Source organism: Poecilia reticulata, chromosome 15 (genome assembly GCF_904066995.2).
Source record: "Poecilia reticulata chromosome 15, P_reticulata-male-v2, whole genome shotgun sequence".
Classification (NCBI taxonomy): Eukaryota; Metazoa; Chordata; class Actinopteri; order Cyprinodontiformes; family Poeciliidae; genus Poecilia; species Poecilia reticulata.
In genome coordinates, this window is record NC_088844.1 from 24,918,348 (window position 1) to 25,178,498 (window position 260,151).

Below are 260,151 nucleotides of genomic sequence, written 5' to 3' on the forward strand. Positions count from 1 at the left end.
CTGACATTATTTTAATCTTTTGTAACTTAATCTTTGCAAATGACCAAATAAATGATGCTAAAATGAAGTCAAATAAGTTTTGACAAGTTATTATAACCAGGTTACTGAATCTTTCCTAAATTTCTAGTAGATTTGTTTTTCAGCTGTAATTGTTACTCTAAATCATGTGTGTCAAACTGAAGGTCCAGGGGCCAAATCTGGCCGCCTCAGCTCTTCATGTGGTCCCCTAGTGTCCAGATTAATGCATGAATAGAAACATCAAGACAACAGTTATGTGCTTGTGTATTATCTCATCAATTAAATCAAAGTAGTTTTATATCTAAACGCCCAAATTACATAAATCAGTTCCTTGCAGTTTTTTATGACTATGTGGAAATTCATACAAAATCAACAGATTGACGCTTTTTCTTTTTTTCACGTGAATGTATAAGTGTAGTGCAGATTTTTGGGAAAAATTTAGTTTGACTTAATTGAACGTAGTGTAATAAAGGAAGACACAGAAGTTTAAATAAATTTAAAACAAAAGCAAACGAAGAAATTTGTCAAAAACATTTGGGTTAAAGGATTATAACTCCCACCTGAAGCTGGCAGTATTTCTTACTTCTACTGCACTGCTGTCTCAGTCTTACTTCACATCAAGGTAGTTGATTGATTTAAAGTCACTATGAGCGTAAAATGTCACAAAATTCCTTGCAAATATTTCTAAATTAGCACAAAAAAAATCGGTAAATTCTAGAAGTACTGATCAATTTGAAAAGATTTTCAATACTATTTAATTTTAAGAAGTGCCATAACTTACTTTTACAGCAATTTATTAATATTTTAACATTTTATTAATGGGTTTTTAATCAGCATATTCTGGCACAAAACATTTATGATCTTGATATTGCGTCGCTGCTCTAAAGGGTCCATCTTTCAGGGATCTGTGCGCTTTCTGAGACTCACTGTGAAACTAAAGAAGTGTCTTTTCATAACTGCGCAGAAAATGAGCCCGGCTACTGAATCACTGTAAGCTGATCGGTGCAGCTGACCTCCCAACAGTCAGCAGAGTGAAGGACGAACTGATGACGGCTCCAAGGTGACATAATCTGCTCTGTATTCCTTCCTCTAGATCCGATCCTGATCTTTTGTTTATTTATTTTTTGTTTCTTGTGGCTTCTTCCTATTCCTATTTGCATAAGAATAGGAAGCATCAGGCCTGTGGGTTGAGTGGACGTGTCTGACCCGTAGCGGACTCTTTCACGGGGAAAAAAAGTCATTATTCTTTTCCTTTGACGTCACATTGGAGTAGCGTGCGTGTGCTTTGCGCGCGTGTGCGCTTTATCCTTTGGGTCCCCAAGGTGAGAATCCAAGGTGCGCCAAGCTTGAAGCATCACACTAAGCGGTCCCGGAAGTACAGCGCTCTCCTTCAAAATAAAACTAACCGTACCGTCAGTTAACGACAAAAACAAACTAAAAAAAAAAGTTAAAGATTTATAAACTCATGTGGTTTAGATGTATAAAATGTCAGCTCTGTTTCTAATCACTTCTAGATTTAACTTTGGATAAGTTGTGTCGTCATCTGCCAGGCGCGTTTAGGAAGCTGCTGTTACGTAAAAGTAACTTTACGGATTCAGAGAGGAAATAAAGAGGGGCTGGACTCTGTCCAGCGTTCTTCCTACAAAAACCTCGACAGCTGACAGAGAGCAGAACCGTTTAGGACAGGAGAGCCGCTTCTACGCTGAATACAAGGAAACTAAAAGAGGTAACAGCTTTCACATATACTTATTTTATTAGCAACTTTATTGTCTCTTTCTTAATCCCGCTGCTTCACAGAGATCTGCTGTGTGAGATTATCACCTGACCCTCAGCAGATCTCTTTACATTTATGTCACAGTTTGCTAAAAAAAAAAAAAAAAAAAGCAGAAGTAAAAGGTGTTAAAGGTTTAAATCCATCCAGAAACCCAAACATGTGCAGAACTGAACCACTGGGAGCTAAGTTATTTTATTCAGCTTTAATGCCGAACTCTGGGGAAAAGAAGGTTTATGCTTATTTGCATTCGTCATAGAATAAATGCGTTAAATTATCAATAAAACTTTTAGAGTTTTAGTTATACCCAATTGTAAAGACGACCTGTGCTGTATGTTGAGGTTGGCTGAAGATGTTATTAGCTTCCCTCGGTTCGGAGGGACAGAGAAAAACGAGAGTAGACTTAGAACTGAACGAGAACCCTGAGGAAATAAAGAGAGCACCAACTACCACACTGACAGATTGGTTTTGTTTGTTTTGTATCGTAAAAATTAAAAACTGAAAAAAAAAATCCTGCAAGTTTACAATTTTCTTTTGACGGGTTGCATATCAAAACAAATGGCTTCATTTAAAGATTCCCCTTTATGATGAGATTATCTGAAATCCTGTAGAAATCGATAAATCTCAATCTGTTAAAACGTTGTGGCACAAAATAGTTGCATGTTTGGCCAATAGATTAATTTCGCAAAGTTGGAATAATGACCTGAAAGTTTCCGTAAAGTCACATTTTCTAGTAAGAGATTTCTCACCAACAGTAGTAACACACGCACAAAAAAATTATTTGCTTATTTATTTATGCAACATGCACTTTCTGGAATTTAAAAGAAAAAAATTGTAAAATATGATTTCAAAATAAAATCAGGCTGAAGAAGCACACATAAGCACACGTACTTTTGTTTTAACATTGCAAAGTATATATACTGTTTATTATGTAATCATCTATCAGCAGAAACAAATCATCAGAATAATGAACCTCATATCCAAAGACTTTCACTTTAACACAAACTCTGAATGCATGTCTGGTGTATTTCTTTTTAAAATTAAAACATTTTTCTTTTTCTTCCAGTGAAGAAAGCAGAGGAGGTAGTGTAGTGATACTTCAAAACAATTTAATCAAATGAAGTTAATAAGGACGGTGCAATAAAACTACTCCTTAAAAGTACAGTTACTTCAAAAAGTTACTCAAGTAAATGTAACGAGTTGCTACCCAATTCTCCCAATATTGCTACAAGATTTAAAAGCTTCTCAATAACTGCAGGAAAAATTGTTTTATTAAGCTTTGATGATGAATTATAACATTAAATTGCTCACACATAGTAGTGAAGCGCCTTGTGGTACATGTTGCTGTAATAAACAACAGAAATATTACTAATGTGGCTTGAATTGCCCCTTAGGGGTCACTGGGTGCCTCAGTTGATATCAAAACATTTTCTGAAAGTAAACCCAGTTACCACAAAGTTGATAACGGTGACATTAGGATTATTTATATTTACTAGTAAATATGTAATTCCTTACTCTTTTTACACTTTTACACTTTTTATGCAAAACCAAACAGTATTGGTTTTGCGTTTGAGGCTTATTCTGGAGTTTAAGGCACTCACTTCGGGTTACTGGTTTTAAATTCATTGTATATATAAGTAAGAGACGTAGATGGATTCTAATAACTCATATTTGCATTTGATGGTTAGTGATGCCGAATAAATTAATAGAGTTTTCCTTCAATGTTCATTAAATGGATCAAAACTGAAAAACATTTTCAGTGTGTTCAATCTTCAGATGCAGCAACTAAAAACTAAAATTTGATGCAGAACCGAGAAATAATCTGTTGGATTCTGGAAATCTGGAGCTCCTCTTTTCTTCATGATCCATGTTTGTTACTTTTGATTATTCAATTAATTAGTTGACATTTAGCATTACACTACACTTTGTAGTTGGTTAGTTTTTAAAAAAGAAATCAAACAAAAGTCCATAGAAATCAATTTTAAACTTTTACTGGTTCAGGTTGTGGGCTACATTCAGGCTCGCCGGTTATTGTCCCTACTCGGACAAAAAGTATTGATGTGCTTAAGTTTTACTTTAAAGTTTAATGTTGGAGAAATCAACTGGAAGTCAAAACGTGAAAAGTCCCCCATCAACCCCCATCTCAAAAGCCAAGATGGCTGCCGTGCTGATAAAACAGAAAAACAGCCGTCAGACTGCTGAACTCGAGCTGCACCTAATTTAGCTTCATCTCAGAAGTTATTTACACACACACTTATCTATAAAGCACATAAATTACTTTGTTATTTATTTATTGTATTGGTGTATTAAGTTTCCTAATCTGGGACCCGAGTCCAAATTTAGAAAAGGTTGGAATGACAATAAAAAATCCTTAAATCCATGAATTTTTTAGTAATAGTTACAGACACAGTATGTTCCTTTGGTGCTTAAAATAAAGAAGAATACACTGTTGTTAGCTTGTTGCTTATTATAGAAAGCATAATATGTTATTTTAAGTTAATTACTGTTAGCATAAAAGGCTAATAGTAGCTTGTTTGGTCACTTTGCACAGGAATCCCACTTCTTTTGACTTGCAGCTGTGATACGTCTGTAGCACGGGTCGGCGCGGTTCGCTTCATTATTTTGTTTCCATTGTAAAAGTTGCGACACGTCACGTTTGTCACAATGTTGGGCGTTTAGGTTAAACCTGCTGGTCCAGTGAGAAAGCAACTGGTGGTGGAAACGGTCTCCTGAATAAAATACCGTGCCAAACCGTACCGCTCAGTAGGAACGAGGCTGTAGTGTGGCATATTTATCATATCCAACTTCCACAGTAATGGATACATAAATTTCATGCTCTCCTTCTTGCACAATGACAATAAAAGTCATTCTAATTCTGACTTGGTCTACATTATAAACGACATATTGTTCAAATTTAGTCCAAAGATTTTGAAAGTCATCTCAATGAATTTGGATTGCATTTTATCATTTGTAGCTCAAAATCTAAAATAGTTTGACTAATCGAACTTGAATACTCTGAGCAGATATTTAGTAAAAGACAATTTGAGATTTACTTTATTGTTTACCAAAACAGAAAAAAAAAATCATCTTTTTAGTCACTTTACACTTGAGAAAATTGTAGAAACTATATTATCCGTTTAAGAAATTGGAAGCGTAGTCACATCAGGACAACATATTACATGCATGTTTTTCATTTATCCTGGTTTTTGTCGTAAAAACATCTACCCAGAAGTAAAACTTCCAACTTTCCGGTTCTTCAGTAGATCACTTATTAATCTGTAGTGGGTGTGTAAAACATAAGCTCTCTGCCTGTTTGTGTCTTTCCTCCCCTGGGATGAAGGTCTCTCTGGTTCCCAGGCGGAGATGTGGGTGGCTGAGGAAAAGCTCCCGCTCCGGGGGGAAGATTCACTCTGACAGGGAAAGTTTAAAAGTTGGTGTGACAAGATCCAGCAGCCGATCGAAACTTCTGATAAATTACAAGCTAATTTAATTCAGAAACAGCCGTTTGGGTGAACTGGTCCCAGTTAGCAGAGCTTTGAGAAGCTGGTGGAGCTGCAGGCCGATTATCAGATCAGATCCCATACATTCCAACTGTGCATCTTCATGCAGCACTTTGAAAATATGTGGTTGCTATAGCGATTGTGCAGGAAATGCTTTAGTACGCGGAGTGGAGTGCAGCTCATGTCTTGTGACTGTGCTTGCTGTCGAGTGTGTGTGTGTGTGTGCGTGTGTGTGTGTGTGAGAGAGCGCATTAGCCTGGTTGTTTGTGTTGATCTAGGCCTCTGAGCTCTTTGTGTTTGAGGAGGGGTCTCCGGCCTCTCTGGGGTGACCTCAGGGTTGCCATGGAGACGGCAGGAGCCACTTCCTGAATTCTCGGCCCATCCTGCAAGCTGGGCAGGGGACACGGAGTCAAACTCATGACTGGAGTGGAAACAAGGCAGGAAAGGCGAGCCCCCCGCGCTATTTTAACCAACCCACTCTGAGAAATCTAGAGTTGCAGTTGGTTCGCGTCAAACTGAAGAAAAAGGAAAAATATTAGCTGTGTGGACACGACCAATATTTAATATTGTGTAAGGGTTGTAAAAGCTTCAATTTGCTCATTGCAAAATTTCTACAATCAAGACGTATTGAGGCTGAACGGGGAACCACAGCCGCAACGGGGCAGACTCCTCTGTCCCCCGATGTCCTGATCCGGTTGCCAGTACAGTTAATCTGTGTGCTGAGTTTACTTACCGAGAGAAAATGGTACAAAGTGTCCTTCCATTGTGGCTTAAAAAGTCATTAATGTCATTATAAGTGTGTCTCTGCCTTCCACTGTTTTAATCATTATTTTTATAGAAAATTTTAGTTATAGCAGTCCAGCTTTAACAGTTATTTCATCACTAAGGAGTGTTTCTGTAGTCATTTTTACAGATGATTTATATTTTATCTGCATTTGTTTTAGCATAATGCCAAACTTTGACAAAACCTTTTCCAGAACGATTGTGTGATATTTTTTCACCATGAAAGAGTCGGGAGCTCATCATCGACACACTTTGCCGTTATTTCTCTCCTGGCCTCCCAATAGAGAAAGTTTACTAGGTCCTTAAATCATTTTAATGAATCGGGTAAAAGTCCCAGCACACACAGAAACGCATGAGGCTCTAGCTGCTGTCCAATCACACTGCTGACCTCCATGAACACCAAAACTGTTGAATCTGAAACTGAGTTTAGTTTTTATTTACAATGTTCAACATTAAAACACTCAATCTACAGTCCAACCGTGACTAAAACATTAAGTCTATAGAAAATTTTATTTAATTACGAATTTAATTTCTACTAAACAAACATTCTAATCTAAAAGCTTTTCTAGAAAGAAAAAAACCCCACAAACTTCTGAGCTCCAAAGGTCAAAAGCCTGTGAGAAAATTTTTAGAACACTAGAACATTTTTGAGCTTCAAAAGTAAATTAAAATGTTTGAAAAAATGTAGCAAAGTACAGAATTTTCCACTTTTGAAACAGAAAATTTCAACCTCAATGGTTTTTTTTCTAAGAAGTTTAGAACTTTTAAAACTCAGAAATTTTCAAGCTTTCTCTAAAAGTATCAAATTAATCTAAAAATGCATGGATTTTTTTCTTGCAAATCTTCAACTGCTGATGTTCAGAAATAACCCCGTTTTTTTTTCTAGAAAATGTTGACGTTTTTGTAAAAATTTGCTACTTTTTGTCCATCTACAATGGCCCACTACTCCACTTATCCTTTAAATTTAATGGGGTTAAAAAAGATGTAAAGATGCTTGTATTTAGTGGTGGTTACTGATTAGGTTTAGCTTAGCTGATCACAGGTAGGATACAGAGGTTTGCTGCCAAACAGCACTTGGTGCACGGATCTTGTTCTCAACACCCCCAGGACTCAGGGAACATTAACCCACAGATTTCATCCTTAGTGAGTCAACAAGGTTAATAAAAGGAGTTCTGGTTTCACGGCCCACAGACCCTGTAAGTATTCAGGACTCTAGTTGGAATATCTGTTGGTTTGTTAAGATGTTAAGGAGACGGTAGGCCTGATCTCTGAGATACAGGAAAACTGCTGCTGCATACTGCTTATGAATATCAGAAGCTTGAAGAAAGCATGACCAATATGTCTCAAAATCTCAAAATGTTGCACATCTGAAATAATCTGACCTTAGGAGCAGCCAAAGAGCGCATGTCAATGTTAAACCCTCCAAGCTGAGCAGTAACCTCCCGAGTTCATCTCGACAGTTCAGGAATGTAGTTACTCAGTCACCAATCTGTGTGGGGTTGGAGGTCCTCAGTGTTCACTCTGGTTGCTGTGGAAGCTAGCAATGTGAGCTAGCAATGTGAGCTAGCATGTCTCTGTATGTGTTGAATTTTACAAAGAAGCTTTTGATATGCTGTAACGTTGCTCATCTTTATGATCCTTTTTGACACTTCCTTTGTGATTCATAGTTGTGGGAAAAGCACATTTCCGTTGCTATGTGGCATTGAAGTTCTGCTAATCAAATGTACTTGCACATGTTAGCATCTCAATAAAATCAGAGATCTTTCCGCTTTGCTGCTCTGAAGTACAATTGCAGAAGAAATTTTAGTCCATTCTTCTTTACTTCATTGCTTCGGTTAATTTTCACTTGTATTTCAGTCAAATTGATGTCTGAACTTTGACTATGCCACTTCAACATCTTGATTCTTTTTACTTCAGTCATTCTTTGTTAGTTTCCCTGAGGTGTTTGTTGTCTTATTGGTGACTCAGTTTGGACCTAGCTTAAGATTACCTCACATCTAACTATAAAAAAAACTTTGATTTACAATTGACTCAAAGACTGCAAAGATGTAAGTATCAAACAAATATTTACTTGGGATCGAGCTGATACTAAGTAAATCCAGCAACAGTATCAACAATACAGATTCTGATTCTGATACTTTTTATTCAAGGTTGGTACATCATTAAACTTTTGGCCTTTTTGTGGTTTTTCCTTTAATTTTCATTGAGAAAACCTGGGACAGAATTTGGACCAAATGCTTTAATAATGTCTTGACACAACAAATAGAAATAACTTAAACACACAGCATGTTCTTTAAGTCTTAGCTGTAAATCTGTGTTGGTGCCCACTGCACAGTCTGGCCCAAAACAAGTTGGGCCAGCCCAGCCCAGCATTTTCATGTGTTTGGACATACACAAAAATACAATATTTTCACATTTAGCAATGACATTCAGCCACCCTTGTTATAATGGATCAGTAAAAACAAACCAAAACAAAGCTCTGAACAATATTTGTCACATTTTATAAAAACCAATGCCTGTCGATATCAAAAGAAACAGCAGTGACTGCACAGTCTGGTCCAAAACACCTCCGTTTGCAATAAAATAACATCCAAAACTAAAAAACTTAGTCAAATCAAACAAACAACCAGCCACACCTGCGTGAAATCAAACTAACGTAACTCAGAAACATAACAAGAACACAGGGACTCCTGTTAACTTGCTGTACATTTAAATAAAATCTTATTTCGGCTCATATAGAACATATAACTATAATAACACAACAAAACGAATCACCAGTATAAATATATAACTTATGAAATGTGAATTAACTAAGAAAAATGTTTTACATCTGGACCAACAGCGCAGCTTGTCCTACCTCCTGCAAGCCCAGCGCCGCATTTTACGTCCTCCACACGCATCAGAATACGTGATTACGCTACGTGAGGTGCGTTCAAGTGCAACAGGAAAAGCTAACTCTTCACTTCAAATACGTACTAATAAAAATTAATAACAATTTTACATAACGAATAATGACTGATTTGGTTGGAATTCAAAGCTAAACTTAAACTTGTTTCATTTGTAAGGTCAGTTCTTAGGGAAACAATAACTTTATTTTTTTTATGGAACTAAAAGGAATGTTTGGTTGAATAAAGAGCAGCCACAAACAATGCTCTGGAGAAAACAAATGCATTTAGCTGTTTCCTAATCAAACTTCAATTGTTCACCCTTTTGACGCTTTGTAAATCTTGACTTGACTTTTTAATCATGTTGGTAAATTTGTGGTGTGAGACAAGTGCCTCTTGAGGTGGTAAAAAAACACACAAACACAGAGACGACCAATCATTTTCAAAGCTTGCTTTGTAGTAATTGTAGTCATCTGTATATCGGCTTTGACCTCCAAGTCACCTCTGTTGCCACACACAGCTGACAATAGCCTTTTTATGCACTGACAAGATTTCATGGAGAATTAACAAATTGCTCCAGATGTTTTTCATGATTTGTGGTGGAGAAGAATATTGAAGCTGGAGAGTGTAAGAGAGTCAGGACATTGTGCTACAATATACATACTTACAATATGTTTTGTACAAATACTCTATGAAGTTTATCATCCCAAGAGTGAAAAAGAAAAATATTCGCTTTTCTGAAAAAAGCTTAAAGCTACCAATATTTATTTGACATTTTACTTTATGTTGATGGACTCTTTAGATGATGTCTCAAGCTAATTTTTCACTCAGCGTCTTTAGTGATGCCATAACCACAAAGTTTCATCTCAAGCTTGTTGAGCTTTTAGGTACCATGTTAGTTTTATTCTTTAGTGTAAAACAACAACAACAAAACAAAACATACTTGGAATATTGCTTTAATTCCTTTATGCATGTTTGAGAAATGTTTTAATCTCCATGGCAACCAGCTGTGCAAAACGCCTGGTTGGACCTAGCTCCGACTTCGAAACGCAGCTCCTCCCCAGAGCTGCAGTTTCCAAGCTTCTGCATCACAGATCAGCTCTCCCCTGCAAATCTCCCACTAGGCTTCTTCAGACTAGCCAGAAGTAATTAGCAAACTCCTGGTGTTCATCATATGAGCTACTTTTCAGTGTAACGCTGTTGTTAAAGGGTTAGTAGAGAAGCCATGTTGTGATGACTTCCTGAAGGCAAAGTTTCAGAAAGAGCAGGAGTTTTTAAAGAGACAGAGGCCCAATTTCAAGGCGATAAATTACTAACATTTCTTTTAAGTCATATTTTATTTGTACACCATTTCTATAACAACTAAAGTTAGCATAGCGACTTGATTGTGCTATAAAATTGAACTATGTGCCTGGAAAATCAGAGAAACTGCTGCAAAATTTCTTGAAAACTTGATGTTGACACTTTCCCCATCCACTCTAACTGAGCATGAGCTATCCTGCAAACAGTGAGTTAAATTTCAGCTTCAACTTCACAATTATCCACTAATTTCCTGGAATCTATTGGTACCACTTCAATAAAAATACATCGAAGTTCCTGGTTGTAATGTGACAAAATATACACTCTCCTATAAAAACTTCTTCCTGTTCAAATCCTGGACAGAGTTCAAGTAGACGGAGCCTGTGAAGCTTGAGAAACTTATTGTGCCTCCTGTGTAAAGTTTCTGCTTCCTTTGTAGTCCTGGAAAAAACTAAACGGGTTCAGCTCTGGGGAATTTTTGCGTTTGACAGTTTAAAGATATTTTAACATAATCAAAGAATTTAAGAGCAGAAAGAAGCCACCGTCGTCTTATCACAAGTGCATCTCTGGGAGAAATTTAATAATGTAATTATCCTCACACTCTGTGCCTAATTTCTATTCACCGCCTCGTGAAAAACCCTTCAAATGTTCCCTTCAGTCAATTAAAGCTGTCAGTTTAAATTTTCCAGCTTCCTCATTGAGAGTTTATGCTGAAGTCTTGAATTTCTCCAGTTTGTCTGAAACAATTCAACCCTTAAAAATATCCTAATTCTCCGGCACTTTGCTTCTTGAAGAAATTTGTTCGCACCACTTTTCTAATTCTCTATTAATAAAAGGCGTTTTTGCCTCTTTGTGATTAACTTCATATTGCTCCAAATTAGTTGTTGGGTTTTAACCTCGAGATTTTTCTATTTGTTTGTTTGTTTCACAGAGAAAAAATTGCAAAGGAGCCAATACTTCATTGTTCAGATGTTCTGGGGCAGAACAACTGAATGTAAATACAGGAAAAGTGTGCTGAGCAGAATTTAATCACTTTCCTGGGAACGTTTTCAGGCTAAATTGTCTAAATAATAAAATAAATAAGATTATGAGAAGACACTTTGACAGTACAAAAAACAGCAAAGCTTTTAAATGACCAATCAGAAGAAAGGAGCAAATACTGAGCCTGTACAACAGCTTGCTGAGTTTCACTTTAAACCAAAGGGTAAGTTCACACTGCAGCCTGAAGTGACTCAATTTCGATTTTTTTTTGCCGGGACTGTTCACACTGCCAGTAAATGCGACCTGTATGCGTTCTGCAGTGTGAACGGGCAAACGACCCGGAAGTGTCCCGCATGCCCAGTAGAGGGCGTAATAGCGTCAGCGTTCTCAGTTCTGCCAACCGCCATAAAAAGAAGAAGAGCTCAGTGTTTGCGGAAGTAAACCTGGAGGCTAACGGTGGAGCTTAGCTTACATATTTGAAGTTGTTGTCTGGCCGGAGCAGCATATTAACAACTTAATCCTCATATAGTCCGTCATGGTTGTTGTTTTTCTTCCCGCTTGCGCTTATCAAGACGCAGAATAGTGAGATTTGTTGAGAATGAATACGACCTGAACGTTATGGTCGCATTTGAATCGGATACGTGTCACATTCGTAAAAGAATCCGATCTGTGCTGTTCACACTGCCATGAAAAGATCGGATACAGGTCGCATTACGTCAAAAAAAAATCGGAATTGGGTCACTTCAGGCTGCGAACGCACCCACAGACGGCTTCAGTACATTTATTGTTAACAATCTTTAAACAGCAAAAAATGAAGAGCCCACTGCACTGAACCCCACTGAAAACCTCTTGGTTATTCCACCAAATATTGATTTCTGAACTTTAAAACATTAGTTTTGTTGTTTCTAAATTAATATGAACTTGTTTTCTTCGCATTACTTGAGGTCTGAAAGCTCTGCAACCTTTTCTCATTTTCTGCAAATAAATTAAAACATTTTTTGCTGTAGATTGTCAGTAGTTTATAGAATAAAATAACAATGTTCATTTTACTCAAACAAACCTATAAAGAGTAAAACGAGAGAAACTGATCATATTAAGTGGTCTCCAGAGTATATGGAAAACTTCATCATTTGATAATTTAGCATTGAGTCATACAGTGAGTGCAAACAGCTGAATTCCTGAATATTTGAAACTCCCTTTAAAAACACCATTAACTCGCCATTTTACCAGTTCAACAAGACGCATCAGAGGACAAAATAGGATGTTTTTAGTATTTCCAGAATTTTTTCTTCTGTTGGATCTATGAAAAAAAAGAGGCATTAATTGCAACGTTGTCTCCTTTTATTGTTTTACAAAACCCAGAATGTTCAGCAAACACTGAAAAGCACAAAATCTTACCACATATTTTGGTTTAGTTTCTAGTGCAAATGTCTTAGTTTTGTCTTATTCAAAGTGTGCTAACTTAAAAGTAACTTTGTTTCCGCTTGTATTAAGTAAATAATTCCTTATATTGATGAAAAAGTTCAATTGTCAGATTATTTCACTTGTAACAAAACATTTTTCCCATGTTGTAGTTAAATTATCTGCCAACGGAACAAGTACGTTTTCATCAATATATTTTGCTACAAGGTTACTTGTAAGTTAGTTTTTTCTTATTACAAGTGTAATAAGTTATTTGCAATAGAAACTAGACCAAAAATACTTGGTCAGATTTTGTGTTTTTTGCAGACTGACTGAACTTTTGGACCAGAAAGAAATGCACACATTTTTACGAAAAACCGTGGCAAACTGTTATCTCAGAGGATGCTTTTGTTTCCTCTCACAAGCTGCCTGGCTTTTTAGGCAACGCTGCAGATTCCTTTCAGACTGTATGAGGAAAGAGTAAAAGCGAGTGTGTACACCTGCTTTTATTTGCCCTGCCTTTCTCCTCCCTCCGCTGTCTTCCGCTTGCCTTCCTCCTCCTCTTTCTCTGTCCGCTCTGTGTGTTAGCCGGTTGCCAAGTGCTAGGAATCTGAGGAATGCAGGATTGCAATGTCCTGATAAAGTTTGCTTTGTTCCCCGAGTGACCTGGAAGAGAGTAGTGCCCAGAAGTCTACATATGATACACAGCACATGAGTGTACGTTTCTTTTTTAATAAAAACTCACGATGTGGGTGGACGCCGAGAGGAGATTCACAGAAATGTATTAAGCGTTTGAATGAATTTCTTGTGAATCAACCATAGAAAGAGCGAGCGGGAAGTTGGTGTTTTTATTTGGAGTAAGACAAAACCCGATGAAGGTTTTAGATTTATTCATACAAGGGGGAATTTACCAAACACTAAGGAACCAGGGATTATTTGTTTGTTTATTTTTTGTAAGTGGGGTTCTGTGTGGAGTTTATTAGCCGTTAGTATCTTCTCTGCAGTAGGAAACTCTCAGCAGCTTCAGTTTGGATAAATATAAAGAAATTTTGACCAATCAGATTAGCTAACAGCCGGGTAGCCACACTAAATCAACACCACTCCACCACCAAGCTTGACAGTTTGAACTGGGCTTCTGTGAGGTTCTGCTGAGACCGTATGGACAGTTAATATCTTCTCTGCAGTAGGCAAATTCAGTTTGGATAAAAATAATTTTAAAAATCCAGATTGAGCGTACAAGCTAACATCCCACTTAAATCAACAGCAGTCCACCTCTGTGCTTTACAGTTGCTGTGATTTGTTTCTACTGATTTGCTGCATTTGGATTTCTCTACAAAATTGGAAAATGTTGAATAAACGGAATAAAGTCTGCATTTTTCTTCCCAGAGACATTTATTCAAAGGCCTATGAGTGTGTGTAAACGTAGCTTGGAGAGGGGGTTCTGTGGGGAGCATAAGGGCAGTTAGTATCTTCCTTACAGTATTTAACTCTCTGAATAACCTCAGCTTTTAATAATATGAAGATATTTGAACATTTGAATCAATGAGTTAACTCATCAGGATGACTGCAAGAGCAAGTACTGATTAACATTAACATGTTGCCATGATTGACAACTAATAATAACTAAAGAGAAGAAAGTATTTTTGACTGCCTAAAATTATGGATTATTTTAAAGTGGGGTTCTGTGGAAAACATACAAGCAGTTAGCATCTTTTCTTCAGCTTAGAGAAAGTCTGGCAAGAAAGAAATTAAGATTTTCTTATTCATTCATAAACATCTCTTGAAGGCTCAGGTACTGGCTATAATTTAATAAAGAATTACTTCAAACTATATAAATAGAATAATTTTTTATGAAGTTCACTGGCCTGTTAATGTATAAATAAGAATTTTCTTTTTACTCGTTGCTGCTTTCCACTCTTTGATTCACAAGTTATTATACAACTGGTACCCCTGTCCTAGACGAATCTTTCTTAATTGAAAAGCTTGTCATCTTGTTCTGCCCCTTGCTTCGTACACGGTGTCCTGCTGGCAACACTTTCAGACTGAAGTCATTTTTCTGGCTCTGCAGCTGCTTGATACTCTTTGTAAATGAAGGAGGAGAAGCGAAGCAGAAAAGGAATTCCTAACTTTATCTCATCGCAGAACGCACATGTGATTACATGCTCTCTACCAGTCACACACACATTTTATCTCTCACTTCTGCTATCTCACACGTTCTGAAAGCTCAACACAGTTGATTATAAATCTGAGCCTTTTAGCTTTAGACGAGAGAAGAAGAAGAAACAGGAAGCAAGCATTTAACTTTAGGGAGGAGGGTCAGGCAGGGCAAAATGGGAGACCTCCACACTCATTTGCGTGTGAAGAAGTGATTATGTGTGTGTGTGTACATATGCTGAGCTGTGGGAGTGTGTATGATGGCTAAACAGAAGGGCCAACTTGTGTTTACATGGTAAATGTGTGTGTGTGGGTGAGTGAGTGTTGAGGGAGTTAAGGTTGTGGAATGTCACATGCTGATACGATGCTTACGAGACAACAAAAACAGTTAAAGAAAACATGGTGGAAGTCATTAACGATGCTGGTGGCTGCTCAGCACTTAGCTGTATGTACGGTGAGGCTGCATGACAACAGCCACGTTTAGTCCCCTTTAATCGAACTCTAGTCCATTTCAAAAGTCTGGTTCATTTGGGGAGGTGTGAATGCGTATTCAAACCCGAACTCTGGTCCGCCTGAAACCTTCGGTCTCTGTTTGATTGAAGTGAACTCTGGTGCGCTTCGAATGCCTATGTGAACGCCTAGTGGACCAAAGACCGCTCCAAAAGCAGGAAGCAGACTATAGCATGGGGCATTTTGGGTAAATGGGACCTACACAAATACAAGTCTAATGCTAAATGGAGAAATGGCTTTCAGTATTTTTAATAAAGACATACGAGAAGTCCTACAATTGCTCAAATCTGACGCCAACTCCATTTCTGTTTGCATTTGGTGAAGGAGGAAGTTGCGCTCATGTCTTCTTCTGAGGTTTTTGTGTCGTTTCCTTCAGTAGTTCTTGGTGCAGTGCCACCACAGGTCAGGAGGGGAACAGGTTTTTCAAAGGGTTTGGATAGGTTAACACAATGCGGTGTGAAAGCGAAACACACCAGCTGAAAATGTATAAATAGGTTGAACTGAGTGAAAACAGGTGATGGCAGCATCATGTGCTGATATTATTGCTCAGATGGAGCAGAGATTTTTTTGTCAAGGTGGAAGAAATCACGAACGTTTCCAAAGTCAGTTCCAAAGATGTCTCCTGGAAAGGTTAAGAGTGACTTGAACTAAAGAGACTTAATGAGAATAAGACAAAAGCAGAAGATATGGGTCATATTTTTATCCTGATTTTTAAGTTTTATTTTAATACCAATAAAACTTATTGACAGTATTGTCTGCAAAAGGTGCTGGTTTTCATCTTTTCCTTGATCATTTATCAAATGTTTACCCCAAACACAAGAGGCGCCATCATTTCCTGTAATTAATCACAGGGGCAACATGAGCGGCGTCACTGAATAATTCACTCCTCCGACAGCAGGAGACGCCGTCAGTCAGTCACTCATTCATTCATCTCAAGGAAGAATGACAGTTCGATTACAGGCCAACCATGAAAACAAAACATTTTTAAAAGAATCGGATTGTAAAGAAAACCTCCTGTTTCTCTTATGCGCCACATGTTTTGAGACTTTGATAAATAAAAGCTAACAGAAGTGTGTGTTCACAGGTGCTGCGTCCCCTCGGGCCCGGTTGGCAGTCAGGGCTACTGTAAACATCCTTGACTGGAAGCTGGTGTTTGGTTTTTGGGCTTTCAGTCGGATGTTTGCAGCAGCCAACTGCCCTTACCATCTCAGGAAGGTTTCCACATTGTAGCATCATCCAACTTTACAAACAGAGATACAGCCCAGTTCACTCCTCCGACCTGAATAAGGTAACTGCTTTATTAACAATCTTCCCCCTAAAACTTGTTTTCCATGAATTGTTCTTGTTGTCGTTAATTTTCAGTCTACAAAACCAGCTTTGTGCACCGAACGAGGCCTGGCTCCTGTTTACAGTTATGCATGTAAACAGGAGTTGTGTTTGGACTGAACATAAAGTGAAATTATGAAAATAAATTCCCTTAATGGAAACGAAGAAAGTTTGAAAAAAAAAAATCATGTTTTTGATCGTTTTTGTGCTAGGATGAGGTGGTTTTTCAGCTGCATTGAAATAAACTTTTACTACTGGCGGAAAAGACAAAGAAGATGACAGGAAGTAGTAGGACTTTTTTTATGACTTATAGCGTGAACAAACTTATTCACGAGTAATTTTAATTGTGCTTCTTATTCAATTAAATTTCTACATTCCGTTTTTTGACATTAGCGAAGTATCACTAAAGTTTTGCACAGGTTTATAAGCAGCTACTGATGCTCCAGAGCATTAGATCTAGCATGCTGTGGGACTTGTGTGTTTTCCTGAAAAATGTCTCCCTACCTTTCCAGTTGTAGCTTCAGTCTAGGTTTGACCAGTCTACGCATTATGGTTTTCTTGCTTGTCTCAATCTAATGTGGCTCCCATTTTCAAGAGAATTGATACAAATGGCATTTAAAGACCAGTTTTCAGCATTTTTCACCTCTGTTTAATGCGATTCTGCTACTTCACCAAATGATGTCACTGCCTAAAACTTGCTAAAAATATGTTTTTTTCTAATACCTTTCCACAACCAAACCTTTTAAGACTGTAGATATACGCTCATAATATATGCTTTTACTCTTTTTACATTTGTTGTCATTAAAAAATGTGGGACACAACACCTTTTAAAAATCTGTGTTCAGTTTAAAGTTGTTAGCTAGCAGTGCTATATAGCTCAAAGCTGTTAAAGCGCTTGCACTGCTGCACACTAACAGAACCTGCAAAGAAGCAACAGAAACTCATTTAAAGTGCAACTGAGATCCTTTTTATTACTTTAAAGTTTGAGAAGGAGCCGTTTTGGGAAAACTGCTCCTCCTGAATACGTTTTCTCTCCTCCTCCCTTCAACAAAGGGAGCCGAGAGGAAGCGGGTGTAACACACACCAGAGGACCACAGACAAGGAAGGAAGGAAGCATTTCAAGATCACTCCCTCCTCCGCCCCAGCATTCATCATCCTATTAATAAAAAACAGGCTTGTTGCCCGAGTTGGGGGTTAAACATAAGCTGTGTTCAAATCATGAGTATAAAACATTCTAATGAAACAAACAGATTAAATATTACAAGAATAAATCTTTGACTAATCTGAGTTTATATGCTGATATTTAGAGAGAAGACTAAAATTAATGCTTCACATCGTAGTTCAGGTTTTCATCTATCGTCGATCTGAGATCCAGGGAATGTAAACACCCTACACTCTCGGCGTGCGCCTCCTGGTGGCCGGGAGTGGGACTGTTTGCACTGCTTGGCTCAGGAGCGCATCCCACAAAAACAAACTAAAGCATTTGTTTCTTCACAGGCTTATAACATAATTTGTCTGAACAAATGAATATAATGTACTTCATGTTCATTCTGGAAATAAAAACATATCGACAACAGTTGCTTTTTGGATCATTTTGTTTCGAGATCCATTAAACTCTTTGTATGGAAGCAGCTGTTATATTTAACTCCGACTAAATAAAGATCTATTTTCAAGCTGAGAAGTTGTGCTCTTCCTCTGACATCCTGAACGGGACTGCTGGGGACAGCTGGCCATCCGGGAAGGAAATGAGGAGTGGCTCTCTCCTCGGTCATGGTTGTCCCACTGGTGCTCGACCCCACACACACACACACACACACACACACACACACACACACACACACTAATCTACGCTCATTACAAAAACTACGCTTTCCTTTCTTTTTAAGGTTTCATCCATCGGAACATGTTAAAAATCTAGTCGGTGTTATGTTCTGGATTTAAAAATCCATAGTTTTGATGCTTCTACTCTTTTAGGATTGAGTAGGCAGAATGGTTTGAGAAGTTTATGCAAGTTGTTTTATGCAGTTTCCTATTTTCTGCATGATCAGATAACCTATTAATCTGAAATTAACTAAAAGTTAAGAAATAATTCAAGTATAAATAAAGTCAATTAGTTAAAGATGCGGTAAGACAACTAAACATGCATTTTTTTGTAGCATAAATAACCTAAAATAAAAAAATCCCCAGCCTCTGACTTACTTTAAACCCATTGTTCATGAATCGAAAGGAAAGCGCCACAAGATGGAGCCAAAGTGTTACTCCTTCATTTACCATTTACTAAGTTTATTGCTTTATAGCACAAGAACTGCAGCAGAAAGGGACCAAATGTAAAAAAAAAAAGATGTTTTATTGGTTTATGGACCAATAAAACATCTTACTAAAATTTTGAATGAAACCAAAAATATAGAAATATCTTAAAGAAACCAAACAATTTGTCATATATTCTAACAGTTAAACAAACAGCTATTGAGAAGACACAAAAATATCTTAAAATTGCAAATTTTCATTCATTTCAACGCTACAAAAAACAGAAAAACATTTTAAAATTTAAAGATTAAAACATCTGAAGCAGAACCAAAAAACACACAATTAAGCACACAAAGTCAACATGTTAATCATTGGAAAGCAGATGTGGTGAAATATTGTCTATAACCTGTTAATTTTACTATTCAAGTGTTTAGACTGCTTAGCATCATGTGATCTAATTTAAAATTTAGGAACTAAAAATTTTTAAATGTCCAATACTCTAAAAGAGATCGTCTCAAACTTTAGTAAAAACATTTAGCAAATTTCCATTGTAAAATTACATATCTTGTATAAATATATTTCTTTCTGACAATAACATAATATGTTTTACTTTCAGGTCAGATGCAGGACAGTTTGCATGTGAAAGAAAAATAATAACAGGTTCTTGTTCTGGAACCCACAAAAAGCAGAAGTTCACTTTTATCTCGGCGTGAGTTTTGGCCGCAAACGAGACTTGACTGGGAAAGCCCCCGAAACCGATACTAAGCCCAGCTGTTGCCTCCCGTTGAGACCGAAGCAAAACTCGGTGCAGAGACAGAAGTTGCCCAGCATGACACTGGGGAAGGAAACTGTAAGCAGTAGCACAACAACACATGCAGACGTGTATCAAAATACACTCCAGCGTCATTCTGACACTTGACTGCTGAAGCATTTCAAGAATCAGCAGCAGTTACTAATACATCAAGACAATGAACCTTTCAGAAAACCAAATTATGAGCAAACTTTAAAAGGGCACACTGTGGCTCTTACTACATTTAACCTTCCCCAGGTTCTTCGTCCAACCCGCGTTCAACCACACATCACTTCCAATATCTGAAGGAGTTCACCAGGGCACAACTTTAGCCCCATTCATATCCTCTGCTTCTGAAAACTAGCTGGACAGTTACAAGTTGCAGCTGAAATGTCTTTATAGGATGGTGATGGGGCATACAGTAAATTCTCTTGAATTACACACATTTAAATTAGTCTTGAATTTAAAAACATCTGAAATTATTGAACTCTCAGAAGACAGGGAGCAAAATAAAGAGCATTTAATTTGCAGTTCTTCGCTTACCGTCTTTTCTCAATCCTATGAAAGCAAACTCTCCTCATAGTCACATTATTTTAAAAATTATCTTGGATTTTCTATTTTAAATCTTAGACCCTAAATGGATTATTTCTTTTTGGATATGCTTTCTCTTTTCTCTTTAGATGAAACACAGTAAATATTGTTTACATGCCCGTTTCTTACAGATTATACATGGATTGGTTACTAGTATTAGGTTGTAGAAATGTTTTCAAAAACTACAGATTGAGAACCTTGTTAGGGGGTTTGTCAGCAACTGACCAATCGGCGGTCGCTATTTGACCGGAAGTACCCGCCCCTTATCTGAAGGCCCTGATTGCTAACACGCTAGCCAACGGTCATAGAGATTTAGAGGAAAACAACAGGAAATCAAGACCCATTATCAGTAGGAATGTGGAATTCCGACGGCCGTTTCTCAGAGCATTTAGAGGCCGCCATATGTATGACATTTTCAAAACGGAGTCTGGAAAAACGCAGCCTACCTCATGTCTAGTTGGATGAAACTGTGATCGACCGCAACTACCACATGTTCGTCTGTACAAAAGCACTAAAACTGGTTGTAAACATCCAGATTTTGTCAGAACGACAGTTATTGATAGTTAAATCAAAGATCAAAAAGTGAATGTAGTTAAGCTTGATTTTATGTGTAAATTTAGATGTTAGCTCTATGGCAGCATGAACACATGCTGCAGTAACTGTTGTATTTACATTTAAGCACCTTTTTATGCTAATCTTTAGCTTTTAAGCATTTTCCTGAAGGTAGATTTTCACAAGACGTTATTATTTAAGTCATTACTCACCCGCTTTTTTTGTACTGCAAAAACCTCCGACAAGGCAAGAGTTCACTCTCATGTCCATTGAAACTTTGTGGCCCTCATTGTTCCTCTGGCTGCTAAAACCTTCGGCTTTAACGTTGATTTCTCCCTTGTTTCCCGCAAATAACCTTACAGACCTGATGTAGGACTCCAGAGAACCGCCTGTTGTTTTCTTCTTCTTGTCTATTATAGTGGATCACAAGCAGGTACATACCGCCACCTACGGTACAGGAGTGTAGCATCACTACTTTACGTCCATTAAATGTTATTGGTCATCTTTGCCTCGGTGTTGGGTTATAAGACAAAAATTATTTAAAAAATGGGTTAGGGTTAGATCAGCTTTCTGACTTAATCTTTCAAGCCATTCATGAGCAAAAATGATTAGTTCTCTGTAAAATAACTAAAAATAAAACATTAACTGATAAAACAAACTGAAGCAGTGTGTTGAGCAACCTTTGTCTTTAGATTTGCTGTAATTGAATGAGAGCTGGTAGCCATTTCTGTGTCATCATTTCTATAGAAGAAATGAAAGAAAAACATTTTTTAAATGTCACTTTGAAAGCATAACAACACTCTCTGCACAACCCGGCATGAGGAACTGGAAGACAAGAGACAGGAACCACATGGAGACGCCATCTGTTGTTGGCCAACACTGCAGAAAAGGTGCCAATCTGCAGACAGACACATATAAACACCCACACTGCACAGAGAAAACGGTAAACAGGAGAAAATCACAACACCATGTTTGGCACAAAGCAAGAATTCAAAATGATGAAGAGTTGGTTGCTTGTATTTAAAGCCAGAAATGCAACAACTATTCCTAATTATTCTAAAGCAACATGAAATACTTCTGTGTACACATTTATTTATTCCTAGTTGTATCTCTCTCCTTAATTGATGCAAGAGGAGAGGTTGTTAGTTATATAGTTTACATTTTTAACTATTTATTGGCTTATTTATTGGTCTCTTTTTAGTCTTAGCAGCTCTATAAGTTTTAAATGGCAAGTTTTGTGTTTTTTACCATCCATTGGTGGAAGGAGTGAAATTTCAGGGTACTCCTTTCAGCTAAATATTAATTGTTGTTTTAATTGTAACTTAATATTAACATTAATTATCACTTGGTACATACATAAAGATCTGACTGAATTATTCAACTAGTAGAGCTGTAAAAAATATTCTCTATGGTGATTATTTATATTTATTTTATTGTCCACAATCAGCTATTTTAATGTTTATTATAATTTTAAGCTATGAGATTGAAAGTTAGTTCACGAGAGTGCTAGCGGGACTTTTTTTTTTAAAGAATATTGTGTTAATTAAAATAAATGCACACAGTGGAAGAGAAGCTAAGCAAAAACAAACATATTTAGTATTTGTTAACCTGATTTAAGTGAATATTTTTGCCAACTTTTCTTACATTTATTTATTTTTTTTTTGCAAGACTTGATCAATACTTTTATTGATAAAAGAATCAACATTCAGAACTTAGCCGCCGTTTTCAGAAGACGACAGGCGTCTTTCTGCTCAGGCGACATCTGCTTAAATTTGACCTCATGAAGTGTCTCCTGGTTTCTTTGCAAGGCACCGTTGCTCAGTTTGTTTTTCAGAAGGTGCATCTCTGTCTTCAGCTCTTTTCTCTGAAGGCTTTAATCCAATTATTCGGCTGGCAGATCAGCTGCAGCAGATGTGTTCTCTGTCCTGGAAAATCGCGCTGGATTTCTTTCCTGGCGTCTCCCAAGAAGCTCCAGAGGTTGTTGTTTAAGTCACCCACAATAAAAGATGTCAATTATTTCAAATTATTTTAATCATATGTATACATTTGTTAGGCTTATGTTTATGTTTTGTGCTTATTTGTCATTATTTGCCTGTCTGAGAAATATGCACTGAGGAATTCTAGGCTGAACGGCTTATGTGTTTATGTTAAAATGCACCGATTCACTTTTCACACTTCCAATACAAATATCTGAGGTTTGGTATCGGCCCATACTGATCCGATACAGAAAAACTGTTCTAGATTGAATTGAATTTTAAACGCAGACATAAATGTACAGAATTACATATTTATTTCATAACTCTGCACCAGTACAGCACTTAACCCTATCTAGTCTTGGGTCTAAATGGCCGTTTTGGTCTAATTTTGAATTTACCCTTATATTTTCACCTTAAAAACTATTTACCTTACCTTGTTTGGTATCATTATTTTCAGAACATCCTAAACTTTGTGATTTTACAGTGTTTGTTTCCTTTTGACAAAATTTATTATCACATTGGAGCAAAAAACACACACAGAAACAAAATCCGAGTAGAAAAAATATTGATATTTTTACTATAAAACTCACAAAAAATATTGAACAAACCATTTTTACAGTCTAACATGAACATTTTTTAGGTAAATTTGAAGAATTTTTGTACAAACTTAGTAAAAAACAAATTAGTAGTCATATTTTCACCATATTGTGGGTAATTTCCCAGGCGTTTTTTTACAACTATTTACAAAATATGTCAATATTTCCATCACAAATTTTCTCCAACATCACAATGTCTCAACCCTCCCCCCCTCCACTTTCAACTATTTACAATATTTACAAAATGGGTGCCACAAGACAAACAAATTACTTGTGCCATTGTGCAAAGCAGTTTCTGTCCATCAGAAGGCACAGTGGCACATCACAGCCCTCACATTTCCAGGGAGTGTCCTTCCTGACATTGTTCACCTGGGGGCAGTGTCTGCACTGCAGTCTGCCATTTCTGGCATTTTGCTGAGCACTAATGGGCACAGGAATGTGTTCAGCTGCCTTTCTCTTTGGAACACCTGCCATGTCCACACTACAAAGCTGACGGGCCATCTCCACATTGAAGTCTTTGTGCGTCATGGGCTTCACTCCTTTGGCTCACCAACCTAGAGATGGAAATTAGCCTGTAATCTGGTTCCGTGTGCATCTACTCTGATTATAATAATTTACTGTACATATCCCATGGCAAACAAAGAAATAAAACAACAAGAACAAAACAAAACAAACCTCATCGTCAAGCTCAAACTCCGAGTCCGAGCCATCTGGCAGCGCGCCTTCGTCCTCTTCACATTCATACATGTACTTCAGGGCTTGCTCCGCAGTCATGTAGCGACTCATTTTGACACACTAAACACACTAAAAAACGTCTACAAACACTGCACACACACACTAGCACACTAACTAACACACGTACGGTCGAAAAATCTACTACAAAACACCACTAGCTAAATCCGAAATGTCAACTACGCGCCGTTCTCTACCCCCACAAAACTCTCTCCCGCGCTGCTGTTCCGATCGCAAATCAAAATGCTTTCTGATTGGTTGCTTCAGAAATGTGGTGAGTTTGCAGGAACTCGGAAAAATGGCTTTCATGATGCATTCGTTCACTTTTTGGTCATAAAACATCCACTGATTGCACTCAACGTGCGTAAAATGCGCTTTACGCTATGGCGAAAATGATCGATCATATTCCTGGTTTTATTTGGAAGTAAATATAAAACAAAATCAATATAAAAACACTACTTTTATAAAGTTTGAAGTCTCTACTGTCCAACAGAACTGAAATGCACACTTCTCATGCCGTCTTTTTTTTATACGGAAGCCTTTTAAATGCATGACGTCATGCCCGCCACATGGCGGCCGTCGACCACTTCCTGTAAACCACAGATAGCAAAAGAAGCTACGCCTAGCATGCTATAGTTAGCCGCTGGTTCTGCTAAACTAAGCAGAACCAGCGGCTATTTTGGGCCTTTTTATGTTTTATGTGCAGCATTAGATCATAAGCTGTTAAAAATCTAAAAATATGTAAATTTATGAAGGCTTAATTTGATTTGTGAAAAAGAAAAAAAAAGTGATTTTAGTGTTTGTTTCGCCTTAGGATTTCCTAAACTAGCATATAAACTTTTAAATTAGGACATTTCCTACCCTTTCTGTAAAACAGTTTAATTTTTTTAAAGTATTTAAAAAAACTTTTAATAAAAATAAAAATAAGGTAATGTCAATTTTTTTAATAACAGAAAACTTGATCTTGACACCAAATGAACAAAATCACAAAGCTGAGGAAATATCCTGTAGAACAATCACGTTTTATTGCAGAAGCCAGATACAAATATTTGGAATAACTTGTCCTCTATAGTGATTCTTCCTAATAGGTTAATTCCTGCTGTACATTATTACCCATTGAATATATGATTACAAAGCAAACAATAACTTAAATATCAAAATGCTGTACAAAAATCACGATGTACAAGAAGTCGGTGTAGACACTACGCTCAGCATACAGGTATAAATAAAACATACAAAAGAGGCACTTAAGAATATTAGAGAAACCTGCACACACACAATACTGTATGTTTACATATTAATTTCACAAAAAGTCAACATACGTGAGTCCATGTTATCATACAATCTACCTGAAAAGGTACTTTTACAATTATATCAGATACACTTGGCTGAAGAGTGATGTTGAAACCTTATCAGCAGGAAGAAAATCTGATTAAGTCAGGAAGAACTGCTCAACCCTTTCATGGCTTTTAATTTCACAGATTTCTATCTATTGCAAGCAGAGAATTTTTAATTAATTAAACTAAACCTGCCTCCAAGATAAACAACCTCAACATTTCCCTCTATAACACTACACACTACGTCCTTAAATTATTACAATATTTGTGCAAAATTATTATTTTAAATTAAAATTCGTGTTTATTTGAGCGAATAGAGCATCAAACTTAGCCCTAAAGAGTTGTCTAAAGTCAAATTCACAGGCTTAAAAACATGGTCAAAAACCTACGCATGAGGTTGGAGTTCACGTTTTCACATTAAGGTAAATTATGGCGACACAAGTTGACCAGGTGTGTTTGTGATGTGCAGCAGTTCAGAGAAACCTACAGTGTATCGACTCAGGAAGACAGATTGTCAAAAACATCAAACATACACGTTTCAATCACAATAACTTCAGTCAAAATCCATTTTTACTGTATTTTTGTTTTTGATTCAAGAACGAAAGGCTTATAGACGACAATACATCCTGTGACAGCTGATAAAGAATCTGTTGTCAAATGAATAAATAAATCCTCCACACTAAATAAACCTCACCATTGATGGAGATGTGTAAAAAAACTTTTATGAATTATTTAATTTTTATTGCAGGAGCACAAAAATTCAACTTAGCACCTCGTCAAATCTTCTTAGTAACATGTTTTCTTACGTTTTTCATTTTCAAAAGTAATAAAATATTAATTCATTTGCAAAAATAAAAAAATTAAAATTATATAAAATTAAAAAATATGTCCACAAAAAAAAATCAAATTATGTGTAAAAACTTCACAATAAGTGAATTAAACTGAAGCTTTTTCTTTTATTTTGATTTATTATTCATTATTATTTTATTTTCATTTATTGTTTTACTCTTGCCAATGACCTTCTGTTTCCCTCCGGTATAAATGTAATGAACACAACGGCCCATTTCTCTCAGCCACTCTTCAAAATGGGAAAGATGAGAAAACATGCTATGAAGGTAAAGCAGAAAATATCAATTTATCCATTTCTGCAGTCAGAGGCAACAACCGAAACCGAGATAAAAGATGATCTGACGGCATCCTGGGTTTATCATTACAAATATTGCCATCATGTTGCCATGACAACCACTAGAGACCATTTTTCTCTCCTACCATCACAAATGTGAACTTTTGCCATTTGCTACTGCGGGACTTTAACTGGGATTGTTTGATTTTGGTCAGACGAGCTCAAGGTGGAGTTTTTCCTGCAACAAACACTCCATGAAGCAGGCGACAGACGTCCGGCTGGAAAATCCCCTCACACACATTGTCCAGTACGGCGGAGGACCCGTAATGCTGTGGGCCTGTTTTTATTTAAAAAGCCTTGGGAAGCTACAGCGTGAAATATAGGAACATTTTCAAGAAAATCCTGATGGGAGCTGCCAGAAGACTTGGAACATTTTCCAAAACATTTGGAAAAGGCAACAGAGAAAATAGTTCAGCAGACACATAATTAACCTTCATCTGTGGAAATCTCAAAAAATGTGTTAAAAAAAAAAAAATTCCTGAAGGCACTCGTATACGTTAGATTCTTCTACATATTTAAGTGGGATATTATGCTGCTGCAATAAAAAAAAAGTATTTATACAAGAGGTTTTTACACATCTGTACCAGGGAGGGCAATAAAGCACACAGGCAAATTATCTATAAACCGTTTTATGTCTGAAATATTTTCATTAAATGTGTTTATACACTTGAGAATAGATTTAATTTAGAACCTCACAAAGACAGAATCACATTTCAGACGTGTGATACTGTCTGTATGCCACCCAAAGCCTTTCAATTCTTTTATTCTTATTTTTTATCGCAACTCAAAGGTTCGTTTTTCTCTTTCCATCTCAGCTGAAACAGTAAAAATCACAGAGTAGATCCAGTTTTATCTGATATCAACAGAAATGAGGCTCTTAGGTCGATCTAAAAAACATTTTCAAAGTATTGCTCGTCTTTTCCCCAGATTTAGATGCACAAACAAAACTCTGTGTTCATTTGTCTATTTAACAATATTTGCCTTCCCATGTTAGCTTCAAAGTAAATCAGTATGTAAGGCAAACATCTCCCCCGTTTTTCTTTTATTAAAAGTACAGTCCTTTAGACAAAAGTCATATATTGTCTCTACTGGTTTGAATGATTTTGAAAAGTAATCAGAAGCTAAATAATTTAAAAAAAGACATTATAATCCTAAATGTGTGTAATCTGTTTTGCAATTAATTTCTAAGCCCTTAACCTGAATTGATTCTAATCTCATGTTTATTAGTTAAAATGTTTTATTGATGTCTTCCTGGATTTGAGTATCTTATACGCTGCAAAAACACAAAAAACTACCAAGTATTTCTGGTCTAGTTTCTAGTGCAAATATCTTAGTAGACTTGAAATAAGACAAACCAACTTAAAGTAGCTTTTCTGCAAAATGTAAGAGCTTGATTTAAGTCAATAATATGTTAATATTATTATTATTTTTTTTAACTGGGTGATTATTTAACTTATAACAAAATGTTTTTCTAATTTTATAAGTGAAAAATCTGCCAGTGGAACAAGTACTTTCCTTTAAATAAATAACATTTACTTAAAACAAACTCATACATCCAGCTGAAAAGTTGAGTTTTGTCTTATTTCACATTAGCAAGATACTTTCTAGGGGAGCACCAATTTATTGGTTTTGATTTCCTTAATTTTGGGAGATCATTGATCGGCTGATTTTCACATGTGAAGCCGATCTCATCCACCAAATCTCATCTAGCTTGGCAAAAGTCTAAACATCTTTGACTGACAGACCGGCCCACCAGGTCATGTCTGCATGTTCACAATAATCACCCCACTGTTACTAACGCTGTGACTTTCCCTCTTGCTATATTTAGCGACATTTCAGACAAAACAAATTATCGGTCAAAATAGAAATCGGCAGGGTAGGCCTTTTAAAAGATCTGTAATCGGCGATCGGCCAGAAAACTGCAATCGGTGCACCCCTGATATTTTCACTAGAAACCAGGTAATATTTTGAGTTTTTGCAGTTTCCTCTCAGAAGGAAGAAGCCTAGCTGAACTCACTCCTCTCTCTTCTCCCGCTAACGAGCATCAGCTGCCCTGGCAACCCGGCCTCATAAGAACCGAGGTCCGGGAAGCCCTTAATCCCTCCTCCTACCAGGTCCTGGCACATTATGGCATCATGGGAAGACACATTGATCCGGCTACTTGCTGTGTTCTCCTCCCCCCTCCTGTGGTGCTCCGGTGTGGGAGCAGGAGCTCTGATCCCGCTGCTCCCGCCGCCAACGCCACCACCGCCGCTGCTGCTGCAGGCTCCCTTCTTAGACGGCGGCCCCCAGAGGAAGGCGTGGGCGGGCCTGTAGTGCTTGCGAGCGAACCGAAGCAGGCGTCGCCGCGTGGCCGGCAGGCGGATGGTGTAGACGAAGTACTCCAGCACGCTGTGCTGCATGTTGGGAAGCGTGCTGCTGCACAGCGACTCCTCCAGGAAGAGGCGAACCAGCGGGGCCTTGAACGCCTCGTAGCCGAGCTCACCGAGGGACTTCAGGATGCGGGTGATCCTCAGGTAGTTGTGGTGGGATCTGGAAAAACAAAACGGGAGGAGAATGAGTTTGGTTGAGGCGAGGAAAACACGCAAATTAATTTATTTGCTTTCCTCCTGCTGGGCTGAGAAACAAAGTTGAAAGTACAACATTCTCTGATTTGCTGGGGAATTTTCTTACTATTCTACAATATCGCCTTAAAGATCAGTAGCTGCTTTTCCATTACAATTTGCACAAAACTCCACTAATGTCAAAAGAACACAATTTTGCAATTGCCTTATGCCTATTAAATAAGAAACGAAATTAAAATCACACATAACTAAGTTGGTTCACGCAAAAAACAGACTGCTCCATCATCCTCCTACCACTTCCTGTCGACTCTTTTGTCATTTCTGCCAGCAGTAGCATCCGGTTGTTGATCACATGACTCGTGATGCAAAAAGTATTTCCATTGAAGTTTTGCCAAACACACTAATTTCAATAAAGCTGAGAAACCGCCTCACCCTAACGTAAAAGCCTATCGAAAAAGAGAGTTTTTTAAAAAAATTGCTGTGTTTTCATTGGGAAATGTATTTTCATAATTCCAATTTGTGCAATTGTATGTAGTACTTTCTTATTCAAAGTACTTCACACTCAAAGTGGTTCAAAGTGGTCTCGTTCCGACTAACTGACTGGATTATAAATCAGTTAAATTAATAATAAAATAAAAAGCCTAAATGTTGACCTAATATGTTGGATGAACATTACATAACAGTTAACCTTCATATTAAACCAGCACCAAGAATCCAGATATTTATTCTGTTGAAAACACTTCATTTTTCTCTGGTGCTTTTAATGTTTATCTAAATAAAACCTGAAGGACTAGTCCACCACATGCAGAAACTTTTGCACATTTTGCCTCAGAAACAACAGATAACTGTGTGTTTTACATACAGGTGTTTGTTTCTGGAAGTAAACATGATGACATTTTACACTCCATGAAACAAACTGAATCCCAAAACATTCTCCTTAAAACTTTAAGCCGTCTGTCTCTTGAATTAAAAACATGCTGCTTCGCATTTGGCGCCTGACGGGGGAGCAATCAAGATGCTACCCGAGTTGGAACCATTACCTTCCTAAAACATGGAAAACGCAGCAAACGGCGAGCTAACGACGGGCTTCCCCGCACAAATTCAGCAATCCGTCACCCAGCGCCTGCTGCACAGGGTGCTCTGTGGGCGTGTGGGCTTACTCATTAAGGTGCTGGAAGCGTTCCTGCCAGTTGGGGGCCCGAGCGACGTTGCCGCTTTTATCTAGCAGTTTGACGCCATAAAAATCCAGCATCATGGAATAGGCCGCCAGGAACCTCCGCTTTGCTTCCCGAGTGCTTTGGAATTCCTGACGGGTTTAAAGACAGCGGGTCAGTCGAGCGCTGCGGTTTGTTTCACGGCGGCTAGACGAAACAACGAAACCGGGCGGAGCTACTTACTTTGATCTCCTCCTGAGTCAGTTCATGTGCGTAGAAGTTGAGCCCTTGTTCTCTTAATGGGAACAGCCTGCGACACGGGAGGAAGGATCCAGGTTACAGGAAGTGGATGGGAAGATGATTACTCAGGGAATAATACTGATAATTAGTTGGAGCGCCGCTTCTCAGCACTTTTTATTGCTGTTCACTGTGGAAGGAAGAGGATTTGCTCACTCATCCCTTATTAAGGAGGCAACTGCAAGCTCATCTTTTAAAATAACAAACTAAGATTCACTTCTCGCAGATTAAACCTCCAAAGTTTGAACCCTAATTTGAGATAGATTCTGCCGATTTAGTTAGCTTAATTACAAGGCAAGTTATTTTAATCACCTTGTTAGATGTTAGAGGGTACTAAGAAGTGGCTCACGAGTGGCAAAATCTTTTTTGAGAACTTTGCCGCGTTTTATTTTGTGGTAAAACTTAAAGGGATTTCCACTCAGGACTGAACAGCCGTTACAAACCGATACTTTTAAGACAACATTTACTCGCTCTAAACTTAACTGTCTAAGTTTAAAGCTTAAACTTTGCCCAAGCAAATCACTCACTCCGGTTGCTTCCCAGTTTGATAACAGATAAGCGCCCAGCGTTCTATACGCACAAGTAAACGGTTTTCAACATAAGCACAAATTTACCTTAATTTCATGCTTTTCAACGTAATCAGAAATGCATATTTTTAGCTCAACAGATCTCCACTCACCACTGAATGTAGGTGTGATTGTGCTCCAGTTTGTCGTAGTCGCCTCTCCACTTTGAAAGAATCTCCTCGATGTAAATACCTGAAGAGAGGAAGAGGATGAGCAGCCGTTGCATGCGTTTCTTCATCGCTCATGTTTCTGCTAACCCGCCGGGTTTCTTAACCTTTAAACCAAACAAAACTCAGTAAGTTTACAGCTTCTTACCATCGGGCACCAGGGGGATCTTGTTCATGTAGAAGCGCAGGTTCCGATATTCGTTGGGCTGCCGGGACTTTCTAAAGTTCTGCAACGAACACATAAAATCTGGATGTCTACATGCGTATGTGTGTAGGAAGAAGAAAGGAAAATATATCAGCCATGTTTTTTGGGAACATGCATGGGTCTAAGAACGTACCGGGTAGCTGTGACGGTATTTGTAGAGATCCCTGGCGGCGTAAAAACTCCTCTTCATCTTCGGAGCAGACTCTGGGGAGTCAGTCAGCTGAAAGAGGAAGACGGAAAGGAAGACGATGAATAAAATACAAGACCAAATGAAAAAAGACAGTTGAAAGAGAAAAGTAAAAAAAAAAATGCAGGTCCAGAATGAAATAAATAAATCATTCCTTGTTAGAGCAGATGGAGGGTAGCTCTTGTATGCCGTTCAAATGATTTAAAAAGCATTTGCTCTCTTTTGAGGTCAAGTGCTGTCATCATTCATCCGTTTCTCAACAGCAAAGGAGGCCAACTCACATCAGTGCCGCGCTGCAGGCCCCACAAAAAGATCCTGCATGTGGATTATGGGCGTATTTAACCATCTGAAGGGATTTGCTTCCCTGAAACCTGTTTATACTCTGAAAATCATCAAGAAGTGACTTTAAAAAATACTTTCTCTGACAGACAGGACATCTGCGGACTGGAGCAGAGAGTTTCTTAACAAGAATTGGTACGAGAAGAAGGCTGGACTGGGTGTTTTACACTTTTTTAGGTTTTAACTGGAATTTTGTTTGATTTTGAAACGTTTACAATTTTTCAGAGTCAATGTAAAATTATTATTTTCTTAATAAATGTAGAAACTGGATTTTTAGTAACACTAGTTGTGCTAATTGCCAATATAATTTAAAAAATCCTACTACTAGACACAAAAACTGTTTAAAATGTGAACCCAATTTAACAATAAAAAGCTGTTTTATGGCAACTGCTCTCTCATGACATTGACTCTGCAGAAAACAAAACTCCCTCAAAATACTCTTAATTATGGTACATACATAAAAACTAAAACCTTTCAAAAACATTTGAATTAAGTGACAAAATAGTAATTTGTGATTTTTTTAATTAAAATTCCAAACATCCTTAAGAAAGTAACTTATATTTACAATAGCACCTTAAAAATTTTAACAAAATTTACTGTTTTCATCATGTTTTTATGGGTGAAAAATGTTGACAGCTACAACCATCTGACTTTAAAAATGTAAAGTTCCCAATAAAACTGATGGTTATGGTGCTCATCATGTTGGTAAATATTATTAAACCTGAAAAATATACTCAAAATTAAAAAGATAAAAAAAAAGGCTATGTGTTTTTGTCTTGTACATCAGGAAAACGAAGTTTTAGAATAAACGTAGTACAGATATTAAGAGCAATCTGAGTTGCTCTGAATCTGAATGCATGTTATATAAAATGTAGTATCATATCAAACATAAACATGAAGATTACTATTCAACATAATTGTTGCCATTAACTTTGCTTTCCTTTCCCATACACAGGGTGGTTCTTTCTTCCTGTTAGCACTATATTGTTGCTCTCCACAGTCACCCCATGCTTGCATTGTTGTGTGATACAAATTTAATGAAAATCCAGACATTTAGTGTCATCGCATGGTTCACTAAATCCAACTGAAATTAATAGAAATGTAAGCGCTAAATTATCTGAATCATCAACAGACTCCGAACTGATCTAACCACGGTTACATTTAAACCATTATTCTATGAATAATGAAGTTTGCCCTCAGCTTGGCCTTGTCGGAACCCAGTGCGCCGCTGACGGGACACACGGTTCCGCACCGTAACCCTCCTACAACCCCTCCGCCTGCATCACACTCCCCTCCCCTTCCTCCGTGTACCTGCAGGGCAGCGTCCCCGCTGTGTCCCGCGGCCCGCTCGCTCTCCGCCGGGCTGACGGAGTCGGACATGCCGCTGTCGTCTTCAGCCGTCGGCTCATCGCTCTCCGAGTCCGATCCCCACGTCGAGTCGCATTCCTCAACGGTGCTCGGCTCCTTGAAACGCCAGCTGCCCACCAGGTTTCCCATTGACAACACATGCAACTCCTGCCCTCTCTTATTGTCCTTTCGCCTGCACAGGACGCTACATCGTTGAGATCAACGCTGCCTCGGTGCGGGGGCTTCAGTGCGGGGCTTTTAAACGGCATAAAAAAAGGGGGAAATTCCGCATCAGCAGCTATGATGCGCGTTTCGGTATGGGGGGTGATTAGTGCCGCCGAGAGGAAGGGGGAGGTCTTAAAGCCACAGACATCACAGCGGATGAGGAACACAGGGCCAATAAAAATAGTAGACTAGAAGAGCCGTAATCTATTAAATAGGACATTAATTTATTATGTGAAGACATTTTGAATTAAATTAAACTTTGTTTTAAATATTTTTAACGCATTAGATATGTAGGACTGTTAGAAATGTGAATTTATTGTAAAACTATGACCCATAAAAGAGAATATCAGGGTCATTCTGAGGATGAGTGGACAAAGATGTGTTTGTAATATTGAAGATGAGGCTTTCAAACCTTAAAGGGGCAGTGTTATTCCATTTTATAGCATGATCATGTGACTATGTTATCTTAAGTTGTTATTAAAATTATACAGTTCTGGAAAAACAGCCCACTGCACTGAGATTCATTGAAAACCTCCTGGTTATTCCACCAAATATTACTTTCTGAACTCTTCCTGAGTTAAAACAATATTAATGCTGTTTCTAAATGAACATGAACTTGTTTGCTTTACATTATTTGAGATCTAAAAGCACATTTTTGTTATATTGACCATTTCTCATTTGCTGCAAATAAATAAAAATTTTTAGCTTGGAATTTCAGAGACATGTTGTCAAATATAAACATCCATCCATTTTCTTACACCCTTGTCCCTTATTGGGGTCGAGAGGGTTGCTGGTGCCCATCTCCAGCCAACGTTCCAGGCGAGAGGCAGGGTACACCCTGGACAGGTCGCCAGTTTGTTGCAGGGCAACACAGAGACACACAGGACACACAGCCATCCACACACACACTCACACCTAGGGACAATTTGGAGAGGCCAATTAACCTGACAGTTATGTTTTTGGACTGTGGGAGGAAACCGGAGAACCTGGAGAAAACCCACGCATGCACAGGGAGAACATGCAAACTCCATGCAGAAAGACCGGGGCTGGGAATCAAACCAAGAACCTTCTTGCTGCAAGGCAACAGCTCTACCAACTGCGCCACTGTGCAGCCCCACAAATATAAACATGTAAAGAGAAAAATCAGATAAATTGATCATTTTAAGTGGTCTCTTAATTTTTTCCAGAGCTGCACATACATTTATGTCAAATAAGTCTTATCCCTCCTGCGGTCTTAAGAGACGGGGTCATTCAGACCCGATGGGATTGCACTGACATTGTGTGCTTTCACAAGTTTTTTTTGTGTGTTTGGTTTTGGAAACTGACGGTCTGACAGGACAATGCCACACCTTTCCCACTGTCCGACCGCGACATTTGCTGCAATCCTCCTGCAGGAGAGTTCAAAGAAATTTTACTCCATACTTCAACACTTTGAAATTATGCCTCTGTCTCTTTAAGAAACTTATTAATACATTGCTCCTCTACTAGCGCTTTAACAGTGCTTTTACCAGCGTTGCACTGAGAAGAAGCTTGTATGATGAGTTATTTGACAAAGGACACCCAGAGTCTATATCCATGTGACTTTCATGGCCACAATGATAAGAAGTGAACTTTGGACGGATATGGGTACTTAAAGTTGTAAAGATAACTTTAAGTGTTTCATATCAAACACTTACAGTTACACTACCTTGAAGGGAGACTTTATTTAAAGGGGCAGTGTAATGTAAAATAGACTTTTTTTTAGCTTTACATCATGTTATAGTGTTTTTCCCTCATCAAAAACGTATCTGGAGTGTTTTCTTAATTCCTTCATGCATGTTTGAGAAATCCTTTAATCTCCATGGCAACCATTCAGCTGTGCAAAACACCTGGGTGGGCCTAGCTCCGCCTTCGAGACACAGCTCCTCCTCCTCAGAGCTGCAGTTTCCAAGCTTTCAAGCTTCTGCCTGACAGAGCAGCCCTGTGACTCCTCCACTCAGCTCCTTCAGACTAGCCAGCAGCAATTAGCAAGCATCTGGTAGAGCTGCACATCTGCTGAGCTCATTATACGAGCTAGTTTTCAGGGCAGTGCTGGTAAAAACGTTGTTAAAAGGAATTAAAGGCCCACTTTCAATGTGTTAAATTACAAAGTAAAATTTCTTTTAAACCATATTTGATAAATAGCGTTTTTACAGCAACTGAATTTAACATAGTTACTTGATTGTGCTATAAGATGTCTTTATGTGCCTGGAAAACACATAGTAGTACCTCTTTAATATGTAAGGTTCTGTTTAAAGGTTATAAATAGTTCATATTTTACCTGCAATCATGTGAAAATTCAAATCAGTGATCTTTGGAGGCTGAAGCTAAAAACTAAACGGGGACAAATTAAAAATGGGTAATTTTAATTAACGGTAAATCTGAAAAATGTCATTGTTGTTAGTTGAAAATGATATTTTAGTGTTGCAATACCTTTCTGTCAGATACTTTGACCAGAAAAACGTAACATGTTTCCTTCCCAGTCAATGTTTCATAGAGGTTGACGCAATGGTGTTGCGTCAACTTCTACGTTAATTTCTCATCTAAATAATTATGGGACTTTATTGTATATAAATAAACATCTAATCTTTAATCTAACACTTTAAAGTTGTAAGAATTTCTCATGAAACTCTTGAGAAAAAGCTGGACAGTTTTACTGAAGATAGGGAGATTGGCTGGGTTCTCCAACGATTTCTTAGTAGAAATCTGACATACTATCAAAGGCAAGCTTGATACAAAGCAGACTTTTTTGAATCAACCTTGAAAAGTACACCAGAGCTCAGCCTAGCAAACATTTTTTCTGTAGTTTAGCCAACCTGGAGGCTGGAACGAGGCCTCACCTGTAGGGTTGGACTGTGGCATTTGGCAGACTCAGCCTCTAACATTGACGTGACTTTGACCATAAGGTCTGTCTGGCCACCCTGCTGCGGCTTCGGACGCTGCTGTGATGAGAGAAACTAAGTGCTTCCCTGAACGTCACAGTAAAAACTTAGCTTGTGTTAAGAAGAAAAAGAAGAGTCAGAGAATTGTGGGAAACCAAGTGAAACTGGGGAACGAGACAGCCGAGACTTGAAGGACCCTGGAGTATCATCAGAGTGGTTTCTGTTGTGTGAGCAAATACAGGAACTGGAGATTCAGGAGTTTTTCTTTTGTGACACAACAGGAAGTTTCATCTGACGACAATAAAGTATGAAGCAGTTTAGTAAAGAACTGCCACTCTTAATGAGATAACTCACATTTATCTGGTTTTCTCAATAAAAACATGCATCAAGTGTCATTTCAATAACCTGCAGCACTGCAGAAGTTTTTCCGCTTTAAATGAGCCATAAATTATAACCTGATGTTTGAGATATGAGATATTTGAAGTTGAAAGTTTATTGTTTGTCGGTTTCTGTTCTTGTCACTGTTAACCCAGTTAAAATAATGTAATGTGTTGTTAAATAAAGAACATAACAAAATTAAGTTAAACCTACTTAATTAATTTGTGTGGAACATGTCGACAAACTTGAATTTAGTTAACTTAATAACAAAAAAATGAGTTATATTAAAAAACATATCGGTTGATGGAAAGCAAATTTCAGTTGTTAAAGTAACATAATTTGTTTTTGTTTAGTGAACAAATGAAACATAAGTTCACTGAAAAGGTGTTTGCTTTGTCAGACTAACACACAAAGGTTAAGTTAGTTCAACTAACTTCTATTTTGTCATTCCGAGGTGATTTGAATTAGTTGGGTTAATTCATTAATTTTATCTTAGTTAAACATAAAGTCATTATGTCAGATTACTATATCTGTTTGGGTTTCAATTAGCATAAATCAATTATGTGGAACCTGTTGACATAAAAAATGATGTTAAGTCAATGATTCATTTTTTGAGTGTACAGTAATTTAATGTATGTATTAACCCTTTCATGCATAGTGGCCACTACAGTGGACAGCTGTCTGAAAGCCATTTTCTTGTGCTTTTTATGGATTTTTATGTTATAAATGCACACAGACCACTGAAGTGGACACTAATGCATCATAAAATGACAATATATACAATATATTTGCTATAATAACAGCAAACAATTAGGCAAGAAAGTAAACACATTCAGAAATTACATAAAATAGCTACTTAATTCTAAGACTTTATGGATCAGAAGATTATTAAAATAATACAGTCTTTACCAGGTTAGGAATAATTATTATCACACAAAGACGATGTCAAATTGGAAAAAGGTTTTCCAATTTGACTTAGCCATTAATATTATCTCTTTAACAAACACTTTCTGTTTATTAGCTTTTCTGAACCAAAGTGCAACCCCTCAGCATCTCCATCTCCATCTCTTAGGCCACAGTTTGCTTTTTAAATGTACATTTAATCTGAGAATAACTAAAAGACTGAATATGTTTTGAATGAGAAGAACATTAATTGCCATTTTCTCCTAAGAAGCTAATTTCATCATGGAACAAGAAGACTCTTCAACTTTGAATCAAATAAATAAAATTTGGTCACAGCTGATAATTACAACAGCAGAAGTTGTTTTGGAATAGATAAAACAGTTCAGTTTTTAGTTTTTATTAATTTACTACGTCTGAACCATGAGTTTGTGCTTATTCTTTATTGCTTTAATATATTTCCTATCTTTGCGTTTGTGTCACTTTGCTGCCTTTGCGCAGAAATTTCCCCTTTATTGGGACAAATAAAGGATATTTATATTCTATTGTTGTTATGTTGCACTTCACCATAAGAGGGCACTGTTCCCATATGCTACTGTCAGCCACGTTGTGTTTATTCTTTTAGGTTTTTGCAGGATTAAACTCACCGCACAGTGCAGCCAAAAAGTAGTAGCAGTTAAAAATAAAGCAACATTCATGTTTACACAGCACCAATTATGAAGACTGTTTACTAAAAAAAATAAAATAAAAAGCAGACAGATAGTTTATATCTTACTGAGTTCTGTTTAATTCTCAATCTGGTCAGAAACCTTCATCCAGGAAGGAAATTTACGCAGAAGCAGCAGTCCAGGGGTACAGAACAACATTTCAGAACTGTCACTGCAGCTATTTATTTCCACTGAAGGTTTATGATAAATTTCTTGGACATCCTAATAACAAAAACAGACTTGAAGTAAAACATTTCTGGAATGTGCTTTGCTGCATCATTCTAGAGCTGGTTGGTTTTATCTTTAGTAACTTCACTGCAGTGGATAAATACGAGGTGTTTCAAGGGGTTGCCTGCTTGGCTCTGTGTGTGTGTGGGGGGGGGGATGTGTGTGTGTGTGCGTGTGTGTGTGTGTGGGGGGGGGGGGGGGGGGTGCGTGTGTGTGTGTGTGGGGGGGGGGGGTTGAAAAGCTCTTATACTGCTGCAGCTGAGCTGGCAGTAATAAAGCAACTTAGAACATAATTACCTGGCACAGTATCTGGTGAGAGAAGCAAAAAAAAAAGAGCTTTCCTGAACCTCAAGGGTCACAAATCACAACTTAGCCTTTTCCCATCATGCTTCTTTCTTTTTATGTTTTGATGAGGTTGAAATATTTGACAAGGCCGTTGTTTCCTTTTAATCATTTCCTTTTTCTTTGCATAATGAAATGCTTTACTTGGTGTTTATTATTCCAGATTGAATCAATCTCAACTGGGATATTTAAATCTCACTTTAAATATCCCATTATTTTTGTTAGTTATTGTATGTCTGGCGGAGAATATAAGAGAATATAATAACATTTATCATGTTGTATTTGACTTTATTTCCATAGCGGCCATGTGGATTTCAGATACAGTGTTTACGCTGCGAAAACACAAAATATTACCAAGTATTTTTTTCTAATTTCTAGTCCAAATATATTATTGAACTTGAAATAAGACAAAACTAACTCACAAGTAACTTTTCCACACTTTTTACACTTTTTACACTTTATTTACAGCTAGTATTTTTTCATGAATATTAAGGAATTATTGACATAAAACGAACTCTGATATCTTGCTGAAAATGTACTTGTACATTAGTTTTCTCTTATTCTAAGTGTGCTAAGATATTTACATAGAAACTAGACCAAAAAGACTTGGTAATATTTTGTGTGTTTGCAGTGCATAGAAGGACTTGAACGGTGTTTGCAACTAGCAACACTGTAAAAATGGTAAACTGTAGACTCTCATAAAGCTTCATAAATCAGCTTCCTCCTGGGGGTGGAAAGCAGCTCCTTTTGAAAACAAACCAAAGCAACTCTACTTCATATTTTAATTAACTTCTGTGAGTTTACACCAACTCCTGTGAAAAATATTTGTGTTTCTCTTCATCCTGTGAAGCAAAGATCACGCTACACATCAGCTGTTGCATAGCTGCATTTAGTTATCAGGTACAGCGTGTCAAACTGCATGTTCTACTGTAATTAAAAAACATGTAGAGAAAATAAGCTATTATATTTTTTGCAATTATAGCACTTGCAAAAAAGTGCTATAATTCTGAGACCAGCAGCAGAAATGAGAGCGTCATTTAATTAAACTTTTAACATACCCTACAATAAGGACATTTATTGGATATTTTTAATTTACAATTTAAAAAAAAAAGTTTAATTATTTTACAGATGCAGCAGATCCAGAAAGTGTTGCCTCCTTCTAGTGTCAAATTATTGCCCTGATGGCTCTTGGGCTCCCTCTGCTGGCCAAGAGGTTCAAAGTAAAACTCTGCAAAAACAAAAGTGTTTCTGTAGTTTCTAGAGCAAATATCTTTGTACACTTGAATTAAGACAAAACTAACTTACAAATAACTTTTCAGCAACATATAGGAGCTTGTTTTAAGTCAGTAATTCCTTAATTACTGGCAGATTATTTTACTTGCAACAAGAGGAAAATGTTTTATTATTCGTAAAAGTGAAACTAGTACTTTCTTTTAAAAAAATACTAAGGAATTATTTACTTAAAACAAGCTCTTATATCTTCCTGGAAAGTTACTTGAAAGTTAATTTTGTATTATTTCAGGCGTACAAAAAAATATAAACCAAACATACGTGGCAAGGTTTTCAGCGTAGTTTTCTGGCTCTGCTTGTCTCGGTTTCTAGTAATTGGGTGAATACGCCTGTCACAATAAACAATAAATCAACTAATCATATAATAAATTACAAGAAACTCGCTAATTTTCATTTGCTTGATTCCTCATTTCTCTGTTTTCTCTCTTTTGACCAAAACTGATCTTCAGTCTCAACTGTCCCTTTTCTTGAGAAATGATTTTGTTTAAAGAGACTCTACAGTTAATTTTATTTGTAGTTTCTATCGTTTTCTTTATTTATTTTGGATATTTCAAATGTCCTCCAGTTCCAGTGTTTAAATGTTCATCAGAATTTAAAGTTTATTGATCACTGAGGATATTTTCTTGCATTATCATATTACTTGAAAATGCTGTCAAGATAATATTATTGTTTATCACAATAAGGTCTGGGACAATTTATCGTCCAGCAAAATGTGTCTTCAGGCCTGTGGGTGAATAATCCCTGAATGTTCTCCAGCAGCTGCTTCTCTAAGGTCACTGCTGTTGCCTTTCCATCCTGGCGTTGTGCTAACACACATGCTTCATGTTTCTATAGAGATGGCCAAAGTCATCAACTGTGTGACTCGCAGTCATTTAGCTCATTTAAAAATTTGTGTTTGAAACCAAAACACATATTGACATTTTGTGAAGCCAGAGCGGGCAGGACGCACCCCGCCGCTGTGTTTCCAGAGGGTTTGTTTATTATGCTAATGACGCTTCATGTTGTCAGCAGTTCAAGGTTAGTTAAGCTGCAGTTTGTTTGTTTGGCTGCTGGGCGCGCTCAAGAAGCTCTCCTGTCCTGGCACAGTTACAGACATCAATGTCACTGCAGAGGCTGCTCGATGTGGAGTACGAGCGTCCAGGCCGAGTGTTGAGTTTTCTGCAAAGATAAAGTCAGGCTGAGAGCCAGCAGATTTCATGCCATACCTTTACATGCACACATATTCCCACTTTGGGGGTCCTGGCAGCCGTTCTGTCGCTTTCAGACCCAGTCTCCATGTCCCCACAGCTGCTCCTAGATTAAAATCACCCAACTGCTCTTTCTCCCTCTCTGTGTGTGTGTGTGTGTGTGTGTGTGTGTGTGTGTGTGTGTGTGTGTGTGTGTGTGTGTGTGTGTGTGTGTGTGTGTGTGTGTGTTTGTTTTTCACACCTCTGAACCGTATTGCCTCCATAACTTCTTTTTTTTTCCAGTTAAATAAATCAGCTTAGGTTGCGTCAGCTCTCCCTGAAAGAGAGCAAATAAACAAGATTAATATCAAAGGAAGGAGGAAGGGGAATGAGATGAAATGCGGAGGGGGAGAAGATGAGCCTAAAAATCAACAAAAGCAGAAAGAAGATAAAAAGCTGAGAGACGGGTAAACAGCAGACAGCCAAAAATATCTTTATAGTTTTATCTAGTCCAGTCGGAGGAAAAAGAAGGGAAACTTTTTAGGAATGTTTGGAGTAAATGTAGATTTTACCCCTTATTGTTTGCTTGTCCTTTCCTCTCTTTAATAAAGGTATAATCTACATAAATTTAACAACAAAATTTGATTTAAGATGTGTTTTCCAGTTGTAAATTGAGTTTTCACGACAGAATGACACTAAAAATATCAGTGATATTGTTTCATATCTATTTTTTTTGTCATTAACTTGCAGGGCAATAGCAGATCTACCAGAGCGGCTTTAGATGGAAATTGTAAGATCCCCTTTCGAGGAACAATTTTTGCTCAAAGTGCTCTGTCCGTGAGAGGATCTGCAGCTTGGAACTCACTTCCTGTTCATTTAAAGTCCGTAACCAGTTTTAGTACGTTCAAAAATCAAACAAAACTCTGGTTATGTCAAAAACAGAACTGTACCCATTTTTGATGTTTTACATTTTTCTGTTTGTATTATGTTGTGCTATTTTACATGTTATCACTTCAATTTTTAGAGTTACTTTTTAAAAGCCCATCTAGGGACAAGTGCTGCGAATTAGCTGTGTCTATTGCACCATGATGCAAGCATGGGATGATGTTTTATTCAGTTTGTCTGTCAATGTGTGTCTGTCCCTATCAAATAAACTTTATAAAAAAATGTAAGAAAATCATGTTCTATTTTCCATACATTTCAACATTCGACAAAAAGAAACATATTCATGTTGTTTTCTGCAAAAGAACAGAAAAGAAAAACTAAGAACAGACATAAAATGCAGGGTTTCCGTCAGTGTATTATAAGCCTGGCGGGCCACCAGGCTTAGCATTGCTTATTTATTTAAGTTTTTTTAATAAAACATAATTCAATTCAATAACACATCATCATCAAGTGGTCTTTTGAAATTTTTTGTCAACTTTAAGCATTTTTTTTAACTCAAAAACACGACGGGCTCATGGTTATCCCATCAAATATTGATTTCTGAACTCTTCTTGAGTTAAAACATTAGTATTGTTGTTTCTAAAAGAATACAAACTTCTTTTAAAGGCATTATCTTTTTCGTTATTTTGACCATTTCTCATTTTCTGCAAATAAATACATAATTTTTGCTTGGAATTTCACAGACATGTTGTCAGTAGTTCATAGAATAAAAGAACAATGTTTTCATTTCAGGCTAGAGCAACGCAATGGTGTAGATCAAACCATATTCATGTGTTAACATGTCCTAGTCAAAGTCTTGCTCTAAATCTATGCTAGAGACCTACCCCAAAAACGCAAAAGGAGACATTTCGTATTATTTCACTCTTAAAACCATGCATCATGTTCCTTCTACTTCACAAATAAATTACCCCGAAGCTTGCCGACATGTGGAGAGGTTTAAATGTTACGAATAAAAGCCTCCTCAGATCCCGTCCTGTCTGGACTCCAGACATCGGAACAGCTTATCTGCATCCCAGCAAAATGCACAAGCCCCACCAGAGGGGGGACCTATAATTAGAGTTTGCTTTCTGTGTCCTCGGTTTGAAACATCCGACTCCAGTGGAGCAAATCAAAGTGTTGAAATGAAAGTGGAACAAAGTGATGAAGCACCAACATGTCTCCTCAGAGTCCAACGGACACACTGTAAAACATCTGAGTCGCATTTAGTTGTATCTACTATCTTCTACTCTTTAAGTCAAATAAATGTAGCGAGTTTTAGATCTTGAACCCAAATGTGTGAGTTTGTGAAAAATAAACTTACAGCAGTTAATTATGTCAAACCTCCAAGAGCTGAATAAACTAGAGATTTTAGGTTAGCACTTAAAAAAGACAGGAATGGGAACTATTTCCCAGAATGCTTAGCGGCATTCTGGGAATACATGTTTGTATCCTGAGATACACAAACGTGTTACATTGATCTGACGCTTGTGTTTTATTAAGGCAAATGTTTATTTTAATGTTCTGTTCACACTAAATATTTCTGAGCAGAATTCATTGTGATGTTTAATAAAATTCATAATCAGATCAGAAAGTTTGTTCATGTGATTTGAAACAAGAATTTAAATGATTTTAGAGTAAAATAAGTACTGGTAGTTATTTTAACTTGATATTGTGAGTGAAAATAATAGAGAAACATGGCTCTTTAATGAGGTGAGGGCAGTTTTATAGCAAATTGTGAATTATTTGGCTTAAATTGCAGCATTAATTTAAAACTCACAGTTCAAGATTAATTAACCTAAAAAAAAAACATTTTTAGACTATTTTTTTCTTATTAAATACATTTCTGATTTAAAAACCCAAACAATTTTTTGTTGACTTGAATTGCATTTTCAAGTCAGCAGGTGGACTTTCATTTTCAAGTTAAACCAACTTCGAATGTTTTGCAGTGCATGAAAATCTGCCAAATTATTCAGCAGTCCAAACTTCTCACCAGGATTATGTCTGAAAGCTCTTAATTTGCTGTAAATTTGTTGTCTTCTTGCAAGTTACAAAAACTATTTTGCTGTCATTATTTATTTAGCACTTCTTATTTGGGTTTCACTTTTTCCAAACTGCATTTGTAAAATAATCGTTAAAATACGCCATGAAACATATTAAACATCCATAATCTGATGTAAAACAGGAGCAACACATTCTGACAAGTAGGAGTGGTACAGTTTGAACGTAATTTGGTCCCTAATCTTTGACTCTTGAAGGTTTTGTTTACGTTACGTCAGAAAAATTGCAGTCAGTTATGAGCTAAAGGGAGTTAATACAGATGGAAATATTGAGCTGGCTGTTTAACTGGTTTTACTTTTATTTTTTACTGAGTTTCCTTTTAACATGATGAGTTTAATCACAAAACCATCAACAGCTGTACTTTTGTGCGAACACGAATTGAGCTGAATTAAATTGCAGATTCTGAGGAAGCAGAAAAGAAAGCAAACAAGAACTCCCAGCTGCCTTCTTCAAAAGCCAATTTCTCCAGAGCCGACTTTCTGCTGGCTTTGGGTCTGAAACAATCTCACGCTTTGAGTGTCCTTCTGTGGATGACTGGGCTTTGTCGAAAAGCTTGAAAATTGAAAGAAAAAAAAATTATTAAAAGACTTGCGTATCAAGCAATCCAAAGAGACTGAGCTCCTCTATTAAAATGTGAGAGCAGGAATGAAAATGAACTCATGGAGAATAATTACTTTATCCGATGCAAATTCTGTATGTTTGCTAAGCTGGGGGAGAATTAAGCAGTTTGTATTTTTTATGGAAATGTTATTTCAGTAGAAAAAAAAATCAAAAACCATTAGAAACTGCTTTGCATGTAAATGAGTTAAAAAACATCCCCTTCCCCATAATTATGCAGATGAGACACAGCGCTACGTTACAATGTCACCATTTAAGCACCGAGTGATTCTCCAAAACTTTCTTTTACTGAATAGAAACAAAACTAAAGTTACTGTTAGATACAAACAATTTAAAATTAAAACACAGCTTCAGTTATTACAGAAAGAAACTAGAGATCAGCAGTGAAATCTGATTGTAGTGATGGACTCAGACCTGAACATTCAGAGACACATAAAGACGATTACAAAGTCGGCCTTTTATCACCTGCAGAACATTACAAGGATTAAAGGACAAATGTCGATCCAGGGAAACTCATATACAATGCAACAGCGTCTTTACAGATCTGTCTAAATCAATCCTCCAGCTGCAGCTGATCCAGAACGCTGCTGCTGGTGATCTGACTAAAACCAGGAAGATGGAGCTCATCACCCAGTTTGAAAGTACTTACATCGGCTCCCTGTAGCTCAGAGAATAGACTTTAAAATACTGCTGTTAGTTTATAAGTCACTGAACGGTCTGCTCTGCATCCCCAGAACCAAACATGGAGAAGCAGCATTCAGCTTCTATGCACCAAATATTTGCAAAAATGAGTTCCTTTAAATTAAGAATAAAAACTAATATGTTTAGAGTTTCCTTCAATTAATAACAACTAGAATCATTTATTTTTGGTCGGTATTCTAACTTTTCTTTACTTTCTTTCGTTATGCTACAGTAATTTACCATGAGTGGTTTTAGTCTTTGCTGGTTGGCTGGTCACTCCCGGAAAACTTAACTAACCCTAAAAACAACACGTTTCCTATGTGTTGTTTTTCCGTATATATATGAACACCATATAAGAGCCATGGTGTGTTGCTTCTAGAGATCTTTAAAGGTCTTTCTTGATTTTGCGATATAAATCTGTGAGGAGCAAATACTTTTTCATGTCAATGTATTCAGACCATCTGTGAAAAAAACTTTTTTTTTATATAAGCGTTTCAGTTGTATAAATTTCTGAGCCGCAGTTTGACAAAAACACTCAAATGAATCGGTTTAAAATGTCACGGCAGATGAGCTGTGAGTGCTGCATTGTGAACGCTGTTGCTGTGAAATCCTTTTCTGCTCTCCGTTCCTGGAACTGGCAGATTTTCCTAGTCTTCAGATTACTTTTACACTCTAATGTAATACAATTTGAAAACTTCAGCGCTCTGCCATTCAGCTCTTCCTGCTAAGTAATAAAAAAAAAAATCTGAATTTGTACATTTTGGTTTTGTTATGTAACAGATACAACACTGGGATTGTGCTTTTTGCAACGCCTCATTAAATACGAAGACATTAAATGTCAGGATGTTTGTGTGATTGACATCCAAATGTCAAAAGCATTTCTCTGTCGGCATTATGAGCCATAAATTCAGTCAAATGCAGTCTGAAGAAGATCCATCACTAAGATCCGTATTTAAGAGAATGTCAGGAGTCAGAGGACTGATCAGTCTAACATCTAACAGTATTAAACTCTTGACTTTTTTGAAAGCTGATGCCATCAAATGTCAAGCATCGCCCCTGGACTGCAGCTCATTCCTTCTCGGAGTGGATCGTAACTCGGCAGCCTGCAGAGGAGCTGGACTGAATCTTATTTCTATGCTAATGGTGTTGACAAATGTGTTGTGATGGCGTTGCCATTTCTGAGTGGATCTGAATAGCGCCTCTGAATTGAATTGTACTGTGAATTATCATATAATTGCATTTTCGGCTGTGATTTATGTGTGTGGGGAAGCCGGTGTGCACCAGTTTGTCGGTCGTGGCATTTCTGCAGCTGCTCCGACTTGGAGGTCTGCGGGATGATTCTCAGCTGCTAACATCCATCTTCACCAATCCCCCTCTGCTCCACTTCCTCCTCACACATCCTTCTTTTTCATTCATTTGTTCTTACTGCCGTGGTTGCTTTCATTCAGTCATTCCCTGTGTTTTACTCTCTCAGTTCTCCTGCTGGCTGTGCTTTCACTTCCTCCTTTGTAGTTTCCATCTTCAATCATCCGTCTCAGCGGTGTTTGAAGGAGGGCAGCAGTGAGGATGGTACGGCGCATCTGCATCCTTCGGGGCATCGTGAACATATTATTCTTCAGTCTCAGTTTTTCTCTCTTTGCTCCGACACATTCTGCTCCAGTCTGATCTACGTTGAGCTTAACAGGAGCTAGTCCAGTTATTAGCAAAAGCGCACCTAGATACTTTTTAATATTGCTGAAAAGACCTTTTCTGTCTGTAATTCAATTTAAAAATGACAGTTTCACTACACACTAACGTTATCGTTAACAAAAATTTATGAAATAATGAAAACTGAAATTGAGAAAACGTTTTTTTTAAGCAGAAATAAATAAAAACGGTTATTAAGGAGAACAAACTATAACAAACTGGAACGATTGACCCTTTGCAATTACTCACTTAGTAATTGCAAAAGTTATCTTAGAAAATATCTTAGAAAAGGTTAGAAAATCTTAGAAAAGGCCCGTTTAATCATAAGAGGCGCCTTGACGGAGATAGGAAGTGAGGGACAGTAGTATTGAACAGAGCAACTGGAAATGTTTTACAAAGTTGTTTGTTCCAGTTTATTCATGGCTTCTACTTGTTCGAGTCGAGCTAATTTGTCAGTGAATTTAACACACCTGGTTGGAGCTCATAGACGGCGGTATTTACAAAAGTTGGATAGCTAGCTTAGAAACCGACCCAGACCTCCTCCCTCCTGACGTTTTGATCAAATTACCGACTTTGACTGAATTCACACCACATTATTTATATCACTATGTCATAAGCAGCGTATCCCCCTTACACCGAAGCAGCCGTAAAAACGTACAAAACACGAAATGATAACCAGCTTTTACATGCTAGGCTACATGACGGCGCAGCACTGTCTCCATGGTTACCAACGGTTAGATTCACCTTCTACATAATGCGATATTTGATATCTTTAATCATACTTACTTGTAAAGTATTTGAACATTAGTCTTCTTACCTTGTAAAGAGTGTTCACTAGAAATCCGCGCCTCCTGGTGGCATATATGCTAATCTGCAAAATGGTTGTTCAACAATAATTGAATACATTTTTATCTTCAATGTATACATAAGGTGAATTCTGCACCTAAAATGAACCAAAGTATTAAAAAACTAAAACTGCTGCTTTTACTAATAAAAATAAACAAAGACTAAACAATACTTAACTAATAATAACTAGTAGAAACTAGCAAACAGACTAATTAAAACTTAACAAACTAAATAGAACTAAACTATAATGAAAATCCCAAAACTATAATTACCCTGCTACACATAGTGTGACATATTTTAAATATGTATTTCTTATCATTTAGATTTGCATAAATGCATCTAAAAATTTACTTTCTTAGAAAATGTAAATATTGCATAGGAATAAAAATATATATATTTTTAAATACAGATTGTTCTCCCTGCTGAGAAAATGTGCTTTACAGTGCATGCAGTGAATTTGGTTTAGGTTCCTTTTGCATGAATTGCTGCAACACTGCAGTATGATGCTGATTTCTGGTGCAGAAACGCAAAGTGAAAAGAAACCACTCAGAAATACTTATCTGGTTCTGAACAAGCAAAAAAACATAATTTTTCTTCCACAGTGCAATTATGTGGTCAGGAATAATAATGGAAGTAAATCTGGACCTGGGAGTCATTTTTCATTCAGCTTTGGTGGAGGTCATGCAGCCTCAGAGTGAATTTACCTGCTGCTCTTCATTAGCTCAGGTCTAATTTCACACTTTAATGTCTGACCACTGAACCTTAATGATGCCTCCGGAGCGCAGAGATATTAGCATAAAATAATTCCCCTATATGTCAGTTTTAATAGTCAGAATGCAAAAATATCTGCAAAGCTTCAAGGTTTGTTGAAATATTAATGCTGAAATTAAGTTTTTCAGCTTAATTCTGCACAGTTATAAGATGTTTTTTATTATTATTATTCACTGCTGCTTTATTAAGACGTTTGTCTATTTTTAAACATATAATTTCGTAATGAAGCTCATTTGACAGTCAAGATTACTAATTGCCTCTACATGGAACAGCGTTGCTATTGTAAACAAGGTGACTGTGGAGACAGTTTGACATCTGACTGACAAGAAAAACAGCGCGACTGGAGGCACAGATGGAAAAAGATTTCCACAAAACTTGACGCTGGAGACAGGAGATCAGCATGATTAGTGCAACTTCTGATACCTTCAAATAGTGCAGCTATAGTCACAACTTTTCCTGTTTTTCACATTTCCAAGAAAAAGTGAAAAACAAAGAAAATGTTTGAAGGGTTACAAAGGTTTTGATCAACTTCTGGAGCAAATCCTGACTCATTGTGAGTCATTCTGATGTACTAATTAAAGTTCTCTTCCATTTGAAAACAAACCCAAGATACCCAGGAGACGAGATTTGAAGATTTTTCAAGTCAAGAGTCAAAATGTTTCATTTCCAGACTTTAGCAGGGTAATTTATTACACTGGAAGATCCTCAGCTCATCATCAAAATGTTCCTGGATTGTTGTAAGACGCTTCTCTTTATTCATCATCACTAAGTTCATGAAGAGAAAAGCTAGAAGAAAAATCACAACCTTAGAATAAACAGGGGTTCTGCACATGGTTTGCATCAGGATGTTTAGATGTTTTATGGTTCCCTCAGCATTTCTTGCTGTAATGGCCACTTCAAAACATTGACTTTGTTTTTCATAAAGGTGCAGTATTAGATTAAATCAACTTTTCTGAGCTTTACGTCATGTTTTAATGTTATTCACCCATCAAAAACATACCTGGAGTGCTACTTTGATTCTTTCAAATCCTTATTATTAGAAATACACACGTTGGACATAAGTGAGGGCTTTGCAAGTAAATCAGATCACTGATCAATATCTGGTTTCAGCTAATATGTATGCTGCATCTGATCACTGCACAATAATCAATACAAAAGTTAAAGCTGCAAAGTTTGCAAATTTTTTTGTTTTTCTTCCAAAACTTGATGCCACTATTTGTTAGTTCATAGAGTAAGATAATAATCACTACCTGGTTAAACTTTGTCAATATTCTGCTAATGTTGTAAAAACACAATTTTGTTATTATGATGTTTTTCATTAAATAAGAAATGCAATTGAAATCAAATGAGAAAAAAGTTTTTCAAAATACGTAAACCAATTTCGAAATGGTTTTAGAAAATCTCTTTATCAGAAAACAATAGTGTTTTTTTTTAAAAATGGCATGTTTCCATTAAGAACATTTATTTTCAAAATGTCAAATTGCACAACTACATGGTCAATGGAAATGCAGCTAATTTTAAGTTTTTCTGTTCAATCTTTAAGGCGATCAATCATATCCATTCAAAGTGCTGTCCCTCTTCACTGCTGGCTGCTGATTCAATTTCAGCCAAAATGATCCTCATTTGAACCAACATCTCACCTGATTCATCATCTTAATCCCCAAATTGTCGCGTGTGAACAGATGGAAGAACGTGCAATCAAGTTTGATAAAGCATGACAATGTAATATTGGACTGGAGCCCATTAAGCCCCCTGCTATCGTCACGCCAGCCTACTAAAAGTGATTTATCACTGAATAAGCCCATTATTTGGTTTTCACCCAAATCACCTAGCATGAGATTGATTATGCTTCCAAAAGTTATTTTGCTTGAGGGCAATGTAAAACCCTATAAGTGTCATTAAGCCAAACATATTGCAAAATGTTGTTTTTAGCTGCTGGCCTCTTCTAAAAACCCACTTTGCACTGGAAAAAAGAAAATCCCTGCCTGCTATCTGGTCCTCCCAATCAATGGTGCTTTCATGCTGTGGAATTATGAGCTTGTTTTCCTGCAATTAGTTTGGTGTGAACCAACTCTATTAGCGTAGCTCAGTGATTTCTTCTCGCTTTTCCTCCCAACAGATCCCTTGATCCGTGTTGTGTGCATAATTACCCATCAATGATTAGTTTCTCGGCTGAAGTGCAGAACACCGTTAAGAGAGAAAGCGCCGCAACTTCATCTGTGTCAAACACCCAGAAAATGGATCTCTAACTCGCTTCTCATCCTTTTGTTTAAGATCAACCTCTGTAAATGTGTAAATTGTGAATCTTTTCTCAAACAACATCCTTAATTATTTATTTTAATTTGCGGGAACAAAGTTTAAGTTAGTGCTACAATTACAGACAGGTTTTTACTTTTATGACGTGAGTCAATGACACACGGCAAGCGGCTATCCGCCATCGCTACGTCTGTTTGGTTGTAACCTTTATTTAACCAGGTTTGCCTCATTGAGATTAAAAATCTCTTTTTAAAGAGAAGCCTGGCCAACAACAGCACCAACAATTAGAAATAAGGGTGCACTGATTTATCGACCTGCTGATTTCCTTAATTTTGGGAGATCAATGATTGGCCGATACTTATTTGTGAAGCCGATCTTACCTACCTTAACAAAGGTGTAAAAATCACCCTCTGTCCTCTTCTGCTCCCCTCTGAGAGAAGTTTGACTGAAAGACCGGCCCACCAGGTCATGTCTGCACGTTTGCAATTAACAATAGTAACTCCACTGCTGCCAACTCAACCACTTTTTTGCTATCTTTAGCGATATTTCAGAAAAAATCGTAATCAGCAGGTCAGGTTTTTTAAAGATCGGTAATCAGAGATTGGCCAAAAAACTGCAACCCTGAACTACAAACTATAAAACTACAGATATCAAAACCCAAATGAAATACAATATGGATAATAAAGAAAAAAATAGAAAGAGCAAACTAGAGATGCACCGATGCACTTTTCTCACATCTGGTACCGATATTTGAGGTTTAGCAGATAGCGCTGAATTGACTTAAAACATTTCTCTTTTTTAAATAAACACATAATAAATAATGTAGAAACTGAAACTGTAAAAGCTAAACTGCATTAAATCATCTGTCAGATGGTTCATAAAATGCAATTAGAGATATAATGTAAAATAAATGATAAATGATGTCATTCAGAGCTCAAAGCACAGACTTATACTGAACAGATCTGCCCTTATGGATCAGGCACATTATCACTGATACCTAATTTTTTTCCAACATTGGGACCAATAGAGATATTGATATTACATTGGTGCGTTTCTAGAACAAATACACCCATAGAAGTAAAATTATAATAAAAGTCAAAGCATTTACAAAAAAACTTGTGTTATTTACAAACTGGTTAATAGTGACCTTAAACACATTAAGAGACAATTTTTTTCAACTTTACATCTTTCTGTAGTTTATTCCAGAGAGCAACGAACTGAAAGGATATTTTGTCACGATCAGTGTGAATCTGAGTCACAGTTAATAAAATAAAATCAGCCAAGTGCAGAAAATAACCTGACAATTTTCAAAACAATAAAACAATGTTCTTTCAGGAGCGGACAACGCTGCATGTCAATGACTCAACGCAATCTGCTGGGTTTCCTTAGATAGAAAACTTCTTATGGAAAACTTTTTTAACCAATTTGAATAATAAATCAAACTTGTTTTGGAAAAAATAGATACGTGCTTTGCTAGAACTCCATTCTCATATTCCTGATTTCTCATTCAGCTAACATGCACCAAACAAACCAGAAAATGATTCATATTGATAATGGCATGCTTTAAATTTAGCTAAAAGTACAGAACAAAAACTACTTTTACCATGATAAAGAAGTGATTTACTTCCACATACAGTAGTTTGACAGGGTGCAGTGGAGGACGGTTGTTTACAGCAATTTTCGGTAAGCTTCATAGTGTCAGACTGGTACATTACATATATCAGCGGCAAATATTAGCCATTAGGTAAAGCTTAAAACCTCAGCGTCGTCTGGATCCTCTGTACAAAGCAAAGAGTGGTACAATGCACACAGAAAATGTAAAAATAAAAGTAAATACAATGAAAACTGAACACAAAGGAATGATCCTATGTGGCAAGACTCAGATGGCAACTGTAGAAGAAAAAATACAGAAATTAGCTGAATATGACAACAAAGAACGACAAATAAAGAAAAACACAAAACCAAAACATTCTAAAAAAAAATCATGCAACAGATTTCCATCCATCCATCCATCCATCCATCCATCCATTTTCTTTACACCCTTGTCCCTTAATGGGGTCGGGAGGATTGCTGGTGCCCATCTCCAGCGAGGGGCAGGGTCACCTGGACAGGTCGCCAGTCTGTCGCAGGGCAGCAACAGATTTATTAAAGAAATAAAATATGACCTTTAGAGTCCTTTGGATGTATCTATAACACGCAGGTATCATATTCCTGTGTTTTTGTTTAATAATTCATCCCTGACAAGTGCCGCCTGAGCAACACAAGCTCCTCTCTCTATCAGCTGCGTGAACTCTCAGTGGACACTGAAGCTCTCTCTCTCTCTCTCTCTCTCTCTCTCTCTCCTCCTCCTCCTTCTCCTCCTCCTCCCTCGCCTGCTTCCCTCCAGTATCCCGGCTCCCTCTCCTCTCCTCTGCACCTGCTCCTCCCCTCCTGCCTCGCTTATTATCCTCTGACTCGGATCTGCGCTCCATCCTCGCCAAGTGATGCTCCTCGGTGGCGCTTCATCGATGCACGGAGCTCCGCCGCGGTCTGGTTTCTTCCGCGGGGAAACGCTCACTGAGCGGCGGCCGAACATGGGAATTTGATGGGGGGTTTTCTGAGGGAGTGAGCCGGAGGAGGGAAGGACGACGAGGAGGCGCAGAGGTCCCATCAGAGAGCGGTGAAGGACTTGGAGCAAGAGGGGGAGGAGGAGGGAGGACTCCGGGGAAGCGGGACGCAGAGGATGGCTTACAAGCTTCACATAGTTTGATCCGGATTTCGGAGGAAAAGAATTGATTTCTTTTTTATCTTGGAGTTTCTGGATCCTTTCTGTTTGTGATGGAGTGATACAAAGAGCGCGCTGTAAGTTCAGATCCGCCATGAAATCAGTGTTTTTCAGTCGCTTCTTCATCCTCTTGCCCTGGGTCCTTATTGTCATCATAATGATCGACATCGACAGTAAAAGGGCGATCCGGGCTCCGGCGGCTGGGCGGACCGGCAGGGCGCAGCGGAACCCCCGGGGCGGCTCACCGGGAGCCGGCGGCGCCCAGAACCAGTCATCGCTGCCCATCATCTTCGCCATCACCCCGACGTACAGCCGCCCGGTGCAGAAAGCCGAGCTGACCCGGCTGGCCCACGTCTTCCGCCAGGTGCCCCGAATCCACTGGATCGTCGTGGAGGACTCGACCTCCCGCACCGACCTGGTGACGCGCTTCTTGGCCCGGAGCGGCGTGCCGTACACGCACCTGCACGTGTTCACTCCCCGCAGGTTCAAGCGCGCCGGGATGCCACGCGCCACCGAGCAGAGGAACGCGGCTCTCGCGTGGCTCCGGCAGCACCGCGGCAAGCGCGACTCCGGCGTGGTTTTCTTCGCGGATGACGACAACACGTACAGCCTGGAGCTGTTCGAGGAGGTAACCTCTCACCTGTTCATCAGCTCACATCTTCAGCATCCGTCACCAGAGAGGGGCTACTTTGATTTTAAAGATTCAAAAGTTAACTTGTATCTGCTTAAATAATAATAAAAACCCACCAAAGTGGTGTTTTTCACTTGTTTAAATCAAGCTAAACTTATAACTTCTGAATTTTTCTTAGAATAAAATATAAATTATTTCTAACCCAGGTGAAAAACAATCAACTTAAATATATTTTAAATATGATATATTTCTCTTAAATACATTTCGAATATGTTACCAATTGGATGTACTTTTTAAATGTATTCGAAATTTAAATACATTTTTAAAAACATGTCAAATTTTGGTGCACTTTAATTTAAAGATCTATTTTTCTAAAATATACTTTACATTTAATATGTTTTAAATGCATTACTAAAACTTCAGATATTCCTTTTTAAAACACATTTTGCATGTAGATGCAAAAATGAATATTTTAAATGCACATTTTAAATACATTACAAATATACTTTTCAGAAGGTAGTTGAGCTGTGAAGGGGTTAATTTGGAAGACTGTTGACTTAATAGTCGTCCAGAAGACAGTTATTGAAGAAGGGACGTTATTTCCATACATTTTTATGGAAAGTTGAGTGGAAGGAAAAAGTGTGATGGAAAATGTGCAGGTGCAAAGAAGAAAATGGGCTGGTTGGACTGTTGCCTGGTAGTCCAATGTGCTATTTTGTAAAAATAAAGATGAATTTTGCTTTTATTTTTAAAATCAAGGTCCAAAAGTCTCAATAGAAGTGGGAAAATACAGAATTAAAGTTCCTGAAGTTTTCATTTTGTGAAGATGTCATTTTGTAGTGTTGATCTACTGTTACGCTATCAACCTGTATGAGGATTTATTTTCCAACAAATAACAAAACATTGATTTTTCTGTTCTTAATTTGGCAGCAAATCCAGGCAGAGTTTTTTTAAAAAAGGAAAATGACACAGCATGAGACGAGAATTCACGAGATGAAGGCAGATATTAAAGTAACCTGAGTTGTCTTTAATATCTTAGCAGATCCAAGACAGCTGCAATGATGCACAGTTCCTCTGAGCAAAAATGCTATTAATTTCACACTTTTTTTAGTCATATTCAACCTGTTTTAATCTATATAGAGGCTGCAAAGTGAAGCTGTCAGATAAAAGTGAATGCCGAGTAAAAATGTAGAAATTTTGGAGCTGCTGGGTTTTCCCCCTGTGATCCTGATGGATTTTCACTGGAAGACCACAGAAACGTTTCACCGCCCCGTAAAGCGGCGCCTCTTAATAATGTAGTATGTTCAAAGTGAGAAACGGTGATGGATTTACAGAAAATGCATCAGAAGGTACTGCAGAACCACAGGAAATGCTCGTCTATGTGTTGTTTTCTACATAACAAGCAGATATTGTGTTTGCATCAAACGTAAAATTTATTTGGGTTTTAGTCAAATTTGATTATTATTAATGACATACACTGAAGCCTTCCCTGGATTTTCAATTAAAAAATTTCAGATTAAAAATGTTGGTATTTTTCAAAAGATTTTATTATATTTTACTGAGTACAAAACACTAACCTAATTGTGTTATTTTACTTTATTTGTTCTATATTTTTATCTTACCTGCAGTAACACTTTTTTTATAGTTATATTTATTTATAGTCACACTTATAGTTTTTCAGTATTTTTTCTGTGTAGCGAAGCAACAATATTTTGTTGTCAAATTCACTGGTGTCTTTTTGCAATGACACTAAAGTCAGTCTAAGTTTCCTAAGTTTATTATCTTCCTTAAATTATGAAGAAACAAACTGGTTTCCAGTTTAATAGTGCTTATTTGTATCTATTTCACCTCTTTTTGGCATCCAGATCAATTTATTTTGGTTCTATTTCAAAATCTGAACATTTTAGACTTCTAAGCTCGATTTATGTGAACTTTTTTGTTTCTAAAAATCAAACAGGAGTTTTTTTGTCTGTATTTGCTAACCCAGCCTCAGTCTGTCAGTCACTTAAAAATCAAAACAATCAATGACATGGAATTGATTTAAAAGTTTATTTGAGATGTTGGAAATCAAAGTTAAAGGATTCAATCTAAAATCTTTTCAAAAAGTCATTTATAAGATCTTTACATTTTTGAAAATCTCCTGCATCTGGAGCAAATATTAGAGTCTGGAATCTCAAATATTTCATTAACTCTCAGTTTAACTTTTTCTATGCTTCATAAAATCAAACTCTATATTTTTCTGACTTTTCCAGATTTCATAAAAAGCCAGAATCGCTGCATTTACACAATAACGTAAAACGAAAATTTACGATTCAACTACTTCAAACCAAAAAACCGTAAACATTGTTATTGCAGCTAAAACTTATGTTTGTTTTTTTTTTTTTACCATTATTGCTAAGTTTTCTCTAACATTTACTTCATTTTTTGACTCTCTTTGCAGAGAAACACTGATTTTAGTTGTTTTAAAACAATGTTAGCTTTTTAAAAAAAGAAACGGGATGCTCCTAAACTTTCCACACCATAACTACTTGTGTTTTTAGTTTCCTAATTGCTGAAATTGTCTGTTTTGATTCTACCAGCTGACCAACAGTGCGCAGCAACATGTGGGGGAAGGGCATGCTCCATACAGACTTTGAAAAACTCTCATATAGTCTAATTTAAAGGACGCTTCACCACTGGATGGCATAAAAATTTTGCTGTTTTGAAATCGCAACTTTAAAAAAATTCTGTTTAGCTTGATATCAGTAACCTCCCTCTGCATAATTAATGATAACTGGATATTAAACCCTAAAAAAACATCTTTACAAACAGTAAACCACGCTGACCAGCTGCAGGCTGCATGAAACAGCACGATGCATCAGTATTGATCCTGCGTATTGGCAAACAACACCATGTAATCAACTCTTCATCCGAGACGGTGAGACGGTGTTCATGCGTCGCATGTTTATGCGTCTGAAACGTTTTCACAGGCAAAGCTCCTTCCTTGTAGGTGGTGATGTGGGGTCATAGAGCTGCAGCAGATGCAACAAAACAATCTTCAGGCTCTCTTGGTTGTATAATCTGGAAGAATGGGGTTGATTGCTGATTGCTCCTCACTCTGATTGCTGCCTTTCAGCGAAAGCTGCCTCTGAACGTGGAAAAACTTTCATCATCCTCATCTACAGTCACAGAGATTTCTTTTCTTTCTTTCTTTTTTTTTTAGTTAAATAGGCTTTTAAAGTTAATTTGCTACATGTGCTGCTCTTTTTATTCCTTTCCATTGCCTGATGCAGAGGAGAAAAAGCAAAGATGCACTCACATAAAGTTGATTTGATTATCTGTTCCCTGAGTTGAGGATGTATAAATCATAAAAATGTAAAAGCTCTGTAAATCCTAAAGGATCCTTCTTTTTTTTCAATTGCAGTCCTCAATACTTTCAACAATGAATAAACCTCTTACAGTTTAGTAACCCCTTGTTCACATTGTGATTAACTATAATTAAGCTAATAAAACAGATGCTTCTTTCATTTCTACCAATTTGTTTCAAACCACTGATTTTTCTGTGGAAATTACTTGAGAAAAACTTGGATATGTACAACTTTTTTTCATCTATTTGAACAAAAATGCAGCTTGGGAAGCTTAAATACTTAGCTGCAATGCTACTTAACATGCTATTGACTGATCTTTGCTAAGCGGCATTTAGTTTTCTTCCCGCTGTTTAGCTGAACCTTCAAAAGATAAGGAAAACTGTAGCTGTTAGCTTCTGCAGTAGTGATAGCACTAAATAATATGCATATTATTCATGCATATTATGGTATATTTTGTGTAATTCTTTAGTAATCAATACATTTGCTGGTGCTGAGGTTACCACTACTTCTACAATTGTTCCAAAACTACAGTTATATTGATTCTTTGGTAGTAATTATCCTATATTTTAAAATAAAAAAATGAATAAATATTTAGGTAAATCAGTTTATATTGTGTTTTATGCATGACATACACATTATTAGGAGTGTGATTCTCTAGAGTTAAACAGGATTATGTTAATTGAACATGTGGCGAAGGAAACATCACTTCCACCAGTGATCAGGGGGGATAAACATGGATTAATTCAATCGTATTACAGGGGACTTTAAACCCAGTTTATATCCAGAGATTTACAATATGATCCAGGCAAATAACCCAGTCATATAGTCTGATTTAAATAACAATGCTAACATTTTGTGTCCCCATTTTATTTAAAGTCAACATAGACCTTTCCAGTAACCTAATAACAAGACAAAAACTGTTAACAGAACTTATAATTATGTATTGCTTATATTTTTTAACTCTCTTTTGTTGAGTTACAAAGAAAAAAATGCTAGAAAACTGGGGTAGTGTTGTGATTACTGTCATCTATGGAGCCCTTGCATGTTATTGTTTACATCCAAAAATTTCGCGTAACGCTGGAGGGATAAAAGACGATTCATTTAAATGCCATCCTCTGCTTTACTGCTATTATTAATTTAGTGTAGAGCACCACAGCAAAACGAAAAATGAGGCAGAAAAATCGGTAAACAACTCAAAACCACTTTTTTTCTCAATCTCTGTGTTGGCTACGCTACACAGACTCGTTGCCATAGCAACTGACAACAACGCCATTATATGTTTCAGGATTCAACACCAAAAAACACTCAAACATTTTCCACACAAAGTACAGAACATTCACTCTGTTAGTTTTATGATTTTAGGCTTCATGTTTATTTTGTGATTATAAGTAAGTGATCGCTGTGGTAGATTAGCTAGCGCTGCTATTGGCTAATCTACCACCGACGTGTTAGATTAGCTCCTACTGCTATTAGCTAATCTACCACCGCCGTGTTAGATTAGCTCCTACTGCTATTAGCTAATCTACCACCACCCTGTTAGATTAGCTCCTACTGCTATTAGCTAATCTACCACCGCCGTGTTATATTAGCTAATTTAAACACCTGCTCTACTGATGATCTGTCAGAGTTGGTGCTTTAGGTGTTTTTTTGTTTTTTTTTGTAACTGAACCAAAACATACCAAATTCCACTTCACATCTACATGTTATGGTTATTATAGTCAAGCTGGCATAACTGAACCTCTTCCTTCTCTCTTGCTATTTATTTTTCTTAATTAAAGCTTCTTCTTGACCTTGTCATCTAGTTGTCTCAGAAAAGGGACACAGTTCTGTGTCCCTTTTACTTTATAGATAAGGCATACATTTAAGATTTAGCTCGTTATTATTGACAAGCAAAACCAGAAGTGCCATACTGGGTTAAACTTTTTGATTACTGATTCGAACCATCATGAATGATCAATAAAACCAGTGAATGAAAGTCCATCCTAACCTACAAACCTGTTGCCTCCCAGAATGCAACTCTTCACCAGAAATCTTCACCATTTTACCCTCAAAGAGCTGCAGTCTAGTCTGCTTTGACTCAAAGTAGTGCTAAATTTGGTGTCTGTGGTTTAGCTTAAAGAGCATCTGTTTGATTTGTTGATAGGACGGTGTCTCCTCTGTGTCCTCCTTCCTATTTCATTACCCTGCTCCTGTGTGCAGGTAATGGCCTGTCATAGAGAGATAATAGGCTGTCACATGGCAGTAATAACCTGTAGAAACTGTTTGGCTGCCTTTAGAATGATGAGAGTAACTTTGTGGGAGGCAACATCACATTGCTGTCTCTCAGATCATTTTAGAAAGAAAAATGCTTGGGAAAGCATTTAAGCAGCCAAGCTACTAAATTAGCATGACTACTTGCAAGTCATTGAGTCTTTATTAGTGTTGGCAGCTGTTGTTTTACTCTTAAAAACGTGTGTCACATCTTGTAAACCCATGACTATGGTGAATGTTCGGGCTCCTTTGCACTGGATGAACATCCTGCTGAGATTAGCCAGGAAGTGGATAATCTCAACCATCTTGGGGGGCTTCAGGAGAACCAAGAACGGATCACTATGCATTAGATGTGATTCACCATGGAGGGATCTGAGCATGGAAAAACATCTATAGGAAGGTGGAGCATGATGACAGAGCTCCAATGATTTGGGGTAAACATGCACCAATCTGATATTAATATCTGTATTGGTCCTGATGTTGAAAAAAATTCTACATCGGGTGTTAGTGACAATGTTCCCAATCCACAAGGATTCAATCTATTCAGTCTAACTCTATGCTTGGTGCTCTGAGTGAAAAGCATTAAATCAAACTAAATCTTCAAAAAAAATTTATTAAATTGATTTATCAACAATATAGGTTGGTGTGTAATTAACACCAACCTATATGACACTTCTGTCCAAATGTTGCAGCAATAGCCTGACAATAATATTACTTAATCTCATGCTTCGATATGCTGACACTCTGTCTACGCTGAAGAAGATTAAACTCAGCTCTGGATGCTGGTGGTAGATTCAGTTCTGTCAAATTTATTTTATAGCTGACAAACTTTTTTTTTAAAAAGAAAATACTTTTATTAATTAAAGTCTGTCACCACCTGATGAACGTTTGATGAAAAACTTTATTTTTATTCATCTTATCTTATATAGCAAAATTAACATTATGTGTTAAAGTAACAGAATTATTGAACTGAAAACATTGGCAGAAGTTTAAATTCAGATATTGGATCAAAAACCCAGAATACTACAAAATGCCTAGCAACAAAAAAAAAAATCATCCAGTGTGACTGGGATGTTATTGTATGAGGAACTATTACACACTGCTTTGGTTAGCAGATGAGAAATAATTACAGATATTACAGAAATAAACGCTACCCTATGACAACTGAATAAAAGGTGCCTGAGTCTTAGTGAGGAAAGAGAAATTAAGCAAGTAATAACATATTTTAATCACAATAAATCCCAAATGTATTTATTACTGTAATCTGTTCAAATTTTAATCAACTCTACAACTAGGTTAGTGCGGATGTGGACACAATATCATTTCTTAAATTGAGTTACCTGCTGAATGGGCCTTCAGGGAACGGTGGGATGACTTTATTGCATGCAGTGCACAGCTCTGTTGTGTCTGTGCGGATGTTTCCAGATCCTTTCTGCAGCTATAAAGTTTGTGCCGCAGGGAGCAGCTAGGATACTCACCATCAGCCATAAAGTGTGCCGGATATAAGTTCGGTGTTACACCACGTTCACTGACTCTGAAGTGGAAATAAAGGTCCAGTTTGATGCAAACAGACAACGCTGACCCATCATCCCACTTAAACAACAGTTTATTGTCTCAGTTTTTAGAAACTCTGTTGCTGGAAAGGTCAGAGCTCCGAACACGTTCGCTTACATGGACATTAATTACAAGTCTGCTGCATGTTGCCTGGATTAAACCTGCTGGCATTTAGAAAGTGCTTGACTTGCATGTCCGGCTGTAGAAGGTTAACTTCTTTCTGATTTGCAAAACAATGTGGCTACATCGCCTTTCTCAGTATTCCACTTAGCTTTAGCTGCTCACCTTTTCTCACATCTGGATGCAAATGAGGGACTCAATCATCCTCATTCTGACTTGTTGATTACATCTGAGTTATTGTCCTGGTTGTTCAGATGCTCAGAAATCTCGACCACAAGGAAATGAACAAAATGTATTAAACCATTCCTACTTTTCCTGTGTGTGAAATAGCAAATGTTTAACAGGCCTCTGCCTTCCTGATGTCTTTCTGCTGCAGTAGTGTCAGTGATCAAACAGATGCTTTTGTAATTTCTGCACATTAGTCAGTACAGCTCTCAGTTTGGCATAGTCTATCAATTGCGCAGCACATTTTGTCTCAGCTGCCTTGCAGCACTTAATGGAGTTGCAGAAAATGCAGCAGTGCTCATTTAATGCAGTCACACTTTGATTGCCCCTTAGCACAGTTTGTGCTGCTGACTGCAGAGATTTAGCCACCTTAGCAAAGTGGTTATGCAGTTTCAATCACAATGCTTTGTTTTATTAAAAAATATATATATTTTAAAATATTTTGGCTACATTAAATTATACCTTAAAAGCTGCTAAATCATACTCACAACCCTGTGATTTTGCTTTGAAACACTTTGGTATCAGAATAGTTTAACTGTAATTGGACAGTTTGGGTTTTGCTCAATCAATCAAGTTTATTCATGTAGTTCAGCAGCAAGACAGTTCAAAGTGCTTTACATCATAAAAACACAAAAATCAACAACTGAAACATTACAAGTAAATAAACCCTGCCTCATTTCATTTAACTTTATATTAAACCACTTTTACTGAAAGTAGGAGGTAAATTATACGGATACCAGGTGATTAACGTCTTTCCTGAACTTTAACCAACTTTCTGTCATTTACAGTTTTAGCAAGAAAAGTAAAAAAAAAACTCATTTTAATTGTAATACCTGCAGATCAGGGTATCATAAAACTGATTTGCAGAAGAATTAGAATTTCTCTGACTTCAAACAATCATATGTAGTTTCCATCTTGTTAAAGTACATCTGAGCGCGCTCCTTTAAAGTTGTAGTATCTAACTTTTATTTTTTAAAAATGGTTTACACATATTTGTTAAAATTGTCATTATGAAGTGACAGAAACAAGCAGAGAGTTTTAGCGCTGTTAATCCAGCCTGCGTACGCGCTGCTCACATCCTTTCACAAACGTTAAGGCTAGTTAGCTTCACCACTGATGATGGCGGATAAATGGTTTTCCTGTAATGGTAAGTTGTTTCTCTGCAAATTAACACATTTAGCAGCATATAGTTGATTGACAGCACTAAGACCCTCCTCCTGGCTCTGATTTGTTGTCTTTGTCTGGTAGTGGAGCATTTTTGCAGAAGGTGGTGAAGCTTGATTTTTTTCACATATCTGTCTTATGTTATACTATCAACATGGTGACAATTTTAACAAATATGAAAAAAATATATTTTTATAAAAGTTACAACAACTTTAAAGTTTATTTCAAATCCCAATTAAGAGGAATTAGTCTTCTTCATTTGTCTGTCCAATCTGAAACATCCCACAAAACATTCGCACAAAATGAGTTTTGTTGTTTGCTAATCCTTCATTTCTCCATCTGTTAGCTTCTTGGCACAGGCGCTTACACTCAGCTTCGAAACAAGCAACCAGGAAAAATTAAACCCTTCCAGTTTAGTTTCCCTCCTATCTCTTGAAAACCTGAGTGTGGAAGTGGAGGGTTTTCCGGCTGAAGGCAGAGCTGTTCAGCTGCAGGATTCTGTGCACTGGGGAACGCTTTCGTCAGAGCTCCTCTGAATAAATGAATTCCCCCGGCTCTGAAAGCTTCATAAAAGTCACCGTGACTTTTTTAGAGAGCAGGCTACTGTGGCGAATGCTCTTTTGCTCAAGTTTTATTCTGGGACAACTTCCTTGGATAGAATCATGAAGGTGAAGGTGATTTCTTTGGTCACTGAAGTCAGATTAATCTTTTAAACCAAAACGTTTAGCACATTTAGTTCCTGATGAAGGTCTAGGGGTTCAGATCAGTGAACATTAGGATGATGGAGGGTTGATATGGAGAGAAGCAAGAGAAACAGAGAGGATGGCGAAATGAGAAAAATATTTTTTTCAGAGCAATTATTGTAAAGGTGTGGAGAGAGAAGCGATGGGCTGTAATGTCAGGGAAGTGAAGCAGAAAGGAGAAACTCCTGAGTGAGAGAAATGTTTCCCGTTCAGGGCAGGAGGGCAGATAACGGTGGGGGAATAGTGCTGGGGTTATAGAAAGGCCGGGGGCTTTTAGGGGCAAGTGTGAATGCAAAAGTGCTGTTGCACACCTCAGCTCCATGTTTCTTTTTAATGGCACTTTATAAAAGTATTCACATACCAGAAACTTCTTCATATTTTGTCACAAAGCCACAAACTTTTATGGAGTTTTCTTGGGATTGGATGGAAATGTAAGAAAAAACGTACGTAGTTTCACAATAATTTTTTTGCATAAGTGTTTCCACCCAGATGTGGAAAACTTGCAGCTGTTACAAAAATATTTTTGCAAGGCTCACTTTAAACAATAATGGAATTCCAGATATCCGAGAACCATTTTTATTATTCATTAAATAAAAATGATATAACACAATAAAACACAAATGTTTTATTTTATTCCTCATAATCTTTTACTCTCTCTGACATTCTGCAGCTGCTTTTTTATTCATTTATATTCTTTATTAATTGAAGAAACCAAACTGTTGAGGCTTGCTTCGCTGTTTTTTTTTTTTTCTGTTCTCAGCATGATTTTTGGTTAATTCTGCAAACTCATAAAAACTTACATGAAAAGAATGACATCAAAGCACTGGAAATATATTTATAAAAATAATATTTATAAAAAAAAGTGAGGAAATCCAGAGCATTTGAGTGGAATAATTAGATATGTTTGAGAGAAAAACGGATATTCACAGATTCAAAGGGTCTTTGGTTGACTGACTTGACATTTTAATTGTCATGTTGGATTTCAGTTTCTTGACCCATAAGCAAGTCCACACAAAACCAGAGATCACTGTTCAGCGAAAGTTTAATGTATTTTAAAATGGTACAATCTGATTGTGCTCCAGAGGATGTGTAGGCAGGTCAGCTCAGGTTCTGTTCGGAGAAAGGAGATGTTAGTAGGGACCGGAGTTGAGAGACCTTGATTGGTTCAGAGGGATAAGCTTACCGTCTTTTCGGATGGTGGTTGCGCGGAGGGAAAAGACTAGGATCCGGTAGCGTTCCGAGGACCAAATGATGGAGAGGGGAGGAGAGCGGCAGGCGGAGATGTTCGGTCTTGGCAGGAAGCTATCACATAATCCAGACTTGGTTCCTGGCTTGGTTCCAACAGCTCTTCGTTTTCTGAAGGAAGACACAATGTTACTTGAAGTCTCATACAATATCCATAACATGATTTCTGGTAGACTCTGACCAACAAGTGGGACCATCGAGCGATGAGTAACCGCTCCACTGCTTCTTAAAAGGTCCAGCAGTCAATCACACGGAATCAGCTGCATCAGCCTGTCAGAACTCTCCCCCGAAGATCCTCTACAGGAAAGAGCACTCACACCAACTCGAAACCTAACATGAATGCCTTTTTAAAGTTTTTGCACAGTTTAAAATTAATCATGTCGCACACATTCTAATTTTCTACTAACGCTGACCTATTATGCTTCCTTGATCAGGTTACACTAAGTCTCTGGGTTATGCAAAACATGTTCATCACATTTTTGTGCACAAAATCTTAAGGTTTTAGTCAGTCAGTTCTGCCTATTTTCATCTACTATCAGAATGAGATGTTTTAGGGCCTCTGTCACTTTAAATCCAAATAAGCTGCTGGCCACGCCCCCCAACTCAATGCTTACACTCCCACATGAAAATGGCTGCAAAAGGATATGCAATTATGCAATCGTAAATCTTTGAAAAGCATTAGTAGAGTCTCCTGCACATCCAACAAGAATTCAGCAAATGGTTTCTGAATAGTAAGTGAATAATAAAACACTTGTCTCTTCCAGCAGCCATTGTACAGCACATACAGCGGTAAAACCACCTGACCTAGCATGTTGGAGCTCAGCTTGGGTTGCTAGGTGACGGGTGGAACTCTGCTGGGGTTGCTATGTAACAGAAGACTGCCCATCAAATGTTTTCCAGACACCAAAAAACATGAACTTATTGCCAAAAGAATAGCTGGATGGTTTTTTAAGCACTTGGGCTGTTTTTAGAATAATTAGAAACATAAATTGAAGTATAAAAGCTTAATAAAAATTGAATTTTGCATAATAGGTTCTTAGTCCAGAGTGGAACAACTACATCGCCTAATCATCTCAGAAAGCAGAGTGCAGACATTCAAAAAAGATGAGAATCACCATAGCAACCGGTGACTTGTCAGTTTTTGTCACTGCTCTTAAATTACTTTAAAATATTTGAACTGCACTTTGTTTTAATAAACATACTTATTAATTTTGACCCAGGGAATAAAAGCTGCGGACAAAAGTCGGACACTTTTTAGCTTTCATCGTCTTTCTTACTCAAGTCCAAGTTAGTTCTGCAGTGAAAAGCTGCCTCAGAAAGTTAAGTGGAGTAAAACCTGATATCTATTTAACAGGCTTCTCCTCTTCACTCTCCAATTGGTTCAGGCTGAACAGCCAAGTCCAACGTGGCAAACAATCTTTGACGTGAATAAAAAAAATAAATAATTTCAGACTCAGCCGAGTGCATGACAGCCTCCAAGTCCTGACAAATTACGGCGCCGGTGGCTCAGTGAATAACGGCCCGCTACATATTTACAAGTAAACAAAAGAAAAGCTTGGGGTGAAAAATACGGAGCTGAGAGGTTTCGCATTTTTCATTTGACTCCCAGAGAGGACACTCTGTCTTGAAGCAACTCTCTTCTCCGGAAACAAATAGGTGAGAAGTGAACCGTGTACACACAAAGACACGCTTAATGATGAAGTTTATGAAATCCATTATGGATGTTCTCGTTTCCTCGGAGAAAGAGAGAAAGAGAGGAAGAGAGAGAGAGAGACATCACTGAGTTGTTTTCTCTGTGGGACGAGTGTTTGGGGGGCCGAGGCCGAGTGTGATTTTAATCAAGTGTATTTTTATCTCTGAGATTTTAATATGCATGGCACAGGCAATCAGAGTCAGAGAGGGACGAAATGAGCAGGGGGAAAATGAATGAATCAAATTAGTGAGGCTGCGGGAGGATGGTGAAACTGATGCAATGGTGCATGATATGTGTGCAGGCTGGAGCTGTTAGAAACGAAATAAAAAGATTCACGCCGGGGTTATGAAGAAGAATATACAAGCTATACATCCCCCATCTCAAAGCTCTGCAAAACGCCTGAGCTGCACTTATCTATGCCAGAGGCGACGGAGGATTGTTTCAAAGAGGATGAAGTAATAAAGAAGAAGAACTGCATCTGAATTCTACATCTCAAATCAAATATTTGATCAATTTTCCCCCCCAATTTGGTGCTCTAAGAAAGTAATAAAAGAAATACATTTTAGTTAAATTTTGCTAGCTTTCATAATGAATCAGTACATATTTGTTTTTTGCAGCTCTAGGCGGGTTTTATCTTGTATCAGCAGCGGAAATAAATAACGGACCCCTGAGCTAGTCATTGTCTGGAAACTGACTGATTTTAATCAAGTCTACCAAAACAAACAGTTTTCATCCAGAATTATGCCAGAAGCTTGTTGATGATTACAAAAATATTTAGTATGAATTTTTATATTTGACTCTTTATGAGTGGGGCATTAAATCCATTGCAATTTCAAACTTGTTCATATTATTCTCATTTTATGAAGCAAGTGATCTTGAATTGGAATGACTTGTAGAGTTTGCATACAAATATATACAGTTTTGGAAGAAATTAAGCTACCACTGCACTGAAACCCATTGTTAACCTCCTGGTTATTCCACTAAATATTGATTTCTGAACTCTTCTTGTGCTAAAACATCAGTATTGTTGTTTCTAAATGAATATGATCTTGTTTTCTTTGCTCTGCAACCATTTCTCATTTTCTGCAAATAAAATTTTTGTTTGGGACGTCGGAGACATGTTGTCAGTAGTTCATAGAATAAAGAACAATGTTCATTTTATTCAAACAGTAAAATCATAGGAACCGATCATTTTAAGTGGCCTCTTAACTTTTTCCAGAGCTGTAAATTGGTTGCAGCTTCTCGATTGAAAGAAAACAAATTGCAGTTCAAGTTTTTAAGTTGTGAAGGTTAAAACTGTCAAAAAAAAAGAAGTCTGATAATGTTTTCTGTAGGCTTGAAGGCACAAACAAGGTTGTGTTAAAATTGAGGCGTTTGGTTTCCATCTGCATTGATTGGTCTGCTGATTTTATCTTTCTCCATCATAAAAGCATCAATGCCTTTTATTCCATCATAAAAATAGACGTTTGTTTAAAATGTGTTTTTTCTAACCTTCCCCTGAAGATGAAGCAGCTCGTATTGATTTTCTGATTCCTCTCATTTTTTCAGGATTATTTTATCTGCACGCTCAAATGGTGTATTAAAAAACCCCTGAGTTTTTCAGTAATCACTGTGCAGCTTTTTATTTAGCGATTTAGACTAGCTGGCATTTAAACCAGCTGGAAGTGGCCGCGCAGCACCAGAAAGCATGAGATAATAGCAGCAGTGGTTCATAAGGGAGACACTCAGCCTCTGCTGCACAACTGGACTGGAAATAAAATGAATGTGGACAACAGCCAGGAAGCAGAGAAGCCAAATTACTTGTTAGGATTTAGGCGTGGAAAGACCAACTGCACATCTGCAGTCGGAGCTGCCAGGTGAGGATAAAGCGTGGAAGCCATTAAAAAGCAAACTCCTGGGGGAAAAGAAATAATCATTTTGAATATGTGCCATTGTCAACACCAATTTTGCTGCGATTCCTCATGGGTGGTGTGTTTACAGCAGCATAAGTCTTTTATTTAACCAGGAAAGGCCCAGAGAGGTACAGCATCTCATCTGCAAAGATATCCTGGGTAAAATGACAGCACACACATAAACAACATAAAACATCAACAGCAACAAAAAATGCAAATGAAAAGCAAAAATATGCTTCTGTTTTGTTTTTTGTCTTTTTTTTTATCTCACTCAATGAGTCGAGTTTGGTCAAATGTAGCTGATTGTAGAGCTGCTGTGCTCTGCAAAAACACTAAATCTTACCAAGTATTTTTGGTCTAGTTTCTAGTCCAAACTTAAAGCAAGACAAACTAACTTACAAGTAACTTTTTAGCAATATACAGAGGCTTGCTTTAAGTAAATAATTCCTTAATATTGATGAAAAAGTTCTAGTTCCATTGGTAAATTACTCCACTGCGCAGTTACCTAGCAACCAAAGCCAAGCCCAGTCCGTCGCCTAGCAACCCAGTTCTAGTTCCATTGGCAGATTGTTCCACTTATAACATGACATTTTTCCCATGTTTTAGTGGAATATGTACTTTTTAATTAATATTAAGAAATCATTTACTTAAAACAAGCTTCTATATATTTCTGAACATTTACTTGTAAGTTATTTTGTCTTATTTCAGGTTTACTATGATATTTGCATTAGAAACTAGGCCCAAAATACTTGGTAAAATTTTGTGTTTTTACGGTGTGAATGAGTCGAAGGTCATTTTCTTGACTCAAAAGAAAGATTAATGTAAATTGTGAAAATAAATTGAGGGGTTTTTTTTATCAGCTGTTTGACATTAGACTTGATGAAGAGAGAATCATCAATCATTGATAAAAGATAAAAGGAGTTCAGGGTTAAATTAGAGAACGACAGACATCTTGCTTTATATTTGCACAAAATCATAATTTCTCTTTTCCCATCATGTCTGGATACCCAAATGCAATGATTTGCCTTTGTGTAATAATTTGTGTTTGCAGTCAGCAGCAAAATGAAGAAATTTTTCGGTGTTTTTGTCATAATATTTCGGTTGTGCTGCTGGTGGTCAGTTTGAATTAAATATTTGTACAACAAAAACAGTTGCTGTGTTTCCATTACAAATGTGCAGAAGACTTTGTCAATAGCGTCATAAAAACACAACTTCACAATAGTGACTTTCTCATCAAATACGAAACACAATTAAAATCACACGTGAAAAAGTTTTTTGACACAATAAATCATTAAAAAAACATGGCGCGTCGTCATCCTCCAACTACTTCCTGTCGTCGTCCTCGTGTTTGTGGTTTGCTCCAGTGACAAGTCATGTGACTTTTATGATGAGGAAAAAAGTGTTTCCATTGCAGTATTGCGAAATAAACCAAGATGTCAAAAGAAAACATGGAAACTCAATTACAAGTACAGCATAATTCCTACTGCAATAAGGATTTATGTCGAAAGAAGCCACAGTTATGCTGAACCTGACCTGGTATTTTATTCATCTCTATCTGTCTTCCTGTTTTTATTTTTCATTCTCCAGAGCATTACATTTTGGCGGCATGCACTTTCTTTGTGTAGATAAAGCTCCCTGTAATGAGTTTGTGCTGCAAACTTTTCTGCTGCCACCCGTAATCTGCAGACTGCGGCGTGAGTTAATGCAGTCGCCACGAGCCGGATAATGCTCCATCTGTTGAAACCCTGTCACCCCACGGCTCTGCCTCGCTCCCAGCAAACATTGTGACATTGAATCGTTGTTGATAACAAAGCCAAGATGTGCTGGTTCACTGCTTCCTACACCAGGACGTTTACTCTCTCTGTATCAGCTATCAGAAAAAAACCTTCCTAATCTGCTGCTGAAGCCTTTGGTAATATTTTTGAGCCGAACAATGCTGCAGCTGATGGTTGGCTAACATCCAGTGCATACCTGTGAAGTCTGGATGTCTTCCAGTAGTAATGAATAATTGAGTAGCATAATGCAACAAGTGGTAAAAGGCCTCGCTGATGCTTTCTGACACCACCCACCTACTGTTTTTATTTATCTCATTTAATGCCACTGATGTTTGCCTGCAGGCGTTTATGTAAAACAGATGTATGGCCTATCTTAACACGCCTCAGGTTTCACAAGAAGGTCACGTTTTTGTCCACAAAAGACGGTTTCACTGCAAAAACACATCTTAACAAGTATTTTTTCTATCCAGTTTCTAGTGAACATATCTCAGTTCACTTGAAACTAGCTTACAGGTCAATTTTCAGCGTGATATTTGCTTTTTGTTTCCTGAAAATTGATCAAAAAGTACTCGATCCGCTGGCAGATTATTTCACTCATAACATGTGAAAAATGTTTTCTTATAAGTGGAAAAAAATCTGCCAGTGTCTCTACAACATAGAATATATTAAGGAATTATTTCCTTAAACAAGCTACTATATCTTGCTTAAACGTTACTTGTTAGTTAGTTATTATTTCAAGTATTTTAAGATACTTGCACTACAAACTAGACCTAAAATATTTGGTAGGATTTTGTGTTTTTGCAGCGTTTCACATCAGTAAAGGTTTTGACTAGGTCACTCCAAAACCTCAAGTTTGCAAATGTATGACTGGATGTTTATATTAGGAATTTCTGCTAAAGAGAAGAATTTATTAGTTGTAAGTTGTTTCTAAGCTACTAATGCAAATCAGCCTCAGACCATCACACTGTTATAAAGTTTATCTTTCATTTCTAAAAGGGCAGATGTGACTGAATAATTGCTAAACGTCCATCTTTAACTCGTCTTTAGGTTTGTCACAGCAACAAATTCTGCTGTGTAAATTAATTGTCCCAGTAATTATTGCGATAAATCATAATATTGTTGTTTTGAAACAATTTTCAAGTGGTATATTCATAATAATTGCATTAATAATGCAAGTTTGCCCTTCCAAAGACAATTAAACTTTAATTTAGTAAGGTTACAGTCTTTAGTCCGGTTTCTGAAACTGGAAGAGATTTCAAATATCCCAAAATTAAGCACCACAACCAAAAGCAATAAATAAAATGGAAATTTAAAAAATACATAATTATCAATAAAATTATGCCTGTAAACAAAAAATGAAATGTGTACTCAAATTGAAAAAGTTTATAAAAAACTAAGTATGTACAGCTTTCTGTGAAAGTTCCTGATCAAAAAGTGACATATTCTCATATTTAAGCCTTGCATGTGTTATTATGTTACCTCAAATTAGTTTTTCACTGTTTTAACACATATTCAGAGGAGAAAATGACAACATTATACAAATTAAGTGGATTAAATATGGAAAACTGCACCTTCAGTTACACATAACTAGGGCTGAATCAATTATTCAAATTAATCGTAATTGACCGATTATTCAAATAATCGTCAACTAATTTAATAATTGATTAATCCTTAACTTGAGTACAAAGGCTTAATAAAAACAACATCTTCAGAGCAGTAATTAAGCCAAAACTGAACAGATATATATATTATTTTTGCAGTTTGGTTTGAGCCAAAGCTCTGCTGGTTTTCAAAGTGAGAGTTTGTTCTCTGCGTAAATCCAGTCAGAGATTCGGAACATGTTTGCATGCCCTCCGGCTTCTTTCCAACACTTTCTAATATTGTGTCAAACTGTGCTGGGCTGAGAAAAGACGGCATTCAAACCGGGGGATCATTAGCAGTCAAACTAGGACTTAACTGCTAAGCCAAAATAACGATCGCACTCAAGGACTGAGCTTGGCACACATTCCTCTTTTCTTTCTCTCTGCCGCTTTCTCCTCTCTTCACTTTTGATTCCACAAGACAGAGGGGCTGACATCTTTGAAAAATGACCTAAAAGTGAAAGCGTGAGGCAGACAACAGGAAAAAGAGGAGCAAGGGGAAGGATTTTAGCACCACAAGGGGCTTCAGTATTAGCAGGGAGGAAAAGGCTTCAAAGCTGTCAGTGATGCCCAGGGGCCCAAACGGCAGAGAGCGGTCGGGAAGCGGAGCAGGAAACGCGATGGAAGCAGGTTGGGCTCCAACGAAATGTTCCGTTTATCCACTTCCTCTCAGCGTGTTGAATGTAAAGATAAAGTCACCTGTTGATGAATGTGTTACAGCTATCATCTCTGACAGTGTGATATAAATAACTGGTAATTTCCGGGTCTTTATCAGAGCCGTACAGCAGCAATGATTGGATCTTTTCTACCTGCTGGTTCCTGTCTGCAGCCAGTCAGAACCACCTGCGTGAAGCTGACACCCCACCCACGTCAAAAAATCCAGCAAATAGTCTGAATGGTTAGTGCTCCGTTTGTGCAGGTTTGTGCCGTTAAAATTTTCGTTTGTGCAGTTTTGGTTTCTGAGATATTAAACATTATTTTTTAGGTCATCTAGAGTTCACCATCCCCCCATATCGCTCCAAAACAAACAAAAGTGGGCTAGTTCGTTAGTGCTCCGTTTGTGCAGGTTTGTGCCGTTAAAATTTTCGTTTGTGCAGCTTTCGTCTTTGAGATATTAAAAGTTATAATTTTGGCCGATGACGTCATCATCCCCCCATATCGCTCCAAAACAAACCAAAGTGGGCTAGTTCGTTAGTGCTCTGTTTGTGCAGGTTTGTGCCGTTAAAATTTTCGTTTGTGCAGTTTTGGTTTCTGAGATATTAAAAGTTATAATTTTGGTCGATGACGTCACCATCCCCCCATATGCTCCAAAACAAACCAAAGTGGGCTACTTCGTTAGTGCTCCGTTTGTGCAGGTTTGTGCCGTTAAAATTTTCGTTTGTGCAGTTTTGGTTTCTGAGATATTAAAAGTTATAATTTTGGCCGATGACGTCACCGTCACCCTATCACGTTCCAAATCAAACCTAAGTGTGGGCTACTTCTTGTAATTCTTCAGATTCTCAGCTGTTGTACAATGTGTACATTTTGTTTTGAACTTCAATAAAGACTTAGAACAAGAAAAAATGTGTCTCATTTCAAGAAATGTTTTAAGATAGCAATGTTTTTTCACGAACGTAGCGCACAATAATTGAATCCTGCTAATAAAGGACATGCAGCCTGACAATAACGTAATGTGTATAACCTGTTCAACTGTGCTTTGATTTCGGAGGTGGTCTGAAGAATTATATTCACATTGTTGATGTACTGTCTGCTGATTATGCAGCAAACGTGTAAAAAAAATTACATGAGCCTATAAAGGCCAATTTGCTAGTTGAGCATTAATTTGATTTTACCTTGTTAAAAAATCAAAATCGGGGTTGAAAAAATTCCAAAAATGACTTATTCAAAACGATTTGAGACCGCTAGAATATTAACGAGAGGTTGAAATTACACTTGCTCTGCAAAACAAGATGGGAGGGGGGGGGGGGGGAGGGGGGGGGGCAGGAGGCTCACTACAGTGTGGGTGGAGCCAATCCCAGTTGTGTGAGAACTATGTCAAAGTTCGCAAAACATGTCTCCTTGAAGCCCATACACATTTAATTTAAGAAATTGGATGAAATGAAAGTCGTTGCATTGAAACTATATTTACTAAATATTAAGTACATTACTTGGATGAACTTTGAAATAATGACACATTTCCGTTTTACTCGGCAAAATCTTTGCTCAAGCAACTAGCAAATTGGCCTTTATAGGCTCATGTAATTTTTTTTTACACGTTTGCTGCATAATCAGCAGACAGTACATCAACAATGTGAATATAATTCTTCAGACCGCCTCCGAAATCAAAGCACAGTTGAACAGGTTATACACATTACGTTATTGTCAGGCTGCATGTCCTTTATTAGCAGGATTCAATTATTGTGCGCTACGTTCGTGAAAAAACATTGCTATCTTAAAACATTTCTTGAAATGAGACACATTTTTTCTTGTTCTAAGTCTTTATTGAAGTTCAAAACAAAATGTACACATTGTACAACAGCTGAGAATCTGAAGAATTACAAGAAGTAGCCCACACTTAGGTTTGATTTGGAACATGATAGGGTGACGGTGACGTCATCGGCCAAAATTATAACTTTTAATATCTCAGAAACCAAAACTGCACAAACGAAAATTTTAACGGCACAAACCTGCACAAACGGAGCACTAACGAAGTAGCCCACTTTGGTTTGTTTTGGAGCATATGGGGGGATGGTGACGTCATCGACCAAAATTATAACTTTTAATATCTCAGAAACCAAAACTGCACAAACGAAAATTTTAACGGCACAAACCTGCACAAACAGAGCACTAACGAACTAGCCCACTTTGGTTTGTTTTGGAGCATATGGGGGGATGGTGACGTCATCGGCCAAAATTATAACTTTTAATATCTCAAAGATGAAAGCTGCACAAACGAAAATTTTAACGGCACAAACCTGCACAAACGGAGCACTAACGAACTAGCCCACTTTTGTTTGTTTTGGAGCGATATGGGGGGATGGTGAACTCTAGATGACCTAAAAAATAATGTTTAATATCTCAGAAACCAAAACTGCACAAACGAAAATTTTAACGGCACAAACCTGCACAAACAGAGCACTAACGAACTAGCCCACTTTGGTTTGTTTTGGAGCATATGGGGGGATGATGACGTCATCGGCCAAAATTATAACTTTTAATATCTCAAAGACGAAAGCTGCACAAACGAAAATTTTAACGGCACAAACCTGCACAAACGGAGCACTAACGAACTAGCCCACTTTTGTTTGTTTTGGAGCGATATGGGGGGATGGTGAACTCTAGATGACCTAAAAAATAATGTTTAATATCTCAGAAACCAAAACTGCACAAACGAAAATTTTAACGGCACAAACCTGCACAAACAGAGCACTAACGAACTAGCCCACTTTGGTTTGTTTTGGAGCATATGGGGGGATGATGACGTCATCGGCCAAAATTATAACTTTTAATATCTCAAAGACGAAAGCTGCACAAACGAAAATTTTAACGGCACAAACCTGCACAAACAGAGCACTAACGAACTAGCCCACTTTGGTTTGTTTTGGAGCGATATGGGGGGATGATGACGTCATCGGCCAAAATTATAACTTTTAATATCTCAAAGACGAAAGCTGCACAAACGAAAATTTTAACGGCACAAACCTGCACAAACGGAGCACTAACGAACTAGCCCACTTTTGTTTGTTTTGGAGCGATATGGGGGGATGGTGAACTCTAGATGACCTAAAAAATAATGTTTAATATCTCAGAAACCAAAACTGCACAAACGAAAATTTTAACGGCACAAACCTGCACAAACAGAGCACTAACGAACTAGCCCACTTTGGTTTGTTTTGGAGCATATGGGGGGATGATGACGTCATCGGCCAAAATTATAACTTTTAATATCTCAAAGACGAAAGCTGCACAAACGAAAATTTTAACGGCACAAACCTGCACAAACGGAGCACTAACGAACTAGCCCACTTTTGTTTGTTTTGGAGCGATATGGGGGGATGGTGAACTCTAGATGACCTAAAAAATAATGTTTAATATCTCAGAAACCAAAACTGCACAAACGAAAATTTTAACGGCACAAACCTGCACAAACAGAGCACTAACGAACTAGCCCACTTTGGTTTGTTTTGGAGCATATGGGGGGATGATGACGTCATCGGCCAAAATTATAACTTTTAATATCTCAAAGACGAAAGCTGCACAAACGAAAATTTTAACGGCACAAACCTGCACAAACAGAGCACTAACGAACTAGCCCACTTTGGTTTGTTTTGGAGCGATATGGGGGGATGATGACGTCATCGGCCAAAATTATAACTTTTAATATCTCAAAGACGAAAGCTGCACAAACGAAAATTTTAACGGCACAAACCTGCACAAACGGAGCACTAACGAACTAGCCCACTTTTGTTTGTTTTGGAGCGATATGGGGGGATGGTGAACTCTAGATGACCTAAAAAATAATGTTTAATATCTCAGAAACCAAAACTGCACAAACGAAAATTTTAACGGCACAAACCTGCACAAACGGAGCACTAACCATTCAGACTATTTGCTGGATTTTTTGACGTGGGTGGGGTGTCAGCTTCACGCAGGTGTCAGAACCGCCGTTCTGACTGAGCTGAGAAAATAATAAATACAACGCAAATTATACTGTTGATTGTAAATTAACTGGATTAAATATGAGCAACTATGCAGTTTCAATCAAAATTTTGCTAATAAATGGGGCTGAAACAATTAATTGAGATTAATCGATTACTGAAATAATCATTAACTGGAGAATATAGACTCAAAAAAGGCCATTTACTGAAAAAAAAACAACATATTCAGAGCAACAAGTAAGCTAGCTCTGTACAACAAATATATTATTTCCCATTTAAGACTAAAAAAACTTATTTGCCTGTAAATCTCTTCTACCCAGAATTAATCAAATCTCAGAGTTTTAGCTTCACCTGACTCAGATTCCTGTATTTTACTCAAAAAAACTTTTATTTTCTTATTTCTTATTTAAAAAAGGAATTTAATTACTATTTACTTGCATTTTAATGTATTTCTAATGTTGTATTAAAAACATTAGAAATACATTAGTGGTTAAAAGCAAAATCTGTAGAATGTGGCATTTTTTTAGAATGATAGATTAATAGATAATAGATTAAAATAATCACCATGAAAATACTTTTGTAATTTTGACAAGTTCAGTTCAAGAGTGGATTGATTGTTAAGCCACTCTTGTTTATTAGATTTATATAAACATATATATAAACATATAAATCTAATCTTTATATTAAATTATTAGCTTTAGTAGTTTATCATCAGAATGACACAAATGGAGCAAGAAATGTGTTTTTGTTGGCTCTAAATTCTTTTTTTTTTAAAGAAAATTCAATAAGCTATCTTTTTTTCAATATGTTTTGCAGCTTTTGGCAGATTTATTTTTGCTCGACTGAGAGCAGAAATGTCTCTTACATCAGAAGTAATCAGGCTTCTGTAATTGAATTTAAATATATATTTTGGACAATATGTATATTATTGACCCCGTGTGAGAAAATCACCCAGGTCCTGTTAAAACACAAAAAATTAAAAGTAATATTTACACCTCTGATGATTTGACCTAAACATTTAAGACCCAGGTATGTTTAAACGATTTATTTTTAAATATTAGATTAAAAATGCTCCTATTATTTTTAACTAAATCACTACCACATTAAAGTGGAGCCTGAAAATAATAATACTAAGCTTGTTTGGATTTGTTAAGCCATAATTGATAAGCTTATAATAAAATATTAGGTTTCAGTGTGATGTTTTCGGAAGCTGAGTCTTTCCCAGCTTACCTGACTCACCTGAGTTCAGTTTTATTCCTGATGCTGTGGACTGAATAGCTACTCTGCTGGAGGCGTGCATCGTTTCATTATCCTGTAAATTACAGGCTGAGATCATTTCCCAGTAATACTTTAACCTTTCATTGACCTGAATGGAGACATAATACTTACAGAGCTGTCATAAATCTAAATGCTACAAAAATGAGCATAGAGACGATTTAATAAGACATTTAATTACATTAAGGTTGAGATCCAATCAACCAACTTTATTACATATAAAAAAGATTACAGATGCGTCAATAAGACATATTTACACTTGAACCAAGATGAATAAAGAATATTAATCCATAAAATGAGGAATTAAAAGTATAATTAAATCATTGAAAAGACTCACAAAAGGTAAAAATGTTTTTTTTTCTTCTCTATAAACTGTTTTTAAAAAGTTTTTAATATTGCAAATATCCTAACTGATTAAAACTCCAGCCAGTGGCACAACTACACATTATTCAGGTGGATGCGAAAACATAGATCGGCGCCCCCCCTCCCCCCGACCGAGTGAAGGAACGTACGGGAAAACATCATCGGCGCGCCGCCCCCTCTGGTGCTGCGCCCCTATGCGTTGCATACCCTGCATACCCACTTTTTGCGCAACTGACTCCAGCATTCATTCTGGAGTTTAATCAGATTTTTAAAAACACAAAGTAAAAGGTTTAAATAACTTTATCTGATTCAGGCTGGACTTCTGCTCCTGCAGTTACCAAATTATTATCTCAGCATAAAGAAGGTGGGTTGCCGGAAAATATGTTTTCAGGTGTCAATTTTGATAAAAATGTAAAATTTAAATGTTCAATTATTATTTTTTTTTTTTTTATCTCAAACTCAGATCTCAAATTGATGATCGATTCTGTCAGACTTGGCAGATTAAGACGTTTTGATAGGTTTTCTTATTTTTCTTACTGAATCCACCCAGCTTGGCTTTCAGAGAAGGAGGAATCAGGAGGGACTGATCAACCAATCAGAGGGAGAGTTGGGGTAACACAATATCTAGGTTGGGTGTTTCAACATTTTACCCGGAGAAAAGAGACTCTTGAGTTGTTTCTGTGCTTCACACACGTATTTTTTCAGTAAATACCTATATTTATTTTCAGTGTTTCAGGCATCAGACTGTTGTTTGGGAGGTCGACCAGGTCAGCGCCGTAAATCCACGTGTTGTGCTTCATTTCTACTGGGTGATGCAGTGCTGCTGTCTCTTTGTCATGAGCGACAGGCTGCAGGCGGTTTGAGTGAGGGATGAGATGCGGTGTCTAAACGACTGAACCTCGAGGCGGGCGGCGCGGACTGGAAAATGGAATAACACACACACACACAAACACACATGAAAGCATGGGTATTATTGTGGGGACTTTCCATTGACTTCCATTCATTTCTACAGCCTTATCCTTATCCTAACCCTAACCAAAACTCAATTCACACCTTAGTACTAAATCTAACCCCTGACCCAAAAACAGCGTTTCCCTTTGTGGGGACCAGGCTTCAGTCCCAGTGAGTAGTGAGTCCCCATAATGTATGTGTCAGGCAAATGGTCTCCATAAAGTATTAAAAACAAACGCACATACACACATGCACACACACACACACACACACATAACCTACTGATCCCACACAGTCCAGCCCATCACCCACCCACTAAATTTGTATCTCTTGCTCTCTGCTCGTCTCATTTTCCGTCGCGCTGCCGGTGGCTGTGTGCAAATTCACTCACTGTGCAAATGGAAAGCAGATCTGCGCCGTACAGTTTCATTTGGTCTCGTATTCCTGCTGCAGGAGAGTCTCTTCATGCTGCTCTCCAGCACGTTTCAGATTAGATTAGAGATTATTCATGCAAACTGATGTACAAACAATTCATTCCAGACTCACTCTCACTGCTGCATCTCACTATCAAGGCTTGTGTCGTCCGCTTTGGGTCAGATGCTGTGCAGAAACGTTCACTAGAAGCCGAGTTTGAATGTTCAGAACATCATATTTATAATTAAATCAGGTTTAGCAACAAAAATCTCAATCTATGCGCCTTCTTTCCAGAAGAAATTGACGGAATTGAGAGATGATTTTTTTTCTTGATTTTTTTTTAATGGTATTTCTGAATAAATCATAAATGAGAAATGTCTTTACATTTCAGAAAAACCAATTTTCAGGACTGATTGCTTCTTGTTTTTCTCTCCTTACAGATGCGAAGCACTCGAGGTGTTTCGGTTTGGCCTGTGGGATTTGTGGGTGGCCGAACATATGAGCGCCCCCTAGTGTCCGGGGGCAAAGTGGTTGGTTGGTACACTGGCTGGAGGCCGGACAGACCCTTTGCTACTGACATGGCAGGTAAGAAGCAAAATGGAGAGATAACGAGTCTGACGTTTTCTGCCTCATTGGAAGAAAAATGTCTTGTGTTTCAGGTAACAAGATGCTAAGAAGTGATTATATATTCAATATCCAACCTCAAATATTCAAAATAATTCAACACAGTTGTTGCTAAAGGCAAAATAACTCACAGGGTGCATTCACACCTGCCCTGTTTGGTTCGCTTTAAATCAAACGCTGGTTCGTTTGGCGACGTGTGAATTCGCCATCGAAGTCTGATGTGAAACAAAAAAGCAAACTCTTGCCGCCTAAGAACCTCGGTCTTGGTTCGGTTGAAGTGAAACTCTGGTGCGGTTTGACCAAACAATCCCGGTGGTTTTGTTGTGTTACCAACTGCAGTGAAGTTAGTTTCGAGTTGGATATTGGATTTTCCAATATCCGCCGAGTAAGCGGCATTTAGCTCAAGGTGGATCCGATTTATGAACGCCAATTTTGACCAGCCGTTCTCTAGCTCCCTCCTCAGCGCTCGGAGGTTCACTTCACTGCAGTCAGAAACACAACAAAACCACCGTAATAAAGTTTGTTTTGGTCTGTGGTCTGCAAAGATGGCACCGAGCGACTGCACCTAAACGCCCCACAACGTCTGACGCAGTGACGTTGGTTCCAAAGCTCTATTGGCCAATAATAGACATAGAAGGCAGCTCTCCTCATTAACATAACGATGTGTAACACTCGCTATGTGTTTACAGTTAATCAACTCATAATAAGACCAGAGCTAGGTTCGGCTACTGGAGTAGTGAGAAGTGTATTTTGAATTAATGACCACAGACCAAAGAAAATTAAGGTAAAACAGCCGGCTTATTATTTGTTGAAAGAACAATAAAATAAACAACAACAATGTTACACAATTAACACACAATGACACAAATTCCAAAAATTTCCAAAAAGTTTCTTTCAGAATATTTTATAAATCTAAATTAAGGATACTATTTATTTTACCTAGGTTATAGTTCTATTTAAGTTCTAGTTAATACTATTTATCTATTTTAATTTACAGTTTGTTTTAATCTGTTTAATCTATTTTAGTTCTTTGGGGGCTGCACAGTGGCGCAGTTGGTAGAGCTGTTGCCTTGCAGCAAGAAGGTTCTGGGTTCGATTCCCGGCCTGGGGTCTTTCTGCATGGAGTTTGCATGTTCTCCCTGTGCATGCGTGGGTTTTCCCCGGGTACTCCGGTTTCCTCCCACAGTCCAAAAACATGACTGTCAGGTTAATTGGCCTCTCCAAATTGCCCCTAGGTGTGAGTGTGAGTGTGTGTGTGCATGGTTGTGTGTCCTGTGTGTCTCTGTGTTGCCCTGCGACAGACTGGCGACCTGTCCAGGGTGTACCCCGCCCTCCCGACCCCACTGAGGGAAAAAGGGTGCAAGAAAATGGATGGATGGATGGTGTTTCCCTTAAGGAGTTAGGAAAGAAAAAAACAATAACAGCAAAACAACAAAACACAGGTCAAACTGTGCTTCAGATGGATGTCTTGTTTCCTCCGATGATCCAACAGTTGATTCTGTTTCAGTGACCCACTGCTAATGCGCACGACAACATAGGCAGGTCATACCAAGTTGCGGGGTTGGCAATGTCCAGCAGAGGGCGTAGCTCCTACTGGATGGTCATTAAGCTCCGGGTTGGCTCGCCATGTCGTTCTCCTTAGGAAGATCCATTTCAGTGATGATCCGAGGCTCCTTAGTCCAAATCCCAGCCGAACGTAAGAAAAAAAAAAAAAAAAAAGGCCTGTTGCCAACAAAGAGCGACAGTTAGCAACAGTTAGCTCCTCTGTTGATAAGCCGTTGAATTTCTGTTGACAAGAGCGGCTGTTAGCGGATCAGCTGTTACTCCTGCTGACTTTCAGTTGGCTTGCTGTTAGCACCAAGAGCAACAGCCAACGCCTCCGCTGGTCAGCCTTCCATTTAAATTAAATAAATGTTTAACAAATACAATATAAAAAAAAAAACTAAAAAAAAAGAAAAAAACAAAATACACTCTCAACTCACCAACTCCAGTTCCACAACACACAAAAGATGATCCCGAGCGCAGTCAAGGTGAGAAAAAAATAATAATGCGAAAAGCTCCTTCTTAAAAAAAAAAAACTCGTCTTAAACAGCAAGTCAGATACGAGTGGTCAATTTCTCTTATCTTTTTTCCTTTCAGCACAATCCCGTTTTCTTCTGCGCTCTCCGCTTGCTTTACGCTGCCTCTCCTCTCTCTCGCGTCAGAAAACGCAACGCAGCAACCCGATTGGCTGAAACTAGTCACATGGGTTATACATAAATGTGACCCTTCAGAATAAGAGAGTTCGCTGACAAAACTGGTTTCATCAATTAAAATATCACAAAATCAAATACAGCAATTATATTGTCTCATATATATAGTGGATGAACTCTGGATGAAAGTGGATGAATTTTTTAAGTTTTAAGATTGATTAATTCCCTATTTATTTTCCTATTTATTTACTTCCTATTTATCTCATTTACTATTATTTTTATGAAGAGGCTATTTCAACCTGGGTTACAGATGCAGCAGAAAAACAAGCAGAAAAAGACAAAGCAAAATATCTATTTTCTTGACAAAAACGCATGTTTAGGTTAAATAAGAAAGAAAATATATACATTACTTGACAAAAACTCATGTGTTAGGAAAAGGAAAAACTAAATATATATTTATGCTTTCATTTCTTATCAAAATATATATTTATTCTTTTATTCTTTTATTTCTTATATCAAATATATATATATAATTATATTTGTTCTTTTTTATATATGTTGGATATATATTTATTCTTTTGTTTACACATTTATATTTATTTCTTATTATGTCGGTTTTGGTCCTCCATATGTGTCTAGTTGTAGATATTATCTATCTATCTATCTGTGTCGACACACACACACCCACACCCACATATAACTATATATATATATACTCTGTCGCTAGTCTGTCGCAGGGCAACACAGAGACACACAACCATGCACACACACATACTCACACCTAGGGACAATTTAGAGAGGCCAATTATCCTGACAGTCATGTTTTTGGACTGTGGGAAGAAACCGGAGTACCCGGAGAAAACCCACGCATGCACAGGGAGAACATGCAAACTCCATGCAGAAAGACCGGGGCTGGGAATTGAACCCAGAACCTTCTTGCTGCAAGGCAACAGCTCTACCAACTGCGCCACTGTGCAGCCCTATATATCTATCTCTATCTATATCTATCTATCTATATATAGAGAGAGATAGATAGATATAGATATAGATAGAGATAGAGATAGATATAGATATAGATATATATAGACATCATCTGCCGCTGCTCCTCCGCTGCTCCACCACTGCCTCCCGCTGCCTCCCGCTGCTCCCCGCTGCTCCACCACTGCCTCCCGCTGCCTCCCGCTGCTCCCCGCTGCTCCACCACTGCCTCCCGCTGCTCTTCCGCTGCCTCCCGCTGCTCCTCCGCTGCCTCCCGCTGCTCTTCCGCTGCCTCCCGCTGATCCTCCGCCTTCGCTGTGCTCTGTCCGAGGATCCGCTTCCCAATGCTCCCCCCAGCAGGAGACTGGGCCCCCTGCATCGGCACCGTCCGCTGGACCCGCCTCCATGGGTCCACCTCTGCCTACTGGATCATTTCAGTGGAGATTTCAGACTGTGGCAGGAAGCCGGAGTGCCCGGAGAGAAACCTGCAAACAGGAAACCTGTTAAATCTTTTTACCTTTTGTCCTCTGGTGTCTGATCACTTCTTTTCATAAATGTAAATCAAACCGTTGTTGAACATGTCTTCACTGCAGTCGTTGTCTGCAGTGAAGACATGCTCGTTGTCTGCCTTTACAGTTTGTCCTCCCTTCATTAAGTAACAGTAGAAGTCTGTTAGCTTAGGATCCCCACAGATGACGGAGGACAGGTGGTACGTCTCCGTCCCACATTCTGCAGGCACATCGATGGTCTGAGTGACTCTTGTTTGGTGCTTCCTGGTCAACCTGTGCAGAAAAAATACCAGGACCTTGTTATCGGTCAGGCAATGTTTTTTCTGCCAGGGTGACCCGCAGCCTGAACAACGGCGTTTGCAAGCCAAATCCAACCAGTATTCAAGCAGTATAGAAATACTGGTTGAAAATAACACCGGTGGAAGGGCAATCATGGCGCCGTTGTTCAGGAGCCTGAGGGAAGTGGCTCCACAGTTAGAGCAGGAGTCGTTGTCGTACAACTCTCTATCTGTGTCGCCGCCAAACGAATCCAGCCAGACCAGCACAGACTCCAGCAAACCTTTGATGTCGTAGTCCTTTCCCAAGCCTGATGGCAGCTTCTTCTCCCTCAGCTCCATCAGAACTGGGGAAAGGTCTTTCTGACAAAAATGTTTGCCGGGCTGACGGACAGCTGAGAGGATGAGACTCCCACAGCAGGGGATGGACGATGCCTCCAGAAAAACCCTTTCCCGAGCGAGACACCGCTTGGTGAGGCTCAGGTTTAGGACGCTCTGGAAAGCAGCGTTCACCCAGCTGCTGTGGAGCTCATCAGAGAACTTGATGAAGTTCTCCTCCGCTTGTCCTTGTCCTGCAGATGATGTCCTCCCTACATCCAGTAGATCCGAGCCAACGCTTTCTTCTGAGTTAACTCCAGGAGAACAGGAAACCTCGACATCAACGGAAATTTTTGCTTTTAGAAGTGGATTGTTGGACAAATGAGCAACTCCGTTATCTGAAATACAAAGTTCCCCGTCCGGGGAACTTTGTATTTCAAAGGACCCTTTGAAAGTGCCCTTCAGAGGACTCTTCTGTATGGAAAGCGATGGGACCAGCGAAACCAAAGCTTTGGCTGTCACTTCAACCACAGCTTTGGCTGCGAGATCAGCCGCAGACAAATCTTCCCCAGCCGGGTTAGATTTTTCTGCGACTGAACTCTCACCCTCACGGTGTACCGTTGTCTCCGAACAAACCTCCCCAGCCGGGTCGGTTTGTCCAGAGACAGTACTGTCATCCTCTGTACCGTCTCGTACAGAGGACGAGATGGAGTCCGAGGTCCCAACGTCCATCGCCTTTGCAGAACAAACCTCCCCAGCCGGGTCGGTTTGTTTTTTGGAACGGGATGGAAATCCTTTCCAAAACAGATCGTCCTCTTCATCCTGATCGTTTTCTTCACTGGAATCCTTCCCTGGAAAAAAACGATCGCACACTTTCTTCATCCCAGTTGTCACGGCATGTCCGATGCCCCAACCAACCGGGAATATCAGGGGAACAAGCGCTGTCGCAAAACTAAACATTGTTACTCTACACAAATCTGAAACTCCTACAAGTGTCTGGATCCTGACTGATGCTTAGAGATTCCAACATTCATGCATTAGAACTTCTTTGATCTACTGTGATGTCATAATGTCATCTATGCCCTCATCAGTGAGCTCACTGGACTTCTGGCGCCTTGCTTCTTATCGTTGCTATGGAAATGATCAGATCAGATCTGCATGACTCAAGCTGACATAAATACTTAAATAAAACGTTATACTTTTTATTATTTAAGAGATAAATAGATATAGATAATAGATTTGTATATGATTACAATTTTTGCTTTTGTGGTTTTCCATACCTGCTGTGGTGCCTTTTATCCACTATTATTTTTAATTACTATTAATTCATTAATATTATTCATGTATTAATCATTGCAAAATGCTAGGAACAGTCTGTGACTTATTATATTTATTTTTATTAATTTTTGCAGACAATTTAATGCTATGACTATTTTACTAAATATAAGAAACAAAAGCAGAAGAGCGATCCAGGCATGCACTTCTACATCCTTTTATTCAGGTGCAGAACCCAGAAGTTGTTGGCTTGTGTCATTCAGGAGCCTTTTGGATAAAAGGGCTTCATGATTGTATGTCAAACGTTCATTCTTATTGGTTGGGCAGGAGGCTCTACTCATGCTTTTCAAAGATGCACGGCTATACAATTTTGCATTTGTTTGTAGCCATTTTCACACCTGAGTGTAAGCGTTGATTTGGGGGTTGTGGCCATCAGCAGGAGGCCTTCAAGCAGCTCATAGGAAGAACTGAGGAGACTAAAATCTCATTATCTAAGAATTATTTGGTGCTAGCAATGTAACAAACATGTTTGGTAGACCTATCCTAACCTCTTCAAGGAAGCATAATAGGTCACAGTTGCTCTAGAGCAGGAAACTCTTGTTTCTACAGAGCTGATCATACTGATCATAGACACCTGAACATGTTATAAAATGTGATAGATAATTTAGAAACAAGCCAGTTTCTGCATTTTAACTTTCTAGTCCTTTATTGAAAATAAAACCATTCTTTCTTTTTCAAGTTCTCAGGACTCGTCGATTGAACAGCTGAAATCAGATTGAATATTTTGGATTTGTTTGCTGCCAGCTGGGGAAAAACAGATACTGAGTTGTGCTCTCTCCTTCCTAGCATGTCCACACGAATCACGCTGCTTTCTATTGAGCTGCTGGGTTTTTTTTTTTTTTCATGGATTAATTTACCATAAAATGAGATCTGATCTTTCCAATTAAATGTTCCAACTGTTACTCCTCCACAGAGGAGCTGCTGCGCGTCTTTGCTTCATAGTTTATTCCTCTGATAAATCACTAGACGGGATTCAAGAGCCTCACTTAATAAAACGGTGCTGATAAGCGACAGAGTAAACAGTTTCAGGATAACTGATTGTGAAAAATCCATCACCTGATCATGTCCCCTGCTTCAGCGTTTAAAAATATCTCATCAAACACTGAAACGGTTGGAAAAATATGTGAGTTTTTGAATAATCTTAAAGAATCAAATCTGAATTTGTAGTTTAAAATATATTCAGGAAGGGCTGGTTCTAAAGTTTAGCAGATGCATTTGATCCTCCAGCAAATTTTGTCATCAGGTTTGCACACATTTCAGGAATTATTTTGGTCCTTTTTTTGTTTTCTGCACTGCTGCTTTCCAAATCAAAGCTTCAGCTCGCTGCACAGACCTACAGGATTGAAACTCAGACATTTCTGAGATTCAGAAGTACAACATTTGCAAGAAAAAACTCAAACTGGGAACTTTCTGAGTTTCAGAAGTCGAAAACATTCCACAATTGGAAATTTTCTGAGTTTTAAAATTCCAGCGTTTTCAACCTTTGAAACTGAGAAATTTCCAAGTTTCTTCTAGAATTTTTCTGGGATTTATCTCAACATTTCTGACATTTTGTCTTGAAAAATGTTGACTTTTGCAGCTCCGAAACTTCTGTGATTTTTTTTTCTGGAAAATTTCCTGAGATTATTCTGAAAATATTTGATTTTTTTGTGGAAAGTCACTCTTTTTTACAATGGCCCTAATATGCCATCACATGTACCTGCCGTCCTTTGATAGATCTTTGATTTTGTTCTTAGCGGTGGAGAGACTGGAATAAAGAAAAGTAAATCTGCTAAGATCAGAAGTATCTTTAATGGACTGATTGGTTGTGGTTTGTGTTTAAGACGGGCATCTGGCCAATCTCTCTGAGTTCTGGGAACAGACACTTTTTGTTGTTCCTTTTATACGTAGATGCCTTTAAAATTGTTATTAAAAGTGTTTTGGACAGATTTAAGGATGTAACCATTCTTTTTTTAAGTGGCATCAAACAAGTAAAAAGTACATTTATGACTAAAAAAACTGTACAATTTCGTTTATCTACTAATCAGTGAGATGAATTAAATAATACAGTAGTTAATTTTCTTGCTTTCGACATAAGAATCTAATCAAACTCCCGAATAATGAGTAGCTGGACCAGACGTTGCGCACAGTTTTTAAAAAAACTTAACTGACAGTGCCGACGACCAAACGAAAAGATGAATTCACAAAAAGATGAAGACGTGGATCCATCAACCTGTTTGCACCTCCTTTGTAAAAATCCAATCAGCATCTCTCCGGCCTGGGAGAATGTAATTCATCACACTGACCAAATAACAGCGCAGCGTCCGTCGCCTCTCGTTATTTCTCCTCACTATGGGCTTTTTTTGGGGGGGAGCAGTGTATGGTTAGAAAAACTAGAGCTGAAAAGAAAGGAACATGACAGAGCAGCAGTGGTGGATTCAAGCAGCTTTGGTGTGTTTTTCTGTGTTTTCTTACCCAACTGCATGCTACCACGCTAGCAGTTCTTATCCCTCCATTTTCTTTTAAATCGTCCCTAACCTCACAATGTGCACCGTAATTATGCCCCTTTATTTTGCACTGCTTTGTGTAATTACATAGTCAATTTGCTACGCAAGGATTTACTGCTGCGGATGCGTTAAGATGTTTGTCTTTCCCTTCTTTTTTTCTTTTATTTAAATTTTGCAAAGACGACGACGTCTGAGAAGAGCAAACAGCCCAAACTTTATTCACTCCTAAATTATTATTCATTGGATTTACAATGGGGTGTCTGCAGAGCCCTCAGCGAGTGCCAGTCCGTGTCTTAATAGCATTGTGTTATACAACGCTGCATTGTTAGCAGACCACTAAAGCCTCCCATCCACTGCTCTGTCTCATTTATCCAGACACAATGGAGCCTGCACAATTACGGTGTGGAGTACTATTCACCTCAGTCTGTGTGGGTTTCTCTGATTGTGCACACACACACGCACACGGCAGAAGAGACGCTAATACACACCTGCAGTCGCTTGAATTGAGACAAGAGGAGGATGCATACATGAATATGCAGAAAGCATGCAGTTAAATAAGAGCTTGTTTTACTGCTGGAGACAAACGTGTGTGTGAAGACGGAGTAAAAACAAAGCGCAGGTTTCGTGCAGGAACACGCACGGCAGCACAGAGAGGCTTGTACCTTCGTTGAAGTGCTACTTGTGCCTTGGGAGTGCTTTCAGGGATGGGGACATGAAAGTGTTTAACCCTGAGTAACCCCAGTGTTTATATCCTGATGCTGCGATGGCGAGACGGCAGGAGCAGAGAGCAAACTGTTATCAGAGTGGGAGGAGAACTTAGCAGAAAAACAACATGCATGGGTCAAAACCTCACATCCTAATGTGTATATTTATGTTTTGTTGTTCACAGTTTGAGGCCTTTCGATTTTAGGGTGAGATAAATCAAAACATGCATTAGTTTGGGATTTTGTTTATTTCCAGCTGCTTCCACTTTCAAGCTAACATCTTTTCTGCTGTTTCCTGAAGGTGTTTCATTTACACAAAAAAATATTGAACTTCTCAGAAAAGCAACAGTGTTGGGAGAAAATCCTTAACCTTGTTGTTCTGGTACTTGTTAAATCCTGCAGAACATTTCAGGTTGTATTTGTCTGTCCTGAGTCACGGCTGTATGGCACTACATATCAGACAGAAAGCTTCACAGAGATTCAGGACAGCAAACACGTTGTTGTCGTTCGGTGGGATAGGATCCGCTGCCAGCAAGGTCAGTCCTGCCTGAATCAGGTCATTTTTGTTTAAAAAAAGCTCTAGTGGGGCGATGAGACGTCTCCATCCCTGTCCTCTGTCAGTGCTGTTGCTAAAAGCCTTTAACTTCTCACCTGATTTTCTTACATCAGGAAACGTTTGGCCTAAATGAGCTTCATTCAGCTTCACCAGGTGAATTTAAGTCAGATTGTGCAGATGTGATTGATTCCTGCTGCTTAAAACAGCAGGTTGTCATTTATGTCCAAACAAATGATTAAATCCACCTTTTAGATGCACTTTGTTGTGTTAATGTTTGTTTTTCTAGAAATGGAAAGTATTTTACCAATTCCATACTCTGATGGTTTCTTTCTATTTTGCTCCATTTATCCTCAGTTGCTTTAGACAGTGCTACCTCTCAGTTTCATCATGATAATTTATCTTTCTATTTGCCTTGATAGCCAGTATTATAATGTCAGCACAAAATTGCTGTATTTTTAGGAAAATGGGTAGCCTATTGTCAGAGTCGGTCTCCAGCCATTGCCTGGTGTTGGGGTGAGATAGAAAATAAATAGATAAAAAGAAAAAGATGGATAAATATTGCAACCATTATATATATTAAGAGCAAGTTTACAGACTTTATTTTGAAAAGATGAGGAAATAAAAAGAAAAAGGAGGATTCTGTAAGCATTCTCTGATCCAAAAATAATTTTGCAATGCAAGTTTAAGCAAAAGCACAATTATTTTTACCCATATTTATATATAGCCAGCTATATATTGCTAAAATGACAAAACAGTTCACTATTACTACAATCACTGTTTTTCTTACAAATTATATTTCTATGTTTACTTTTAAGTAAAAACCAGTAAAACTAACAATTTTTCTAACTAAATTTCATAGCTACTTTTTAAGCTAACTAGCTTAACATATAGCTATATTGGTAAGAAACTAGGCATGCTTTAAAAAAAACAAATTTCAAGTAATAAAAGGGACATCAGAACTTTCGAATCATACTTAAAGCATGGCTAATGAAGCAACTATTCACACTTAAATTACTTTATTTTTTGGAGTATAGATGCTGAGAAACAGACAGTTTGGTTGATATAAATACTTCAGGTAAAGCAAACAGATAATAAGGTCTATTTTGCTGACAAGTATGTAAAAAGAACTAAATGTTTACCTAATGAGGAAATCTTCAAAATGCACTCCAAAAAAAGCAATAAAAAACTATTTTTTAAAAGAGGACATGTTACACATTGATCAATGAAATGATTGGAACATAATGGTACAGTAACAAAATTAGACTATTTTATTTTTGGTCTGTCTTATTATATTATTCCAGCTCACATTGTGTTTAGAATGTGCTCTTTACTTCTTCAATTACTTTCTTTCTTCATTTCTTAATGCTGATTGTATTGCAGTTTGTACATAATATGAATGTTGAATGCTGCCAGTCAAGCACCATGTTCAGTTTTTAACAGCTGGTCACAGGGGGATCAGTGTGGTGAGTTTTTCTGAACTCTGGTTTTGTTTTTCTGCTTGATTTTGTTTTAGCTGGTGATATTTGCATGGTTTCCATGGAGATTTGTTTTTGTGTGCTTTTCTTTTTTTGCATCTCTGTTGTTGCTTGTCAGTCACACTGATGGTTGGCACATGACATTTTTCTCCAGGGATTTCCTGCTGCTATTGTCGCTGTTTCAAAAACAAAAATACCAAAAATGGATCCAGTTACCGTCCGTTCCTCGGATTGTGTTGGAAGATTTTCCTGAACTGCAGGAATGGAATCGCTGTTGTGTTGAATGACACCATCACACAGGTTATGCTTGAAGAGCATCTTTAAAGGTGACCTATTATGCTTCATTGGACATGTTAGAATCGGTCTTCAGGCAAAACAAAACATGTTCATTACATTTTTAACACAAACTCATTCTTAGATAATGGGATTTCAGTCTGCTCAGTTCTGCCTGTAAGCTGTGTTAGGGCCTGTTGTCACTTTAAATTCAAATAAACTGCTGCTGTTCACGCCCTCTACTCGACATTTACATTCGCACGTAAAAATGGCTACAAACAGATGCGCAATTATACAACTGTACATCTTTGAAAAACATAAATAGAGCCTCCTGCACAACCAACAAGAATGCAGCAGGTGGTTTCTAGAAAACAAAACAAAACGTTTCCAGCTGCCATTGTACAGTGGCTAAACCAGCTAGCCAAATGTGCTGGAACTCAGCTTGGGTTGCTAGGTGATGGGCGGAATTTAGCTTTGGTTGCTAGGTAACGGGCTGCCTTCCCTGTGGTTACTAGGTAACGGGCAGTGCCTGCTAATTTGTGGCGTTACATTCTGAGAGTTTTTGAAATGGCTCATTTTCCAGACACCAAAAAATATCAACTTGTTGCCAAAAAATTCCTGGGTGGGTTTTTTTTAAGCGGTTGTTCTGTTTTTAGAAGCAATAGAGACACAAATGGAAGTACAAAAACCTGCAAAATACAAACTTCTCCTTTAAAATCAGCAGTTGAACATGTCACGCTGAGTAGATTAACTCTTGTTTTTTGTATCAGCTTCTGAACTAAAAACTTATCAAAGCTCAATAACATTAAGGAGGTAGAGAGGAGACAGAAATGAAGACTGGCTGCTGCTGTGCATGTAAATAAAGAGGATAACAGTGAGATTTGTGCTGCACTGAGGCCTTAGGCGTCGGGTTACACAGCAATCAAGTTGAGATCAACCAGCAAAGCCTGTGAGGATGTGCCAGGAAATATTATTACCTCGGCAATCACCTCGTGTGTTCATTCATCTTCAACATACATGTACTCTTTAAGATGAAGTGGTATTCATAATCATTCAATGTTTTTACACAATGTATATTTTTACTGGAATCTGACAAAGTAATACATTATAGAGCATAACTGCGATCATTTATAAATCTGGAAAGCGTGGTGAGTTCATCTTTTTGTGAATTCGCCACGTGAAATTTCTTCCTATTCTTTACTGTCATACAGCTAATAATCAGAATGGAGGGAGAATATTCTTTACTGTAATACAGCCTGATAACATCAGTTTCTGAGCCCTGCAACATTATTTAAAACATTAATGAGCTTTGATCCAAACCTGTCTTTTGCAGCTCCTATCAGTGTTGCATTTATCTCCATTCATGACAAGCTTCTCTGTTCCTGTTGGGAAATGTTGGAATGACATTTTCAGGATGATGGGTCGTATGATTTTTTCCAGATCATCGTCTACTCTTCTCCCTTATGTAGTTTGTTTTGTAGCATCAACTTGCTCCCACTAGTGTAAATTATTATAAGCAGTAAGATAAGTTTCACACACTGAGCAGATGAACAGAATAAATCAATTTGTGGACGCGCCAGAACTTCCTTCATCTGAACAGAAACAAACCAAAGTAAATATTTTTTATACCAAAAGAGGAACAATCTAGATTCAACACAGCTTCAGTTATTATAGCTAGAAACTAATGATCAACCCTGAGATCCGGGGCGTAGTGATGGACTCAGACATGAACCTTCAAAAACACATAAAGACAGTTACAAAGTCGGCCTTTTATCACCTGAAGAACATTTAGAGTCCCAACAAGATCTTAAAAAATCTTTAAAAAATGCGTTTTTCTTTAGTCACATTGATTACTGCAGCAGGCCTTCCTACAAAATCTAACAAATGCAGATGATCCAGAACTTTTCACTAAATCTAGAAAAATATCACCCCAGTTCTAAAGTCCTTATATTGTCCTTAAACTTTGTTTTGTGGCAAACTGCAAAGAAAATCTCCACATTTTCGCAGCACCCAACCACTTGTTACCACCCAATTTCTGCATCTGAAATTTGGATCCCAGAAGGTTTGATACTGAATTTCAATTACAGACAAATGGACTCTGTAAAAGCACCTGGTTTATTTAGGATCATGAAAGTGAAAGGGGTTGGATTTATATTTAATCCCCATCTAAAAATGCTTACTGTCTATTTTTAATAGTCAAACACTAAAAACAAGCACTGCTTTTCCGTTATCTTTACCATTTCTCATTTTCTGTAAATAAATACTAAATTTTTCTTGGCATTTCAGAGACATGTTGTCAGTAGTTCATAGAATAAAAGAACAATGTTTATTTTACTTAAACATAAACCTATAAAAAAGTAAAATCAGAGAAACTGATCATTTTAAGTGGCGTCTTAATTTTTTCCAGAGCTGCATGTGTATGTAAAACTATACTAACTACTACTACTTTGTTTGTAAAGCTCTTTAAAATAGCAGTCATGACAAAGTGCTGTACAAAATGTGTCAAAATATGGAAAGAACTAAAGAAAAAAGGCAACAATAAAATAAATAAAATGCTAAAACAGACTTAAGAGAGAAAAAGTCTCAAAGTGCGTTAAAGGCAAAGGAATAAAAAAATGTTTTACGTAGAGTTTTAAATACCGATCTGCGAAAAGGCTAATGTGTTTCTGGTTCTTCGGGTCGGAGTAATATGTGCTTCAGCATCTTATTTGCTCGCTGGTTTCAGATTAGCAGTGATCTGTTTCACCGCAGTTGCTTCCAGGTGAGAAGATGTTTATCTTGTAATTGCTCCCATATCTGTTTGCTCCACCTAAGCTGCATCGTATATCTCTGTGACAAACCTGCAGTATCACACCCAGAGCAGTAATAACCCTGACACCAGCATGGCCTAATAACTCTGTGAGTGTTACACAAGTTTAGATTTGTATACATGTAGCCCTTCTTTGTTTGTCTCAGGTCCAGTAGGTTGACTTCACATTCAGGTTCCCTGTATTTATTCTAACAAACAGGAAATCAAGTAGGTGGTTAATTTCAAACCAGAAACTTCAGCACATTAATAAAATAAAATAAATAATCCCAAACTACTAAGCAATATCTCCCTGTGAGCAGTTAGCAGCAGTTAGCAGCAGTTCAAATTTGTAAACGTAGCTAAAATAGTTTAAAATATATACAAAACGTAGCAAAATTACTCGTGAAACACTGTATATTATCAAATTTGTCTAAAACATATGTTAAAAATGTAATACTTGTCAAGAATATACAGAGCTGATTCTAATACACACCACAGTTACCGATGGCAACAACAAAAAAGGGGGCGGAGCCGTCAGTTGCTGGTTGCTATGGTAACCACCAACTGCCAAGAGCAGCGTAACAGAACTTCAAACACCAATAAATGTCTGGAGAAACAATTTGCTGACCAAACAAAATAAATCCAAACAACAAACGAACAAATTTTGACAAACTTTACATTTATAATATTGTAAAATTACAACAAGAAAAGACACCAAGTTTGGTCAGAAAAGGTAGAACTTAGTAACTAGTAATTTCACTCTTAGGGTTTATTACCGGCATATATTTTATAATTTGCTTGTTTTTACATCAAGGTGACCTTGGATGTCCAGAAAGGCGGCTACAAATAACATGTATTATTATTATTATTATTATTATTATTATTATTATTACAAATAGGCCGTAGCAGTAGTAATGCTCTGAACCAGAAGCTTTGACAGCCACGCTCTGCTGGAAATATGGAGCTGAATAAATTATTTACCTTAACCAGAACAATTCAGTATTTTCTGATTGCAGAAAATACACTTTTACCAATAATTTACTAGAACTTGACCAATAAAATCCTGTTATATCTTTTTTCTTTATTTTTATTGACTAGTTAGTAAAATAAACACTATCGACTAATAAAAAAAAAACATGAAAACATACTGAAACATGCAGAAGAAAAATGAAACTAATAAAAACAGCCATCACAATATTCAATAATTCTTTGAAGAATCTAAATTAATGAGTTAAAACAACATTTCCCTTTGGGATTGATAAAGTATTTTTGAATTAAATTAAATTTGAAAAGAGAGGTATTGATCTACAAAATAAATAACTGGATAAGAAAATGAACAAAAGCAACAAAAATAAAATAAACAAGAAATAAAAGCAAAGCAAGCAAAATGCATCAATTTTAATGCATATATTAAAATGTGTACATTTTATAAAAGGTGTACATTTTAATGAATATATTTTAATAAACACATGGTGTCACAACAAAAACAATTAAATTGTTTAACATGTGAGTTGGAATCTACTTTAGTCTTTTTATGATTTGCATTATTATTAAATACTCACATATTTTGGGTAGAAGTGGAAAACAGAGAGAGAAAGTAAGTAGATAAATAAATCAAAATATATGCCAGAACAAATAATACCTAATAATAAGATCTTATCCTCTATTTATTTATTCTTTGCTATGTTGCATCTCTTCATTGTATTAATCTTAATTAGTATTTCAATGCGGCTAACTTTCATCTGATCCGTCCTTTTTCTGTTCATCAGAAGTGAACATTAAAAGCCTTTCTTTAAAACTCAGCAGGTGGTCGGCGGCTTAGCTTTGTTTACAGACGGTCCTCTGGGGTTTCACTGTAAACAACCGATGCTTCTGTTTACATCTTATGATGCGTTTCGCACAAACTCCTTCTGATTCAATCGCTTTCCCTCCCTATAAAACACAACTAATTCTTCTCAGGCACTCAAAATGAAATCGTATTTTTTTTTCCCCCTGCTGTTCAGTTTAGGGTTAACAGTGGATCATCTGCCTTCATCTCACCTTATATTTCACCATCTCTCTTTTATTTCACCATCTCTGTGGTTTTCCTCTTCCTCGAGCATCTGGATATCAAACATCCTTTCACTTTATACAAGCTGGTGTGTTTATTTAGACAAAAAAAAAACAAAATCCAGTTGAGCTGATTTAGCAACGTTATAAACAATCAGCAGACAAGATGACCTGAAAGTCTAATAATTTGAAAATGTTATTAAACTGAAAGTCTGAGACGTCTTTGTATCACCGGCCGCTTTATTAGGTACACCATGCTGGTATCAGAGACTCTTTTTCCCTTCATTCTTTGGTTCATCAAGGTGTTGGAAATATTAATTTTGGGGGTTTTAGTTCACATAAAGGACAGTTTTGCACAGTCAGATTTATTGGCTCTATATCTATGATAGATGCTCCACATCATGCTGATCTGAAATCTGGTAACTGTAACGTCATTTGGAAAACAGTGAACTCTTTAACAGATTTACGAAATAAGTCAAAGGTTATTTAAAGGGGCAGTATCATGTATTTTCCAGGCACATAGTTGTACCTTATAGCACAATCTATGTTCATGGTCCAAAACAACAAAATATAACAGAGCATACAGCTTGTTACAGTTTGTTACAGGAGGAATTAAGTGAAAAAAATCTACTGAAACATCTCAGTGAACAGCGCAGCCTTAAAGTCTGTAAGCTAAATGTGAAAGAGAACCAGCACATGTGAAATTATAACTTCTGGCCTTGAGGTCAGCCGACACATCTGATGTGTGAAGGGCGAGTGAATTTGTGTCAAAACATGGTGTCAAAAGCTATTGCCACGCAGGAAAAATGGTCAAATGAGCTCCAAAAAAGGTTAGATACTGCAAAATAATTTTACATTTTCCATTTTTACGAAAAGTCAAACGACTTTTTTAAATAAATAAACACCAACACTTTCTGACGTTTCAAAAATGTTCAGTTACAAGAACTTTTTTTTAATGTGTTTATAATAACTTTGCCTCAAATAAAAACAAAATGTCACTTTTGAGATGTAGTTGGGGGCCACAGAAAATCCGTCCGCGGGCCACATGTGGCCCCCAGGCCACACGTTGGACACCCAGAAGAGGTGGAAAAAAATGTGTCTTTTTTCCTCAGTCTGTTTCCTTTAATTATGACTCTAATCTCACAATCTAATTTATTCCTCTGCCTTCAATTGTACCCCTGCTGGTGATTTCTCCCCAGTGGTTTCTGCTCCCTGCAGTCGCCGCTTCATCGTCCCCTTTGACCCCGTCTCATCTAAACCACAATTATCACAGGAGGACGGCCGACGCCTCGCTGTAACTGAATTTCCCGTAGGAACATTAATGAACATGGTTTTCTGCTGTGATCCTGACGGGCCGGTGAAGTTCCTTTAATCCAAGATGGCTGACCTCCTCGCTCTTCCTCAGGCTTCTCGGTGAACCTCCAGGTGATCCTGGCCAACCCGCGGGCGCTCTTCAAGAGGCGGGGCTCCCAGCCGGGGATGCAGGAGTCGGACTTCCTGAAGCAGATCACCAAGGTTTCCGAGCTGGAGCCCAAGGCGAACAACTGCACACGGGTCAGTAACCTCTGTTTCCACGGCAACGGACTTTAAAAGCGGTTTTGGATTTCGGGCGTTAATGCAGGTCAGGAATCCTCACGGATTTTAGTCAAGAAGCCTTTTTCCGTTTAATATTGGAAAAATGTTGAGGCAAACTTTCTTCCAGATAAGAAAAAATGAACGTTAGTAATTTATGGATCATCGTTAAGCTTTTTACATTGAATTTGGAGAATATTTATATGTAACACATGGGACTAAAACAATTAATTGGATTAATCGTGATTCATTTGGGTAATCAGCTAATTTAGTTATCAATTAATCGTTAAGTGCAGTATGAAAACTCAAAAAAATGTACTAAGTACATTTTGTAATCCAAAAAAATAATAATTAACAGATCAGCTCTACATTGTATTGAAGTCGAGTTGAGCATAAAGGTCTCACCTTTTCACATGTTAGAAAATTGCTACAAATATTCACTAAAGGAATGTTGTTATTGTATTTTAGACAATAAAATGTTTTTTTTCTTATTTAGAAAAAGATCTGGAATTGTTTATTTGTATTTTTGTGTATTTCTAATATATAAAATAACCTTTGGTGGTTACATAAAAAATCGGCAAGATGTGTCAATTTTTTTTTATCCGATTAATCAATTAATTGTCAGAATAATCAATGATTTATGAATGATTTATTACTGTAGTAATCACTGGTAACATGCGTTTGCAGAAGTCTCTCTTTTCACCTGCAGCATCGGTTATTATTACCGCTGCTGGATTCTTGAATAACTGTCCAGACGGATCGTTTGTGATTTCATCTGAGCTGATGTGACGCTAGCAGAGCATTCCGTGCAAAAGCGCAATCAGAACAGGTTTTTGCTTGAACTTTTCCAACTCTCTTTGCATTAAATGAGTCCGCAATCTGATCATCTTTTTTAAAAAAACAAAAAAAAAACGTGTGTCACTGCCAAACCTCCAGGTTTAACATGTTTCTGTGCGCTGTTGGCACTTACGAAGGCGCAGTCATAATAATGGCAGCGGTAACCAACCACTGGGCATCTCTCCTCACTATTGACAGCGTGAGTCATGCTATGAGCTACTGGCACAATCTAAACATAGACCCACAGCGGCTGAATTGGACAGAAATGGCACTGTGGCTCCATCAATTCTTGTTGTGCGCTCAGACAGCTCGGATCGATGCAGTTCATCTGAAGTCACCACAGGCCCTGTTGGCACTTGGCTTTATAAGGCCACTCATCCTCTTGACAGCCATCACAGAACTGACTTACAGGACTGTTTGTGAGAAATGGATCCCATTATGGCTTTTTTTTTTTTTCTTTCAAGCAACAAATGAGCCAAACGTGATGGCTGCCTGCTGCTGCTCCAAATGTGTGCTGATGCTGGGAGATTAAAGAAAATGCTGGATTTCTCAGGATATTTCATTGTTTACTCAAAGTCTTACTTCAAACTCCAAGAAAAAGCTAACATTTTCACACAACCTTACTCCTTTAAAGGGAAATTACAGCCAGATGCTGTACATCTACAATGCCGTGTCAAACTTGATTGACAGCGCTAAGGCCCGCCTCCTGTCTCTGATTGGTTGTTTTTAATCAGTAGCTCAAGTATAGTAGTAGCTCAAGAAGCAGAAGGTGGAGGACTTGATATTTCACAGGTTGTATGTAAAAACTTTGTCAAAGTTAAGTACAGTAGCTAATCACCCATTCAGGGAGACGAGTTCACTGCCAAAAGAGAACTAAATGTGCAGGGTTTGCTGTTTTAAGAGAGGAAAAGGGTTCATCACCTTGTTTCTGTCTCCATCCTCCTTTACCAGCACCTGTCCTTCCACAACCTACAGGAGGCAGCCCTTTTCACCACCAATCACAAAACGGAAAATCAAAATTTCCTGGTTCGCCGTACGCGAGCAGGACACTCTGCAATTTCCTGGGTGGTTACCAGTAAACGTTTCCTGCTGGGGATAGAATAAAGACCCCCGGAGCTGCTGGATCATCGTTTCCAGCTGGCTGCTGAAAGCATCAGCCATACTGCTGAGTCTAATACAGGCTAATAACACAACGAGTCATTAGCACACAGGAGGGATGCATTCATCAGATCACAGAGAAAACAGCACGACGTCATTTGTGTATACATGTAAGGTAACACCTGCTATTATTATTTATTCAGAGGTCCAGAGACACTGATAGTGAATCCTGATCTAGACTAAATAACAGATAAATTGAACTAATTCTGTTTTTAGTGTCTTTACACTTTAAAAACATCATCCTGCTGTTAAAATGAGCTATGTGATTCTATAATTAATCAGTAAAATACAATTAAATATTAATTAATATTCTAACAAGAATTCATTGGACGGGCGGAACCTTGCCAAAGTTTTATGTTTACTGATTTGGGCCTGAATCTCTTGAACTTACTGGCCTTTTTGATGCCTGAATAATTTCTGAATTGAATCTAAAAGTTTTCACATAAAAGCATTAAACGTCCAGCAAACGGAAATGAAAGCAAACGAGTTTCATTATTTAATAAACAGAAACGTCAAAGCAGTTCCAGGAAACTTCCTCGGCTACAAAAAGGTTTTGGTTCTTCAGCGTTTCTCAGTTGTTTCTCTGAAGTCGTTTTTAGCGTTTTAAACTGTGTGACTCCAGTAACACGGCGCTGCTACCTGCGTCTACAACGCGTTAGCTCTGAGCTACCTGGGTTCCGATCACAGAGGCTTGAGCCCGACCTTGACGCTGTCGGGCAGTGATGCTCATCTGACGGCCGGGTCTGTGTCCGGGAGACGGCTGACAAGAGCCGCGATGTAGTTAGAGCGGGACAGTAATGGCAACAGACAGCAGTGACAGGCCAAGAAAGGAGGGGGGCAGGCAGGAACAGATGGAGACAGATGATCCCACAGGACGGAGAGGAGATGGAGAGGTGCAGAAGTCTGAGCAGGGATGGAGAGGAAGGAGATAAAGAAAGGGTGAAAAGAAAAGAGGAAGAGAAGTTCTGCTGCCATGCGAGTCTGTCCTCCTGTCGGTGTCTCAGTTTGCTGCTAAGCCTCATTTTCATTCCACTGGTGGAGCTAAATGGATCTGTGGCCAGGAGCTGGTCGGGTCTGGACGTTCTGATCCGCAAAACAGCTTGAGTGCTCTTCCAAATTACGGATTAGATGTGGTCAATGTCAGGGGACATTTTACTCCACTGTAACTGAGACTGAAGATGTTGGAATCAGCAGGGATCACACAGCTTTAAAACAAGGGCTGAGACTAACGATTATAGGTGAAATGATCACTTATTCTGATGATTAATCGATTATTCTGACGATTGATCGATTATTCTGATGAGTCAAGTAATTAAGTGATCAACAACATTAAAGCAAGGGCTGAGACCAACAATTATAGGTTAAATTATCACTTATTTCTGTCAACCCATCAATTATTCTGACAATCTATTAAGTGATCGGCGACATTAAAACAAGGGTTGAAACCGATGATTATAGGTTAAATTATCACTTATTCTGACAATTAACTTCAGGCCTTTCCGCTTAAGATAACATCAATACAGTGTAGTGTTAATCTGCAATTTTTCTAGATTAGCTGATTAATAATTAGACAGCAAACAGTCTCAAAATTCTTTTTTTTTCTTATTTTTGAACAGAATTTGAACTAAGTGAAGCTAAAACTACGCCAAATGAGTTGAAAGTAGAACATAATGTTAGGGAGAATTTATTATTTTTAATATAGGTCCAAGTTAGATTAGATCACAAGGCCGGCCCAAGGCATAAGCAAACGAAGCCCCATGAAGGCTTGGGCCGGCCCTGTTAGGCCCTTTATCAAACCACTTTTAGTTTTACTCAGATTTTCTTTGGTGATAAACTGAAGCATTTAAATGTGGGGAGAAACCAGTAAAAACAGGAGGAATGTGGGAACTAATTTAAATAGTTTTTCACAGAAGTTGTTCAGAGTAAAATTGAAGCTGGAAGTTCAATTTACCAGAACGCATGTCATCTTGAACGGAAAATGTTTTTCCTACAAAATCCCCCTTTGATGGGAAGTAAAAATAGTGACCTCTCTCTGCAGAATAAAAAAACCACCAAGCTTTTTGTCTCCATGTTGCCTGAAGGTGGAAGAAAAAGATAGAAGAGGAAGAATGAGAGCAAAGCCAGGAGAGGAAAAGTGAATGTGATGAATGGAGAAGGAAGTGTGTGTGTGTGTGTGTGTGTGTGTGTGTGTGTGTGTGTGTGTGTGTGTGTGTGTGTGTGTGTGTGTGTGTGTGTGTTAAGATAGGCGAGCTCTGACTGCAGAATGTGCCGACCCAAACGCCGTTCCCCCCCCACAGCTCTGGATCAGCGCCTTGGTAGCTGCTACATTAGCCTCATTAGAAATGCAAAGCAGGCCAATTAGCAGCAGAGAGAGCAGGAAGTGACACGTTCCACCTGAAGAAGCCCACAGAACAGACAGCATCAGTGTCCACAGCCTGCAATAAATCACGCCTGTGTGAATCTCTGCACTTTTATAGGCTCATTAGTTATAGCTTAGGAAAGAAAAAACTGCAGATTTGAATCCAGGCTGAGTGAAACCCAGAAACTCTCCTGTGTTTCTCACCAATGAATTGCTGTGAAAATGGTTGCAAACAAGTGTGGTTAGTTTTTGATTTGATCCATTTCAGGAGGTGTCAGACTGTTTCCCTCTGATACAATGCAGTCTGCGCTGCGCGTCCTTTATTTGACAGATCCGGAGTTTCATCATCGCATCGGGAAAGAAAGAGTCTCTCTGGTTCAAAAACATTTGTTCTGAGTGGAAAATATAAAACTGCAAGAACATACTAACATTATGCTGTCTCCACAGAAACATGCCGTTTTCTGGGATTTGGACCTTTTTGTATTTTGATCTAATAAAACAGAGAAAAGGAGATTCTAGCGTTTCTTTGAACACAAAGAGACAGATCTGTGAAATTTATGTAAAACAAAAAACACTTTATTATCAGAGGTGTGTTGGGTTCTGGTCAAAAGTTTTCATTCACTCATCATGGGCCAACATGGCAGGATTATTCCACATCAAGGTCTGTCAGTGAGTCGGATATCTGAGGCAGGAAGTGACAATATCTTCTCAAAGATACGGAAGAGGATGAGGGCCATTGAAAAAACGCTGACTTTTTCCTCATAAAACTGATTTTAATCTAGTGGGATTAAAGTCAGAATTCTGAAAAAAAAAAAAATACAAAAAAAAACAACTCAGAAATCTGAGAAAAAAAATCTGAATTCTGAAAAGTGAAAAGCCAGAATTTTGAGAAAAAGAGTTCTGATTTTGAAAAGTCAGAATTCTAAGATTATAGTCAGAATTCTGGGAAAAGCAGTCAGAAAATAAATTCTGAGAAAAAAGTCAGAATTGTGAGAAAAAAGTCAGAATTGTGAGAAAAAAGTCAGAATTGTGAATAAATTGATCTTTGAGATAAAAGGGGTCATTTTTGGGAGTTGCAAAAATCACTTTTTTCCATAAAAAATACTCTTAGGAAGGTGACAACATTGTTCCCAGGTACTTAAAACACTCTCTCATCACCTTGTTTTCTTCCACCTGCAGGTTCTGGTTTGGCACACTCGCACAGAGAAACCGCACCTCGCCAACGAGCCCAAACTCAAAAAAGACACCGTGGACATCGAGGTGTGACGCCTTCACACCTTCAGCTTTGGAGAGAGTGACAGCAACCTGCTTTCTGCCCAGAACGGCCAGAGACGATCCGCACAGCGGACAAAAACTCTGAGGGTCTGCATGATTCATGACTCTGCCGTCCATCTGAATGCTGCTTTTGGGAGAACTGGACTCGTCTAAAAGGAGCTGCGACATCCTGGACTTTTTGTTTTCGTCCATCCACATCCTGCTGATGTAACAACAAAACGTATAAATGTGAAACATTGTGCTGCTGAACTGAGAAGTGCCATGTGTGTCACTTTGATTCATCGTGTTGTCAAACTAACTGTGGGACGGCGATATAAAGAGGTCAGATGGATAATATGTGACTCTGTTGTCTGTTTTCAAAGCACATATTAATAAAACACGCTCAGCTACACTGTTAGGAGAATGAGCAATCACTTCTCTGGGAAGGTGTTTGCTCAGTTTTTTTTAATTCAGCAAAAAATATCCACACATATAAATCCAATATTATGTTATTTAACAGATGAACAAAGTGGAAAATAACTTCATTATCACCAAACCTACTTTGGATTGGTAGATTCTGCATGTTTTAACAGAATTATCTAATTAGGTCTGGCAGTTAAATAGTTCCGTACATTTATCTTTAATTTCATTGGTTATGCATTTTCTATTTTCTGCAGTTTTTACAGCCGCTAAATTGTGTCTGAGTTACATCATGATGATTTTTCTGACATTTAATTTGCATCATCACAATATCCCAAAATATTTTGATTATAGGTACATAGAAGATCAAATGTAAGGAAAAAAAACAAACAAAAATCTATCATAGATTACCAAAACTTACACCCATGACAATCAAGATTCAGTTTTTAAGGTGTTTTATAAAACCAGTAGATTCAGTTTCTCCAGTTTCCTTTCTGCAAAGCAACATAACTGCTGCATTTAGTGATTCAATACAGCTGCAGATGTGTTTCTGTAGAAAGATGTCCTGTGTATTATTGTCCACCTGTTCACTATAAAGTGAAAAATAACATCGATTTGCAAGAATATAAGAGAAATAGGTCCCCAATTTTGAATTAGAAACATTTGTTTTCAAGTTTTAGGTAGTAAACATGTACCAAGGTCAGGCGCTACATAAATAAAAGCAAAATAATGAGCTGCCGCCCCAAGGATCCCCGAGTTTTATACGGTAAAAATGGGATTTTTATCCAATTTCCATCGTCTCAAAGTGAGTTCCTTTTATTCCAATCCATGTCTGTTCTTCTGGATTTCGTATCAAATGACTCAAATGATCATTTCGGGTCAAAAGTTTCTTTCAATCATGAAGCACAGTAAGATTAAAAACAGAAAACCTGAAGTTTTGGAATAGCTGAGAATGACTTCCTGCTTTAGGACTGAAAACCTTAAATGAGAAGACAAGGAAGAAAAATAAAAACAGTAAAAAGTTTAGGATTTCAGAGTCTTTATTCAAATTGAACCTCATTAAATTTGAAAGAACAAAAAAGGAGCAAACAATTCGGCAGTAGAGTTGAAGGTCAGACAGAGATAAACACAGGATCCTTCCACTATATCTTTGTTTTTAATCACAGAATTCACCGTTTCTCTGCACTTAGGCACCAGAAATATTAATCAGACCACAAATAAACCTGGAGGACTTTCATTTTATTGTAATGTTCACATAGAGTGCAGCAGTTATTGCATGGCGGAAATGGATAATGACAGGACCCATCCAAGAGTTTCATACAGGTCCTTCTTTTCAGCCTCTGGTTGGTCGTCCAGGTTTATTCGTAGCAAACTGTTTCTCTTGCACCGCACACGACAAAAAGCACCACAATAAAGATGGCAGAGAGATCGCTTACTGGGGACGAAACGCTGCAGAGTTGCACCGGTTCTGAATATCAGAAAAGTTTCAGCTGGATCTGAGTTACCAGGACCACAACACAGCTGGAGCCCCCTGGTCTGTGATTTCAGCAAGGATTGTGGAGGAGAAAAATGGCTCATTTTGACGACAAACTCATTTAATTTTTTTTAGAAAATCACAGACGAAGTAACCTGAAACACCTAGAGGAACCATGGATGGCTCAGCAGTTAAAATGCAACATCAACATTTGGAGGTTTTAAAGCACCAGCAGTTTTAGTCTGCGACAAGATACACACCTCTCTCACAGATTACGACCCTGCTAAAGACCCTGCTGTCTCCTGGGACGGACTAAAAGCTCATTTGTCTCCTTATCAAAACAAACAGTGATCGGTTTCAGAGGCTCTGAAACAAACGTTTGGACAGAACTCAACCAGATCTGCGAGAGGCTACTGTCTAAACTATGTCCCTCTCTTACTGCGCTGCCATGAACTTTAAAGGCGACATATTGCGCAAAATTCACATTTTGAATGTCTTTGTATTTCTATTTGGTTCTAAAAAGAATCCAAATGATAAAAAATTTTAAAAAACACCCAGCCGATTTTTGGAAATAAATTACTGTTTTTTACTTTGTGTGTGTGTGTTTGGAAAATGAGCCGTTTCAAAAACCTCCGGATTGTAACGTCACAAGTCAGCAGGCACTGCTCGTTACCTAGCAACCCCAGTGAAGGTCAGCCCGTTACCTAGCAACCCCGATCTGAGTTCCGCCACATTTGGTGCTGGAAAAGACAAATGTTTTATTGTTGATTTACCATCCAGAAACCACTTCCTGTAACGGGAATCTCTACTTCTGCTTTTCAATTCAATTCAGAAAAACATTATTGATCCCAAAGGGAAAATAAATGTTGTTGTAGCTCATTAATTCAGTTTCTTCAAAGAGTTATTAAATGCCGTTGGCAGGAAAGATCTCCCTGCAACTGTCTGTTACAACAAATCTGAAGAAGCCTCTGACTGAAGATACCCTGTTTTCTTAGAACAGTCTCATGAAGAGGATGGCCAGGGTTGAACATAACTTTATTTATTTTATGAAGAATTCCTCTTTGCATAATCAAAGATGTTCAAAGATACAAAACTGTATCTTTGCACAAAGATGTATAAAGCTGTACGGTTGTATAATTGCAAATCTGTTTGCAGCCATTTCAGTTCCAGGTTGTGGCCAGCAGCAGCAGATTATTTAAATTTAAAGTGACAAGACGCCTTAAAAAAGCTCATAGGCAAAACTGACTAAAATCTCATTGTCTAAGAATGATTTTGTGCAAAAAATGTAATTTGTGTCGCCCACAAACCTAGAGCATAACAGGTCACCTTTAAGCATGTTTTCATTAGCAGCACCAAGAAGTGCAAATGTTTTATTTTGTTCTTGAAGTGGAAATCAAAATCAATATCAAAGAACTGCTGAGTTGCTCTTATGTTCACTGATGTATTCGGGTCCAGGAGGATTCGCTCACTAAATAATCAAACAGAACCTGCAGTGATTGTAATGCTGCTTCACTTGAATGCTTTATTTTAATTATTTTACAGTGGAAATGGTTAAAATCTGTGACTATATGTGGAAAATGACATTTAAAGTATAAACCTGCAGCAGAACCTCACAGAAAAGCCCATCAAGCTGAGACTTTTTCCCCTCTTCTTTGAAAATGCAGGAGTTTCTTATCATTTTTCATAGAAATGCAGTACTGCTCAGACAAGTATCTGCTGTGTGCTTCTGTTGGCTCAACAGAGGGAGTCAGGAGAGAGAGGAGAGAGTTCAATGTACGTTACAGAGGAAAGGGCGAGGCGGGAAGCATAGACCAACAACAAGATATCCATATCTACTGTAGGTACTGAACCACGATTCACTAACTCTACGTTTCTGTAATGATAAAGGCTTACGTTAGCGTTAGCAGCTTCCTGCTTGTTGCTCTGTTGTGTCTTTTTTCAGACAATAACAACAAAAGGAGACGGATCAGAGGAGGAACATTTGGAAAGACGGGGAACACACAGCTGCCGATCTTTCTTAATTTTCTTTTTTAAGTTGTTAAATCATTATTAGTAGCAACGTTGTGCGTACAGGAGAGTAAATCAGTCTGTTGCCCCACCACTTCACCGCATCCTCTGGACTCGGTCCGGGTTACTTCCACAGCTGAGTGCTGAGGGTTTGACCCGAAGCTGGCGCTGGAGAAGCGGACCAACCGGTCGCAGGCGCGGCGGCCGCCGGTCCTCCGCCACCCAAACCCATGCTGGACATTTGCTGTGATAGTAGGGAAAAAAACAAACAAAACACCAGAGGAAACTCAGTTTTTGTTACTCCTTAAGATCAAACACAGGTTCTAAAAACACCAACACCGTAAAGGTTGACTCCTTTTCCCTGTGGATGTGGACGAGGCTGGTGTGGGTCAAGCAAGAAATATCTCAATATGATGATATTAAAAACACCTTTTAGTCAACCTGTTGCTAACGTTATACATCATTAAGAATATAATAACTTCAATGAAGTTTGTTGTTAGTTGTGTTTACATTGAGCATAAAATTGTGTAATTTGACATATCGATAGAAATATGTAAATTTAAAAAAAAAATCTTTTTTTTTGCTAAAACATTTCAGGATGAGGTGTTTTCTTTTGCTGTATTGAAATTTGTTTATTTCATAAAACTGCAACGGAAACACGAGCCACATGATCAACAACTGGATGTTACTACTGGCGAAAACCACAAAGAAGACAACAGGAAGTAGGTGGAGGTTTTTTTAATGACTTAGACTTATTCACATGTGGTTTTAATTTGGTTTCTTATTTAATGGAAGCTCTGAAATTGCCATTTTTTTCCAACATTAAAAGAAAACAAAGATTTTCACACATTTGTAATGAAAATGCAGCTACTGTGACATATTTACTGAGGGTCATCGTCGTGTGAGTCGCTCAAAATGGCCGATGCGTACTCCCCATTCAACATCCACCTTTCATTCTGTCTTATCTATTATAAATGTTTCTCGCTGCAGCCGCACTTATCTGCTCACCTGAGCGCTGTAGGTATGTGTGTGTGTGTGTGTGTGTGTGTGTGTGTGTGTGTGTGTGTGTGTGTGTGCGTGTGTGTTCTCTGACATCCCCTGCACAAGTAGCACACACACGTATATCCTCACCTGCACACCTGTACATGTAGTTCTGTGAGAACTAGTTTGACAGCTATATGTGTTTCTGTGCTGCCTCATCACAAAGGTGAGGTTGGGAGAGAAAGCAACAAGAAAAGCATCTTATGGCAGAGCTGGTGTCAAAACGAAGCTTTTTTTGTACTCCGGTTTTCATTGGAAGCGTTATTTACCAGCAGCAGACTCTAGACTTGCTGAACATCTGGTCCAAAGTGGACTGAAAAGCTGCCAGGTAAACAATCTCATAGGAATGCCAGAGCTTCCTTATTTCTCTGAAGCTCTGTCTTTTTTTTTTCTTAACCGCTTCCACAGCTCTAACTAAACGTACAGCTCATTACAGCGGGCAACAAAGAGCTGCTGAAACCCAGTTTTTGTCAGCCTGTGTTGGGTTATCTTGCTTCCCCAGCTGCCAGCTCCGACAGTTCGCTTCCAGCTAATGGACGGAAACCGGCTCTTCATCCGAGGATCTGGTTTAAACCTTCACTTAATGCTGACAGTTCAACATTTCACTTCTAAATTATCATTACAAACATTAAACTATGAAATTATCACTGTCGCACGCGGCTATTACTGCCTTGATTAATGATTTTACTCACGTTTACAGTCTCCTACCTTAAGTTTTGTGTTATTGATTATGGAATATAAACTAATTTGAGTCAACTTTAAAATTTAAAGCACAATATTTAATATTTGGTTAAATGAGTCCTAGCTAAAGCCATAAACGACATTAGCCTGCGTTATTCAGTCCAAAACTAGTTTGAATTTGTTTGGGATCTTTGTTCTGTTGAAACAAGTTTCATTTACGGGTTATTATTTTATAGTACATTTGAGTAACTGTTACTTTCATTTATTGTTGATTTTGTAATTTGACATCTTGAAATTGGGCTTCTGTCTCTTTAAGAAGCCCCTGCTTTTTCCAACACTCTGCCTTCATCACATAATCACAACGTTTCTCTTTTATGCTGTTTATGACCGTTTTTATCGCCGTTGCACTGAGAAGTAGCTCCAATGATGAGCTCAGCAGTTCCAACAGGTGTTGCTAATTTTAGCTACCACTAGTCTAGAGGAGCTGAGTGGTGAAGGGGGAATCTGCAAATACTTGATACGCGTCTAAAAAGTCTATTAACTAAACTTTATTAATAGTTCAAGCACAAATTATACCTTAATATGTGTTAATACACAGAGTGGAAACTGTCTTAGCATCCAATCAGCAACAAGAAAAAATTATGTTGCTTCTGGATTTGCTGCTTTGCAAAAGCTAGCCAATAGCATGTCAGGTAGCTTTGCTTTGAGATATTTCAGCTTCACAAGCTGCATTTTCTTTTGTCCAATCTAAAAGTAGAAACAACACTGGAAGAACCCAGAAAGATAAACGAACAGATCAAACTAGCTGGCAAAGCAAAAACAGACTTTTATGGCTAAAGGGAAGCTCAAACATTTTAAGGATAATTGGTTACCATTCGTACAGTGACATGTAAACAGAGGTATGTTTTTTCTACCTCTGCATATCACAACATTTCTAATAAAAATATTTGTGATCAAATCTACCATAGTGTTTTCAAGATAAGGAGGTAAAAAGATTTACAGACTCTAGCAAGCAAATCACATATAGAAAAATTATTTGTCAATTAACTAAAATTAGACCAACTTTTCAACTGTGTACGTAAAGGTTAAAAACAGCAGATTAGAGCTGATGCGGAGGAGGAGGAGGAGTTGGTGAGGAGAATAAGTCTTGAGCTTTAGAGAAAAGGGAGGACAACACGACACAGGGCCATACATCACCTGCTAGGACAGGCATGGCCAAACTGTGACACCAGATTTATGAGATTTAAACTACTAAAACAGCAAAGGTGTGCTCTCTAGTCCACCAAAACACAGAGGGAAGCTGGATTAATGTCTTATGGGTTACCTGGCTCATGTTCCACTGTCCCTGCTGCTGCTGCTGCATGTTGTAGAGGTTCTGTCCTTGGCTGGCCGGCATCCCTCCCATGTAGCCGCCGTTCGGCAGCGTCACGCCGGACATCGGCGAACCGCCGCCCATCACAGCCGTGGTTGGGACGCTTCCTCCCATCGCTGGAGGGAAACCCGGTGGGTTGAACTGCATCTGAGGCTGGCCCAGGTATGATCCTGCAGGGCCAAAACGACAAACACAAAAGGAGCCGGAAAAGATCCAAGATTATTTAAGGTCACGGTAAAATTCAAACATTTTAAAACATTTTTAAGGTTAACTTATGTATGTATGTATGGATGGATGGTCTCATTCCTCTCATTCAGAATGAAGCATCATTAAACTCCCTTCATCTCCATTTCCGATCCTAATCATCTCCTATTCTTGTAGCTCAATAATCACTAATCAACATGGCCTCCACTCTGGATCTGCTGACTCCTCTCCTCCACTTCGCTCAAATCGAGTCCCAAACCGCCGCCGCGCTCGCTGCTTGTGCTGTGTGTACAGTAGGAGCGCCGCCCACGCAGCACAAACACAAACGCTGCTGACGCTTCACATCTAATAAGTATGAGATGAATCTGGAGACGCTCCGCTCTGGTCCTGCCGATGCTGCGCCGCGCCGCCGCTGAATGCAGCAGGGACTGGAGTTGGCAGCATTTCTGCACGCTGACCTTTCATCTGCCACCGTCCTCTCTCATTTGCAACACACATCACTCCTGGAGTGCAACAGTGTGCAGACATGCAGCACCTTTTCTTCACTCGCTGAGAAAGCTGCAAATCAAACACCACCTTCTTCAAATCTAACGGGACTGGTGTCAAACATTTGTGCTACGTTTGTGCAGCAACATTTTTTGTTTGTTAATTTTAAAGATATTAATAAATGTTTCCTGTTCCATTTCCAACTGACCAGTTCTTAATATCTTTAAAATCATAGCAGCACAAACAAAAAAATGTTGCTGCACAAATGTAGCACAAACGTTTGACACCAATTTTATCTGATTTGAAGAAGGTCATGAAAGGTCAACCAGCCCCTCTTCTTCATAGTTAACTCAACTATGTGTGGGCTGGTTTGTGCAGCAAAGTTTTTTGTTTGTACTGCTTTGTCTTTGAAGATATTCTTTAAAGCTTATAGGTCAAAAGGTCAACCAGCCCCCCCGCCCCCACTTTACGAAATCAAAATGACCTTAAAACTTTCATTCAAGTTAAACTTCAAACCCAAAGCAGCACAAACAAAATTGTTTTGCTGCTCAAAAGTAATCAAGTTGATTGACACAAACCAAGTCTACCGAAGGGAAAGCATCATATTAAAAAGGCACCAATAAATGTGATAAAAACGTATTTTTCTTAATATGCAATTTCTTTTCTCAACATATAAATGTCCTCAAATTAAACATTTTCATTGTAGCACAATGCTGCTGCCATGAAGGATGACACACCCACTAAAAAGCATTGAGGTTTCTGTGAGTTCACTAAAACTAAATAAAATCACAGCTTTAGGAGCTGCTGCTATGTTCATTAATTAACAGGAGCTTCATCTGCTGATCCCAGTTAGATGCACAAGGAGCTTTGTATGAAAACACACCCATATTTGGTATAAAGTAAGGCCTTATAGGTAGCTGCTCACAGATAAAGTGGGATTTGCTCCCGTCTGCAACAATAAACCCCTGCAGAGGTTGTGCAGCTTAGAGGCAAACATAACACCAAAAGGGTTCGTATTCCAACAACTTCCAATTGCAGTAAGAACCCGTAGTTTAACAGATCATACACCGAGCCCCAATAAATGCAGCCAGAGTTCAGAGGAAATGGTTATAAATCCCGTAAAACTCGATGCAAGTGCATAAAGTGTCTCTGCTGGAGCTTTGGGCTGCAGAGAGAAACAATAAAAGTCAGCTGGCTGAACCTGGATAACAACTGGTTATTAAAAATGGATGGCGGCTGATACCTGGTCCTGCAGCAGCCGGCTGCGGCTGGCTCTGCGGCTGACTGCCCACTGAGCTGCTGCCATACAGAGACAGGATGGAGTCCTTAGATAAAAGCTTCTTCTCCTCCACCTTTGTGGCAGTGGAGGAAGAGGAGGTGGAGGAAGAGGAAGTGGAGGGTTCCACCTGAGGAGGAGCTGCACTGGAGCCTGACTGAAAGAAACAACAAGACCACAGATAAAATGTTTAAATTCAGCAAAACATTGCAGATAAATATTTCTATAAATCTACAGTACATGCTGCTTCAATTTTACACTCTTAAAGGGCCAGTATCATGTATTTTCCAGGCATTTATAGCACAATCAGGTAACTATGCTAACTTAAGATATTATACAAATGCTATCTACGGCTCTGGAAAAAAAAGACACCTCTTAAAATGATCCGTTTTACTCTTTCGGTTTATGTTTGAGTAAAATGAACATTGTTCTTTTATTCTATGAACTACTGACATGTCTCCAAAACTCCAACCTAAAATGTAGTATTTATCAGCATCTACCTAAAAAGTGACTTTTAGGAATATTTAGAGGATTGTTTTAAGCAAATAATTCCTTAATATTGATGAAAAAGTACTAATTATTTCACTTTTAACAGGATATTTTTCCCACGTTAGAAGTTAAATGATCTGCCAATGAAACACAAACTTTTTCATAAATATTAAGGAATTATTTACTTAAAACAATCCTCTATATATTTCTGAGAAGTTCCTTTTAAGTTAGTTTGCTTTATTTCAAGTGTACGATGATATTTGCACGAAAAGCTGGACCAAAAATACTTAGTAAGATTTTTTGTGTTTTTGCAGTGAATGCAAAACAAAAAAATTCCCCAAACTATAACGTGTAATTGATTGTAAATGGCCTCTTAACTCCCCTCCTAGATTGATGTGTAGCAGCAGTTGCTTCTCCAAGATTGTTGCCGTTATTTTCCCAACATGAACTGCCAAAACAAACGGTGTTAATCGATCGGGATCGGTTAATTTAGTGTCTTCTTAGTTTAATCTTCCAGAGTGTACTTTCTTCTTCAACTTTGTGTCGACTCTGCTTTCCATACTTTGAGAGATCGTAATTTTTTCCTTATCTCAGCACATTCAGGCAGAGTTTCATGAATATTTATTAGCTGAATTTAACTTTTTCTGCTTCAGCGCTGATCCCAGGTGAGCTCAGGTAATAACGGATACACGGCGCCGTTTTGCTGCATAAAACCTGGGATATAAGTAAGGAAGCAGAGAAAAGATTGAAAAACAACGAAGAAAGAAACGGATGAGCAAAAAAGAAAAGAGGAGAGGCCTTGTCACAGCTAAGTGAGATGGATTACATTAATTAGGTTGCTGCAAATAGAGGCAGACATGAACTCAAACATGCACTGATTTAAAAATAAATAAATAAAATGATGCAGCTGAAAGTAGCCAAGGTGAGTTTGAGGAAACCTGAGTTATGGGACGGGGAATGGAGGAGGATTCATGAGTAACACCAGCAGAGACAGGTTGATAAACAGCTGCTCCTGCAACACACTCCCCGCTGAATAAACGCTCTGAAATCAGCGTTGCAAACATCCAAGAGTGTGTTGGCCTCCGCTGGTTAGCAGGCAGCGCCGTGCCGCTTCGTCTGGCCGTCCAATGACAGGAGGGAGGAGATAAAATGTAGAGCAAAAGGACAGGGGGAGGAACAGCAGAGAGAAATGTGGAGACAAACGATAAGTAAGAGAGAGTGATGAAGAGGAGGAAGACAAAAGGAAAGAAGAGTGAGAAGGAAGGGATGGTCCACGCTGCATCACAGAGGTGAGTCAGGTGTTCAGAGGAAAGATGGAGCATCTATTAATAGCAGCAACACATTAGCATGAATCCTGCTTGGAGGAGCAGAGAGATCCTCACCTGAACCGCTTATATCAAGAGAAGAAGAACAGGAGTGTTCGCAGAGATAATGGATATATTTAACAGCGCTGAGTGTAATTTCTGTTTCCCTTTCACACCCAGGTGAGAGACGGAGCAGAGGCTCATCGCTGCATCGCAATCTGAGTGAGAGGAAACGGCGTCCAGGTGAATTCAAGGTATTTCTGACAGAGCAGGTGATTCAAATTCAAAAATACTTTATTGATCCCACAGGGAAATTAAATGTTGTTGTAGCTCAATAATTCAGATTCTTCAAAGAGTTAGTGTAGACAAAATGATCTCCTGTAGCAGTCTGCATTCCAACAAACCTGAAGAAGCCTCTGACTGAAGATGCTCTGATTGGTCAAGACAGTTTCATGAAGATGATGGTGTTGATTTTATGAAGAATCGTTCTTTGGATAATCATCTCATGAACATGAACGAGTGGTAGTTTCTTTTTCTTAAAATGTTTTTAAGTCAAAAATCAACCATATATGATGTAATTGAAATAATGTAAAAAGTTTATTTTGTTGAAATTCAAAGAAAAAGGCAGCAGATCCATCAAATCCACAAACAGTGACTGAGTAAATTAAAGAAAATAATTAAAAATGCCTGATTGAATTACATTCATGACTAAAAGCAAATTTTACCAATCATTGTTGGTTTGGTTTCTAGCGAAAATATTTTTATACACTTGAAATTAGACAAAAATAACTGAATAGTAACTTTTCAGCAGGACAAAGGAGCTTGTTTTCATAAATGTTAATGAAAAAGACATTAGTTTGACTTATAGATGATCTAAAAAGACATTATAAACATAAATGGAACCACCTTTTTGTTACTAAACACAAAATGTGCTTAAATATTTTATCAATCAAATAAATGCAGTTTTTATCAGTTTACTGCTAAATTATATCAATCAGTCCCTCCAGTTTCTTGAGAATTATTGTGGAAATTCACAGAAAATTAACAAATCCCTGCACTTTTTTGCGCTAATAATTGGAAAGTTTATCATTTATTTAAGATTATTCTCAAATGTCAAAAACTTTACTTGTACTAAACAGCTGCCTCAGCCTTAATTGATGTCTGATTATAGTCCAGGATCCATTCAGCGAGTAATAAAAAGTCACATTTAACGTCATTAATAAGCACAAATATTTCAAAATTAATGCCACAAACACTTTGATTTTTATTGCAAAAAAATCACAAAAAGAATCATGAAATCATGGAGGGACTTAAAAGATGTTCAATAATATATAATATTAAGAATTAATTGATATTTTAGCAGTTTCTGAACAGGTTTTATCAATACATTCTGGCACCACCAGCCCTTTAAGAGCTTTCATGACCTTGATTTGACCCATAACAAAAATGAGTTTGACACCCCTGAATCAGTGTGAGCACCAATTACATCCAGACCGGACGACTCCAAAGCTGCTCACAACTAAACATCTGATTGCCAGACACTCCAGGAACTTTAGATCTTTTTTCAGAGAAAGAGCAGCAGAGCAATCAGACGATTTCTCGCCAAAGCCAACCAGGTGGCCGACGATGTAAGATGCTCTCACTTCTCTAAGCGACACTCGCAGCGCCACTCATCATCTCCGACTCTTCCAGAGAAGCGAACAGCATCATGCACTCCATCCACATAGTGTGTGATGCCTTGCAGGGCTCCTAGCAGCACAATGTGTAATAGAAAGCCTCTCCAACAAGGCTCCATTCTTCTCACCCTGTGTTTGTGCTGATGGCTGCAGCCGGTGAACTGAATTACTGCTCTGACAGCCTTTTCCTCACTGTCGCTATTCATAGACCTCTACAGCCAAACACACACACACACACCTTTCTTTCTTTCTTTCTCTCCACGTTTTCCCATCATGGCTTGAAAATACCCATACACTCCCCTCTGACAGGCCATCTGTGGCTTTAAAGCCACGCCACGTTCTGTGTAGATGTGTGCGCGCCGCAGATTTTGTGCTAATTTACTAAAAACAAAAGCAAAGCTTGCCTTGGAGAAGCTGAATTATGGCGTGCCAAAGAGGAACAGCAGGAAACAGAGACCAAAATAAATCAAAACAAGGGGAAAAGGATCAGGGACTCCAAGAAAGAGGAGAAAAAAAAAATCAAGAAGCCGCTGATCACCACCAGTTCTCTGTTCTCTCTGCGGCTTTTACATCTATACATCATTCTTGTTGGGACTGAACATTAATGAGCAGGGCTTTAGACTGCAGCCAGAGCTGCCTGACAAGTTACCACTACTGACCCTTTGCACGTGACGTCACGCTCTCCAGGACTCCGCCCACTTCGCCATGACAGACGCCAAAACAACCAATAATAAAACCAATACGCTCCTTTAAAGCTAGCCTAAAAACAGACATCCGTTTGTCTTTCTGTATCTGTTGGATGTGTTAAATTGTGATTCAGTTGTAGTTTCAATAACCTAGAAATGTGCTGTACTTTAAAACCAATTACAAATACGCATAGAAATGACAAAAGTGCTAAACGTTGACATGTTCAAATGCAATTTATCATAAATAAATCCTCTACTATATCGTTCATTACTTGTTTTGTTCTCAGTTCATCATTTTATTACAAAATGTCTTCAACTTGTGTTCTTTATGGGTGAAATTTCTAGTGAAAGTAAAATAAAAAGTTTAAATCAATCATTAACATGAATGTTTGTTTAAATGAAAAGCTTTTTTATTTTTAAACTTGGTCGTAGCAAACAAACAAGTGGTAGCTTTTTTCTTAAGATGTTTTACTTTTTAAGTAAAACAAGTTAAAAAAAATCAACCATAAAGTGAATCTTTTTTTTTTTAAATATATATTTTAATGTAAAATGTTTTTGTGTGGAAATTTAAACAAAAAGGCAGGAGGTAGGAGAAGACAAACAGTGATGGAGTAAACAAAACATAAACAACTTATAATATAATCATTTCACAATAAAATAATACTAAATACGTCATTAAAATGCCTGAATGAACGACATTTATGACAACACACAAAATTTTCCTTCGTAATTTTGGTCAAGTTTCTTGTGAAAATATTTTAATAAATTTGAAATAAGACAAAACTTACTAGTAACTTTTCAGCAAGATATAGTAGCTTGTGTTCAGTAAATAATCCTTTAATATTAGTGAAAAAAATAAGACACTTTCCTCCTGTTATAAGTGAAACTAGTACTTTTTTATTAATATTAAGGAATGATTTACTTTAAAAAAGCTTCTATATCTTAATGAAAAGTCACTTGTAAGTTAGTTTTGTCTTATTTCAAGTGTACTAAGATATTTGCACTACAAACTAGCCCAACAATAACTGGTAAGATTTGTATTTTTGCAGTGATGAGGATAAACTTTACGTTAGAAGCCATTAAACACGTCAACAAGCAGCTGAAAATAAAAATTTCCTCTAAATGTTTTGGTTGCTTCTGTTCAACATGTTTGTGAGTTTGTTTGTTTGCAGAAGAGAGAGAGAGAGAGAGAGAGAGAGAGAGAGAGAGGAGGAGGAACGCTGGGGATAACACAAATCTGTCCACGTCTCCAAAGCTGTAATCACATTTTTTATAATTGACATGCACGCAGACGGAGAGGCGTTCCTCAGCGCCTGTTAATAGCTGCTGGAATCAGAGCGCTGCCAGCTACACGTTCCTTTAAATCCCCAGCTAATCAAACTGTATTGTTGTGATTAGCTGGGTGTGTGAAATGCTGCAGGGAATTATCCAGCTGCTGAATCCAACACTCAGCCCCCCTGCGTGCAGGTTTGTGTGTTCAAGGTGTAGAAACAGAACATGATTTCAAAGTCAACAAAGAATTAAGACGGCAATAAGTCACCGGTTCAATCACTTCTTCCGTCTGAGCAGAACCTATTAGTTTGTAAAAGTCATGGGTTGCTTACCAACAAACAGGGAACGCTAACCTTCACGCCAAGGCGGAAGCAATTACTGGCCCCCCACTCTGCCAGGCAACTTTGAGGTTTAAATGTTGCAGGAAATGTCAGTAAAGTGGAGAAGAAGAAGAAAGAGGAGGGAATTGATCTGTTTTAATAGAGAAGATGAATCGACAGTCTGATCTCTGTTTGTCTGGCAATGTTTGATGTTGTGAAAAAGGAACAAAATGTCATTTTGTGACTTTAGGTTATTATAGGTAAGTGTGTTCTTGTGTTAGAAATCTTTACCTGAAAGAAAAACCATTCATGTGTTGGGTTTCAGCAAAAATACAAAATGTTACCAAGGAATTTTGGTCTAGTTTGTTGTGAGAATACATTGAAAAAAAAAACAAAATTAACTTATAAGCAGCTTTTCAGCAAGACATGAGAGTTTGTTTTAAGTAATTAATTCCTAAATACTGATTTTAAAAATTAATAATCCCACTGGCAGATTATTTCTGGACAATAATTTGATCATGCCAGCTATTTTTTAGTTACACTTTACTTATTGTGCTTCCTTCAATTTTTATTTGCTATTGTGAGAACGTATTATTTGCATATTCAAAATACAGAAATAAAATTTAAAAATATATAAAAAGTAAGTTATAACAAGATATATACCCATGTCATAAGTGAAATAATCTAATCTAATTGTCTAAATGTAAACAAATTCAGAACAATTTACACCTTTTTTGTTCTCAAATGCCAGCAATCTTATAAAAAATTCCCAAAACAACCCAAATCATTTTGTAATACTTTTATTGTTGCATAATTCATCCATTCAAAAATTTTGGACAGATGAATTTGACAAAAAAAAAAAATGGACAAAAAATGTTAAATTAAAACAGAAGTAAGCACTGAATCCTGATTGTCGTTTACAGTTACTCCACAGTTTTCAGCCCCTTTGATTAATATTGTACTTTAAGGTTTTATGATTGTTTTGTTTCCTTCGGAGGTTACAGAGCCCCCTAGTGGTTCAATGCTTCAACATTCCTTAATCCAATAATATATTTACTTCTGTCTTTCTGCTACAATATAAGGTTTTGTAAGCTTTTTTATCTTTTTCTTTTGGAAAAACATATGTGCAAAGAATACATCCAGACTATTTGGAGTATTTATGAGTTATTTTCAAAAGGTAATATTGACATCTGATGGGTTTTTTTGTTGATAAAAGGCCATTTTCTCATTTTCACCAAAAGATATCACACAAACAAAATTGAAGAACTGGTTCAACCACCAAATAGCTAACACAGGAATTTTAAATTGACATTTTTTGTTGTCAAAGTGACTGTAAACAAAATAAACCCTGATGTATTAACGCAGAAACAAAAAGAAGAAGGAGGTTGACCTCATGACCTACTAGATAAATGATAAATAAAACGTGTTTCTTTTGGTTTATCTCTGCACGCTTCCTTGAAGGACGCTGGTCAAATTAATTCAAAGAAAAGGATTTTATGACAGTTCGCTTTGATGTCGATCCTCAGAGAGTATGTGTCGCCACGTAGCAGAAACATGGCCACTTTGTGAATTCACTCCTCTGTTGTGTGTGTGTGTGTGTGTGTGTGTGTGTGCGTGCGTGCGTGCGTGTGGACTCCCTCAGTGGCAGCCTGTCTGAGGTGATAAGCAGCTGATGAAAGTCACCTGTGTGTGTGTGTGTGTGCGTGCGCCTTTGTTTGTAATACCTTGTGGGGACCATTTGCCTGATACATACGACGTTATGGGGACTCACTGCTCACTGGGACCGAAGCCTGGTCCCCACAAGGGGAAACGCTGTTTTTGGGTCAGGGGTTAGATTTAGGACTAAGGTGTGAATTGAGTATTGGTTAGTGTTAGGTATGTAATGCTTAAGGTTCAGGCTGTAGAAATAAATGAAAGTCAATGGAAAGTCCCCACAAAGATAGCTACGCAAACATCTCTGTGTGTGTGTTTGACTACCTGATCATGCTTTGTGTTGTTGGGGGGAAGCGGGTTGGACACCATCGGTCCGAACAGATCCAGCTCATTCCCGTCAGGACCCGTTTGATCAGAACCTTTTCCTTCTCCCTCTGGAGCGTCTGGAAGACAGGAAAACAGAATTTAAATCTGAGTTTCAGCTTTAAAATAAACAAAAACCCCTCAGAAGGTGGGATCCAAACACCTGGGCAAGCTGGAGAGAGAACTGATAAAAACTAATCTTCACTGAATCCCGACTGATTTAGTTTTAGACTTTGTGGAGAAGTAACTTCCCTCTTATTTTTGGATTTGTCGTAACTCTAAAGAAAATGTAGCTTTGGAAGCTAAAATGCTACTTGGTACCCTGGTGTCTGCAAAGCAGCCAATCCAGCAGTGGCTTTTGTTTTCTTCTGTGCTGATTGGCTGAACCCCTAATAGCAGAAATAATGAAGACTGTGAACGTTAGCTTCTGCCGTAGTGCTAAAACGGCTTCCTCTGTACGCATTAATCAATCAGATGGTTACAAAGAGTCAGGCTTTTTTCACCTGAAGGACATTTCCAAGAATAGAGGACTAAAGTCTCAGCAACATCTAGAGCAGTGGTTCTTAACCTGGGTTTGATCGAACCCCAGGGGTTCGGTGAGTCGGTCTCAGGGGTTCGGCGGAGCCTCTACCGCGGAGGTAAAGACACACTTGTGTAAAGTTGTGATGATGCGCCCCGCTTTGCCATCACTTGCTGCAGAGGATCACGTTACATTGCTTAGCCAATCAGAGCTGCGGAGGAGCAACGATTGAAGGAGCTCCACTCTCAGCATGGATTTGAACTTGTGTCTTTAATTACTTCAGCAAAGCTCACAGTTTTTACCAAATTCTGTAGTTTTCGGTGTACTTCTAAATCTGCTCCTTAGTCGCATCTTTACGGGGTTGGTACTGCCTCTAGTGGCGTGGGGGTGGTAACACAACTAATACAATTACATTACTAAATCAGAATACCACAAAGTCTTTATTATTTATTATTAATTTTTCATTCTCTTAAGAATGTAGAGCTAATTATCTAAACAAGACCTTAAGGTGGTTCCAGTTTCTCTCGATGGCCAACCTGTTGAAACTGTGGCAAATGTTAAATACCTTGGGTTGTTCCTGGACAGTCAGTTCAACTTTGCTGAAAACACTGACTATATTTTGAAGAACTGTTCTGAGAGACTCTACCTTTTAGGAAGACTTTGTGATCATGGGGTGACCTAACTATGTCTTGAATTTGGGGGGGGAAAAAAATCATATTTTATTTATCACTACAGAAGGGTTCATTGAGTGTGCATGTGAAACTGGTGGGTTCGGTACCTCAAAAAAGGTTAAGAACCACTGATCTAGAGTAACTCATCCATGCGCTTATCTTTAGTCGCATTGATTACAGCAACAGTGTCTTTACAGGTCTGCGTAAAAAAATCTATCGTATCCAGAACGCTGCAGCTGGAGTTCTGACTAAAACCAGGAAGATACAACACATCTGACCAGTTTTAAAGTCTTACACTGAGAGAATAGACTTCAAAATATTGTTAGTTTATAAATCACTGAATGGCTCAGCACTACAACACATTAAAGACCTACTGTTGTCATAGCAACCTTCCAGACCTCTCAGGTCTTCTGGTTCTGCTCTGCATTCACATAATTAGAACCAAACATGGAGAAGCACCATTCAGCTTCTATGCACCACAAATCTGGAACAAACATCCAGAAAGCTGCAAAACAACTGAAACACTGAGTTCCCTTAAATCAAGTCTAAAATCTCCTGTTTAGAGGCTCATTGAGCTAGTATTGGTCCATAAAAAGAAAATGTTAATATTATATGATTAAGAGGTCATGACGAACCCTAATGTAAGCATAAAAAACAAAAATTGACTCTAAATCAATCACAAAGCATTAAAATAAATCAGAACACAACCTGCTGGATTTGTGTTCTCTATTTTTTAGCTATGACCCGATGCTGTGCTCAGTCTGCTATGACTCTGGTGGATGAGCTCACGTCACTCATGGAGGGAAGGGAGAAATGCCTCCACAGGTTTTCTTAAAATCTGTCCGGTTCTTTTCCTCAAGGTGTTAGCCTCTGCTCTAACTGGGTCTGGATCCTCTCTGCCTTGCAGCTCATTGGCTGCTTCAATCATGTGGTCACCTGGGGGACACCTTTCAGGTAAGAAAACAGAAAAGAGAGAGAGATGGCGGTGTTGTTTCAGGCAGACCTCTTTGTACGTGGGAGTTTTTGATGAAGCTGATTGCTTGCAGGAACTTCCTGAAGGGCAGGAGTTGTCTTTGCCCAGGGGGCTGCAGGAGCAAGCCTTTGCCTCAAGCAGAGAAGTGGGGGAAAGGTTGGTGGAGGTTTGAGAAACATCCTCTTTTTACCACGCATGGTGATTTTTACGCTTTGAATGCACAACATCTCCTTTCTACATGTTCATTTCTTTAAATAACAATGGTCAGAAACATAAAATAAACCAAAGCACGCCGTTTCCACAGACCTGTCGCTATAAATCAGTTAATCACATGATAAATCAAAACAACCTCCATAATTTTCCAGTTAAATGATTTAACATTTTTCTCTTTTTATCACAAACTAGATGATAAAACTCTTCAGTTTGGTGTTTTAGTTTTAACCAACCATTTTTGAAGCACAATTTAAGAGTTGGGGAGTTAACTAGTTACATTTACTTAGGGAAATATTTTGATAAAATTTACTTTTTCCCCCACATATTTATATTTTCTGTTATGCAGACATACAAAAAAACCATGACAAAATAGATAAAAATTAAGAAACATACATTGCAATTTTATTTATTTTGTATATTTTAAATGTCTCCCAGTTCTAGTTTTAAAGGTTCATCATAATTCAAAGTGTATTGATCTAAACTTTAAATTATGAAAATTTGTTATTGTGACAGTAGTGTTTCTTATGAAAATATATTAAAATGTCTTTTAGAGAAAATACAACTATTCTGAAAGCAAAAAGGGTTTAAAGTTCTCTATAATTAAGCTTTAGAAAATAACTTTTTGGCTTTAATGTGTTTTCCACCTTTAGCTTTTGTTCTGTGGGTGTTATGTACAATCACATTTGGTAGTAAATGAACACGGTGAGTTTTAAATCTTAACTTTTGACTTAAATAAAATATGCAAAAACATTCATGTTGGATTCCAAAATTTTTTGTTTTGTACCTTTGTTGATAATTTGGTAAAAAATAAAAAATAAAAAAAAGACAGCAAGAAGTTAAAAGCTTTGTTAATAAAGTCTACATTGAAGAGTTCAAATGAAAATGAGTGGATTTTTGAAAAGATAACAGCTCCGCCGCACATCTTCAACTTAAACAGACGTTTTAATATGCAGACTAAAAAAGGAGCGCTGCACTGATAATTTCACTTTTTTCATTAATTCATCCATTATCTGATGTTAGAGGGAGGGGGTTTAAGTTGTTAATGTCTCTCGCTGGAAATGGAAAGTCTTTTGGTTTATTTTATAAAACCCAAGTCATAAATGTCTGAAGAAAAGTCTTTATTATTTAATCTTGACCAACCAAAGTCACATATAGTGGATGCATATTCAAACACTTTCATAAAGCACTTCTTTAACTAAACAACCCATGTTTTGCATTGTATTTGGATTTTTATTTTTCAAATACAAAAAGATACATACAGAGTTGTTCAAAGTGCGGTTCGGGGGCCATTTGTGGCTCCTGAACTGATGTTGTGTGGCAATTCATCAAGGATAAAAAATAGTCCTGCCAGCTCAGGTGGTTGTTGCATCTAGAATTTATTATTTTTTTAATTAATAAAAATAGTTACTTACAATGAAAAATGTTTGCCACAACACAAAATATTAATAAAAAAAAAACACTTATTATGCATTCTTGTTAAATTTATAATTTGACATCCTGTGGGTTTTACTCAAAAGCAGACTCTGTTCTGTTTTAAATTAACTTATTAAATTTAGCTAAACACAGAAAGAAAGACTAGAATCTCTATTTCTAATTTTTTTTCCAACCAAGTCCAAAAGAATTTGCAACTAGATGCCTTTTGAAAAGCAAATATGCAAAGCTTTTTTTTTCATTTTTTTTCATAGATTTTTGCATGCTTTATATTTGCCTTTCCTCCAAAATAAACTAGACCATTGGTATTTGTGGTGCTAGTAAATATTTAAGATTTGAAAATACTTTAATCCTCTTCTAAAAACGCTTATAGCTACCTACTTTAATAGTTCAAATACCAAATATGCTTTGATATGCACAGTGGAAACCATATTTGCACTTCCACTACTAGCTCTTTGGGAAACAGCCAACCAGCAGCGAGAAAAATGAGAGACGCTTCTGGATTGGCTGGTTTGAAAACAGCAGCCAATGACATGTCAAGTACCAGATATGTCAGCTTTCCAAGATGCCTTTCCCATCAAATGTTTTAGATATTTCAGCAGATTTGTAATAATTTTTTTTTCTTTTTTAACTACATATTTTTGGGCCTCACATCCTTTTAACTTGGCGATTTGTTTGGACATCCATGCTGTACTGTGTTGTGGATGAGATGGATTGTTGATGAAATTTGCTAACAATCTGCCATATCGTACTGCCTCAGTTGTCCTCAGGAGTGCAGTAGTTTTCCCAACTCTATAAATGTTTAAGTCTGTTGATGCTTCTGGCATCTTCCAGCCTCCAAGACAAGCATCGGTTTCCTTGCACACAGGATCTATAAAGATTACTGAAGACATTTAGCTAGAGGAAACTGTCATATAAAGAAGTGGGTCAGGATGATAAGGGCTAAACTATCTGTGTTAATAAATATGTTTTTAAAAAGTTGATAAAGATCTTAAAGAGATATAGTTTTATGTGTGCTGAGACCAACATTTATGGAGCCCCATAGGGGATATGGGAAAATATTTTTCTTTTGCGTTCCCTCGCAATAAATTACCAAACACTCCCTGGTCTACTTTGTATCCAGTCACAAAAATGTCAATTTAAAATTTTAAATATATAAATATATACACATTTAAAGAGCCTCAATGAAAATGTGTTTATATATTCTTAATTTTATGTATTCAATGCATGTTTATATCAGTTTGTGTAAGGTTGAGATGGAACAGCACATGAAAAATCAGTTCATGCGGCATAATTGAATACTGAAAGTTTTCTGCTATCATATAAGGTTTTCTTAAGGTTTTTCCACGTATTAATATCTAGTTTATGAGATATCTGAAGTTCAAAATCATCTTCTTTAGGACAAAAATGCACCACAAACCTACATGTGCAAAATGCAAAAGCAACAAACCAGGCCAAACATGAGCTTCCCATCTCTTTTCACCCCTTTAAGATATAAACAGAAACTTTCCATAAGAAGGAAAGAAAGGAAAAAATACATCCAACCTATTTGGATTATTTCTGAGTTATTTTCACAAAAGTCATTTGACAGTTTTGATAGTCTCTTTTTTGTGTTGGCAGTCTGAATAGTTACTAAAAGGCCGTTTTCATGTGCAGCTTCATCTCAACGTTACACAAACTGACAAACTTGCAGTGAATAAATCAAATAAAAAAATATATAAACACCTTTTCACTGAGGCTCTTTAAATGTGTATATACTTACAATTTTAAATTGTATACAAAATAGACTAGGGAGTATTTGCTTATTGCGAGGGAACGCAAAAGAAAAAATTTCCCCATGTCCACTAGGGGGCTCTGTACTTTTACGAGGTAGCGCAAAAGAAGAAAAAAATCCTCCACGTCCCCTAGGGGGCACCGTAAAAATTAAACCAGCCATTTAAATTCACTCTTTTTCTACCAACACAAGCTACAACTAGAGCATGAAATGTAGTTATCAGATTCTGCCATGAAGGACGTCTGGAGTCAGGAAAGGAGGTAAATCTCCTCTGGTCACCAAAACTTCTGTGTGGTGGTAAAACTGGACAAATCATATTTTATGTTGGTTTATTAAAACTAAGAATCCTTTCTGCATTATTTTACTGCATGATGAGTTGGTTATGAAATGTGGTAAAAGTGAATGATTAGTGAAGTCTACTGCACTAAAAGAGCAGAAACATGAAAATAGAAAGCTGAAGCAAGCTCTGAAAAATATGCTTTGTTTAAAAGAAGGTTCTCTGGAGTCTATGGGGGGGATACCAGTGTGTTCTTCCTTTCCTGCCGACTGGTATTAAGAAGTCGAGACTGTGCCCAGGACACATTAATCACCCCGAGCTTCCAACAGAAGGCTGTGCTGCTGACAAAAAGCTGGCTGGGTGAGCAGATTTATGCTGAAGAAAGACAAATTATTATCCTTCTACTTGCATCCCCAGCAGCAGCAGAAATTCTCCAGGCTGGGTTTTGCTTTTGCAGCTTTCAACAGTTGAGTGAGGGTGAGCCTGAGCCGACTGTAGCATTAGATTCCTGTTGGGTAAAAGTGTTTCTCTCAATTATTGTTGCCTTCTTTTCTAAAGCTGCTGTCAAACTGTTGCTTATTATGCCATGATTGCTGGTGTGTTGGAGCGCTGGTATGGGTCTACCATAAATCTATCTTTACGTGAGGAAATTAGGTGCACTTAGTGGTGCATTAGGTCCCGTCACATCTTTACAGATAGAATATATTGCCAAAAGTATTCGCTCACCTGCCTTGACTCACATATGAGCTTACATGGCATCCCATCCCTGATCCATGGCCTGATTCATGGGGTTTGATAAGAAGTTGGTCCACTTTCTGCAGCTACAACAGCTTCAACTCTTCTGGGAATGCTGTCCACCAGAATTAGGAGTATTTATGGCAATTTTTGACCATTCTTCCAGAAGCGCTTTTTTGAAGTCATATACTGATGTTGGACGAGGAGGCCTGGCTCTCGGTCTTCACTCCAATTCATCCCAAAGGTGTTCCATCGGGTTTAGATCAGGACTCTGTGCAGTTCATCTACACTAGACTCTGCCATCCATGTCTTTCTGGACTTTAGCTTTGTGCTCTGGTGCACCGTCATGTTGGAAGAGGAAGGGGCCAGATCCAAACTGTTCCCACAAAGTTAGGAGCATGGAATTGTCCAAAATGTCTTGGTATGCTGAAGCATTCAGAGTTCCTTTAGCCCAGCTCCTGAAAAACAACCCCACACCATAATCTCTCCTCCACCAAACTTTACACTTGGCACATTGCAGTCAGACAATAACATTCTTCTGACAACCGCCAAACCCAGACTCGTCCATCCGATTTCCATCAGGGTTAAGTGATTCGTCACTTTGGCGTGTTGTACCCCACTGCATCCGGCGCTTTGCATTGCACTTGGTAATGTTTGGCTTGGATGCAGCTGCTCCATGAAGCTCTCTGCAGTCTGTTCTTGAGCTAATCTGAAGACCATATGAAGCTTGGAGGTCTGTAGTGATTGGCTCTGCAGAAAGTTGGCGACCTCATTGCTCTATGAACTTCAGCATCCGTTGACCCCGCTCCGTCAGTTTGCGTGGCCAAATTGTTGTCATCCTCAAACGCTTCCATTTTCTTATAATACAGCTGACAGTCGACTGAGCTCCAGAAATTGGCCCATTCTTTCACAAATGTTGGTGAAAACAGTCTGCATGCCTAGCTGCTTCATTCTACACACCGGTGGCCATGGAAGTGATTGGAAAACCTGATTCCAACAATTTGGAAGGGTGAGAAAATACTTTTGGTAATATAGAGCAAATATAAGGTGATGAAAGGTATATGGTGCGTTCATACCAAACGAGTTGGGAGCATCTCGTTTACATTCAAAGTCTATTAGGAGGCGCGTCAAGGGTCGTAGGCGTTTTGAGTTTCTAGCGTTTTGAGTTTCTAGCGTGGCACGATTTGAACCGTTTGGTTGAACCGTTTGGAGAATTTTGAGTGTTTGATGCATCGAGTGCGTCCAACACGTCAGACACTTCACACCAAAATGCACACGTGTCAAATTTGAAGCGTCAGACGGGTTTAGTGTGAACGCACCAAAAGAATTCACACTGCAAATACACCAAATTTTACCAAGTAAATTTGGTCCAGTTTCAAGAGAAAATATCTTAATATGCTTGAAATAAGACAAAATAACCTAAAAGTAACTGTAACAAGATACAAACTTATTTTGTATCTTGTTACAGTTGCTTGTTTTAAGCAAATAAACTACTAGCTTAGTTGGCAGATCAATTGACTTATAGCATGGGAAAGTGAAATAACACCTTGTTCAATCTATGCAACAAAAGATTTGTGGAAGTTTTAAAGTAGAAAAAGGGGTTTCAGTACGTTGGGATGCTTGTACTGCAGACTTATTGGCATGTTCGAAACATTTATGGCAGTCTAGCTTTGGCAACTTGTGTGGGAAGGTAAAGTGTTATTCGCTGAAAGCAGCATCTTCCTACACCACCGAGATGTAAGGCAGAAACACAATAGAGGAGCTGTTATAGACTCTGGAGACTGTTGTGTTTAAAAGGTCAGCAGTTTCCATCAGTTCTCACTGAAATATCCTGAAACATGTTAATTCTTCTTTACAGTAATCCCAGAACTCCTGACCTTTACAAAGAGAATATTAGGGGTCACACTGCTGCTGACTGTATTAATAGCAAAGAGTGATAATAAAGACTTTGATTGTATAAAAAGGAATAGTTTAACATAAATTCATCCATAGTAATTCAATCTAAACATTCAAGCGTGCTTATATTTAATGGCTTCATCAGGATGGTCATCGTCCAAAACAGAAACTGGAGGAGAACTGGAGTAAGAATGCTCCCTGGGGTAAATTTGGGCCCTGTTTTTACTCTCATGGCAGCACTGCTGCACCAACTGAAACACAAAGCAACCTGATCTGAGAGAGCGCAGGGTTTACTGAAAACAAAGGAGTAGCATTACCTGAGAGATGGAGCTACAGAGGGATTGATGAAGGAGATGCTGAAGGCACACTGCCGTGTATTTGACTTATTGATTATGTGTGAAATCTCATCCACCCAGTGTGGCTGGAAGAGGTGTAGTGTTGGTTATTTATAGCAATCTCTCTCCTCCATGCTGCGGTTGGGAATTTTTGATCAATGCCGTGTCCACGGGGCTCTGGCTCCTCTGCCAGCACCTCATCCGCTCAGCTCGCTCCGGCACAGTGCAGCTCCGTAAAGGAGAACAACTGCATATTAGAAATTCATGAAGAAGAAACCTTGAAGCAACCCGGCCTGTCTTGTCTGCGCCGCTGCCGTTTAGATTTAGGTCAACAAGCGCAGAGAACAATGCTACAGTAGTTAACCGGCGAACCCACATTCAGTGTCGTCAAAATGTCACAGGTTTGAATCTAGTTCGCGACATCCGTTTAATTTTGCGCCACAGCTATTCTGATGTCATGTTCATCAATAAAACTCAAATACCACAGAGACAATGACTTACAATGACTTTGTGACAGGTAGGCACAGTTAATGGGCATTTCATTTAATATAAATACGTATGACTTTCAAATAGAATACCCAGAACAACCGTAGAAATAACATGTAGAAAATGCTGAGTAATTATCTATAAATGTTAGCTCATATGTTGCAGAAATCTCAGGATCTAATGTTTAAAATCTCTATAGTTTATTTCTTTAAATGCAAAACCAAACCAAGAGTTCATACTATTACAGTTACTATTAGTAAAATGTATTAAAACTACTTCTACACCTTTTCCCCCCACAAAAAAGTTACTGAAGTAAATGTAACCACTACTACCAACCTCTGCAGACAGATAACAAAACTATCTTATTAGCTAGCTAACATTTTCTGAATCCAACAGCATTACTCCACTTACTCGGTTTGTTTAGAAAAAACTGCACAAAGATTTTTTCCTTTCATTGGTTTTGTGCCATGATTCTAATACCGACATGCAGCTCTGCACAACAACATGTCTGTCACTAACCCACTGGCGCTAGCATCTTAACGCATATGTTGCGTTGAAAAGTGGCTTGGAAAAATTGTTCTGGTTCGTCCGTAAAGCTACTCTTACATTAAGTATCACCTATAGAACAGCAACCTGCGCCGCAGTTCGCTCTGAACCAGCCACCAGGCAGCAGCTCCGGCAGAAGAAAGGCTGCCGCACGCCAGGCAATCGCGCCGGTTAATTTAAGCATGCTTACTGATCCCACAAAAACCGATAAAAACCCAGACACCATCATAACTCCATGAAATACCCCATATCACCCAGACCGAACTTGAAAATTGGACGTTATGCTGCCAACGCTTAGCTTTCGTCAACAACTAATAGGAGGAAGTGTGCAACGCAAATAATCACCCGGCCAGAACACGGTGCGCTAAATATTAAAACAAAACTTCCAGGCATACATTTTTCTTCAAGGAATTTTAATAATCGAGGTACTTGAATCATTCGAGGAATCGTTACAGCCCTACTTTTAACATTTAACACGAAAACAAGGTGGACAGCCCTACTACTGGGCTTTGCATGTTTTCTGTTGGAAACCCTGAATACCATTAAAATCGCAGCATGCAGGTGATAGAAAACCTTCTGTTCACACTTCAAACTGACAAGTGAAAATGGTCAAACAGTCCCGAAAAGTTGGTGCGTCACCATGAGGAAGTGTGTTTTAATTAACTCCTAGAGGACAAATCATTTTCATAACAGACAATAAGATTAATTTATCTCTTACTGCAGGAGCATAATCACGCTAATGCCTTTATACAGTGGGGGGGAGGAACTCTCACGTCGAGAGATAAAATTATTACACATCCACTGTTAATACTTTGCACTCATGTTTAGTCGTCTCCTTGAGCATCTCACAAGGTTGTAGAATAAAGAAAGGGGGATCTTTGACTGTTCTTTGGACACAAATGCAAGTCAAATATATATTGTCCTTGTAAATCAGATACAGTAGTCATGAATTGAGTTTTGTGACCTTGTAAAATAAAATGGCTGAGAATTTGTGCTTCTTAGACGTGTAGATAAGAATGTGTGTCTAAAAGAATCCAATATATATATATATATATATATATATATATATATATATATATTTTGTGAGTCTAAATCTGAATGCATAGTTGTAGTTAAATGTTGCCACTTTGAAAACAAAAATCTCTGAGAATGTCATTTCTGTATCTACAGATAGTTTAAGAGTCTATAAAAAGATTCATACTTGTTAAAAATAATATAGCATTATTTATTAAAAGTGCAGTATGTAACTTTTATAAAACATGTCATGACAGTTTGTTATGAGACAAATCTGTGAAAAGATCGATCTCCTACTCCCTGAGGAGAAACCACGCCCCCGTCCCTCTGCTGGAGAGCAAAAAGCTGCTGGCTAACGATGACTAGCATTGGCTTTAGCTGTTAAGCTGTCAATATAAAGTGCTAAATCATAAATGTACGCCTGACATATAAAAGAAAAAGGAAAGCAACGCTCTACTACGACTTATCAACACAACAACAAATAGATATTGTCGGTAAAACGTTTTAAGAACAAAAATAGTGAGGGAGAATTCAGTTATGCTGGCTTGACTTTGATAACCTTAACATGTAGATGTGCTGTGGAAATCATTCTTTCATTTCAGTTACAAAATAAAAAAAAAGGTGACCTACACGCCAACTCTGACATCATCAGTAGAGCAGGTGTTTAAATTAGCTAATCAAAAACTGCAGTGTTAGCTTAGCTAATAGCAGTGGTAGCTAATCAACTTCCAGTGTTAGCTTAACTAATAGCAGTGCAGTGATAGCTAATGTACCTTAGTGATCACTTATATTACTAATCTAAAAATAAACATGAAGAGTAAAAACATAAAACTGTAATAAGTTGAATGTTTATTGGTGTTGAATCCTGATATGTTAGCGACGTTGTTGTCAGTTGCTATGTCAACGAGTCTACGTGTAGTGTAGCTCACACAGAACTTGAAAAAGAGTGGTTTTGAGTTACTCTAACAATTTTTCCAAGTTATTTTCTCTTTCCTGTGGCGCATTAGACTAAATTAATAATTCCTACATCTCCAGGTTTCACTTAGCCAACAAAATAATCGTCTTTTTGTCCTCCATCATTGTGCGTATGTGCGAAATTTCCAGGTGTATACAATAACATGCAAGGGGTCCATAGCGATCAAGAAATGCACCGCTCCCAAAAAAAAACAACTAATCAGGGCCTAGAGGCGGGGCTTAGTGCTGTTATTCGCAGCTATGCTAACTAGCCTGAGCATTCAGAACAAGCTCTGCTATCACGAAGCAGCAGAGAGCAAAGGCGACAGGGAGAAGGTGATGAGTGGCACCACATGATACTGTGATTGACAAGTCTAAGACCCGCCTCCTGGATCTGAGTGGTTGTTCTAGGTCGCACTGGGACTATCTGTCTCATACCATAATGCCACGATATAGTGACACTTTAAACAAATTATGTAAAACATTTTTTTTTTATAAAAGTTACAATACTGCAGCTTTAAGGTGGATTTTTTCCATCTAGTGAGAAAATGAGATGAAGATAAGGTGAGGGGGTTGAAGTCAACCCGCCTCTGTTACCCTAAAGACAGAGGCGGAAGTCATGCATGGATCGGGTGACTTGGTACTGAAGACTGAAGGTGTGGTGCAGAATTTAATAGTCTAATTAAAACCCAGAAATCACATCCAATCAGAAGAATAAGAGAATATTTAAATTTGACAACAGGATCACTATCCACTGTTCGCTATTTTTGTTCTGAAGAGGAAAGACTTATGATTTTATCTGGATGCCAGCTTGTTTTCATCGAGTTCACTCTGAATTTATGAGAAAACTCACAGGTGGCTCGTCTTTTAGGGGTTCAGACAGAAATGTCTTTTGAAAGAGAATTTGAATTACAACCTAGAGGCTCTGATCAAGTTACAGTTAGAGCCAGAAATATTTGGACAGTGACACAATTTTCGCAAGTTGGGCTCTGCATGCCACCGCATTAGATTTGAAATGAAACCTCTACAACAGAATTCAAGTGCAGATTGTAACGTTTAATTTAAAGGGTTGAACAAAAATATCTGATAGAAAATGTAGGAATTGTATACATTTCTTTACAAACACTCCACATTTTAGGAGCTCAAAAGTAATTGGACAAATAAACATAACCCAAACAAAAAAAATTTTTTTTCAATATTTTGTTGCGAATCCTTTGGAGGCAATCACTGCCTTAAGTCTGGAACCCATGGACATCACCAAACGCTGGGTTTCCTCCTTTTTAATGCCTTGCCAGGCCTTTACAGCCGCAGCCTTCAGGTCTTGCTTGTTTGTGGGTCTTTCCGTCTGAAGTCTTGATTTGAGCAAGTGAAATGCATGCTCAATTGGGTTAAGATCTGGTGATTGACTTGGCCATTGCAGAATGTTCCACTTTTTTGCACTCATGAACTCCTGGGTAGCTTTGGCTGTATGCTTGGGGTCATTGTCCATCTGTACTGTGAAGCGCCGTCCGATCAACTTTGCAGCATTTGGCTGAATCTGGGCTGAAAGTATATCCCGGTACACTTCAGAATTCATCCGGCTACTCTTGTCTGCTGTTATGTCATCAATAAACACAAGTGACCCAGTGCCATTGAAAGCCATGCATGCCCATGCCATCACGTTGCCTCCACCATGTTTTACAGAGGATGTGGTGTGCCTTGGATCATGTGCCGTTCCCTTTCTTCTCCAAACTTTTTTCTTCCCATCATTCTGGTACAGGTTGATCTTTGTCTCATCTGTCCATAGAATACTTTTCCAGAACTGGTCTGGCTTCTTGAGGTGTTTTTCGGCAAATTTAACTCTGGCCTGTCTATTTTTGGAATTGATGAATGGTTTGCATCTAGATGTGAACCCTTTGTATTTACTTTCATGGAGTCTTCTCTTTACTGTTGACTTAGAGACAGATACACCTACTTCCCTGAGAGTGTTCTGGACTTCAGTTGATGTTGTGAACGGGTTCTTCTTCACCAAAGAAAGTATGCGGCGATCATCCACCACCGTTGTCTTCCGTGGACGCCCAGGTCTTTTTGAGTTCCCAAGCTCACCAGTGAATTCCTTTTTTCTCAGAATGTACCCGACTGTTGATTTTGCTACTCCAAGCATGTCTGCTATCTCTCTGATGGATTTTTTTCTTTTTTTCAGCCTCAGGATGTTCTGCTTCATCTCAATTGAGAGTTCCTTTGACCGCATGTTGTCTGGTCACAGCAACAGCTTCCAAATGCAAAACCACACACCTGGAATCAACCCCAGACCTTTAAACTACTTAATTGATTACAGGTTAACGAGGGAGACGCCTTCTGAGTTAATTGCAGCCCTTAGAGTCCATTGTTCAATTACTTTTGGTCCCTTGAAAAAGAGGAGGCTATGCATTACAGAGCTATAATTCCTAAACCCTTTCTCCGATTTGGATGTGGAAACTCTCATACTGCAGCTGGGAGCGTGCACTTTCAGCCCATATTATATATATAATTGTATTTCTGAACATGTTTTTGTAAACAGCTAAAATAACAAAACTTGTGTCACTGTCCAAATATTTCTGGCTCTAACTGTAAAAACATACAGTATGACTCAAGTAGCGCTTCAGTCATGTTTATTTAATGGGAAATGAAAGTAGTGTCCATTACTGTCGCACTGGTGATTTTATAAAAAATAGTTATATTTCTCAGTATGGATTTGTTTCCCTACCGAATAAATGGACTGAAATAGATTTTTTTTCCAGTGAAATTATGCTTAGATTTCTTTATTTTCAGGTTCTTTATATAACCTCACCAAGGGCATTGATAAATGTTGAGGGCACTTCTCTCTTGAGCTTCAGCAACCCTTTAAATTTTCTCCTGATCAACCACATCTTTTTGCATATTAACAGACCACAACATTCTTTCAAAGAACCATTTTACGAATGCAAAATGTGTTTTGGTCTGTGCAAACTACAGAAAATTTAAACATTTAACAAATCTGGACTCGGAGCTCTGCAGGAATTCATGTAAAAGGAAATAATTTGCAACCAGCGAGGAGGAGGATCAGCAAATTTCAGTCTTCCTGCGCCATGAGGAGAGGTCCAATTATGCGCAATATGTGAAAATACCAGAGTGTGAACAACATCACACCACGCCTGGCTGTGCAGGGATCACAGGAAATGCACTGAAATGCTTGTCAAGTCGGCTTGTAGCCGTTTGAAGATGCAACAGTAGAGTGTTTATTTGCTTTCCGTTGATGCAGCTGAGAGCTGCTCAATTAATGTTCTGACAGGAGTACTCACTCCTGGTCTTTCCTTATTCAGAGTTATTTATCATCCTCTTCTGTGTCTTTGCTTCCCATGAACCGTTTCACAGCTAAAACGTTTAATTGGCTCCATTTCTTGAAAACAAACGTGCAGCTTTTGACTTGCTAACAGACCTCCTCAAATAAACAACTAAAAGGTTTTATCAATTTGTTGGAATGTTTCAAAACTTTCTTTAATTTTGCCAGTTATTTAAATCTGCATAAAAGTTATTGTAGTACAGAAAAAAAACAAAAAACGGGTGGGCTTTTATTGATTTGTTCGCAATTTATTATGAAAAATGTCTTGATAAGAATTTTGATTTGTAATCACTATACATTTCAGTTAATGTTAAAAAATAAAAATTTCAGCACCCAAAAAATATCAGTAAATTAAAAAATGAATAATTAAATGAAGTTTAGTGATATAAATCACTTATTAATGTATATGGCGTCCCAAATAATCTTATATCAAACAGGAATATTTTTGACGCTATGAATAAAATTTCCCTTTGGGGTCAATAATTTGAATATGAAAGCTGTGCCATGCAGTTATCTAGAATGTTTTTTAGATAACTTACGATATCTTATCCTGGTCGCCTCTACTTTAAAGGTAAAATGTTGCGTCTTACCGAGGCCCAACAGGTCCACGGCCGGTTCTGTGCTTTTCTTGGGGCTGGATCTGCACTCCGACTGCAAACACACACAAAAAACAACAAAACACACAAATTAATACCATTTATTTTCACACATAAACTTTCATTGGATGATCATTAGGAACCTGATGATGTTTATGTCACACTACGGTGACCTTTCAAGTTAACTTTATTTTAAATACAGCACCAGATTATCACAAAAAATACATTTACAGCAATGGCAAACAAAATGTATTCATGTTCAAGAAATTAAAATATTCGTCTTCATGAGTCTAGTTTGTAAGAATTAAAGTATCTTTTGAAAATAAAAACTTTTAAGTAGATATTAAACATACTTTTCTTTAACTCCACATTTCCATTATAAAAAATTATAATTTTTTTTATTGGTCTGATGCAATATCGTAATTTTAAATGTCATGTTTTCATGTGCTGCTAAGCCTGGTGGTTGTTTGCTAAGGCAGTCATTCAGTGTTTTTGAGCTAAAAAATGTTTAATGCTGACAGGAAATTTGAAAATATCACTTGATAACTATGTGTTATTGGTAGATTGGAAGGTTAATATGTGAACACCAACTACAAAGTCTTAAAAATGCCAACACTAAAAAAATAAACTCAGTAAATAAGCAATGCTAAGCCTGGTGGGGGCATAAGTAAGGCCTGGTGGCCCGCCAGGCTTATGATACACTGGGGGAAACCCTGTGGAAATAAAGCTGAGATTTGTGACCAAAACTGTTTTGAATACCAAAAACAACGAGTTTTTTTACACACTTTACACTAAATGTTACTTTTAACTCCTGTTTACATTTATAAATGCCTCACATAAAAATAAACACCACACTGAACACTAGTGGGAGCCCAACTGGAAGACAAACTGCAAAAGAGAGTTAAGTTAGAACAACAAAAAAGACAGTGAAGAATGAAGAGAAACAGCAGAGTTTAGAGGGGTTAACACACGGTCCATGAGGGATCTACAATGTTGGTAACAAACCCAATTTCCCTCCGAACAAAAAGATCGATGGACTATATTAGCTTCAATGTCGTTTCCATCCAAGGCAATGAAAACAATTACCGTGTCCATGCCTAATCAAGGATGCTGGGGCTGCGGGTTGATGTGTGTTAGCGCTGCAGCAAAGCTTCGACAACAGCAGCACAAACTGCAGCAGGAAGGTCATTTGTGTTCAGCAGTAAATTTTTGTTTTGTGCTGCGGTCACAGAAACGGATAAAGCAATGCAGAAAATGTTACATTTGCAGAAAGAAAAGGAGGAAGAGCTTCAGCTGAGGAAGGGGATTTGTAAGAATAGACTTTAATTTAAAGTTCATGTAGACTGAAAAGTTTCAAGGTTACTTTGTATAATTATTCAGTGAACAGAAAAGCTTCAGCCGTCTTTGTTGAATTGCAAAATATGCGATTGTTGGAAGTGAATCCTTAGCCTTGACCAATGACTAATGTGAGAACCGCGCATAAACTGAATAGGATCTATATTCAGAAATATCTTGTAAGAAAAGCTGAATAAATCTGGTAATACTGCAGGCTGGGGAAAAAACCCCAGACTCCTTTACGGCTGTCGATTTAATTTACAGTTTACAAAAATTGACATTAGGCTGTCTTTCAGTGCTACAACCCACACAGACGCTATGAGAGGGAGAAAATTCATTAGAGAAAATCCTGAATGACATTGTGATGAAAAGCTCAAACCGTCCACAGTTTTTCAAAAAAGATGCTGACAGATGTAAGGCAATATTTAAAATCAGAGGAAAACTAACATCCTTCTGGTGTCTTTAATATTTAAGAGAGGACGCAGCGTTTAGGGTTCAATTATGATAACTTCCTACCTTTGGCAGGTTGGTGGAATGAAGCACAAACGTTTGTAAATAATTTAAAAATAAATGATTTAAAAAAATAAAAGATTTGTTGAATGAGTGCAGAATATGAAATTTTTAAAAAAATAAAATAGGAACATAATCAAAACAATACAATTGGAAATAAAATGGAAAGTTAAATGGTTGGAAAATGATTATTACTTTATATCATTCTGTATTTTTAAATACACTAGGAAAGTTCCTTTTTCTTTTGTAGATGTGATATTTGCCACAATACTCACTTTATGACGCCATTTATTTAGATATATTTTTATTGTTGATTTTGGCAGGATCAGTCCTCCATACATTTCCTCTTTGGATTGCATCTGCGTATTTTCAAGAGCTTTAAATATTAGATTTCTTTCTGAATCTGCCTCATGTTTCCTCTTCACCACAATTGAATGAGAAACATTAGCTACTACACATGGCTAATATTCTGTAGCATTAGCATTAGCATTGGTACAGTAACGCAAAATCTTACAGATTGAGCTCCAGCGCTGTTTATTCTTGTTTCGTTTTCTTTTGGAGTTTTTTGGCAGCAGGATTTATCCAACATAAAGTTTTAATGAGCAGCTCATGTTCTTATTACCGTACAGTAAAAAGCACTAAATCTGATTGGATTTGCTAGCAAGAGATAATGGCGCAGCTTTAAAGAGAAAAGGAGAGATCGCGTCAAGTCTTTAGCAGTTCTTCATTTTCACAGCTCAAATGTAAATGTTCACTTTATTACACAATTCCCACATTGTAAGAACTAGATTTGTGGAAATCGATTATCATAATATAATGGATTTAATGGATTTTAGGTGTTCTCTCTTTCCCAGCTTCAGTTTACTCAACCTGTTGCTTCGCTGTGCAGAATTCATAAAAGCTTAATGTCAAGCCTCTGCCAGCTTGTTCTCTGTGCTGTTTTGCTGATGAGATGTCAGCCAGTTTTGTTCACCTGATAAATTTTGCATGCAAAAGCTAAATGCCAAATTCACAACCTTCTTTTAAATCTCATCTAGCTCTTTTCATAAAATCATCAGTTCTTGCCTTTGTGTTCATCAGATGTGGTAGCTGCCAGGGGGATTTGGGCTTTTTGGATCCAGTTTATATCTTTGATTATTTTTGTAACATTGGTTTCTCATTATTAATGTTAAATGACAGCAAAACAACTACAAAAATAACCATTTAAAACTCTGTGAAAGGCTACTTTACCAAATTACATAAATGCTATAAGAATGACACTGTTGCAATTCAGGTTGAGGCAGCTGTTAAACCTTTTAACAATTTTTGAGAAAAATTTGCAATAAATTCTCAATTATATTATGTTATAATTATGTTAATTATATTAACATAATTGTAGTGAATTTCCACAATAATTCTCAAGAAACTGGAGGGACTGACTGATGTAATTTAGCACTAAAGAGATAAAAACTGCATTGATTTGACTGACAAAAAATTATTTAAGCACACTTAATGTTTAGTCTAGAATCTAGAGGGCCACATAAAAAGCTACGGCGGGCCAGATTTGGCCCACGGGCCTTCTATTTGACACACGTGCTCTAGAATATTATGTCATATAGATCAGTGGTCCCCAACTCCCGGTCCATGGACTGGTGCCGGTCCGTGGACCAATTGGTACCGGGCCGCGCAAGAAATAATTAAATATTTCCGTTTTATGTATTATTTGAGTCTGGAGGATCTTTTATTTTGTAAATCCTTTAACCGGATTCTCTCGGTTACTTGCCGCCAACACTGAGCCCACAACCAGCAAAATGAGTAAGAAACCGATCAGATGCCTTTGGAAAGTTTCTTTGCAAAAGGGAAAAGGCCCAGAGAAGAGACAGGAGCATGGATTTATCCCGGACCGGTAGGTGAGTCCCACATTACAAGCCGCTCTGCGTAACTTGCGGCGACCTGCTGCTAATGAGGCAATGAAGCTTCAAGCTGCTTCGCCACGTAGAGACCAAGCAGGCTGTGGATATAAGCAACACTTCGGGTGTTATTGTCTCTCATCACTTCAAGTTTGGACCGTCTCGTTGCAGAGAAACAACCTCAGGGTTCCCGTTAGTCATTATCGTGAGTTAAAATTTTCATGAAAGTAAAATGTTCGTTTTTGTGGCGCTTTTGTATCTTTGAAAGGATATGTAAATGTTACCATAGCGACCAGAGTCAGAGAGCGTTTGGGCAGTGGTTGAGAGGAGATGAGTAGAGCTTGTGAGTCTTAAGTCTGGTTTAGACGGCAAGATTTAAGAATTGTCGGCCGATTCTCCAAACCTCTGTGACCACAGAGCTGATAAAAGTCCAACAAGTTCGATCGGTTCGTGTGTCCAAGGCAGGAGCAACACGAACCGATTCCAGTCACGAACATCCCGATTCCAAAGGATAATCCAGTAAAACCCCCAACATAGCGGGAATTTAGAATAACCAAACACGGATGACTATTTAGAAACAATAGTGATAGTTTGTGGAGTCAGTTTAAGAGATAAAAGATGTAATAAAAAGAAAAGGTGGTGGGTAAAAGACGACGGTAGCAGCCGCTCTATTTGCTGCACTATGATTTGGAGGTGAATATTTTTTTTCATAGTTAACATTTTTAACTGAATAAACATAAACGTTTAATAATGACCTTTACATATAATAATAAACATTTCCACATATCATCTCCGATATCCACCGGACTCAGTTGCGCGATATGTCAGCTGTTTGAGATTCCCCTCTGTTCTGACGTCACAGCGCTTTCTGATTGGCTACCTGTCACATTCGGCAGGTCGTATTCTCATTCCCAGACAGGAAAAATCCCACAGGCTGCGATAAAAAGGCCAAGACGACCCCAATTGGGTATATTTAGAATTTAACGGGAACACCAACATGCAGAAGCCTTATCTGACTGTCTGTCCCCCCTTCCCCACACCGGGCCGCAGCAAAATTTCCAAGTCTTGACCGGTCCGCGGTAATAAAAAGGTTGGAGACCACTGATATAGATTATTTCATCGTCTGTCTCATGACGGAAAACAAGGTCACATGCTTAGCGACTGGTGTGAGATAATTATTTTTGCATTGGTTTTTCTAGCGACATGGTTCTGTGCATTATGAAACTTTGCTGCTCTTTCAGAACAAGCCAAACACTTTAAATGTTTTTACTGTCGTGTCATAAACTGAGGCTGAAATTGAGCCCAGGGGTATTTGCAGAGTCTGACACTGAGCTGAATTTGCTGGGACATTCACTCCTTCGAGGATTGGCAGCTGTCCTAAACGTTCCCCACTTGTCGTTAATGCAGAATGATGAACTTTAAATTGTTTGGAAATAGGCTTTTAACACTTCCCATATTGATCGCCAGGCACAGTTGCTTCTCCAGGGCCTTTGCTGGTGTCGTTCCATCTCAGTATTGTGTTTGCAGACACATCAATGCTCCTGGTTTACAGAGGCGGTCACGGTGACAATGATTAGTTAATCAAATGTATTCGAGTAGATTGATTAGAAGCACCTGGCTGATATTCTCCCTCCTATTGAAAGAGCAGCTTGTTTCTCCTCTCTGTGAGAGGAAAATCTGTGGGGAAGAAAGAGTGAGGAGTAAACACTATCAGCAGAAGATAAAAGTGCATAAATGTAGAGGGGCGGACGGTAAGATTGGAAAAGATGGCGGAGGAAAAAATGACAGGAGACGAGAACGGGCATCTGACCAAAAGCAGGAGATGGAAGTGAAGAGAAGTGAGCTGAAATGGCATTACCAATGCACACAGCTGTCTATATCCAGAGGTGTGTGTGTGTGTGTGTGTGTGTGTGTGTGTGTGTGTGTGTGTGTGTGTGTGTGTGTGCGCGCGCGTGTGTGTTACACCCCAGTTAGCTGCACTGCTGCTGTTCTCCATCACTCAACAAGATCCGTCACTCAGCTGGTGACACACACAGACACATCTGCACAATCTAAAAGCTTTTGTCACACAGGGTAGATTTTACATGTAAGCAATTCTTCGTCCCTTTTCCATCCACGTGACTCACGTCGTGCCGTCAGTGAACTGCAACCACGCCGGCATACGCAGGTAAAGAAGATACTCATGCATGTCAACGCTGCGTTTCACACAGCGGCTCATAATGTACTGGATAATACACTGAAAAAGATAAATAAATGGGAATGTCTGGTAGTTAATTGAATACTTTGTAGAGTTGTCCCAATGCTAATGGTTCAAACTAAGAAAATTACTCGATATCATAGTAACATTTCTTGAGGTTTCTTTCTAGTTAAAGAGCAGAACATATGACATTTTAATCTCCTTGATTATGGTAAAACCAATAAGTAGGGGATAATCTAGCTCCATTTATAAAATATACTGTAAAAATTCAATTGTCAGGACCAAACAGGAGGAGGGAAGGAAGATGCAATTCATTCAAAATGCTGCTGTTAGAACTAGCAAACATTTACAAACCTGACATGTGGAGAAATTATTGGCTTTCATAAACCAGCAAATGTTATTTCATCATATCTTAGCAATTTACCGTAGCCATGTCTCTTATCAGCTGAAATGTGTCACCCAAGACACATTTTTACAAGCTAGCTTTGCGGTACCGTAACGCTAGGATATTTTTTGCGCTATCTGAAAAATTCCAACAGTTTCTGAAAGAGGAGACGTTGCGCTTTCCAGTATTGGGTTATTACGGTAATTACACTCTCGCCGCTGCAGGGAGCATGTTTTACTTCAATTTAATCTGATGAAACACTCTTTTAATAGCCTGCATGTTGTGAATAACTGCTCCGGTTATGGAGAAATGGGCAAAAATATTTACTCACAGGCCATTTAAAGAACTTCATACAATTAAAATAAGTAAAAATATCCAGACGGAGATTTGAAACTTAGGGTTAAACACAAAATCATTCTTAGATAATGAGATTTTGGTCTGCTCAGTTCTGTGTATGAGCCGTTTTAGGGACTCCGGTCACTTCAAATCGATATAAGATATTGCTGATCAACTCAACGTTTACACTCGTACAGGAAAATGGCTGCAAAATGGTGCTTAGTTATACAACCGTACATCTTTGAAAAGCAGAAGTGGAGTCTCCTGCACAACCTAAAAGAATGCAGCAAGTGGTTTCTGGATGGTAAAATCAACAACAAAACAGTCGTCTTTTCCAGCAGCCATTGTACTGTGCGTACAGCGGGTAAAATCAGCTGACCAAACATGCTAGAGTTCCGCTTGGGCTGCTAGGCAACAGGGCTGGGCTCGGCTGGGGTTGCTAGGTAGTGGCGCAGCGGCCGTCGAATGTGATTTAACAACAGGGGGAAATTTGAAATGGCTCACAATCTACCAAAATATTAACAGGTTATGTTTCCTTCATTTTTCTGATAAAACACTTTAAATTCCCTCACAAATTAAATCTGCATTTCCTTCAAAGGCAGCAAACATAGTCCAGTAATTCTTGCCAACACAAACTGGTTCCTAAACACGCGCAGAGGCTCGAAAGGCAAGCATCCACAGGGACACAAACACCCCAAACACACACAGTTGGGTGTCGGTGGAAGGTCACGCTGCAGTCTGACGCCTGAAGCGTGAAGGCGGTGTTCAGGGGAAGAGTAGCTAATCAAATAAAACCCCGTCAACAAACACAAAAACTCACACACACTCCAATTTAAAGCAGGTGTTTTTAGAGGTGAATCTTATTTGTCACTAAGCAGCAGAGCATTCTGAGCGTTACGAATCTTGTTTAGGCTGCGGTTGTGAGAGTGACAGCCCGCCTCGGGTTCAGGATTAGCTGGTTAAATTTAATGCCCACCTGTGTTGGAGCAGAAAATCCAAGAATATTTTCAAATTCAAGGGACACACACAGCTGGATTTTTCTTCTCTTTCCTCCTCCTACTCTTTCAGTCGCACACTTTCCCCCTCGAGTTTTTAACAGAAGAAATCAAAGCTGTATGAGCATTTGTGCATCCGTGACGTGTTCTGGGCAACGCTGAGATCAAACTCGCAGTCTAAAGCTGATTTGAGCCGTGAAGGAGCCGGATTGATGCTCACATTGTTGCCACAAAGCTCAAAATAACAATATTTTTGGATAAAGTAATTGGATTTATGGTTCTTTATGAATGCTTTTCTGGTTTCACTGAGCGAGTGACTTTAACAGCCATCATAAATACAAATCTAGAGCGTCTATTCAGAAAGAAAGAAGTTGGCAGCACATCAAGAGACGATTCAGTCTGGAGGAGTTTAATGGGAGGAAAAATGTAAAATCAGCAGAAAACTTTATTTTATTTAGTTTTGTAAACAAAGGCTCAGAAGGACAAAAATGCTCACATACTGTTCTATTTGTTATGATCTGTGTTGTTCAGTATAGTTTGAGATTTTCTGTGTTTAGTCCTGTTTCCCTGTGAGTCTCTGTCCTGTCCTCCCCGTTGATTGATCCCAGCTTTGTCTCGTTCCTGTAATTACCCTCCCAGTGTATTTAGTCTCACCTGTTGTCTGTGTTCCTCGTCGGATCATACATCAGTCGTATAACGTCGTTGTCAGTGTCTTAGTCTGCCGGCACAGTTGAGCTGTGAAGTCCTGTGCCGGCCTTAGCTCATCGTGTCAGTTTTTTGTTTTGAGTCAGTTGCTGCCGGTGCTGAGCCTTTGTGTTTTCCGCTCTGCCGTGTCGCCTGCTTGTTTTGGACTGTCGAGCTATCATTAAATTCTCCATCTTCACCATACCTGGGTCTCAGCGTTTCTCCTCACCACTTCCACCCACCAAACCTCTGACACTATTCAATTAGCAATTACCAAGATTGGACCTTATTAGCTTGTTTGCTTTTTAGCTTGAAGTAACGTTTGCTCACTGTAGGCGGACCAACTACTGAGTAAACCACAGACTGCTTATGAGTAGAAAAGTAGAATAAAAACAGCCACATCATGACTCAGTCACATAAAACTGGCTGGTTATTTTTAGCTACATGCTTAAACACAATTGAAAAGGGAAAACTGTAGGAGTTAAAACAGTTGAGTTAGAATTATGTGTCTGGAATTATGCCAAAAATGCAGCACAAAAAAAGAGCGGTGCTCAATCTCAGCAGAAGTGATGCGCTCTGTGCAGGTGTTTGTGCATATCTGAATTAAATTTGGGTCAGTGCGTGCATTCATCCCCACCTCCATCTTTGGTGTATGTGTATTTCCTGGCTAAACTGCAAACTGGACTCTTTCCTCCACTAGAGCAAATCCGCCTTATGCACCAGCTTCTTCATTGCTGCACTATTGATCCCTTGACTGCACATCCGTGGTGCATGAAGAGTGTGTGTGTGTGTGTGTGTGTGTGTGTGTGTGTGTGTGTGTGTGTGTGTGTGTGTGTGTGTGTGTGTGTGAGAAGGTGTGGGACTGTCAGCTACACAGCGCTGCTTCTTTGGCTGTCCTTCACACCCTCCGCTCAAACTAACTCCAATCGACCGTGGATATTTTTCTAGCCTCAGTAATTCCTCGTCCTGCTGCTGCTTGATGTTTGTGTTCTTCAGTCGCACCCAATCTCATGAGTCTCAACGAACAGAGTAGGGTTGTAGGAGGTTTAGGTCAGTTTTATTTAATTTTTACTTTTTATTTGTCAATTTCGGTTAGTTTTAGGGTATATTTGGTAGTTTTAATTAATTATTAGTTAAATATTATAAAATTTTAGCTTAGTTTTTATTAAATACAGCTCAGGAATAAAATAAGCTGCCACTGCACTGAACCCCATTGAAAACCTCCTGGTTATTCCCCCAAATATTGATTTCTGAACTCTTCCCGAGTTAAAACATTAGTGTTGTTGTTTCTAAATGAATATGAACTTATCTGATATGAACTTGCATCTTCTTTGTTATTTTTCCTATTTCTTATTTTCTGCAAATAAATGCTGCATTTTTGCTTGGAATTTCTGAGAGATGTTGTCAGTAGTTCATAGAATAAAAGTTCATTTTACTCAAACATAAACCTACAAAGAGTAAGATCAGAAAAACTAATCATTTTAAGTGGGCTCTTACATTTTTCTAAAGCTGTGTAGTAGTAGTTTTAGGTTTATTTTTTAATGTTTTGGTTCGTTTTTAGGTGCAGAACTCAAAAAGACCAAAATATTGAACTGTGACTATGTATATGTAATTGATTGGGTAATGGATACTCAACAGAAGATACCATTTTTCAAAAAATGTATTCAACTATGGAGAACAACCAACTGACTCTGGTACTTTCTCTGGAATACCAAAATTTGCCAACAGCTGCCACAAACTGCTTGTGAGAGGAAACAGGGCGAGAGAGAGGTGAGAGAGTACCAAGGACTGAACGATATGGCTGAAAAATGTATGACGATAAGTTAGTTTCTCTTATATAAGTGTACGATGATATTTGCACTAGAAACTAGACCAAAAATGCCTGGTAAGATTTTGTGTTTTTGCAGTGTTCAGCTTCCATTAGGAACCACCACGAGTGACACCATCGACCATGCAGGAAAGCAGCCGCTTGTTGTTTTTGATTATTTATTCATGGGTTGGTAGACAAAGACAACATGCAGCAGCCGTCTTACTGGGTGACAGTAATTCAGTGTTTGCCACAGACGCACAGAGAGTTAGGAGAAGGGAAGCGGAGGGAGACAGCAGTGGGGACAAATGAAGGAGATATGGAGATGAATGAAGGTGAGGAGAGAATGAAAACAACTGGAGAGATGATAAGAGTCTCCCCCTGAAAATCAAGGAGTGTTTTTGTAAAAATACAAGGGGGGAATACTCAGCGTCTCAGTAGAGATTTCCCATCGTTGTCAAGGTTATTTCACTCGATTAAATAACTCTGAAATCAAGTCTAAATAAATCAGACTTAAATAAAGTGGCCTGACTTCCTGGTTCTCTAGGAAACCATAGGCTGACTTTTCTAAAGCATTCCAACTGCTTAGAAAAAGTTGTAACTGGGTGCTCTGGTGCAAGTTTTGGTCTAAAAGAGTTGTTATTTAGCAGTTTTTCTGCGTTATTTTTCCATTTGCTGTGAAGCTGACTAACTTATTCATACACAGTAAAAATGCCAGTGTTGAATTAACACCCAAAAGTGTCTATATGTGGTCCAAGTCAGCAGGTGTTAAAGTAACACCTTTGAAAGTGTTAAAAGATTGACACCCATGTTTTTGTTAAATTAACATTTGTCTATAATACTGAAATGGGTTTAAGAAAAGTTTAACTTTCCATTTCTGTGTGTTGTTGTGAATATTTTCCACTGGATTTGATTGATATTGGCACCTTGTGGGTCAATTAATTACATTTTTTAACACCACATTATGTTTTGTGATTAACACTACACTGGTGTTACTTTTAATATATTTTAACACTAACACCTTTGTAATGTTAATGTGACTCTGTATTGTTGAATTTAACACCCGCTGACTTGGACACATATAGACACTTTTGGGTGTTAATTCAACACTGGCATTTTTACTGTGTACCTAAATCTCCAGGTTTCATTTTGTGTCTTTTATAATGTGAATCAGGGGATGCAAAATAATACGATGCCATTAAAAGATTAATTTATTGTAGAGCTCTTGACATATTTTTAGATCTGAGGCCGTTTCTAAATCCTGGTTACCATCAAACTGTTTCTACAGGCTAACGTCTGGACCGGCAGATCCCTGAGCAGCTCCTAATCTTTTCATTTTTTTATGTTCTGTGCAGCGATGGGAGCCATAATAGCAATGAAGGGGCCACTTCAACATTAGGTGGGTGATCAGAAAGTGCTGACTGGTGTACAGATCCAACATTGGGCTTTTAGCTATAATTACAACAACTCCAAACAAGCAAAGAGGGTTAACAGCTTATTGATCGAGTGCACCCAATACTTTGCCATTAATGTACCTTTTTGTTCATTGCGGGCTAAATAAAAGCAGGTTTTAACATTAAAAAAGGACATAAGAGGAGAATATTGGTCATTTTATCACGATTTCCCACATATAACCTCATTCAGTGTGAAAAATATAGACCTCTAGAAGTCCAATCCCTCCTTGTAATTAAGAATAAGATCACCTGAAAGCCAAGCGCAGGTGAATAAATCGTGCATTTCCTTTGTACCCAATCTTTTTGAAGCCTTGAGTGCAAACACATCCTCCAAGATGCCAGCTTCCAATCAGTGCTGCAGTTTAATTATTGGCTGGAGGCACTGGATTGGAAGTAAGGAGAAAGACACAAAGGTGAGCTCTGGCAGTCCCAATCTAGCTGGATAAAAATAGTTCACAGAACAGCAGAGAGAGAAGAAAGACAACCACTTGATATTCTACTTTCAGAGCCTACTTGTATAAAATCCTACCATGTGGATTTTCTTACTGTAGGATTGAATGAAGAGTGTATTTCATATCTGCTGCACGTCTAATAAAAGAAGACAGAGTTGAAAAGTCAGTGGTACTGGTTAATTTCCACCTATATGCATAACCTATCTCTGTTTATACATCTACGTACATTTATACAAGTATCTATAGACATTTATCCATCTACATGCTATTCAATATGAAGGAGTTCAGTGAAAAGATGCTTGAGTGACTGGTGGAGGTCAACGATCAAGACGCTATGCTATCGAGTAAAGAAAAACGCCACATGAATTACTAAAAGGAGGAAAATGAACTCATTTCAGCTTCAGGAAAGGAAATCTGAACCAGAAGGTTTTTGCTTCTGACTGCGGGTCAATCGAGGTTAGTCTTACTGAATGGTAATACTTTACTGTGGGTGTGGGAACGAAACCTGTTTGAACTGGCACTTTAGTCACAATATTGCAATTAAACTACTTTGTTAAAGACAAAAATTTGTCTCTTTTTAACAAGTTGCAGCAGATGAAAAGTTGCAGTTGTATTTCGGTGTTTTCACACAGCAATCCAGTAGATTTGGTTTGATTTTGGGAAAAAATCTCAACATTTGTTACATTTTCAGATAAAACCCTTTGAAAAACCTGTTTCCTAACTCACCTGTGGTGGCGCTGCACCAAGAACCACTGAAGGAAACGACACAAAAACCTCTGAAGAAAACACTGAGCGCAACTTCCTTCTTTGTGAAATGTAAAACAAAGATGAAGTGGGGTCAGATTTTAGCGGTTGTGGGATTTCTTTTTTTCTTTGGCAAACGATCCTCAGATATTTGTGCCACTGGCGCTAGACTGTTGAGTTTGTATTGGTTGTATTTACCCAGAATGCCCTGCGCTATCATCTGCTTCCTGCTTTTGGAGCGGCCTCCAGTATGTTTGGCATTCACATATAAATTCAAACTGCTCCAGAGTTCACATCAACTGAACTGAGACAGATGTCAGAGTTTACCTTTTTTTTTTTTTTTTTTTAATTGATTTAGAAACCACAACACTAGTTGTAGAGTCAAATCTTAATGCTTGGTGTTGTCATAAAAGCTCAAAGACGTCTGCATGTGTTTGATTCAGGATGAATATTGATGCCCTGCCTAAACTCAGCCAAGAAATGAACAAACCAAATTATGTGCTGACTCATCTGAAGCTTGTAGAGATAATACAGGACAGAAAAACGCTGCACAAGCTGCTCGGTGTAGCAGATAGCATCACACACGCTCTTCAACAGGGCTGGGCAGTCCTGGTCCTCAGGGTCCAATATTGTGTCGATTTTAGTTGTCGATTTTAGTTGTCTCCCTGCTTGAGCACATCTGATTTCAATGAACGGCTCATTAGCATGCTGCTGCAGAACTCAGTGGAGTGCAGAGCAGCTAATTCAACCATCTGAATCAGGGGTCTGGAGCAGAAACGCATTAAAAACATGAAGGCGTCAAGATCTTGAAGAACACATTTTCCCAACTACGCAACACAAACTTCAATTAAGGTTTTCATCAGCTGCAGTAAAGACAAGGTGCAAACAAAGGCTTCCTGTTGCTCATAAGCAAAATTCACTATTTGCACATTTTCATACTTCCACTTGTGTTTCTACTGCTTTTAAAAACACCCAGCCATTTTTTGCCAATAAGTTAATCTTCTTTGGTGTCTGGAAAATGAGCCAATTCAAAAACCTCCCAATTATTGAGTCGACGGGCACTGTGCCGTTACCTAGCAACCACAGCGGAATTGCACCCGTCACCTAGCAACCCAATCTGAGCTCCAGCATGTTCAGTCAGCTGGTTTTACTGCTTCATGCGCCGTATAATGGCTGCTGGAAAAGAGAAAAGTGCTTTGCTGCTGACTTATCAACCAGAAACCACGTGCCGCATTCTTGTTGGTTGTGCTTCTGCTTTTCAAATATGTAAATTTGCATAATTATTGAATTTAAAGTGACTCTGAAAGGAGTACAAATTAGGCAGAACTGACCACACTAAAATCTCATTACGTAGAATAATTTGGGGCAAAAAATGTTCTGTACTGCCGACAGGCCTATCCTTAACTGTTTAAGGAAGCATAATAGGCCACGTTTCATTTTTATCTTTGGTTTTCGATTAACTAGAACAATCTAATTTCTCATATTTAGCATAGCAGCACTGAACCAGTAACAAATTGTTATATTCTGTAACACTGAACTCCATAAAACCCTCTGTTAAGAAAAATCCATTCGTTATAATGAAAATATGATATAAATACACAGCTCGCATTATCAATCATTACTACTATGTAACCAACTCTGTGTTACATAATGAATGTTTTACTTCATTTTCCTCGATCTGTTTGCTCACCTTCAGCTGTACAACCTTATCGAGTGATGACAGATGAGCTCCAATACAAGATTAAGGTAAATATGACACTGCTGCCATAACAGCAAAATAAGAAGAGTCATTAAAAGGGCCTGAACTGACTTAAGAAAAAAGCACTATCTTCTTAAACAGGACAGCTATATTCCTCAAAATGTCATGATTTATTTAACCCTCATCAAAACATCACAGATACTTACTTTAGTAAGGTAGTGCATGAGATGAGCTCAAAGTGTGACGCTATAGTTAGCTTACTACAGGATAATAATGGATAAATGGCCGGGTCACTAAAGTGAAGATCCCCGTGGAAAGTTTCTCCGGCTGAGTTGCTGAACTTTTGTTTTTGACACCATTACTACAGGCATGCAGATCTAGATCTGCGGCTGTGCTGAATGCGATATGACTGTGATGATGAGGCGGCGAGCAGCGCTGCGCCCCACGCTGACTAACTGCATTTTAATATCTAAAATAAAATTATTCATGTTGGACTATCTACTGGCTGAAAGAAAATATTTTTGCCAATGCAACTCAAGTCTATTTCTTTTATCATGCTTAGTGCACACAACACAGAGAAAGTTTTTGATATCCATGTGTTTTCTATCATACAAATAACTCTATTCGGCTTGTTCATAGTTTTATTGTGGCCAGTCGCATTTACAAAACGCCGCCACTCTTCACATTAGGAGGAACAAAAGCAATGAGCTCACAGACTAATCTTTTTGTTTCAGGTTGTTTATAGTAAGGTGTTGTGTTATTTGCAGAGGCAATTTGAAGTTAGGTGGTCTATGAGTGTTAGAAGTGGTAAGCAGTCCTGAAAAAGTTTGAGAAATACTGTTTTAATCAATAACATTACATTTCCAAAATGTGATGTTTGGAGGAAGTTATGGTTCGCCCCTCTTGAATATGAAAACCGTCTTTTTGTGTGTACTTCATCTCATGTACACGTTCTGATGCAAGATCGCGTCGTGTCTCAATAGTACAGAAGGTCTTTGCTTCAGGGGCAGGAAGAGCAGAAATCTCACACTCCAAGAAGAAAAAACGAGGGGGAAAGAGAAAAGCCTGGCTGTCAGCATGTTCCCCGCTGCACCAAAGATTAAACAGCTTTCAGCACGTCAGCATGCACTTGGACTAACAAGTCTCTCCTTCTCCGTCTCTCCTCTGCACTGACACACACAATCCAACACACACGGGGAATGTCCTCAAATGTCTCCTTGATACGGGGGCTCTTCAGCGGAGGGAGAACAGCTGATAAGGAGGAGAGGGATGAAGGGCAGGCGAACAACAACGCATATCGCTGCCAGCACACCAAGAACCGCTTGTCCTCTTACCGTCTTTGTGCTTGAGATTTTGTCACACTTGAACGTTTCAGATCGTGAAACTAACATTAATATCAAACAAAGGCAACCTGATAAATACACAAAGCAGAGATTAGCTGTGCTAGCTGACCTGGCCTTACATGGAATCAAGTCATGAAGTAACTGTAGTTAGCTAAAGGGGAAATATTATGCACATTTTGGTGTTTCTATTTGGTTCTCAGATGATTCTAAGAGCGTTAACAAAAGCCCTAGCGAGGTTTTTTATTTGTAGAAAATTCTGCAGGTTTCTGAAATAATTTTCAGAATGTAGCGTCACAAATCAGAAGGCACTCCCTCTCACCTAGCAACCCAAACGAAGCCCAGCCCCTCACCTAGCAACCCAAATGAATCCCAGCCAGTCACCTAGCAACCCCAGCGGAGCCCAGCCAGTCACCTAGCAACCCCAGTGAAGCCCAGCCAGTTACCTAGCAACCCAAGCAGAATTCCAGCACATTTGGTCAGTTGGTTGTACAATGGCTGCTGGAGAAAACAATTATTTTGTTGTTGACTTACCACCCAGAAACCTCTTGCTGCACTCTTGTTGGCTGTGCAGGAGGCTCTACTAATGTTTTTCAAAGATGTATGTTTGCATAAATGCGCATCAAAAAACTAGTTTTTTTTAAAATTGTCATTTTTCCATTGGGTGAATTTACTTTCTAAGTAGAATACTTGTATGGTAAATGGAAACACAGCTATAGATAAACAAGAAACAAAGATTGATCTGTGTGAAGAGTGGAAACAAATCACAGAAATATCAGGTTTTTATGACAGTTGGCACGGTTGCATATAGCCCATATTCTAGTTCCCTACAGAATAAAAAGAAACGCACACACACACACGGAAAGTCATACTGCTGGGAGCAAAACTAATCCCTCTTCGCTTCACAGGTCATGGAAATGCTCTGAATTTACCAGCCATGACCCAAAAATACCTACTTTCACTGCCCTGATCGCACTCTGATTATACACATACGTACAATCCCTCTACATAGCAGCTGTAGCCAGTACTAACGAGCAGTCAATTAAAAGAAAACAGAGAGGAGCTTAGATTTCATTTTGTTGTCACTTCTTTCCATCCAGTGACATTGATGGTTGACTTTCGCTTACCTTTACACCTGTTTTCTGTCAAAACATTGGGGCGTCTTTTGCCAGTGCTGGTCTGATGCAAGAAACAAGCTAAACGTAGCTAGAAATAAATACCAGCAGCAATGTCTGTACTTGTGAAGCTAACAGGACAAAAACAACATTTATCGCGTCAGAGGCCTGTTTGAAGCAAACCGAGGTCAATATGTTGGGATTTTTATGCCACTGTGCTTGACTGATGCAAAAAAGCATCTGTGAGCAACATGAATGTTGATGAGGACTTCCCCATGAGGAACCAGGTTGGCCTTCCTCTTGTCACACATCAATTCATAATGCATCACAGACAGCAGCTCTTTTTGCTTCATTCTAGTTTACTGCTGCAATATGTATGAAGCTAAATCTCTGCCAACTGAGAGCGTACTCCTCTTTGTGTCGCTCGGAGGCCAGATTTCATAATTAGCACTAAGTTCAGGAAGGTTATGGTAAAAAATCCTGACATGGATTTGTGTTAAAAATGTTGACAGAGCTAAATTAAGATAGCCATGCTAATATGTTAGGCGTAAAACCCCACACAACAACTCTCTTACAGATCATCAGTAGAGAAGGTGCATAAATTAGCTAATCACCAACCGCTAGTGTTCAGACGATCACTTATTAATAATTACAAATTATAAATAAAGCCTGAAAACCTGAAACTGTAACAGACTGATTGTTATGTGTTGTGGTTTTTATGTTCCGTTCTTTGGTTCTTTCTTTGTGGATGCTCCTGATAAGACTTGAATGTAATTTCTGCTCTGCCGCCTAGTGGAGCTGTTGTCAGTCGGTTGCCATGGCAACCTAGGTGTGTGTGGCGTTATTTTCTCCTTGTTGTGACACGCTGCATCTGCTGTAACTTCTGTAACTTCAATAAATGACAAAAACTGGACTAATTGCCTTGTTTCTTCGCAGAGCATCAAAAATATTCATAAGAGTTACACAAGATATTAAAAAAACACTAATGTCTCCTACAGTGACAAGTTTGTAAAATTAAATTAGCTGTCCAGTATAAAAGAGAAATTAATTCCTTTCTTGTATCTTGACAGAAACCAAACTGTATAGACTTATATCTAGAGAGAACACAGGTATCGATTTTCTCAGCTAAGTCACGTTGTATAGAAATCTGATAAGAAATTAACTTTTTTGTGACAGATTCCCGTTCATTCGACTTTGGAATTGTTTCGTTTGTGCATCACTAGCTATAGCGGCTAATAGGCGCTATCCTGTCCAGTAAAACAGATGGCCCAGAACTCTTGTGGTTAACTTATGCTGCCACTCTTTTTAGAAAAAAGTAGCTTTTCTCTTCAGCGCTTTCATACATCTCATAATCCTTACTACTTTTTGAATGGCCCAAAACGCTACTTTTACACCTCCAGGCCTGCAGGTGGCACTAAACAAGGAGTATGGGACAAAAAGCCTCCATGTGAGATTAGTGGTAATCGGTGCTTTTCTAACTACTGCCACTAAACTTTAATATATGCTAATATGCTTCTTATTTATTGCTGAAGTCTTTCTACTTTGTCATTGTGTTAAAACACACTTATATGACCCAGACTTGCTTTTCTATTGGCGGCCACACTTACTGATTATTAATTAATCAAGTGAGTCTGATTAACATCTAATGGATACTATGGATGCTACATTCCCTCTTAGCTAGGCTAACTAGACATAGTGGACATTGCCTGGAATGTTGATTTATCAGCAGGCGAGAGCGTCAGGAAATGTTTATTTCTACACAGTGGCTGTTCAGATTGGGGAATTTGTAAAATTGCGATGTTTATATTTGCCTCTTCACATAATAGCCATCGTGTTTGTGAGTCAGTGGTGTCACTGCAGGAAATAAACAAACAAATCATCTTTTCTCCTCTAATGTTGACAGAGGGAGTACAGCCACAACCTGTGTTATTTTTCTCGTACAGATTTATGAAGGTTTAATATCAGAGTTTAATATCTTTCATATTTGTTATTTGATGGAAAATGTTTCTAGAAATCACGTGACATCATTCAGCTGAGTTATATGCCCAAAAGCTGAAATGTAGCTGCTGCCATGCAGCATAATAACCACAAAAAAGTATGTTTTAAGCATTTAAATCAGAATTTTAACTAAAACTGACAATGTTTAGCTTGGTGTTTCCAACTTCATCTTTGTTTTTGGTAATGCCTGGTTAAACTGACACACTTTTGGATAATAGCGACTGAATTTTTGTCCCAGTTGTTCAGTTTTATTGCTGAAGTTTTATGCTATTTGTACCTTAGAGTTGCTGTGTCTTTCCACTTTGTCAGCATCCTTTTCTTTCTTCTTCTCCTCTTTCTTCTTGTCACGCTCCTTCTGCAGTCGAGAAAGAAAATATTACTCCCCAGAAAATCAGAAAAGAAGTCAAAAGTTAAGATGGGAAAACGTAACTTGAGATTTAAGATTCCAAATCTAAAAAAAAAAAAAAAGAAATGTATATTGGAAATATTAAAATTTTACGTTTTCTACCTTGAATTTTCAATTTTATTGCAGGTAGTACAACCCTTAGTACCTTGAATGGCTCAAAACGCTACTTTTACACCTCCAGGCCTGCAGGTGGCGCTAAACAAGGAGTATGGGACATAAAGCCTCCATGTGAGGTTAGTGGTAATTTATAAACACACAAGAACAAAATGTGAGCAGCTGCTGTGGAACGTTTAGTGCAGTTCTGCAAACAAGAATATTAAATCTGCCATTGTTGATATATATGACATATTTGGGGTCATAGGTCAGGCTAAAAGTCAAGCTAACGTTTCAGCATTTTTACAAAAAGGTAACATTTTCAGTCTGGAATCCATTTTGTTTCCCCTGAAAACAAAACGTGTGGAAATGGAACACAAAAGGTTGCAAACTTTCCTGTTTTAGAAAAAAAACATTCCTGTGTGTGCAGAGCCTGAGTGGTGGTGAATAAAAATGCATGCCGCACTTCTCAGATTATTAGTTAATGTTTTTTTATATAGTTATTCTTAGGCTGTAATATTAAATTCAGTCTGAAATTACACTCTATGTTTATATATCACACAAATTTCAATTAAAGTTTGTGGTTGTTTATCTGGATCCCCATTAGCCGTTGCCGTGGCAACAGCTACTTTTAACTTTGGTCTAAATCATAAAAGCACTTTTTACTCCAGTCACTGTTAAAACAATTACACACACTTAATATAACATTAGGAACGTAGCATATTAAATTATTTAAAAATGTCCAATTATAACACTTTAGATAATAAAATCAAAAGGATTAGCTACATTAAAAAATATATATATAAAAGGGAGTTTAATGTTTTCATTCCTCTAAAAATAACACTTTTGTCCAGCGTTGTTGTTACATTATGGAGAGTAAAACAACCTTTTAAAGCATGCATTGTATTTACATTTTAAAAGTGATTATACAAAAAGACATTGAATAGTATAACATGACAAAATGTAAAAAAAATAAAATAAAAAAAGTTCAAGAGACATTAGCACCGTACATAAAGGGTTTAAGAATTCAGATTATTTATTTAATTACACTTCAACAAGCCACATAAGATAATTAAAAAAAAACACATCTTATGATCAATATTTGGTGTAAAAATAACACCATCAATTCGACTCCGATCATAATTAACATGCAATTTAATTACCCAGGAAAGCAAAATGAAGGCAGTTTTCTTCTAATGTCCATTATAAGGCCACATAGGCTGAAGCTACAGCATCACAAACGTTTGCTGTACGTCACATCTAGAAGTAAACATGTATCCCTAATGTGATATTAGTTCACTCAGTGTGCAGATTTAACACGCAGACATCATCCAGCAGGACAAAGCTGACGCACTTTTCAGGTTAATGCTTCTGTGTGCTGCGTTATGTGCAAAGAGGCTGCAGGGTTTAGGTAATGGTTGCCAGAAAGGCTGCAGTTTAGCGAGCGTAGCCTATCATCTTGTCATTATGGCGACAATAACTCTCAGATGCCACTGCTCTCCACTTGCTGCTTAGTTGCTGGTATTTATTTATGTGGAGAGGCTGATATTTCTGCTGGGATCCTGATGAACAGAGGTATGTTTGGATCAATATTTAAGAGGATGGGAATCAAACCAGACAAGGGAATCTGCTTTCACTGCAGCAGCTGCTGCAATTTTTCATCTTGAAATAATAGAATTTAAACCAGAAAATGAGGAAAATGCTCACAATGTGAAAATGTCTGACGACTTTATTGCTTAAATTTTTAAACTCTTGACTATTTTTCTCAGATATAAACAAGAAGCAGGAAAAATTATAGCAATTAAGCAGCTAATGTGCTATAAAAAGTATTTGTTCCTCTGAGAGATTTATTCTGCTTTTAAATTGTTCATATTTAATATCATTTTAATTTTATCTTTGTTTCACTGAGATCAAAGATCTGGTTTACAAAAGAGAAATGTTAAGACAAAACAAAATATGACACAAAAATAAAAAAGATTATACTTGTGTTGTAAATAACCTTAAATTATGCTTTTTGTACCTAAACCTTTTTAATAAAAACAATTTATAAAATATGTGATGAAATTTAAAATGTATTTGTCTCTTTGCTAATTTTTTTCTACATCTGTTTTTTTTTGTCTCAATTTAATGCTTCAGAATAAACAAATATTGGATTTTATTTTTATTTTTATCTTTATTTATGCATGTTGTCTAATTGAAATGCAATATTTAATTTACAAGAGATCTGCTTTGATAAAAACAAACAAAAATAAATCAAATATCTTTAACTATTACAGATAATCCTAATTAATACAAAATTCAGTTTTTAAATTTTGCTTTTTGTATCCTTGTTTAAATAAAAGTCATTTGAATTGAATTGAGATGATTTCTACAAAACTGGAAGGAATTTTCCACCAAAAAAAGAAAATTATCATTTAAAAACGTAATTTTGTGTTGACTGATTAATGATCTGAACTGACTGGCGTCGTCACGGTTTTGTAAACATCTATTAGAGAGTTTGAACATATTATCTCCAAACCTCTCTGCCCCGCTGCAGGTCTCTGACTCCATTAGCTGGGAGCTAATGATGCTAGCATTACCCAATTTGTTTGTGCAGCATTAGAAGGCCATTATGCTCCTATCTGATCGCCTCTAATAAAACAGAAAACTGCAGCGGCGTTCACTCCTTCACAAATAATGTTGACTAACACCTGAACGCTGCCGTTTTCAATCAGTTTCTGTCTATTTAGCCAGCAGAACCCAGGAAAACGGACCATGTGAATATGACTAAATAAAAGCATCAGCAGACTTCAAAAAGTAAGAATGGAATCAGGAATTCGTGAAACTAACTATCAGCACAACTGATATATGAAACAACTTATGGACTAAACACAATTCACATAAAACTTATGAAACAATATTTTAGTAGTCGGGGTAAGAGGGACAAGAGTTGAACTCTAACCCTCCTCTTAGTCTAAAGCTGCAACACAGCAAGGAGAGATAAACGTTTTTGCAGGATAAAGAAGAAACCCAAACCTCTGATCTGGTCTTGTCAGCCTGGGAGGACGGTGAGGTGGAAGGAGCAGCCGCTTCAGCTTTCTGCGAAAGACAGAGAATCGGCTGTTAGACATGAAGACGAGAAAAAGAAAAAGAAAAAAGGACAGAAGATTTAGACGAGCATGGCAAAGGGCATGGTGAGAAGAGAAAAGTGGAGCAGAGAGTTAATTAGGAGTAAAGGAGGATTTGCTTCTTGTACACAGTAGTGAGTCTTGAGTCCTAAAAGTTACGGAGGCTTTATTAGCCGCCGCTGACCTCTGGGAAAGACTGAGCATGGCTGGACCTTTGTTCTGGTTGTTTCACCAAGCAGCGGATTTCTGAAGTCATAACAGAGTTTAAAAGCAGAAAAAAGCTTTTTTAGATCAGCGATTCTCAGGCCGAGGATCATTTACCCCATTTAACAAACACTTTCAGACCAGAAATATTCCCACGAAATGTTAATGTTAAAATGCAGTTAGTCAGCGTGGGGCGCAGCGCTGTTCACCTCTCAACCCTAACCCTTAACACCTAAAGTAAATTATTTTATTTTATGTTAAAATGCAGTTAGTCAGCGTGGGGCGCAGCTCTGTTCACCACCTCGCCAACATTATATCGCTTTCAGCACGGCCACAGAGATCTGCATGTCTGCAGCATCATTATAATGTTCAAAAACATGTTTTGCAACTCGCTCTGAGAAACTAGTATTTCCAGGTTTTCTTTTTAGTGACCCCGTCTTAGGCCATTTACCCGTTGTTATTTTTAAACACAATCGTTTGGTAAGCTAACTGTAGCGTTGCACTTTGAGCTCACATCACAGCAAATAAACGTACGTTTACATGCAGTACCACATGGGCCAGTAGGGGGTGCACACAGACCACAGCTTGCAAGGACACAGAGGCAAATCGTACCCACGTTTTGGTCCTGCACAAAAATCATGGATGATCTAGAAAAGTCGATTTTGGGTCTTAAACTCCAACAATCCGCCATGTTATTATTGCTCGGAGACGTTTTTGAGGCATTGAAGATGAGTGACAAATACTTATTAAATATCTTCAGTAATGCAGCCAAAAAAATTGGTCACTCGAAAGTGGCTTCAACCTGATCCACTGATGTTACAGGACTGGTTGGATCTGATGGAGGAAACCCACAAAATGGAAACATTCACACCGAGACTGGAATCTGAACTTTACTATAAAAAATAAAAAAAAGATGGTGGAAATGGGTTAGATTTCCTGAGAACAATCAGTGACGTAGGTCTCAGACTTTTAAATTATTTATGCTGCTTCAAAAATTGGAAATTAAATCTGAAAGTTGCTTCATACCTGTAACTATGTCTGTCTTTGTTAGAAATTAAGTATTGCCTCATGTTGACAATTGTTCTGTGTTTGATAAAAATGGAAAGCGACCAATAAAAACTCAGCTTCAGAAAGAGAAGAAAGAAGGAAAAGCAACCAGACGGCACGAGTTCTTCAAACAAACACAGGAAAACCTCCAGGGTTCGTCTATAAACAAAAACACAGAACATCTGGCGAGTTTAACAGTTTATCCACCTATACTTGGTTTACTAATTTATAAGGGAGAATATTAGTTAACAAGTAATTAGTGTTTCATCATCATTTAGACAGAAATAAATGCTATTCTCCTATAACCATATTGCAATTCAAAATGTTTTTACCTTACACATTTAGTTTTTTTCTTATTTATGGTGGTTTTAAAACGGTCTTTTTGTGTCTGTATTCATGTTTTAGTTCACTTTAGTTTAGCCCAGTGGTGCCCAAAGTGGGTCCTGGAGGCCCGGCATCCTGCATGTTTTAGTTCTCTCCCTGGTTTAACGCACTTGGATCAAATGATGGCTCGTTAGACGGCCTGAGGAACATTGACAAGCTGAAAAGGTTGTTGCTACCACCAGGGAGAGAACTACAACATGCAGGATGCCGGAGCTAGAGGACAGACTTTGGACACCCGTTTTAGCCCTTCATGGTCCTTTTGATATTATTTGAGGTATTTAGTGTAGTTAGAATTATATTATTGTTTTCCTTATTTTCAGTCCTTTATAGTGTTTCTAGTTAGGTTAATTCTTTAGTTAAGGTTCTGTCCTCGTTTGTCTGGCACCACATCATGACACAAACCAGATGAAAGAGCCCATCTTTAAATAATTAATGTGTAATTAAACAATAAAGATGACGTACATTTTATGAAATAGATCACACTTTAAGTAAATATTTGTTGTAGTTAACATATTTCAGGTAAGTAAACATGTAATGAAATAGATCCAGTCCTAGAATTTCATGTAATTGAACATTACAGGTTACAAATGTGCTTATCATCTGAGGTAATACATTTTATGAACTTTTTAAAAAATACATTTTTAAATATAAATTTGGTTAAAAAATAAAAAAAAAAGGGGTCACAATGAAATAAAAATATGCCTCATCTATATGGTCTAGTAGAATAATTTCACTCAGATTTTGAGTTAATGGAGCACACGATTTGGAAGCTATTGAAGAAAACATTTAATATTTAAAATATTGAATATGACAAACATTTTATAGAGGATAGTGTGCCTCGTTTAATAGCTTGAATTACCACTTTTTTGTATTAGTTGGTCACAAGACAAAGCATTTATTTACAGGAGTGTTTGGAAATTGACGGTCCCTATGTGAACCTCCGAGCGCTTCAGGAGGCATCGGTAGAGAACAGCTGGCCGAAATTAGCCTTCATAAATCGGATCAACCTTGAGCTGAACGTCCCTTCCTCCGCGGAGGGCGAATATCCAGTAACCAATTTGCAAAACAACTTCGCTGCGGCCGTTAATACCATAAAAACACCGGTGTTCTGACTAGTTTGTTTTGGTCTGTGCGCTGCAAACATGGCGCCGAGTGACGTAAATGTCATACGCTGTGACGTCAGCTCCAAAGCTCTATGGGAAATTTTAACCCAAAGGGGGCAGCACTGAGACTGTTTTAGGTCAAATATTGCAGATTTAAACTAGTTTTTGACAGAAATGTCAACATTTGCAAAGTAACAAGATAGTAACACCCCTAAGGTCCAATTTATACATTTTATCTTAAAAACGTTAATTTGGGGTTTAGCTACTCCTTAAAGTGAACTGAAAGCATGTTGTAAACGAACGTACAGAAATCAGAACAAGGAGAACCAAGATCAGAAGGAATAAAAAAGGCAAAAAAATAAAAGATATTTGAACCTTAATAATGCTGATCAGAGCAGCCCACACTCATTGACATTATAGTGCAAAACGTCGTCCTTCTGGTCCAATGTCAGGCAGCAAAGCTCACAATGTGGCTCTGCACATACAGAGGCAGATGAATAAAGGATAAGGAGGAATAACTAAAGACTTTAGGGAGAGACGGAAAGAACAAAGTAAGGAAAGGTTCATTTTCATTTCTCCATTTGCATGCACGGCACTTTCATGTTCAGGACACTCCGGAGACTTCAAACCAAGTAAGTGAAAAGCGCTGCTAATGCTTTCAGCCGCCTAGTGCCCACAAAATCCTTCATAAAAGCAGGTGAGCAACAAGAAATGAAAGCACTACCATCATTACTGCCATTCTCAATCTGTCGCCGCGACCCGCACTGATCCACTCCCATCAGCCGCTGCGGCGCAGAACTTCCTGCAGCTCTTCTGCTGACAGTTAACAGATTTAACTTCTGATGCAACCGTGCCCCTGTCTGCATCTCGCTCCTATTTATGTTTTACCGTCTGGGTGTTTGCTCCATTTCTCGATGCATCGCGGCTTCCCGGGAGATTTTCGCCTTGTCTAGCTTAAGCTCCTTCTCAACTGCGCGTTTCAAAAATGTGCCAAGAGTTTTAAGGTCAAAAGGACGGAAAAACAGAACAGAACCGTGTAAAAAGCATAGAATTTCATAGTGATTTCTAGAAGATAAGAAATGATTTTGATACAAATACAAGATAATTTTTTATCACACAAAACTGGAAGATATTTTTCTGCTCTTCAAATAATCAGTTTATTCAGTTTTATCAAAAAACCTGGGCAAAATTAATACACCATTTTGTTTGTATTGCGATCAATGATAATCTTACTAATACCGTTTGCCTTGACCTTTAACCCCAGATGAAAACAAGGCAAATACTGAATAAAATGAATTTGGAAAAACTAAAACTACAGTTAAAAGTAGATCGAATTCGAAATGGTTTGTGTCCAGAATGTGAAAGATAAATTGTTCAATATTAATTGGTTTTGACCTAATTATGGAAGTTAAAATTTTAGTAATATTGCAATAAATCATATTTTTTACTCTTAACTAGAAAGAAGTCTCCATTATAAAATTGCTGTGCATTTTTCTTAGTGTCAGAAGTAAGCAAATAAAAACTTATTTTCATGATAAATTGATAATTTCCATTCTGATTATAAATTTTTTTTCAAGGGAAGATTTCATAATTCATTTTATTTATGGTTTTAATTGCATGTAGATTTTTATTTCTCTTTTATTTGTTGTTATTTTGGATATTTAAAATATCTTCCAGTTTCTGTGTTTAATGTTCTTTAAAAAAAATGTAAGTTTATTAAGCGTTCACAGGACGAACTTCCATCATTATCCCATTACGTGAAAACGATCATCATTTCTCGCAATAATTGTTATCATTTCTATATAGTTAGAAATTTTTAGCAATGACTCTGATGTCTTATAAGCTCTAACAAATGACTGAATGTCTTGAATCAGAAGCCTCTTTACTTTCTCCTGCTGCAGATAAAAAAAACACCTTTTGTCCTCTAATGCCAAAACCAGAAACATTTCCCAAAATAGGTGATCCAGCAAACATCAGTGCTCCTCCTCTCTAAAGGCCCTCAGGCAGAAAACTAATGCTGACTACTGAGGGCAGGACACAGAAACGTTTTCATCTTTCTCCATTTACATCCGTCTCCCTCATCAACTGTAAAGGCATCAAACGCTCTCGCTGCCTGTGGTGCTGAATTCACAACATTTTCCACTCTCTTCTCTGGCTCTGTTGGGGTCTTTTCGGGCTTTACCCCGCTCCCCGTTTATGTTTCCTCCTCCTATTTTTTAGACTTCAGAGCTGCAGGAGATGTGAGGCCGGCTGCAGACATGCAAAGACGATAAAGACGAAGAAGCTGGAGGGTGAGGAGAGACGAAAAGAAGAGCAGAGAACAAGACGACGGTTGAGTTGAACCGAGACGGAATAGATTTTAGGAGTAAAGTAGGGAAAGAGTTTACAGGTATTGACCCTTTTCACGTGACGTCCGTCATGGACTCCGCCCATGACGGACATCAAAACAACCAATTCGTTCCAATACAGCCAGTCTAAAAACATCTGTAACCTAATAACGCTTTTATTTAGTCGATTTCACTTTAAAAATGGTCATAGTATGCTGCGCAGTCGGCTGCACAAACAGAGATGGATGCAAACCAAACGTGTAATTTTATTTTATAACTTTTAATGAGGAAAGATGCCATGGCGATGGATATCAGCCGTCAATCATAATGACTGTCAGCCCTAAGCTAGCCGTTTCCAACTTTTGTAAATCCCGCCGTCTATGAGCCCCAACCAGGTGTGTTAAATTCACAGACAAATTAGCTCGACTTGAGCAAGTAGAAACCACAAATAAACTGGTAAAAACAATTTCAGTCGCTCTTTTCAATACTCCCATCCCTCACTTCCAGCTAACGGTCGCTTAAATTCTGCAGCACATCTACATGTTAAGGTTGTAAAAGTCAAGCTAGCATAGCTTACCAACTTCCCTCTTACTCACTATTTTTTTTTATTAAAACTTTTCACTGACCTGTAGGATGTGATCCCCTTGGACCTTGTTATCTTTTCATAATGTTGACAATTACTAGCAAAGCACTTTTTCTTTAATATATCAGCCGTACATTTAAGATGTAGCGCATTATGGTGACAACTTGAAAGCTAAAACCAATGGTGGTCATCGTCGGTGAGCTGGAGGGCGTGACGCCATGTTGCAACGTGTCTATAAATCTAAAAAAGGCGCCTCCTCCAATAACCTCGGCGATAACAGAAATAGTATATAAGCACTCATGTAAAAGGCAGAAAAACTCAGAAGTGCTCTGAGAAAAAAACTCTCTCGCTGCAGGTCCTTTAATGTCCGCCGATGTCAGAGGATTGGCAGTTAACAAGGTTGCCAGGGCCGAGGCTGTGGACGCAGCAGGCGGGACAGTTCAATGACTAACGCAGACAAATAAGGTTGAAAATAAGCAAAGTCCCCCCCCCGAGGCAACTCCGCTGCTCTCTTGTGACATTTTTAGGCCAATCAGTGGAGTCATCACAGAGGGTTGGCAAGATGCACTCTGAAACAAGACGCACACACACACAGCTACTAATTCACCCTTGACACAACAATGAACCGACGCTGCAGGAGCAGGGAAATGGAGAGCATGCACTCATGTACTTCGGCATGAATAAAGTCCTCCGAGCTTCTATTATCTGCTTTACCGTGATTCATCTGGAAACGGAGCCGCCGAAGCATGAAGCAAACACGCACACAGCATAAAATATCTGGAGTCATTCATTTCAACGAAAAACAAACTTGTTCTGCACAAAAGTTTTGAAATTAAATGTACAGGAAAGTCTGACTCATTTTTCTGAGGATGACCATGTTTGGTAATAATCACATGACCCAGAGATCCAATCAGAACCTGGCATTTAAATCTCCACTTCAATGGTTCTCATATTTATAATCTATATTTAGACGATGTAAATATAAAGCTTTATTTTCTCAAACAGCTACATAAGATTTCTGCCTCCTCCGCACAGCATTTGTGTCCTCAGAGATGTAATCATAATTATTTGGGTCAATATTGGAATCTTTTTTATTTAAAATTAATTTTCAATAAATTTTGAAAATCTGTACACTTGAAAAACATAAAAAATTATTTGAACAAAGTTTTCCTTTACTTAGGAACTTGCAAAGTTACAACAAAACAATAATTATTTACTCCAGAATCAACATTAACAAGCTCAACAAACCAAAAAATACAACAGAAATATGGTAATTTTAGTGCAGCGATTAAATTAAATAAAGAAATTGTTTATTTACGTCCAGACCCGCCTATAAGAGGATTAGCCAAGGATCATGCACAAAGGTTGTTGGTAATCGCTTAAAAAAATAAATAAAATAAAATAATAGATGTGGTTTCAAAAGCCGTTAAAAATGCAGCCAAGTGGCTAAATTGTCAATTGTGGCCAGAAAATGGAGACTTTTCAAAATAAGAGCATACTTGGCAAGCTAATTTGCCAAAAAAAAAATTTCTGAAACTGCAAAAAGATACATTTCATACATGAATTTTGTTTTTAACGCTAAAATTGATTAATTTCAAAGCCTTAGCACCCATACAGTGAACTGTTGTCTGTGAGTTTCACTTTTACAACTAAATTACAGAAATTAATCGACTTTCATTATATTTTATAGCACAATTTTAGAAGTTAAAATGTACTATTTCATTGACTGTTCAGAAAAATATCAATCAGCAGCACTTTACGACAATTCACGGGAAACTTAATAGTGGTATTGTAGTTTCTGTTTTGACTGATAAAACAATACAATAAATCAGAACAAATTTAAAGTATAACTAACTTCAAATGATTATTTTTTCCAGATATAGTGTCTAAAGGGTCCTAGAGGTGCCAACTTTATGTTTCTGTGCAAATTTTGATTCGCCAAGGACAAAGCAGAGCTGCAGGCCGAAATGTCGCCATAAAAACAAAATCACAACAGCGACAAAAAACCGCACTAGATTAGTCGCTGGTCCTTTTTTGAAAACAAAAACCTGCTAGAGGGTCTGAAAAGTTGTTAAATACAAAGACAAAACTGATAAGTTGGCAACAGTACGTCTTTCTTCCTGCCCTCTGCTCTGTTTCAGCCCCTCACTCTTGGCCACGCCCTTCTGTCTCCAGGCTCCACCCCCTTGCCCCTCTGTCTCTAGGCTCCGCCCACTTCGGTGGAATTTTTCAAAACATTTCAGTTAAATCACAACTTTTACTGTTATAAAACCAGACAGCCTGAGTCATTATTCGACTCCCAACTCAAACTGCAGCCGTCGTCCGCCCTCTCCTCTCCCTTCACCATCTGTGTGAAACTACTTATAGTGGTAATGAGTTGTTTTTAATAATCAATTTGCATATAAAAGCAAAGACGCGCGTGTGGGCAACCCAAACACGTCCCGGATCACAGTCTGGCTGCTGGCGACGCCTCAGAGAAACACAGAAGAAGAGAGAGAGATTTCTCTGATGGTGTTCATCAGTTTCACAGCCTTTGCTGAGTTCGATTTAAAGTGTTTCCAGATTTTTTCCCCGTTTGTTTTCTGGCTCCCAGCAGATGCAAATTGAAAATCTGGGAGTAGGAAATATAATTATTAGTGTGACTCCATGCATTGTTGGGTAAAATAGAGACACAAAGGATTAAAAAATAATATTTTAGATATATTTTGAGCTGAACATCATAAATAAAACATTTATTTTTCTCTCATTATGCCATGTTTGGTGGATTTGACCTACCTTAAAGTAAAAAAGCAGACTCCTGATTATTATGTCTTAAAATCCTGTAGGTAATCCCACAGGATGATGCAGCCACCACCATGTTTCACTGTGGCTATGTTGTTTCAATGCTGTTTAGTGTTGATGATGGGCCAAAAATACAAATACAGCTAAAAAAAAACATGAAAAAGTTCAACATTTTCTGTCACTCACTTTAGAAACTAAAACTCATATTCTGCATAAATTAATTACACATAAAGTGAAATGTTTCAAATCTTTATTTCTTGTCATTTTAATTATGTTTTCAATGTTTTCCTGAGTAGTTTTGGTCTCATCTTTATATCAGTTTTTGAGAAATATTCCAAATATGGACGCCTGTCTATTTTCCAGTATTTCATACCCTTCTCCTGACTGATACCTTTGTGAAAGAAGACACTTTGTAAAATGTCTGCAAACTATGACTTGGCGAAATGATCAATGTTGCTGAACTCAACAACACTCAAGTTGCTTCAACAAGATATTAAAATAATGGTTTGCAAACTATTCCAAGTTGCTGATTGCCATTTTTTACAGTTTTCCTATTGAACAGAATGTGTTAAATTAAAGTTGGAACACTCTTCCTTCACGAGACTCTGAGTCTAAACACACAGAATTACTCTAAAAAGACTGAAAACAGTTTCAAGGGTCATCATTAACTGGGTTTGTAAAGTCTTGGCATCAGTTCAGTTTGTGCAGTAATCAGGCCGGAAAGAGCTTTCACTGCCTTTACAGGGATTTAAAACCAGAAAATGTCATTACTGTAATGGATCTAAAGAGGTCAGCAGCACCAAAAGCAAACAGTTTGTTGAGGGCAACATCAAGTCCGATGAAAGCAAAATTCAGCAAATGAAAACGGCAAATGACAGTTTCCAGTGCAAATATCTTACTACACTTGAAATAAGACAACACTAACTTAAAAGTAACTTTGTAGCAAGATTTAAAAGCTTGTTTTAAGTAAATAATTACTTAATATTGAGGAGGAAGCACTTGTTCTGTTGGAAGATTATTTCACTTATAACAAAGGAGTCAAACTCATTTTCATTTTGGGCCAAATCAAGATCATGAAGGCTCTTAAAGGGCCGGTTGCGCCAGAATGTATTGATAAAACCTTATCACAAACTGTTAAAATATCAATGAATTCTTAAAATTAAATATTATTGAACATCTTTTCAGTCCCTCCAGGATTTAGTGATACATTTTGTGACTTTTTTTTTTTTGTAATAAAAAATAAAGTATTTGTGATACTAATTTTTAAATATTTGCGCTTATTTATGACGGTTAATGTGACTTTTTATAACTTGCTGTATAGATGACAGACTATTATCTGACATCAGTTAAAGCAGAGGCAGATGTTTAGTACAAGTAAAGTTTTTGACAATTTTTGAGAAAAGTCTGTAATAAACTCCCAACTGTATATTAGCACTAAAAATGTGTAGATTTGTTGATTTTGTGTGAAATTCCATGATAATTCTCCAGAAACTGGAGGGACTGATTGATATAATTTAGTAGTAAACAGATAAAAACTGAATTCATTTGACTGATTACATAATATTTGAGCACATTTAGTGTTTAGTCTTGAATCTAGAGGGCCACATAAGAAGCTATGGCGGGCCGGATTTGGCCCACGGGCCTCGAGTTTGACACACATGACTTATAACTTCATTTTTAAAGTTAATTTGGAACAAGCAATTTTTCATTGTTTAAAAGGAATTATTTACTTAAAACACGTGCATGTAAATTGCTGAATAGTTACTTTTAAGTTAGTTTGTCTTATTCCAAGTGTACTAAGGTATTTGGAATAGAAACTAGACAAAAACACCAAAAGAAGCAAAATATCTCAGTCATTCACAATCTAATTTCAAAGTTTCAAGAAGTTCTGAATGATTAAGAATTACAAATATTTCATTATTTGGAGTTTGCTTTGAATAAAAAATACGTGGAAGTTGATTTCAGCTCAGCGAGGTGGGAGATTTTCAACAAAGGAGGAGCTAGAAAAGCTACAGGGAAGGAAAAAGTTGTCATTTTACATAAGGATGATTTCTGTCCTCTGCCTATTTGTGCCTCTACCAGCCCCACAGCTACCAGTACAGCCCAGATTACATAAAACAGCCTCCAACCACTGCAGCTGTAACAATAACATGTAGTGACTGAAAATGGAGAATACGACACGAGCTGGTGATACTCACTGAGGCTGCGGCCAAGGCCTCCTGGTCGTAGTACTTCTTCCTCTCGTATTTGTCCCGGATGAAAACTTCCACGGCTCTAAAGCTTGGAGTTAAGGACTGGAACGGAAAACAAGTCAACCGCAACGCAAAAAAACAAAATCTTACCAACCATTTCTGATGATAAAACTTCTCAGTTTGGTGCTTTGGTCTCAACTAGCACTTCTTTTGAAGGACAACTCCAGGGTTAAATTTTAATTAGAAATAAAATGCATTGATTTATGAGAATAAGTTCTTGCATTATTAAGCAATCACCACTATATTACTTGAAAATGGTCTCAAAACCACATTATGGTTTATTACCATACCATACCAACTTTATTTATAAAGCACTTTAAAACAACCACAGCTGATACAAAGTGCTGTACATTAAAACACAGCATAATAAAAAAAATAAAAACTCTTACAGTTTAAAAACAAAAACATACACTCTAAAACTAGATCCCGCAGGAGTTAAAAGCCAAGTAAAATAAATGGGTTTTAAGACGAACTTTAAAAGTGGACAGTGAAGGGGCCTCTCTGACCTGCAAAGGCAAGTCATTCCATAACTTAGGACCTATGACAGAGAAAGCCCTGTCCCCTCTGAGCTTCCTCCTGGATCTCGGTACCTCCAAGAGCAGCTGATCTGCTGACCTGAGTGACCGATAAGGTACGTAGGGGTGAAGAAGCTCAGAGAGGTAAGCCGGGGCAAGATTATGCAGCGATTTAAAAACAAACAAAAGAATTTTAAAATGAATCCTAAAATATACAGGCAGCCAGTGAAGTGAGGCCAGGACAGGGGTCACATGCTCCCTCTTCCGAGTTCCTGTCAAAAGTCTTGCAGCTGCATTCTGAACCAGCTGCAGACGTGAGAGCAGCGACTGACTGACTCCCAGATAAAGTGCGTTACAGTAATCCAGTCGAGTCGAGATAAAAGCGTGGATCACTGTTTCAAAATGTTGCCTGGAAAGAAAAGATTTCACTGATGCCAATCGCCTTAAATGATAAAAGCTGGACTTAACCACGGCTCTGATTTGGCTGTCCAATTTAAAATCACTGTCCACCTTAAAACCAAGGTCCGTAATAACATGTTTAAAATATACCTCCAAAGGTCCAAGGTCAACAGAGGAGGACTCAGAGGAGCCACTGGGTCCAAACACAATCACCTCTGTTTTGTTTTCATTACAATTTAAAAAGTTCAAGGCCAACCAAGATTTAATATCACCAAGACATGCCAGGAGATGTTTGATAGAGTGGACATCCTTCTGCTTCATGGGCAAATAAATCTGACAATCATCAGCATAACAATGAAAAGAAATCCCATGTTTCCTAAGGATAGAACCCAGAGGCAATAAATAAAGAGAGAAAAGCAGTGGGCCCAGAATTGAGCCCTGCGGGACACCATAAGTCATTGAAACAGCAGATGATTCAGAGTCACTAATTTTCACTGAAAATGTTCTCTCCTCTAGGTAAGACTGGAACCATTTAAGAACAGTGCCATCAATACCAACAATGTGGCAATAACTTCTAGGACAATTTATCGTCTTATTGACTTAAAACTCCTATAACCTGCTGAAAAGTTACTTGTACGTTAGTTTTGTCTTATTTCAAGTGCAGTAAGATATTTGCACTAAAAACTAAAAACAAGTAGCTTCAGAAAAGTGTTAACAATATGATCTCATCTCAAACTTGGTGCCAAACAGAGTTAATAAGAATTTATAACATTCTGATTAACTTCAGATGGTTACACACAGATCGAATGATTTGTTTGAGCCATTGATTTCAAGATTGAGAGATTTAAGCTCTTCTTGGAAATGGTAATTTATATTTGTTGGGTCCCCCCCATGCTCTCTGCTACACTGTACCTAGCATCACCAGTGCTATAGCTAGCATACTGTGCTATGCTAGCCACAGTGTAGCTAGTATGCTGTGGTATGCACTGCAGCTAGCATAGCATTGGTGCTAGTACATTACCAGCTAGCTAGCATAGAATTGGTAGTAGCTAGAATACTGTGCTAGCATGCAGCTAGCATAGCTAGTTAACCTGAAGAAATCAAGCTCCTCTGTCCTCTTTAGTGCTGTCAATAATGGTTGTGTATATGCTGCTCATACCCAAACCCCTTTCTATCTGCTACGCTGCAGCTGGTTCACCACAATATAGCCCGTTCTGAATGTTATTGCTAGTCAGTTAGCATAACCACCATTGACGACAACTAAAAGGCTTTCGTGAAACTGTAAGTCGTTTCTCCGCCATTACTACGTAGAACAGTCGTACACAAGCATGATTGACAGCGCTACAACCCTCCTCCTCACTGATTGGTTGGTTTTGATCAGGTGCGCCACAGTTCTTAGCCCAGGTAGGTGGTGGGGGACATTTTTTTAAATCAGATTATCTGTATCATAACATACCGTCACAACATGGTGACAGTTTTAAAAACATATGTAAAAAAACAAATTTTTCTTATAAAAGTTACATACCACAGCTTTTAAACGCATGTAGTGATCAATTTGATCGAGGTTTATAGAAATTTGGTTATAAAACGGTTCCTACAACTGCGACTGTAAACAAAATATATTTCACATACACAAATGTGGGTACAAACTCTGAGGCTCCCACTATATCCCAACCCACAGCATCACAACGCAAGCATTAATCCCAGACCTCTTATCTCCCCATTTCAGCAGCAATGATCTGTCAGATCAGTAATAGACCTCAAAAGATTGAGGAGCGATGACCACCCACACGGGTGGAGCTAAGCGATAGGATGGAGGAGGCCTGCATCTCAAACGCAGCCTTTATTTATCACAGTGGAGTGGAAACAGCAGCAATCCACCACCGTGCCTCTCAGGATAGAAAGAGAGAAATGACAGCATCATTGCACGAGATGCGTGACGGCAGGGAAGCGTCTGATTAGGTCGGACGCCGCAACAAAAACAGATTTAGGAACAAATATCTAAAAAGGAGCCACTGACAAAGTATTGCACATATAACCAAACTGAAAAACAACAAAAAAATATGATTTATTAATGTGTTATGTTAATTTTAAGCCAAAATACAAAAGTCATGGAGAGGAAGTCCAGCTTCTCTGCTTCTGCTTCTATAAAAGTTAATGGAGAAATATAACAGATTAATTGACAAGATTTCAGAATAAAGGTTCATATATTTTTCTACTTCATTTGGATAATTTGTGAGGTTTAAGTTGCAGTATGGATTTTTATTAAAAAAATGTTACTTTTTTTTTAAACGGTCACCATGTTGTGTTGTGATACAGATAATCTGATTAATAAAATCTCTTCCACCTCCTACTGAGCTATTATTGTCATCTAAGGAAATGTGGCGCTCCTGATCAAAAACAACCAATCAGAGCCAGGAGGAGGGTTTTAGCGCCGTCAATCAGCTCGTGTAGAGCTGGTGTATGTGCCAACTGTTGAGAAACAACTTACAGTTTCTGGTTAACCTTTTAACCGCCATCATTGGTGGTTATGCTAACTAGCTTTAGCATTCAGGACAGCCTATTTTGTTTATGTGTGGCATGTACACAACCATTATTGACAGCACTAAAGAAGACAGAGGAGCTCGATTTTTTCAGATTATCTCATATTATACCGTCATGACATATCAGTAGTTGCAGCAAATGTGAAAAACATATTAATTTTAAAATGTATGTATTGCAGCTTTAATTCATACCTTTAAAAATTAAACAAGAGGAATGTGAATGAAGATGAGACCTTAGAAGATAAAATATAAGTGCTAAAAAAATTTGTGTTTATATAAAAGCCGAATAAAAAAAAATTCAAGTGTTTTTCCTCTTCTTTTTTTTTTTTTTTTTAACTTTTTTTAAGTATCAAAACATTTTTTAAGTGTCAACTTCTTCAGTTTAATTTTTTAGTATCAAATTTTTTGGTTTATATTTTTTCAGTTTATTTTGTTTTTTCAGTTTCAAATCTTTTTTATTCCATATCAATTTTTCTGTTTAAATTTTTTTGTATCAATCTTTTTTAAGTCTCATCTCTTTTCTGTTTTATTTATTTCATATTGTACTGTCACAACATACCGGCAGTTGTAACAAATGTGTAAAAAAAATTGTACGCACTTTAATTCAAACTTTTACAAATTAAACTGGAAGATGAAACCTTAAAGATAATAGATGAAGTACTAAAAAAATTGCAGAAAAATGTTTTTGAGTGTATATAAAAGCCAAATTAAAAATATACAAGTGTTTTTTTATTTCTGTTTTATTTATTGTTTTTTGGGGGGGTTAGCTTGAATATATAAAATATCTTCAAGTTCCAGTGTTTCATGTTGTTTACAAAATTAAAATTTATTGATCTGTGAGGGAGAAAACTTGAATTATTATCATTTATTGCAATAATTACTAGGACAATTTATCATCCAGCAAAATGTGTTATTGTGAAAGGCTTACAGAACAGAACCATGCAAACACTTCTACTGAGGAACAATTTATTAACCGATTGCTCTGGGAGGAAACCAGAGTACCCAGAGAGGACTGACACACGCACTGGGAGAAAAACTCCCAGCAGAAAAACCTACGAATGAGATTTAAACACACACACACACACACACGCACACGCGCGCACACACACACACACACACACACACACACACACACACAGCGGTCGCTCTGCTAATCCCAGGTCCGTTATCTGCAGCTCTCAGCCAGCGCCGCAGCTGTCAGGACAACTAATGAACTTCAAAAGAATGAAGAACAATGCAAATGGGCCCTGCCAGATCCCAGATACTGCATTAGAGCCACGTTTCACACACAGATTATTTATTTCAGCCTACTGGACTAAAACATGAACATATCCAGTTACTGTCATGTCTGGCATCACAGAAAAGGGGGGAAACTGAAAGCTGCTGCAGACGCAGCTGGAGGAGTCCTGAGGAAAATACGTGGAATGACACCGAAGTGGCGAGGCTGATTTTTAGTAATAGAAATGCTTAACGAGAAAAATACGAAACGTCTGACTGTGTTATTTCAGAGTCACAGCAGCTCTCAGCAGGAGTGGCTTCACCTCCTTAGTAAAAACCTGAAGCATTTCAACCACCTCCAGCTGAGATTCAGGGTCTCCCAGGTCAAATGGAGATAAACTTTCCTTTCTTGTTTCTGAAAATTACAAAATGTGGGACAGAAAATAGTAATTAGGGTCCATAGAAAGGATAGATGTAGCGATCCGGTATTATCTGTGTCGGTACCAATACTGAAAAAATACATTGGATAATGAGTCCAATCAATAAGGTCGGATCTATTCAGTTTAATTCTATGTTTTACCCAGAAATTTTTTTTAAATGAAAATAAAAATGAAATTGAGAATAATTTCCAAATCTACTTTTCAGATTCAATTATTTTTTTGTTAGAATTTCAAATTCAAAATTTTGGCCCTACTTTATTTTTTGTTTTGATTCTTTTCTTGGGTTACATTTTTTTCAGTTTGAATTATTTTTAGATTAAATTTATTATAGCTAAAAAAAAATTTCAGTTTCAAATCTTTTTTATTTCATATATTTTTGTTTCAATTTTTTTAGTGTCAAAATTTTTTTTATTCTGTTTTTAAATTTCAACACTTTCGGTTTCATATTTTTGGTATCAAATTTTTTTAGTTTCATTTTTTTGTTTGTTTAAAATCTTTTATATTCCATATAAATTTTCTTTTAGTATCAAATTTTTTGTTGTTTTTTAAATTTTAAGATTTCTCAGTTTCATTTTTTTAGTAATTTTTTTGTTTATTTTCTTTTATTTAGTTCTAGTTTTGCTTAGTTTTTTCAGTTTCAAATCTTTTTCTTTTGACCAAACTTTTATGGTCTCAATTTAGCTCCATAAAGATTCACACAAATCATTCTTAAATTGTTAAAAGTAATATTTAAATATCTTTATTAAGAAGCTAGCTTGCTGTTAGCTGTTGAAACCCAGCCATGTGACTTCATGATGGGATCTGTGAATAACCAGTGTGACAAAGCAGAGGGAGGATACTGGTCTGTCTGTGGCCTCCTGAAGCTCTCTGGTAGGTGGGCTTCATACAGCTGGCGGGCTCTGGTGTTCCCCATGTCCACCATGCTCTGCAAAAAACAGTGAAAAAATAAACACTTAAACAGAAGAAGCGGCATCAGAAATGATGGCGACTGGTGAACGAATCATCCCAGTGCACAGCAGGTTCTTTCACGCATCACATTTGCATTCAGCTCATTTTTCCCGCCGACTCCTTTGCATGCGTGCGCGCACACCGTGAAAGGACACACTGGCTGTATGCAACAAGGCCAAATTAAGAGGAAGGTGATGGATGGGGTGATGATAGGAGAAACGGAGGAGACAGAGTCGGAATAATCAGGCATCCAGAATTAATTAGTCACTGAATACAGTGATTAACATTCTAAGTGAGACGCTCCTCCACTCACACACAGCTGATGGAGAGGCAAATCCAGCTACTTTATCACACACACACACACACACCAAACAGCTGAATCTATTAACGACAGTGATTTAAAAACGACTGGAAGGTTCGTATACGTCTGATAACACAGGATGGACTGAGGAAAGTAAACAAAACACTAAGCTAATCACAAGAGGCTAACAATATATCCATGTGTTTACATACGAGTTCCTCTGACAACCAGGAAGATGGATGGACGGATGGATGAGGGCGCACTAATATGTATACACATTATATATATATATATAACTGCAGCAGACGTTCTTCCTTGCAGTGGTAAATAATTCCTCTGGTTTTAGATCTGAATCATCTTTGCTGCTTCAATAAAAGATTTTCTTTTGGGCTTAAAGGCAAACGACTCAAGTCGTTTTCAAACGACACAAATCCTTTTTTCTCCCAACGTCTTTCATTAAATCCCCATCTTTCTTCTTTATTTTCAGAAATAAAAACTCCACACGTCTAACCCAGCAAATGAGTGAATGAGACAGAAAAGGTGTGTCTACTTCAAGCAAAGACATTGATCATTTATGGCTCACATTGTGGTTCAGATACCTGGATCTGCTCAGGTGTCCACTGGTCCAGGTTGACGGATTTGACCCTGGAGATGTGGACGCCCAGGTTGCGGTGGATGCCGGCGCAGCGGATGCACATGAACACCCCGAGGTTCCATGACGCCCATCGAGGCCCTTTAACAGGAAGAGGAAGAAGAACACTTTCACTTTAAAAGCTCAAATGTAACACATTACATTATAATTAGGCCCGTCGCAATAAATCAATTAATCGTAAGATAAATTAAAACAATCTCAATCATTTCCATTTGGATGATTTGTCATTTTTCTCTTTCTACTGGACAACAAAAAAGGACAATTTTGTTTGCAGAGAGTCCATAATTTTTTTTTGCTGTTTATATTGTTTGGTTTATTTATTTTTGACATTTAAAATGTCTTCTAGAGATTTTACATTAAAATATAAACTATTCTTATTGATTAAACTAGATTAGGGGTGTCCAAAGAGCGGCACAGGGGGCCTTGGAACGATTCTGGGTAGTCAATGATCATAGTTGTAAAATAGCCTAAAGGTTTTATTTGTTTTGTTTTTTTGCAGTTCATGCAGATCCACATTTAAAAAACTATATTGGGGGGAAAGTTTCATGGATACCAGGAAGGGGCAACACAAAATATTCATCCAGGTTTTTGCTTTTACTTTAATTTATTAGTAAAAGAGACCAAAAAAATCCAGTGACTTTTATTAATATGCAACTTCGCAAAATAAAGGAAGAGTGAGGGATATTCTGTTCTTGTTGCTAAAAAGACATACTAAAAAACAAAAAGAAAAATTTTGAAAATTATGCAAAACGTTGATTTTAAGACCCATTTTTGTTTTAAATCTACAATAATTAACACCCCATTTCCCTACAGTAATCAGACTGCTTGCTTGCTTATTTTATTTTATTTTTTAATGTGCATTTAGTTTATTGATTATTTAGCAGATAAAAAAAATACAATTGATTTGCTGTTATATTTAGAAAGAAAAACTAAAAATTGACATTTTTGGTGCCCATGCCAAAAAAAGACAGCACTAAAATAGATCACATTATATGTGGTTTACATGAAAACAAATCAAACTAAAGAGAAAACATGCTGTTTTCTCTTTAGAGAAAACAGCATGTTTTCCACTTAAGACTTTAAAAGGCTTCGTTTTTTAACTTTAGCCGGCATACTTTATCATTTTCACCTGATGAATAAAAGCTGTAATTGAACACCGCTGTGATTGAAGACCAAAGGCTTTACATCAAAGAAAAATGCTCTGAGTTGGTTCAAACCTGCCAAGTGCTATAAATCTCAATAAACTACAAAAAGCTGCCAGATCATTCATTAATATGCAACAAAGCAGACTTTAAACACATTCTTCCACAGGGAAAGATTTGAGTCAAACCAGGCGTCTGCCATATTGTCTTGTTTACGGTAAAAATCGAGGATTTTTGACACTGGTGTAAAAATGTATATATCAAATGACTGATAAATGGAAAAAAATTAAATTAACAAAGTTTCTAATCAATATGAAATTAAAGTTTTTGTGACATATTTTGGTGTCAAGCTTTTTGTGTTTTTTTTTTATATTTCCTTTTATAATAAAACAAGATTCTTGACATTGCACACAATGTTAAAGTTCTTTAAAAAAGGAATGTCAACATTTTTAACGTCTTTAAAATTAATTTTCTGTTGGACTACAGCAGTTTGTCTTGTTTGCCTATTTAAATATTTTTATTTGCACTTGCTAGATGATTTCAGATTGGTTATGGTTGGGCAAAATTAGTTAACATTTCGATTTATTTTTATATTTTCTCTGACACTACATATTTAGAGAGAGGGTGATAATCTATATATGAATATATTTTTATTCTATTTTCTTTAGGGAAATAAAATTAAATAAAATGGAGGTAAAAAGAAAAACAGTTTTGAAGTTACATATTTATGTTTGGCCAAATCAAACCCAACCCATCTTGGTAACAATATAAGCATTTTATTTCAGTCAGTACCAATAATAATTAACTTCCCGTTTAAAATATCTGAACTACTTCCAAACTGGTGACGTGACCTTTCCCGCTTTATCCACAGTTTTCCACAAAGTTGTTTTTTTTATTATTTTTAAGTAGTTATGAGGCACAGTGGCAAAACCTCAAACTGCAGCTTCAAAAATTACTCAACAGGTCGTTGCTAGGTAACCAAAGAATGACAGAGTTGCTAGGTAACCAAAGAGTGAGAGTTGATTCCACCAACATTGCTTAGCTAAGCTTGAGATATGGAGCAGCTACAGCCCTTTTCTCTGTCTACATCTCCCAGAATGCTGTGCGGTTCTGGATCTGAGCTCAGTGAATATCCTACATATTGAATATTATCTGTTGATATTGATCACGTGTTTATCACGTTATATATTATTGATTTATTTTCCAGCCCGTCTCAGGTTTAAGTGGTCTCCAGTGAAATCTTCCCAGGGATGCAACAACCAGCAAGTAGAAAGAGGCAGAAAATTACCCAGCCTCAAACCAAATCTCTATGGGGATGAATAGGAGACAGCATAGAAATGACAGTGAAATTATTTTAATGGGCTAGTGGCTGCAATCCCGCCGCAGCACTCATGCTCCATCCCCGTCCAGAACATGAAGCTTACTTGTGACTTTAAACACATAAAGTGCAACGGCTTAACTTTTATGGATCCAGGCTACATAATGGTGGTGCAGGAAGCCTAGTGGGCTTGCTGGGTTTGACTAAGAGCATCATCGTGCTAATGCAGTGGCACTAATGCGCTATCCAGCCTGAGGGGGCATTAAGGCAGCTGAATGAGTGTTAAGCCTAAAATCAAGCAGCTCAGCCATTGTAAGCTGGACTCTATCTGTTGGAAATCTATCAATATCTATCAGACTTCAGCTTGGTCTGCTTTCAAATCATCTCCGTTTTACTGGTAATGTGATCATATTTACAAACTTTACATGTCCAACTTATTGGAACCACTTTCACAAAGCATGGTGCTCATCTAAAAACGGTTATAGAGGTGAGAAATAGGTTTGATAATCTATCCAAATAAAAAAAAACAATAAGGAAAATAAGGACATTTTCACTAGGAGTGTCCTAATACAACTTTTTCACTTCCAATACAATAACAATATTGCAACTTTAAGTATTGGCCAATATCGATATTGACTCGATACAATAACACGAATCATTAAAATTCAAAAATACCTTACATACATACTTTTATTACTTTTTTGTGGTGTAAAATGTTAGAAAAGGTTTGATCAAGTGATATTAGTTAAATCAAATTATTTGCATATTACCTGACATTACAAAAAAAAAAACTTTTTTTTTCTTACTGTCCGACGTTAAATCAGACTGCATTTTTTGTGTTTTAGGTCAGTTAGAATTACCGAAATTATTTCTATTTGCTAAATGCCACAATAATGAGGGAAAGGATATTTCAGATTTATTAATGTCAATATCAGAGGTTTAGATACAGAATGATTCCCATCTCTTTAACTACAGTCAAGGGTAAAAAGTAAAACAAATCTTAGGTGATAAATGTGTGCTGGGAAATAAGCTGATAGTCTAAAAAAACCTTAAAAATCTTGTGAGGAAATCCAAAATGTTTGACCCTGGTCATGTGAGAAAATACTGCCAAATCCTGAAAAAATGTATGTGTAATTCTGATTCTTGAAGAAGTTAATAAATAAATCTTTGTCATATTCTCCTATGGAGATGAATTTATTTTGCTTTCTGTTTCTGTTGTTAAAGATACTAGCCTCCCGTTTGAACACAACAAAAGCTGAACTGAATTCTCCTACATTCACCTCACAACAAACATTTAAATGGAGATGGAAAGATAGTTACTCAAAAACACGGCGAAAACAAGTATTCAGACACATTATTACACATAGCTGTAGTTCCGTTAACCAAAATGAAATTACGAAAATAAATGTGTTTAATGGAAACACGTCCATTTCGAAAACAACATTCACCTTTGTCAATAAAAAAAAATGTTGCGCTGGGATGTGTGGTTTGTCAGCCAAACAGAACACTTTTACATCTCACAAGTCACGTGATCAACAACTGAAAGCTACCATCTAAAGCCACGAAGAAGACAACAGGAAGTAGTCTTCTTCGTGGTTTGTGTGTTGTTATTTTTCCCCACAGTGAGGTACAGCTGACTCCATCGGAGCTCTCACGGCATCGCACAGTTGGGTTAAAAAAGTTGTCATTCGTATGTGTTGAAAACTGGCGGTAATGCGTAACGAACGTTTTTTTGTCAACCGCCAATAAATAAAATAAAAAGACGCCAATAAATAAAATAAAAAGACGCCGCATACGCAGCTTTCCAGTCCAACGGCTGAATAAGACGCTAACGTCTCAGATGGCTATGTTTACATCCGTCGCCGCCATGTTTGTTTTTTTTTTTTTCACAAACTTATTATATCGCGTGAACAAGTTTATTCACGCGTGATTTCAATATCACTTTTTAGGCGAAATTTTATATTGTTTTGTTGTTTGTTTGGGGTGAGGGGGGTTTTGACGTAGGCGTAATATAGACTAACAAAACGCAGCTAGTGTCATGTCCACCGACGGCACACGCATACAAAGTGAAACACGGACGGAGACCGACAAAGCAAAGCGTCCCAGCACATTGAGACACAGGCGGAGAAACACCCAGGAGCCTTGATGAGTGACAGCTGAGCTTTCAAACTGACAAGAAGAGATGCGGAGAGGGGGGCAGCTAGCAGAGCATGAAATTAAAGCCCCAACTGTCAACCTGAGGACAGTCAGCAGAACAACTGGAGGGCGGCTGTGTCGGGAAGTGTGCGACAGTGGCAGAGAGGAGGAAACGGTGGCTGCACTCCTTCACAGCCAACCCTTTTAGCTGAGACAACGAGCTGAGCTCAAAGCTGAAATGTTTCAAGTAACCATGATGAGTCAGAGTGTTGCTCCGATGATTGGAGGAGAAATTTTCTGTCTGGCAGGAAAAACAAACACCAAATGAGCCTAAATGTGTTTATGCTAACTGTGAGGCATGGAGGTGGCGGGGTGGTGATTTGGGCTTGTTCTAGGAAAACTGTTGTGCAAAATTCACTTTTTGGACATTTTTATACTTCCAAAAAACATTTATCTGGAAATAGGTTACACCCAGAACTCCTCAAGTGGCATAGTTTTAGCTTCACCTGATTCAAATTCTGTAATATAAAAAAAATTAAGCACCTTTTGCAATACAATTATTAATTGGTTAATTGAAAAAAAAATCTTCAGGTCAGCTTTGAACAGTTGATTAACCGTACACTAGAGCAATGCTATGTTTCTGCATTTTAGGCAAAGAAAATTTATTTTCGTATTTAAAAAAAGAATTTAATTATTGTTTATTTGTATTTTTATGTATTTTTAATATTTTAAAAAATAGGCTTAACTGGTTAAATGAAAATCTGCAGAATGTCCCCAATTTTTTTTTACCTACAATTAATTAATTACTAAAATAATCATTAGTTACTGCCCTACTTTGGTTACAATAAATGATAATTTCATAAAGTAAAGGGGGAAAACTTGCTAATGTGGACTTAAATCAAGTCCAAGAAAATATAAGAGCATTTATTTCATTAATCCAATATAAAAAGGGGATTTATATTTTAAATAGATTCAAAATCCATTAACTTAACAACCAGAATTTGATTTGGATTTCTTTTTACTCTCAACGATTTAGTTATCGCTGCTGCTTGTGCATCTTTCAAAACCACACGTTTTCCTTCCACTCAATTTTCCATTAATAAAGTTGAATAAAGCATTATTTGAACAACCAGCTTCTTTAGCAACAAACCGTTCTGGTTTTTCCTAGTTGCACCTTTTGCTCTGCACCACAAAAACCTGAGCAGACAGCTATTAAAAAACATTATTTTATATCTGTATTAGTCTACACTTCCATGTCATTTCTCCAATAAAACATCCTAAAAATGTCCTAATACTCAATGTACATCTAGCCAAGATAGTGTGGTTTATTTTTTTATATTTTATTTATTAAATTTTTTGAAGGAAACCATTAATCTTGGGTTAAGAGGCTGAGTGCTGCTGCTGCAAGCAGGAAAATAAACCATCTCTGTGCTGAATTCTCCTTTACTGAAGGTTAACAACCTCCATTTGCTAATTAATACAAATTTCCCTCACTGTAAATTACAGAACTATAACGTGGAAACTCGAATGCTGGAAAACAGAGAACAAGACACCCATAAGGGAAAAACACAGCAGATCTGTGCTGCCCCCTGCTGATTTCCTGAGGGAATGCAGATCCAAGAAATGTGAAGAGGAAAAATCTAAATACACGTTAAGAAATGATGAATACTCGGAAATTATGAGCTTAACAGTTAAATAGGGAAACAAAAACACTCGAATTTTTTAAATGTATAATGGATTGTTTGATATGACTGTAAACCAGACATTTATAGATGCAACATCTGATTAAGTCAAACTAAAAAGGCACAAAATGAGACGGTGAAAAGAGTTCTCCACCTGCTGGCGATAAACGGCATTGCAGGGAGGATTTACATTACACCCAAAATTATTCAATCCCCGAGCCAAATTAGATTATTTTAATTCATCTGAGACGTTTCCTTGGATATGAGATAAGTATCTCTCAAAAGACACGACAATGTAAAAGGAGCACCAATTTCTGATATTTAATAAAATGTAAATGTTAAAAGTTAGAATAAGAAGTTTGTGGAAGGAAACCCCAAAAGGTTTGATCCAAGTCATACTTTTTAAAAGACAGTTAAACCTGATAATGACTAAATCTGTGTGGATTTTTGAATCACAGTAAAGTTACAAAAAAAACATTAAAATAAAAATGTTCTAGCAAGATTTTGTTGTTTAAAAAACAAAATATAACTTCAGACCTAGATCTTTAGAGCTCAACTTTCAGTTCTAAGTCAAATTTTTCGTTCAGCAGTTTAGTAGAGCTGGAAAATATGGCTGAAAAATGTTTCACAATATAAGCTTAATACCACTGTAGCGTTAGCAGAACTAATGGTTATGATTAGTGCTTAAGGTTTAGCACAACTACCGTTTTAGTAAGCAGTATCCATCACTGATACAGTACAACAAATCTTTAATTGTCTTCCTTTAATGTACAAATGTAGCATAATAAGCATAAATATGCTAATTTAGCACAAGTAATGTTTTTTTGTTTAAAAAAAAAAAACCTACACATTTTTTGGCCCTGAATAAATCTGATGAAATAAAGATTGATTTTTTTTCCTAAACTGTTCAATGTTTAGTTAAACTTCTGCAGTAAAACATCCATTTATTTTAAAGCTGTCCTTGTATTTCACACATCTGACAGTGAACTGCTATCAAAACAGGTCATCAAAGCGGCGAGAAGCCTGAAGCTACTAGCTAAGATCTGCTGAGGTTGCACAGAATGTGCCAACCAGGAAAATTCATAATTTCTAACCAAACTGATGCTGACATCAAGCCAAGAACTGAGACAGCTTGTGCAGCACTTGATTCACATCTAGGCTGAACTCTAGTAGACAAACACAATGAACGAACGAAACTGATATGAGGGAGAATCTCGTCTGTCACGGATCCACATGGAGGGAAAAAAGTAGGGCAGTGTGTGAAGACAAGTAGGACAGAGGGTGAAATTACAGCTCAGAGGACGAGATGATTCAGCACTCTGCAGCGTTTCGTCATGTAGGCATGCAGCCGCACCTCTGACACTCCGCCTGCAGCTGGCAGGAAACAACAACTACATGCAGTGTCGCTCCGAAGACTAAAAGAGCTGATCAACGGCTGCAGAGCTCAGCACTCTGAGCGGTTGTCAGCAGCTGTATCAGTTCCTTGCCATGGAAATCTCATCCTAATTACAAAAAGTGACCATCTGCGTTGTACCAATCTTGACCAGACAATATTATTCCAAAGGCCACAAAAAGGCCCCCGGGCCGCACCTTGAACCACCCTGAAGCGTTCCACTAATTAAAACAAAGTATTTTCCAAGCGTGTGTGCCAGAATATTCAGGTTTTGATTTGTGATAAATCTATGAAAAAAAACTGATTGAAAATCCACCCAGCTCTAAAACTGCTCCTCAATCCCAGCGAATAAGCAGAAAAAGAGCCGATAGATGAATCACTGACTCACTGATTGCAGAAGAGGCGCGGCGATGACGCAAAAGAGACGTCATCTCACCCAGCGGTAACCCCGATATGTGCCCTTTAAAACCCAATTTACCAATTCAAAATTGCATCCTTTCACATTGACATGCAATAATAGCAAAACCTGATTAAACAGCAAGATTTCGTTGGAAATTGTAGCTCAACCATTGATTTAAATGCGTACAAATTTCTGCACAGTAATAATCACTTTAATTATATCTGAAATATGCCGAATTGAGGAAGCACATCTACGCTTTTATCACATGTATTTGCTCATATTGTATTTTATGATTTTGTGCAAGAGAATGATAAAGTTTCGTTTTTTCCAATGGAGTCTGGTGAAGATGCTGCAGCAGCAGAATGCCGGTGTGTGCTTTTTTTTTTTTTTCCTTTTTCAATAGGACGCAATCAGAGAGTCAAGAACACCTGAGATTCCACGCTGCTCCACGGGACACGCACGTTTTCCGCTCATTAATAACCCAGTCAAGGACACGACATCGATACTACAGCCTCAAGTTACCCACGATGAACCCACTTACAACCGGAACAAAGAGGCGTTCAGATACATAATAAGAGAAAGGCATTTAAACTCCATATACACAGAAAATAGAAGACAATTATTTTAAGGAAAAAATAAACGAATTCAGCTCAGATACACAATTTTAATATATTAAAAAACCGTTTTTAAAGATAGGAATTTGATACAAACTTTTTTTTTAAGTGTTTTATTTTGAAAATACTCAGCGGAAGTTTCATAAACCTATTTATTTTAATTCAATTGAAAATAAAAAAAATGACATTTTCGTTTTGTAAATTTAATCTCTGAGTGTTTAAACTGTATTAATGAAAATTACAAACATCTCAGTGCAAAATGCAGCAGAGACATGTATTGCTGTGCATGGTGGACAATGTCCAAGCGTGTCCCCCGTGTCCCCCGGTCACTGTGGACCGTGTCCTGCCTACCTTTAGCCTCACAGTCTGCACAGTACTTGTTGTCCTCTTCTCGCAGCAGTTTGGTAAGAATAGCCTGATGCTGCTCGTTCAGTTTCTGGGCTTTTTCTCTCTCCGACCGGGTCGTCATCTCGCTTTCCGCGGTGGGGCGGTGAGTCCAGCTGGGTGGGGAGCCGTGGGAGTCTTCGGTGCCGGTTAACGATGGAGGGACGTCCTCATGATGAAGCCGCGCCGCCCTGAACTCTCTCCGGTTAGCTATCAACCTGCTAGCAGCGGCAGGTTGGATGGATGTTGAGGTGTCATCCCTGCTGCGTTCAGGACTGTGGGAATTTACAGCGAAACGCCTGATTCACAGCCGCAAATTTAGAGTGGGGAGAAAGAAAGAAACAAACAGAAAAGAGTAGATTTCCGCCAAAATAAGAAAAAACTCAGAAATTTTGAGATGACTCAGAAATTTCATTAAAAAACATGTTAATTTCTAAGTTTGAAAAGTTGAAAATTTGCTACTCATTTTGAGATTATTCTCATAAGTGTTCTAGAAAAAAAACAGAAATTTCAGAGTTTGAAAAAGTCAAACATTTACTTGAAAAAACAAAAATTTTGAGATGGATCAGAATTTTTTTTAGAAAGAAAAAAAGAACATTTCTGTTTGAAAAGTCAAACATTTCCTCAAAATTTTGGGAATAATCCCAAAAATGTTTTTTAAAAAAATGGAAATTTATGTTTTTCAAAAATTCAAAAATTTGTTTTAATTTAATCCTACCAAAAAAAAATCTAAAATTTTTTAAATAAAAAATTTGAGATTAATTTCAAAGTATTCGTGTTTTTCAGAATTCTCAGGGGAAAAAAGTAATAAATGAGGATAAAAGTCAAAACTCAGACATGTGAGCAACAGCCCAGTCCTTTTATAGTAGTTTTCTTTCCACTCAACTTTCTTCTAAGATCCCGCTTCTTTATTAAAGTCCATTTGTCTCTTATTACCCATAAACTGGATGCCTATTATCGTCTGATTTACGACTAACAGGCTTATTATACATGACATTTCTCTGTTAATAATTGTTTTGTTTTTTCATACAATATAAATTTTTTCTGAAAGACATGACTTTGGGTTTTCCTCAGTTTTAAGCCATCATCAATTTACTTGTACAAGTTTCAATTTTTGAATTGAATTACTAAAATTAATCAACCTCTCAAGGATATTTTAAACTTTTTACATGTATTTATATCTGAATCAGGTCAAAATAAATGATTAATAAATTCACCACTCATGTCAAAAACAAAAAAAAGAAAACGTCTTTAATGAAGACAGGCAGCAGGACTAACAGCAAACAGCTGTACAATGTTAGACACGGACATGTCACAGGTAACATAGCATAACATAGCAGTCATTTTAAGCACTAAAAATAAGAGCAAAAATTACTTACATTCTGTTTGACAGGATTCAGGATATAAATTGTGTTCTTACGGTAGAAACATTGAAAACTGAGGGGGAAAGTGTATAGTGTTAAGAAAAACAAGTAAAAATGATTCATAAAAGTTAAACAAATCACAATAAATTATCAAATATATATATATATGGATATAAATTCCATGTACCACATAGTCAGGTACAACTCAGAGTGAGGTTAATTAATCTGATATGTCTAATGACTGAAACGTTTCTTCATTTTTTTAATTAAAGCAGACATTTGTGACATCTTTACTGAATTTCCACATTCCCAAGAGTCCACAAAAAAATAAAATAAACCGTCACACTGCAGTGGTTTTCAGAGAATACATAACATCACATTAGCAAGCACTGGATCAGAATCATCTTCCGCTTCTTAGTGTTAAATAACATGAATAAATAGGAAACGTTGCTTTTGCACCACAGTATTTTTTTAATAGCATTTTCACATTATAGCCACTAGAGGGAGCCAGGGGCTTATTGGTCAAGTTGCAGCTTTCAAAGAGAGATTGTAGATTTGGCACAAACGACAACAGCACCAGATTATTCCCCCCAAAATAATCCAAAAATGAAAAGAGCACACCGTGCAGAAACGTGGGGCTCACAAACAGCTAAGCTTTAAAAAAAGGAGCAACAATGTCAACGACAGGGACTGATTTTCATTTAAAGAGGGATCAACAGGCAAAGTAATAAAAATATGCAAGAAGAAAACAGACGAGCTGACTTTTCAACCGTACGACGGAGAATCAGGGCGAAGATAAGGAAAATAAATAAAGTTATGAGGAGAACAAACTTATAATATTACGAGAATGAAGTCGCACGAGAATGAAGCCAAAATAATACTACAACAAAGTTGCAGCATTACGAGAATAAACTCGAATTAAGAGAATAAAATCGTAATATTATGGGTATAGGGTAGTCATATTATGAGAATAACGTCGAAATAATGCGGGAATAATCAAATTACGGGAATAAAGTACAAGAATAAAGTCAAAAAAAAGTAAAAATGTTACAAAAATGTCAAAATGTTACGAGAATGAAGACGCACTATAAGAATAAAGTTGTATAAGAATGAAGTCAAAATAATATGACAAGAAAGTTGTAGTATTACAAAAATGAAGCCATAGTAATACAAGAATAAACACGAATTAATACGAGAATAAAGGTGCAATAATATGAGAATAAGGTCTTAATTTTACGGGTATAGTCATAATACTAATTAGTAGAATACAAGAATAACGTCGAAGTAAAACAAAAAAAGTCAAATTACAAGAATAAAGTACAAGATTAAACTCAAAATGATACAAGTAATCATTTTACGAAAGTTGTAGTATTACAAGAAACTCAAATTAATACGAGTAAAGTCGCAATAATATGAGAATAAAGTCATAATATGGTTTGTATAGCCATTTTACGAGAATAAATTACAAGACAAAGTCGAGTGAATAAAGTTAAAATAATACAAGAATAAAGTCCCAATATTGTAACTATTCTCATGATACTACAACTTTATTCTCATATAATTTCAACCTCATTCTCCTAATATTATGACTCACAATGTTACTTTTCTTAGTGTGGCCCTAATACTCCGTCGTACAACCAATATTAACCAAAGTTGGTAAAAGTGGCATTATAGGATTATGTCACACGAACGCACCATCACATTTCTGCCACCATGTTTGGTTTTAAAACCAGACAAATATCATCTATAGCCTTCTATAACTTCCAGTGTAGTTTAACAGCAAAAAAAGATAAAACAGTAAACAAAAACAATAATAATTATGTGAATTACGGCGTATTCATCATGCGTTTTGGTCCAGTGTTAGAGTGTAAACAGAGGGAGAACCTTTTATTTTACTGCAACATATTTTCAAAGCAGCCACCATTCATTTCATCTGAGCGAAATGTTTGACTTTCAGACTGGAGAGCTTTCGTGACGCCAAACAAAACAAGCTGCACCCATAATTAGCTTGACGTCAGACGAGATCCTGTCAGCATGTGTTGGAAAGAATGAACAGCGCTACAAATTTCACAGAGGTTTTTGATAATTAGTAGAAATTCAGCTTTTTTATTTTTATTTAATTATGTAGTGGAGACTTGTAAAGATCAACATCGCTCACTTTAAGCCAAAATCTGAATTTCACATCTATTTTGATCCCCATAATTTTATTGTCTTTTACCAAAAGTGCCACAAATTTGCCAAATTACTTTTACACTTGTAAGAATTTAAACTATAATATATTAAATAAGCAATATGTAATTACTTAAATGTTTCAATTTATTAAAACAAATAATTAAATGTGGAAAATTAAAATCTGAAATTATAATGTAAAAACAATTATTTCAGTATTTGTTGATGTATGGATTTCCATACTTAAATTATTTAAATAAGTATTTGTCACAACTTATTTGTGTACTCAATGGTGGAATTTTTTTTACTAAAAATGACTAGAAAAAAGAATAAATGCTGTAATATTTATACATTCATTAAATTAGCTTAATGAACGTGTTCAGCATTTCATTGTTTTTATTTAATAAAATATTTAAATCATTGGATCACTTATCTTTAGAAGAAATTAGTACATATTTAACTTATGTGCATACTTTTTTCACTTCTGGCCTTTGATGCCATTATAGCTGCCATTTTGAATTTAAAAATGGCTGCCAAATAGACATGTGTTCACTTATAACTGCTTTTCAATAACTATGTAGTGTACATTAGTGTTTAAACACAGTCAGCAAACATGCAAGTATTGTCAACATTTACATCCAGTCCTTATGTTTATGTTTTTATTTTTACAGTGCTCCGTCTAGTTTTCTGTGTAATCAGGAAGTAGAATTACATAACAAATGGCACCCAGATTTAAATACACCCTGGTGGCCTTAACAGGGGCCATTTTGGTAGTTTTAGTGTCTTCACAAGTCAGATTTTTGGCAAAAAGTGAACAATTACAGTAAAACCCATTTGATTTAGCTGCTACAGTAATGACCCTTAGACATTAATTAATGTCTTAATATATAAAAATCAAATTTTCAGTTATGCTTACAACTTATTTTAACATAAAGTCTGCTAACTAAGGCAGTCCGACTAAAACTTCAGCTAAAAGATGAATGCTATCCTAAACTAACCGTTAGCTGAATGTTAGCACTGCTTTAGCAGGTTAGTAAGCTAGCATACTTTGCAAATTTGTGGCCAACATACTTTCCAAAAGCTTTTAGCAATACAGATAAAATGCATTATAACAAATAAATTTAAAGATCAAGTCTGAAAAGAAACTTAGACTGATAACTTATTAAAAAGCAGCTAACGTTAGTTTGCTGCGATGTTAGGCTAGCTGAGCTAGCTAGCTTGGTGAGTTAGCTGAGCTTTAAAGAAGTTGAGGTGTTAGTGTTTTTTTTAAAACCTAAAAAAAAATGTAGAAATCAGCTTGAAAATAGGGAGCAAGCATCAGATCACTTTCTCCCATGGTTTCAGATATCTGGAAAATACGGAAGACCTTCACTGCTAAAGCTAGAAAATAAATTCAGGCACAGCACCTTGCCAAGTCAAAAAACTCTTGTAACGAGATAAAAAAAAACTCTGAAAAACTAGAAACTTTCTCATTTAAACAAGATATTTACGTATCTCTTTTTAGAACCAGTTAGAGTTGGAGCCTCCTTTTGCCCTTTTAGCAAGTTGTAATTTGTCAAAGAAACATATTTTCATGTCATTAAGACGAGTTAGATGAATGTTTAGTGAGACTGTGCTCTTGAATTTATTTCCTAGCTCTGGCAGTTAAAAGCTTCTGTAATAAAACCAAGGCTTTGTTAACAATTCAATCTTCTATTTGCTCAACATTGAGCATTCAGGGGGATTTAAGTGATCTTTCCCACACGAGGGCATTAATGTTTTACCATATTTAGCCAATGTTTGACTCATAATGTAGCATGAAGTATAACTAAGATATAGGCCCAATATTTGCCAACACACACCCAAATGTAATGTAACATTGTAGGGGGAAAAAAATCTACTTTTCAGGATTTGGAGCCAAATTCAGCTGCAAATTCAACTCCAACTAATTATGAAACAAAAAAAATCTGTTATTTTGACCTGAAATAGCGACTATCATCTCTGTTTTCATCAGACATGATCAAGCGATGGAATGTATCACTTACTCAAAACAATGTCGATAATTTGATAGTTATTCCTTTAAGGTCAATAATGGTCCTGCATTCTTCTTTTTGATGGTAAATACAAATGAAGGAATCCATAATGTTCAGAAAACAGAACATTAACAGCTGTTTCTGTCTTTACTCTGCAGTGGCTCTTAAAAACGTCCACATCCACGTTAAAATGCAACGTTTATGTGTTAATGTGGCACAAATACTGTACAATTGGCTGTAAAACAAATCTGGTAAAAGAAAAAAAATAAAAGGCACAATAATCCAGTTGCATTTGTTTGAACACCTTAAACCAATCCTTCAAGTTTGAGTCACATTTTTGCTGATTAATCCAAGATGTAACTCAATTACAAAGAAAGAAAAGTAACCTCGAGGCATGATGCTGCCACCACGTTTGCCTCAAGCTAATCCATTTTTGTACTAACCGTATATTGTAGACCTCCTTTCCAAATGGTCCTGGTTGTTTCATCAAACCAAAACATCTTCTGCCAGTTAGGGACACGGTGTGCAAATATTTAACACTGTGGCTTTTTTTATACTCTTCTCCTGACTGATACCTTTGTACAATAAAATCGTTTTGATGCTTTGTAACCTCTCTGCAAACTGTGGCTTTAGCTAAAGGATGAAAATGGGCTAATGTCAGAAGAACTAGCATGACTTTATTTTAGTTTCACTATAATTAACTGAACCAAAAGTTTTAGGGTGTGCACATTTACGCAACCAGATTATTGCTGGGTTTTTTGTTGTTTTTTTATACTATTTACTCACATAATATTTTGGTTTCTACATAAATTGAGCAGGATATTTTGCACTTCGTGTGGGAATAGCTTTTAAGTGATACATTAAAGAGTTTAAAATGAACAAACTAAGCATTTTAATACGGTTTTGTGGACTTTTGAGAGCTACTGTAAGTGAAGCAAGCAAATCTTGAAAATTTGTCGGAATGTTTCTGGCCTATTTTAGAGTTAATACGAGCAAAAAACTAAAACAAAAATGAAACCACTAACCGCTTATGTTGAGTATTTAATTAGAAAAATATTTCTGAATTGCATTATGTACCATCCTGAATTAGAATCCTGGATGCACTGCAGACAGACTCTTGATGACTTTTTCATTTTACCTTCAAAGTTGCAAACTTTCCTTCTTGTTTTTTTTTGTTTGTTTTGTTTTTGTTTGTTTTTTTTAAAGGACATCGGGTCGCACTGATGCCCGATCAGCAGCAACATCACAAATCTCAGGTCAGACGGTCAGACAGAAGTCTGCCTGGGTTCACAGGACAGACTCGATGGCTTCGGGCATTCCCTCCAGGATTTTGGTTTGGCGCATGACGAGCGGCGACGTCTCCTCCTCCGCCTGAACGTTTGCCACAGATTCAACCTTGACCTCTTCCAGCTCCTCCGCCACTTCCTGTTGGTGCTTTTTCATTTCCAGCTGGTTGATGTGGTGGAGGATTCCTGCACCCAGAGCGTCGCCCTCCACGTTCACCACGGTGGTGGTACGATCCCTGAGCACAAAGAGGAAGAAACATGTATATTATTTTAAAATATTCTCTACAGAGCTGCAAATAGGCCTGCCACAAGAAATTCTGCTGGATGATAAATTGACCCAGAAGTTATTCTGATAAATAACACATTCCCAAACTTTACATTCAAATGAACATTAAACACTGAAACTGGAAGACATTTAAAATATCCAAAACAAATAAACAGAAACAACAAATAAAATGAATTATTTATATTAATATTTGAATCACTGAGTTTGTTTTAATTTGTCATGTGCTTGATTTATTGCTTATTGTGACGGGTCTACCTGCAATCCGATATAAAAAAAATGGTCACATTCCGTATATTTTTATTTAGCCACATAAACCACAAACATAAAAAAGCAAATGAATAATTCAATTTAATTTTATTGGCAGAAATGCAACAATGGTGTTCCTTTTGTGAACACTTTTTTTTTTTTTTGCATTAACTAATTAATAAATGGACAGCAAAAGGTGCTTAATATGAGATTTATTTGTATTTTTATTCTTTTTTTTCCACAAATTGAAGCAGGTGAAGCTAAAACTGACAATTGAGGAATTCTGGGTAAATAATTAACAGACAAAGTCCCCCCCCCCCTTCCCCCGGCTTTTAAATGCAAATGTATAATTTTTGTAGAGTTTTGGCTTAATTGCTGGCATTTAACAATCAGTTACTAAATTAGTTGTTGATTATTTCAATAATCGATTAATAGCAATTAATCCACTTAATAGTTTCAGTCCTAATTCTCCATGTTCTGGCTTTTTGATGTCATACTCCTCCTCCAGGAAGTGAACTTTTGCTTAAATTGCTACATTAATGCCATTTAACTCCAGTTGTACTCAGAACTGGGAATTTCTGACTTCCCAGTCAGAAAAATCAACCAGATTTCCCTCCAAAGTCAGAGTTCCCATTGGGAAACTGGGAGCAGCTTCGACCGATTTCCAATATGGCCGCTCCGCGTTAACAACAGCAATGTGTGCTTGAAAGATGTTTATATTACAAGACACACAAATAAGAATGCATCGAAAATCAATATTACATGAAGCGCCTGAAAGTACAAAACAGTACAAATTAAAAATGATGTTTGCTCATTGAAAGTAAAGCTTTAATGATGTTTGCAGACAATGTCCATGGGTGCCGCCATGTTGAAATTCCAACTTTTCAACTGGAAAGCGGAAAAAGAGTTGGTTTCCTCTGGGAAAATTCTAGAAACAGCGTTCCCTGCCTTACAATGTTGGGTGTTTTCCAGGGTGAGAGTAAATTTACTCACACAATCCAGTCAACGGCCAGCATGAGGGACAGATCGTTGGTCGGCAGGCCGATGGCCTCCAGGATGATGGCGATGGTGATGATGCCACCAGCCGGGATGCCTGCGGCGCCAACGCTGGAGGCTGTGGCCGTTACCCTACAAGTAATCGCAACATGTAACCAAACCGTTTCAAAACACATTAAAACCACGTGCAACCCCAGAATCAACACTCTTAATTGTTTCTCATATGTTTATACTAAAGCTGGTGAACCATGTGAAGGCATTTGCATTCCAACTGCTTTCACTACAAAAACACAAAATATTATTATTATTTATGGTCTGGCTTCTAGTGCAAATATCTTTGTAAATTTGAAATAAGAAAACTTACAGGTACCTTTTCAGGAAGAAATGTGAACTTGTTTTAAGTCAGTAATTCCTTAAAATTGATGAAAAAGTAATAGCTTTCAGTACTAGCAATTTTTCATCAATATTAAAAAATTATTGACTTAAGCTCCTGTTTCTTGTTGAAAACTAACTTGTAAGTCATTCTCGTCTTATTGTAAACATTTGTACTAAAAACTAGACCAAAAATACTTGGTAATATTTTGTGTTTCCATAGTGGTCAGAAGTCAAATAACTAGTAAAAAGCGTTCATCCATATGTGATTTAATCTCAGAAAACAGTGGTGAACAAACAGCATCATGAATAAAAAGTTATGAAGACGTTTAATGGGTTCAGTGTGTATTAACTCTTTCTGCATTGTAGTTTCATAATAAAACTTACAAAATGGTGAAGATCTGTCCAGCGTTCAGTTCAGTGTTGTTGAGTTGTGCGATGAAGACGGCGGCAATGCACTGGAAAATGGCTGCTCCATCCATGTTCACCGTCGCTCCAATGGGCAGGATGAAGCGGCTAATGCGCTTGTCCACACCGTTGTTTTCTTCCACACACTTAATCATTGAAGGAAGAGTTGCCGAACTGGTGAGGGGAAAAAGAACAACAAAACTTAGATATTTTCTATATAGCTGATGTTGAGGAAGTCAGATGTATCAGTGGGTACCTGGAGCAGGTGGCGAAGGCGGTGGTGAAGGGTGTGATGAGGCCCGAAAGGAAGCTGAAGGGGTTCTTTCGGGTGAAGGCAAAGTAGATGAGGGGAAGAACGATGCCTCCATGGATGATGTGGCCCAGGATTGAAGCGAAAATGTATTTCCCCAAGCTTGTGACCAGAAGAACCACATCTTCCATTTCTACGATCTTACTCCCCACAAGAAACATGATGCCGAAGGGAATATACCTAAGAAAATCAGAAGAAGATGCTATGAAATAAGATCATGGTCAAGCTTTAAAGGATTAGAACAGGTGTATGGGCGGTACAAAACATATTCATAAAACTTTTGCACAAAATCATTCTTAGATAGTGAGATTTTAATCTGCTCAGTTCTGCCTATGAGCTGTTTTAGGGACTCTGTCACTTTAAATCCAAATAAGCTGCTGCTGGCTCAGCTTGGGTTGCTAGGTGACGGGCTGGGCTTCCGTTGGGGTTGGTAGGTGACGGGCTGGGCTTCCGTTGGGGTTGGTAGGTGACGGGCTGGGCTTCCGTTGGGGTTGCTAGGTGATAAGCTGGGCTTCCGTTGGGGTTGCTAGGTGACGGGCTGGGCTTCCGTTGGGGTTGCTAGGTGACGGGCTGGGCTTCCGTTGGGGTTGCTAGGTGACGTGCGGTGCCTACTGATTTGTGACGTTACTTTCAGGAGGTTTTTTAAACAGCTCACTTTCTAGACACCAAAAAATATTAACTTATTGTTTTTTTTTTAAGTGGTTGGGCTGTTTTTAGAAGGACCAAAGACGCAAATGGAAGTACAAAAAACTTACAAAATGTGAGTTTTGCATAATACCTCTCCTTTATCCGTCCATACTTACCACATGATCCAGGACACCAGCACCATGGTGGCTTCGTTGAAGGCGTTGAAGAAGCGAATGAGTTCCTCTCCTTCCTCTCCAAGTATCCGAAGCGCAACGCCAAACATCATTGCAAACAGCACCAGACCAAGGATGTTCATGCCATCGGCTTCAGTTCCAATCGGCACCTAAAACGTCCAGAAACTGTAAGAATCTGTACAAACTCAGCAGATGTTGATAAAAACTGTTAAAGACTTCAATTAAAACAGGCACGAAAATACTTTAGCATGTTTTGATAAGTTTATTTGGAGGATTTCTAACCTATTTTCCCAAAGACACCCAGATCATTTATTTGTCATTTAAATTTTGTTTTATTTCTTGACTGGATCATTGAGCTACACCGTCGACTAAGTCCAAGAAAGTCTAAAATGCTGTGAGCAGGCAACAAACTTAATGTTTGTAAAATAATTCAATATAATTCAATATTTTGGTACTCAAAAAAACTAATTGACTAACTTAGTATTCGATTAATCGTTAACTGGAGTACACAGACTCAAAAATTGGCCATTTGATAAAAGAACAAAGAACTCAGAGCTGCAATTAAGCCAAAACTGTACAAAAAATATATACATTTTGCATTTTTTATTTTTTTTATTATTCAATTTTTGCAATCCAGTTATCAATTGGTTAATCTGAAAATAATCAAAATATTTCCTTTACACTGTATTGACATCAAATCAAGGGGAAACGGCTGAGCTTTTCACATGTTAATGTATTTTTTTTATACAAATACAAAGTGAAGAAGTATACACTAAAGGAATGCTAAGTTATTACATTTTAGGTAATCAGTTGTGTATTTCCTTATTTAAAAAAATTATCAAATCATTTATTTATTTGCATCTTTTCATGACTTTCTAGTTTCATCTAAAAAAAAAAGGAAAAAAACGAGGAAATATAAAAACAATAAATAATAAAAGTGTAAATTCTTAAGCTCTTTGCTATTTATCATGCAATTTATCATGACTTATTGCGACTGACCAATGGTCTACTAAAATAACCGTTAGCTACACAACATGGCAGCAATATGTATGTACCAGGACTGCTTTTTTAGTTCTTTAAACATGTTTCCACAACAGCAGTTGCTCAGTTAGTCTAAGCCTTTTACGGTAAAGTAAACTCGTCAAACAGGAGAGTTTATCCAGCCGGCTGTAGTTTGTACAACGCCTCCTACTACAGCGAGAGCGCGCACGGTTGCACAGGTCTGGGTCATCGGGGAGGATTCAGTGAACTGGGTGATGGGAATCAATGAGGACAGAGACAAATCCAGAGTTAAATCCCTTCAGTGTGCTGAGCTCTCCCACAGCCTGACCAGCTCTGTCCAGTCCCACACTCATCCACCAATGCCAAGACCAGTTTCCCAACGGTAAGCCAGGATGGAGGATTTCGAAGAAAATCTAATCATATTAATCACTTTGTAACCTTGAAATATAAATATATATGCAGCTGTGTTTGCAGGAATGGTGCTCTGGGTTGGCCCCTCCTCCTGCCGCACGCCAACCAGTTAAAATCCAAACAATTACCTGATTTTTTTGAAGCAGAAAGCAGGTAATATAATCTAAGGGAAACTTACTCCACTACCCATGCAAACAAGTAGTAGCAAACTTCTTTAGGAGAAAACTGACACGTAAGATATACCGTATTTTTCGGATTATAAGCCGCTACTTTTTTCTACACTTCGAACAATGCGGCTTATAGCCCGGTGCGGCTTTTCTGTGTATTTTTCTTCAACCACCAGGGGGCTCTTTAGCAGGAAGTGAGTCATTGGAAGTCAAAACTGGATAATCAAAGAAGAAAGCGCTGATTTTCATTTAGAACAAGCACATGCTAGCAGCAGGCATGACGGAGAAATGTTTTCAAACTCATACCCCTCATCATGGAAACAACACAAAGAAGTTCATATAATGCAGCTTTTAAGTTGAAGGCTAAAGATCGGACAGTACAAGAGGGAAATAAACCACAAAAACCACAACATTCTTAAAAAATGTTTTACTGTCTCAAACCAAACATGTCTGATTATTCTTAGTTTCCCAGGTTTTTATATTCAGTAAGGCTTAAAGGAGGTTATTTTGTTTTAAAACGTGAAGAAACTCTCCGTTCATTTCTTATGGGATTTAGCGTCCAGCGTAATTTGTACAAGTGAAATGTTGACTTTGTGCACACGCAGGCTAGCAACGCAACACAAGAATGTTGAGAAATTTTCAACTTTTGTTGCCGTCGGCTGTCGTGCAAACCGTTCATCGCTTCTCAATAACGCGCTGCTATGAAGCTTTTAGGTCACAACAGTAGTTATTTTAATATGAATTATTTAATTCAATTCAAGTTCAGAAATACTTTACTGATCCCAAAGGGAAATTAAATGTTGTTGTAATTCATATGAAGTCAAAATCTTCTAAGTTATTGTAGCTAGTGATGGCTGTCGGCAGGGAAGATCTCTTGTAGGGAATTTGAAGAAGTAACACGTAAAAATAATTACGTGTTACAACTTTTAGATTAATTGCATGTGTTAATGATAACAGCCCTGTTAGAAATACATTTATAGAAATGCAAATAAATGACTCAATTCCTTTTTCAATTTAATAAAACTGCCTAAAATGTAAGAACATAGCATTCCTTTGGTGTACGCTAAAGAAAAAAATACTTCCAACATCAACATGTGAAAAGTTCAGGCCTTTCTTCTTAACATAAATGCAGTGATCTGTTTTTGGATTAACCAATTAATAACGGCTTAGCAGAAGGTGCTTAGTACTTTTTTTTTTTTTGCAAAATTTGAACCAGATGAACCTGAAATCAGGCCACACATTTACAGATCTACATTACAACATTTAGGATTGCTATGATGTTCAGTTGTAGAAACATTTCACCACCAGCCTTGAACCTGCTCTCCCTAAATCAAGTCTTCCCTTGGTGCGGCACGTTTTGCTTATCCAGCGAGTCTCCACCGCTGGCAGACTCACGTACACACCAAGTGGTCAAAGCAAACAGAGATAAGCGTCTGAAATGTGTTTCAGAAACACAACATCTGGCATTTCACATTCAGGAAACATGATTTCAGTGCTTACCTTTTGATACAGGATTGTTCCATTGGTGTCGTTTCCCACAGCGACCATTTTGTAGTCTGTGGCATACTAGAACATAAAAAAATAAAAAATAAAACTCTGTTACTTAAAAGTTAAGTCCATTTAGACCAGTGGTTCTTAACCTTTTTTGAGGTACCAAACCCCCCAGTTTCATATGTGCATTCACCGAACCCTTTTCATTCTTCTTCCCCACCCCGGCACACAGAATACTTTGCGGTATTCTGATTTTGTAATGTAATTACATTAGCTGTGTTTCCACCCCCATGCCACTAGAGGCAGTAGCAACCCCGAAAAGATGCGACTAAGGAGCAGATTTAGACTACAGAATTTGGTAAAAACGGTGAGCTTTGCTGAAGTCAACCTGAAAGACACAAGTTCAAATCCATGCTGAGAGTGGAGCTCCTTCAATCAGGGCTCCTCCGCAGCTCTGATTGGCTAAGCAATGTAACGTGATCCTCTGCAGCAAGTGATGGCAAAGCGGGGCGCGTCAAGTGTGTCTTTACCTCCGCAGCAGAGGCTCCGCCGAACCCCTGAGACCGACTCACCGAACCCCTGGGGTTCGATTGAACCCAGGTTAAGAACCACTGATTTAGACTCATGGATTTGGGTTTGTTTTATGCACTGTAGCTAAAGTCAGATGTACAGATGGAGAAGTTACTTCGTGCAGACAGAGTGACGGATCAGTTTCAACCCATAAAATGAAAAAAAATCCTGTATTTTTTGTATTTTACACAAAATACAGGATTCTGGTGCTAAAAATGCCATTGAGGAAGTTGGATGATTTAAGACAGAGTGAAGTGAAATGAAAAATGTCCTTAATTTAAAAAGGGATAAAAATGAAATTAAAAATTTATATTGTCACTGATTTTTGTAAAATATTTCAAAGAAAATGCAGCTTAAGATAAAATATTTTTGGCACAATGCTATTTGATACGCTATTGGCTGGCTTCTGCAAAGCACCCAATCTAGGCGCGCCATTCATTTTCCTTGATTTTGATTGGTTGTATCTCCAAGAGTTAAAATAAAGCAGAAACTAGTTTCTGCTGTAGCGTTAACACTGCTTCTTTTAGTGCTTTAATCAGGCATATTTGGTGCTTGAACTATTAAAATAGGCACTTATAAAAATTTTAGAGGTTGTAATTATGGATTTTAGCAACCTTTATGAATGCCAAACATCCACTGTAAAGGTATTCGATAAATTACCCAGCACAGGCAACATTTGTTCATGTAAATTCTCCTCACTTGGCTATGGAGTACCTCACAGTTCACTGCTTGGCCCAGTTTTCTAGACAGGACAGAATGCATATCCATGATTATGCCGATGACACTTTACTATATTTATCCAATTTGGATTAACTCTGCTAATCTTGTTGGTGGCTACAACAAGCAATTTCAACTTTAACATTTAATTACTATATATACATGTGTTTGGGTCTGTATGTATAATTTGTATCCTGTGTGGATTGTAGAAAATTAATAAATTTAAACTTGTGGAACCTATTCTTGTTTTTAAAAATCCTTTATGTTCCATCATTAAAATAAGCTACTAAAAGCTCAAAATATTTAGTTTTCTGATGGGAACTGTGTGTTTATTCTGATTTACAGGACAGAAGCAAAAAGTCAAAACATGTTTCAACGCGGAGTCTTTGTGTAGCTTTTAAAAAGGTTTGTTTGTGAAACAAAGACATGTTGTTTAACCCACATTTGGCCGCCTTCCACTCTGCTTTTGTTAGTGGGATTTATTGAACTCTGAGCTTACTGACCGGTTTGTGAGTTTATATTTCACAGAGATTAATTCGGATGACCAACTTCGAATGCTTTGACAGCTGGATGCACTTTGCCTTGAGAGTGTTTGTGCTGCCATTTTGCGTCTCGCATCCTTAAATATTGAGTTTTCCTTATTTTTGTTTAGCTTAAGCAAACAGCAAACATAATTCAGTGAAATGAAGCAGGCACAGTTCAAGAGCGGGTTGCTAGGTTAGCAGGAACGGAATTGTTTTGCCATGGCAACAGTTGTTAGGGAGAGCAAGGGAAGTTAAGGGGGAAAAAAAGAAAGAAAAAGAAGTTTGCACAGCAGGAGCGACCAGCTGGGCCTTTGAGTGGTTTTGTAAATGAACCTGGAGTGGCATCCACGTGGTTGGAGGAAATAAATTAGAACAAACAATCCAACACAAGCAATAAAATAAAAAAAAGGAAAACCAACAGAGGTGTGTTGTGTGGCACTTACAGAACGGAAAGCAGCTGCCACCAGGTTCGATGGAAACAAATTCCTGAGGAAAGGAAGAGGAGAAAAACAAATTAGAAGTAGATAAAAATCAGAGCCGTGGTGATGCAGTTTGTCCTGAGTCAATGGGTTTAATCAACCACAAGCTGAAGCGGCTAGAAAAGGAAAAGGCATCAGTATTCCAACCCACCTCAAACGGGTCCAAACATTAACTTTCCCATCAAACTCCATAAAAACAGCCAATTTTGCCGCTTCATTTCACATTTATTATTATTATTTGATTATTCTGACATCAGGTGCCCAGTTATACATTTAAAAGCAAACCGTGTTCATTTAGATCCTAATTTGTTTTTGTTGCATTAGTAGTCTTTATTCATCAGCAGCTCAACAAGAACAGGGAGGAAGAAAGACATGCAGGTAAGCCTGTCACAATAACAAATTACTGCAATAAATGATCATTTTCAAGTGATATAATTGTAATGATGCAAGAAAACGTTCTCAAAGATCAGTAAATTTTTAATTTTATTGAACATTTAACACTGGAACTGGAAGACATTTTAAATATCCAAAATTAACAAAAAAAGAAAAACAAATCAAATCAATTAGGAAGTCTCTGTAAACAAAATCATCCTTCAAAAAAAGGAATAGCCGAGACCAATATACCAGACATAATAAATTAAACTCTGACCAATATCTTGATGTGTATTGATCACACTTTGCTAAAATGTTAGATTAATAAGCAGATTTTTTTTTTAATCTGATTTTAAATCAAGAAAATGTAAACCATTAGCAATTAAAATCAGAAGGTATGAGGCACCATTTATGCTAAATTAATTTAACAGTTATTAAATAGTAAATAAAGAAAAAACATGTAATATTCGACGTTTCTCTACATATTCCGGAGAACAACATTTCTGGAGTTTTCTCCTGCTGAGTTTGTTTATCAGGGCTGTAAGATAAGCATACTGGGAGCACTGGGAAGGCTCTTATTCCTCCATTTGTTTCCAAGTTTCTGAAACTTTATCTGCTGAGATCGCGCTTTATTGTGCAAGAAAGCAGACACTGTTCGTGTTTGTTTCCACTGTCGCTCCACAGCCCGACGACTGGGGTCACCTAATAATCCCAGTAAACTTTGCCCTCGGTTACTGGGCTGAAAGTTGATTCAGTTCATTCACATCCTCAGCTGCAAGCCTTTCTCTGCTACCTGACACAGCGGAGGGGAAAGGTGAAATTCCTGCAGGAATAATGTCAGGTTTCCCTGTCATCACATGACGGAGGTGGATTTCCAAAGCTGAGAAGCGGCACGTTTTTCCCACAGTGCAGCGAGATCCGGACAGATTTTCCTTTTCTCCCTCAAGGTTGTCACATGTCGGCTAAAGCTGAACATCATATAAGCTAAAGTTTATAGGATTTAGATTCATTCAATGCAGAATCTAGAAAAATCACTCGAGGAGTTTGATTTTAATCATAAACAATACCTTATTTGGTTATAATTCGATATAAATATGATAAAATATAACCTCTAGCAAAAATGTAACCACAGCTTTTTCAGGACTATAATTCTGGATTTATAAAATGTGTCTGAAAAGAAATCCTAAATAACTTTCCAAAGGGGAAAAATATTCAAATTTACTTTCATTTGCAGTTTTAAAAAAAATTATATAAACTTAAAGATGCAGTAACTGTTAAATATACATATTGTTTTACATATCTCTTGAAACTGCCAGCATGTTGTGACAGTATAGCATGAAAAAAAAGAAAGAAATCAAGCTCCTCTGCCTTCTCCCTGCTACCCCGGAGCCAGGAGGCGGGTCTTAGCGCTGTCAATCAAGCCTCGTGTGCAGCCACTGACACAGGCAGCTCTCTGCTATGTGTCATAGAGCTGCCTGACACATAGCAGGCAGCTAGAAGATAGATATCTTCTTATCTATGAAAATATAAACTTCTTACCATGGAAAATATTTTTTTTTAAAGTATATGTCGGGCGATCAAATTTGTGCCATTCTTTATTCTTTAATTGCAGTCAGGGGCCACAAACGGCCCCCGGGTCGCACTTTGTACACAGCTGCCTTAACCAGACCTGCTTTCAGAGTAAAACTGGAGGCTTAGAGGAGGTCAGGGGTCACCAGAGTTGTTCGGATTCCCTCTGGGAAGAACACATGGTGTAAAGAGACCAAATGTTTTTCTTTCTGGTGGGAAAAATTCCTGAAAGATACAAAATTACATCCGAGATTTTGTTTATGGCTACTTTGTGAACTAAAGTTTGGTGAAAACTGAACTGGTTCAGGTCTGAGCAGAATAAATGTGATGAAACAGTAACAAAGAGAAAGAATTGAAGTAGAAAGATTCAAAACTAAAAATGTTTGCGTCAGTCTCAGAAAACAAAAAACTTCTATGAAATCAAGTCCAGTTCTCCGAGTGAGTTTAGAGGTGGTTCGACCCGCCTGGGAACTGGACTCAGGCGATGCCTCTGCTGTGATGATAAGGCAGAAATGCTGAGAGCCGCAGGGTTCAGTTTGTTCTGCAGGGAGCTAAGATACACTTTCCTGCTCCAACAGCTGTCAGCCTTCCCTCACTGTGTGGGAACTTATTATTAGGCCACTGAGCAGACCTGTATTAATAACCCGAGGCTAAACGAGAATAAACTGTCAACTTTTAAATACCAACATTTATTTTTGTAGATCTCAAATTAACACTACAAACGGCACAAACCAACTGTGTTCCTCATACATTTACAAACGTCATAGCATATAAATGGATGTTTACATGCAGTACCTCATCGACCACTAGGAGCGCCCGCGGACGTTTGAGTGGTCAGTATTACAGCAAAAGCACCATGCAAGTTAAGTCCGTTGCCATTAGTCGTATATAACATGGAATTTAACAAAACAAAGAAGAAATGTTTTGAAAATCCCGTCAACATTAATATTCCTGCTTCTTTAATTGTATTTATACACTGAAAAAATGAAAATGGAGCTCCAACTTCTAAAAACTGAGTTAATTTGTTGCATGTAATCGAATTAAGTTTGTCAAACTTATTAAAAAAAACAACTTAGTTGGGTAAATTTAACTTGATTACTTGTAACAAATTAACTCTTTTTTTAAGTTGTTTTCTTTCATCAGTGTTGAAAACACCAAGCAGAAAATAGGATTTTAGATCTAACAAAGTAAAACCTGACGTATACAATGATGCATGAATCTCAGACGCATTTGTGGAATAAAAATGAATTCAACAATTTTATGGCCTATCTAATCAAATCCAGTGTCGTGACTTGAAAACTTCTTGTCTGAACCATTAACTTTTTAATAAATTTTGACTTTGATTCTGAATAAATACAATTTAGAAAGGCATGTCTGTTCACATTGTGTTTCCACTTTTTTCTCTTTCAAGCTAAACACTAAAAATTGCCTAAATAAGTTAAAATTTGCAAAGACGACCCAGAAAACCCAAAAGCACCCAGAGTCTAACTGAATGCAAACTTTTTCATGTGACGGCCAAGCAGGGCAGAGAGCCCCTTCTTGATTTGAATTGCAAATCAAAGCTGTAGTTGCACAACACTGATGGTCCACTCCTGAAAGGGGAAATTAGATTGAACGACCACCCCTCTGAATCCTGCATGACCCAGTTAGAGAGCTGCTGACGTGTAAACTTCAGGGTACCACGGACCCGCACATCAAGGGTCAGTCAGGTGGCTTTAGTAGCTCATTACGACCTCTAACGTGGTTTAGAAGCTGCTCCTCTTCCTGTTTTCCTCTGCGGAAACTGAGCATTACAATGACCCACAGTGTCTGATACATGCGGCGGTTAAAGCATCAGTAGAAACCGTTTCTGGGGCGTCCTATTGTGTGTAGAGCATAGAGCGTTCGCCTCGTATGGCCATATAGGTCGAGCGCGACCTTTCCCTTCTCTCTCTACCCAGTTACCGTTTAATTATGGTCAAGAAAAGTCTGTCGCTGCTTCTCACAGAAAGAAAACTGAAGCTGAAGAATTAAGCTCCATTTTATTCCTTTTAAAGACACAGTTTTATCCAAAGTCGACTTTTTTGAGCTTTACATCATGTTATAATGTTATTCCTTCATCAAAAACTCACCCGGAGTGTTGATTGGATTCTTCCATGCATGGTTGAAAAATCCTTTAATCTCCATGGCAGCCATTCAGTTGTCCGAAAAGCCTGGGTGAGACGCAGCTCTTCCTCGGAGCTGCATTTTCCAATCTACAGAGCATCCCTCCCCCACTCAGCACCTTCAGACTAGCCAGCAGCAATTAGCAAACACTGTGCATCAGCTGCGCTCAATATGACATACTTGTGAATGTTAGAAAATATCTGTCAGTGGTAGAAAATTTGAGATTAATCTCAGAATTGATTAAGCTTTTCAAACGTTTTTTTTTTTTAGATTCTTCAAACTCAGAAATTTCCTTGTTTTCCCTCCAGGAAAGTTTCTAAAAGATTTTGAAAGAAAAATTTGCATGCAATTTTTTGACTTTTCAATCTCAGAAATTTCCAAATTTTCTGACCTCAATCTGAAAATTTCGGAGTATTTTTTCCTAGCACATTTTAGATTTTTGGAGCTCAGAAATGTTCGTTTCTTCAAATCATGCTAACACGGAAGTTATGCTACCAAGATCTTGCTAGCATAACTTCCGTTTTAGCATTGAACACTTCCGTGTTACGTGTTAGTTAACTAGCATTACAACAAAGTTCATTTAACTAACACGTAACTTTGAGTGATGCTAACAACTAACAAAAGTATATGTTAGCAGAACATTTGTGTTAGTTTTGTGTGTGTTTTTTTTTTGTTGTTGTTTGTTTTTTTGGTGGAAACTCCTCCTGTTTGTATCTATACACCGTCATAAGTTTGTTTGTTTTGTTTATTTCGAAGTATGTTGTATGTAATGTAGAAGGATTTACTCCAACATGTTTGTCGGAGCCAAGCGGTGAAAGATCCCTTTCCATCAGCGTGGAGTGGCGGTGTGGTCGTACCTGGCCAGATCCAGGAAGGAGTCGGTGGTCTCCTTGTTGCTGCTGACGCTCTCCAGACCCAGGCTGTTGGTGTTCAGGGCTCCGGCGCCCACCCCCGGTTTGATGATGAAGGCCAGCGCTACCCCGATCCCGGAGGCGATCAGCGTGGTCACTAGGAAGTAGGCGACCGCGATGCCGCCCAGCTTGCCCAGGGAGCGGGTGTCCAGGCTGGCGGCGCCGGACACCAGGCTGCAGACCACCAGCGGCAGGATGATCATCTTCAGCATCCGCAGCAGCATCTCTCCGGGGAAGGCGAAGTGGCTCATCTGCGCTTTGCTCAGGTTCATGCCGCGGACCAGCATGCCGAGCCCGACGCCCACCAGGACGCCGGACACGGTGAGGATCACCAGCAGGTTTCTGCTCAGGAACCGCGTCAACCTCTCCTTGAAGCCCCGCTTCTTCTTCTTCTTCTTCTCCTCCTCCTGCTGCTGCTGCTGCTGGTCCTCCTCAACTGGCTCCTCGCTGTTCTCCAGCATCCGGGCGGTGGACGCGGAGCTGGGCATGGCGTGCCCGTTGATCTCGCTCTTTTTCTCCATCTTTTTTTCCCCGAGCGGTTCCACGCAGCGTGGGTCGAGTGCTCACAGACGGAGTGGTCGGCTGTGAAGGCTGAGCGCAGGGGGGGGGGGCGCGGTTAGCCAATGGAGAGGGCGCGACGACGCACAAAGCCAATGGCGCATGCGCATTAAACCCACTGTTTTATGGCAGGAGCAAATGATGCAAGAGCTGAGGAGATTGCTAGGGTCTCACTGTGATCAATAGGATGGATGATCACCCAGAAAGTACCAAGAAGACTCTAAAAAGTGCGCAGTTTGCGTCAAAACCTGTAACCTGCAAGTGTTTTATGCAAAAATTAAAAGGAGCAGAACAGGAGTGAATTATTGCATATTTTGGAATCTATCCTATAAGACATTGGTGTCCAAGGGCCATTTGTGGTCCCCAGCTCCATTTTAGGAAAGATCTAAATGTGTTTAGCAAACATTTTAATTTTAACCAGTGTGAAAGTAATACTGACATAATTTTTTTTCCAATGGACATGTCTAAGTAAAACACAACATATTAGTCTTTTTAGAAGCAAACTTTTGTAATAAGCAGAACCATGCTTATCCAGAGAGTTTTCCTGAAAAGCCGACTTTGCTGCATCCAAATCAGATTTTCTACATTTTAATTAGCTTGGTTAAATATAGCGACCATTTTGAAAGAGAGTGACCCAAATCCTGATCTTATAACTGAGAATAAACTTTTTGAAAACTAGATGCCTGGCTTTTAACACAGCAAACTTGCTAAATCTTTTTTTCAGTTTACAAATGAATAGCATCTCTTTGCTACAAAAAAAAAAGAAAAACACGCTATTTGCTTGACTTTATTGCATATACAAGCCCTTGCAATCCTTCATGACAGAAATGTATAGAAACTCTATACTTTAAACATTTACAAAGAAAGATTGAAATCTCTTCAAATTTGAGTCAGAAAAATGATTAAACTTTGCAATGAAATCCGAATGAATCCTATGAAACATCTATATTTTTCTCCAACCTTTGCTGACAGATGCATCAGAAATCTGCCTCACATTTTAGACCAATCCCTTCAATCAAACTGAGTTAATAATCCACTTTCTGAATCATATTCTTTCACAAATTTAAGTGCCACACCTTTATTCACAAAGTAAAACTGAAACTGAATGAAAAACTGGTGATGGAGACACCTTTAATGCCCTTTAAGGTTATTTATTTACTCCACTGAAATGCCAACATTCTGTATTTTTTTGAAGTCTGGAATCATCTGTTAAAACTTTGCTATGAATTCAGACAGGGAAAAATGCCTGAGTGGAAATGTAGGAAAAGGAAAAGTATTCACTCCATAAACACATCAATTTGATGCTTAAAAAAAAACAGAGAAGTGCAGAGAAGGCACTAAAATGTAAAACCATTTCCAAGATATCACTTTATCTGAGTTCACTAGTATTTCATCTACACACAATGTATAATCTTTTAGTTGATGTAAAAACGTATCCTTCAAGTTGCTTTCCTGGAGAGCCAAATCAGTCTCAACTAACCCACTCAAATATAAATAAGTAGTAATAAAATAGTATATTTGCACAGAAAATATAAAAAAACCAACTGAAATGCTGAAGGAAATCACATTGTAATCAGCTATACCTCACTGGTGTTTCAGTTACTGGTTTACAAAATAAGCTGATGCGAAAATATTTTCTTACATCTTTCTGCTTTTATTTTAAAAAATGAATCTCAGTAGTCCTTAAGTTGAATTTATGTTTGTCCCCTTCATCAGTCTTTAGAGTTTTCTTGGACAGAAGCGCCACGTCGGAGCCGACAGGCTCTCCATCTTCCTCGTCATCATCCTTGGTCTCATCGGTGACATAAGAGCCTCCATGTCTGGACATAAATTAGAATGTTGAATTCTCATTAGTGGAGTCCAGAACAGAGGAAAAGTTTCATGTTTTTTCTGAAGAAATGTTTAACATTTTGCAAAAGCCCCATGAAAAAGCATAAAAACGGGTATAAAACTAAATGAATGTTAAAAATTCAAAATGAGCAGATGGGCTGGATATCAGTGAGGGTTTGCAAATTGCACAGAGGGTTTGATCTATTCCAGCAGAGAGAAGTCGTAGCTCCACTCAGACTGCATCATGGTTGCATCAGTAATCATTTACCAAACAAACAAAAAAATCAATATTTGCAGAAGTTTAGGTTTTTGCTCTCTTCAGCATTTCAAAAAGTGCCTAAACTAAAATTATAGCACTTTTAAAATGCTAAATGACATTGAGCTTAGTGGCAAGTAGCTTAGCAACTTTTAGCATGGGACCATGTAGCTAGGCAATGCTTGGAGTTTAGCTTAGCCACTTTTGGCTTAGCACATCACTTTTCTGTCCAATCATTAGTTGAACAGCTTTGAAAAGGTTTTATTTGACCAATATTTAGCTTAGCATTGGTTAGTTCAACAACAATAATAAGTCAGGGAATAAATGGATTTTCTGGTTACTATGATGTGTTTAACTCTGTGACAAAATGTGTCGCTATAACAAAGCACTGACATTTGACAGGAAAATTAAGCTAAATCATTTGATTTTCCAAAATAAATATTACAGCTTACTAGATGGCAAGTCTTTTCTCTTTTCTGTATTTTATTATATCCTGACTTTTTGTAACTTGACTTTTTTTTCACTCAAACCTACAGCGGGCCGCTGATGGATGACCTTTATGACCTTACTGCCGGGTTCAGGAGGTTTTCTGGAGAAAGTCTTGAGAGTCCTGATCCAGTTCCCCATTTTGACTTAAAACTTTCTCAGCAATCTCCGCTGAGGAATGTTGCAGGTATCCTGCTGTTGAATAATTTTTTTTTCTAATGAGTTTTTGAAAAGCAGAGATTTCATTCCAGTCATTTTGATCTGATCTGAAATCTGCACCTGTCCTGTTGCCGCCTTCCTGTCATGCCGTTGTCTTCACATCCTGTTGTCTTCCTTTTGTCTTCCCGTCCTGTTGCTGCCTGACAGACGGACTCACCTGGAGGAGGGGGCGGAGCTGCATCCACGTGGACAACGTGATTGTGTCAACATGGCTCTCTTCCTGCAGGATGTTCTTCTCTGGACGACTCGACACCCATATGATTCAGTTTCCTCAGGACCAAAGACATGTCTCTGTCCTTCATCTGTCTGTCCTCCAGGTCCACCCGGTCTGTGTAGGGCGAGTGTTGGAAGGCGGATTTCATCCTCTTGTCCCGGTAAAGAACATATTTGGAACTTCAGGGGCCTCACGTGTAAAAGCTTTCACACTAAAAATTAGTATATGGACAAATATATTTAATGTTGCAAGGATGAGTGACCCTTAAAATCACACATCTAGTGATATCATTTGAGATATCTTGAAAGAAATTTTGATTTGTCCAAATATAATTAAAGATATCTTGAATTATTAGTCCGAATGTTAATATAGACATCGTAAATTGCCATTATGAATAGTCAAAATGTATTTTTGTCTAGTCAAAATGCATTTATAGATATCACAAACATAATTATGGATATTAACAGGCGCATGCAGATGGGGTAGCTGGGGGGGCTTGAGCACCTGCCCCTTTAGCTCCTTGCCCCCAAAGTGCCCTTTTGGTCTTTTTTTGGGGGGTGGGTATTATTATTTCCTAAGCCTCTTCTGACACATAAAAACATGTGCTAAAATTCTTTGCTTTTTTGTTTCTTTTTTGTACTACATAATAAGCCGGTCACCTTGTTACCTTTGACCTTTTGCCCGTGACGCGTGACGCATGACGCATGACGCAGTTGCCTCTCACGCAGTGCGATAAGGCGGCTAACTGGAGCTCAACGTAGCCAACGTTCCAGATTACAGATCAGTTTTTGGTGAATTATAAAAAAAAAATCGTTTTTGGTGAATAAAGTGGAGTAACTTGCTACTTGTCAGATAACAGAAAACGTTGAAGTATTGTTTCTGCTTCAGCTCGGAGTCGCAGTTTAAGCAGAGAGGTAATGAAATACAACAGACACTGACAGGCCTCTGCGTCTGCCTTTCTCTGAAGAACTACTGAGCGGGAGGAGACAACCAGGTGAGGAAAAACTGTTCTTATCTATCGATTCAGTATTTTTATTATACAGACATTAGGCTGTTGTTGTTGTGCTATTAGCTAGATGCTAGCTAACGACTTTGCTAGCAAAGCAAGATAACTAAAAACTTCTCCCCTGTATCTTTAATGATATCAGTCATTCTTCAGTATTTATTATGCAATAAGGGCACATCACCCGTCCATAACCGACTATCTCCATAATGGATATATGTCCGATCTTCTAACTTCCTTTGCTTCATAATGTACATTTCATTTATTCCAGGGTTAGGTAAATGAATCTTGAAGGAGAATAACACTGAAATAAAAGTCCATATTCATTGAGAATTAAAAATAACTCAACCTGAATTACCATGATACAAAAGTGCGTAATTAATGAAGGGGAAAAAACTCCAGTTTAGGGTTCGCAGAGTATGAAGTTAAATTTTTTTTTCCCAATTATTCAATGGGGGAAAAAAAAATCTAACCTCAGTTAAGTAAAATAAAATTGTAATAAAAACTTTTGGAATTGTAATGATTCCTTTTTAAAAAAACAAGTCGTTTTGTTTAAAAAACTTTTTTTTAAATAACAAATTTTTGTCTTGTGAGCTTAAAAAGTTATTTGCCAAACAAACTTTTATTTACACACATCATAAATCTTTTGTTGTGATTTTAGGCCCTGCTCAAGACGTCATGTGAGAATCACAAGCAAAACTTTGAGTCACAAACAAAAACTTAGAATATTAAGAAAAGATTTCTGACAAGCACAAATAAGTTTGTTTTGCAAAAAAATTCACTTCATGAGACAAATGTGATTTAAATGTTTTAAAAAAGTTTTTTTAAGCAAAACTCAGTAGGCTTTTCTCATGGTGACACGCATTAACAATTCAATTTTTGCTTTTGTGTATTTTTTTTTCTTCTGCGGTTCCAAGTTAAAGTTTGATGCAGCTCTGCTTTCCTGAATGGGCCATCTTCATCTCCACTGCAGCAAACAGGCAGCTCTTTTATAGATTACGGTTCACTAAAAGGTTGCATTGTGCCCTTGTTTATATTTTTAATAGTGTAATTCTGTAAAGACAAAATATGTCTGGTGGTCCAGCTCTGATTTACATGTCTTGCTAAATTGCGGGTTTGAATATTGCAATACTTTCCTATAACAAAATAGACCTGGAGAAAGAAATTACTAATAAAATATCTTACATAGGCATAGTGTTATGCTCTGTATGGAGATGTTCGTTAGCTTTGATTGTATATGTCACATTTTTGTAATTTATCATTGTTTATTAAACTCTGAAATTTGAGTGTCTTTGTTAATATTCTGTCCTAAAATACGGTTAGATGTGCCCTTTTTTTGTTGTTGAGCACCTGCCCCTTTAATGGTCTCTGCACGGCCCTGGATGTTAAGGCGAAACCAAATTTATGCTAATACGGTCTGCCGTAGAGTTTGTATTGACTCTATGTACTACACCTGTTTGAACGCCAGATGGCGCCATAGTGAAACGTTTAGATTTGAAGCAGCGGTGCTCTTTTAGTTGCGCCGTTCAGACGTGATTAGAGTTCATATTTAACTGAACATAATTTGGACATGTTTCAGTTGCACCTTATGAAAATCACAACTGTTAAAACAAATATTGACAGTTGCAGTAAAACTGTTGTGTTTCGTGCTTTGTTTTGCTTTCCTCTTCACATCTGTTGGACTTGCAACAAAAAAATAATAATCTTAAAGTTAAACTTGTGGTAACGAGTACAGAGATAAACCAAGTAGCATCTTTAATCCCAATTTGTTCAAAAATATCTTAAAAATACTTTTAACGGTCATGTAATTGATTATTTGAAGCAAGAAATCTTGCTACAGTATTTGAATCAGACATATTTTAATATATAGAAGGTAATGGTAAGACATTTGGAGGTTGTAAAAAGGCCCATATCATCACTCCTCCACCATCATGCTTGCCCATTGGTGTGACGTGTTTCTGTTGACATATTTTGGTTTTCTCCAGACATGGAGCTGAGCATTGTGGGTAAAAATCTCTTTAGCTTTGTCTTCACTCAAAAGAAACTTTAAACATTTGAGTCATGGTGACATTTTTGTTTTACTGAGATTTCTTTTTTCTTTTTGATACAAGCTTTAATTTTTATTTTTTTCTAATTATTTTTGAAATGATACTTAATATACAACATGCTGAGGGCTGTAAGAGATAAAAGATAAAAAATAAAAGTAAAATAAAAATAAAAATAAAATGAAAGATAAAAAAGATAAAAGATAAGGGCTAGGGCTGTAAGAGATAAACTAATTTCTTTTCTCACTTATTAACACGTTTTATTAACACGTTTTAGTATCAGACACAGATAATCTGAGTAAACAAAGTCAACCTGGTTGAGGTGAGAAAGATCTTGTCAAATCATAAATTAAGTGTGAGTAATGACATTTTTTGAGAGGGTGTTTATTTTTATTAACCACACCCAGGAGGACCGATTACTGCCTGGCTGGTGTAAAGTAGAAATCCCTTAAACAGAACCTGTTTGACAACAATATGAGGCCAACGCATCATGCCGTGTTTCGAAGGAAATTAAGAAACCGTCACGTATCAGTCTGGAAAGAGTTAAAGCCATTTGTTGTACACAAACAAGTAAATAATTCCTTAATATTGATTAAAAGGTTCAGGTTAAACTGGCAGATTATTTCACTTATAACATGGGAGAATGTCTTTTTATAATTGAAACGATTTGTGTGAAACTAGTACTTTATTCATCAATATGAAGCAGTTATTTACTTAAAATAAGCTCCTCTTGCTGAAAAGTTACTTGTAAGTTAGTTTTGTCTAAATTAGTTCAGTATTTGCTCTAAACATACCAGTATTTAGTGCAAATACTGAGATATTTGCACTAAAAACTACAAAAATACTTGGTAATATTTTTGCTTTTTGATGTGTTTTCAGGAAATGTTAAGTAAAGCTACTTCAAATTTTTCTCATGTGGGGATGATTTGCGTTTTCTTTTTTAGTTTTTAATGTTTTTAATGTTTTAAAACATTACATTTTAATGTTTTAAATGTTTTATTGGAAGCTTTTAATGTTTTATTGGAAACTAGCAGAATTTTAATTTCTTCTCCACCTTAATTTGGTGCTCAAATGCTGTTTAAGTTTTATATTTTTCTGTCATTCTTTTGTTGATTTGGATTTATTTTAGCAGCATCAGATGGTCAGTAAGTTTAAACCTAGTAAATGTAAACTACAGCGGGCCACAAAAGTCATTAAATTAAAAATGCAAAAATTAGTTTGAGGTTTTTGAAATGTTTTTAGCTTTGCTTACTTGCTAAACTAATGTTTTTTAAGTGCATTCACCACAGACACAAAATATTACCAAGTATTTTTGTAGTTTCTACTACAAATATTATACTACACTTGAAATAAGACAAAACTAATGCTCCAGTAAATTTTTTATTAAAATAAAGAAGCTTTTATCTCAACACTTGAGACAAATACAAATATATTGACGAGAAAGTACTACATTATTTCACTCATAACAGGAAAAAATTTATAAATTAATCTGCTTTATTTCAAGTGTACTAAAATTTACAAATACCTAGTAAAACTTTGTTTTTACTGTCATTAAAAATCATATATATATATATAACTTTTTAAAGACATTTTCCAAGTGTTCCGTTTTTGAATTCAAATTTGGCTCTGACTTCTTGCCAGGGGCCGAACAAAACCATTTCAAGGGCCACAAATGGCCCCCAGGCCACACTTTGGACACCTTTGTCTAACATGTCACTGAAACGTTACTTGTAAGTTTTGTCTCATTTCAAGTGTACAAACTTATTTGCAAAAGAAGCTAAACCAAAAATAGATGTTATTTTGGACATTTGTTTAAATGTGTTAACCTGAAATCAGTCAAAAAAGTATAGATGAAGGTAAACGGCAACAAATAATATGAAATCTACGTTTGATTTTGATTTATCGCATGAATGTGCAGGTTTTCTCCCACACAAAAAGCTGCAGTATCGTGATCGGAGCAGCAGAGAGAAGCAGCCTCCTGCCTCCATTACTGACTGTTGTCTGCGTTGTCCTCGCTGACCTCAGCTGTGCCGTTGCTAAGTTGAGTTAAACTTTGCCTCCCTCCACACACAGAGACAGCCTGTCCCCTTCCCCTCACAGCTGTGTGGCCTGAATGCTGGAAATAGCTGCCGGAGCCACGGATGTTTAACAGTGGCTAACGTTGGCATTGTGAAGCGGGCGGCTGGGATTAATTAAGGAGAAACAATCGTAACGATAAACGATGCTACACGCAGACTCAAAGCTGAAAATCAGTTTAGACGTCTTCCCGCTCTATTTTTTTTTGCTTCTCTTCTCTCGTTTACTTGGATTCCCTTCGGTAGAATTTCTACCGGTCCAATCAGCGAACAGAAGAAGTTGTGAACGATGACGTAACTTAAGAATTGTAGTCTGTTGCTCTAGCAACAGCGGCGGAGGAAGTTAACGAGGCCGTTAAGTTCGTGTTGTCCACTGAACGCCAACGCCATCTTGTTTGGATCGGAACTTCTCTCTTGAAAGAAGCTTCGTAACATCGAACGCTACGGCCAAAAATTAGCCATCCATCCATTCATTTTCTTGCACCCTTGTCCCTTAATGGGGTCGGGAGGGTTGCTGGTGCCTATCTCCAGCTAACGTTTCGGGCGAGAGGCGGGGTCACCCTGGACAGGTCGCCAGACTGTCGTAGGGCAACACAGAGACACACAACCATGCACACACACACTCACACCTAGGGGCCAAGTAATCTAACAGTCATGTTTTTGGACTGTGGGAGGAAACCGGAGTACCCGGAGAAAACCCACACATGCACAGGGAGAACATGCAAACTCCATGCAGAAAGACCCCAGGCCGGGGATCGAACCCAGAACCTTCTTGCTGCAAGGCAACAGCTCTACCAACTGCGCCACTGTGCAGCTGCCAAAAATTAGCGATTGGGTAAAATTTTAAACTTTAGAGTCCCCCCCTTCACCCCCCACATGGTCAACTGAGTTACTGAAGCAAACTTTTCAATAATATCAAATATAGAAAAAAAATGTGTAGTGTGTGGCATGCAAACAGAGCAAAACCAGGAGACGATGCTTTTTACACTTTATTGTATATTTATATATATATATTTATATATATAAAACTACAAAAGTAAGACCGTTTTCAGTTCATAAACAGCTGTGAAGCTGAGCATTTTATTTTCTACAGACCCACCGATACAGTGATCGGCTGATAATTTCTCTCTCTGTGTTTGTTGCATAGAAAAAGGCACAGCGCTGAGGTCCGTAAGTTACAGCCCGTGTTGAGGGAATCCGCCGCACGCTTGGACGCAATGAAACCGATTTGGTGACAAACACTGATTGAAAAGTCTTAGGAGCTTGAATGTTGGTCATACTATGTACATTACTTTTGGCATGAAAGCATCCATGACAGGCTTTGGAGTCTTGACATCTGTAGGTTTGAGACCGTTTTCTTTAAATATTGCTGCATGAATGTGAACTGTTTGCCTTCAACCGGAAAATGATAAAAAGTACAAAAGATATAAAAAGTTGTGGCCACCCCACCAGGAGAAACAAAAATAAAATCCAGAACGCAACAAACCAACAGAAGATAATATAACAACCTATGTATATAAAAAAAATGGCTTCCACCCAGTTTTTCACACTCCGATACATTCCTATCTAAAAGTACATTCCTAACACACATTCTGTACACACATTTACAATCCATGTGTCCACTTCACATCAAAAATAAATATATTTACACAGAAAAGACAAAAACCCCAAGATGAATAAATAATTTCAATGGAAATTAAACAAAAGCACTCCAAAAAAAATTTAAAACACACAGAGAGAAACAAGACACAGTCGTCTGCAAACAGCATAACGTGGCGCTCGACTCACATCTGAGCAAATACTCTGCCAGGGAACCCAAACTTTACACCACCCTCCATTTCTCTGAAGCACCACTGGATACAAGGGCTTCTCCAGATGTCTGGTAATTATTTTAAGATAAAATAAATGTCTTTTGAACTCTCCCTTTGGAACGTAGCTCTGATTGGCACAGTTCCCTCACATGGTACAGCTCAAATTGACGAGGTTTTCAACTTCAGGTAGCTTCACATTGTTGTTTTTATTCGCTGCTTTGCTAGCTTTGTACTTCCCAAACAGAATTAGCATCTGCCGACAATTCTACAAAAATTGACTTTTACAATGTTTTCTTCTCACTTTAATTCACTATTTAATAATTATTTCATTCATTCAGACTTTAATTTTAGTTTTGAGTTCTCAAGGTGTTTTGCAGCTTGCTAGCTTGATAAATTTATAATTGCAATAAATTTTAACCTGTTTTATAATGAATTAAACATTTTTTAAAGTAATTTGTGATGAAAAAATTTATTTTTTAAAAAAGCTATCATTAGCATTAAAGGTGGTTTAACGGTCTGTTATTTAAAGTTATCATCTTCATTCTGAAAATTTGCAGTTTTAAGGGCTTTCTCTGAAACTGCAAAAATTTGCTCCACAGCGCCCCCTACAATGTAAATTACATTTAAGTAGAAGTCAAAAACAAAAACAGTCTCGACGGGAATCCATTTTGGATTGCATCATACAATACAGCGCCATCTACTGGCTATACACTGGCACTGCAGTGTAATTAATTAAGTGAGATTCAGATACAAGTGGACAGTTTTGAAAGGCATCATTCAGAACCAGCCTGGTGTTTCTGCAAAATGCCCGTTTTCTAAGCTGCCTCTGGCACCAACCGCGCCCTTCATGCCCTGCAACGATTTAAGCTCTCAGCAAAAACAGAGAAAATGCCCAGGATGGATTGCTTTGTTGTTTTTTGTTGCCTTCAGATGCATTGCCATAGTTCACAGGTCAATAAAAAGTGGCGCTACTTGGAGTGAAAACCAAAAATACCAAACTTTTTGAGCTGTTCCACGTAAAGGGAAAGTGCCAAAAGTGTTCAGAAATGCTGCTTCTGACAATCTGAATTTTAAACAAATGCAAAAAAGGTTTAATTTAATAGATTATAGTTAGATTTATAAGGCTTTGTGACAAACATAGTTTTAATACACCACAGTCTGTTGCATGGCTGCAGCATCAGGTTAACACTGTGGTTTTGGTTTTCCACTTCAGTGGAAATCTCAATTCAAATTTCTTCCGTGATAGTTTTAGCTCTCCCGCTAATATTGGGTTGAGAAAATAGTGTAAAGTAGCAGGACTGCTAATCTACAAAGAGCTAGCTAGCATTTAAGGCTACCTATTACCAACACATGTAAACAAACCCCGTAGAAACAGGGAGTGTGAGTAATACTGTAGGCCCTGCTGTTACCAAATCATTATAATCCGTTTTCTGAAAAAAAAAAATAAATAAATGCATCAACTTTGGAGCTTTTCCAAATTCATCTACGTGCAATTGGGACTGGGGAGAGGGCTGCTTATTTCTTCGAGTGTAAACCAGTGTTACCAGTGGGTGCAGCTCATTTGAATACCTCTGCAACTGGTTTGTGATAACTGGCTCATATAACCGAGCTCATGTAAAACAACCAGCAGTTGTATTATGACTGTGAATAAGGTGGGGAGACGAGCAGAAGTATGGAGGGGTGGAAGGGCCAAAAAAGTAACATAAAAAACAACAACAACAAAAACCAGGAAGTCTGGCATTGAATTCGTAGACATCATGTGTACACAAACAGACGCTCCCTTCTAGTAAAAAGTTTAAACAACAACCTGGTGATGTGGTTTAGAGCTACTCCTAAAGCATTATTGCAGAGCCAGGCTAACGTGGAGATCTATGGGGGTCCAAATGTGCCAAAATGTGATTTAAAAAAAACAAAAAACATATTACACACCATGTTTTGGTCTACACTGGACTAAAGTACACTGATATAATTACATATTATTGCAACCTTTTGTATTGTATGTATTTAATAAAATCAACCAATTTCAATAATTATGGTTACATTTATTTATGTCAGGGCTGCAAAATTGATCGAAGAAAAAAAGTTGGTACATTCTGCAGATTTTTCATTTAACCACTTAAGCTTTTTATATAATATTAGGAATATATTAGAAGATGTAAATAAGCAAACTATTCTGTTTGCTTATTTGCAAACAGAATGCTTAATTGGAGAGAAAAAGGTGCTTTTGAATTTTTTTTACTGAACTTGAACCAGGTGAAAACTACTTGAGGAGTTCTAGGTAGAACATATTTACAGAAAAACATTTTTTTTTAAATCTTGAATAGAAAAAGGGTTTGTTTTTTGTAAATTTTTTGGCTTATTTACTCATCTGAGAATGTTTTTTTCAGCAATTCGCCTCTTTTGAGTTTGTATTTATTGTGATTAATCCAATTAATCATTTCAGCCCTACTGAATATAAAATAATTTATCAGATTAATAATTTACTACATCTTGTCACTTTTGGCACCCCATAGACACCAATAAAACAATATATTCCTCCTTAAATGCTTGCTTTACAATTAAAACATTGTATCTGTAATAAGATAAAGATTAAATAATCATCATTTGATCATGTAAAATTACCTCAACAAAATTTAATACAATATAATAAATTAAAAACATCATGTGACCCTCAGTGGGCTGTTAAAGTGAGAAGAGCAGATAAAAAATACTGTAAAAACCAGGAACTGAATAAGTGGTCATTTGAAAGGCACTCAGCTGCTAAAAGCCATAATTACAGTGTGTGTATGTATATGTTTGTTTTGTATTTCTGTACCTGTGAGGAGTGCATATCCCCACGAGGATTAAAAATAGAAATATTTACAGTTACTCTTAAGGGTTAAGGCTTAGCTTCAGGTAAAGGACTAGAAAGGAAATTCATAAAGTTCCTCACAAGTATAGATATACAAAATTCTGTGCACTACAAAAACACAAAACCTTACCATTATTAGTGTAGTTCATAGTGCAAATATCTTGGTACATTTGAAATAAAATTATAACGCGACTATTCATCAAGATATGGGAGCTTGATTTAAGTAAATAATTTCCTAAAAGAGCCCTATTATGCTTCGTTGAATGGTTAAGATAGATCTACGGAATATACAAAACATATTCAATTTTTACACAAAATCATTCTTAGATCTGGTTACTTCTGCTTATTTTAGCTCCTTTCAGAATGAGCTATTTTAGGGCTCTGTCACTTTAAATCCAAATAAGCTACTGCTGGTCACGCCCCCAGCTCAACATTTACAATCGCAAGTGAAGATGGCTTCAAAAGGATGCACAATTATACAACCATACATCTTTGAAAAGCCTGAACAATTTAAAAAAGAATGTAGCAAGTGGTTTCCAGCTGACCAAACGCACTGGAGTTCTTGGGTTGCTAGGTAACGGGGCTGGGCTCAGCTAGGGTTGCTAGGTAACCACTCAGTAGTGGCCAGGTTTTTGAAAAGAAAAAATTCCACTGGCAGGTTATACTACTTCCAACATGGTACAATGTCTTTTTATAATAATCTGCCAATAATTAACGTTTTAATCAATATTAAGGAATTATTTACTTAAAACAAAATCATATCTTGGTAAAAAGTTACTTGTGAGTTAGTTTTCTCATTTCAAGTATACCAAGACATTTGCACGAGAAACTAGACCAAAAATACTTCTATGTTTTTGCGGTGTGTATTCTTTGCTTCCTCGTTACTTCACTTCCACACCTAGAAAGGCGAGCACAGTGCATGAACAGTGTTGTGTAGAAGTAGTAGTTGTCATAGTAGTACTAGTTGACATCACCTTCGATGTTTACAATTACCGACCTTAGAAGAAAAAGTCTTTTAAAGAGATAAAAACAAAAGGGATCCCAAATTTTCCATCCAGTCTGTTTCTCCAGGTTAATAAAAAGTTTCGCAGGTGGAGGTCAGGGTGTCACTGAATCATGACCCCACCAGCACCTCCATGATGTGGTCCAGTTCTGTCAGATCAATTTTAAAAGGCTGATTGGCTGAAACCTGGGGGGCGGAGCCGCTGTACGGCGACGCCAGAGTTTTGAGGAGATCGTCGGCGTTCACCACTGGCGAAAGCTTGGCGAGACCGCCACCGCCAGCTGTGGCGCCTACGGCCCCCGCTGTGGTGCAAGGGTCAAAGTCGTACATGGACGTGTCAATATCGGCGAACAGGACGTCGTCCAGCGCCAAGTCTGAGAGGAAACCCGAAGAAGAAGGGGATGAAGGCGAAGGGGAAATGTCTTCCAGGCTAGCAGGGGAATGTGCGGGCAGGAAAACAGCAGCTGCCTCTGGCTTAGCACCCATTGTCCTGCAGTCTCTGGTGGAGCCTGTGGGTGATGAGAAAGGGGATGGAGTGGGGGAGGTAGTTATGGTCATAGTATTAGCGGCTGCCGTCCGTGTAATGGCGGTGGGAGGAGCCAACTCCATGTCACTCGGAGAGGATGAGAAACTGTCGTTTGATAGGACAGTCACACTAGAGGACACCTTGCTCATTAGCGCTGACGATGGAGCTAGTGGGGGCGGAGACAGAGGAGGAGTGGGTGGGGACGGCGCGCAGAACGCCGAATCCCCACCGTCCTCTTCCAGTAGCGAGGCTGGAGTGAGGCAGGCGTCCAGGGGCGCGGCGCAGCCTTCCAAGCGCTGGGGTGCTGGGCAGCTGGGAGGCACCATCGGGTGGGGCGAGGGTGGCGGAGGAATCGCCGGCATCAACAGCGTGGATGGTTGAGACAGGATACCGAAAGATGGCGGCGCCTCGCGGAACCCTTCGTCCATGGGGTCATCAGGCGGCGGCGAGGGCGGCAGAAACAGTGGCCGCAGGGAGCCCTCCTGCTTGAGCTCATCTTGGATGCGGCGGAGCATGTTGTTGATGAGGACGCGGCGCTCCAGGCTGGGTTCACCGAGCGGCCGCTGGCTGTAGAGCTTCATCAGGGAGATGTTGAAGATGGTCTGTCTCTGAAGGGTGTAGGACACCTTGGAAAGACCTTCCGAGGCAACGCCTACCCCCGCTCCCGCCACCGACGCCTCCACCGCTTTGCCTTCCAGGCCCTCTTCATCCTCTTCCAACTTCCGCTTTGCACCTTTACAGAACATATATCTAGACAAAACAAAACAAAAGGAGAGGAAACAAGTTAATCAATCAAGTGCTCAGATAAGAAATCATTAAGACACAAATCAAGTCTAAAGTAGTGTTGCTCCTTCGCATTCAGCGACTTAAAGCTCAGAACCTAAATAAAGTCACTCCAGACTTCATGGAAATCTGTTAGACCTAAAGGTGGATGGTCTAACAGTGTGTCCATTTCTCTTTTTGGACAAAATCATTCTTGGATAATAAGATTTTAGTCTCATCAGTTCTGCCGACGAGCTGTTTTAGGACTACTTATCACTTTAAATCCAAATAAGTTGCTGCTGGCCACGCCGCCAACTCAACAATGCAAAATTGTGTTTTTTAAATTAGCAATACATCTACAAAGTTTTACACAACTGGTTTCACAATTACTTGATCAGTACATTTGAATGGTGCTATTGTATCCCCTCCTTTAGTGCCGCCCTGGGCAACTGCCCATATCAAAAAACCTTCTATTTTGGGGATTGTCGTTAAATTGCATCCCAAATCCAAAATAACTTCGTTCGTACAGGGACCAAAGTCGTCTTTGGGACAGTAAGAAGCTGCAAACAGAAAATGAGCATATTGCATTTGGAGATAAAAAATAAAATAAATAAAAAAATACAGACAAAATGAGCAGCTGTAGAGGAAACCTTCACACACTAAGTTACGTAATAGCAGTGCTCCCTGCTCAGTACAAGCCAGATTTAAAGCCCAACCTTTGGCCACTCCTCTTTTTATGATATTAGAGGGAGAGCTTGCTGGTTGTGGCGGTGAGCAGGGTACAAGAGGAGCAATAATTTGGGTGATTTTTTTATAAAACTATTCAGAAAACAAAGAAGAAGAAAATGGAAAAGAACGAAAGGAGCTGCTGCAGTGTGCTTGACTTTAATCCAGGCTGACATGCAGCCAGTCGCCGCCTGAATAAAGGCGCATGCGTCTTCTCTCAAACACACACACTCACACACACAGGAAGTGTAAGCTGCAGGCCCAGTCACCACGACCCGTTGGTTGCCATGACAAACCGAGTCAGCTGGGAATTCACCCAAAGAAACGACAATGAATGGGACGCGGTGGAGGGAGGAAGAAGAGTACAGGAGGAAGATGAGGAAGACAAGCGAGAAGCGGAAGCAGAGGAGTAGGAAAGGTAATGAGGAATCCATCCAGAGATGCAGATAAACCCACAATCGCATCTACGACTAGGCCAAGGGTGTTCAAAGTGAGGTCCGGGGGCATTTGCAGAACCTGTCCTGATTTCTTGTGGACCCCAACCACAATTCAAGAATAATTTTCTACAAAACTGCGACTATTGAATCAAAATCTACTTACAAAAATGTTAGATGCAGCAAAAAGTGATAATCTTTTCCAAACTTTCTAGTTTCCATCTAAATTAGACCACATCTACTCACAACTTGTACTCTAAAATACACCTTTGTGCAATGATGTGCTTTTAATCGCTGTATTAAAGCTCGGCTAAATACACTGACCAAGATCCTGTTTTTATTGCTGAGAACAGACAAAATAGTTTTCAGCTTTCTTACGTTATTGCCTAAAATGCAATAACATAACATTCCTTTGGGCTAAGCTTGATCATTTGTAGCAAAGGATGCATCTGTAGGTAAATAAATACGTCTAAAAACATGTGGAAAGTTCAGTCCTTCCTGTTTGACTCAACATTAATACAGTATAGTGCTGATCTGGTGTCTATTTTTTGGTTAACTGATTAATAATTGGATAAAAAAGGTGTCTAATAGGATATTTTTATGTTTGTTTTACAAAATTTTTACCAGGTGAAATTAAAACAATGACAATTGAGTTCCAAGTAGAACATATCTACAGACAAAAGATGAAAAATGTTGACATTTTTGTACAGATGTGACTTGGTTAGTCCTTACTGTGGTGTTCATTCGGCAAATGGCCTTTTGAAGATTGTGTATATAGCTTACAATTGATTGCTTACTATATTATAGTTGACTATTATTTCAGTTATTGATTGATATAGTATATAACTGAAAATGACGGGTTCTAACCGGTTTTCTGTTGAAAACTGTAGCGGAACAGCCTGGAATCACCATAGCAACCAGTGACTCAGCAATATTTCAGCCTCTGCTTCTTGCATTACTCGGCAGATTTTTATTTTGTAAATAAATAATCCAGTATCTAATAAGTTGGGAATTATTCACAGACTCGCATGTAGTTTGAACAAAGTATTCACACCTGCATCACACCAAGCGGCATCAGGTTGCTACGGTTACCGAGTAAGACCTCGAACTTCTCTACATCTTCTCAATAATTTACATGGTGAATAAAGATGCATTAGAGGAAATGAAAGGGAGTTTCTGGCAGCTGGATAACTTCTGGCATTAACACGTTCTCACGTCGGCACTCCTTCATTGCAGTAGTGACTGCTGCTGCTGCTGCTTCAGGAAAATGGAGATTCAGAGGCGCGAGGAATAAAAAAAAAAAAAAAAAAAAAAGGCATTTCAAAGCAGAACGCTGCTGCTGTGTGACTGAGAGGCGAAGCAGCTGCGCATGTGTGACTCACCGAGCCACGGCAGGCTGTTTGGGCTCTCACACACAAGACGCACACATACCAGAGGTGCCCCACCCGTCACATTCCTCTTCATTATCCTCCTCTCGCCTCCGACTATCCGCTCCTTCCACACTATTCCACCCGTCTTTAACATCCTGCAGCTTTAATTCCTCCAATTTCTCTACAGTAACTCCGTTTAAAAAAAGAAAAACGGATCGTAAAAGAGTCAACGTGATAAAGCACAGCAGCGGAGCGGGGTCACTCTGACTGAAAATCCTACCGAGTCACAGTTAAACTATGATGCCAAAACTTTCTGAAAGTTTCCTTTAGAGAAATTCAGTGAAATAAAAAAGTCCTGATGCTACGTTTGTTTTCAAACTTGTTGACAGAAAGACGCACCAATCTGGCTTTAACTGGCTCATACCGGTTTCTGGCATAATTAAGAGCAACTGCTTGAAAACTACAAGGTGCAGATGATAAAATAATTTCCCGTTTTTTTGTTTTCCAGCAGATGTTTGGTTAAAAAATGTTAATTTAAAAATATATATATTAAAATACCATTTTGAGCATTTATTTTACATTTATTAACTACAATTAAGCCTGTAGCAAAAAGCAATTATGCAGTTAATCACAACATTAATTAAAATTAGCTTAATTTACATTTGGATGGTTAATATTTTTTGCAGATCAATTTTGTTTGTAGAAATATAATCCATTTTATTTATTGTCTTGGTTGTATGTGGGGCTCTTTCTCCCTGTTTTTGTTGTTTTATTTTGGATATTAAAATGTCTTCCATTGATCTTTGAGAGCACAAACTTGCTTTATTATATCAATCAATATATTATTTGAAAATGGTCTAAAAACCACAACATTGTCATTTATCATATTATTTACCATCCAGCAAAATTTGTTGTGACAGGGCTAACTATGCTATTTTTTTACTACTTTTGTAAAGCTAATACCTTTGTAAACCCATTTAAAAACAATTAACCTAAATGAGTAAAGATCTTGTAAAATATTTGCAATACTGGGGTTCAAATTTATTTTGATCTGAATGGTCTAATGCTAGGGCTGCACAGTGGCGCAGTTGGTAGAGCTGTTGCTTTGCAGCAAGAAGGCTCTGGGTTCGATTCCCTCTCTTTCTTCTTCCCATGTCTTTCTGCATGGAGTTTGCATGTTCTCCCTGTGCATGCGTGGGTTTTCTCCGGGTTCTCCGGTTTCCTCCCACAGTCCAAAAACATGACTGTCAGGTTAATTGGCCTCTCCAAATTGCCCCTAGGTGTGAGTATGTGTGTGTGCATGGTTGTGTGTCCTGTGTGTCTCATGTGTTGCCCTGCGACAGACTGGCGACCTGTCCAGGGTGACTACACCTCTCGCCTGGTACGCCAGTTGGAGATGGGCACCAGCAACCCTCCCGACCCCACTGAGGGACAAGGGTGTAAGAAAATGGATGGATGGATGGTCTAATGTTATATACGCATTGGTAATATGATAAATACAAAGAAAAGGTAAGTGAATGAGAACTGTGAGAATAATTACACAATATCAGAAGCCGTTTCTTCACTGCTACGTAAACGTTAGCTTCTAAAACAAGAGGAAACTGATGCGTCTGCATGTACAGAAATCATCCTTTAATCAGTTTTTTAATCAGATAACCCTTATCAAGCCAAAATTACTTTCCTCTCGTAGATATGGTTTATTGGAATCAGTAAACACATTTCCTTACAGTGGACTATCACAGAAAATAACTTTACATGAGTGCAAAACAGAAAAGTCCAAAATAGTATGAGAAAGACAAATAATTAAAAGTACAAAATGACAAAATTATCTGAAATTAAATACAGCATCACTTTTAAAGCAATGTCTATTATTTTAGCAGCTATAATAATAATAATAATAATTGTTGCATGTTGTACAAGCAACACGCACATGCAACAATTATTAAAGAATACATACATATAATGCTTTTTGGCATTTTCCAAAATTATCAAAATTATCAAAATTTTAGGTCAGCTAAAATTTTGATAATTTTAGCTGACCTAAAACTTTAAAAGTTTAAGTTTCATTTAACTTCAGACAGCAAGAAAAAAAATTGTTTGTTTGTATTGGAAAATATCTGGATTCAACTGTAAATAATGTCTTCCAATATTTTTTTTTGTTTACATCAGTAAATAAAAGCAGATGTTTTGCTTTAAATGTGAGTTTTGTTTTACCTAAAAGATTATGATATCAAAATCTCAGCCCTTGTCCAGAAAAAAAAACAAAAAAAACTGTCGCCGTTTTCTCTTCCTTTAGCTGAACAAGGGTTAACTCCAGTTAACAACAAATCCATGTAACTACCCAAGGATCGCTCCAAAGAGGAGGTAAAGTCAGGTGTGTGCATGCATGGTAGGTGCTGGATGCCAAACATTAAACATGCGGTCTGATGATATTATTCCTGGAGCCGGCTGCGTGTGCGTAGTGCAGTAGTGGAACGGTAGTGGACGGCCTCTGCAGTGATATTATGATCCTGTAACCGGATATGCTGGTTTCCATGCCTGAGCTGCACATCCACCCCTCCCCCTCACCTCCCTCCACGTTGGGCTATTTCAGGTTCTGTGGATGCACAAAGTACTAACACACACACACACCGCTACAATGCTGCAGGTAGATGAAAGTGGCTTTCTCCTGAGTGCATCCATCTCTGCATTTGCACATGCATCCCAGACGAGCGGCTGCAGTCATGACTGCGTTTTTCGCTGCGATGCGTCCGACTCTGCATGAGGACGAAACTCTCCAGCTCACCTCTGTGAGAATTCACCTACCGCCAAGGTTATTACAGCTAACTAAAGCTAACGAAATAATGAAAACTGAAACTGAGAAAACGTTTCCGTCAACTGAAATACATAAAGAAAACTAATTATAGCATGCGTTATAAAACGCATGCTATAATTGACACGTACTGAAATTATAGACATGATATCATTTGTTTTCATGTTTATGAATTTATTTATTAGCCTTTCAAACTGATGAGAAATTGATTTATTTTTCGCCCCACACACAAGCAGTTTACGCACTTCCAGTGCTGGACAATAAATCAATAATACATACTGCGATAAACATGTCATTAATAGAATATTCAATATATAAAATATTCAATAAACTCCAGCCAGCTAAGCTAGGTTGGTGGAATCTACCATCTCACTCACCCTTTGGTTACCTAGCAACTCATTCACTCACTCTTTGGTTACCTAGCAACGGCCTGCTGAGTAACTTGCCCAGTAGCAGTTTTAATATCTCTCCACTTTGCCTCAAAACTCCTTCAAAATAAACAACAACGTGGAGAGAAAACTGTGGATAAAAAAGGAAAGGTAACACCACCAGTTAGGCAGTATTTCAAATATTTAAAGTGGAAAATGTTTTGATTAGCACAAACCTTTGTAAGCTGTCAAAATGCTCATGTTTTTACAGTAACAACGTGTGAGTATAATCAAATTTATTTGTTGAAACTACAAAATGGTGGTAGAAACAGAAAAATATTCCAATAGTCATAAAACACTGGAAAAAATAAAGTTGTTCTCACTTTTTTGAAAATACAAAATATATATTTTGTTACTTTACCACTTTATGCAAAATTAACATTCAATTTTTGCACACTTAATTCATTATTAATGTAATTTAGCTGTGATTTCAATCGCTTTAAATTAATTTACATATACATTTAGTAGAGTTTTACGTCTCTCATTTTTGTAGGAAAACTTTGGTAGCCACACCTACTAAAGTTTTTTTTTTTTTTTTTTTTAAACAACACATTCTTTTGAAAGTGCAATAAAAACTAGCATACAAACTGAATTAGACAAAAAAAAATCACAAAATAAAACTACACCATAAAGGAAAATGCAAAACTATTATAACCATGTGTGTTTCACTCTCTCTCATGCACGCACACACACACACAATGTCGTCCTAGTAAACACATTCCAGACCAAACCCAGAGGAAGAGATGGCGTACTGTGACCAGACCCCACTACGCTCACTCACACAAATTAAGATACCATTATCCCAAGACGAGAGCCGAATTATTAAAACTGGTTCTGTGACATTCCTAAAATCCACATTCAAGATTCATTCATCCCGGTATCAGACCTGATCATCGACTTCTTGTTGGTAACCAGGAAAACACACAATGAGAGTCACTTCCTAGCAGCTGCATAATCAGAAACCGCACACATGAAAGTGACACCGTGACACAGTTCGACACACACCACTCAGCAAATCAAGGTTCTGATACTTCTGATTAAAGAAGAGCGGAGGAGATAGACGATTACGCACCGAAAAATGTTTTGTCTTTTTGATCTGAAGAGTCTCAAGGGCAACGTAGAATCCAGAGTTCAAAATAATACCAAGGAAGAAAGCAATGCCAATGAGTCCGTTGGCAAACTTTATAATAATAACCAATAAGCCTGTCACGATAACAAATTTCCTGGGTGACAAATTCTCTCAGAAGTTATTGCGATAAACGATAATATTGTTGTTTAAGACCAATTTCAAGTAATATAATGGTAATTGCATGATAATGCAAGAACACATTCTCAGAGATTAACAAACTTTAAATTTTAATGAACATTTAACACCGAGATATTTTAAATATCCACAACAAATAAAAATAATCATAAAGTCTCTAAACAAAATTGTCTTTCAAAACAAAGAGCTAGTTGAGACCAAAAAACCAGACTGGAAACTTTTTATCACCCAGTTTTTTGGTAGAAAGAGAGAAAAACAATAAGTCGTCCAAATGGTAATTAACAAACTCGCTTTAATTTATCATGCGATTAACTGATTTATTACTTATTGCGATAGGCCTATGCACCGATGTCAAAATTTGAGCCAACTTTGTATACATATTAAATTAAACTTGAAACAAATAAACTGATTAATCATGATTAATCAATTATTCAAATAATCAACTAATTTTGTAATTGATTAATCATTAACTGGAGCAAAAAAGGCACTTTTCTGAAAAAGCATTACACTCAAAGCAGTAATTTAGCCAAAACTGTGCAAAACTATAAAATTTGCCATTTAAGATGTAAAAGAGACCCTCTAAAACTCTTCCAGTGAAATTGTTTTAGCTTCATCCAGTTCAAATTCTGTCACAAAAATCTCTTAAGCATCTTGATTGATTTGTTAAATGAAAAACTAATCAACATTTTTGTGCTACACTGTATTGATATTAAGTCAAGCAGAAAGAACCGAGCTTCTCACATGTCATTCACTAAAGGAATGCTTTCTTATTACACTTTAGCCAAAAAGGGAGTTGAATTACTTATTTGCATAGTCTAAAAGTCTCAAATTCTGCAAAAGGTACCAACTTTTTTTTTATCCGATTAATCGTCAGAGATAATTCATAACTAAAATCAACGTTATTAGGAACCTCTTGAATAACTTCAGTTTTAACTAATTTTATTCTAGAGCTGCACTCTTTAGAAACTCTGAGGTTTAAAATGTTTATAAAACCTGTTGGAAATGTTTTTCCAACTCCTGTTTGGTTCACAAACGCTGACCCTCGTTTATGAAACTTACATTTGATAACGTAAAATTTATGTAGTGAAGTTGGATGTCTAAGCTTCACTGAACTGAACTTCAGAAACTCAAAAGAGTGCGACCAAAGGAGGATCGAGCTTCTACGTGAAGCCATGCGTCTAATAAAGGAATAATGTGGCATTAAAATGCTTCTCTGGCTGCAAAAAAACCAAGCTGGGTATTTTATTAAAGCAATTAAAAACTGGATTGAGCAGTGGAACCAGCTCACACATTCAAAAGTGCACTGCAAAAAGCAATGTACCAAAAAAATAAAACATAAAAACATTTTTTTTGGTCTAGAGTATGTCTTAGTAAAAATTACAGTAATAATTCCATTGGTAAATTATTCCACTTATAATAAAACATTTTCCCTCTTTCACAAATGGAATAATCTAGTACTTTTTCCATCAATATTAAGGGCTTAACACAGGTTAACATATTTTGCAGGAAAGTTACTTGCAAGTTTTGTCTTAATTCAAATATGTGGAGATATTTGCACTAGAAACTAGACCAGAAATACGTGGTAAGATTTTGTGTCTTTGCAGTGTGAAGGAGCGAAAAAGTGTAAACGCGAAAAGAGAAAGTGATTTCATGACTAGCAAAGAAACAAAAAACAGGAACAAACCATTTGTTGAAATCAGATAGTTTCTGTGAAAACAAAAAGATCTCGGGCTCCTTCATGTTGGTGATAAGAAAGAAAATGTCTTCTCAAAATGAAACTGAGAATTTTTTCTCAATAAAAAAAATTTATTGAGTAATTTACAATGTGTAGTCCATTTTTAATGTACATTTTGCTACTTATTCTAGTTATTTTCCCAGATTAAATTTTTTTAAATTATTTTTTTAAGATTCTTTTTTCAAAAACAAATCAGATATTTTTTCAAATTATTTTTAGATTTATTTCATTTTTTCTACTTATTTTCAATTAGTTTTTCAGTATTTTTTTTTACTGTTTTAATTTTAAACATCAGATTTTATTTGTTCCAATTGTATTTTTCAAAAAAAAAAAGTTTAAATCAGAATTTTTTCTTATGCTATTTTTTTCAAAATATTTTAGTTTTTTTGATTCAGATTAATTTTTTTGTTTCATTCTTTTAAGATACATGTTTTTATTCAGATTTTATTTTTTCTAATTTTGATTTTTCAACTTATTTTTCAAATAAATTTTTTTTAACAGATTAAAAAAAAAATTTCTTCAAATTTCATTTAAAAAATAATTTTATTTCAATTTTTATTTGAGACCAAGTTTTATGAATTGCATTCTTTTCAAATCACGTTTCACAGATGCCGTTTCAGATTTCTGGGGGCGGGACTCGGTGGATTTTAGCAACAACGTTTCTATTGGTCGGCTTGGACACAAAGCTTGAATAATTTACATTACAAGTTATTGAAGGTTTATATGAAACATCAGTGTGCCTGAAATAAAATCTGCCGTCACTTTAAATAGTGGATAAAACCGTTAATATTACGTCTGCCTCACATGAAAATGATTTCAGTTTCTGCAAAACTGAAGAAAGACGGGAAAACATGGTAAAGATGAGCCACAACCAAAATAAGTTTGCAAGCAGAGTGTGTGTGTGTGTGTGTGTGTGTGTGTGTGTGTGTGCCCTGAGTCAAAGTGATCATAAATGCTCACATGACAGAGGTCAGCTGGCTATCAGGGAATTCACCACAAGCTCTTACGTAATGGCAGACCTGATTGCAAAACACTACAGTGGCGCTGGGCAATATTGCAGAATCTACCTAAAAAACAGAACTGCAATGACAGACAAGTCAGAAAACATCTCAACACCTGAAATATTCAACTTTCCTGGCTTTAAATGCATTAAAGTCCAAGCTTGGGCCAAAATCACCAGCTGAAAACACCATTTTTAAACACTAAAGTCACCAAAATTCTGTCATTTTTTTAATCTATTCATCAACAAACTAGATAAACTTTAATTTATTAGGTAATCATATTTTTTAGTAGAAACTTGATCATAGACCCAAAACTTCAAATGGATTTCACTCGTTAAATGAAAGGCATCAAATTTGTTTATTATTTTGTGTTTGAATGAAGAAAACTAGGAAAAAAATATTTAATCTATTCTCAGAAATAAGAACAGGATCTAGGTGAGTTTTCATTTGAAAACACTGGCTGTATTTATCCAAGTTTCAATACAGGAATTAAAAGCACCAAGGGAAGCAAAGTTTAGAAAAGACGATCACTTTGTGTGGAATTTAACATTTTCATGAGTAGATTTTTGTTTAAAAGTCATGTAATTTATTCTTTATGATGTGTGTTATGGCTGCTATTGACAGAAAAAAATAATTAAAAAAGAGGAGTAAATGTCCATCAAATACCGTCTGAAAATTTCAAGAAAAAATGTGACATTTTCTGAGTTTGAAAAGTAAAAAAAAAAATTGATGGAAGAAAATTTTGAAATGTTTAGATTAATTTCAGAAATATTCTAGAAAAAAATGTAGAAATTTTTGAGTTTGAAGTAAAAAGAATTGCTAGAAAATAACTTAGAAACTTTTAGATTCATCTCAAAAATTTTGTAGAAAGCAGAAATTTCTGTTTCAAGAGTCAAAAAATTCAAGGTTTTTATTCTTTTTTTAGACAAAATTTTGAATTTTTTTCAGGCAATCTTTCAGAAATGTCCAAGTTTTCTATAGAAATTTTTTAGATAAAAATAAACATTTCTGAGGGTTTTTTCTTTTCAGAAATTAGCTTGTTTTTTTTCTAGTAAATTTTTTCTATTGAAAATTGATTCCCCCCCTCCTATCAACAATTGCCCTAAAATGTCATAATGTTTAATTATAGCCAGGGGGCCACAAACAATCAATCCAGGTGCCACAAATGGCCCCCGAGCCCTACATTGAACACCCTTGGTCCAAAGTTAAAAACCAGCCTTCGGTAGCTGATTAAAGTCCATATCAGCGACACCGACAAAGGGGTGCAAAGGTCAGAGACGAGGCTGAAATAAAACGGCTCTCTTTCCGTTTGCAGTCGCACTCTGAACTAATTCATTAGACAAACGGATCCTAAAAGTGAATGTTTGGGAAAACACACACATCCACAGAGACCAAACTCCTTCAAAACAGACACAATCTACTGTTCTGGTGACGACGAGGATTACTTTTACGTAACCGTGCCGTCACTCCAAAGGTCAAACCTACATGTGCAATCAAAGCAAACTTGTGCACATCCCAAATTTTCCGGTCTGGGAGAGCGTCTCCGATCACACACGCCCTCCCCGTACGCACTCACTCTTAAGTCTATAAATAAAAGGCAGAAGAAGAGAGCAGATTTAGGTCAGCAGACATGCTGCTGCTGATGAGCGAGCGGGTTCTTCTCCGACGGAGAAAGCAGCCGCAGAATTCTGGTGCCGAGCGTCAACACGAAACCAGCGCCCGCCTTATTACCGCACCTTATGCCTTGATTTTAATCCTAAATATACTAATCCCAGCCACACTGCCTTCTGTTGCGATGGAGCGTTGCAGCAACTGGCTCTGCAGCATTTATGCGCCGAGTTTGAGCTCTCTTCCAAGCCCGCCACGCACCAGATGTTCAGATCCAGCTGCAGGCAAGTGGCTGTTCTGAACACAACGCGACAGCGTCCTAAATTAACTGATAAAGTCACAAAATCTGATTAAAAAAACAAAAAAAAAACAGCTAAACTTTGTTTTTCTTTGCTTAATAACTATAACTATGGATGCACCAATTCACTTTTCTCACGTCCAGAACCGATACCGATATCTGAGGTTTAGTATCAGCCAATATTGATCTGATACAGAAAAACATTTTTTTTTTAAAAACACAGAAAATTTTAAAAATATTTAAACCTGAAATATTTAACTTTTCTGGCTTTAAATTCATCAAAGTCCAAACCTTTGTGACAAAATCATCGGCTCCAAACTACTAAGGGGCCAAAAAAACTAAATAATTTTTTTTTTTTAAACTACAATAGCCTCCTGATAAAGTCACCCAATGTGCTAAATTTAAAAAATAAATCTAGGTGATCTTAAATAATCTACAGCTAAATGCGACACGTTTTCTACAATTAATAATTAGGGATGCACCAATCCACTTTTTTCGCGCCCAAAACCGATATCTGAGGATTAGTATCAGCTGATTTCGATTTACAGATAAAAATGTATTTTTTATGAACACAGAAAAAGGAAAGAAAAGTTAGAAAACATCAACACCCAAACCATGTAACTTTTCAAGCTTTAAATGCATCAAAGTCCAAACTTTTTGTCAACTGGGCTAAAATTGTCAGCTCAAAAATACTAACGGGCCCAAAAATATAATTTTTGCAAACTACAGCAACCACCTGATAGACAACAAATCAGCTAAAGTTAAAAAAAACTTCTGGGTGATCTTCAATAGCTTACAGCTAAATGTGACACATTTAAGTTTTCTATGTTTAGTAACTACGGATGCACCGATCCACTTTTTCCACTTCTGAAACTGATATCTGAGGTTTAGTATCTGCCAATATCAATCCGATACAGATAAACAATGCTGAATTGACTTACCACATTTCTTTATTTTTATAACACAGATCTAAATGTTACTGAATTACAAATTTATTTGATAACTCTGCACCAGTAGAACACATTTAAACACACCAACAAACTTGGTCAAACATGTAAAAACAACAACTTTAATTTGTTCTGCCAGTTCAATTATGAATGTAACAGCCAATGTGAAAAAAAAATAAACTGACCAAAATAAGCTGCAACAAACTTTCTTTTAAATGGTTCAAAAGGTGAAATAAGGAATTCTAAATAATGTAAAATAAATAAAAAAGCATGACGTCACTCAGAGCAAAGCATATTTTCCTGAATATCAGGACTGATACAGAATACAGATATTAATATTTGTGTATTACTATTTGATTTGATAAGCTGTGCATGATTTTTTTTTATTAAACGGATGTGAATCTGTTTAGACGCACTCTTTCCTTCTTGGTTACAGACTTTTATGGCAAACAATAAATGTCCGCTATTACTCTTTATGTAATAAATCTATATATTTAAAACTTGACCTGGATATGTCTGTGTGAGGCGGCTCTCGAACATCTGACTCTCGAATGATATGTCTAAAAAACTTATCGGGATGTAAAAGTTTTATATCAGTTGATATTGATCATTATTGATCAGTTTTTTGTTTTAAATATCTCAAATATTGCCAAACTGCTGGTGTAACCTTTCCTGCTTTATTCACCCCACTTCATTTTTAAGAAATTATGAGGCACAATGCAGAAAACCTTAAATTGCTTCTGCGCAAGTTACTCAACAGGTCGTTGCTAGGTGACCAAAGAATGCATGAGTTGCTAGGTAACCAAAGGCTGAGTGAGTTAGTTGATGTCACAAAGCTAGCTTAGTTCACAGTGAGAGGTTGAGTGGATAAAGTCTTTCCCTTTACTTTTCAATGAATATTCTATAAGATGTATTGATATTGATCAAGATGTATTGATATTGATCACGTGTCTGTCGCGATATATAGTTATTGATTTATTTGATTTGTTAAGGTGAATCTCTCTCAAAACTCGTTAATGGATTTCCCCTTCATCATCCACTTACAACTGCCTGTGGATCTTCTATCAAACACTTTTTCCTTCCACTCAACTTCCCATTAATATCAGATACAGCACTCTTCTGAACTACAAAGTTTTTTGTGGAGGTTCTCAATCTTTTTTTTTTCATTGTTTCTACAAAATATTCTGATTTTTCGAGGACGTTTTAGCTACAAATTAGCTAAAATAAATGCTACACAACTTTAACATTTAAAACTAACTTTTCAATTACATTCTAATTGACTGAGAAGCACCTGTTTAGCAACTCCTGACATGTTTATTCACCTCAGATCCCATCAAAACATTATGTGTGTCCCGTGGGTCCCTGTCTGGACAAAGTAAGCAGTAGTAGTAGAAGACCTCTTGCGTGACCTATATCCTGCTTGTGGGTAAAAAGCAGAGGAACAAGGAGTGAAGAAGAGGTGCTGTCACCAGGAGGTGGCTGCTGTGTTGTGGTGCAGATTACAAAACAGAGGCCCCTCCATTAATACAACTCCTGGTTGTGGTATGTAGCAACAAAATCCCTCAGAAAACACATATTTACGACACTAAAACTGATATAAAGTGAATTAAATGTTAACACAATCGTGTTTTTGTGTACATTGCTCATTAAACTGACTTAACTGGGTCATTTTATGACGTTTTTATTGTATTGTACACATACTAAGCCATAAAAAAGTGAGGTCCAGTCACTGAGTGTATTTTAGGACAGTCCAACTGTCTTTTCTTACGGTCTGTGGAAAGTTTATCAGACGCTTTTTCTCCGCAGTCCTAAACTAAGAAGCAGAAGGACCGCCCTGTGTCAGTAACTGGAATCCACAGCGGATACACACACAGTAGCAAAACTTCTCCACCACCTTACTGTACTGATACCGAAACACCAGCAGCCGCCGTCTCTATTATTCATTACAAATAGGTTAACGCTCTCGTGCCGGTGTGTTTCCCCCCTCTCGACGTTGTTTAACTTCGCTCCTTTATAAAAAACAAGGTGGTCAAACATCGAAACGGAGGCTTACCAGATCCAGATCCGCCGGGGGTCCACAGAGAAACATGAGGGGGTATTTAAACAGTCCCGTCGGCAACAGAAAAACAATCGGTCCTCACTCCCGGAGACTCCGCCACACAATGGCGCTGATAGGAGGAGAAAACAGCCTCCGCTCTTTGGAACGCTGATGCCTTCAAGGCCTGTCGGATTCACCTACAACGAGACCGTTTTTTAATGCTTCCGCGTTCACGAACGATTTATAAGTGAACTAAGCAAAGATTATTAATAAAACGTCATGTACGTCACTGTTTTCCACCTTAAATCAAATGTAAAAAACGAAGAACAATCTGTTTAGAGGCTTCATTAAACGTTTATCTCGTGAAAACGGAGAAAGAAAAGGAACAGGCAGCAATTAATCACTAATTAGTTTAACTATATACTAAATACATCAACTCAAACAACACGTGAATGTTTTAATCTACTTTAGTTTGTTTCTGGCCTGTCAGGATCTAATTAATTAAGTAAGAGAAAAGTACGAGAATCCCTTGAAAGCAGCAGGAGAAGCTGAAACCGAGCAGCTGCCCCGAGAGCGGAGTTTAGCCCCGCCCACATCCAATTGCGTGTACACGGGCACGCAGACTCACATCAACAAGCTCCGTAACTTCACTCTGTCAGAGCAGATTGACTGGCAAAGTTTGATCAAAGTGTCAAATTACTAAATTAATGAAATACCATTAAAAAAAAAGAATTAATATTTAACGTAGCTATAAATTGCATAATTAATTAATGAGTCCTAATATTTATGAATTTATTAGATTTGTTTATGGTCTCCAGGGGCTAACAGTTCCACAATTATAGATTTTTCTTATTAGTAGTATTAGTGATGGTTAAATAAAGTTGCAAATGCAAACAGTAATTTAGCATAACTAATGAATGCATGTATCCATAAATATCTGCATGCTTAAAATATTTTTAAATACAAAATAAAGAATGTAACCAAATACAAATATTCATTATATGATAAAAGCATATAGAATCATTTCAGGGTTGATTTATTTACTGTACAATCCTGTGTTGTACTGAAGACTTCATATAGAATTTACTACATAAATAAATCCTTGAAAAGTTATATCTGTAATAAATTAAATTCCAAACAAACAGAGTAGCATATAGATAAAATTATTAGGTTTCAAAATAATAATAAATATATATTAAATGTGGATAAAATAACCAAATAAATTCTGAAATAATTCTAAGCTTCTAAAATAAAATAAATAAATCTAGATAAATGTATTCTCATCTTTGTTTGTTCAGGGATATGTGGAAATTTTGGCCATTTGATAACACTATAAAAAATAAAATAAATATAGAAAAAAATCTATATTCCAAACAGATGGGGAATACACATTTTAAATCTAAATAAAATATGTGGGGGTTTTTTTTATTAAAAATTGCCACACTTAAATGGAGACTGCTCCAAAAGCAGAAAGTGGACAGTAGCGCAGGGCATTCTGGGTAAATGATTCATGTTTTTTTTTTCTGATGCCGCTCCATTTCTTTTTACATTTTGTGAAGAAAGTTGTGTTCAGTGTCTTCTTCAGAGGTTTTTCTATTGTTCCCTTGAGTATTTCTTGGTGAAGCGCCCCCACAGGCGAGGAGGGGAACAGGTTTTTCAAATCGTTTGGTTCGTTGGACCCAATGCAGTGTGAAAGAGAACTGCAGCAGCTGAAAATGTAACAAATGTTGCAACTTTTGGTCCCCAATCAAACCGAATCTACCGACTGTCAGGTCACGTTTTACAAGCAACCAGTCTTCTAACTGGACCGGGTTGTAGTAGAAGTTTTCTAACTGGAATGATTAAAGACCTTCAGCTGGACGCTCTTTTTACGGTTACACCTGTACTAATGAATGATGGTCCTGGAATGGACCAATTTGCCATAAAGTAAACCTTTAAGCTGAAAAAAGCGCTTTCTACAACACATTTATAAGCAAAATACCATGAGTTTTGAGCAGGTACAAAGTCTACACATCACAACATTACAAGTAGGCTTGTCACAGTAAGTGATAAATCAATTAATCACATGATAAATTAAAATGAGCTCAATCATTTCCGTTTGCGTGATTTATTATCCTCTTTTCCTTCTTTCTTCCAAAACCTGGAGACAGAAGTCTTCAATATAGTGTTTTGGTCAAAACTAAGATTCTATTTGAAGAACAATTTTATTTACAGAGATTTCATAATTCATTTTATTTGTTGTTTTGTTTATTTATTGTGGATATTTAAATGTCTACATGTTCAAGTGTTAAATGTTCAGTTTTGAGAATGTATTTTTGCCATTATGTTACTTGAAGATGGTCTCAAAACAGCATTATCATCATTTATCACAATAACTTCTGGGATTCTGGGATAATATATCATCCAACTAAATGTATTATTGTGAGAGGCCTAATTGCAAATGTTAAAATTTAAATGCATCGTTGAATTCTCTTCATTATTACTTTCTGCTTGTTGTTTTCCAGCAGATGGAGAGAAATGTGCACTTTCACTTTTGGAGCTTCCTTCTCCAAAAGTCCAGTCAGATTGTGGAGTTTATAACCACAGCTGGAGGCGGCGGCGGCGGCGACGGCTGCAGGCTCGAGTCGAGCTGTGAATATCGAGTATCTGCATCAAACAAACTGTTTAGCTTCAGGGAAACCCTCGGCTGCAGTGCGGCGAGGCTCGCTTGGGTTGCATGAGCGTGTTCCTGCGAGTGAATGGAGATCTGATTTTAGGTCTGTCTTCATCTCTCCGGACTCCGAGTTGACTCATGAATGCCGAGCAGCAAGGAGGGATGGCTCTAAATAAAGATTTCAGGTCAAAAACAGGAAATGGCTCAGTGAGCAGGGAGGGCAGGGCCATAGCAACACCAACTGGAGAGCAGCGCCGACAGATTCCCTCTCTCCCCCCTCTATCTATCTTTATTTATTCCTTGCTCTTCTTTTACTTCCTGCTCCGAGCAGCAGCCACATTTTACCACACCGGGTACTCACATTTCAGATACATTCATCCAAAGACGTATCAAGCGTATGCGGCCGTTTTGGTCCGTCTTTATTTCCCTTTCCATGAGGCTGAGAGTGTGAACCTGACTCGCGGTGAGGTGGCTGCTCTCGCTCGCCGTTCAGAGCATGAAGCTACACGCCGCTTCCATCCATCACCGTGTTGCACCTCCGGGTGGTAATGTGCTGGACTGGAGTAGATGACTGTCATCTGAATTAGATCATCAACCATTCTGGGTCCATTTATACTGGCAACAAGCTGGGCTCTTTTTCAAAACATAATCAGGATATATTAATCCAATAGATGAAAAGATTAAGCTGATTAATCATGATGAATCGATTATTGAAATAGTCATCAATTAATTTAGTAATCAGTTAATCGCTAACTGGAACATACAAACTCAACAAAATAGATGTTTGCTGACAGAAAAACACACTCAGGGCAATAATTAACCCAAAACTGTACAAAAAAAAATACATGCATTTTGTATTTAAAGGGACAGTATTTTCCAAGCACAATCAACTAACTATGTTAGCTTCAGTTGTTATAAAGATGCCATATCAAATATGACATAAAAGAAATTTTACTTTGTAATTTAACGCCTTCAAATTGGGCCTCTGTCTCTTTAAAAACTCCTGCTCTTTCTGAAACTCCACCTTCAGGAAGTCATTGCAACATGGCTCCTCTATTAGCCCTTTAGCTGCTCGTATGATGAGATGTGCAGTTCCACCAGGTGTTTGCTAATTGCTGCTGGCTAGTCTGAAGGAGCTGAGTGGGGGGTAATGGCGGAGGGCTGCTAGGTGAGGCGGAAGCTCGTTAGCTTAGAAACTGCAGCTCTGAAGCGGAGCTGCGCCTCGAAGCCGGAGCTACGTCCAACCAGGTGTTTTGCACGGCTCAGTGGTTGCCATGGAGATTAAACGATTTCTCAAACATGCATGAAAGAACCAAATCAACACTCCAGGTATGTTTTTGATAATGGAATAACATTATGAGGTAATCAGGTAATTATTAGCTGCACCTATGACTGCAATAAATCAATTTTATCAATTAATTTTAACATAATAAATGTGAAAAAGACACTTTAATTTCTCAATTTGTTGAAAAAATGCCTGGAGCACATCATGAGGATCCTTTGTACACCGATAGATTGAATAATCGTTTTGAATCGAATTGTTGCCCCAAAAATCAGAACCGAATTGTTAGTAGAAGATTCCTAAACGTCTTTGAGTCTTCTGCACAGTGAAACCCTTTAAAATCTATAAAAGTTAAAGCAGAGAGAGACATCCACATGCGTTGGGAGACTTGAGGGTGTGTGGCGAGAATATTAACACCGTCGGACTTGGGCGTGGCGCAGAGGGCCAACGTGGAGAGGAAGACGGGTGGGAGGGGGCAGGGAGGGGAAGCCAAAAAACACCCAGCTGCTTTCTTTCCCATTCTCTCTCCCTCTCCCTTTGTCTCTACCTCCTCCTATTCTCTCCTTTTGTCTCTTTACCAGTCTGTTTATTGGTGTCCATCTTTTCCCCGTCTGCCCCATGCGCAGCTGTTGCCTCAGTCACAAACTCCCCCACTGGAAGGTTTATTAATTATATGAAATATCCATGATTCGCTCTTCATTTACAGCAAATATTTCTGATATGACTGTGTAAAAACAAAGCTAACAAAAGCCTGTTGGTGTTCCATACACATACGTACAAAATGCACCATCATTCATTTTTCCTGTTAAAGATAAACTTTTAAAAATGGCTGTAGAGAAAATGTGGAAAAGTAAATTATAGCTAGTTAAATTGTATTAATTGCAATTCCACCTGGACAACAATCACTAAAGAGATGCTCCACTTTAAAGAAACTGAAAACTCATAATTTTGAAAAGTGCTGCAAACATTTATGAAGTAGTTGCAACTTTTGCCTGTTTTCCCTGACTTAGCTGAATGATTTATGTTTGGAAACATAATTTTGGATACAAAAACTTCATAATCCATTTTAATAATTGTTGTTGTGTTTAATTATTTTGAATATTTAAAATGTTTTCCAGTTCCAGTGTTAAATGCTCTTCAAAAATTAAAGTTTTTTTTTAATTTTGAGGGGGTGAACTTGCAATAATATGCCATTATTATTTTATCAGTTCAAAATGGTCTTAAAATAACATTATCATTTATAGCAATAATTTCTGGGAATATTTATCGTCCAGTGAAATTTGTTATCGTGACAGCATTGCTAAAGAAGGTGGCATCAGAAAGTTGTCATTAATCACCCTGATGTAGATCATTACTTCATCAATAAACTAGATATTTGTGTTTAATAGTGGAGGCGAAGTTCATACAACAATATGGTTGAAAACCATATCACGATAGAAGCATTTCGTATCAGTCGATATCGATAATTTTTTATTATATCTTTTGTTTTAAATATCTGAAATGCTACCAAACTATTTGCGTTTCCCGTTTTATCCAGCTTTCTCTCCACACTGTTGTTGTTTATTGTTAAGCGGTTATGAGGCACGGTGGCAAAACCTAAAACTTCTGCTGTGGCAGTTACTCAACAGGCCGTTGCTAGGTAACCAAAGAATGAATGAGTTGCTAGGTAACCAAGAAGAGAGTGAGTCAGTTGATTCATGTTCAAATTCAAACTCAAATTTAAAAATAGTTGATCACAAAAGGAAATTAAAAGTTGCTGTACCTCATGCCAAAGGTTGAGCGGCTAAAGCTTCTCCTTTGCCTACATCCCCCAGAATACTGTGAGTTTCTGTATCAGAATTATTGGATATTTTATTCAATGTATCCTATTGATATTGGCCATATGTCTACCACAATAAATATTATTTTATTGTTGAGTCCTACGACTACATCCCATTGAGAAAGTCCTGAGTAAAAATCTTTGCCCCCTCTGCGTGGCATTAACATGCTATCCTACACACATGCAATGGTTTTGCGTGGATATCTTGGTTTTCTCCAACTTTTAAAACATGCATGTTTGGTTAATTGGTCACTCTAAATTCAACTTATGGAGAGGAAAGGATGAACGGCAGCGATTCAACTGTACAGACAAATGGAGTGACGAACAAAACTTCATATCCACGAGGTAGTAAACACCACGCCATGAGAAAACGACATTGAGGGAATCGCACCAAGAAAACCTCTTTGCCTTGAGGTTCGCTTACAAAACGCCTGAAACAACATAACTACATAACTGCAAATATGCATATTTGACTTTTTTTTCTTTGAATTTGTGTACACAACACCTGTATATTTAAGGACATAAGATACCCTAAACATAAATGACTAAAGCGTCTCAGTGCAAAACATTTTTAACTTTTAAGATTGGGAGTTGAGCCTAAGAAAATGAGAGAAAAAGTTAAAGAGAGACACAGAAACAGAAAAAAAAGAAAGGGAGGGAGATGTGTTTATTCATGATGGGTTGGACGCCTACAGTGTCAGGTGACTTACAGGAAAGAAGTTGTTTTCTTTCTCTTTCTTTCCCTTGCTCAGTCTGTCCTTTTCACCCTCATTGTTTTTCCATAAACCTCCCAGATGAATTGTTGTTTTCTCATCACATTAATTAATCAGAGTGCAAATGTCAAATTGAGCCACGACTAATGCATCAAAAATCTTTTAAGATCATGAATTATTTAGCTGGAGAAAAATGTTTTCTCGACTTTCAGAGCAGACACATTAGGAACAAGAGTGAAGTGTTTTGGTTTTACTTAATTTAGGGTTGACTTGTGTGAAAAAGGTTAACTGGTTGGTTGAAAACTGGTTGGTGAGACACATTCCAGTCCAACAAGTCACCATCAGCTCTGCAGTAAATAGAAAATAGATCCCTCTGTCTACTGCGCCAAAAACTCAACATAAACTTTTAGTTCTGCGCTGAATATTTGAGGTACGGTTGTAAGAAAACACTAGTGACGCAAGTAATACTGGAAGTGAGGATAAACATCAGTAGTAATAGTAAATATATTCAGATTTACTGCCCATTTCAGACTTGTTTTAGAGTAGTTTCATGCATGCATTCCTCATCTACACACATCTTTGATGCCTTCAGCAATAAATCCTGCAGTTTTTTGGGGATTTTTTTTTTTAAAAGCACAAGTCAACCCAAAGTGCAGTGAAAACTGTGTGCATGGAGACACTGTAGGCCAAAACAGGAAGGTCATTAATCATCGACAGAAAGCGAGCCGACTCAGAAGTCATGGAGCAAAAGGAAGCAGCAGCAGCGATTCAACTTTAGAGATTAACCAGTTGTTTGCCCTCTTCTTTTCGTTTTTTTCTAAAGTTTTTCCACACTCAAGAAAACGCTTTTCAAGATTTATGTTCCTGAGTCACAAAAGAGCAATTTAGTACTTTTTTTGCATTAAAAATGCCAAACAAAAACAGAACAGAACACAGAAAATCCATCCATCCATCCATTTTCTTACACCCTTGTCCCCTAATGGGGTCGGGAGGGTTGCTGGTGCCTATCTCCAGCTGGCGTACCGGGCGAGAAGCGGGGTCACCCTGAACAGGTCACCAGTCTGTCGCTGGGCAACACAGAGACACATGGCACACACAACCATGCACACACACACACTCACACCTAGGGACAATTTGGAGAGGCCAATTAACCTGACAGTCATGTTTTTGGACTGTGGGAGGAAACTGGAGTACCCGGAGAAAACCCACGCATGCACAGGGAGAACATGCAAACTCCATGCAGAAAGACCGGGGCTGGGAATCGAACCCAGAACCTTCTTGCTGCAAGGTAACAGCTCTACCAACTGCGCCACTGTGCAGGCCAACACAGAAAATATTATGTAAAATTATCTAAATCACAACCATCTTAAAACAACGAATCTCCTTTCTATCTTTACTGTAAGTAGACTTTTTTCATATTTACAATTTAATAATATACTGAATTTGTTTTTCTGCATTTAAATTGTCACTGCAGCAGAAAGCACTGCGTCATACTAATATTTCCTGTGCTACAAGTAACTCCTGAAATCACTATTTTCTTCTAGAAGTGATGTGAACACCTGCACTACGAACAGTCAAACTGAAACAGAGAAAAAAATGGCTAAATTTCAGAAGAAGCCGCTAACTTCCTTCAGTTAGATCTAATAAATAGTAGGAACTCACTTTAAATAAAAAAAACCTTCTCAGAAAACTGTGAAAACTGGTTGCTATGGCGATTCCCTCCACTTCTGTGGAGCAGAGGGGCGGAGTCATAAAAGAGGCAAGAAAAATGTCTCAAACTAACAGTCACTATGTAAAATTTAAACATTAAATCAAAATATTTCTTATTCTGTTGAAGGCAGAACTTTTTATTGTCCACACATGCTAACTTTTACACTTCTACAGTGTTTTATATTGGAGATATTTAAGATTAGAGACCCTGATACGACAAATTGCAAGAAAAACTCAAATGTGGAAAAAAAAATAGTCAAAGTTTGATGTGTGAATGCGTAATCGAACTCTGAGGTGTACCGTCCGCCTAAAAAACTAGATATCGGTTCGGTTGAATTGAACTCTGGTGCAGTTTGAATGCATATGTGAACACCAAGAAAATGTTCCAAAAGTGGACTACACCGCAGGGCATTCTGGGTAAAAACAACCAAGACAAACATGAGAGCCTAATGTTGCTTTCACAACAAACACGTTACGCATGTCAAAAACGTGCCTGATGCTTCAAGTTTGACGTGTGTGCACTTTGAACGCAGATTCGTTATACTGCGTTCACACCAAAAGAGTTTTGAGCATCAGGAGTGTCTGGTTTACATTCAAGGTCGATGAGGAGGCACGTCGAGGGAGCGTCAAAATCACTCTAGCCGTTATTTTCTGTCGCCGATCCATTTGTCGCTTGATGCGTTAAATACTCAAAACGGTTCAAATCGCGCAGTGCTAGACACTCGAAATGCACCAAGCGCTCAACGCGCCACCACACAAACTTTGAATGTAAATCAGACACGCTTGACGCTCAAAACGCGTTGGTGTGAACTCATCATAACGCTAGCAGGAGAAACCGCTCTTTTTTTCTTTTTGTTTTAATCCAAAACAAGGGAAATTATAGAATCACTCAAATTTGATTCTATTCAAGTTTATTTGCATTTTGTGAAAAAGGAAGCTGCGCTCTGTGTCTTCTTCAGAGATTTTCATGTCGTTTCCTTCTGTAGTTCTTGTCGCAGCGCCACCACAGGTGAGGAGGGGAACAGGTTTTTCAAATGGCTTGGCCCATGTGACAAAATGCAGTGAGAATGAAAACTGCAGCAGCTCAAAATGAAACAAATGTTGCCATTTTTGTCCCCTAATCAAACCGAATCTACATGACTATCTCGGCAAAGGAACTACACTTCAATTAAAGCGGACTAAATAGAGCTGGTGTGAATGCATTTTTACACTTTTGTTTAAATATTTCATCATCAATCTAGTATTTATTTATTTTTTTTACTTTGGATAAGCGCAGAGTCAGATTCTCCTATCCTTGCTAACAGACAGCATTGCTACTTCCTCTGCTGCCCTCCTACACCAGGCCAGACTGGCTGAGTCAGCTCCGCTGCTCTATCACGATTCAGTCTGACACACTTTCCCTCCCCCTGCCTTCCCTCATGAATCTCTTCATTCACTCCGAGCCCTGGTCAAAACTCCTCTTTCTGTTTTCTCCGGCTACGCTCGCCGCTTTTATATCTCTCCCTGATGATGCATAAACATCCCCCAACGTCAGATACTCCCCGTCTTTCTCCTCTGTCCCTCTCTCTCTCCCCCTCCATGCTGGCTGTCTTCAGGGCAGCAGAAGGGAAGTGAATGGCTTCAGCCCTCCCAGCTGGTCCCATCACCCAGCAACTCACAGCAAAACAAAAGAGCACACACACAAGCCTACAAACAGCTAAGCAACACACACACACACACACACACACACACACACACACACACACACACACACACACACACACACACACACACACACACACACACAGGTTCGCAAGCAGATGAGTTTCTGCATGCTCTGTCATTTGCAGACAGATATGCAGATGTACACACATACCCCTACCCCCGCCCCACCTTTGCCCTTCCAAATTTACATCAGCCCCCCCAGCCTTCATCCACCTCCCAGCACCCGTTTCCAGACACCCGGCCCTTTGTCCACACTTCTCTCTGCACATACAATAAAGACGTATGAACATGTGTTGGTCTGCAGAAAGAGAAAAAAGGCTTGAAGCGCAAAGCCTGCAGTAAATGCACAGTTTATGTTGGTGGTGCATGCATGTTTTTACGTGCAGCCATGCAGCTTTCCTTCACTCTGTAAAGATGCATGTAGAAAATCAAGCTGCAGAAAGCAGGATGGAAGCATCTTCTGTCATTTTCAGGTGTTTGAAATGCGACGTTTGCGAAAGTATCCTCAATTTTCTATCTTACAACTAAACTTTAACATAATTCACTACTAGGGCTGCAACTAATAATTGATTTTTTTAACTGGCACATTCTGCAGATTTTCCACTAAAACACTTAAACAAAATGTAATAGCATAGCATTCTCTAAATGTATAGTTGATCATTTTTGGCGAGAAATGCTACAAATGCAGCTAAAAAAACTTTTAACATCAACATGTGAAAGGTTTGGTCCTTTCTGCTCGACTTAATCTGATCTCCTGATTATTTTTGGTATTAACCAATTGATAATTGAATAGCAAAAGGTGCTAATTAGGAGATTTTTTTTTTTTTTACAGAATTTGAACCAGGTGAAGCTGAAAATGCGACTTGTTGCGTTTTGAGTAGAAAAAAGGATTTTTTGCAAAATGTTAAAGTTTTTTTTTTACCGTTTTGACTTTTAAGATGCTCAGATTAATTGCATCTCTGATTGAAGTTTTCCTTGAAGCCGTTTGTTCTCAAACAAACTTCTGCAGCTTTTGCAGAAAAGCTGCATTTATACTGAAGTTAATTGTACTTTTTTATTGATAAATATTAGAGTGGAGGGATTTGAATGCAAAAACACAACGCACTTTTCAGATTTTATCATTGTTTTTCAAAAAAGAACGATAATATGAGCTTTGTGTTGGTCTACCAACTAACCGTCTACTTTTGCAGCCTTCAGCGTTCATTGTTTTTTGTTTTAACTAGAACCAGGCTCAATTACGGCGCTGCGCACGTCATCATCCAGCCAGAGACCCAAACAATAATCTCACCAAATGCTGCTTTGCTCCACTAACATGGATATCAGCGCGTTAAATGACTGCCAAACCGTCACAGCAGCATGAAACAAAGTATATAATCATCAGGTCATAATCATGCAGCCGCTGGAAGCCAAATATCCCCAAATCAGTGCCAACCCGTTGGTTCTCTCTCACTCATTTAACAGTTATCCTCAGCTGGCTTTATTTTTAATGTGAGAAACCTGAAGCTGCCAAAGCAACACTTACAGATGATGAAAGGGAGCGCGCTCTGCAAAAAACTGAGACGCTGAACAAACTTATGAGGGCAAAGTTGGAGCCGTTTGAGTCAAGACGAGTGTTTAAAACCTAAAACATGGTGGTGGCAGCATCAGGGTGCGGGGACGTTTCGCTTCCAGCAGTACTGATGGAGTTGAACTAGACTGGCTGAGGTTATCCTCATCTATCTCTGCAGTTCTGCTGCTTCTGAAAGGACAAACTGACGGTTAAATATTTACTTTCATAAACATGGAAAGTTTTCCTACATCAGTTCATTTGTGTGTTTTTGTGTCTCCGCTCTGTGATCAATTGGAACGATTTGTTTTTGTAAATTGCCTTCATCCATCTATATAAATAAACTGAATTGAATTTAAAGTAATGGGATTAAAAAATAACTACCTCCAGCTTCTCAATCTTTTCTTCACATTTAAGATGCTTGAAACTTGGACGTAGATGGGAATTTCAAACGCGGCAATGACTAAAAACTATGCGTGCACCAATAAATTGGCCCCAAATTCCTTAATTTTACGTAGACCGGCTGATAATGATTGTGAGAAATTAGTTGGTGACAATTAAGTCACCAACTTAGCAACTTATTTGTTATATTTGGCATATTTTCAGACAAAATCAACAGGTCCGGTTATTAAAGGTAACCTTCCTCGAACAGGCTGGGATAGGTCTATGGTTTACTCAAAACATGTTCATTACATTTTTTGCACAAAGTTTTACATAAGGAGATTTTAGTCTGGTCCGTTCTGCCTATGAGCTGCTTTAGGATGTCTTGACGCTTTAAATCCAAAATAATCTGCTGTTGGCCGCAGCAAATGAAAACGGCTGCAAACAGATGCGCAATTATACAACCGTACATCTTTGAAAAGCAGAAGTGGAGGATCCTGCACAACCAACAGTAATTCAGCAAGTGGTTTCCAACTGACTAAATGTGCTGGAGTTCTGCTTGGGTTGCTACATAACGGCACAGTGCCCAGGATTTTGAAACGGCTAATTTTGCATACACCAAAAAACATTAACTTATTTCCAAATTAATTTTTTAAACACTTTGTTTTTAGAAGCAGAAAAGATACAAATGAGAAAACAAAACCTGAAAGATGTCAACTTTGCCTAATAGTGCCCCTTTAAATTTCACCAACTTTGCCACAATGAGACTCAAACATCCAACTAGAGCTACGTTAAGAGGTGAAGCTTGTTTAGCCAAACAATACTGGAGGTGTATGTGTACATTTGAACTGTATGTACAGTTTAGGGAAAAACTGAACTATTTTATGTTTTCCCTTCTCTTCACGCAGCATTTACTACACTTATCAGTTCCTCATCGCTAGAAACTGATAGTGGTACCAATGTGAGTGAAGCTACAGCGCTATGCTAGGCGCTGCAGAGCACATGCTCAGCTAGGAGACGTGTGTGGGAGGGGGTATTCCAGCAGAGTACATGATGTAACAGACTACTACACAGGTAGTGCAGCACTGAGTCACTGTGCAGAGGGAGGAAACATGATATCCTCCCAAAGATTCGCCCTGCGTATGAATGACTTTATGTACATCCATCCATCTTCTCTTCATCCATTATTAATGTTTCAGGTTTTCCTTTGGCTTCTTTCTACCAACGCTGCTCTAACCGTCATCTGATCCCACTTCTCCATGTGCTTTTCTGCACACCAGCATGTTTGTACAATAACTTAATGGGCCTCAGACCTGAACTTGTTTTGTCCTGTCTAGCCTGGAACTCTGATTGCAGCACAAAACGTCCTCAACGCTGGACAGTTAGCGTACTGTAACCACATCTGTACGACATGCTGCAGGGTACAAAGAGTGACGGACCTTTATGTTTCCATTTCTTTCAGTCAGTTCAATTTTAGGTTTGGTATGTTAAGAGCACTGTGCTTTGTTTGCGAAAAATGCCATAAATTGTGTAAAAATCATATAAAGAAATGCATCTCAACTCAGCTGCAGACCAAGACCTTCATGGTTGTTGCAAAAGTTATTGTTTTAAACCTCTAACTACCTTATCAATTGTATTTTTAGAGCTTAAATACAAAAAAAAACAAAAACATTTGGAACCACTTATGTTTCTTGTGTTTTTTTAAACAGACAATATGCACCAATTATCAGTGGTGTTCCACAAGGTTCCATTCTAAGTCCACTTTTGTTTTCTTCCATACGTTGGCATCATCTGTACGTAAAAGTGACGGCTCTTTGTTTCCTTTGCCTTCAGTCAGAGAAGACAAAAAAATCTGACTTTCTGAGGGTTAGTCAGCCATTTTGGATGTTTTCAAGTTATATTTTAGGTTTGTTATATCCACAGGTCAGTGTTTTTGTACAGATGGATGAATTATCTGGCATATATTGTGCAAAGATCATAAGCGATGTGTCAGAACTCAGATGATTATTACCACGTCTTTGACTAACAGCCTCATGTTTATCAACATACTGTTGCACAATTACAGTGCTAAACCTCACTGATTATTTTTTAGCTTTCTTTCCAATATTTTATTAGGACTTTTTTTTATCATATTTGACTCATAATTGAATCCATTAGCACCTCCACCTGCTAGCAGACCAGTTAACTTCATCCATGCTACAGATTACTCCAGTCTGAGACCATTCAGACCAGAAGGGTGGGGTTCCTCTGACCTGCAGGTACATCTTAATAAGCTTACTGCAGGTTCTGCATGTTGGGAGGCCGAGCAGAAGGTCAGAAGTTCGGGTCCAGCAGATAACACCGCAGGAGTGGAGGAGATGCAGTGGAGTAACGGCGTTCTTACTGAGGGATTACTGAGTGCCGATGCTATCATCACAACCACTCTCCCACTGTCTATTTATAGTTCACACCGCTCCGTCTCCCTCTCTTTCTCCATCTAATTCTCCACAGTGAATGCCAACTGCATTAAAAGGCGACGGTCTGAAACAGACCGAGAGTCGGAAAGAAATTTGGGCCGGTCCTGTGTACGGAACGATAAAAATAGCCAGAATTTACCTCTTGTTGCATTTACGGACGTACTGAACCCAGAAGATAAAGTAAAATTGTATAGAAATTGCATAATCTTACACTTAAAAGAGGTAGGCCTGTCACAATATATTAAATTATCCCATGAAATCATAGAAATAAATTATAATATTGTAAATTTGAGACCATTTTCAACCAATGTAATAATAATGTTTGCTCTCTCAAAGACTAATATACTTTAATTTTAATTATCCAAAATGAAACAACCAAAAGCATAAATAAATAAAAAGGAAATAAAAACCACACACAACCAAAATTATAAATAAAATGGATAACAAAATTTTCCTTCATCCATTTTAATTTATTATCATAATTGATTAATTGCTTAATTTATTATTGCATCAAGCTTACAGTGTGGTTCGTTTGGGAAGGTGTGAAGATGCAATCAATATGGTCCAAAAAGAAAAACTCAGGTCCACCTATGACTAGGTCTTTGGTTGAAGTGGTAGCTCAAAGCATTCTGGGTAAATACAACCTAAACAAACACGCTAGATTAGCGCTAGCGGAAGAAATGGCTTGTTTTCCAAAGATAAAATAAAGATCTTTCAACCGCTAAGATCTGACGCCACTCCATTTTTGTTTACATTTTGTGAAGATTAAGTTGCGCTCATGTTTTCTTCAGAAGTTTTTATGTAATTTTCTTTTAGTAGCTCTTGGTGCAGCGCCACCACAGGCAAGCCTTACCTCTGTGATGGTAGGACAGAACAGCGTTTATTCTTGTCACTATTTCCTGATTTATCAAGATTATCATGCGTCTGTCTTATTTAAATGAATCCCGTCATGAATTTATGTGTTTTTGTGATTTTTGACTGATTTTGCTGCAGCTTTTTCAAGAAACTTGTTTTCAAAGTTGCAAATATTTTCACACTCTCTCATGAGGATGAACAGCTTTTACTTTTTGCAAGTTGTTTGTATGTGACATATTTTGGTGTTGAGTGCTGAGGATTTTTTAAAAGGAAGATTTCCTTTTATATGAAAACAAGAGTCCTAGTTTTGAGCATAATGTTTCAGTTCTTTAAAAAAACAAAAGAGGGGAACACCTTTCCTTGTAAATATTCAGTTTTTATTTTTATTTACTCTTGGTAGTTGATTTGAAACTATTTTTTGTTGGCCAAAATGATCTTACATTTAGATTTATCTATTTTATATTTTGTTTGACACACTAAACATAGTGGGTGATTTTGTGTTTATATATGAATCTATTTTTTATTCTGATGACTGTTTATAAATAAAAGTAGAAAAAACAGTTTTGAAGTAATTTGTTTGGCCATATCTAAAAAAAAAAAAATTACTGTACTTAAAATATATATTGTGATATTAATTTTTGGCATTATAGGCCTTCCCTATTTCATGTACATTCCACCAGGCTGTTTCATGTGTTCAGGTTCTGGGTTGTTTGCGTTTAAAAGCGAAGCGGACCCTGATTTTGCCTACCAGAGCGAAGTCTGAGCAGGAAGCAGGGAGGACCTGCAGCACCTTAATCTGGATTAACGGCTAAATTAGAAGCAAGGTTGCTCCTGTAATCCCACTGACAAAGGTTCATCAGCGCGGCGTCTATCTGCTGCGGCCTGGACGGGTCGCCAGGCGGCCCACACACAGAGGGACACATGAAGATGATCAGGTTGTTGCACATGTGTGTGTGTGAATGTTTAAAACTGATGGCAATCAAAGCAAACACACGCATGCACACGTGTTCAGCAGAAGCAACAAGTCTCAGTGCAGCTCCCCATCAGGAGTCAGATTGAGCTTTAGGAGAAACTCTGTTGCATAATGAAGCTGCAGCTACGGCAGAAATCCATGATTGATTGATTGATTGATTGATTGATGGATTGATGGATGGATGGATGGATGGATCTCTTCTTTAACAGCCACTGTAACAAACCTCCTTGTTGAATCAACTTCATTTTAATCATTTTTTACAGCGAATCAGAGACTCGGGAACTAAAATATTCTCTTCCTCTGCTTCCTGTTCCCTTAAGAGTCCAAATAAATTCCAGGACTTTTCCAAACTTTTCAAGACAGATAACCAGAAACTAAAATCAGTTTTCAAACACGAGGAAAATAATAAAATCCGGTCTCTTTTTATTGTGTAATTAGAACATTTTAGCTGTTTAAATCTGATTTATCACTGTGGTCAAAGTTTCTGTGAAATTCAAACCGTTTCATCGTTTACCAAATTAAACCAAATTAATCCGACTGTAAACTGTTCAACTCACATTCAAGTGGTCAATTTACTCAACTTTTCCTATTTGACCTCAAACCGGTGAATAAATTCCGCATAATTCCTAATTTTTTCCGGCGCAGATTTGGCGCCACGCCGGGTTTTTTGACGAGTGACAGCACCGCGGCGACGTAACGGGAATTCCACGCAGCGCTTTTCCACTCGGCTGACGGAAACATCCCAGTCAGTCAACACCAATCAACCGAGACACGTTACAACAACAAACGTGTTTTTGACACGGAAATGTCCCGGGAGACACCGCGACTGACAAGTGAACCGCAGGAATCCCGCAGAGTTCAAGCCCGCACTTTGAGACACTCACCCTCCGTGGGAGACACGTCCAGCACGGTGACCGAACCGGAACACAGAGGGGGGAGAAATAAAATGTGTTCGGGGAGGAAATCCACTCCGTCCGGCGCCGAGAGGTCTGCTGGCTGCCGCACCTGAAGACCCAAAGCCCGCTGTGGAAAGCCAGTCAAGGCGAAGTAACATCAGCCAGGCGGGTGGTGCGTTCAAGCACCGCGCAATCGAGGAGGAAATGGGAGCTCCCTGCACTGTCAGCGACTCAGAAAGCTATTTTTAGATTATTTGGCACAGAGCCGGTCCTAAGGCTTCAGGCTTCTAAACAGAATATTGTTTTAGATGATACCACGTAGCAAATATCTAATATTTACATAAGCAGAGTTCACTTCGTGATTTATCTGTTATTTATGGTCAGAGAAGTTAAAAAATGGTACACAAGTAAAAAGAAATAGTGACTTGAATTGTGATTATAATCTAAAAATTCTGACTTTAATCTCAAAATTCAGATTTTCATCTAAAAATTTGGACATTCAACTCAGAATTCTGACGTTTTCTTAGAATTCTGACTTAAAGTCTAAGAATTCTGAGTTTGATCTCATAATTCTGACCTTGTCTTCCCCTCATAATTCTGACTTTAACCTAAAAATTGGGACTTTAATCTCAGAGTCCAAACTTTCACCTCAAACTTCTGACTTTAATCTGGGAATCCAGACGTTAATCTCAGAATTCAGACTTTTTATTCTTACAATTCCAACTTAAACCTAAAAGTTCTGAGTTTACTCTCAAAATTCTGACTTTGATCTGAAAATCCAGATGTTAATCTTAGAATTCTGACCTTTTTCTCAGAATTCTGACTTTAATCTAAAAAATTCTCACTTGATCTCTAAATTCAAAATGTGGACTTTGATTTTTCTCAGAATTCTGTTTTTAATCTCATCTTGACCCTGTTGTAGAAAAGACTCCCCTGCAACATGACACTGCCACCACTGTGCTTCATCCATCCATCCATTTTCTTTCACCCTTGTCCCTCAGTGGGGTCAGGAGGGGTGCTGGTGCCCATCTCCGGGTAATGTTCCGGGTGAGAGGCGGGGTCACCCTGGACAGGTCGCCAGTCTGTCGCAGGGCAACACAGAGACACACAACCATGCACACACATACTCACATCTAGGGGCAATTTGGAGAGGCCAATTAACCTGACAGTCATGGACTGTGGGAGGAAACCGGAGTACCCGGAGAAAACCCACACATGCACAGGGAGAACATGCAAACTCCATGCTGAAAGACCGGGGCTGGGAATTGAACCCAGAACCTTCGTGCTGCAAGGTAACAGCTCTACCAACTGCGCCACTGTGCAGCCCACACCACCGTGCTTCACCGTAGTAGAATTGAGTTGAAGTCGATTTGCAGTGCTTACTTTCCTTTTCATTTAGCATTGTCGGCCAGAAAGCCTCATTTTGGTGAAATGTGACCAAACTAGTTTGCTCCAAATGTGGTCAAATTTTTGTCAAATTTAACTTGCAGTAGTGTTTTCTCAGAAGAATGGAAGAACTGAGAGTTAATAAAGTTTCACTATTGGGGATTAAAGCGAAAAAACTATCTAAATAACATTTTATTAGTCAATTATTTTACATTTAATAAATGCAAGAGGTAAAATGTTCATGCAAAGCTACAAAAGATGCAGAAGTCAATTGGCATTTAAAAAAAAAACAAAAGTAAAACATGACGCCATTTTGATAAATGAATCAAAAATATCTGATAAAAGTTTCAGACATATTGATGCATGAGCCTTGTAAACAAAACTTTTGCTAAAGATTTTGTAAATAGAACCTATTGGGACACCGGCACCGTGCTGAGTTCATGGTATATAATTATTCCCACTGTCCTTGAACGCATCAACTCGTCTCAACGGTGACAGACGTGTTGTGCGGTGAGTCACAGCTGACTCAGAGTTTCGTGTCCCGCCCACACAACACGGGGGCAGCCAATAAGCGGCTGCGCGGAAGCGCGCACAGTGGTGAGCAGTCACGCAGCCCACCGCACGGTTCCTCTTCCTCCGTGCGTGGGAGCGTGGGGGGCCGCGGGGGGTCGCTGTCCGGAAGCCATGCCTATTAAGAAGAGAGACGTACTCTGAAAAGAAATGCGTAGTAAACATGACAGATTCATTTTAAAACACGAGAAACGAGTAAATAAATAAATAAATGCATCGTTAGAAATGTAGATATTACAATGAAGAAGTAGCAGCTAAATTTATAAATTCAGATAAAATCTGAAAGAATAACAGGCATTCTGGGGAAATCCTTTATGGTCAGATTAGCAAATTAAATACAGATTACAAGACGTATGATGACCCGATTTGGGTAGTAACTAGTTACATTTACTCAATTACACTTACTAAAGTAAGTTTTTTGGGGGAAAATGTAATTTTATTTGTATTTTTACTACTACTTTTTACTTTTACTTGAGTACATTTATTTTGAAATGTTGCTACTCTTGTGTAAGTAAAATTACTGATGAGTAACTTCATTGAATGAAGAACAAGCTTGATTATAGTTTTTTATTTATATTTATACTGAATCGAATTGGAGAAATATTAATTTCTTCCTGATTTCTTCATTTTGTAAATATATTTATATTAAATATTTTTTATTTCTGTCTTTAAATGATAAAAATGTCCACATAACTTTATATTTTGGTCCATTTGATGATGTAATTTTTAAATATTAAATTATTGATGTTTTGATCAGTTACTTGGTGCTAGTACTTAATATTTACTAGTTTTAGTGTACAGAAAGAATAAGACGTATGCTAAAAAGTGCAATCTATACAAGAAAAATCAAACAATTTGAATTAATTCAATCAATTTCACCTACATTCTGAGTAAAATATTCAAATCTCAAAGTTTTTGATGGCTGAATAAAGTAAAAGATAATTTGTGTAAATTTTCAACTATCAACTTTAAACAAGTCTATATTTCTATAACAGATTAAAATGACAATTTAGTTAACTCGTATAACTTATTTTATCTATTTAGACCATATTTTAACATAAAGCTTCAGAAATGCTAATTATTTTATGAAATTAAATGAGGCTGTTGGAATTGACGTGTCCTGAATTGCTCTGCCCTCTAGTGCTGGACATGGGAACTGCAACAAAAGTTCCGCCAAACAACTGTTTTCCGAATTCATTTATTTTCTCTTAAAGGTTAAAAAACTCGTTGATTGAACCCACCTAAGATGATTCTTTTTATCCTGCGTGTATTTAACATCTAACCCAGTTTTTACGGTTTGCTCAAGCGAATACTTTGTATTACTTCCTCTCCTAGGCTCAGATTTTCATGGTTTGTCCTGCTGCGCCCTCGTGTGGTGAATGATTGAAACTAAACTAAAACCGCAACAGGTTATTCGTTCCCAGATCGCACATGATGTTAAATCAACGTTGAAAAATACAGTAGTTAGAATCGTTGATTTTTGGTTGAAGTCGACAAATGACGGTGGATCAACCATCAAACAACCATCCAATCAAACCGTTGAAACTGTGTCATTGAATCAATGTTGTTTTGTGGTTGAAATCTGATGACTGAAATGCCGAGGTCTGATTAAAGGTTGATTTTTGGTTGAAGTCGACAAATGACGGTGGATCAACTATAAAAAGAAAATAAGTTTATCCAACTGAATTTATTAAATTTATCCAACTTAATTTATTAAGTTTAACCAATTCAATATATTATAATCATCCAACTAAATAAAATTTATTTTAAACAAATTTATTAAGTATGTTTAAGATAACAGATTTACGTCAGTCTTACTCAAATCATTTAGTTTACTTCAAAAATGGTAAATAAACTTACATAGCACTTTTGCAGTCATTTTGACCACTGAAAGCACTTTACACTAGAGTCACACATTTATTTAATGCACAGATCAGTTGGGGTTAGGTGCTCAGGGGGCACATTGACATGTGGCAGGAGGGAGCCGTCAACCTTGTGATCATAAGACAACTGCTCTACCCACAGTGCCACAGTGGCTAACCAGGGAAGCTGTCCCTGGTTAGCTTGAGACATTGTGTCAGACGAGGGAACTTAATTATTTCCAAGTAAAGTCAAAGTGAATCCAGTGTGTTTCAGCACTGGTCCTCCAAGGCCTGCAAGTTTTAGGCATTTCCCTAATTCGGCACACATGATTTTAATTGATGTCTGATTAACGGGGTTTTGCTGAAATGAAAACACGCAGGTCAGTTTGCCTTGAGGACAAGGTCTGGGGAAGAACTTGTAATCTAAATGTTCAATCAATGTAAGCTGTTTTTCACACCCCTCTACACACACCCCTTTCCACCCACCACCCACCTGGGCCCATCTACCCCTCAATTTCCTCCCCCTTTCCACTCTCCTCCCCTCCTCCTTGGGCTCCGGGTGAAACAATTTTAATTTAAGGTGAGGGTTTTAAATTTTCACATTTTATTTGTTAAAGTTTTTTTGGCTCTAGTGGCTTTTATTTGATAGTTAATTGACAAAAAGGGGGTAATGAGAAAAGGGGGAAGACATGCAGCAAAGGTTGCCAAGGCCGGGAATCGAACCTGCGACAGCGACTAGGGCAGGGGTGAGCAACTCCAGGCCTCGAGGGTCTCCTGCAACTTTTAGATGTGTCTCTACTTCAACACACCTGAGTCAAATAATAAGGTCGTTAGCAGGACTCTGAAGAACCTGCCTGAACAGAGGAGGTGATTCAGCTATTGGATCCAGGTGTGTTTTACCAGGGAAACATCTAAGAGTTGCAGGACACTGGCCCTCGAGGACCAGGATTGCCCACCCCTGGACTAAGGCCTCCATGTGTGCAATCTGTGCAGTTTGTTGCACCCCTCATCACCTTCTCATCTCCCCCTACACCCTTCCAAAACTCCCCACACCTACTTGCTCCTCCCAGCCTTCCCCTTTTTACCCCCTCTCATCTCTTCTTCCCTCCCCCCATCCTTGAGCTCTGGGTCAGACATTTTATTACTAAGTGGGGGTTAATCATGTTTCAAATTACGCACTACATGTTGAGAACATTGGGTTGTGATTCCTTTATGTACATTGTATTACTTGTCTGTAAATATTATTACTGACTGTGCATAATGTGTTTGCACAAAAACATCTACAAGTCTCTACTAGGAGTTGTACAGTCCGACTCCCCCTTTTTACACTAGTGGTTTGTCCCAACCAAACAGCCATTTTGCTGCTGGTTTCTTTGCAACATTCTGAATTGAATTCTCCTCTGAGCAGTTTTATGGTAAGTTTTTCAATATTACTTTGATCTTAAATGTGTTTATTGAAAAATAAGGGCATTGTTTTGTGCCCATAGTAATCCTGGTTATTTTGGGACAAAACAGATATTTTTAATAATTGAGGTCATGTCTCATTTTGTATTATTTTCATCCTGCCCACCGCTCCAGGCCTAAGTATGAGATCCTGCGAGATTTTGTGAGATTTGAGTTTTTAAAATAGGGCGGGGCCTATTGTTTGGTCTGGGAGAGCATGTGGTGGACGTGTAAGGCTGGCTGCCCCATGCAGGCTTTAAATTATTGTGATAGTAATCACTTGTTTTTCATTTTTTATTATGATGTGCTTAGGGATGTGTTTAGATGTGCCTCTGTTCCAGAACAGCTGAGTTAGATGATTGCATGACCGTCTGCAGCCATCAAGAAGTGCAGAAGGTTAATCTGCCATCAAGAAGTGCAGTTGGTTGTTAATCATCCACAGATTAAATCCAGGTGAGGCAGGAAGGAAACACTTAAAACATGTAAGGCAGGTGAAACACTGAACTAAACCTGCTAATGACTGATTCAGTCTGTTTCTTGGATTGGTAACTGGTTAAACTGAACTGGTCTATTATTACTGGTCTGGGATCTTTATCAGCACGTGGACATTTTGTAATGAGTTTAATAAACTTATTTGTAGTTGATTGAAGATTAAACCAGCTATTTGATGGAAGTTTATTCTGTATAAATTATAAATAATTTTTCCAACTACAGTATAAATCACCTTTTGCTCCATTTATCCATCTCTGGTGTGTTAAATAAACCCTGATCCTCCGAGTTTTATCTTTAAGTTTTCTGATAAACAGTCTTTATTTTAAATATTGATTACTTCATTTTAACATGAGTGCAGCATCATAAATCCTACACTAGACTGCAGCTTCATAGGTAAATGTAGTTGTGTACGTAAACATTAAGATAAATATTAATGAACAATTAAGATAAATATTAAGTGAGTGTACATGGGGAACTATATGGTTTGTATTTGTTCAGACCTGTAACCAGTACACCGTTTAATCTTTCAATGCCTTTCAGAACTTTTCAAATGTTTATCATATTTCTAACCGGCACCTTCCTCACTTTTATTTTGTGTTTTTCAGCTGTTGCTCTGCAGTTTGACCAAAAGCTGACGCTTCAGGACTGCAGTAAAACTGTCAAGAAGTGGCTTCATTACACGCCAGAATGAGTTGAAGACATCACAAGGAATCAAAGTGGCGCCAACCAGAGTCTAAGTGGGGTTACAACAGCTTGTACTGTTTCCCTGGTTCGTACAAAGCTTAACCTCATGGACTCTGTTCTTCTGTGGACAACAGACTGTTAT

At 37.8% G+C, this 260,151-nt stretch overlaps 5 protein-coding genes and 6 long non-coding RNA genes across 14 annotated transcripts; 3 read left to right on the forward strand and 8 right to left on the reverse strand.

Moving 5' to 3' along the window:
* Positions 1–23,332: 23,332 nt before the first annotated feature.
* On the reverse strand, positions 23,333–24,690 carry LOC145555108 (uncharacterized). The gene is made up of 2 exons (XR_014091192.1): positions 24,056–24,690; positions 23,333–23,934 (listed from the first exon to the last, which is right to left on the reverse strand). It is a non-coding gene; the product is annotated as an uncharacterized LOC145555108 (long non-coding RNA).
* A 425-nt stretch (positions 24,691–25,115) lies between these two features.
* Positions 25,116–33,774, reverse strand: LOC103477308 (opioid growth factor receptor-like protein 1). Its single transcript, XM_008430358.3, has 7 exons — positions 33,423–33,774; positions 31,719–31,805; positions 31,529–31,607; positions 31,327–31,405; positions 30,594–30,660; positions 30,357–30,502; positions 25,116–29,164 (listed from the first exon to the last, which is right to left on the reverse strand). Exons 1-7 carry the CDS (start codon positions 33,606–33,608, stop codon positions 28,636–28,638), a joined length of 1,173 nt encoding a protein of 390 aa, XP_008428580.1. The 5' UTR covers positions 33,609–33,774; the 3' UTR covers positions 25,116–28,635.
* A 7,722-nt stretch (positions 33,775–41,496) lies between these two features.
* On the reverse strand, positions 41,497–48,525 carry LOC103477309 (uncharacterized). Its single transcript, XR_535623.2, has 3 exons — positions 48,379–48,525; positions 41,857–41,931; positions 41,497–41,586 (listed from the first exon to the last, which is right to left on the reverse strand). It is a non-coding gene; the product is annotated as an uncharacterized LOC103477309 (long non-coding RNA).
* Positions 48,526–53,802: 5,277 nt separating this feature from the next.
* b3gat2 (beta-1,3-glucuronyltransferase 2 (glucuronosyltransferase S)) lies at positions 53,803–104,214 on the forward strand. Its single transcript, XM_008430359.3, has 4 exons — positions 53,803–54,826; positions 80,558–80,702; positions 98,085–98,233; positions 103,785–104,214. The coding sequence occupies exons 1-4, from the start codon at positions 54,293–54,295 to the stop codon at positions 103,869–103,871; spliced, it is 915 nt and encodes a 304-aa protein (XP_008428581.1). The 5' UTR covers positions 53,803–54,292; the 3' UTR covers positions 103,872–104,214.
* Positions 63,971–73,315, reverse strand: LOC145555164 (uncharacterized). The gene is made up of 3 exons (XR_014091261.1): positions 65,659–73,315; positions 65,416–65,588; positions 63,971–65,342 (listed from the first exon to the last, which is right to left on the reverse strand). It is a non-coding gene; the product is annotated as an uncharacterized LOC145555164 (long non-coding RNA).
* On the reverse strand, positions 83,488–86,643 carry LOC145555166 (uncharacterized). The gene is made up of 2 exons (XR_014091263.1): positions 86,004–86,643; positions 83,488–84,396 (listed from the first exon to the last, which is right to left on the reverse strand). It is a non-coding gene; the product is annotated as an uncharacterized LOC145555166 (long non-coding RNA).
* A 1,087-nt stretch (positions 104,215–105,301) lies between the features above and the next one.
* LOC103477312 (stromal membrane-associated protein 1) lies at positions 105,302–186,015 on the reverse strand. The gene is made up of 11 exons (XM_008430360.3): positions 185,624–186,015; positions 176,535–176,668; positions 175,526–175,611; positions 169,518–169,593; positions 158,799–158,861; positions 155,562–155,639; positions 136,339–136,399; positions 120,545–120,663; positions 112,788–112,977; positions 110,807–111,024; positions 105,302–108,004 (listed from the first exon to the last, which is right to left on the reverse strand). The coding sequence occupies exons 1-11, from the start codon at positions 185,739–185,741 to the stop codon at positions 107,885–107,887; spliced, it is 1,263 nt and encodes a 420-aa protein (XP_008428582.1). The 5' UTR covers positions 185,742–186,015; the 3' UTR covers positions 105,302–107,884.
* Positions 112,985–122,904, forward strand: LOC145555165 (uncharacterized). Its single transcript, XR_014091262.1, has 3 exons — positions 112,985–114,885; positions 122,635–122,728; positions 122,821–122,904. It is a non-coding gene; the product is annotated as an uncharacterized LOC145555165 (long non-coding RNA).
* An 869-nt stretch (positions 186,016–186,884) lies between the features above and the next one.
* Positions 186,885–207,099, reverse strand: slc1a4 (solute carrier family 1 member 4). Its single transcript, XM_008430361.3, is given in 10 exon segments — positions 186,885–192,723; positions 194,013–194,147; positions 194,775–194,969; positions 195,052–195,285; positions 195,909–196,075; positions 199,007–199,072; positions 201,252–201,294; positions 206,231–206,814; positions 206,817–206,891; positions 206,893–207,099. Coding segments are annotated over 10 exon segments (1,794 nt in total). The 5' UTR covers positions 206,953–207,099; the 3' UTR covers positions 186,885–192,488.
* Positions 207,100–209,144: 2,045 nt separating this feature from the next.
* Positions 209,145–210,201, forward strand: LOC145554990 (uncharacterized). Its single transcript, XR_014091027.1, has 2 exons — positions 209,145–209,601; positions 209,781–210,201. It is a non-coding gene; the product is annotated as an uncharacterized LOC145554990 (long non-coding RNA).
* A 5,745-nt stretch (positions 210,202–215,946) lies between these two features.
* sertad2b (SERTA domain containing 2b) lies at positions 215,947–253,743 on the reverse strand. 4 transcript variants are annotated; one of them, XM_081616318.1, is made up of 4 exons: positions 253,561–253,689; positions 236,600–236,781; positions 235,869–235,962; positions 215,947–221,911 (listed from the first exon to the last, which is right to left on the reverse strand). In XM_081616318.1, the coding sequence occupies exon 4, from the start codon at positions 221,905–221,907 to the stop codon at positions 220,747–220,749; it is 1,161 nt and encodes a 386-aa protein (XP_081472444.1). In that variant the 5' UTR covers positions 221,908–221,911; positions 235,869–235,962; positions 236,600–236,781; positions 253,561–253,689; the 3' UTR covers positions 215,947–220,746. The 4 variants fall into 4 exon arrangements, with proteins under 4 accessions (XP_081472444.1, XP_081472445.1, XP_008428584.1 ...); XM_081616319.1 differs by having other exon boundaries at positions 235,869–235,965; XM_008430362.3 differs by lacking the exon at positions 235,869–235,962.
* Between the last annotated feature and the right edge of the window lie 6,408 nt (positions 253,744–260,151).

Excerpts from the sequence above, each read along its gene's own strand:
- LOC103477308 (XM_008430358.3), bottom strand. The coding sequence starts at position 33,608 with ATGGGAAACCTGGTGGGCAGCTGGCGTTTCAAGGAGCCGAGCACCGTT. Across the intron at positions 31,608-31,718 it reads AATACCGTCACAGCTACCCG|AACTTTAGAAAGTCCCGGCA; the intron begins GTACGTTCTTAG and ends TGTTCGTTGCAG. Across the intron at positions 29,165-30,356 it reads CGCTTCCAGCACCTTAATGA|ATCCCACCACAACTACCTGA; the intron begins GTAAGCCCACAC and ends TTGTTTTTCCAG.
- b3gat2 (XM_008430359.3), top strand. The coding sequence starts at position 54,293 with ATGAAATCAGTGTTTTTCAGTCGCTTCTTCATCCTCTTGCCCTGGGTC. Across the intron at positions 54,827-80,557 it reads GCCTGGAGCTGTTCGAGGAG|ATGCGAAGCACTCGAGGTGT; the intron begins GTAACCTCTCAC and ends CTCTCCTTACAG. Across the intron at positions 80,703-98,084 it reads CTTTGCTACTGACATGGCAG|GCTTCTCGGTGAACCTCCAG; the intron begins GTAAGAAGCAAA and ends GCTCTTCCTCAG.
- LOC103477312 (XM_008430360.3), bottom strand. The coding sequence starts at position 185,741 with ATGACGACCCGGTCGGAGAGAGAAAAAGCCCAGAAACTGAACGAGCAG. Across the intron at positions 176,669-185,623 it reads TGCAGACTGTGAGGCTAAAG|GGCCTCGATGGGCGTCATGG; the intron begins GTAGGCAGGACA and ends TTCCTGTTAAAG. Across the intron at positions 111,025-112,787 it reads GCCGGCTGCTGCAGGACCAG|GATCATACCTGGGCCAGCCT; the intron begins GTATCAGCCGCC and ends TTGGCCCTGCAG.
- sertad2b (XM_008430364.3), bottom strand. The coding sequence starts at position 253,730 with ATGTTACTTCGCCTTGACTGGCTTTCCACAGCGGGCTTTGGGTCTTCA. Across the intron at positions 221,912-253,560 it reads GGACGTGTCTCCCACGGAGG|ATATATGTTCTGTAAAGGTG; the intron begins GTGAGTGTCTCA and ends TGTTTTGTCTAG.